General features: G+C 44.0%; 2 protein-coding genes across 2 annotated transcripts; one reads left to right on the forward strand and one right to left on the reverse strand.

The window, feature by feature from the left end:
• Positions 1-46980: 46980 nt before the first annotated feature.
• Positions 46981-226258, reverse strand: LOC309552294 (long-chain fatty acid transport protein 2-like). The gene is made up of 10 exons (XM_082253189.1): positions 225717-226258; positions 169397-169606; positions 155553-155711; positions 132158-132282; positions 114994-115188; positions 112117-112207; positions 95233-95431; positions 87894-87991; positions 68885-69015; positions 46981-47309 (listed from the first exon to the last, which is right to left on the reverse strand). The coding sequence occupies exons 1-10, from the start codon at positions 226222-226224 to the stop codon at positions 47133-47135; spliced, it is 1893 nt and encodes a 630-aa protein (XP_082109315.1). The 5' UTR covers positions 226225-226258; the 3' UTR covers positions 46981-47132.
• Positions 226259-267491: 41233 nt separating this feature from the next.
• HYKK (hydroxylysine kinase) lies at positions 267492-278435 on the forward strand. Its single transcript, XM_082256824.1, has 4 exons — positions 267492-267838; positions 269081-269223; positions 272939-273122; positions 277919-278435. The coding sequence occupies exons 1-4, from the start codon at positions 267502-267504 to the stop codon at positions 278362-278364; spliced, it is 1110 nt and encodes a 369-aa protein (XP_082112950.1). The 5' UTR covers positions 267492-267501; the 3' UTR covers positions 278365-278435.
• The last annotated feature ends 9923 nt before the right edge of the window (positions 278436-288358 follow it).

Raw genomic sequence — 288358 nt, forward strand, 5'->3', positions numbered from 1 at the left:
TACTAAGCGGACATGAGCACGGTGTTGATCCAAGTTAGTAGAGAAGATGAGGATGTCATCCAAATAGACCACGACACAGGTATAGAGCAGGTCTCGGAAAATGTCGTTAACGAACTCCTGGAAGACCGCTGGAGCGTTACAGAGCCCGAAAGGCATGACTAAGTACTCAAAATGCCCGTCTCGGGTGTTAAAAGCCGTCTTCCACTCGTCACCCTCTCGGATGCGAATAAGGTTATAGGCCCCTCTGAGATCCAACTTGGTGAAGTACTTGGCGCCTTGTAACCGGTCAAAGAGTTCCGTAATCAGGGGAAGAGGGTAACGGTTCTTTACAGTAATGCTGTTGAGACCCCGAAAGTCTATGCAAGGCCTAAGGGTACCGTCCTTCTTCGCAACAAAGAAGAATCCTGCTCCGGCAGGAGAAGAGGATTTCCTGATAAACCCTCTCTGCAGGTTCTCCTGGATATACTCTGACATGGCTAGAGTCTCTGGAGGGGAGAGAGGATAGATTCTTCCCCTAGGCGGTGTAGTGCCAGGTTGCAAGTCAATGGGGCAGTCATATGGCCTATGTGGAGGCAACACCTCCGCCTGTTTCTTGCAAAAAACGTCTGGAAAATCCGCATATGGTTCAGGCAGACCGGGAGGAGGAGAAATAACAGGTGCAGACTTGACTCGTACCGACTTGAGACATCTGCCGAAACAAGCCGAACCCCAGCTTCGAACCTCTCCGGAGGTCCAATCCAGAACTGGACAATGGCACTGGAGCCAGGGCAGACCCAAGAGGAGTTCTGAGGTGCAATGGGGTAACACAAAAAACTCCAATCGCTCAGAATGCAGGACTCCGATGTCCATCTGGAGGGGTTCTGTACGGAACTGCACCATACCGTCGAGTCTCTCTCCATTAACTGTGGAGATGAAGATGGGCTTCAGTAAACGAACCACAGGGATGTGGAACTTGTTCACCAGCGAGGCGTCGATGAAGTTACCGGCTGAACCGGAATCCAGAAAGGCAGAGGCAGCAAAGGAGATCTTGGCGGACACGGAAATCCGCACGGGTACCGTAATGCGTGGAGAGGAGGTATTCACACCTAGCAACGCCTCTCCCACGTTGACTAGGTGCGAGCGTTTCCCTGACGTGGTGGACGGAGAGGACAGTCCTTTAGAAAGTGCTCAGTACTGGCACAGTACAAACAGAGGTTCTCGTCTCTACGGCGGTTCCTTTCATGCGTGGTCAGGCGAGACCGATCCACCTGCATGGCTTCCTCGGCGGGAGGCCCAGAAGAGGGTTGCGGTGGAGGCTGGAAGATAGGCGCCAGACGAGGAAAGCGTCTGGGACGAGCACTTCCCTTTTCCTGTAGCAGTTCCTCTCGTCGCTCAGCAAAACGCAGGTCAATCCTGGTGGCCAAATGGATGAGGTCACTCAGGTTGGTAGGGACTTCTCGTGCGGCCAGGACGTCCTTTATGGCGCTGGACAAGCCTTTCTTAAAGGTAGCACAGAGCGCCTCGTTATTCCAGGAGAGTTCCGAAGCCAGGGTGCGGAAACGGATAGCATAGTCTCCGACAGAGGAACTCCCCTGGGACAAGTTCAATAACGCAGTCTCTGCTGAGGCAGCCCGGGCTGGCTCCTCAAAAACACTCCGGAATTCCACAAAGAAACTCTGGACACTGGCAGTGGCAGGATCGTTGCGGTCCCAAAGTGGTGTAGCCCAGGCCAGGGCCTTCCCCGAAAGCAGGCTAACGACAAATGCCACCTTGGCTCGCTCTGAGGGGAACTGGTCAGCCGACATCTCCAGGTGAAGGGAGCATTGGGATAAGAATCCGCGGCACAACTTGGGATCACCGTCGTACTTGGCCGGCATGGACAGACGGACTCTAGAAGTGGCGGAGGCCACAGGCTGCGGTGGTGAAGCAGATGCAGGCGGTGGAGGCGGCTGCTGCTGTGCTGGAAGAAGCTGCTGCAGCATGGCGGTCAACTGTGCCAGCTGTTGACCTTGCTGAGCGATCTGCTGCGATTGCTGGGCCACAACTGTAGTAAGGTCCGCGATACTAGGCAGAGGCACATCAGCGGGATCCATGGCCGGATCTTACTGTCAGGGTCCGGACTGGTAGCAGGAGCGGTGCAGGGAGTGGATCCGCTGTGTCAGTGAGGGATTGGCGTGGACCGTACCGGAGGATCGGTTCCAAGTAGTTACTGGTTTTCACCAGAGCCCGCCGCAAGGCGGGATGGGCTTGCTGCGGCGGTAACTACCAGGTCGTGTCCTCTGGTAGCGGCTCAACCTCACCGACTGCTGATATAGGCGTAGTACTAAAGGGACAGGCAGAGGCGTAGTCAGACGTAGCAAAGGTCAGGGCAGGCAGCACAGGTTAAGAGGCGATATTTGTTAGCAAAGGGTTCAGCAACAGGCAAAGGATTACACAAATAACGCTTTCACTAAGGCAACAAGGCAACAAAGATCCGGCAATGGCTGGAAGGGGCAGGTCACTTATATAGGAAACAGGAAACAGGAAACAAGTCACAGGAAACAGGTCACAGGAAACAGGTCACAGGAAACAGGTCACAGGAAACAGGTCACAGGAAACAGGAAACAGGAAGGGAGGTTTGGACCAGGCACCAATTACTGGTGCACAGGCCCCTTAAATTTCAAACGACCTGCGCGCCCTATGGTGCAGGGGCGCGCACTCCGGGAACCATGTGAGCAGGGAGCGGAGGAGGGAGCCGGAGCGGGCACAGGTGAGTGGATCTGGAATGAACGCTGCGAGCGCTCCGGTCCAGAAGCAGGGACCGGAGCGCTCAGCGTTACAATATATGATTCCTTCACCACGGGGCCTCAGCAATCTACAGAACGCCTTCACCACACCACCGTGAACTCCCTGTGGCAGTGGACACTCACAGAAATAGCTTTGTAAGCACTTTGAAACACCAAAGAAAGACTTGTATCCCCCGGGGTGAATCACTGCCTCACTGTTCTTCAGGTCAGGATCCTCTCGGCTGTCATCAATCCTCACAGTGATGAGTATAAATACTCCAGGGCAACAAGCTCCACATTCATAGGTGTGCCATATAATCAGAAAGAGGACTCATAGCGTAATCTCGTAAAAAAGATAGCTAATTGTATCAAACAGTCCCCTTCCCCTAATACAAAGCACTCACATTTAATAAAATTCCATATAGCATGTATCATAAATCTTAGGAAAAACCTGTGTCCTGTAGTTTCACCCCACTTGTGTTCCCTTGCCGTTCAGTACCTAGACGGCAAATTTCCGGGTGTGACGTCAGACGCAGGTAACCTAGGTGACCGTGTGCTCACGCCCCAATGTATAGAAGGGGTAATAAGTTCCTAGGGTCCTGTAAGAGACGCTCAGTTGGATCCAAACGGACGTTTGTGCGCATGCCCAGATACACAGGAAGGAATGTGCGAATGCGCATGCGCCAATGCGCGAACGTGCATACGCAACGTACGCACGCAATTGGCGCCAAACGGCCTATTTATACTGAGCGGTGACGAGCACATTGCTGAGTGGTCTTTCAGCTTGTTCCTGTTTACCTGTGCCCTGACCGGCTTCTGGATTTCCTGTTATACCGACCCGGCTTGCCTTTGACTCTCCTTTGGATTCCTGCCTGCCTACCTGTGACCTCAGCTTGTGTTTGACCCTGCCTTTGCCTTATGCCTTTGTACCTTGCTGCCAGACTGTGTACCGACTTTGGCTTGTATCCTGACTCCGCTTCTGTCTCCTGTTCCTGTACCCGTGCTGTCCGGCTGTTGACAACTCCTTGGCTTGTGTTCCGACTTCGCTCCTGCCTTCTCATCCAGCATCACCGAGTTCCAGTTCCAGGTGTTCATCCGGTGATCCACAGCCATCAGTATTCTGCCAAGACATCACCTGCTATACTAGCCCTCGTGCCACTCTGTGTCCTACACCGCCTGTCATCTCTATCAGGGGTGTTGGACAGGAGGTGCAAGAGAAGCCCTCTCTACAGCTTGGTCTCCACCAGGTACGTGATAGGTCCATTTCTCCAGTAGTCAGGGGTATCCCCCATGGTTACTAAATTGGATCCTACGTCCCTCAATTAACAATAAAGGAAATTCATTCTCTAGTACAGTGTGGAGGGTTTAGAACCTCCCCTTCAATTTCTGGCGTCAGGCTAGCAATAGAAAGGAAGGGAACAGAACTTTTCAACTTTAGATTTTTCTACTGTATCCAAACTACAAAATCAGATAATTTTAATACTGCTAATTACACAGGAAATTGTTGATTTCAATAGTAATTTATAAATAACAGATGTATATTTTGGAAACCCTGATGGTAATAGAAATGTTCAAATATTTAAATAGAATCAAACACTAGGAAATTCATGAAACACTATTATTAGTATTTAAAGTACACTTACTCTAATTTACTGTGTTTCCCATTTTCGTGAGGAAATATGAAATAGAAGTTTGTAGATTAGCCACTATATATACTGTATATATATATATATATATATATTGTGGGGATTAGCTCGGTGGCGGGTATGGATGACCCCTTTGGGGGGTGAGTTTACACAGGGAGATAGCCGAGAAGTGGTTGCAAACAACAGTTTGGTTTATTCTTGCAATTTACTTCACACAAGTGCAAGCGTCAAAAACATCAAAATAAAAATAAAACCCAAAATAAATCCTTGCCACTGTGGGCAGCTACCTTCTCACATACAGGAACCTACCTACGGAGTCTGTCTCCAACCTACTGTTGGGCAAACTTTGCTGATCCTACAGCAGACACTCAATAGTCCATGTTTTTTCTTCACACAACAAATGTCCATTGAACATGTCCCTTTTCCTCTTCACATTGAACATGTCCCTTTGCTTGTCTCTTCACATAGAACACATTCCTTTGTTTGTCTCTTCACATAGCAACAATTCCTTTGCTTGTCTCTTCACATAGCAAACAGTTAATTTATTTCTTTTCACATAGAAATAGTCCAGACCTCACCTTGAGTAGTCTTCACACTTTTTACCCTCCTCAGCGCACATCGCTCCAGGAGGTCTTCTCCCATGCTCAGACAGCGTAGGGAGGCACACATCTGACTGTCCTCCTCTCCCCAGCTCACACAGCGTCAGGAGGCAGCAATCAATAGACTTCCTTTGGACAAATTATAGAGGCCTTAACTTCCTCATTCCGAACAGCTGAAGGCCTTTCAACTTCCTTAAGCCGTCCTGGCTACCTTTTCAGTCGACACCCTATAGTAATTGGTGAATTTTCTAAACAGGTGGAAATGTATCTCCTGTCTGTGACTACATCCACAGATTTACCTGACTTCCTGTCACATACCCCCCCCCTCTTGTTTCAACCCTAGGGTTGGGACACAGTTTTCCAGGCACACATGTGTCAGGCACTGCTCTTGACTCTCACTGATAAGCCTCTTAGTATCTTCACTCCCCAGTTCATTAACAACTGCTAACCTTTGTTGAAATGCTTGTAGGGGTGGCTCTTTCTTTAAGTATTTTAGCTTGTCTATACACACTTGTTTTGGCTGATCCTCTCCATCTTCCTATAGCCAATTCTCTGTATCTTCAAGCTTCAGGATGAAACTGTTTCTGTCATCTTCATTGACAGATTTCTCATAAATGTCAGACAACTTGTCCCTCATCTCATATACACATTCTTCAACTGCATTTTTGGCATCATTTCGCTCTTTCTCAGGTTTGTCCTGCATAACCTTCTGTCCTATCCACCAAGGAGGACCGTGATCCATAGGCAACTCAATTGTGCTAGTCTTAAAGTCTTCAACATTTTTGAGCCGCCTCTCTCTGCAATCAATAAATGATTTCCACAGCACTTTGAGAACCTCTGCTTCACTTGGCTTTGTTCCAAGAAATGCCTGTACGTTATCAACTTTCCTTCCACCATCATATGGGTCAAAGGCAGTAGCTTCATTAATTAGCCGTAAACAGTTGAACCCAGCGATCTGGGTGGTATCCATTGCAGACCTCCTCTCTGCATCAGTGAAGAAGCATGGAACTGCAACACAGTCTATTACAGGTTTCTTCAATGCACTTTCTGCTATTGCATTACTTTTCCCTTGTAGCTCCTTTAGTATTTCCTTGCTTTGGTTGAATTGCATATCTGCTGAACTATTTGACCGCTCAAGGTCACCTAGTTCCTTTTCTCTATCTGAACTCCACATGGAATGCATCTCAAGATCACGCTCAAACTTCTGTCACCTGTTTTTCACCAGTTCCATTTTGGAAATATTCCCTGAAAGGCACTTATTCATTTGCTTCACGTTTTCACCAACAGCCTTAGTTTTCTCCACTAGGTGGTGTTTGCTTTTTTCTCCAAGCTTTATATCACTTGCTTTAGTTTTCTCCACTAGGTTTTCAGCCTGAACTGAGAAATCATCACATTTCTTACACAGCTCCTTTGTTTGCTGAAGTTCTAATGATACATTTTCCAGTGCTTGAAGTTTTTGAAGGAACTGTTTATTCCAGAGGGGTGATTCAAACAACATGTCATCACATTTCTGATGCTCACTCAGGACAGACCCCAAAACACTGATCCTTTTATAAACTGCATCAGGCATACTATCCCCTCTTTGGGACAGATCCTCTGTTGCCTGAAATTCCTCTTCAAGTTCTTCCAACTGAATCTTCATCTCTTCTACTTGCTGTTCTAAGGCTCGCTTAGACTTTTCTAGCTCCTGAACGCTTTTCACAACATCATCCTTGGAGCTGACCAAATCTTCCATCTCTGTACACAGCTGTTTGTTAACTCTTTCTAGTTCAACCTTACACTCTAGAGCTTCTTCCAAGGAGCGAGCCAAGAACAGGGCTTTGCTCTCTTTATCACGCGCCTCCGTTTCTGCACGGTCGCGTTCTTCTGCATAATTTGCAGACACAGTCTTCTCCTCACCAAGCATCTGATCAAACTTCTTTTTTACATCTTCAACATTCTCTAATAAACCAACCCTTTCTTCCATGCGTTTTTTCATATCCGCTATCTGAGCTTGCAATGTTGCGACTTGCTCTGATAAGTTTTTCTTTGCTTCCTCCTCGTCTTTTAATTGTTCCAGGAAGCCATTTTTCTCATCTTCCATTTGTTTGAGCTTTGTGCTAAAACTCAGCCTTTGACACCTCTCTTCCTGTAAGAGTTCCTGTGTGTCTTGCAGCTGCGATTCCAAGATCGAGAAATCTTTGGCAATTTCTCTAGATTTGCTGTCTGCTTGAGAAAGCTGATTTGTGACATTGTCCAACTCAACCTGCAGTCGGTTTGCCTTCTCTGACAGCTTAGCACACAATCGGTCACCTTCTGACACCTTGACTTGCGATTCCTGCAGCTGTGCCTCTACTTTTTTTCTCTTGTGTTCAGAATCTCCTTTTCCCTGCATAAGAGCCTTCACCTCATTGGCTAGCTTCTGGGAATGAGAATGTAATTCTGCCACACAGGCTTCTTTCTCCTTTAACTGCTGCTGGACACATTGGGCTTCATCTTTCCAACTTTCACAGTCCGTACGCAATTCATCTATCACATTGCTCAAAGTGGTGAGCTCATACACAGTACTCAGTAATTTAGCCTCTCTCTCATTTTTCTCCTTGTAGCTGAGAGACAATGTCGTTTTCAGAGTGACATTCTGTTCCTGCACCCCCTGCAGGTCTATTTTTGTAGCTTCCAAAGACTGAAGACTTTTTTCCAGCTGTTTACGCAACTCCAACATATCACCCATACTTTGCTTCTGCAAAGTCTGAACTTCAATTTCCTTTTCCATGAGGATGGTATCTTTCTCCATTATAGTCTCCCTACATTTGTGCAACTCGGAAAAAAGAAGAGCAGTGGATTCTTCCCACTGTAACACCTGTGCCTGCAAGTTTCTATGCTCCATCCTAAGCAATTCCAAGGCTTGTTCCTTTTCTTCCATTTTCCGTTGCAAGGTATCCAACTCAGCCCTGCACACATACTCGGTTTCCTCCGAACCGATGGCTTCCATTTGCTGCTGGCGTCTCTGTTTCCAGCCTGCCATGCTCTCTTGGTGAGCCTTTTGTTGAGCTGCAAAGCTCCGCTGAAAATTCGCATTTGCCTCAGTGTTGCTAGGGACAACAACCTTTCTCTTTAGCAGATTCTGTTCAGGCATGGATGGGGCTCGTTCAGGCGGTAACATCCCCTCCATCCATAGAATCCGGTCTCTCATTTCAGCCATCTTTGCATCTTTCAGGTGTTTTGATCGCCCCATCTTCAATTACTCCACAATAAATTCACAGTCCAGATAAAAAAATTTTGAGACCACTGTCTCTTTAAAGTCAGTAGCTTTTCTCTCTCTTGCAGGATCTCCTTTCCTGCAGACACAGTTTGTGCAGTCTCATGCACCAGACAAAGTTCATCGAAAATTTTTGAGACCACTGTCTCTTTAAAACAAGTAGTTTTTTCTCTCTTTCAGGATTTCCTTTCCTGCACACATAGATTGTGCAATCTCATGCACCAGACAAAGTTCATAGAACATATGCACTTCTTTGCAGGGATCTCTGCTTCTGCCCAATGCATACCTCCACCATATGTGGGGATTGATTAGCTCGGTGGCGGGTATGGATGACCACTTTGGGGGGTGCGTTTACACAGGGAGATAGCCGAGAAGTGGTTGCAAACAACAGTTTGGTTTATTCTTGCAATTTACTTCACACAAGTGCAAGCGTCAAAAACATCAAAATAAAAATAAAACACAAAATAAATCCTTGCCACTGTGGGCGGCTACCTTCTCACATACAGGAACCTACCTACGGAGTCTGTCTCCAACCTACTGTTGGGCAAACTTTGCTGATCCTACAGCAGACACTCAATAGTCCATGTTTTTTCTTCACACAACAAATGTCCATTGAACATGTCCCTTTTCCTCTTCACATTGAACACATTCCTTTGTTTGTCTCTTCACATAGCAACCATTCCTTTGCTTGTCTCTTCACATAGCAAACAGTTCATTTATTTCTTTTCACATAGAAATAGTCCAGACCTCACCTTGCGTAGTCTTCAAACTTTTTACCCTCCTGAGCGCACATCACTCCAGGAGGTCTTCTCCCATGCTCACACAGTGTCGGGAGGCACACATCTGACTGTCCTCCTCTCCCCAGCTTCACACAGCGTCAGGAGGCAGCAATCCTTCTCCCAGGCTTCACACAGCGTCGGGAGGCACACATCTGACTGTCCTCCTCTCCCCAGCTCACACAGCGTCAGGAGGCAGCAATCAATAGACTTCCTTTGGACAAATTATAGAGGCCTTAACTTCCTCATTCCGAACAGCTGAAGGCCTTTCAACTTCCTTAAGCCGTCCTGGCTACCTTTTCAGCCGACACCCTATAGTAATTGGTGAATTTTCTAAACCAGGTGGAAATGTATCTCCTGTCTGTGACTACATCCACAGATTTACCTGACTTCCTGTCACAATATATACATATACATACACATAGCCATTATCAGCGATGGCAGAAAAGAGAGAGGTGATGACACCCCACGGTTCAGCGCTTGCAAATGAACAATAGAAGTGGAGTGTGAGCAAAAATTCTCCTATATAATAAACAGAATATATGAAATCAGAACACCATCTGTTATAGTGAACTATATATATACAGTGGGGATCGAAAGTTTGGGCACCCCAGGTAAAAATTTGTATTAATGTGCATAAAGAAGCCAAGGAAAGATGGAAATATCTCCAAAAGGCATCAAATTACAGATTAGACATTCTTATAATATGTCAACAAAAGTTAGATTTTATTTCCATCATTGACACTTTCAAAATTAAAGAAAACAAAAAAATGGCGTCTGCAAAAGTTTGGGCACCATGCAGAATTTATACCATGCACTGCCCCCTTTGCAAGGCTGACACCTGCCAGTGTCATGGATTGTTCTCAATCATCGTTTGGGAAGACCAGGTGATGTCAATCTCAAAGGTTTTAAATGCCCAGACTCATCTGTCCTTGCCCCAACAATCAGCACCATGGGATCTTCTAAGCAGTTGTCTAGAAAACTGAAACTGAAAATAGTTGACGCTCACAAAGCTGGAAAAGGCTAAAAGAAGATGGCAAAGCGTTTTCAGATGTCAATATCCTCTGTTCGGAATGTAATTAAGAAATGGCAGTCATCAGGAACAGTGGAAGTTAAAGCTAAATAAAGTTAAATATCAGACAGAACAGCTCGCAGGATTGTGAGAAAAACGCACGATCCCTCCAGAAAGATCTGGCAGACACTGGAGTTGTGGTACACTATTCCACTATAAAGAGATACTTGTACAAATATGGTCTTCATGGAAGAGTCATCAGAAGAAAACCTCTTCTACGTCCTCACCACAAAAATCAGCGTTTGAACTTTGCAAATGAACATATAGACAAGCCTGATGCATTTTGGAAACAAGTTCTGTGGACCAATGAGGTTAAAATTGAACTTTTTGGCCGGAATGAGCAAAGGTATGTTTGGAGAAGAAAGGGCACAGAATTTAATGAAAAGAACCTCTGTCCATCTGTTAAGCATGGGGGTGGATCAATCATGCTTTGGGGTTGTATTGCAGCCAGTGGCACAAGGAACATCTCACAAGTAGACGGAAAAATGGATTCAATAAAATTTCAGCAAATTTTGGATGGTAATTTGATGCCATCTGTGAAAAAGCTGAAGTTAAAGAGAGGATGGCTTCTACAAATGGATAATGACATTAAACACACCTCAAAATCCACGGGGGATTAGATCAAGAGGCGTAAACTGAAGGTTTTGCCATGGCCTTCACAATCTCCTGACCTCAACATAATTGAAAATCTATGGATAGACCTTAAAAGAGCAGTGTGTGACAGACAGCCCAGAAATCTCAAAGAACTGGAAGACTTTTGTAAGGACGAATGGGCAAAGATACCTCAAACAAGAATTGAAAGACTCTTGGCTGGCTACAAAAAGCGTTTACAAGCTGTGATACTTGCCAAAGGGGGCAGTACAAGATATTAACTCTGCAGGGTGCCCAAACTTTTGCAGATGGCATTTTTTGTTTTCTGTTAGTCTGAAAGTGTAAATGATGGAAATAAAATCGAACTTTTGTTGACGTATTATAAGAATGTCTAATCTGTAATTTGATGCCTTTTGGAGATTTTTCCATCTTTCCTTGGCTTCTTTATGCACATTAATACCAATTTTTACCTGGGGTGCCCAAACATTCGATCCCCACTGTGTATGTATGTGTATATATATATATAATATATGAAAAAATATATTGATAATTGAAATAAATTAAATTAAATAGATGAGTGTGCATAAATGTAGAATAAATCCCACAAACAATGATGACGCTTTTTCAATGCCTTAAAAAGGCTGATGGAAAAATTCTGACATCAACAACAACAACCAATAAAAGTTATTGTTCCAAATGGGCTGGTGAAAGATAGGTGATACACACCTAAATGCTATGCCTGAATGAATATTATCATACAATGTTCACAAACTATGAAAAGTTCAAATATTAGCAACGTCAGGCAAACACAGTTGGTGCAATAGTGCAAAGGTAGAAAATATAAATAGAAAGTACAGCGCCAACATATATCACAAATGCTGAGGATTTCAGTGTGATAGAAAGTCCCACAAATGCAGATGTTAACCTCCAAAGATAAAGGGCAAACAGTCCAACACCAGAGGATGGGATCAATAAAGCTGGAAATTATCACTACATGCACCATATAGAAGGGGTGTCTGCTTACCAGAACATAATGACCCCCGATTAAGGTAGGTCAAATGAAGCATGTAGTAAAAATATCCAAAGTAATCCCTCTGATGTAAGCGGATCCGATCCAATTGAGAAGACCTTTGAGAATGTCCTGAGTGGGACGAAACGTCAGGCACGCCCTCATGCTGACACGCTGATCCTGGCTTCACCTTTTTTCCATGCGCATTCATTTCGGTGGATTTGTGAGTTACCATTTTTTATGTTTTTATGTTATTCATTAAAGACAAATGTACTATGCCATTGGAGTTTTCCTCTTTATTTTTGAGGTTTATGGCACAATAAGGTTGTTTGTTGAACCGTTTATCGTCTGGACACTGGAGGCCTGTCTATCATAGGGGGACTCCATTGGATCGCTTACATCAGAGGGATTCCTTTGGATATTTTTACTACATGCTTCATTTGACCTACCTTAATCGGGGGTCATTATGTTCTGGTAAGCAGACACCCCTTCTATCTGGTGCACGTGGTGATAATTTCCAGCTTTATTGATCCCATCCTCTGGTGTTGGACTGTTTGGCCTTTATCTTTGGAGGTTAACATCTGCATTTGTGGGACTTTCTATCACACTGAAATCCTCAGCATTTGTGATATATGTTGGCGCTGTACTTTCTATTTATATTTTCTTGATTTGTCTATATGTACTGGCAGCCTTCCGATATTTATTCATTTTATTCATTGTATTTATCCTAGGTGAGACTAAGCGCGGCTGGTCTATTTTTATTATAATAGTGCAAAGGTATTTCTATTGGAAAGTGTCCACAAAGTCCACCTAGGCTTGACAATGATGTACAAATAGTGGCATGCAGGGCTGAAGGTCAGTAAACACAACCTGTTCCTAGGGGGAGTGTTAAGGGTAAAGATCAAAGGCCACCACTGTGTGCTCGGGGAGTGTGTCAGAAAAACTCACCAGAGATGGTAGATCCCCTTTTGCCCTACAGCAAGGGGGATCAATCAGGCTCAGAGTGGTCTCCTCCACCAAGGATATCCCTGAGATCTCCCTCATTCCTCTCCTGGTTCCTGGTTTCTGCTCCTCCTGTATGGCACCCTGAAGGGTGCAGACTCCGGGTAGTTTATATGGAAAAAATGTAAGGAAGCCTCATAGTGAAGACCAATTGAAAAAGGGTTTTACTAAATGAACGATAAAAAGTCCCAAATAAAAGTCAATCACAAAATCCAAATGCCAAACATGAAGACAAGTGATGGAACATGCAAGCTATAAAAAATTGACCACGAGTTGTGCACCCTAGCGGTGTGCACCCGGTATGGGAAGCTAAGGAATGCCGACACCGCGTGCGTTCCAAGGGATGCTTCCGGCTACCGGTCACGTGTCCTGTGTGCGTTCCAAAATGACGCGTTTCGTCATCAACGTATGACCTCCTCAGATCTTGGAATGCACGTACGGAGGAAACACCGATACATATTGTAAGCGGTGAGATTCTATTGGCTGTCTCCCATACATAGGTGTTATCGGGATAACGCTATTCTACACAAATAAATAACACAAAAAACACAAAAAAATATACTTATATGCAACAAATATTAATCATCCTTAGACAGAGTAAGAATTTATCAGAGTTAAAACCCAACAATATTAACCATATTTATCCGATATACTGGATGACAGTTGCTATACACAGCCGATTAAGTTATTTAACTCAAAAATAAGTCTTGGATATACCCAACTGAATGTGTATGTGACATGTAAGAGTTTATAAAATAAACACAAATCAGAAGTGTAAAATTATGCTCACACAGCCTGCTTACAAAATCGGCTTGTACTACCGCTCGCACCATCCCCTGACCGGCTATACCAGCTCCGCCTTCTTCCCCCCCGACTAGATAGATCATTTTTTGGTCCACAGCAGGACTGGCAACCCAGCGCCAACAGCACCAGCTCTCCAGCCCCAGAGCGCGCCTCCCTCCTCAGGCAATATGGCCGCCACGGATCACACAGACGGCGCGCCAGTCTCCTCTGCCCTGCAACAGCCGATGCAGCCTGTAGACCCGCAATACCAACAGATGGCACAGGCGGTGGCTGCACTGTTATCCCCCACCATCGCAGAAGCTCTTGAGAGGGCAATGGCAGCAGGCATCTCCAAAATCCACAAAGAACTGGGGGATCAGGCTAAACGGCTGAATGAGGTGGAACACAGAGTATCGGACTTGGAGGAAGAAATCCAATCGTCCTTCACCAATGATACAAGGTATGCTCAGACACAACAATACCTACTTGACAAAATAGATGACCTGGAAAGCAGGTCACGCAGAAACAATCTGCGCATTATAGGACTACCCGAATCGGTTAATGCGCCTGCTACCTGATATATGTTCCACACGGATCCCTCAGGCACTGGGTCTAAACTCAGTCTGTACCATAGAAAGAGAACATCGCCTGTGATCTCCTTTGAATGACCGCAGATCACCGCGCCCAGTCCTAGTGAGGTATTTGAACTATGCAGACAGACTGGCCATATTGAAATCTTTCAAAAATACCAAGTCACTTACTCTGGATGGTGTCAAATTACTGTTGTTTGAAGACTATTCCCAGGAGGTGGCCCGCAGACGTAAAGCTTTTCAACCGTCCTGCACTGTTTTATACCAAAAAGGTCTGAAATTTACCCTGGCATACCCTGCCACGCTTTGATTTACCAACCAATTTGGTGAATCCAAATCTTTCACACACCCCAATGAGGCTATGGATTTCATCAACTCCCATTTTCATCTTTCCATGGAAACTCAATCGCCTGCTGCTCCCTCCCTCTCACCCTCCAGCAGAGATCTCCGCAGCCCCCGCAAAGATGCTCCTAAGAGAGCGCGCCTCTCCGGTCAATCCTCCAACAGAGATAGACACCGCTGATTTCTTTATGCAAGTCCCTGAGGCCTCAGGTTGACAAACCTATTATTGCTCTCCACATTCCGTCTCAACTGCTAAAACCTTTATTCTACTATCTCCTTTTGTTCCAGGTTATTGCGCTGAGACCCGTGGATCTACCCTGTCTTTAGTGCTATACAGTTCGGTTGCGCTATGTATCAATATATAATGGTTAGTATAAATTTCTAATTCTTAGAGCTTTTGTACCCTCCAACACAGCCTTGCTGGAGTTTAAAACTCCCCTCACTCTATGCCTTTGTCTGGCGGCTTGAATATTACTACACCATGCTTTACTCCAGGCGCGAGACATATGGAGCTTCATAGCGAGCGGTATCAGTTCTTTGAATTCGGTAACGCTGTCTGAGATGAGAGTGTCATGCGGAAAAAATTAAAGCTTCAATTTGTTATGTTTAATTTTTTCTCCTTTTATGTTATGTTCTTTACCTTTCCCTGTTTTTTTTCCCTCTCACACCTTGGGACCTATATATTTAATTTGGCCTGGAATCCAATCCCTGCCCAACTTGAACTCATGCCAGCATTTGACCCTTCTATGCATTTTATCCAGCGGCTCTAACACGATTCTATTTATCCCCCCTTTATTGTATACAACTCCTTGTCTTGTAAGACCTCTAATCTGTTACCCTCCTTGATCTAAAAATCATATCCTGGAATGTCAAGGGACTTCGCTCCCCCCACAAGAGAATGGCGATATTGCGACATCTCAAAAGACTTGACACTGATATCGCACTACTGCAAGAGACGCATCTTCCCTCACTGGGCTTTGAACGTATGCGCAAGCTTTGGGTGGGTAGGATCTCCGGATCCCCCTCACCTAAAGGTAAATCAGGAGTCCTCATTCTGAGCCACAAACGGGTCACCCTTGATGTAACCCCAGTTTATTCGGACGAAGACGGTAGAGCAGTGGTGTATTTCGGTTTTGTGCTGCCCTAGGCCTGACTAAACTTGTGCACCCCCTGATTTACATATGACCCACCCCTTCTTGTAAAGGCCATGCCCCTTACTTTTTATGACCCCCCCTGTCATCTGAGAACCACAGACCAAAAGTCTATCAGTGCCCATCAGCATAGCCTCATCAGTTCCCATAAGTTCAGCCTCATCAGTGCCCATCTGTGCAGCCTTATCAGTGCCGCCTCATTACTGCTCATCAGTGCAGCCTCATCACTGACCACTTTATGGGGGTGCCAGACTGATTTGCCTCCTGGACTCTTCCCTCTGGCCCAATTTACCCCATAAGACTGGCACTATACTAAAAGTGTAGCGCAAGCCGACGGGGACCTTTTTCGTGCAGGACCAGGGAGGAAGCTGTTTTTTCTTCGTGAAGGGTGCAGCTTTTTTGCTGCCCCCCTGCAAAGTGCCGCCCTAGGCCTGGGCCTTGTTGGCCTAGGCCAAGATACAGCACTGCGGTAGAGTACAGATCATAAAGGTGAGACAGGATGCCGACGCGTTCGTCCTATCCAATATATATGCCCCCACACCCCCTTCTGTTTCATTTTTCCAAACTTTGACAGGACTTTTGGCCCCTCACGCTCACATACCATTGCTATTGGGAGGGGGTTTCAATGCAGTAATGGACCCTACCTCTGACAGGACTCACAAACTGAACCGCATGACGAACCCTACTGATACCCCCATCTCCCCTCTTCTTTCCTTTGCAGATGGAATAAACCTTACAGACATTTGGAGATTGGCTAACCCCACAGACAAAGAATATACTTTTTACTCTCCCCCCCCATGACTACTCACCTCTCTACATACCCCACTCATCTCAGACCTAATGATTTCTGACCATGCCCCAATTTCTGTCATCTTCTCGTGGTCTCCCCCCCGAAATTTCACTAAACCCTGGCGTTTCCCCTCATGTCTATCTAATAATCCTAATCTTTTGAAATCCCTTCAGGAAACCTTTTCTAGAGGATAACGCCCAACATGCCCATGATCTGATTTTGCTATGGGAGATGGGCAAAGCAGTACTAAGGGGAAGTATTATAGCATTTGGCTCTTCTTATAAGAAGAAGGCGACTCTCTGTTACAGGGTGGAAAGGGAAGCCCTACAGCAAGCTTATGCATGTCTCCGACAGCAACCATCTCCCGCACACACGACCCAGTGGAAGGAAGCAAAACTCCAATTTTACAAGTGGGCACTGGCACTAGAACAATTTCACAAATCCGCTTCGGACTTGTACTATCACAAGTATGGGAATAAATCTGGCAAGTTACTAGCCAAGTTGTGCAAGGGCCCTTACACCCCTACTCATATAACCGCCCTTAATGACCATACGGGTACTCTGCTCTCCTCTCCTGAGCAGATAACCTCTGTTTTGGAACACTTCTACACCCACCTTTATGGACCAGACTCGATTGATGAATGGGAACAGGTCGAATCACTCGTACTTAGGGTCACTGTACTTCCACCCTCGAAAAATCCTTTTGCCCTGCTCTTTGGTTACCTGGGTGAACTTCCTTTCCCATCAGCACAGAAGCATACCAAAGTTTCTGTCTCCATCATCAATTCCCATACACCCTGGATCATAACATGCTACATGATTGCTAAAAGAGTGATATTAAGAAATTGGACTTCTTCTAACCCACCGACCATTCAGGAATTTAGAACGGATATGAAATCCCTCTTTACTAAGGAACATTTGGACTTAGCCATTAATAATGCCAATCCACAACGTTTTTGGAAGAAATGGTCGGCATACAAGGAAGCCCTGCAGGAGCTTTCGCCTTCTGACACGGCTACCCATGCCTTCTTGCAGGACTTTCTGTATATGACCTCCTCCATTCCTTGACTTTCCACGCGTTAGACCCATATCCGACGGATCAACACAATACTTTACCTACTAGTCTTTAACTATCTATAAGCCGAGATGTGATAAAATTTTATGGTGAGCTGGGCTTGTCGGGCGGAGTTGCTGTTGTCCCCTACTCCAATCCCATGGTGGACTTGGGGCGACGGCGGCTCGGCCTGTCAAGAACACCTTACGGCATTGACATGCTATGTATATTCTTAGGTCTACTATTGTTACATGACTTTGGTTACAGTTTCCTACATGGTTTTTGTATTTTTGAAAATTCAAATTAAATGTGATGTGTGCATGTGATGAAAATATGTTGTCATATGTGTATGTGAAAGACTACCCCTTATGATTAGGGGTATCTAGTATCACATCCTAAGTTCCAAAGTGAAGTGAATATATATATATATATATATATATATATTTAAAATAGTAGAAATGAGAATATATGTCCAAATGGCTGGGCAAGAGTGAATAGAATGGTTAAATATGACCCCTAGGACTGGAAGCAAAGAGGAATATATTTTATACATAAAAAATAATTGGAGTATATTAAATTGGATGGTGTACATTCCAGAAAAACCTTACCATGATCATTGTAAGTTAGTGTATGTTTAGAAGTTTTTTATGACCCCCCTCTGATGAAAAATAGGGGGCATGTCATAAGGAAAATGAAAAAGTTGGGGAATGAAAAAAGGGGAAAATGCAAACAACAAACTTACCGATAATTTTCTAAATAGTTATAATGCATAGCCCCTACCAATAGATGAAACTGAAAAACAGATGATAGGGGACCCTAGTCGGATGAGCATCAGTTATAAGGAAATTATAGAAAACACATCTTCACAGGCCCATAGATTAGGTCAAACATCTGATATGAAACAATTAATGTCCATATCGATGTTGAGGCCTAGGATGCATACTTTCCAGTTCATAAAAAATCAATTTGGATTCATTCTGTGACACAGCTATGCGCATATTTCTTCCGTGCCAGTGTGCATCTATTTTGTCAATGTCACAGAATTTTAATAGTCGTGGGTTTTTATTATGTTTGATCCTGAAATGGTTTGATAAACTGTGGTTTTTAAAACCTTTCTTAATATTGGAGATGTGTTCACCCAGTCTTACCCCCAGCTTTCTCGTAGTGCGGCCTACGTACTGGAGGCTGCACGGACAAGCCAGCAGGTAGGTGACATGGGTGCTGTGACACGTAATGAGTTTTTTTTTTTTTTTTATGGGATATTGTTTTTTGGTAACATTGGACTGGAAAGTTAGAGTTTTTCTCGGCTTATTGGGCACTGTCTTGCATGTCTTACAACGATCGCAGGGAAAAAAACCTTTATGTTCAAGGAAGGTAACTGGCTTTTTGGGGGGTTGTGGTACATTCTTTACTAACCTGTCCCTCAGGTTTGGAGCTCGTCCATATATAAACTGAGGTCTAGATGGAAGAACTGTTTTTAATTGAGGGTCCCTTAAAAGAATGGGCCAATGTTTGCGTATTATTTTTTCAAAGACCTTATGTTTTGTGTCAAACCCAGTAATAAAGGCTATAGAATGATCAAAAGCTTCTTTGGGTTTATCTGCAATGAGAGAACCTCTTTTTATTTGTGCTATCTGTTGTTTTTGTTCCACCAATGTTTGACGGTTATAATCCTTATCAACAAACCTCTCAATGATCAAATTGGCTTGTTGATTATAATCCCTTAGGTCATTACAGTTACGACGTATGCGCATTAATTGTCCCTTCGGGGTACCCTTAATCCATTGTGGGTGGTGACAGCTATGCTTTGGAATGTAACAATTCCTGTCTGTGGTTTTAAAGGCTGTTCGAGTACACAGTTTATTGAAATTTTTAAAAATCTGGAGGTCCAAGAAATTGACTTGTTCTCTGGGAAAAGTTCCTGTAAACCCAATTTTATAAGGATTTTTGTTGATAACTTCCAAAAATGTCTTAAGATCAGAGTCCGTCCCCTTCCAGACAATGAATATATCATCTATGTACCTTTTGTACATAGATGAACAATGTCCCTGCTGTTTGGAGATGGTTTCACTCTCCCACTTGCTGAGAAAAATATTGGCCACGCTGGGGGCGTATCTAGCCCCCATGGCCACTCCTCTATGTTGGCTAAAATAGTTGCCTTTATGCCAGAAATAATTACTATTTATGGCCAATTCCAGCAAATCGAGGATAAATTGTTGCTGTTCCTGTATTAAATCAGATTTTTCTCTTAATGCCCATTTTACTGCTTTTAAAGCATCTTCTTGAGTTTATCCTTTCTACCTCCCAGGCCTATTATGGTCCAACACTTTACCCATCCGCTCCATCACATATCGTAACTCCATTGTTTCTAATTCTTTAAAACTATGGAACAAATGTATAAAAGATTGGCCTCTCATTTCACACCCTCCCCCTGGTTCATCCTTTTTAGGTGACCAAAGATTTAACCTTGCCTATATCTCCCCAAACATTTTTCAATGTGGATTGACAATGGCTTCACCAAACTTTCAGATTTTTATAAGGCTAAGCAATTTATCACCTTTTAACACTCTGCAGTCATCTCATAACATTCCTATCTCTGAGAAACAAAATTTTGACTTCATAAATTTTTTTTATGAGAAACACTATCCTAAACCCTCTAGTTCTTCAATGACCATATTTGAACACATCTGCCTTAAAAACCCAAGAGGAAAAGGTCTTATCTCACTTATATAAGTTATCCTGAATACCTCTCCTCATGTTGATAAACTTTCCTATATGCAAAAATGGGAAACAGAACTTAATACCCAATTATCCCCCTCTGAGCGGTCTACAATGTGGACCAACCCGAGAAGGTGCACTAAGTCTCTGAACGTCAGAGAGACAGCGGTGAAACTTTTTGCTAGGTGGTATTATACACCGGCTCAATTAAATACATTCTATCCTGATGCTTCTCCGGACTGCTTTAGAGGTTGTGCATCCCCAGGTACTCTCTCACATATATTCTGGAACTGTGACAAGTTTTCTCATACATGGAAAGAGGTATTCATTCTGATTAATAAATTAGCTGCTAAAGACATTACACTCTCACTTCAATTGTCTTTTATTTTATAATATCCCAGACATACAACCCCCCCTTATGCAGTTAATTCACACCATATGTGTTGCCACACTTTGGACTATAGCTTTCCATTGGAAGAAAAATTCTGTACCATTCTCACAGATCTTATCAAGAATTGAAGAAATTAGACTCATGGAAAATATTTTTCATACATTGAATAACACAAAGAAACTTTTTGATCTAAAATGGAATCCATGGTTTATTTACAAAAATTCACCAGATACATAGACTACACGCCTATATATTACCATATCGTACCTTAGTTTTATTCTCTCTTTCTAACGAAATACTCCTACCCATTACTTTCTAATGTTTACTTTTGTTTTTTTTTGTGTTTTTTTTATTTTTATTGGCACTTTACATTATACAACTATGACACGTGTATAAAACAACTTGATATGTTTGCCATAATCCAAGGATATAAAAAGTATGACCGTACCAAAGATTGTACAAATAATATTTTGTTTATTATCTGCAATGTTTTGCTTATATTTTAAAACCGTGTCAGTTTTTGTCATATAATTAGATCTTTGTAATGCAGATTATTTTTTCAATAAAAGTTTGTAATAATAAAGCATCTTCTTGGTTAATGTTGGTATGGATTCTAAATCCACAGTCGCAAGGAGTAGATCATCTTCCATAACAAAATATTCCAACAGACCAATAAGTTGTTTACCATCTCTCATATAGGCGGGGAACTGTTGGGCTATGGGTTGCAGATATTTATCTATATATTCTCCAATTCTTGTGAAGAGAGAGTTGATGCCACCGATAATGGGCATGCCTGGGGGGGGGAAATTGGATTCTTATGTACTTTTGGAATCTGATATATAACCAGTACTCTTGGAGCTTCTATAGTCAAATATCAATATTCTTTTTTATTCAATATGCCTTTATTGTACGCTGACTTGAGAAGTTTATTCAGTTTATTTTTATACTTGTTGATTGGATTTGATTTTGAGTTTTTCATATGTCTTCGTATCTTCCACCAATCTGTTGAGTTCTTTATAGTAGTCTTTCGTGTTTAAGACCACTATTCCTCCCCCTTTATCCGCTGGGCGGATTACTATGTTTTTCTCTTTTCCAGTTCTTTAATTCCTGCCCAAATATCTCTTTTTATTTTCACTGGTTTTGTGTCTATATCCTTTAAATCCTTTTCCACTAGGATCTTGAAAGTTTCTACAAAGAGATTAGATGATACCTTGGAATTAAAAGTGGACTTATTTTTTAATCCACTGTTAGTGTAGATAGTATTTTCGGTATTATTGGAAGCAGTTTTCCCCAAAAAATGTTTTTTTAATATTAAGTTTACGTGGAAATTTTTGGATACCTATGAAACAGTCAAATTCTTCAAAGAATTTGTCTGGGGCATATTTTAATCCTAGGTCTAATACCTTCAACTCATTAGCCGTACTTAGGTTAGAAATGTATTGACCTAGTACTCTCTTTTTCTTTTGGCACCCACTTCCTCTGCACCCCCTGTATCTCTTGCCCCCTCCTCCTCTTTGGTAAGAGAGCTGGGATGGGGGTGGAGGTAGGGGTGAGTACCATGTGTGGTGTGGGTAAGGAGGGTACCAAGGTTGCCCCGTTCCCCCTTTTCTTCCTTGGAAGGGTCTGTTCCATCCTCGATTTCCCCCTTTGGGCTTGTGGATAACCCAGAGGTTCTCCTGTAAAAATCCCTTCTGCAAGGTTGTGGATGGGTGTCCCTATAGTAGGAATCCCCTGGTGCTTTCTCCAAGGGTTGATAGGGGTTATATGTAGGAACTGGATGTGGGTTATAGTGGTTAGGTTTAGGTTTAGAACTCTGGTTTCTTGGATGGGTAGATGTTTGTGGAGTTCTATAATTGGATTTGGTAGTGTTATGAGGGGGTGTTTTTAACGGAGCACGCTCGGGTGACATCCTTTTCTCTTCATAATTTCTGTGGGAGGACCCACTGATAGTCAGTAGGTCTCTCTCCCCAGATGATGCCCTGGAATTTGTAGTATTTTATTTTTGTTCCTGCCATTTATAGACTGTATTACTTTGGTAGTCAATGAAATCTCTATGGTATTTTTTGGTTTTCTTATGCTGGGTGTCTCTATCCAATTTGTCCAAAAATTCTTTCAATATTTTGTATCTGTCTTTGTATTCTGCCATTTCAGCAGAGGGTTGCAGTTGCTCTTTAAGTTAAGTGACCTTTGATCTTCACCCTCAACACTCCCCCTGGAAACCGGTTGTGTTTACTGACTTTCAGCCCTGCATGCCACCATTTGTACATCATTGTCAAGCCTAGGTGGAAGTGTTGGAGATTTGTGGACACTTTCCAATAGGAATACCTTTGCACTATTGCACCAACTGTGTTTGCCTGACATTGCTAATATTTTACTTTTTCATAGTTTGTGAACATTGTATGATAATATTCATTCAGGGATAGCATTTAAGTGTGTATCACCTATCTTTCCCCAGCCCATTTGGAACAATACCTTTTATTGGTTGTTGTTGTTGATGCAGAATTTTTCCATCAGCCTTTTTAAGGCATTGAAAAAGTGTCATCATTGTTTGTGGGATTTATTCTACATTTATGCACACTTATCTATTTAATTTAATTAATTTCAATTATCAATATATTTTTTCATATATTTATATAGTTCATTATAACTATATTCTGTTTATTATATAGGAGTATTTTTGCTCACAACCCACTTCTATTGTTCATTTGCAAGCGCTTAACCGTGGGGTGTCATCACCTCTCTTTTTTCTGTTTTTTTACTTGTCTCCATGGCGGGAGGAGGTTTAGCAGCTGCTTATACGTTTTTTTAACACTATTTATGTGCACATTATATTAGGTTTTCACCTTAGAGGAGGTCCTTCAGCACAGGTGTAACCCCCCCCCCATTTTTTACTATCAGCGATGGGTTCGCATGTCTCAAGCCCCCCCCCCCCCCCCCCATATGTGCGTATATGGATATGGTTGAGAATTCCTACATTTTCGAACACCCTATGTTTTTGCAATGGGGGGTGATGTGGTATAGATTTATTGGTGATTTTGACCTTTCCATTTACCCTGTGTTATCCAAATTCTGTACAGTGAAAGGTGTAAACCCACCAAATAAACTATACACACTATATACAAAATAATAATCCCCAATAAACATATCAACATGATGTTAAAGGCTATATGCGTGAAAGTACAATCATATGAACACTGATCATTTAGAGAAATATTTTTGTTTATTGGGGATTGTTATTTTTATGTACTCATAGTTAGGCTTGGTTCACACCTACAGGTGCGACCAAGTATGAGCATGTTTTTCACACACATGAGCAACATGGAAAAGTCATGAAAAAGTACAGTATGGACTGGAGCACACGTTTGCATGGGGGGCAGTGGCGGATCACCCAGTGGCGGAATATTACACACTGCAGTCCAGAGCCAGACCAGTGAGTCCCCCAGCATCTGAGTCTCAGCCCAGGCCAGCAGTGGTGGCGGAGCCGAGAGCCTCTGTTGTAGTACCGCCGCCGCCGTGCCGCTGGCCTGTACTGCAGTGCACTGGTTGCTATCGCCGCCCGGTGTCTAGCAACTAGTGACATCACCTGTGGAGGAGAGCGAGGCCCCAGCATTCACTGCAAGGCCTCCTTCCTCCTCTGCTGCGTGCCGAGTGGAGTGTTGGCTTCACCCACCTCCTCCCTCCAGCTACTCCAGGCCAGCACAGTGAGTCCTAAGTGTCAACCTAGATTTATGAGTAGGAGCAGTTCTAGGGACCCTGATTTGGGGGGGGGGGCTCTGTGGGGACCCTGATCTGGGGGGGGCTCTGTGGGGACCCTGATGTGAGGGGGGCTCTCTGGGGACCCTGATGTAAGGAGGGGGCTCTCTGGGGACCCTGATGTAAGGGGGGGCTCTCTGGGGACCCTGATGTAAGGAAGGGACCCTCTGGTTACCCTGATGTGAGGAGGGGGCTCTCTGGGGACCCTGATGTAAGGAAGGGAGCCTCTGGGGATCCTGATGTGAGGGGGGCTCTCTGGGGACCCTGATGTAAGGAGGGGGCTCTCTGGGGACCCTGATGTGAGGGGGAGCTCTCTGCGGTTACTGATGTAAGGAGGGGCTCTCTGGGGACCCTGATGTAAGGAGAGGGCTCTCTGGGGACCCTGATGTAAGAGGGGCTCTCTGGGGACCCTGATGTAAGGGGGGCTCTCTGGGGACCCTGATGTAAGGAAGGAACCCTGATGTGAGGGGCGCTCTCTGGGGACCCTGATGTAAGGAGGGGGCTTTCTGGGGACCCTGATGTGAGGGGGGCTCTCTGGGGACCCTGATGTAAGGGGGGCTCTCTGGGGACCCGGATGTAATGAGGGGGGCTCTGGGGACCCTGATGTAAGGGGGGGCTCTTTGGGGACCCTTATTTAAGGGGGGATCTCTCTGGACCCCTGATGTAATGAGCAGGGCTCTGGGGACCCTGATAAGTGGGGGGGGCCTCTGGGGACCCTGATGTGAGGGGGGCTCTGTGGGGACCCTGATGTGAGGGGGGCTCTGTGGGGACCCTGATGTGAGGGGGGCTCTCTGGGGACCCTGATGTAAGGAGGGGGCTCTCTGGGGACCCTGATGTGAGGGGGGGCTCTCTGCGGTTACTGATGTAAGGAGGGGAGCCTCTGGGGATCCTGATGTGAGGGGGGCTCTCTGGGGACCCTGATGTAAGGAGGGGGCTCTCTGGGGACCCTGATGTGAGGGGGGGCTCTCTGCGGTTACTGATGTAAGGAGGGGCTCTCTGGGGACCCTGATGTAAGGAGAAGGCTCTCTGGGGACCCTGATGTAAGGGGGGCTCTCTGGGGACCCTGATGTAAGGGGGGCTCTCTGGGGACCCTGATGTAAGGAAGGAACCCTGATGTGAGGGGCGCTCTCTGGGGACCCTGATGTAAGGAGGGGGCTTTCTGGGGACCCTGATGTGAGGGGGGCTCTCTGGGGACCCTGATGTAAGGGGGGCTCTCTGGGGACCCGGATGTAAGTTGGGGCTCTCTGGGGACCCGGATGTAATGAGGGGGGCTCTGGGGACCCTGATGTAAGGGGGGGCTCTTTGGGGACCCTTATGTAAGGGGGGATCTCTCTGGACCCTGATGTAATGAGCAGGGCTCTGGGGACCCTGATAAGTGGGGGGGGGCCCTCTGGGGACCCTGATGTAAGGGGGGCTCTCTGGGGACCCTGATGTAATGAGGGGGGCTGTAGGGACCCATATGTAAGTGGGGGGGCTCTCTGGGGACCCTGATGTAAGGAGAGGGTGCTATCTGGGGACCCTGATGTAACAAGGAGGGCGCTGGGGTCCCTGATGTAAGGAGGGGGGCTAAGGACCCTGATGTAGCAAGGAGCAACTCTGGGGACCCTGATGCAAGGAGGAGGGCTCTGGGGGCCCTGATGTAAGGAGGAGGGCTCTGGGGACCCTGATGTAATAAAGAGAGGGCTCTGGGGGCCCTGATGTAATAAAGAGAGGGCTCTGGGGGCCCTGAGGTGAGGAGGGGGCTTTCTGGGGACCCTGATGTAAGAAAGGGACCCTCTGGGGACCCTGATGTGAGGAGGGGGCTCTCTGGGGACCCTGATGTAATGAAGGGACCCTCTGGGGATCCTGATGTGAGGGGGGGCTCTCTGGGGACCCTTATGTAAGGAGGGGGCTCTCTGGGGACCCTGATGTTAGGGGGGTTCTCTGGGGACCCTGATGTAAGGAGGGGCTCTCTGGGGGCACTGATGTAAGGAGGGGCTCTCTGGCGACCCTGAGGTAAGGAGGGGGCTCTCTGGGGACCCTGATGTAAGGAGGAGGCTCTCTGGGGACTCTGATGTAAGGAAGGGACCCTGATGTGAGGGGGGCTCTCTGGGGACCCTGATGTAAGGAGGGGGCTCTCTGGTGACCCTGCTGTGAGGGGGGCTCTCTGGGTCCCTGATGTAAGAGGGGCTCTCTGGGGACCCGAATGTAAGGGGGGGCTCTCTGGGGACCCCGATGTAATGAGGGGGGCTCTGGGGATCCTGATGTAAGGGGGGGCTCTTTGGGGACCCTTATGTAAGAGGTGATCTCTCGGGACCCTGATGTAATGAGCAGGACTCTGGGGACCGTGATTTAAGTGGGGGGCTCTCTGGGGACCCTGATGTAATGAGGGGGGCTGTAGGGACCCATATGTAAGTGGGGGGCTCTCTGGGGACCCTGATGTAAGGAAAGGGGGCTATCTGGGGACCCTGATGTAACAAGAAGGGGGCTGGGGTCCCTGATGTAAGGAGGGGGGCTAAGGACCCTGATGTAACAAGGAGCAACTCTGGGGACCCTGATGTAAGGAGGAGGGCCCTGGGGACCCAGATGTAAGGAGGAGGGCTTTGGGGACCCTGATGTAATAAAGAGAGGGCTCTGGGGGCCCTGATGCATGGGAGGGTGGCTCAGGGGACCCTAAGGGAAGGGGGGTGGCTCAGGGCACCTTAAACACTTGTGGACTGCCAACAGTAATCCTACTGTGCCAGTGTGACTCCCCTGGGTCCAGCAATGCAGACCTATGTCGCTGGACTCCTAGTGGTCTCGGCAGCGCGTGCGCTCCATCGTCTGAACACAGCGGGAGTCCGGCCGGAGGAGGAGAGGCGGCGATCGCCGCCTCTCTTCCCCGATCGTCAGGGAAAGTGTGAGAAGACCCGCCTGCTTATGTAAAAGTAGGCGGATCTTCTCAGTGACAGACAGGGAGAGATCACAGGATTCAGCATAGCTGAACCTGCGATCTATGTCTATGTCACAGAACCCCCCCCCCCCACGTCAGTAAGCATGAGGCATACATTTAACCCTTTGATAACCCATAGGGTTAACCCCTTCCCTGCCAGTGACATTATTACAGTAACAGTGCATATTTATAGCACTGATTACCAGTGGCGGCTGGTGCTCAAAATTTTTTTTGGGGGGGGGGGGGGGGCGCAAACAGAAAAATGTAATAGGCATTGCTTTGCGGCACAAAAAGCTGCAAAAATTGGCATGACTTTGAGGTCGCAAAAGTGTGAAAGGGGCCTTCAGTAATTAAGGTATAGTGTGCCCCCTTTCAATGCACAGAGACCAGCATGCCCCCTTTCAATGCAGAGACCAGCGTGCCCCCTTTCAATGCAGAGTGACCAGCCTGCCCCCTTTCAATGCAGAGAGACCAGCATGCCCCCTTTCAATGCAGAGAGACCAGCATGCCCCCTTTCAATGCACAGAGACCAGCGTGCCCCCTTTCAATGCACAGAGACCAGCATGCCCCCTTTCAATGCACAGTGACCAGCGTGCCCCCTTTCAATGCACAGTGACCAGCGTGCCCCCTTTCAATGCACAGTAACCAACGTGCCCCCTTTCAATGCACAGTGACCAGCGTGCCCCCTTCAAAACAGTGACCAGCATGCCCCCTTCAAAACAGTGACCAGCGTACCTGCCCCCTTCAATGCAGTGACCAGCGTGTGTGCCCCCTTCAATGCAGTGACCAGCATACATGCCCCCTTCAATGCAGTGACCAGCGTACATGCCCCCTTCAATGCAGTGACCAGCATACATGCCCCCTTCAATGCAGTGACCAGCATACATGCCCCCTTCAATGCAGTTACCTGCGTACATGCCCTCTTCAATGCAGAGACCAGCGTGCACAGGAGGACACATGGACACATTACAGTCACCGTCGCTGCCCTGGGTGAGAGCGGAGAGAGAGGAGAGAGACGGAGGCACTGACTGCTTCATCACTTACCTGCTCTTGGGCTGGCTCTGGCTGACTCACTCGACCGGACCGACTGCTGTGCTGTGTGCTGCTGAAGAAGGGACTGGAGAGATGCCCACGCGCGCCGCTGCTCCTCCTCGCTCTGACGGTAGCGGGAAGGTGACGGACGGTGAGTGACTGACGCACGCACCGCCCCCACGACGACATCAGCCGGGATGTCCTGAATGATTGGTCCAGGCTGGAGTCTGGACCAATCACAGCCAGGACAGGAATAGTGGGGAGTGTCGGGGCGCATTGCTCTGCGCCCTGGTGACACCCAGAACGGCCGCCAATCGGTGCCTCTGCCCGGCACCACGTGGGATGCCAAACCCCCCCTCCCCCCCCATAGCCAGCAATAGGTCCGGCGCCCCATAGTAGGCTTTAAATGGAATTTTTTTTTCTTTGCAGATGCTGATTGGGGGGGGGGGGGCGGCGCCCCTGCGAAACCCTGTTGACCGGCCGCCACTGCTGATTACTGTAGTAATGTCACTGGTCCCCCAAAAGTGTCAAAAATGTCAGTTAGGGGTCCAATCTGTTCGCAGCAATGTCGCAGTCCTGCAAAAAATCGCAGATCGCCGCCATTACTAGTAAAAAAAACAATAAAAATGACATAAATCTTTCCCATAGTTAGTAAACGCGATAACTTTTGCGCAAACCAATCAAAATACGCTTATTGCGATTTTTTTTACCAAAAATATGTAGCAGAAAACAAATGGCCTTAAAATGTTAAAAAAAATTTTGATTTAATTTTTTTTGGGGGAATGTCATATAGCAGAATGTGAAAAATATTGGTTTTTTTTTTTCAAAATTGTCGCTCTTTTTTTGTTTATAGCGCAAAAATTAAAAATCGCACAGGTGATCAAATACCACCAAAAAAAAGCTCTATTTGGGGGAAAAAAGGACGTCAATTTTATTTGGGTACAGCGTCGCACGACCGCGCAATTGTCCATTAAAGTAACGCAGTGCCGGATTGCGAAATAGTGTCTGGTCAGGAAGGGGGTTAAATCTTCCGGTCTTAAAGTGGTTAATGTAAAGGAGGTGGCTCTGGAGACCCTGGAGTAAGGGGGGAGGGTGACTCTGGGGACCCTGATGTAAGGGGGGGGTGAATCTGGGGACATAAGGGGGAAGGGTCTTTGACGTAAGGGGGAGGACTCTGATAAAGAGGGGGGGTGGGGACTTATGATGTAAGGGGGGACATTCATGTAAACAAGGGGGCTTGATCGAATGGTTCGGGTTGACCATCGGTTCGGCCCGAACATTGGGTGTTCGAGGTTCGGCCGAATTTAGAACTTTTTGCCCCAAAAAATCGGAATTCGGCAACCAGAACCGCCCAAAATGCAATGCTTCAGGAAATGGGCTTTAAAAGCCCGTGATTGGACCAGAACCATTAGCAAAAGCCAATTGAGGGGGCAGGAGAATGCTAGGAATGTGATTGGAGTGACTAGGGGGTCCCTAGACCAATCATTAGTGAATATGCCCCCCAGTATATAAGATCGCCCCCGCCATATTCCTAGCATTGTTATACTGGACATGGAAGAGAGTGGAAGCAGTTCTGTTAATTTTACTTTAAAAGTGTCATTTAGCTATTTATTAGTGTGAGGAAAGGGCTATCTAGTGTAGTTAGAGTGCTCCTTTACACTTAAGTTAGCTTCAAAAATTTAGTTTCTGTAGGGAAAGTGTTAAGTGTAAAGGGACCGTAGTGTAGTGTAGGGTTAACTGGCAGTGACTGCTATGGCAGGGTGACAAAACCCTTCCATAGCAGGGTGACCGCTATAGAGAAATGATCATTTCTCTGAATTGCTTCGGCACAGGAATATGGCTTCTCACCAGCCAAGCATTTTTTATGCTGCAGGGGCTGCCACTGCCAGTGCTTTTTTGAGGACATGTTTGATGTCAGATATGACATCTGAACATGTGTATAGGGGGTATATATACACATATATGTCTGTATATATACCCCTAGACATATATAGGTGTGATAGTAGCAGAAATAAATGCTTGCGCTAATGAAATCATTTACAGTAATATATTTCTGCTACTATCACACCTATATATGGCTAGGTGTCTATATACATATAATTATGTGTGTATATATACCACTATACACAAGTTCAGATGTTTTGCCTGCCTCAAAAGAACCCAAAAAAATGCCAAAAAAACGCTAGGGTCAAAAAAAAAAAAATCCCCAGGTGTGTTTTTGCTGGCATTTTTTGGGGGGTTTTGGAGGCAGGCAAAACATCTGAACTTGTGCACAGTACCACTATACACAAGTTCAGATGTTTTTCCTGACTGCAAAAAACCCAAAAAAATGCCTTCTATTAAACCGGCAAGGTGTTACAGCAGCGAAGCCAACCCCCTGAGCTGAAAGTTTTCTAATACAAACAATCTTTTTTTTTATGGTTCTGGACATGCTACAGAGCTGAAACTTCACATGTACACCTTTTAGACCCCACAGATACTAAATCCAAAGTAAAAATCAAAAAATCTCTTTTTTTTTTTTTTAATTTCTCAATAATTGGCTTTTTTTTTAATCAAAAATGACAATTTTTAAGAACTTTTTTGTGTGATTTTGTGTCTGGGGGGTCTAAAAGGTGTACCTGTGAAGTTTCAGCTCTGTAGCATGTCCAGAACCAGAAAAAAAGATCATATAGGTGTCAAAGGAGGGTCCCACATCCCTGTTCTACTGAAAAATTATCTTTTTTTTTTCATGGTTCTGGACATACTACAGAGATTTTATATAAAACCGCAGATGTGACCATCCCCCCTCTCAAATTCACACTAACTTTTGCATTGAAATCACACATGGCAAGCAGAAATCGCAATGCAAATTAGCACCTGCTTTAACCACTTTAAAACCTCCTGCCACATTTATACTGCGGCAGGCAGCCGCTCCTGTTCGAACTGCCGTAGGTATACGTTGGTCGCGTGCAGGCAGCTAGCTTGACACCCGCCATCGTTCCCTGCTGAAAGAGAAGAATGGGCAGCTGACCCTTCTTCTCCCTGGAATTATCACAGAGCTCCCGTGATCCTTCTATATAGGAACACAGGTCTCTGTGATCATTTCACAAGCCACGCCCCCCCACCATTAGAAACACGACCTTAGGTACACATTTAACCCCTTGATCACCTACAGTGTTAACCCCTTTTCCTGCCAGTGTCATTATTACCCCTTTTCCTGCCAGTGTCATTATTACAGTAACAGTGCATATTTTTCGCACTGATTACTGTAGTAATGTCAATGGCCCCCCCAAAAGTGTCAAATGTAAGTCAGGGCTCCGATCTGTCTGCCGCAATGTCGCAGTCCCGCAAAAAACATAAATCTTTCCCCTAGTTAAGTAGACGTGATAACTTTTGTGCAAACCAATCAAAATACGCTTTTTGCGTTTTTTTATTTTTTTTTTTTTACCAAAAATTTGTAGTAGAAAACAAATTGGCCTAACATGTTAAAAAAAATTTGATTTTTTAATTTTCTTTTTGGGAATGTTTTATATAGCAGAAAGTGAAAAATATTGTTTATTAGAATTGTCGCTCTTTTTTGTTTATAGAGCAAAAAATACAAATTGCACAGGTGATCAAATACCACCAAAAGAAAGCTCCATTTATGGGGAAAAAAGGACATTAATTTTATTTAAGTACAGAGTCGCACGACCGCGCAGTTGTCAATTAAAGTAACGCAGTGCCGAATCGTAAAATATGGCCTGGTCATTAAGGGAGCAAATCCTTCCAGTCCAGAAGTGGTTAAAGTCGCACCAAATTCGCAGTGCATAAGTGACAACAGAAATATCCTACATCAGCCACTAAGGAACACATGAAATAAAGAGCCAAGTGTATGTTAATCCAACAATATACTTCTCATATTTGTTTTACCCTGTTGAAATACCGTTGAAAGTGTTTTGTATTTTTTTTTAAATTTATATCTGTTGATCCTGTCAGAAATCTAGTAGCTTCCTAGCCCATGCCCCAGTTGCTCTCTATTTGTACTACATAACCCCCTCCTGTCATGTTATGAAGGTGAGGAGAGGGGAAGACGTTTTGTAGTCCTAATACGCCTTGTGTCGACGTTGTAGGGTAAAAGCTGCTCCTTTTTAGATATAGAACAGTAAATGAATGCTGTCACCCTAGGACAGGAAGTATGTTACAAGCGGGATCGCCAGGTAAAAATAAAATAAAAATGTTGAAAAAATAACTTGCACCAATGTAATTGCAGTATGTGATATACGTTTTGGATCCCAGTGGAAGCTGGAAATCACTGCAGTAGGGACCAATACTACAATCAATAATCTCCACTATCTTCTGGGAGCCATGCTGATCAGCTTCCCTGCTGCATTGTGAACACCGGAGATTTTTCACACCAGTGTAGGTGCCATTCAGAGAAAACTTTGCATTTTCTCAATGAATGCAAATGTTCTCTGACTGAACAAAGTAAAAATGCGGGGCAGTGGCATCACAATCTTTACCCCATCCAATCAGAAAACACTTTGCATTAGTTGAGAAAATGCAAAGTGTTTCCTGAATGGCGCCTGTGCCAAACATGTTGGCAGCTGGAGGCTGCAGTATATCCTCCAACCTGAAGGTGGCTCTGTGTCAATTCATCAGCCTGGCAGGGGACAACTAAGGAATAAAGCCAGCCACACATGGGTCAAAATTTAGGCGGTGCAGCAGGGACCTGCTGAATTTTGATCCATGTATGGACACCCTGGTTGTACACAAGTTGATCGACTTGTGTATAAGCAGCCTGTGATCGCCAGCTATAGCAACACTAAAGCCCCGTACACACGTACCGATTGTCGGCCGAACAATCGGCCGTCTTTTGTCTGGTGCTGTTTTGTTGGTTGAAAAGTGCTAAAGACTGCACACAAATTTTGTCGGCCAACAACAACTGACTGCAGAAGTGATGTCATGTGCTGGTTAACTTTCCGTGTGTTTTTTCTTCTCTGAGCATGCCCAGTCTTGCTCATCTGCTTTTTGTCGGCCGAAATCTGTACTGACTGACGAACAAGCGGCCGTTCTTTGTTGGCCTACAAAACTTTTATAGCCTGCACACCAGATTCTGTTCGGCCGAAAAGTCGCAGTCGGTTGTCGGAAGCATCATACTAACAAGCCGACAATCGGCCGATCGGACGTTGGCCGAATATTTACGGCCGACAATCGCTACGTGTGTACGGGCCTTTAACCATTGTATTCTGCTGGCAAGAAAGGCTCCCTGTGCTCTATGCCAGCAGAACACAATAGCACTGTTAGAGGAATTCCCCCATCAACACTGACTGTGCTGATGGGGATCCAAGCAATTTTCTTTGGTGGAAGGAAAGAAAATTGTATAATCTAAGGCCTGCCTAATTATTCTGTGCTATAGGCATATCTTATTGGATACAAAATTTGTGAGATTTGAGTGGCCATCTTGACATAGATTTATATAAATAAGAGATTCTGCATCATTTAGTGTGGGAGACCCATTGGGACTGAGCCCCCAGTGTTTAGAGAGAGAGAGAGAGTAGGAGAAGCATTAGAAACAGGTACCCATTGAGGAGGGAAAGAGTAGATTTTCCCTTCCTGGAATAGTTTCCCACTAGCAGCCGGATATCTACAAGGACATTTGGGAGCAATGTGAAGAAGCTTTCTGTGGTATGTAGTGCATTTCCTTCTAATATTACTTTTAGCAAGTGCTTTGTGGATAAGCAGTGCCCTCTTCTGCCTGAAGAATTGTATGACTTACAACATGTCGTGCCATTGCTTTAAATTGTTTTAATTCAGTGAACAGTCAGTTTCTACAATATAGACAAAGTATTCAAGTGTGTTTACTCAATCCTTGGGCACACTGGTTAAGCCCCACCTATAACCGAACGACCCCCGGAGCTCAGTAATCAACAGGGCAGCCAATCAGCATAGGACTAATACAGTGATTTCCAGCGTTCACAGGGATCCCACAAATAAAGGACCTACATACTTACATTGGGCCAAGCTGGACCAATGTAATTATGTAAAAAATTGCCACATCTGGAATTACAAATCTGCAGTATACAAGTACAAGTCATACAGTCTTCTCTCTCTATAAGCTCTCTATTGTTTGTTTTACCATCTTTAAGATTTTCAAGTCTCCACTTTTGTTTACTGGTTTTGCCCCAAGCTTACCAGTTTTTTCTACAGCTACTGCGAAAAAAAAAAAAAAATCATAATGGCCTTCCCAACCTTAAAAAATCACTTTAACTGCTTCCCAACCGCCCGCCGCAAATGTACTGCGGCAGGCAGCCGCTCCTGGGCAAATCGCTGTACATGTACGGCGCTCGCACTGGGGAGTATAGGGGGCAAGCGCACGCCGCCAGCGGCATGCTCCCACCCCGCTCATCAGTGGGGAAGCTGAAGCCTGTGTCAGGCGGCTCCGATTGTCGCCTGACACCCATGATCGTTCCCTGCTGAGAGAGAAGGACGGTCAGCTGTTGTAAACACAGCCGCCCGTTCTTCTCCCTGGGTTGATCATAGAGACCATGTGATCCTGCTATATAGGATCACATGTCTCTATGGTCATCTCAGAAGCCATGCCCCCCCCACAGTTAGAATCGCTCCCCTAGGCTCACATTTAACCCCTTGATCACCAACAGGGTCAACCCCTTCCATGCCAATGGCATTATTACAGTAACAGTGCATATTTTTAGCACTGATTACTGTAGTAATGTCATTGGTACCCCCAAAAGTGTCAAAAATGTCAGTTAGGGGTCCGATCTGTCCGCCGCAATGTCGCAGTTCTGCAAAAAATTGCAGATCGCCACCATTACTAGTAAAAAACAAAACAAAAACAAAAAAAACAATAGAAATTATATAAATCTTTCCCGTAGTTAGTAGACAATAACTTTTGCGCAAACCAATCAAAATACGCTTATTGCGTAAATATGTAGCAGAAAACAAATTGGCCTAAAATGTCAAAAAATTTTGATTGTTACATTTTTTTGGGAATGTTATATAGCAGAATGTGAAAAATAGTGTTTTTTTTTTTTTTTTCAAAATTGTTGCTCTTTTTTTGTTTAAAGTGCAAAAAATAAAATCACACAGGTGATCAAATACCACCAAAAGAAAGCTCTATTTGTGGGGAAAAAAAGACGTCAATTTTGTTTGGGTACAGCGTTGCACAACCGCGCAATTGTCCGTTAAAGTAACGCAGTGCTGAATTGCAAAATAGGGCCTGGTCAGGAAGGGGGTAAAATCTTCCGGGGGCTGAAGTGGTTAAAGCATAATTCCACTTTTGTTGAAAAAAAAAAAAAACATTCCGATCTGGGTGATCTATGTACATTCATATAACAACCTTTGTTGCAGATTCCTACCTTTTGTTATTCTGAAGAAATCACTGTTTGTTCCTCCATTCCCCTGTGTTTAGTGGGTCTAATGGGATTGGTCTCATAATTATCAATCAGCTGTGCAGCTGCAGAGCACTGAGGAAAGTGTCTGGGTCTGCATCCCCTTAGACGTGTTCCTATTGGGAGTATCTCACAAAAAATTATATTTTTGTTACAGGGGATGCCTGGAATCTGACTTGTATCCTATGGGGAAATTGGTGAGCCAATCACACAAGCAGGAAATGAGGTTTCTGGGGTGTGGTCAGTACACATTCTGTGTACAGAGCAGTTCCAGGTAGCCATATTGCATTGCATTTTCAAAAAATTACAGCAGCTGCAGATTGAAAAGGAAAGGTAATTTTTAACAACATTCAATTACAATATGATTTGTGTCGCAATTGTAAATCGCCATTTTATTTTTTCATTATTTGCTATTTTTTTTCCACACGAAAGTGGAGTTACCCTTTAAAATGGCTTTCTTTCCCTAAAATTTCAGCTTTATAAATCGAGTTGGTGATTAAATTTCACAACTAACAACTAAGAATGAGGATATAATAAAATGTTAGGAAGAGAATGCTACCATGCACAGTTCAATAATAAACCACCTCAGAAAGAGAATTGTACAACGATGAATGAGGATAATATGTTAGGAAGAGTGGAAATTCAAATGGAAATATATTGTTAAAATTATCTTCCAACACAAGGTAGAAAGATTTGACAGAACTGACAGTATCCAAAATAACTTCCAATTGTTGTTGGCATTCATTCTTTAGGCCCATTTCACACGGGGCAGACTCTGCCAGGAGTCCACCTGCTCAGCAGAAAATCTGCCCGCTGATACCCACTGAGCAGGTGGATGGCTGGTCCATGTCTGCCCTGCTTGTGCAGAGCAGACACAGACACAGCCTGCTATTCTCTATGGGCGGTCAAATGTAAACGGACCACCTGTCTGTTTACACCCGACTACCATATGATGCGCAAGATGGATAGGGGCCTTTTTTTGGATTGTGGATTGGATTCGATGTTAGTGGGTGTAAATGGACACATGTTTGTTTACATCCACATAGAGGATAAGATCTATCTTTCCTTCTCTTTTTCATTAGGGAGCATGTGTGTTTAATTTTAATCAAATACTAAGAAAAAGAAAATTATTTCTGTGTGGAATAACGGAAAATTTATATCAATACTTACCGTAATTTTCCTTTCCTGATAGAACTCCATGGCAGCACACGTATGGGTAGGCTCCGCCTCCTCTCCTACCCTATAGGACCCCACTCCCATAAATTTTTGCTCCGAGCCAGGAGCCGTGTTCCATATATAGACTACTCCAGCAGATGGGAGGGAACTCCTGCTGCCATGGAGTTCTATCAGGAAAGGAAAATTACGGTAAGTATTGATATAAATTTTCCGTTTTCCTGACAGACTCCATGGCAGCACACGTATGGGAAATAACTAGCCATACACACCCGGGTGGGCAACTGCTGGTCAAACAGAAATAGGTTTAATTTGCACCGTCAACAGACAAAATTTTTAAACCAAAATCAACTGAGGATAAAGAAGCAGGTTCAACACAATAGTGTGACATGAAAGTGTTAATTGAGGACCATGAGGCCGCTCTGCAAATGACATCTGGTGCAACATGAAGGGAAGCCGCCCAAGACGTAGAAATCCCTCTGGTGGAATGAGCCGTCACCACTTCTGGAGGAGCCAGTCCCTTGGCTCTATATGCCCACTGGATGGTCTGAACTATCCAACTAGAAATAGTTCTGGAAGAAGCCCTCTTGCCTCTGTTCTTTCCATAGAAGAGAACAAATAGATAGTCTGTTTTGCGAAAAGAAGCTGTGAACTTCAAGTATGATTGTAGGACTTCACCCACATCCAACGGATGGGTACTCTGGTCATCTTGAGACTTGAATGTAGGTAAAACAATCTCTTGGTTGACATGAAAAACTGAATTTACCTTCGGATTGGACCCTAGCATAGGGACCAGAACGACCCGATCAGGAAAAAATGTCAGAAAAGGTTCTTTGCAACCCAGGTCACTAATTTCAGAGACACGTTTAGCCGATGTGATGGCTACTAAAAAGGCCGTCTTCATAGACAGATTCTTAAGGAAGAAGGAATCTCCATGTTCCAAAACTGTTGCTGAGAGAAACTCAAGGACTAGTGGAAGGTCCCATTTGGGGAACCTGGGTTTCCTGGGAGGTCTCATTCTTGACGCACCTCTGAAAAACTGCCGGACCAGAGGATGTTTTGCCCATGAGGTCCCCGTGAAGGCAGAGATTGCTGAGATCTGTACTCTGAGAGAGCCAACAGCCAGAGATAGGTCTAAGCCTGTCTGGAGGAACCCCAGAATGTGATGGATCTTAGGATTAGTGATGGAATCGGACTCATTAGACATGTAATCCTCAAACTTAGACCAGATCCTCTCGTAGACTTTGTTGGTGCCCGGTCTCCTGGCACTCATCATTGTGGACATTGCCGCACTTGGACAGCCAAGAGCTATTAGTCTTTCCCTCTCAAGGACCATGCCATGAGATGTAACTGCGCTGGGCATGGATGCAGCACTGGACCCTGAGATAGAAGGTCCGGCCTGAATGGCAGGGGAACAGGATCCCGAAAGCTCAGTTGGAGCAGCAGAGGAAACCAGGGCCTCCTTGGCCAAAACGGAAGAATTGCTATGACTTCTACCCTCTCTCTCCTGAGTCTCTGCAGGAACTTGAATATCACTGGGACCGGGGGAAAAGCATATGCTTTGTGGAACTTCCAGTGGTCCGTCAGAGCATCTACCCCGTAGGCTTGGGGGTAACGCCATCTCGAGTAGAATTTCGTCAGTTTGGCATTGTTTGGAGAGGCAAACAGGTCTACCTCCGGAAGAATCCCCAGAGAGATGACCCACTTGAAGGTTTCTGGATGAAGAGACCATTCATTGTTGTCTAGATTGGTTCTTGACAGAAAATCTGCCTGAACGTTCTGGACTCCTGGAAGATAAGCAGCTGATAGATTGGAAAGATTCCGTTGGGCCCATGCCATGATCGGTTTCACTTCTTCCAGAAGGGAGGAACTGCGGGTGCCCCCTTGCCTCTTGATATATGCGACTGCCGTCGTATTGTCTAGCCGTAGGAGGACCGAGGACCCTTTCACCAAGTGACGGAAAGCCATGATGGCACGAAAAGCTGCCCGAAGCTCCAGGACATTTGAGACCAACCCGAGGGTGGGAAAGTCCCACCTGCCCTGGGCCACCTCTGACAGGCAGTGCGCACCCCAGCCCGTCTGGCTGGCATCCGATGTCACAACGATCCAAGGAACGGGAACGATCGAATGACAATTCAGGAGATTTTCCCGTTGTAGCCACCAAGACAGACTCGCCCTCATAGAGGATGTTATCCGTACAGGAGTGTCTGGATTCCCGGAGCTCCATTGGCGGAGGAAACCGATTTGAAAGGGCCTCATCCTCCACTGTGCCCACTTGACCATGGGGGCCGTGGAGACCATGGTCCCTATTATTTTCAGACACTGTGATGCCCGAAGATAAGGGGTTGACATTGCCGGTTGTATTCTGCTGCGGATCACCGGAATCTTCTCCACTGGAAGAGAGATGGTGCCTCTGGAGGTGTTGAAGAGTGCCCCCAGGAAGATCAAGGATTTTGTCGGATCCAGATGGCTTTTCTCCAGATTCAAGAGCCACCCGAATTCTTGAAGGGTGGAGATTACCTGAGATCTGTGTTGCAGAATCTGTGCTTGGTCTTGAGAAAGAAGAAGCAGATCGTCTAAGTAGTGAAACAGTCGGATCCCTTTCGATCTGATCAGAGCTACAATAGCCAGTAAGATCTTTGAAAAGACTCGAGGTGAGGTGGTAAGCCCGAAAGGGAGACAGGTAAACTGGAGATGCACTTGACCCACGGCAAAGCGAAGAAATTTTTGTAGTTCTGCTGCCACTGGGACATGGAAATAGGCATCTTTTAGATCTATGGAGATCATCCAATCTTCTGGTTGCACCACTTGGCGGATAGTGAAGAGTGTCTCCATCCTGAACCTCTCTTTCTTTATGAAAGAGTTCAGATGAGTCAGGTCTATGACCGGCCTCCAAGAACCGTTTTTCTTTAGCACCATGAATAGAGGTGAATAAAGGCCTTGAAACCTTTCTTCGGCCGGAACTGGGATGACAGCACCTTGAGAGATCAGGGAATCTACGTATGACAGAAGAATTTACTTCTTTTCTTCCACGCGAGGTAGAGCCGTAGGGATGAACCGCAGAATTGGAGTTTCTGCGAAAGACCAAACGTGACCATGAGACACGGTCTTGACTGTCCACTGGTCTGTAATCGAGGCTGCCCAAACGTGCGCAAACTGACGTAGACGAGCGCCTACTCGCAACGCTTGAGCAGGCCTGATATCAAAAAGACTTTGTGGTCTCCCGACCACTTGAAGGTGTTCCCTTGTTGAACTTCTGACCTGTAGGTTGAGATCTTTTCCAATTCTTTCTGAACTCACGTCCAGGCCTGTAAGAGCGAGCTTCTCTGGATCGATCCGAACTTGGTTTGTGCTGAAATCTTCTGCGGTCAAGCAAACGGCGATCTTGAGGGAGGAAACCTGATTTACCACCAGTGGCACGGGTAATGGCACTGTCCAGTTTGTTGCCAAAAAGGGACGCACCCTCAAACGGAATCCTGCACCAGGCTTGTTTGGAAGCAGGATCGGCCAGCCAGGGACGTAACCATAAAGCACGTTTGGCCGTGACAGAAGAGAGCATGACCCGCGCCACCAGGCGAATGATATCAATGGAAGCCTCTCCCAAAAAGGCCGTTGCCAACTTTAGTTCATACACAGCCGAGCTTCTGGCTGCTTCCTCTGAGACACTTTGCAGTGTGGTCTCCACGTTATCTACCCAAGCCTCCATAGCTTTGGATGTGGCTGCTAGGGCTAGGGCTGGCTTGCAGGTCATACCAGCTAACAGATCTTTTTGAGATCTGTATCAATTCGTCTATCCAGACCATCTTTAAATGAGACGGAATCTTCCAAAGGTAGGGTAACGTGTTTGACTAGCCTCATCAAGGCTGCGTCTATTGTAGGTGCAGAATCAAGATGCTTCACTTTGTCGGTCTTAAAAGGATATAACCTGGAAAATTTGGACAATAAGGAATTCTTTCTTTCAACTCCATGCCATTCGTCTGTAATGATTTCCCCCAGCTCACTCAGAAAAGGGAAATGATCCCGTTCTTTCTTGAGGTGTTTAAAGTATTTCTTCTGTTTTGCTGGGGAATCTGCTGGCTCTTCCCATTTTAACGCCTCTTTTACCGCTCTCACTAGCGGAGAAATCATGGCAAAATCAAAGCCTGAACTTTGGTCTTCTAGGTCATCCTCACTTTCAGAGGAATCCGAGAAGCGACTCGGCTGGGAAGTGCCTGGCTCTACGTCTTCCCTCTGAGGGAGAACTGGAGTATCAGCTGTATGACCAGACAGCCGGTTGGGATCCCAATCCCTTAAGGATTCTTGCACGATCCGCCTGACCAGGGTTTCCACTGGTGGATCTGGGACTTGTTTTTCCTTGATTGCCCGAGAATAGCAGGCATCACGCAAGGATCTATCCTCAGGGACTACAGCCCTACAACCCCAGCAAGATTTGCGTGCGGGGCGGTCAGCATGGCGGGAAGACCGGCTTGGACAATCATCATGGCGCCTAGACCTAGACCTAGATCTATGGTACCTGGATTTGGATGATGCATGGTGATGGCCTGAAGGTGATCTATCCTTTGATCCCGATGCAGGACGTTGGTCAGACCTAAAAGGGCTGAAAACAAAGGAAAGAAAAGCTCAGGCTACAGTAAGCCAGCTGGCAGACAAGCGAGAGTTAAAAGCTAAAGCTCACCTGTTGCGCAGGGACTGGCCACCGGGGGGCGGTGAGGCATCCATTGCAAATCACAGCGAGATAACCTGCAATAGGAAGGATGTAAGAACTCAATCTTACCTTCCCATAGCCGCCTTTCCCCTCCCCCATTCAAGCAGGACTGACCCAGCACAGGACTTACCAAACACAGGCAGAGACACAGCGTGGGGAGGCGGCCGCAAAAGCCCACTGACATCCCAAGAATGACAGCTCCATCAGCTGTTTAAATTTCCCGGGAGCCGTAAAGCCACGCCCCCCCCGACGCCACCGCGTCATGGAGGACTGGAAGTGGCGTGCGCTCATGCGCAGACCACTTAGGAACCAAGCCTCACAATGAACACCCAACTGGGAATCAGGAGGCGGGGGGGAGGAGCCGAGAGCGACGGCCTGGAACGCAGGAGCGCTCCAGCCACCATACTAACCAGGAAGCAAAACTATATAAAATATAAAGTAAGCAATACATTACCACCAATACCGACAGAAGGACCTGGAACGCTCCTCAACCGGAGACTAGCGTGTGCGTCAGGGCATAAGGGCCTCCCGCTAGTAGCAAGGACGTTTGGCCAAGCGATGCAGCCCACCTCTCATTCAGGATTTATGGCATCTTCCGGCATCAATTCAAATTGCCCGGGTCCACCCAGTAGTACTGAGATTGCTGGACTAAGGTAGAAAAGGCATCATCAAGGAAAGCCACACGCCACCAGGTATGTAAGAAAACGCATCCTATAAGGTAAGACTTCTCTTGCGGAAGGAGGACAAAAAAGGAACACGGCTCCTGGCTCGGAGCAAAAATTTATGGGAGTGGGGTCCTATAGGGTAGGAGAGGAGGCGGAGCCTACCCATACGTGTGCTGCCATGGAGTCTGTCAGGAAAGGACTTTTTTAGGATGCAAAAAGAAAATAAATGAAACCATTTTCAATGTAGTGCGCTCAGTGCACAGAATTATGTTTTACCCTGAGCACCCCTCATGCTAACCCTTCCATTAATGATAATCCTAACGCTAATCACTAAACGCTGTAACCCCAACCCTAATGTTAACCTTCCATTCATGCTTACGTTAACACTTAAGGCTATAACCTTAAATCTAACACTTACCCTCCCTGTAACACTAACCTTAACACTAATTTCTCTTAGTAACCTCCAAATCTAGCACTAACCCTCCCTGTAATGCTAACCCCAACACTAATCCTTTGTGTAATTTCAAATCAAACACTAATGTTCCCTGTAAGGCTAACCACAACAGTAATCCTTTGTATTACTCCAAATCTAACAATAATCCTTCTTGCAACACCAACACTCACCACACCTTCCTTATCACTTGTAGATGTGTTTTCAACATTAATGAGCGAAGAATGCGCTCAGTTTGGGCATCTTGATTATAATGAAGAACAGCTGGATCGATTTGGTGTATTTGTAAAAAAGAATAGACTTAAAAGATAAATGCCAAATAAAAAAATATAGGTGTGAAAAACCTATGGGCTCTGCCCATCTTTTAACCACTCTCCTTGGCAGGTCCAAGCAAATCCCATCCTTGATCCATCATTTAGGCTTGGTCAAAATGTCATAAATGTTTAACATTGTCCTCTATTCCATTCATGAGACTGAAATCTTCAGAAGGTGGTGAACCTAGATGAGATAGGAATAAATGTACCCTACTACCAGCAGGATGGCAGCACTAAGCAGGTGTGACCTCACGAATACCCGGGAGGGTCATACTGTGTTATTGTCAAAGTGACTTTCCTAGACAAATTGATGATATTTGTCCTTCAAAAGACTATCGGTGTTACTGTTCAGCCAGCACTCAGCAGCTGGCATATGACCACCATAAGACCCCAATCCTTAATGCAATCTGTGGCCTGTTTGCAAAGGAAGCACGTTACAGGGGAAGATGAAAAGATGGGGTTTAAATAATAAAGGAAAACAATTTACTGGACAAGCTCATGTGAAAATGTTGGCTTTATTTTAAAATGTACAACATTCCAAGACATTTACATATATAACCTACCAAAATATTATATAATGTCTATCATAGCAAGCCAGAGCCATTTGGGTAATGTGGGTTAATAGTGATCTATTGAATGTTTAGGGCCCAGTCACACTTGTGCATTGTGCCAATGTGCACTAAAAGGCTCCAGTTGAAATGCTTTATGACAACACATGACAATGCAATGTCACTATGTTCAGTGTTTTATGATACCATTCATTGTAAAATGCATCCCAACACTGTATACAGTACATCTTAAATCACAAGTCACAAGAGCACACCACAACAATATACTGCTAATTATGGTGAGCTGCATTGATAACAAAAATGGTTAGGTACCATTCGTTATGGTGTGTTGGCAGCCCATTCATAATGAACTGACCATCCTAATGCTATGAAGGTCAATGCTTTTTATAAAACTCATGAAAAGTAAAAATGTCTCTAGTGAAAGATTAAACCGATGATGCAATATAAAAACCCAAATATGGAAGTGACCAGATGTTTATGTTAATTTTGACTCTTCAGAAAGCCAAATATCTGCATGCCCACAGTGCATCTGCATTGCATTGTGGGGTTGAACCAGCGCATTACTTTGCTGTAAAACTCAGAAGGCACACTGATGTTCAGGAGGTTCCCATTGTAGATTTTTGTAGAGTTTAGTTTTGTGGGTGTTTACAGTAGGTCTACCTTAACACACAGTGCAATCTCTGACATATCAAAATCGTGTAGCTTTGACTGTGCTAATATGTAGATGAAATAGCTGCCAGCACATCAACCGACATAAAGTTGTCACATAGATATTAACATAAAAAGTACAGAGCTAAAAAATGATTTATACAATACAGTGCCAGTCTCTGACATACAGTATATCTAAAACCAAAACTTTTTTTTACTTTAAAAAGAGTAGAGTGGATTGGTAGAGTTGCCATTGGAAAAAAAAATGTCTCTTCTATTTCCATTCTAAAATGTTGGATTTCCCCGACTTCGACATTGGTCACCAGGGCAAAAAAAGAGGGTGAATCTTCTTGACACAGATGACAATGAAAACCCGTCAGGGCTTTTAACCTCTTATCTATCCAAAACTAAAAAAATGCACAGAACAGCATGAATTTAAACTCATGATTTCCATGTCTTCTTGACCATATCTTCAACTTTATGCTTGTTAAAGACTGAGCAAGGATTGCTTAAAGTGGTTCTAAATCCAAAACATTTTTTTACCTTAATGCAATCCTTGCATTAAGGTAAAAAAAATGTAGGCATTCATTTTGCCCCCTACCTTATACTTACCTGAGCCCTCGATCAAGCACTGTGCATGTCTGCATCTCTTCTCTCCCCTCACATCCATGTCTCACTGGCTTTGCTGGGGATTGAGAGCCATTGGCTCACAATGCTGTCAATCAGAGCCAGTGAGGAGGGAGCGGGGGTGGGGCTACAACAAATAATGGAAAAATAGAGAAGAAAGATATTACTTGCTGGCTGATTTAATAAAGCATTTTAACTTTGCAAAATTAGTTTTCACATTGCAAGGAGGATTTCCCTAAGCTTAGTGAATGTAGTATTGCTCTGCTTGTTGACTTCTATCATCTGATCGTCAATTAATGCACAATGATTTATGCAATACAAAACACAGGTAGTGATGGACTTGGGCGTATTTGGATTGAGCCCGTTGGAAGCCATTACTGCACCCCGCCAATCACAGGCAGAGAGGAATTTCCCAACCGACATCTGCACATACACACCCTGCCTATGATTGGCGGTGTGTAGTGCCGGCTTCCCGGTGGGCTCGATCCGAACATGCCCGAGCTTAGCTAAAGAAGAGTAACAACAACAAATGTCAGAGAACTAAAGTCTATAAAAAATATGTCCGGGGATATGCAAACATAAAAAAAATGATAGTGGTTAATCACTTGGATTATTTACTAAAACTGGAACGTGCAAAATCTGGTGCAGCTCTACATAGAAACCAATCAGCTTCCAGTTTTTATTATCAAAGCTTAATTGAACAAGCTGAAGTTGGGAGATGATTGGCTACCTTGCAAAGCTGCACTAGATTCTGAGTGCACCAGCTTTAATAAATCTCCCTCATATATGTGTCAAAAGACAAGTACACAATTAAAAAAAGAAAAGAGTGGGTTGCCTAATGACAGGGCCTGATAATGGATCCTATGTGTTTTAATGTTCCTTGCATGGTATTGGGTATTCTTGACAAACTGCATTTTTAATAAAATTACAAATTAAAAAAGTGAACAGGTTCTGTGCCTTTAGTAAACCTAGTTAGGCTCCAATGTGGGAATTATTGCAGGGATCCTTATGCTGTGAGGCAAGAATACTATCCATTCAATCCACAACCAGGAAATGCTCATCATCATTGAGAGAGCTACTGCAGATAACAGGGATGGACCACCACCCACTAGGGACTTACCAAAGTTAGAAATAAGACATTTTCACAATAGCCACAGAATTGCTACATCTACAACCAAAAATGGACTATCACCACTATGGCCCAGGAGTGACCACCAATATCTCTGGAGAGTTACACTACTGCAGCCAGATAATAACTACCACATTAATACTGACACAGCTAGGACTAACATATCTACAGTTAGGAAATAATCATCATATATACTCTACTTTGGTCCCACTTTCTTCTCTACGTGAAAGAATGAGCCCCACCTCAACATCACTGCAGCCAAGGAAAGGTCACACACTAGAACCAGGGAATGATCATTATACATACTATACATACCCATACCTGAATCTCCCTAAGTATGCAATCATTTATAGAACCATGCATTACACCTACATCAGGCACTTTACATAGCTCATAGATTTTACAATTTTAAAGCAACTTCAATTATAGCGAAACTTTGGGCTCCATCTTTTGCATTCCACACCCTCCCTGGCCTTTTTACTCACCTAAAGCTGCAGTCCCATAACACTCTTATCCTTATCTTCTCTCTTCTACTGTTTACAGGAGGTAGGGTTCTTCTTTCAGTGCCCACGTCAATGACTGTGTGATTTTGACACTTCCTATTGGCTGTCCAGTGGCAGGGTCCTCTCAGGATCCTGATGAGGAGTGACAACAACAATTCAACCGGAGTGGGTGTATCTGCAGCAGTCCCCCGCACCCAGAAACAGCACAGCCAAGGGTTCGGGACTGCAGGCTTAAAGTGATACTATAATGTTTTTTTTTGTTTAAAAATAACAAACATGTTATACTTACCTGCTCTGTGCAGTGGTTTTACACAGAGCAGCCCAGATCATCCTTTTCTCAATTCACTCGCTGGTGTTCCTGGCTCCTCCTTCCTGCCGAGTGCCCCCCACAGCAAGCAGCTTGCTATGGGGGCTCCTGAGCCGAGCCAGTGCTCTGTCTGGCCTCATCCCCTCTCTCTCCTCATTTGCTCACTGACTTTGATTGACAGCAGTGGGAGCCAATCAGGAGGGAGAGTTCCGGATAGCCAAGTCTCTCGTGCAACATTGCTAAATCGAGATGGGGCTCAGGTAAGTATGAGGGGGGCTGCTGCACACAGAAGGTTTTTTAGCCTTCTGTATGCAGTAAGATAAAAAAAAAAAAAAACCTCTGCCTTTAGAACCACTTTAAGTGAGTATCTCTTGCTTTACAAGGTAAGGAAAATAAAATGTGCAGGGTGAATTGAAGAGGGTGGGAGGGGGTTTCATATTTGCTCAAAGATGGGAACTTAACCATTATAGGATACCATCACATTACAGTTTCAATTTTTTCTCTAAAATGGCCTGATAAATACTATTATTCAATGGTACATAAGATTTAACATTTTCATCCAAGAAAAACAGAGGATCTCTTATTGCAACAGGGTTGAAGCCTTCCTTGACCAGTTCAATTTTACGATGTTTATAAGTGCCAGTCACTTCAATTGAATCCTGAATGAAATAAATAAGGAAATTAGAAAAAAATAATTGCTTTTCGTCACATGATCACAACTCCATTCATTTTGTGTTAAAGTATAACTATAGGCATTTTGGAAAGAGTAAGGGAGAGGTATAACCACTGTCAGAGGTTTTTTTTGCCACTTGTGTCCCATTGGGGGGAAGTTCCCTCCACTTCCTGTTCCATAGCCAAAACAGGGTGAGAGAGGAAATCCCTTCAAATTAAGCGAATCCCTTGAGCCCACCCCAGGTCACCAGAACTAGTGTCCCCGCTAGAGGTTTTCCCCTCTGTTAGTTTCCTGGGGACAACCCAAAATTTGGGATTTTCTTTTAGTTTCACTTTTAATGATAATGGTAAACAGCACAAATAGGTGAATCTCCCTAATGGGGACACAGACAGCAACAAAAACTGACAGGTGTTCTGATCATTCTCCACACCATCTAAAACTAACAATGTTTCTTGATATGAAAGCCATAGTTATTCCTACTTTATTTACAGTAATGATAAATGGTCCTCACCATCTATACAAGTTCAAGCACCTAAAGTGTAGGTCAAGCGTGACAGGAAGCCAGAAAAATCCATGGGTTGTGTCCAGGATAGGAGATATATTTGTCCCAGGTTCATGCTATACACTGAAGTGGGGTACAATAAGAAAATCGGGCAAACGATCGTCCGATTTTCCTCGTTGTTTCGCAGCAAATCAGAACCGATCAACAAACATTCGTATGAAAATTCTCATACGACAAAGGCTTTTTTCTTGTTTATTGTTTCTGATGTTGCACAGTATTTCTTTTCTGATTTTTCTTGTACAAAAATTGTACGAAAACAGTACACATTAAAACGAAAATCATTAGTTTTTTTCATGTACAAGAAAAATTTTGGAGTTTGTCCCTTTGAGAATTTTCGTCCGAAAATTAAGAATTGGCTGTGTAAAGTTGTGTACACAATATATGAAAATCGTACGAAACTTCTTTGGACGAAAATGTTCGCCCGATTTTCCTATAGTGTGTACTAGCCTTGATTGCTTTTGTGTTTGTGCTGTGTACATAGTTACATAGTAGTTGAGGTTGAATAAAGGCAATAGTCAATCCAGTTCAACCTGTGTAGGTGTGTGCGGACGTATTCATTTCCCATACCCCTGAATGTTTTGATCCTTGAAGCTGGCCAACAGGAGGGAGCTGGGACAGCTTGACCGGGGCTGGCCAGAGGAGGAGAGTCTCTGCTCAGATACAGTTTACACCATCCATGCTGGGAGGGGGAGGGGGGTGCCTGTGCTCTGTCCTTGTCTTCATCCTGCACTCAGTAGGTCAGCAGTGGGGACTTTTTACTTCTCTTCACCAGGAATCCTTTAGGCATGTCTGTGGCAGAAGCGGTGCAGCCTTTTAATAGGGCATCAAAGCGACCCGGGGGGCAATTTTCCCCCTGCCCCCTGGCCCAGTCCTCCCCCGCCCTGCACACACCCGTTACTGAGTTAATCACTTACACAAGCCAAAAGCTTCTGATCGGGTTTTGAATAAAGTGGGTAAGAATAATAACTTCTGGCTGGTGTATATTGTTCTCTTGGGCCCCTTTAGAACAGGGGTAGGCAATTTTTAAAGAGGTGGAGATCTACCTGAACAACATGGGAGAAGTCAAAGATCACTGGGCACTGTGTTGCCTCCCCACACCTGAATTATACCTCTACTTGCTGTACTACCGTGTTGCGATTGCATGCATTGCACAGCAATCATGGGTTTAAATCAAGTGGTGAGGAGGCCAACAGGTTGCCTCCTCCCCACCTGTCAAACAAATTTGGATTGCTTTTCTGAGGACCAGCAGTGTCTGCTGCACTGGTGGCTGAGCCCTTAGTTGCACTTGGCAGAGGTACCTTTAAGTCTCGTTCACACAAAGTTGGAGGGTGGTAAAACCCTGCAGATAAGTTGCGGTTTTAGCTCACCCAAATCCTACTCCCTTTAGCTGCTGAGGCAGCAGCCAAAGGTGTACACATGCTTCAGCAGGAATTAAGCCACCTGTTGCTTTCGGTGAGTGCCACCACCTGCCAATCGTGATCTATTCAGGTAAATAGGGTCACTGTGCAAGTGCCCTGCAACTGCATGCTTCGTGGGGTCCAAAGGGTTACAGTAGGTGGTGAGAAAGCAACACAACACTGCCTGCTTTAACCCTTTGTTTGCTGTATTGCTCATTCACTTGAATGGGTCATGCTTGAAAGGTGCTACACCCACCAATCATGACAGGGCCTAAAACTCTTACTGCGGTGTGACATATGTACACCCCTGACCACTGCAGCTAAAGGGAATGTGGTGGGGGGTGTTAAAAACTCATTCTAAAGGGGCAGTAAAGGTTAATTTAAAAAAATAAATAAATAAAAATAACAAACATGGTATACTTACCTGCCCTGTGCAAGGATTTTGCAACAAAGGTTTTTTTAAGGTGAAAAACTTTGAGACCTTACAATCCCTTTAACAATGGGGTTTTACCACTCCCCAAACTACAAATGTAAATGAACCCTTACTGTTCAGTGCCCTCTTTAGGGATGCTTTCACATTAATGTGCTGCAGTATCCCTGCACCACGGGTGCAGCACTGTGCATCAATGGCTTTCCTGGGTTAGCTGTGCTGTGCCATAGACTTCTGTTTATAGCTTTCAGGTGGGGTACACTTTCTGAACGCACACCAAAACTCCTGCATTCAAAAAGTGAACTAAACCTGTAGGAAAGCTGCAGGTGACCTGCCCCCATGGTGTTGGTAAACCGCAGCACATCAGTGTGAAAGCAGCCCTATACTTATGCCCAGTGTATTGCTTCAAAATGACCAGAAGATCTCTTCTTTCTAGCTGCTGGCACCATTCTGAAGAGCGCTAGCTGGGATAGGACGTAGAGTGCAGTTGGTATCACTCCACATGGGACAGGAGCCAGCACTAGAGAGGAGGCTTCGTCTTATGCAGCACTTGCATACTTGCCAACTGTCCCTTTTTTCCTGGGACAGTCCCTGCAAATAGGAGCCTGTCCCAGGTAATTTATATTGTCCCTGGAAGCGCTTGTCTGCCCAGGCTGCCCATAAATGTTACGCAGAAATAGTGTAGCTGAATGGGAGAATTATTCCAACTCTGCTACTGAGGCCTTAAGTTTGAAATTCCCTTTTTAATTACCTGTAATTCTCTCTATAGTGAGTAGACTCTATAATCTAAAAGTAAGTAGGCAAGATTAATTATGCAGAGTGGGCGGAGCTTCATGGAAGTGGGTGTGGTAATTGATAGCTGTGCTGCAAAGTGTCCCTGGAAATTTTTTTTGAATGTTGGCAACTATGCACTTGCTCCCTACTACAGCTCCAACTTTACAAGTAGTCCCTTTGCATTGCACTCTGTTTGGTGCTCTGGGATGGTGGGTCAGCTGACCCCTCACTTTAGAGTGATTTTCTCCCACTTTCTGTCCTGCTGCTAGTGATTTTACCAGACTGGAAGTGAGGAAAAATCTACAACAGGGTCACAGACAGAAAAAAATCTTACAGTCAGGAGTTCCTGACTCCTGCAAAACTACAAAGAAAATCATTTTTTTTTGTTTGTTTCTGTTGGAGAGTTCCCCTCAGTTCCTTTTCAGTAAAATCTTGTCAGAGTGACAGGTTTTAAGAACATCTATAGAAACCTGACACATGAACCCCTCCTTTCTGCAATACATTTTGAAAATTCCCAGGGTACAATACCCTAAAACTCAGCATCTCCACTGCAGTTAGGTCACAAACCTGGGTCCCTCCTCATCAGTGACGGTGGATTGTTCTTGCTCCTGCCTAGACTGGCGCTCATGTTATGAAGCGTGATCACGGTCTATATAATGAGCTTTCCATTTTGAGCCCAGGCTGCTTGATAATGATTTTAATGTAATGTAACGGACAGCCTGGCTGTGCTTTGATAAGATGGAAGGGGAGGTGGCCTAAAGAAAAACTGGAATTACACTTTAAACGATGTGTGTGATCGGTTCAGTGGTTCCTTGGTTACCACTTACTGCTTGAAGTACAGCATCCTCAGTCCAAATCATGGCCGAGGCACTATCCGCATTGGAGTTGGCATGTTCTCTGTGTACTTATGTGGGTTTCCCTATGAGTGTCCATATAATTCTGTGATATCAATCTGCTTTGCCGTGATTTGTGGGTAGATGAAATCACTTACCAGAACCAGTGGGTCCTGTGTGCTTTACAGCACTAGGACCTTTCGCGCTTTAGTGCCCCCTGGGCTGGGGTGGGTTCCCCCTTTTCCCTCTAGGCTGGTCTGGATTGGTACCTGGCTCCTCCTCACACCATGGTATTTGGTCAATTATAAAAGGAAAAAGAAGCTCAAGATAATGCAGTCAGCAAATAAGTTTATTACCCAATAATAATGGGTTAAATAGTAAAGGAATGCATAAGTAAAACAAGCAGTGGTGGTCAGTGGTCGGCTGGTGCGGGCTGCGCATCCTCTATGCAGAGTGGCGAGCGGTGCTTCTGGCTTGCGTTCCAACTGACTGACGTAATGCCGCTATGCGTTCCAAACTGACGTGTTTCGTCACTTCCTGTGACGTCCTCAGAGTTTAGAAAGCATAGCGATTGAAGGATCTTTATAGTAGTAATACCGCCCCTTAATTTATGCAGCCGGAAGAAAGGGAGACGGACGTGTCCCCACAGCGGTGATTGACAAAATAAGTGGTCGGGGTCACCCTCTATATGAAGCCCTTAAGTATATAATTTTGTGGTGAAAATGATAAGTGGATTTGCAGCCGCACAATATATAAATTAAAACATATTCTGCGCATTGTTATGCTTTCTAAACTCTGAGGATGTCACAGGAAGTGACGAAACGCGTCTGTTTGGAACGCATAGTGGCATTACGTCAGTCAGTTGGAACGCAAGCAGGAAGCACTGCTCGCCACTCTGCAGAGAGGACGCGTAGCCCGCACCAGCCGACCACTGACCACCACTGCTTGTTTTACTTATGCATTCCTTTACTATTTAACCCATTATTATTGGGTAATAAACTTATTTGCTGATACTGCACTATCTGGAGCTTCTTTTTCCTTTTATAATTGGCCAAATACCATGGTGGAGGAGCCAGGTACCAATCCAGACCAGCCTAGAGGGAAAAGGGGGAACCCACCCCAGCCCAGGGGGCACTAAAGCGCGAAAGGTCCTAGTGCTGTAAAGCACATAGGGCCCACTGGTAAGTGATTTAATCTACCCACAAATCACAGCGAAACGGATTGATGTCACAGAATTATATGGACACTTATGCTTGAGCACTTACACCTTTGAAAACGTTGAACCATACAGTCACTAAGGACTTTTTGATCATTCTGAGCACTAAAGTAACTTTATACCTATTGGACTTTCTATATATGACCAGTCACGTTTTATTATTTATTTACCATTTGTTTGCCATTATGATTGAATTATTTATTTAATTATGTGCTATTTATTATTCATACAGTCACTAATTTAATCATTGGGGTAAATATCATTAACATTTATTCAGCAAGCGCTGTAGTTGGCTTTTTGTCCCAAGAGCTAATCCCTTTCATAGCATATGTTGTATTATTTTTTATGTTTATTTCCTACATCCCACGAAAATTACATTTAAATGTATCCTTTTACTTTCTATATACAGTATGTGAAATCTAATATGTAAGGATTGCCACTTTTCTGCATATGCAAGATCACCTATTTGTGATATCCATTTAACAATGTGCACAAACTGTATGGTCAACAAAAATTGAAGAGATTATAAACATGTATTTACGTACACACAACTCCCCAGCACAAAAATATGAACAAAATGCCAGAAGGCTCAAAACTTAACCAAAGTGTGTACAAATGTGACCAGAGATGAGGGAAATTATAAGTGTAACATAATCCTACAGAAAGTCCATAATCCAAAAGTCCATTTTCCTCCATGAATATAAACGATAAACACTGTCAGCATCAGCAGATTCTTTCCAGATTGCAGGATTGGTGTGATTTCTACTTGTAGACTCACATGTATGTAAAAGACAAGGAAAGAGAAACAGCACCACTGATTTAGTAGTTATCAGCCTTCAGCAAACCTGGTTCCTTGCAAAAGGCTATCTGTGCATGAGGAAGTGCCTTACGTGGGAAAAGGCTGCCACCTAGTGGAATTGCATTACATGCTGACAACAGGAAAAGCTTGGAAGGAATCTTCCCTGAGAGGCAGCAGGAGCAAGGACAGTATGAGTACTAAAGCACGGTTCAGGGACCTACAAGGGGAGAGACTGCCACATGTAGCCGGTCTCTTTGGAAGATAGTGGTGTGCTAAAATCTTTTTTAACCTTGCCCTGGGGGATCTCTGGAGCAGTCAATCGGGTAGGCTGGTGAAGAAAAAGCCAGGTGGGCTAGCATTTCCTGCAGTTGGTAGAACTGGGATCAGTGTCTACAAGGGAGTTGGAGATACTCCAGGGTGCCGTTCACAACACTTTGTGCTACTTTCTAAGGGGACTGAGAGTTTCTAGTCGTTAAGGGGCTTTTACTTTTCTAACAGAGACAGTTAGCTACCAAGAGAGGAATCAGAGGGTGCAGACTAAGGCCCGGTTTACACTGATGCGACATACGCTCTGACTTTGGGAGCACATGTCGCATGACCTATATAAATCAATAGATCCCTATGAGAGCCATCTTAACTCGTCTGACACAAGTTGGTCCGACTCCACCCCCAAGTCGGAGACCCCACCAGCTTGTGACGTCACTGCCCCATCATGCCCCAGGCAGTTACATCACAAGGTGTGGGGTCTCCGATGGCCACGCACCATGGCTATACAAGAAACAGCACATGCCAGAACTAACACAACAGCAGGAGCTAGCATTGGGAGAAGACATTAGCAGGGGGAGAAGAACCAGAGGGGGAAGTCCAGAGGGAGACATTACTAGAGAAAGAAGACACGTTGGAGCTACAACGGGGGACATTCTTCAATTTTAATAAAGGACTTTATTAAAAACCTGTGTTTATTTATTTTTGACACTTTTTTTGGGGTGAATGAGTAAGGGTACAATGTACCATATACTCATTCATATAGGAGGGATGGCCGGGATCTGGGGACCCCCTCGTTAAAGGGGCCTCCAGATTCCGATAAGCCCCCTGCCCACAAGCCCCAACAACCACCTCTCAGGGTTGTCAGGAAGAGGTTCTTATCCCCACCATCAACATAGGGACAAGGTGCTTTGGGGTGGAGGGCGCAGAGCCCCCCCCTGCCCTGTTCCCCACTCAAGATTCATACCAGACTCAAAAGGCCTGGTATTTTCAGAACAAAGTTGGATCCTGTTCATGGAAGTCGGGCATGAAGTCGCAGGACAAAGTCAGAATTTGCCTGACTTCCATGTCCGAGCAGTGTGAACCCCCATTTTAAGAAAAGGAATCAATTAGAGCTGTACAGAGTAAAGGGGAAGAATCAATTGGAGTTGCACATAGGGAGGAAGTTGTTCCTGTTTTTTTTTTGCTATTACGTTGGGTGTCCCATAATTCCTATTACCCATCCAAGTTATTACCCCTTAATAAAACATAAAAACCAAGCTCAAAGACTGTTCCTTGTGTCTGGAGAAAGTGTGGAAAAAATGGATTTTTGTAAAATCTTACCGTAAAATCCTTTTCTCTTAAGCTCATTGACAGACGTAGTCCTCGTTGATTAATAACAACTCGGGTTATACTGCCCTCTACAGGAGTAGGACTAGACAGGAAAGAAAACGTTCTGGCCACACCCTAGGGGCAGTCCCAGAGGGTATATCCTCTCACTTCCTGCTACAGCAAATCAGTTATGTCACAAAGCAGTGTTTAGAGAATTTAACCCAACCCAACTCAAAAACAGAGGGGCGGGTACTACGTCTGTCAATGAGCTTAAGAGAAAAGGATTTTACGGTAAGATTTTACAAAAATCCATTTTTTCGGAGTGCGCATGCGCGGCTGCTCCGTCATGGCAGCTTAGCCCGGAGCTCCGCGCCTCCCCGGTCTCATTCAGGCACCGGCATCGGAGCGCACGAAGCCCCGCAATCGGCACCGATCGCTGCTCCTTCCTCCAGCGGTTCCCCCTTGGATGTCGGCGGGTCCCCGGAGCGAGGTCTCCCGCCGTCTGATCTTCTTGTCCCCGGAGCGGGACACAGCCAAGATGGCGACCGCGCCTTCTCTTCCCTCAGAGGACAGAGGCACACAGGAGGTAGGGGACATACCAGCTTGCCCTATGGACACCCCCTCAGCCTCCCCCGATCCCTGGCCATCCCCAGCGACCCCTGCATACCTGCCACAGCCCCCATTACTATCACCAGCCTCCACTGAATCCCTCCTCAGCAGACACCTTGCACAGGCCCCAGGGATCATGGGGCTGCATTCACCAGAGGCCCTGGCTTTCCCTCACCAACCAGGCCTCGCCTCCCCAGGACAGTTTCCGGACATCACACTATTAATGACTAGGTTCTCGGAGATGCTAGCTGCCGGCCTGGCCCATAATGCCTCACAAATCACGGGATCCATTAAGGCGGAACTCCAGAACCTTGGCACCCGGATTGAAGCAATTGAGAGCACTATGGATCAGACAGTCGCAAGGGCCAATCAAAACACAGCATGCATCCAGACTATCCAAGATCAACTAGACACAGCGCTTAGTAAGCTGGATGATATGGAAAACAGAAGCAGACGCCTAAATTTTAGGATCAGAGGGATCCCAGAAACCATCACGGACATTCCTACCACAATTAAGGCTTTTATTAGGGATCTCATTCCGAACATTTCGGACCATCGCCTGGAGCTCGACCGGGCTCACAGGGCCCTACAACCGCCCCGCAAAGATGGCCTTCCCAGAGATGTTATCGTCAAACCCCACTTCTATGGGGTTAAAGAGGAGCTCATGAAAGTGAGTAGGGGTAGAGAGGACCTATCCATCCAGGGTCACAAGATTCAACTCTTCGCCGACCTCTCCCCCTTCACTATTCAACGCCGCAGAGCTCTAAAGCCGCTTACACAAGCTCTTTCTGCCCGGGCGCTGAAATATTGGTGGTCTTTCCCCTTCTGGCTGAATTTTCAATTCCAGAACAAGACGTACAACTTCACCAACTTCCAGGAGGGTGAAGGCATGCTCCTGCATCTGGGTATCATCACCAGGGATCCTGCCCCGTCCACTTCCAGGAGAGAATCTTCCAAGCGACCCCCTCCGATCAGCCCTGTCTCCTCAGTTTGGAACAAGCAGCAAATGAAGCGTCACCGTGATGTCCAGCCTCCCTGATATCTGCATTGCTCCTCTGGAATCTTCTTTCTTCAGTCGTCGAAGTTCGTCCTTCCTCGCCTGATGGGGGTCCGAGATGATCCCTGCCTCCATTTTTTGGCCCCCCTTTTTGGGTCTGTTTCCGGACTGTTTGTTTCCTTTTTCCAGCGAACTATTTATTTTACAATTTTTGATCTGACTTACCTCATCTATTTTCTTCACGCTGGTCAGGTTCTTTTTGAATACTGGGACTGTAATTACTGCTTAATCTGTTGTCGTTAAGCTTGCAGCTCCCCCCCTCCCCAGTACTCCCTCCCCCCCCCTTATTTTTATTCCCCCCCCCTTTTTTTTTTTTTTTTTTCCCTGCCTACCTTCCCCTCCCCATGTTGTCCTTTTCCCCTGTCCCCCCTAGACCTAACCTCCTATTAATGCTTTTGGGGCAGCTCCCCATATTCTACACCTAGGGGTGATTTTTGTGCTCGAATTTTGCTATCTTTTGTTGATTTTTTTATGAGGGTGCCGGGCTGGTGCCCTATGGCCGGAGAGGCTTTAATGTGCCTCCTCCTGTCGGACGTTAGATGATTTCATCTGGCCTCCCTCAGGAATGTGCCCTGACTGGTTCAGGACGCATCCTTACACGTGATGAGGAGCTGCGGGTCCTTCCTGCGGCTTTCTCATCCCTTGGCAAGTCTTTGGACTTGCTACTTTCTTCTTCCTCTGTTGTCTTCTTTTTTCTCTTTTTCTCCCTTTACTGGTGTCTTTTTCTTCCCCTTAGGTTCCTGCGGTCCTTCTGGTTCCCTGTTGCTCCTGACAAGCCTGCTACCGCTGTGAATAGTCTCCTCCGGGGATGTTCTCGGGATCCCGCCGGATCACCTACATCAGCGTGCCTCCTCCCCGCGCAACATGCATCCTAATGTGAGTACGGTCTCTTCTCTACAGGTGGCATCACACAACACCCAGGGCTTAAATTCACCTGTTAAGCGTAGGAAGGCATTCCAACATTACCATTCCCAAGGATTGGGGGTCCTCCTGCTTCAGGAGACTCACTTCCCGGAATCCTACCAACCGACATATGTCCACCATAAATACCCCTTGTTTTATCTTGCCAATGCCCCCTCCAAACAGAGAGGGGTGGCCATATTTTTTGCTAAATCCCTTTCCTTCTCACACCTGCACACCGTAAGGGACCCCCAGGGTCGATTTATTCTGGTCAAGGGCCACATACAAGGAGTGTTATACACATTTATTTCTTACTATGCCCCTAACAAAGGTCAGGCGAAATTCCTCTCCGAGATGTTTCTCCTTCTCTCTCCCCACTTTGAGGGCCGCGTTCTCATTGGAGGGGATTCTAACTTAGCCCTCGACTGCTCCCTTGATAAATCCCAATCCTCCGGTGGTCGGCTTCGCCGACCTTCGAAGCAGAGCCTTCGGGTGGCTAGATCGCTCCATGCATTGGGTCTGATTGATATTTGGCGGGAGTTGAACCCATCTACTCGAGATTACACACATTTCTCGGCCCCTCATCATACGTTTGCGCGGATTGACCACATTTTCATCCCCACGACGGATAGCCCTTCTGCCCAGAAGTCTAAAATTAGAGAAGTCCCTTGGTCGGACCATTCCATGGTCACTCTTCAGCTCTCCTGCTCCCTATTTCCCCGAGCCCCCTTTCCATGGAGAATTAATGAATCTATTCTGAGCGATCCGGCTATATGCTCCATGATAGACACTGCACTTCGCAAATACTTCACGCTTAATGATCTCCCAGACACATCCCCTACTACCTTATGGGGGGCCCATAAGGCTGTCCTGCGAGGCTACCTCATCCAGCTGGGGGCGAAAATTAAAAAGGAAAGTCTAGTTGATATCACCCGCTTAGAGACAGAATATACTCGCCTCCGTAGAGCCCACAAGCGCTCCCCTAATCCCTCCTCTCTTGCCGAACTGGATGCGATTAGATTGTCACTTAACCTGGCCCTAACTTCCAGGGCCGAAAAGGCCCTGCGCTGGCAAGGGGCTCGCGCTTATGCTTTTAGAGATAAAATGGGTACAAAATTGGCATCGAAGCTCTCCCCAAAGTTTCGGGCGATTTCCATGCCCAAAATAAAATCCCCCGCTGGTGTTCTTTCGAGCAACCCTACATCCATCATGGATTCCTTCCACTCCTTCTATTCCCAACTTTATGCGGCCCCCACCCCCCATAAGGGGGACGATCCTGACTCGTTCCTAGACAACGTGCCTCTCCCCTGCCTCACGGATACGCATAGATCCCTTTTGGAATCCCCTGTTGACGAACGGGAGGTGCTGGAAGTGATCAAGTCTCTTCGACCCAATTCCACCCCAGGTCCTGACGGTTTTTCCAATTCCTATTACAAGACATTTGCGTCGGTCCTATCTCCTTATCTGGTCAGGTTCTTCAATGCCCTCAGGGGCGGAGCTCGTCTGGATGAAGCCTCTAATAAAGCTTATCCCCAAGCCGGTTATCCCCAAGCCGGGGAAGGATCCCTCCGATGTGGGCAATTACAGACCAATATCTCTCATTAATAATGATTTAAAGATATTGACCAAAATTTATGCTAATCGCTTATCCAGCTTTATTGCCAAATACATTCATAAGGATCAGGTGGGGTTCATTCCGGGTAGGCAGGGACCTGACCAGATAAGGAGGGTGGTTGATGTCATCTCGCTGCTAAATTCAGGGTGGGATGGAGGCCCTTCCCAACCTGGTTTTCTCCTGTCATTGGACCTACAAAAGGCCTTTGACTCCTTTCATGGCCGTTCCTCTTCCGTACCCTCGAACGATGGGGTTTTGGTCCCTCTTTCATCACTACACTACGAGCCCTTTACTCCCAGCCGGCAGCTCAGGTCAGAATGCAGGGATACTATTCTGCAGACATCCGGATCCGGAGGGGAACGAGACAGGGATGCCCCCTCTCCCCGCTACTTTTCGCTGTTGCCCTTGAATCTCTTGCTTCAGTGATCCGTCTTCACCCTGATATACATGGCATACAATGCGGGTCCGAGTTCCACAAATGCGCGTTGTTCGTGGATGATATAATGCTCTTTGTTACGTCCCCATTGATCTCTCTTCCCAATATCGTTTCCCTCTTGGACACCTTTGGGGCGGCTTCTGGCTTGCGAGTAAACATGACTAAGTCGCTGGCCCTTAATATCACTCTCCCTGGGCCACTGGTGGGTCGTCTGAAAGACCATTTCCCCTTCTCCTGGCAATCGAATTCTATTCCTTACCTTGGAGTCTCCTTGACTCCCACTATAGACAAACTCTATTCGACCAACTATCCGCCCCTGATACAACGACTAAAACGGGATCTCTCTGACTGGTCTCGCTGTCACATTTCCTGGTTAGGGAGAATCAATGCAGTTAAGATGACACTCTTGCCACGTATTCTTTATTTTTTCCGGTCGCTCCCAATCCCGGTGCGGAAATCCCACATTAAAAACTTACAAGGACACATCTTTAAATTTATCTGGGGAACGAAGGGATATAGAATTAATAGACTTACGCTTCTACGCTCCCGGAAACAGGGGGGCTTAGGAGTTCCGGACCTTTGGAAATATTATCTGGCAGCACAGCTGACTCAGTTTTCCGTCATTTATTCCAGAGGGGGGAAGCCTGACTGGTACTTTATGGAACGCCAAGCAGTCCCTTGACACACCATTGACTACCTGCTTTGGAGACCTGCTCGAGCCCGCCCCCCGGTGCTGGCCCCTACTCTTTCACATTCTTTATCCATCTGTGATCGCATACACAAAACGCATAAAGTTACTTCGCCTTGGGCTCCCCTCACTCACCTATTCCATAATCCGGCCTTCCCTCCAGGTGAAGACATAGGGGCATTTAAATGGTGGACTGACAAAGGCATGTACAGAATTGGCCACTTTTAGGATAGCTTGGGTCCTATCACTCTTTCTCATTGTACCACAAAGTTGAAGATGCCGCCTGTAGAGAAATTCCGTCTTACCCAAATTTCGCACTTTATTAACTCTCTTAGGTCCAAATTCTCTGAACCCCTACGGGTAACGCCTTATGATAGTGGTGTGCTCAAATTTCTGATGTCAAGGGGGAATCTCCCTCATTTACGCTCTACTGAACGATGCACAAACCAAATCTGTCTATATGTTTAAATGGGAGCAGGACCTCAAATTAGACTGGGACCTCTCTGACTGGCACGCTAATGTTGGGCGCTCTTTCTGGGATATTCATAATATTGGCCTCATGGAAGCTAATCTTAAAGTTATTTTGAGGTGGTACATGGTGCCGGCCAGATTGGCCACCATCTTTCCCTCCACATCCCCTACCTGCTTCCGGGGATGTGACCTGGCTGGCACCATTCTCCACATCTTTTGGGAATGCCCCAAACTCAGGTCGTTTTGGCAGCGCATTTACGGTATTGTTCGTTGGATTTCTGGTCGCACGTTGCATCCATCTCCTGCTGAAGTCCTGTTTAGCCAACGCATCCCTAAGCTCCCTAAACACACCCAATCCCTCATTTTCTACATCTTCCTCGGTGCCAAGATGGCGATAGCCAGGCAGTGGAAGATGCCTTCGGTTCCACTCCGCTTGGCTAAGGGTAAAATTTCGTGGATAATGGCACAGGAGAAGATGTATAGTATTCTGGACGAATCCAGAGAAAAGTTTGAAAGGATCTGGGAACCCTGGGCAGCATACATGAATGTTACTATTTGATGTTTTCTTTGCACTGGACAGTGGGGTAACCCCTTTTTTTTTTTTTTTTCCTTTTACCTCCCATTACCCTGTTGCCAATTTGTCTCACAGTGTCTTCAGGAACCGGTCCGCAGGAACCTCCTTCCCCCCTTTTTGCATTCCCTTCTCTTTTCTTTCTTCTTACTTCATAGGCTGTCTGCCTTCTTTCTTCTCTTTTTCCTTTTTCTATTCTTTGCCTGTTCAACTCTTAGTTTTACTGTACTTATAGCCAACTGTTGATGATCCGAATTGTTTAGTTCTCTAGGAAGTGGTTTGGAGACTATGTTTTCTATTTTGGTGGAGCTTTCATCGTACCTTTACACACCTGTAGTTGGGGCCCCGTGCCTCTTTCATCTAGGGTTGGTAGATGGCATTCTTGTAGGTTGTTCTCCCTTGAAGTTTTTTTTTTTTTTTTTTGGGTCACTATACCATTTTGCAGTTCACACGTGGGGTGCCTCTTCCGAGACACAGTTTGCTCCCTTTAGGGGTGTCTTGGGTGGGGGCTCCCTACGGTTTTGGGGGCTATGCCCTGCACTTACTAGATAGTGACCACCTTTTGTTCTCTTATAGCACGTAGGTTTGTCTACTTTTCTCATGACTTAACCCTAGATGTTTTAGTAGCATTGAGGGCTGGGTATCCACCTGCTACAGTTGACCTCCACTTTTCAACTATTATTTGTTGTAAAATAGCCTTCACTCTTGTACCACTTCCATTGTTATTTGTCTTTGTTACTCTCTAATAAAAATCTATTGAAATAAAAAAAAAAAAAAAATCAATTTTTCTCTGTCGCTCATTGACAGACGTAGTCTTCGTTGATTAATAACAACTCGGGACGTCCCAAAGCAGTACCACAAATGAGGGGTGGGCTAACAGAAATCAAAATCCAGAAGGCCCAACCGGAGCCAACCAGAAGCATCAAGGACTCATCGAGCAAAAAGATGAGACCTAAGTGAAAAACCCAACAAACCCTTGAGATAGACCAACAGTCTCCTCAGATTGCGGCCTGCAGAACCTTGCGGCCAAAAGAGGCATCTGACGATGCCATCACATCAACTTTATAAAATGATGTAAAGGTATGAACCGACGATCAAGTCATCGCCTTGAAAACCTGGATCGCTGACGCCTGATGGCGGGAGACCCAGGAAACACTAGGCGCCCGAGTAGAATGCGCCTTAACAGGGAACGGGGGATTCCGACCCTTAATAGAATAAGCCTGTACCACCGTCTGACTGGTCCATCTAGATATGGTCGCGGCAGACACAGGCAACCCCCTTCTAGGGCTATCCGTGATCACAAAAGGTGAGTTCGTCTTAAGAAACAAGTTCGTAGTAGTCAAGTGTACCCTGATTGTCTGAACCCCATCAAAGGAGTGTAATCCCAAGGATGGCTAGTCTTAGGACACGGGGAAGGTAACACAATATTTTTATTCAGATGAAAACTCTGAAAACCACTTTAGGAAGGAAGGATGGATTCGGAAGAAGAACCACCTTATCCCTATGAACCACCAGATATGGGGAACGACAAGATAATGCGGCCAGTTCTGACACCCTGCGTGCAGAAGTAATGGCCACCAAGAAGGCCACCTTCTGGGATAATGTAAGCAAGGGGATCTCCCTAATATCTTCAAAGAGAAGTTTCTGAAGAACCGACCACACTAAATTAAGATCCCAGGCGGTAAGGGTGCACGCACTGGCGGAGCCAGATGTCGCACCCCCTGGAGGAAATTCCGCACCAAGGAATGATTAGCCAAAAGTTTCTGAAAGAAGATTGCTAACACTGAAACCTGACCCTTGATGTGCTCAAGGACAGTTTCTGCTCTACCCCTTGTTGCAGACAGACCAAGATTCGGGTCACCGAATAGGTATGTGGGGGAAATCCAAGAGATTCACACCACGCAATATAAGACTTCCATGTGCTGGAAGTCGCTTTCCTTGCTTTAACTAGAGGTAGGAATAACTGAAGCTGACACTCCCTTGTCCTTCAGTACCTGGGTCTCAATGGCCAGGCCATTAAGCCAGCGATAGTAAAACAAGATGGAAGATCGGTCCCTGAGACCGCAAATCCTCCCTGAGAGGAAGTCTCCAAGGAGCGTCTGCGACTAGCCTCACCAAGTCGGCGTACCAGGCTCGACGAAGTCAGTCCGGAATTTCCAGAATAACTGGAATTCCCTCCACCTCTATCCTGCGAAGAAGTTCCCGCAGTAACTTGAGAGGATGGAAGGCATGCCGTAGCTGATACTGCCCCCACGGGGCGATCAGCGTTTCTGCTGCGTCCGCTAGAGGATCGCGGGTGCGAGCTACAAACCTCCGCACCTTCCTGTTGAGCCAAGGTGCCAACAGATCCACATCCGGGGTGCCCCAATGAAGGGACAGCTAGTGAAAAACCTCTGGATGAAGAGGCCATACCCCTCGATCCAGAATCTGATGGCTGAAATAATCTGCCTGCCGATTTCCCACCCCCGGAGTAAACACTGCGGGGAGACCTGGAACAAACCGTTCCGTCAAATGAAAGATGCTAGTCGTTTCGATGGCCACCAGGACACTCTAAGTGCCCCTTTCTTGACATAAGTCACGACCGTGGCATAGTGCGATTGGATCCGAATCGGGCTGCTCTAGAGCTGCTCGGTCCAGTAAATCAGACAAAATCTGATCGCTCTCAGTTCCGATACCCTATTGGTAACCTGGATGCTATCGGAAGTAATGACTTCCCCTGGTTAAGCATCGGAGACTTCCTGGTCCGCTCGCTCAACCGGATCCGATTGTCCAGGAAATCGGAATTCTGATTCCATTAGAAAAAAATCTCCTTCAGGAGAATTCGGGTATGAGACTGGGTATACGGTACTGCCTCTAAGAAGGCCACCATCAGTCCCAGCCAATTGACGGACAGCAACATCCGAATCGTTGACTGAACCTTCTGGAGTTTCTCCGCAAGGAGAAACTTTCTTGCCCAGGATGTATCCAACATTAGGCCCAGATAGTTCAGTCTCCTGGTGGGAACCAGGGATGATCTTTGGGAAAGCGAAGAAAACGCTGATGTCCTGCGATGATGGGGATATAAGGATAGGCATCCTAGATGTCTATGGACGCCAGGAAATCCCCCTGATGCAGGGAGGCCACCACTGTTCGGATGGACCCCATCTTTCCCCAAGTCCAGAAATTGGACGCACCTTGCCCTCTTTCCTGGGCATTGTGAACAGGTTCGAATAGAACCCCTGAAACCGTTCAATGTTAGAAGGGAAGGATCGCACCGGTGGAAGTGATCGAAACTCGATCCTGTATCCTGACCGTATGACCTTCCTTTAAAGAGGGATTCCTCAAACGGATAGCGTCTAGCCATGCGTTTGGAAATAACAGGGGTTCGTTTCAAAACGACCCCATTTGAGTAAAGGAAAATCCTTCGCCCTTTTGGTAGGCTAACAAGTACCAAAAAGGAATCTCAGTCTCAGCTACCTCTGCCGGTGTAACCTCAAGACTAAAGGTTTCCCGGACGGACACAACTAGTGCATCCACCACTCTTGTGCTATGGCGGAGGCAGAAACGTTCTCTTCACTGCTGAGGAGACATTACCTGAGACAGCCCCATAAGAGGGACCTGCAGATGCATTGACCAGCTCCGAATCCGTATCTGAAGTATCAGATAAAAAATAGGGGTAAGCGGGGGTCACTTCTTGACCCCCGTCCCTGACAGGCCACCTCCACCCGGGATACCAAAGACTCCAAAACTGCCGAAAATGCATTAAAAACAAGTGGGGTACTGGAGGGTCCTGCGGCCACCTTGAGGGGATCAGGTGGGGATACCTATGCGGCAGAGTCAATGATTATACAAGACATTTGCCAGCGACAAAAAAATGACAAAGTAAAAAACTTTTTTTTTTTTTTTGTAATCCCCCAGCGCAACAGCGCCCCTCAGTGTTACCTGCCTTTTTGGACCCCACAGAGAGAGAGAGAGACCCCAAGGCTCATCCCTGATGCACAGAAGTTTTCTATCAGCTTGCTCAGTGCTGTCCTGTTACAGACAGGAAGTCTTTGGCCCTTTTTCCTGGGTAAAGGAGGCGGTTCTGCCCCTTAACACGCCTTCCGGCGCCTCCCCCTGGCTCCACGAGGTGTTTGGTCACCTCAAACATGGCCGCCCCCATGCTGGAGACACGAGGCTACGCCAATATGGCGGCCTCGTGCGATCTGCCAGACAATGGCGGCGGCCTGTACAGGATTCTATGTTCGCCTGCGGGAGTATCTCAGCCCCACAACCTTCACCCTGATGGTGATAAGCCTGGCCGGCGGTACCGGACCCTGGCGCGCGGTCCGTGGGCCATCGGAAGGCAGCTCTCTGCCCTTGCTGGAGGAATGGCGATCTGGACTGCAGTGATTCAGGCATAGGCATCGCCCTGTGAACACCTCTGACAGGTAAGATACCCTTGCTTCATTAGTAATGCCCATTCTAGTACTGCCACTGACTTCAGTCACCTTTACAGTTTTAAAATGACATTAGATAGTCAGCTCCCAAACCAAGCCTCCTGGTTTCTGTTCACAAAAATCACACTCAAATTGGAGGATCTGTGACCTGTTATAGGATAGAGGGGAAACCCATCCTACCATTCCAGAGAGGGGCCCGCGTTCACCACAAACCCGTCAGGGGGAAAGGGGGAACATACTACTCACCATACCGGAACCAGGCGGGCGCCACTCCTGACAGAACCCCTCTCCACCGGGGTGGGGGGGCTGTCGACCAGTACGGACGCCGTGACTCTTGGTCATTGGCGTTCAAGCGAGACGTTTAACTCGCAGGGTCAGTCCCCGTCCAGTGGGACTATGTCGCGGCTGACCCAGCGTGGAGCTATGGCCTGCACGCGCTCGTAGGCTGAACTGGGGTGACCACTGGATCTCAACATCCAGCCCGTCGCCCAGTTACAGCTTGCTTGCTTGAAGATCTCACAGGAACACCGGAGAAAAAAGCTGTCTAAAAAAAAATCTTTCTAAGAAAAAAATCCTGCCAGGACCGAAGATCCTAGCAAGGCATCTAGGTCCTTACTCCTAACTAGACAGAAAAAAACTGATTTGCTAGAGCAGGAAGTGAGAGGATATACCCTCTGGGACTGCCCCTAGGGTGTGGCCAGAACATTTTCTTTCCTGTCTAGTCCTACTCCTGTAGAGGGCAGTATAACCCGAGTTGTTATTAATCAACGAGGACTACGTCTGTCAATGAGCGACAGAGAAATACTTGTTTACTGGCTGTGCAGGAGTGGGGAACCCTGTCATCTGCAAACCCTATGGGGGTAGTGCTACATTCATTTTATTACCATTGCTTTGTAAATTTGTTTGTGTGTGTGTGTGTGTGTGTTTTTTTTTTTTTCCTTTCCTTAAAATTGTCTTTTTTGTAACATTCTGCTAAAACTTGTGAATTAGTTGACTGCTTGGACCTTGAAGAAGGGGTCCTCCAAAAGCTTGTCCTGAATAATTGTATGTTAGTGCAAATTAAAATAGTGTCACAGACAGTACTCAATTCTTTTTATGAGAGTTAATAAACTACTACACTTAGTTGGTGGCACTGATTCTCTTTCCTTTTCCCTTACATACAGTAAAACTTTAAGCCATTTTGTTAGCACCATAAATATCTTAGACCCCATTCACACTTGTGTGATTAGGAATCGTTCAATGAATCTGAACGACATTGACTTTTTTATTATTAATCAGCAGATGCACTTTCAGTGTTCCTCTTCTTGAATCCCTCTTCTGGGGAGATACAGTTCATTGAGGGAACCATGAACGCCAACATGTACTATGACATACAAGCAGAGCATGATCCCCTCCCTTAGGAGACTGGGCTGCAGGGCAGATTTCCAAACACCTAATGACCCCAAACACACCTCCAAGAAGACCACTGTTTTGCTAAAGAAGCTGAGGGTAAAGGTGATGGAATGCCCAAGCATGTCTCCAGACCTAAACCCTTTTGAGCATCCGTGGGGCATCCTCAAATGGGGGGTGGAGGAACACAAGGTCTCTAACATCTACCAGCTCTGTGATGTCATCATGGAGAAGTGGAAGAGGACTCCAGTTGCAACCTGTGAATCTCTGGTGAACTCCATTCCAGTGCTGGAAAATAATGGTGGCCACACAAAATATTGACCCTTTGGGCCCAATTTGGATATTGCAACTTAGGGGTGTACTCATTTTTGTTGCCAGCGGTTTAGACATTAATGGCTGTGTGTTGAGTTATTTTGAGGGGACAGCAAATTACACTGTGATACAAGCTGTACACTCACTGCTTAACATTGTAGCAAAGTGTAATTTCTTCAGTGTTGTCACATGCAAAGATATAAAATATTTACAAAAAATGTGAGGGCTTTACTCACTTTTGTGAGATACTGTGTGTGTGTGTGTGTGTGTGTGTGTATGTATGTATATATATATATATATATACACACACACAGTTTTTTGGGGGGTTTTTTACTGTTTAATCCCCCCACAGAATGGGAGCTACCATTTGAGCATGCAATGCCAGTTAAGGTGATTGTAAATTCTCGTGGTTTTTTAAAAAAAATAATAACAAACATTAAATACTTTCCTTCTCAGTTGGTTTTGCACAGAGCAGCCCGGATCTTCATATTCTTGGGTCCCTCTTCGCTGCTCCTGGCCCCTCCTTCCTGTCGAATACCCCCACAGCTAGCAGCTTGCTATGGGGGCAGAAGAAAGGTTTGCACCACTCAAGGGGGACCATAAAATGCTCTACCGCTGTAGGGGGAGCCAGGTAAGGCTGCTTGTGGAGAGTTGCTATGGGTTCACCCGAGCCAAGCTGCATCTTTGTGTATCCATTCAGACACGAAACTGCCGCTCGGCCGACCTCCCTCTCTCTCCTGATTGGCTAACTGACTTTGATTGACAGCAGCGGGAGCCAATGGCGCCGCTGCTGTGTCTGTGTCTCAGCCAATTAGGAGGGAGAGTCCGGGGACCGGGATGGCCAAGGGACTAGTGGACATTGCTGGATAGAGATGGGGCTCAGGTAAGTATTAGGGGGTGCTGGGGAGGCTGCTGCACACAGAAGGCTTTTTATATTAAGGCATAGAATGCATTAAGATAAAAAAAGCCTTATGACTTTACAACTCCTTTAAGTGAACCTCTTAGGACTATTTTACACTGTAAGCCTCTAAAGTCTAAACCATAAGTATAAAGATCCAAATTGCACACTGCAGCTGTCAAACGCTTGTTTTACAGGTGTTTGACGTTTCTTTTTTCCTGCCCCTAAACGCCTATCTATGTTAGACTATGTGTCCATGCTCACATAGGCATTTACGGGTGTTTAGAGGCAGGGATATTTAGGAGCAGAAATCTGAATGCACCAAAATCGTGTTCAGGAAAGGAGCATTTGGGCAGAACAAATGCCTGACACGTGTAAATGAGCCTAAATGCTAGGCGTTTTAGCAATTACATTTTCTGGCCAGTGAAATGATTGAACGCCCAAGTGCTTGACACGCCTGAATGCGTCTGAACACACTTAACAAATTCTGCTTTAGGCGAGTTTTTAACCATTGCTTTTCTCCTGTCTGGAGAAAAGTGTTCATAAGAGCCTAGTGTGCCTAGAGGGCTTAGGAAGATCAGTAAGTTGCATGCTGCTAAAAAAATTCTCACCTGTATTCTGACAAAACGAGGCCTGGCATAGCTGGGAAGATGATTTGCAACTTTTGCATATAGTTTTTTACCATCGAATGATCTGCCTTCCCTTAGTTTAATTGATGCCATTCCAATTCTTCCTTCGTGATCTGAAAATCATGTTCATATTTAGAATAACACTAAAATATCCATTACGTACAACTAGTCACCTTTATTTAACCTTTCTGTTAAATTAGAATCCTTATAGTTTAAACAAAGATCAGTTGTGTACCAGCTCCTATCTAATTAAAACGTATACATTCTTTATTGCTTTTCTGGAAAGGAAACCTCACATAACATAAGAGAAGACATGAGATAACTAACCACACTGATAGTACACATCAACTTATACTCTACCTGTTTATAATATCCCCATACTTCTTCAATCTGTAAACTGATTGATTTGCCTTGAACACTTAAAATGTACTATAAATACTATCCTTGCTAATGTTCTTTCTTAACCACCTGCCAACCGCCCTATAGCGGATTTACTGCTACATGGTGGCAGTTCTGTGCAGAATCATGCATACAGTATATACGTGATTCTGCATTTTCACATGCACGCTGATCATCGAGGAGATACAGGATGAAGCTCTTCATATGTAAACAATGCAGAGCTCCATCCTGTCAGCAGGGATGTGATGTTTTTTTCCCCCCTGCAAAGCAGGGAATAGAATCCAGCACATCCCTTAGTAAAAACACCACACCGTGTACACTTAAACATTGGCTGGGCAGTGGGCACACATTTAACCCTTTGATGCCCTAGATGTTTAACCCCTTCCCAGCCAGTGTCATTAGTACAGTGACTGAATATTTTTAGCACTGATCATGGGTATTAGTGTCACTGGTGGGGATGGGCCGAACACTACCCTGTTCAGTTCACACCAGAACACCTTGAACAGGGAAAAAGTTCTAGCAAACTTGCGAACTCTATTAAAGTCTATGGGACATGAACATGAAAAATAAAAAGTCCTCATTTAAAAGGCTTATATGCAAATAATTTCCATAGAAAATGTATGAGGACCTGGGTACTGCCATGGGGGACATATATCAATGCAATTTTTTTTTTAAAACAGTGTTTTTTAAAGGAGCGGTTTAATTTTAATGATGCCTAAAGTTAAACAATAAAAATGAAAAATTCCTTTAAATGTCGGTTTTGGGTGGTCCCCTTAGTTTGCCTGTAAAGTGGCGCATCTGTACGATGTATAGAGCCTGCTGCAGCAATACTGATATTTCTAAAGGAAAAAAAAATAATTTAAACTTACTCGCGGCTGTAATGTATTTCCGGCTCCCGGAAGTACAGATAAAAAAAAACGGCGTGCAGCCCCCCCCCCCCCCCCAAAGAACCTTGTCCCCATGTTGATGGGGACAAGGACCTCTTCCCGACATTCCTGGGCTGTGGTTGTCGGGGTCTGCAGGTGGGGGGCTTATCGGAATCTGAAAGCCCCCTTTAGCATCGTACCCCTACCCATTCACCAAAAAAGTGTTAAAAAATAGGAAACAGTTTTTGACTAATCCTTTATTAAAAAAGAAAAAAGAAAAAAATAGTGTCCCTCGATGTAAATCCATCGTCAATCATGACGCCCACCTAGAAACAAAAAGTAGAAAAAATAAATGCTCCACCTCGAGAGGCCTACCGGCATCTGCCTCCTTTTCGCTTTAACAGTTCTTATATAGGCAAGGGACGGGGCCACATGGCTACATCACCCAGTGGCACCGCCCCTTCTGACGTCATGCAATGTACAAAGGGGCGGTGCCACCATGTGATGTAGCCAGGTGGCCCCGCACCTTGCCTATATAAGAACTATCAAAGCGGAGAGGGGGCAGACAGCAGGAGGCCTCCCAAGAGGTGAAGGCAATTTTTTCTCTCTATTTTTCGGGTCCGGCGGGCGTCGTGATTAACGATGGATTTACATGGAGGGCCACTATTTTTTTTCTTTATCTTTTTTATTGAAGGACTTGTCAAAAACTGTTTCCTGTGGTATTACTTTTTGACACTTTTTTGGTGAATGGGTAGGGGTATAACTTACTAGATTCCCATAAGCCCCCCACCCGCAGACCCCAACAACCACAGGCCAGGTTTGTCGGGAAGAGGCCCCAGTGCTCATTTCCTGGCCTGCCAAGCTGCATGCTCAGATAAGGGTCTGGTATGGATTTTGAGGGGGACCCTACGCCAATTTTTTTTTTTAAATTTGGCGTGGAGTTTCCCTTAAAATCCATTCCAGAGTCAAAGGGCCTAGTATGGATTTTTGAGGGGACCTCATGCCATTTTTTTCTTAATTCCGTCATGGGGCCCTTAAAAGCCATACCAAACCCAAAGGGTCCCCCCAAGCTGTTTTTACCCCAATTTTCTTTCATTTACATTTTTTTTACAATTATTTTTTTAAATTCAGCTCTCAGCAGGGAAGCCTTAACAATCTATTGACTGTCGCTCGGAGGGCAAACACCCCGCTAAGTGCCAAGAAATTTCAGGTGTTAGGCAAATACCTGAATGGACAATGTTCAAGTCAAACTTATGCTTGTCCCAAATCGTTCACCCATCCCCCTAGTGTTGCCTGAACACTGTAAACCCTCACAGTTCCTATTCCTGGGCACAGGAATGGGCCCTGCTGTTAAAAGTTGGAAAGAAAAATTCAAATTACATGCACCTGTCAAACAGGTGCAAAAAAATTGGGCCTTGGGTGTTGGTGGTGCCTGAACACTGTAACCAAGTGTTTCTCGGGTGGGGGAGTCAGGAGAGAATAGTACTGGAGGTCCAGGAGAGAATAGTATGGGGGGGGGCAGCAGAGAATAGTACAGTGGGGCCAGGAGATAATAGTACAGGGAGGCCAGGAGACAATAGTACAAGGGTGGGGGGACGAGGAGAGAATAGTATGGGAGAGCCAGGACAGAACAGTACAGGGGGGCCAGGAGAGACCAGTACAGGGTAGCCAGGAGAAAACAGTACAGGGGGGCCAGAAGAGAATAGTATGGGGGGCAGGAGAGAAAAATATAGGGGGGCCAGGAGAGAATAGTATAGGGGGCCCAGGAGAGAAATGGATAGGGCTTATCAATTTCTCTCCTGGGCCCCTATACTATTCTTTCCTTTCCCCCCTATACTATTCTCTCTTGGCCCCCCTGTACTATTCTCTTCTGCCCCCCCTGTACTAGCCTCTCTTGCCCCCACTGCACTATTCTCTCCTGGCCCCCCTATACAGTTCTCCCCTGGCCTCCCTATACTCTTCTCTCCTGGCCTCCCTATACTGTTCTCTCCTGTCCCCCCTGTCCCCCCTATACTGTTCTCCCCTGACCCCCCGTACTATTCTCTCCTGGCCACCCAGTACTGTACTCTCCTAGCCACCTTGTACTGTTTCCCCTGCCCCTCCCCATACTATTCTTTCCTGGGCCCCCCCTGTACTGTTTCCTCCTCACTTCTTCTAATGTTCTCTCCTGGCCCTCCTGTACTGTTCCCTCCTGGCCCCCCTGTACTTTTCTCTCTTGATCCCCCTGTACTATCCTCTCCTGGCCACCCTTTACTGTAGTATAATAGTTAACCACTTGCCGACCGCCGCACGACTATTTACTGCGGCGGTCAGGTCCTCACAGGCAAAGCGACGTAGTATTACGTCGCTAGCCTGTGAGGCTTCTAGGGAGCAAGCGTGCGCCGCCGGAGGCGCACTCCCGCGCGGTCAAGGACCCCCCCGCACGTGTGCCCGGCGGACCTGATGTCCGCCGGGCACTCGCGATCATCCGTTACACCGGAAGAAAGGCAGGCGGCTGATGTAAACAAAGCCGCCTGTCATTCTTCCCTGTGTAAGAATGGAGATCAGACGGTTCTACTATGTATCACAGTTAGAAGCACGCCCCTAGGACACACTTAACCCCTCCCTCTCCAATACAGTTAACTCCTTCACTGCCAGTGTCATTTTTACAGTAACAGTGCATATGTATAGCACTGATTACTGCAGTAATGTCACTGGTAACCCCAAAAGTTTCAAAAATGTCAGTCAAGGGTCCGATCTGTCCGCCGCAATGTCGCAGTCCTGCAAAAAAAAAATCGCAGATCGCCGCCATTACTCGTTAAAAAAAAACAACAAAAATGACAAAAATCTTTCCCTTTGTTAGTAAACGCGATCACTTTTGCGCAAACCAATCAAAATACGCTTTTTGCGATTTTTTTTACCAAACATATGTAGCATAAAACAAATTGGCTGAAATTGTTAAAAAATTTAGATTTTTACATTTTTTTGGGGGAATTTCATATAAAAAAATGTGAAAAATATTGTTATAATTGCAAAATTGATGCTATTTTTTTGTTTATAGCGCATGATCAAAAAATCGCACAGGTGATCAAATACCACCAAAAGAAAGCTCTGTCTGTGGGGAAAAAAGGACGTCAATTTCGTTTAGGTACAGCGTCGCACGGCCGCGCAATTGTCCATTAAATTCACGCAGTGCCGAATCGCAAAATAGGCCCTGGTCAAGAAGGGGGTAAAATCTTCCGGGGCTTAAGTAGTTAATAGTAAACTATTATACTGTTAATAGTATAGGGGCCCATCTGCGACTCTGCTCACCACAGGAGCTTTCGCACCGCTCAGTAACAGCCCAGTATGTGGATAGTTTCCATACACATCACAAGATCACCGCAGGGGTTCCAGCTGACTGTATACCACCTGTCATCATCTGGGAATCTCTCCTCGTTACTGCGCAGACAGATGCTGGACTTTCTACATGTAAGTTGCTATTAATAAAGACATTGTTTTTAAATTTCCTTGTGACCTGGCGCCCTTGCTTTCTTCTTTCTACATGTTCGGAGGGATTACTCACCTCTTCCAGGAGCTGCTGGTCCTAACAGTTTCCCATTTCTTGGATTTTTTAATACTTTTCCATCAGAAGCTGTTTCATTCATTTATTCCATATGGACACTTCACAGTGAAGCTTGATGTTTTATAGACGAGGTTTTGATTTCGCTTCACCCATGTAATTTTACCATTTATCTATTTGTGAGTATGGCATTTTTTCATCAATGTTGTGGCAGTGAGCGCTGACTCATCGATCTAGGTCGCTGAATTTTGTTTGTTCCTATACTATTCTCTCCTGGCCCTTCTGTACTTTTCCCTCCTGGCCCCCCTTTACTTTTCTCTCCTGATCTGCATGTACTATTCTCTCCTGGCCACTCTGTACTTTTCCCCCCTGCTCCCATACTATTTCCCCCCCCCCCTGTACTATTCTCTACTGGTCCCCCTGTGCTATACAGTTCTCTCCTGCCCCCCCCCCCCCTCCTCGTACTGTTTCCTCCTCACCCCCTGTACTATTCTCTCTCCTGGCCCCCTGGTAATGTTCCCTCATGGCCCCACCTGTACTATACAGTTAACTCCTGCCCCCCCCTTACTATACAGTTCTCTCCTAGCCCCCCTGTACTATACAGTTCCCTCATGGCCCCCCTGTACTGTGCTGTGCCCTCCGTACTATGCTGTGTTCTTCCCCTCCCTTATTTACTGTTCCCTCTGGAATCCCCTGTGCTCTGCCCTGCTGACCCCCTGTACACTGCTTGTCTTATGTTTGACCCAGATTTGAGCATCTGTACAAAAAAAGCAAGCACAAGTTTCACATTAGGAGGTAAGTTTTAATATTTATTCTATTGCTTAATGCTATTTCTAAGAATATTTGTTTTTATATCTACAGCTCACTGATCACACCGATGTTCCGTGAGCTGTAGATATAAAAAAGATTTCAGGTGTTCGCCGAGCTCTCAGCTTTTTCGCCAGGGGTTCCTCGCAGGTAAAAAGCTTAAGAAACACTGCTGTAACCCCTCACAGTTACTCTTGCTGGGCACAAGAATGGGCCCTGCTGTTAAAAATTAGAAAAAAAAATAAATGAAATGACATGCACCTGTCAAACAGGTGCAGAAAAATTTGGCCTTGGGTGTTGGTGAAGTCTGAACAGTGTAACCCCTCACAGTTACTCTTGCTGCACCTGTCAAACTGGTGCAGAAAAATCGGGCCTTGGGTGTTGGTGAAGCCTGAACACTGTAACCCCTCACAGTTACTTTTGCTGGGCGCAGGATTGGGCCCTGCTGTTAAAAATTTGAAAAAAACACATTGAAATTACATGCATGACAAGTGCAGAAAAATTGGGCCTTAGGTGTTGGTGGTGCCCGAAACCAAAAATATTGTTGGAAGCTAGCATAATCAAGATTCAGGAATAGCATAGGCAGTCTTCAAGGGATCCCAGTCAGATCCCTAGCAAATTAAATCAGTTACATCAGCATCAGGAGCTTGATAGCTGCTGTTGATCCAGGACTGAATAATTTTGATAAATGCTAGCCAGTCAATGGAGTCTGTGGACAGACGCACTCTTTTATCCATCACAGAACGTCCAGCAGCACTGAATTTCCATTCAAGAATGCACACTGAAGGCAGGACAAGCCAGTAGCCCGATTACATATTGAGCAAGTTCTGGACAGTGGTCCATCCTCAAGACCCAGTAACCCAGTGGATGCTCAGTTGGAAAGGTCTCCAAGCCTGCTCTTGCCTCTAGATAATCCTGCACAATATGATGCAGACGCTGATGATGGTTCCTTAAACCTAACAGCCCTGTGTGCTGAGGACTTAAGAATAGTTTAAAGGCATCGGTCAGTCGGCTGCCTTCTCCACCGCTCTTCCTTTGACCAAACGAAGCCTCAGAAACACGCTGTCCAGGAAATGGTAACCTCCCAGTGTCTGGAAAGGTGTTACACAAATGTTTCTTCAAGGTGTCCTCAAGATGTTTCACCCTCTGCTCCCTCTGTGAAGGCAGGATGAGCTCGAATCCACCAATCCTTGAGTCCTTACACTCCATGAAGCATGTGCTCCAGCAGGAAGACTAGAGGGATAGTGTCACTGATGCATGCATTGTCGTGGCTCACCATCCTTGGCCTCCTCAAATGGTGACAGTACAATGCATGTATCCTTTATCAGCAGCTACTGGGGTGGCAAAAAGCATCCAAGCTCCCCTTAGCCTGTCCTTGTGCCATACTCACACAGGTACTCATTGATGTCCCTCAGCATTGTCAATGTTGAGTTCCACCTGGTAAAAATGTCACAAATAAGGTGGTCGGTGGGCAGGTTGAATTCCCGTTGAATGTCAGTCAGCCGAGCACTGGCATTTTACGACCGAAAAAAATGGCCACAGACTTTTCTGGCCTGCCTCAGAAGATCTTGTAAGCCTGGACACCTGTTCAAGAAACGCTGAACCACCAAATTCAGGACATGTGCCAAGCATGGAACATGTGTCAAGTGTCCTTGTCGGAGAGAAGGTTGGTGCCATTGTCACATACAACCATTTCTAGCTCAAGCTGCCGTAGCGTCAACCACCTTGGAGCCTGCCCCTACAGAGCTGACAGAATCTCTGGCCCTGCGTGTGGCTCCTGTCCCCTAGAAAGACCAACTGAAGCCCTGCATGGCATCTTTTAGCCAGACTGCTTGCAGTGCCCCTTAAACGCTTAGGGAGCATTGGTGGTTCAGAGGACAATTCAGCAGAAGAGGAGGAAGAAGAGCAGGGGGTGGAGCAGATAGATGTGGCAGAATCACCACCAGCTTTTTGGAGGCATGGTGGGCGGAAAAAGCTCCAGCACTGAACCCTGTCCTACATCCTTCCCAGCTGCCAGCAGATTTACCCAGTGAAGGATTGCCCATGGGTCAGCAGTATTGTGAACCTTGCTGCTGAACGCCATGTCCAATGAGGCCAAAACATTGCCTCCCACATCATGGTACAGAGCTGGAATGGCCTTACATGAAAATAAATTTCTTTTTGGAACCTGCCACTGTGGTACAGAAATTTCTGCAAATTCACAAAAGGGGGCAGAGTCTACCAGATGGAAAGGCAGCAGTTGTAGTGCTAGCAATTTGGCCAATCTAGCATTTAGACACTGAGCATGTGGATGACTGGGCCAGTATTGTTTTTTCACTGTTCAGCACTGGGGTATCAAAATTTGCATGGTGAAATTATCAGGTGGGGTACTTATAGCAAATTGGGTGCAAGTAGCTGTGGCACCCATTGCCATACCATCATTAATCTCAATGCATGTTTTTGAGATGGCTTGAGGTATAGTAGGGGTAGAGATCCCAGATGAGAAGCAAGGGGAAGTCTGCATTTTTTTTATGATGTGGGTCTTTCAGGTGCTGTTTCCAACAGACTGCATTGCAGACGCTTGATTCGCTTCAGACAGAGATTGCAAACAGCAATGTTGTGGTCTGCTGCACAAGTGTTGGAAAAAGCCCACACCAATGAACTTTTGGAAGTCAGCGTGGAGTCAGCAGCGCCCTGCACCTGTGGAGCTCTGTGGTGTGATGCAATAGGGTGGCTGCCTTTAAGCCGGCCCTTGGAGGACATCTTGCCCTGTTGGAGTTGTCCCTCCTCCTCCTCACTTTCCCCTCTCAGGCACCCAGGAACAGTCAGTCAATGACCTCATCATACCCTCCCTCCTTGTCACTAGGGTTGATCAAACAGTTCGGGTCGAACATCGGTTAGACTCGAACATTGGGTTTTCGAAATTCGGCCGAATTCCGAACTTTTTGCGGTAAAGGTTCGTAATTCGGTCACCAGAACCGCCCAAAATGCAATGGGACAGGAAGTGGGCTTTAAAAGCCCGTGATTGGCGCAGAAACGTCAGTAAAAGCCAATGAGGGGGCAGGAGTCTGCTAGGAACGTGATAGGAGTGACTACGGGGACCAGAGGCCAATCAGGAGTGAATACGCCCCCCAGTGTATAACATAGCCCCGCCTAACCTCTAGCACTGTAATACAGAGGCTTTGGAAGAGAGTGAAAGCATGTGTTTTTCTCCTGCGGTGTTAAACGCTTGCTGCATAGCCGATTGCTTGTAAAGCTCCAGATCAGCAGAAGAGCAGTCAGCTTACAGAAAGATTGTAGTTAGAAATACAGCGATTGTGCTGTTTGAGTTACAAAAAAAAAAAAAAATGTAAAGGGACAGTGTCAGTTAGAAATTATCTTCTGCTGTATGGAGCTGTTCTTTTAGTGTGAGGCAAGGGATATGCAGTGTAGTTAGGGTACTATATACCACTATAGTTAGATTCAATAATCTAGTTTTTGTAGGGATAGTTTTAAGTGTCAGGGTTCCGTCTAGTGAGCAACTCTGCGCGGTGAAATTCACCTGCAAAATGCAAACTGCTATGCGACCCAAAGTTGTCGCTAAATACAGCAGATGTGTGTATCACTGAAATGTATTTTGCACAATAGCTGACTAGCAAGCATGTATACCTGCTGTAGATATATCAGCAGTGCAACGTGCTCACTAGACAGAACCCTGACACTTAAAACTGTCCCTACAAAAACTAGATTATTGAATCTAACTATAGTGGTATATAGTACCCTAACTACACTGCATATCCCTTTCCTCACACTAAAAGAACAGCTCTATACAGCAGAAGATAATTTATAACTGACACTGTCCCTTTAAATTTTTTTCTAACTCAAACAGCACAATCACTGTATTTCTAACTACACGGACAATCTTTCTGTAAGCTGACTGCTCTTCTGCTGATCTGGAACTTTACAAGCAATCGGCTATGCAGCAAACGTTGTTTAAAACAGTAGCAGGTGCCAAGTCGGCATTACTTTGCAGCAGAGGGCCCCTTAATGAATATCTCTGTGAGTACGGCACCAGTACTGGCTCAGCGCACCTGGGCTTTTTTTCCCCATGGCAGTGGCTTTTGATTAAGGATGCATGCGCTGTCCTCTCGCCATTTGAGGAGGCCACAAGGATGGTCAGCCGGGACAGCGCATGCATCAGTGACACCCTACCGGTACTGTTTTTGTTGGAGCACACTCTGCGTGGCATTATGGACAGGGCACTGGAGGCAGAGCAGCAGGAGGAAGAGGAGGACTTCCTTGCCTCTCAAGGCCCCCTTTATCCTGACCCCATTATGCCTAGCTCCCAGAGGCCCGAGCTGGATCCAGGGGTGGAAGAGGAGGAGGAGGAGGAGGATGATTCTTCTGGAACTTTTGCAGGCTTTGAGGAGGAGGAGGAAGACATGCGGCAATCTGCAAGGCCTAGTTTGACTCCCTCGGGACACTTTGGAGTAGTACGTGGCTGGGAGGAGGAGGAACACGTTCAAGATCATGACGTTTTGAGTGACCCCGAGGAGTCAGCTTCTCAGGCCTTTGCATATTTGCGACGCATGGCAAACATCATGCTTCAGAGCCTGCGAAAGGACCCCAGAATCAAGGCCATTAAAGAGACTGATCACTATTGGTTGGCCACCCTACTTGACCACCGGTACAAGTCAAAAGTCTCTGAGCTTTTCCCATCCACCCAGAGAGTCCACAGGATCAAATCCATTGAGGACAGTATCAAGAGGATTCTGGTGAACACGTTCCCCGACTCCCGTAGGGTGCAGGGGCGGGGACAACCTACCATGGACTCGGGTCTGCGAGAGGGTCACGAGAGGAGCGTTGGAGAAGGCGTGTGGTTGACGGATGCCTTTCGGTCTTTTTTTAGTCCTCACCGCCCAGGCCTCTCAGCTGCCACATTGCATCGGCAGCGTCTGCATCACATGGTGGACAATTACGTCAGGACACAAAGTTACACAGAGGGCTTTTCATGTGACAAATCCGATCCACTGGCATACTGGGTCTTAAGATTAGACCACTGGCCAGAACTTGCCCAGAATGCCATGGAGTTGTTGGCCTGCCCTGCTTCCAGTGTCCTATCGGAACAGGCATTCAGCGCAGCAGGAGGATTCGTCACCATCGAATGAGACTCTCCACCGACTCAGTCGACCATTTGACATTCATTAAAATGAATCAGTCGTGGATATCAAGCTTTGATGCACCTGATGCAGACCTTGTAGACTAGTCTATCGTTGCGATGTGGCAGCTGAGCCTCAGTTTAAGCCTGGACCAGGGTGCCACCCTTCAACCCTCCTCTCGTTCTGTTTAGGTTCACAGAACCTCATTTTAGTTTCCACTAGAAAAGATAATTTTTTATCTTTTCAGTGCCTCCTCATCAGTGCCCGTCAGTGCAGTCTCATCAGTGCTCATCAGTGCAGGAAAAAAATTATTTATTTACAAAATTGTATAACATAAACAAAAAAACTTTTTTTTTTTTTCAAACTTTTCGGTCTTTTTTTATTTGTTTAGCAAAAAGTAAAAATCGCACAGGTGATCAAATACCACCAAAAGAAAGCTCTATTTGTGGGGGGAAAATGGCATAAATTTGGTGTAGGTACAGTGTTGCATGACCGCGCAATTGTCATTCAAATTGCAACAGCGCTAAAAGGGGAAAATTGGCCTGGGCAGGAAGGGAGGGAAGTGCCCTGTATTAAAGTGGCTAAAGAGGCAGCACCTTTTTAAAAAAAAAAAACTCTAATCTTGTTCCCAGTGCACTGCATTATGTCCCCATCATGCACATTGGCTGTACAGTTGATTAGGAGCAAAAGAAAGGCGCGGTTAAGCAAAAAAGTCATTTTTGAAGGTTTGGCATGCTATAATTCTGGTTCTGGACATGCTACAGATCTGAAACTTCACAGGTACACCCCAGATACTAAATCCAAAGAAATCTAATTTTTTTTCCAATAATTTTTTCAATGATTGGCACTCTATCAAAAACGACAATTTTTAAGAACTTTTTTTTGCCTGATTCATAGTCCCTGGGGCATGACCCAGAACCCTGGGTACTTTTTAGGGGCATTTATTAGGTTTTAGGGCTTCAAAATGGTGTTTTTTGATTCCCGAAGTTCGGGTCCCATTGATTTCAATGGGGTTCGGGAATCCGAACTGAACTTTCGGGAAATTCGTGTGTTCTGGTCGAACCAAACTTTTCAAAAGTTCAATCATCCCTACTTGTCACCTGGAGCAAACCTGGCAGTGTGCTCCAGCTTGGGGAACATTACTGCAAGTTTCTTGTCTGTCATTGGCACCACCTCTCTCTAAGCTCACGTTACTCCCTTCCTCAACCTGGGAACCAACATTGAAGCCTTCAGATTGCTAAACATCCTCCAGCAGCATGTAACTGACACTATGATCGAATAATTCAAGTGACTCCTCTGTGCATGATGGTGGGGTTATGGAAAGAGTAGCTGTGGACAAGGAGCCTGTGGAATAGGCCACTTTGGCAGCTGTAGTGGAAGGCAAACTAGTATGAGCCTGGGTGACAGAGGATGAGGAGAATGAGGACGGCTTAGTTATTCACTCCACCAACTCTTCTGCATGTTGTGGTTCAATAACACGGCCAGCACTAGAAAAAAAGCACGCCCGCCTGCAGAGCATGCACTATGTCGCGACCACCACTTTTCACTGTAGACACACAAACTGCTTGCCCTCTTTTAGTGGCCTGTGAGTGTCTGCCTCTCTTTGTTGGCCTTTCGGACATGAAGGGGATTTTTTTTAACTTTTTATTATAAAGTGTGAGATGGAAATATGATGCTTGGGTGCAACACTTTTGTGCTTGGTGCACTATAAACCTTTTTATTATAGTTTATTTTATTTATTTATGTATTTATTTTTTGAAATAAAGAAAAGAAGGGTGCAGCCACTGTTTTTTTTCTTTTTTACTGCTGCAAAAAATAAAATAAATTAAAAAAATTTAAGAAAGCCAAAAAAAAAAAAAAAGAAGAGGAACCACTGCTGACACAGAGGAGGAATGCTTGCAATGCAGAATGGAGGAACAGCAATTATGCCCTAAATATTTTTAGTGCTGCTGCAGTAAAAAAAAAAAAAAAAGGAAACCACCGCTGACGCAGAAAGAGGAACACCTGTGATGCAGAAGGGGGACAGCAATTATGCCCTAAATATTAATAGTGCTGTTGCGCCAAAAAAAAAAAAAAGAAAACCACTGCTAACGCAGAAAGAGGAACACCTGTGATGCAGAAGGGTGGACAGCAATTATGCCCTAAATATATTGCCCTAAAAATAGTTTTAGTGCTGCTGCGCCAAAGTGAAATTAAAAAAAAAAAAAAAAAAAGAAAACCACTGCTGATGCAAAAGGAATAGCATCTGCGACACAGAAGGGGGGGGGGGGGAGTGCTAATAATGTAGCAACAGAACCTGATGCTGCAAAAAAAAAGGGAAAAAAAATTATCAATGAAAGTAAAATGGGAACAGTAGGGTGACACAGGCGTGTTGTATACCCACTTGCCGACCGCCGCACGACTATCTACGTCGGCGGTCAGCCCCTCACAGGCAAAGTGACGTAGGGCTACGTCACTAGCTTGTGAGGGTCTAGGGAGCGAGCGCGCGCCGCCGGAGGCGCGCTCCCGCTCCCGCGTGGTCACGGACCCCCCCGCGCGTGTGACCGGCAGACCCGATGTCCGCCGGCCACTCTGTGATCGGCGGGGGAGAGGGAGAAAGTCAGGCAGCTTGTGTAAACAAGCTGCCTGTCATTCTCCCCTCTGTATGAGAGCTGATCATATGGATCTACTATGTAGATCCGTTGATCACTCTGCATACAGCTGAAGCCACAGCCAATCACAGTTAGAATCACGCCCCTAGGGACACACACAGCCCCTCCCTCTCAAATAAAGTTAACCCCTTCACTACCAGTGTATTTTTTACAGTAACAGTGCATATATATATAGCACTGATTACTGTAGAAATGTCACTGGTAACCCCAAAAGTGTCAAAAATGTCAGTCAAGGGTCCGATCTGTCCGCCGCAATGTCGCAGCACCGCAAAAGAAATCGCAGATCGCCGCCATTACGCGTTAAAAAAAAAACAACAAAAATGACAAAAATCTTTCCCTTAGTTAGTAAACTTTTGCGCAAACCAATCAAAATACGCTTTTTGCGATTTTTTTTACCAAACATAGGTAGGATAAAACAAATTGGCCGAAAATGTTAAAAAATTTTGACTTTTACATTTTTTTTGGGGGGAATTTCATATTAAAAAAGGGAAAAATATTGCTATTTTTGCAAAATTGACGCTCTTTTTTTGTTTATAGCGCATGATCAAAAAATCGCACAGGTGATCAAATACCGCCAAAAGAAAGCTCTGTTTGTGGGAAAAAAAGGACGCCAAATTCGTTTAGGTACAGCGTCGCACGACCGCGCAATTGTCCGTTAAAGTCACGCAGTGCCGAATCGCAAAATACCCGCTGGTCGTTTAGTAGCCAAATCCTCCGGGGCTTAAGTGGATACACCAACACTTCATTGGCACCACTACACTACCACTACACTCTTGTTACACAAAATCCACTGACTACGCAGCCTAATCTCCATAACACACTACACAGGGCTGCCGTGTAAGCAGCCTTATATAGTGTGGGGCGTGGTCTTAGCCCTTAAAGCCATGATTGGCCAAAGGCACCCTGACTCTGTGCTGTGAGAGCCATGATTGGCCAAAGTCAGATGCCTACTTTGGCCAATCATCAGCAATCAATGCACTGTGAAATTGCAGTGCATTCAGTGAACAAGTCACTGGTTCCCACATAGTGTCAAAAATGTCAGTTTGTGTCAGACTATCTGTCGCAATATCGAAGTCTAGCTATAAGTCGCTGATTGCCGCCATTACTAGTATAAAAATAAATTAAAATTCCAGCATATATACAGTGGATATAAAAAGTCTACACACCCTGTTAAAATGTCCGGTTTCTGTGATGTAAAAAAACGAGACAAAGATAAATATTTTCAGAACTTTTTTCACCTTTAATGTGACCTATAAACTGTACAACTCAGTTGAACAGCAAACTGAAATCTTTTAGGTGGAGGGAAGAAAAAATAAAAAAATATGGTTGCATAAGTGTGCACACCGTAAATGAATACTTTGTTGAAGCACCTTTTGATTTTATTACAGCACTCAGTCTTTTTGTGTATGAGTCTATTAGCATGGCACATCTTGACTTGGCAATATTTGCCCACTCTTTGCAAAAAAACTTCAAATCTGTCGGATTGCGAGGGCATCTCCTGTACAAAGCCCTCTTCAAATCACCCCACAGATTTTCAATTGGATTCAGGTCTTGGCTCTGGCTGGGCCATTCCCAAACTTTCATCTACTTCTGTTGAAGTCATTCCTTTGTTGATTTGGATTTATGCTTTGGGTTGTTGTCATGCTGAAAGTTGACGTCCCTCTTCATGTTAAGCTTTCTAGCAGAACACTGAAAGGTTTTGTGCCAAAATTTACTGGTATTTGGAACTGTTCATAATTCCCTCTACCTTGACTAAGGCCCCTGTTCCAGCTGAAGAAAAACAGCCCCAAAGCATGATGCTGCCACCACCATGCTTCACTGTGGGTATGGTGTTATTTTAGTGATGTGCAGTGTTGTTTTTGCACCAAACAAATCTTTTGGAATTATGACCAAAAAGTTCAACCTTGGTTTCATCAGACCAGAACACACTTTCCCATGTTTTTGGGAGACTTCAGATGTGTTTTTGCAAAATGTACCCGGGCTTGGATGTTTTTCTTTGTAAGAAAAGGCTTCCATCTCCCCCCTCTACCTCATAGCCCACACATTAGAAGAATACAAGAGATTGTTGTCACATGTACCACACAGCCAGTACTTGCCAGATATTCCTGCAGCTCTTTTAATGTTGCTGTAGGCCTCTTGGTAGCCTCTCTGACCAGTTTTCTTCTCGTCTTTTTATCAACTTTGGAGGGACATCCTGTTCTTGGTAATGTCACTGTTGTGTCATATTTTCTCCACTTGATGATGACTGTCTTCACTGTGTTCCATGGTATATCTAATGCCTTGGAAATGCTTTAGTACACTTCTCCTGACGGATACCTTTTAACAAGGTAGGATGCGACTAAGAAAATGTCAGGAAAGACCTACTAGAACAGCTGAACTTTATTTGGGATTAATCAGAGGCACTTTAAATTATGGCAGTTGAGTACTGACTCCTATTTAACATGAGCTTGAATGTGAGTGAATTGTGATTAAAAGATTTCAGCTGGTTTATTAATTGAGTTGTAAAGTTTATAGGTCACATTAAAGGTAGAAAAAGTTCTGAAATTATTTATCTTTGTCTCTTTTGTTACATCACAGAAGCCTGACATTTTTACAGGTGTGTAGACTTTTTTATATCCACTGTACCATCCTTTGTAGACGCTATGCGTTTTGGGCAATAAACGCTTATTGGGATTTTTTTTTACCGCAAATATGTAGCAGAATATATATTGTCCTAACCTCATGAAGAAATTTGATTTTTTTTTTTTATTGAATGTGTTTTAAAGCAGAAAATAAAAAACATGTTTGTTTTTTGTTTTTTTTCAAAATTGTTGGTCTTTTTTGTTTATAGCACAAAAGATAAAAAAAATGAGGTGATGATCAAATAAAGACTGAAAGAAAACTCTATTTGTGGGAAAAAATGACATAAAAGACATACATTTCATTTATGTACAGCGTTTTATGACCGGGGAGGGTAAGGAAGGCAGGAAATGCCTATTTTTGCAGCCCCTGCCTATTTTTGTCCAAAGTAGTGTACTACTCACAGGGTAAATGCGTGCTACAAGTAGGACAAGTCTTAGACTTTGGAAAAGCTGGTTTAGTTAAAATGTAAATCAGTGCTGGGAGTTATTAGTGCACCCACTGACATCGATGCTGGTAGTTATTATGGCATCCACTGACAAAAATGGTGGGAGTTATTAATGTGTCCACTGACATCAATGTTGGGGGTTATTAAGGAGTCCTCTTATACCGTTGTTGGGGGTTATAATGGTGTCCACTGGCACCAATGCTTAGGGTTAATGACATCAATGCTGGGGGTAATTTTTGCATCCAGGAAGGGGGGGGGTGCAATTTGGCATCTTCGTCCTGGGCACTTATTGACCTTGTCGCGCCACTGCTTGTAGAAATGTCTAGTACAAATTCTTACACTAACCGCAGATATACTGTGGCAGGCTGGCTCGGCTGCGCGAACCGACGTATGGGTACATCAGTTTGCGGAAGCGCTTCTGGGGGCGTGCGCCTGCCCCCATTAAGAAGCGGGGAAGCCGATCCACGGGATCAGCGGCCGCGATTGCCGACAGGTACCCGTGATCGCTCCCCGCTGAGAGAGAACGATGGTCTGCTGTTGTAAACACAGCAGACCATTGTTTTCTGGAATGAACACAGAGAGCCTGTGATCCTCCTATTTAGGATCACAGGTCTCTGTGGTCATTTTACAAGTCCCTCCCCCATACAGTTAGAAAACACTCCCCTAGGTTCACACTTAACCCTTTGATCACCCATGGGTTAACCCCTTCCCTGCCAGTGTCATTATTACAGTAATAGTGCATATTTTTTAGCACAGATTACTGTAGTAATGTCACTAGTCCCCCCAAAAGTGCAAAAAATGTCAGGGGTTCGATCTGTCGCAGTCCCCCTAAAAATCGCAGATCGCCACCATTACTAGTAAAAAAATAAATAAAAATTACATAAATCTTTCCACTAGTTTGTAGAAGCGATAACTTTTGTGCAGACCAACCAAAATACGCTTATTGGGATTTTTTTACCAAAAATATGTAGCAGGATACACATTGGCCTAAAATGATGAAAAATTAAATTTTTACGTACATAAAATATAAAAAAAAAAAAAAAAAAAAAAATCGCACAGGTGATCAAATACCACCAAAAGCAAGCTCTATTTGTGGGGGAAAAAAAGGACATCAATTTTATTTGGATACAGCGTTGCACAAATGCGCAATTGTCCATTAAAATAACACAGTGCCGAATCGCAAAAAATGGTCTGGTCATTAAGGGGGCAAAACCTACCGGTGCGGAAGTGGTTAAGATGCATTTTTTTCTACATTATTCAGAAAAGGTGTTAGCACCATGATGTTTTGCTTAAACTGGACCTAAAGTTGAAAAAAGTAACCAGACGTTCTCCATCTCCTATGGGTTTACACATCTGAGTAAACTTATCAGTTAACTGGCTAAGCTTACACACTATTCGCTTTATGAAGCATACTGAAACTTTTAGTTCCACAGCATCTAGGAATCTCTTGGCTGCCTGTCACTGAACTAAAGTACTGATATTACAGCCATTGAGGTCATCTTCTTTGCTTTTAGCAGCCCTTTCTCCTTAAAGCTTGATATACCCTACTGGTGCTTGGGTGTCCCCAATCCTTGGGCATTGGGCTAGAATATTTGAGCATGAAAAATTGATTATTAAACAAAAAACATCCAAAAAAGAAGTTAAGGCATGTATCACAAAGCATACAAGATCATCATTTTAGTCTGTAATCCCGAGGAAAGTCAGACATGGAGAACTAAACAAAATTTGTGATGCTTAGCACCTCTCTCCTGCCCTCAGAATCAGGACTCTCAGACTATTTCTATCACGGGACTCATGCTTGGCATCCCCAATGGCTAGACCTTGCTGCCCTCTATGGCCGGGGTGGTTGACATAACACTGTAAACACAAAACACAAAAGAAGGGCGCACCAGCCTAGCGCATTATCCTCAGTTAGGCTTTTTATTTAAAAAAGATTAAAAGATGTCTACTCACAAACAGGTGATATAAACCAGCATATCAGATCCAACTAATAACGTCCACAATGTTGGAGTCCACAGTCTTTGTCTAGGATATTGGCTAACGCGTTTCGAGGCGATGCCTCTTCCTCAGAGCCTAGGGTGTTAGCTGATATCCTAGACAAAGACTGTGGACTCCAACATTGTGGACGTTATTAATTGGATCTGATATGCTGGTTTACATCACCTGTTTGTGAGTAGACATTTTTTTTAAATAAAAAGCCTTACTGAGGATAATGCGCTAGGCTGGTGCGCCCTTCTTTTGTGTTTTGTGTTTACATGGAGAACTAAACACAGGGGATGAGCATCACGGGTCAAGCAAAATAGGAATGGCAACAAAAAAATGATGAAAGTAACCAGTAGAGACTACTAGCAAATGTGCAGCATTTATGAAGGTTTCATGCTTTTAGGTGTTATGTACATATGTACACATTAGCTGATGCAGGACAGTGAGCATATGAATGTTAATAGTACACATGGCATGATGGTATATTGGAACCTACACATAAGGTGTGGGCAGAAAAAGGATGATTATATCCAGAAAAAAAATGTACACATCAAACTTACAAGGCACTGAAGCCCCAAAGACATTACACTGTTCAATGAAGTCCATTGTTGATAGAATATTTTCCACTTCAGTAGTTGCTACGTTTTCCCCTTTCCATCTGAAAAAAAAAAAAAAAAAAGAAACTGGCTCACAGTTTAGCTCAGCAATGGTAATCTATGTATTATATTTAATAATTTTAAACATTTTAAAAATCTATTTTTGTAACCCTTGTATTACGCCAAGGACTGCAGATAGTAGTGTCCTTTATTTTATAAGTACAATCTAATTCAATTAAATCTTTTTTTCTGATAGCAAACACTATAAAACACATTTTGGCAAAATAAAAAAAATATATATATTAAATATTATATATATATATATATATATATAAATATTAAAATGTACTTCTAATCGTTATTCATACTGAGAAATTATTTGTACCTGTGTCCAGCTGAATGACACTAAAACTAGTGTCAATGTTGGTGCTAAATACTTAGGGATAGTTACCTTTTTTATTATTCTAAAATTCTGCTACATAAAACATGTGTAGCTATTTTTTAACAGCAGCGTTATGGGAAAAACACATTTTGGCAAAATAAAAAAAAACGGAAAATTGTTATCAAATACTTACCGTAATTTTCCTTTCCTGATGGACTCCATGGCAGCTTACGTGTGGGTTAGTCCCGCCTCCTCCTACCTCATAGGACCCTACTCCCATAAATTTTTACTCCGTGCCAGAGGCCGTGTTCCATAAATAGCCTACTCCAGCAGATGGGAGGGGACTCCAGCTGCCATGGAGTCCATCAGGAAAGGAAAATTACGGTAAGTATTTGATAACAATTTTCCGTTTTCCTGACAGACTCCATGGCAGCTTACGTGTGGGAAATAACTAGCCAAACACACAAGGGTGGGAAACTGCTGGCCAAAAGAAATTTAATTTGCACCATCAACAGACAGTACTTGCAAACCAAAGTTAACAGAAGACAATGAAGCTGGCTCAATACAATAATGAGTCATGAAAGTGTTAATGGAAGACCATGATGCCGCCTTGCATATTACTTCAGGGGCCACATGACAAGAAGCCGCCCAGGATGTGGACACCCCTCTTGTCGAATGCGCGGTCACCGCTTCTGGAGGAGCCAAGCCCTTAGCCTTATATGCCCATTGGATGGTCTGAACAATCCATGCCGCTATGGATCTTGAAGAGGCCCGCAAGCCCTTGTTCTTTCCATGGAGGAGAACAAATAGATAATCTGAACGCCTGAAGGAAGCTGTTGCATCCAGGTACAGTCTCAGAATTGCACCCACATCTAATGGATGTGTATTCGGATCATCTGACGATTTGAATGTTGGAAGGACAATCTCCTGGTTCTCGTGGAAAACAGAGACCACCTTGGGGTGTGGTCCCAACATGGGGATAAGAACCACACGATCTGGGAAGAAGGTCAGGAATGGTTCTTTGCAACCCAGAGAACTAATCTCGGAGACTCTTTTAGCCGAGGTGACGGCAACCAAGAAGGCCAATATCAGAGACAGATCTTTAATGGAGAGTTGCTCTGTGTGACTTCTTATGACGTCAGAAAGGAAGTTCAAGACGAGTGGAAGATCCCATTTAAGGAACCTTGGCTTCCTCTGTGGCCTGAGTCTGGAAGCTCCCCGAAAGAATTGACGAACAAGGGGATGAGACACCCAAGAAGTTCCTGTGAAGGCCGAAATAGCAGAAACTTGCACACGTAGTGAGCTAACGGATAATGGTAGGTCCAGTCCCGACTGCAGGAAACCAAGAATATGCTGGATATTCAGGTCATTGCATGACCCCCCTTTCTTGGTAACAAAATCCATGAACTTGGACCAGATCCTTCCGTAGACCTTGTTAGTGCCCGCTCTTCTGGCACTTAAGAGAGTAGAAATTGCCCCACTCGGGCAACCTAACGCCTCCAGCCTTTCCCTCTCAAAAACCATGCCTTCGGGTGCAGATGAGCCGCGCATGGGTGCAGAGTTGCTCCCTGGGACAGAAGGTCCGGCCTGATGGGTAGAGGAACTGGATCCCGAAAACTGAGGAGCATCAGCAGTGGAAACCATGGCCTGTTCGGCCAGTATGGGGCTATTGTTAGCACTTCCACATCTTCCATCCTGAGTCTCGCCAGGAACCGGAGAATGACAGGAACTGGGGGAAAGGCATATGCCCTGTGGAATCTCCAATGGTCTGTCAGAGCATCCGTCCCAAAGGCTTGGGGACAACTGAACCCCACATAATACTTCGGAAGCTTGTGATTGCATGGAGATGCAAATAGATCCACTTCTGGGTGAAATTCCAGAGAAGTGAGCCACTGGAAGACATCGTTGTGAAGGCTCCATTCGTTGTTGTCCAAGCGGACTCTTGAGAGGAAGTCCGCTTGAACATTCTGTACCCCTGGAAGAAACACTGCAGTGAGGTTGACCAGTTGTTTCTGGGCCCAATATAAAATTGGATCTACCTCCTTCAACAGGGAGTGCCTCCTTGTCGCTTCACATAGGAGACCGCGGTCGTATTGTCCATCCTCAGGATCACAGAAGTCCCTTCTATTAGGTGACGGAATGCTTTCAGAGCGCAGAACGCGGCTCGCAATTCTAGAGTATTTGACACTACCCTGTGAGCTTGGAAATCCCAGCTGCCCTGGGCTATCTCTGTCTGACAGAGGGCACCCCATCCGGTGTTGCTGGCATCCGTGGTAACTGTGATCCAAGAGATGGGCATGATGGAATGGCAATTGAGGAGATTTTTGCTCTGCAGCCACCATGGAAGGCTCTCCCGCATTGATGATGTTATGCGAATGAGGTGATTTTAATCTCCTGGACGCCACTGATGGAGAAACCCCACTTGGAAAGGCCGCATATTCCACTGTGCCCACTTCACCATTGGAGTCGTGGCTACCATGGTCCCAACCAATCTTAGACACTGAGATGCTCGAAGGTGAGTGGCCGTCATAGCTAGGCGTACCCTGTCCCTGACTACCGGGATCTTCTCGAGGGGCAAAGAAATTGTGCCTCGACTTGTGTCGAACTGAGCTCCCAGAAATATTAACGACTGGGTAGGCTCCAGATGGCTCTTCTCCATGTTCAGTAACCAGCCGAACTCGCGAAGAGTGGCTATTACCTGAGACCTGTGTACCAGAAGTTGTTCTCGGTCTTGTGACAGCAGGAGCAGGTCGTCCAGATAATGGTGTAGACGGACGCCTTTGGTCCTGATCAAAGCCACCACTGCTAGTAAGACCTTTAAGAATACCCGCGGCGATGTAGTAAGCCCAAACGGGAGACAGACAAACTGTAGATGATTCTGATCTACTGCGAATCGTAGGAACTTCTGGTAATCTGCTGCCACTGGCACATGGAAATAGGCGTCCTTGAGGTCGATTGACACAAGCCAGTCTGCCGGTTGTATTGCTTGACGGATGGTGAATAGCGTCTCCATCTTGAATTTTTCCTTCTTGATAAAAGAGTTCAGGTGCGTGAGGTCTTTGACCGGTCTCCAAGCACCGCTCTTTTTCTGAACCAAGAAGAGAGGGGAGTATAGACCCTGGAACTTCTCGTTGGTTGGAACTGGAACCACTGCGCCTTGAGCCACCAACAGATCTACGTAAGACAGAAGGCCTTGTCTTTTCTCTTCTGACTGTGGCAATGAGGTTGGAATGAACCTCAGTCTGGGCGGACTGCAGAATTTCCAGGAATGGCCTGTTGATACTGTCTTGACGACCCAGAAGTCGTTTATCGAGGTTGCCCAGACGTGTTGGAAGCATAGTAGCCGAGCCCCGACTTGCTCCGCCTGGGCAGGCACAACGTCAAAAAGACTTTGTGGCCTCCCGACCACCAGAAGACCCTCCTCTGGGTGCTTTCTGTCCTGAAGGCTGCGGTCTTCTCCAGTTCTTTCGGAATTGACGGCCAGGCTTATATAGGCGAGCATCCCTTGATCGATCAGCCCCTTGCCTGGGCTGAGACCTCTTCTGGTCCAGCAAGCGCCTATCCTGGGGAAGGAACCGCGACTTACCACCTGTGGCATGGGAAACGGCGCTTTCTAACTTTTTGCTGAATAGGAAGGACCCCTCAAATGGAATTCGGCACCAGGCCTGTTTTGACGCAGGATCGGCCAACCAAGGACGTAACCAAAGAGCCCGTTTTGCAGTAACCGATGAAAGCATTACCCGTGCCGCAAGGCGGACCATGTCTAGGGAGGCCTCCCCCAAAAAAAACAGCCGCCAGCCTCAGCTCATGTATTGGCGAATTTCTTGCGACTTCTTCCGACACGCTTCTGAGTGTTGTGTCCACACTGTCTGTCCACACCTCCATTGCTTTAGACAGGGCTGCGAGAGCCAATGCTGGCTTGCATGCCATTCCTGCTGACACATAGATGCGCTTGAGGTCTGAATCAATGCGTCTCTCAAGGCCATCCTTAAAGGTCACTGTGTCTTCAAGCGGAAGGGTGACATGACGCACCAGACGCATCAGTACTGCATCCACTAGAGGTGCAGATTTCAGGTGTTTAACCTCTTCCGTTTTAAACGGGTACATTTTGTTCACTTTCGAGAGTAGAGAGTTTTTTTCTCTCTGTGCAGCCCCATTCGTCTGTAAGAATTTCGCCGACCTCCCCTAACAGGGGAAAGAAAGGGCGTTCCTTCTAGAGGTGCTTAAAATACCTCTTCTGTTTAGAGGGTGACTCTACCGGCTCATCCCACTTCAGGGCTTCCTTCACAGCTTTGACCAAGGAGGGAACCATGGCAAAGTCAAAACCCGCACCAGGGTCGTCTGCTTCAAGCTCACCCTCAGAGTAGTCAGATGAGGAGTGACTGTGCTGGGAAGGCCCAGGGATATGAATATTTTAACCAGCCGGAGTACTCGCCATCCTGGGGGAGGAAGTTCCAGCACGAGCAGGATCCGAGGTTTTTAAGGAGTCCATAACTATTCGCCTGACCAGCGACTCCATCTGCTGGTTGCTGTCTTCCCTTTTGTTTGCAGCATGTGCAAAACAGGGCTCACAGAGCGACTTTCCATCAGGATCTTTTGTCAGAGTGGTGGTGTCCTGAAGTAGCTCCAGACTCTTCACCATGTCGCCTAGAGGACGACCGATGATGATTGATGATGAATGCCGCGTTTGCGACCTGGGAGGATCTTTATCTTCACGGGCTGAGTGACGTCTTTCAGACCTAGAAGGGCTTTAGGAAAGAAAATAAAGACTCAACAGAACAGCAGAAAAAACCCCCCCCCCAAACATTACAGGGAGAGGAATAAAACCAATCTTACCTGTAATGTAAGGGCTGTCCACCAGGGGGCGGTGAGACATCCATATCACTTTAGGAAACTGCAAGAGATTATGAATGAGTGACATGCAGAAAGCAGGCAGGAAGCCTATTCAGCATAATCACAGCCATCTCTCACCTTTAAAGATTCCTGCAGAGCACGGGGAAGCCGCTGGAAACATTGCTGAACAAACCCACAGATAGCTGAAACTAACAGCTATTTGAATTTGCTACTGGAATGATGTCACCGCCCCCATCCCCCCCACCTGTGCAAACCAAGCCTCGATTCAGATCGAGCCTGGAAGGCACCGCCCCCCCCCACCTGTGTGAACCAAGCCTCGATTCAGATCGAGCCTGGAAGACACCAGGAAGCAGTGGAGTGGAGGGGAAGGACGTGGAATGGAACGCCATGCATCCCACAGCCAAACTAGAACCCAGGGAGAGATAAGTAACAAACAACAGGAGAATATACAAAAACAAACTGCTGCCATAGAATGTAAAGCAGGATACATCACCACTTCCACGACCAGGCCCTGGACCATACGGACACCACGGCTGCACACATGATGGGGCGTATTAATGGGCCTCCCGCTAATAGCTGGGACGATTGGCCAAATGTCGCTTTGCCTGCCATTGGCCAGGTTTGTAAGCTCTTCCGGCAACTGACTCCACGCCCGTGTCCTACCCCGCTAATAGCTAGGGCGTGCTGGACATGAAGGGGACACCACTCGATCCAACGTGCAGACCGCCAGGCCTGAATCGGGAATCTTCATGAGGTAAGATTTGACTATAATCCTTTCAGGAGGAGGACAAAAAAGGAACACGGCCTCTGGCACGGAGTAAAAATTTATGGGAGTAGGGTCCTATGAGGTAGGAGGAGGCGGGACTAACCCACACGTAAGCTGCCATGGAGTCTGTCAGGAAATATATATTATTAATAAATATTAAAATGTACTTCTAATCATTATTCATACTGAGAAATTATTTGTACCTGTGTCCAGCTAAATGACCAAAAACTAGTGGCAATGTTGGTGCTAAATACTTAGGGATAGTTACCTTTTTAATTATTCTAAAATTCTGCTACATAAAACATGTGTAGCTATTTTTTAACAGCAGCGTTATGGGAAAAACACATTTTGGCAAAATAAAAAAATATATATATTATTAATAAATATTAAAATGTACTTCTAATCGTTATATATACTGAGAAATTATTTTTACCTGTGTCCAGCTGAATGACCAAAAACTAGTGGCAATGTTGGTGCTAAATACTTAGCGATAGTTACCTTTTTAATTAATCTAAAATTCTGCTACATAAAACATGTATAGCTATTATTTAACAGCAGCGTTATGGGAAAAAAAAAAAAAGATACATGACATTGTTTAAAATGTATAAAAGCCTGCGTTTGAGCCTACACAATGTTCTATGAGTATAGACTAGTGTTTCTCAACTCCGGTCCTCAGGGCACACTAACAGGCCAGATTTTAAGTATTACCCTGGGGAGACACAGACTAGAATACTGCAATCACTGAGCAGCAAATTATATCACCTGTGATATATTTCAGTTTTCTTGCAAACCTGGCCAGTTATTGTGCCCTGAGGACCGGAGTTGAGAAACACTGGTATAGACCAGCCTTTTTCAACCAGGGTGCCTTGAGGTTTCTTCAGGGGTGCCTTAGTAAAATGCCTAAAAATATATCAGAAATTGTCAAGCCTGCATTTCAGTTATAAAAAGTCATGGGTTTTCATTATGCACCATTATGACTTTCTACAGTAGACACTGGCCTCCTAACAACCAATGGTGTCATCAGTTGATTATGTCTGTTGTCTCCACAGCATCCTTGTTTGTCCCTCCTGTGCCCCTCTCCCTCAGCACTGGGGTCACATTAGCTGACTGATGGAAAGAAATTGAGGGAGAAGAGAAACCTAGGAATACCTCAATCGTTGGATGTTGCTGCATTATGAAAAATTGTTAGAATAGTTTTTACATTTTAGAATGGGGTGCCTTGAGATTGTCTATAATTTTAAAGGGTGTCTTAACTAAAGAAAAGTTTGAGAAACACTGGTATATACAATGTGAGAGCTTACCGAAATGTGTCTCCTATTCGATCATGAAAGTAGACAAAACCCTCTTTGTCAATCATGACCATATCTCCAGTATTGAAGTACATGTCTCCCTTTTTTAGTACATTTTGAATGATCTTTTTCTTAGTCTCAGACTCATTTCCTGCATACCCAGCAAAATAGCTAGTTTTGGTAACTTTTGCAATAAGCAGACCAGGCTCACCTGAAACAAACACAACATATATAAAACACTGATCTTTGTAAATGTAAAATAAAGTTAAAGTATATGTATAGGAAAAACAAATAAAAAAAATCCTATCTCCAATACAAATAAAATGCTTGCTGCAAATACAGAAAAATGCTTGTTTATCTGCTAGATTTCCGCAACAACATAGTGTTGTCCTATTCTGAAATCTCAAATATTGTTATCAGCTCTGCCTGAGTTCAGCTTGGTGGACTACAGAACACCTCCCCTCTATTTTATGGGGACGAGGAGATATGAGGGTCTTCTGTAGTCCAAACAAACTTCCTGATTTAGAATGACAATGCTTCCATATACAGTGGGTACGGAAAGTATTCAGACCCCCTTAAATTTTTCACTCTTTGTTATATTGCAGCCATTTGCTAAAATCATTTAAGTTCATTCTTCTTCCTCGTGAATGTACACATAGCACCCCATACTGACAGAAAAACACAGAATTGTTGACATTGTTGCAGATTTATTAAAAAAGAAAAACTGAAATATCACATGGTCCTAAGTATTCAGACCCTTTGCTCAGTATTTAGTAGAAGCCCCCTTTTGATCTAATACAGCCAGGAGTCTTTTTGGAAAAGATGCAACAAGTGTTTCACACCTGGATTTGGGGATCCTCTGCCATTCCTCCTTGCAGATCCTCTCCAGTTCTGTCAGGTTGGATGGTAAACGTTGGTGGACAGCCATTTTTAGGTCTCTCCAGAGATGCTCAATTGGGTTTAAGTCAGGGCTCTGGCTGGGCCATTCAAGAACAGTCACAGAGTTGTTGTGAAGCCACTCCTTCGTTATTTTAGCTGTGTGCTTAGGGTCATTGTCTTGTTGGAAGTTAAACCTTCACCCCAGTCTGAGATCCAGAGCACTCTGGAGAAGGTTTTTGTCCAGGATATCCCTGTACTTGGCCGCATTCATCTTTCCCTCAATTGCAACCAGTCGTCCTGTCCCTGCAGCTGAAAAACACCCCCACAGCATGATGCTGCCACCACCATGCTTCACTGTTGGGACTGTATTGGACAAGTGATGAGCAGTGCCTGGTTTTCTCCACACATACCGCTTAGAATTAAGGCCAAAAAGTTCTATTTTGGTCTCATCAGACCAGAGAATCTTATTTCTCACCATCTTGGAGTCCATCAGGTGTTTTTTAGCAAACTCCATGCGGGCTTTCATGTGTCTTACACTGAGGAGAGGCTTCCGTCGGGCCACTCTGCCATAAAGCCCCGACTGATGGAGGACTGCAGTGATGGTTGACTTTCTACAACTTTCTCCCATCTCCTGACTGCATCTCTGGAGCTCAGCCACAGTGATCTTTGGGTTCTTCTTTACCTCTCTCACCAAGGCTCTTCTCCCCCGATAGCTCAGTTTGGCCGGACGGCCAGCTCTAGGAAGGGTTCTGGTCATCCCAAACGTCTTCCATTTGAGGATTATGGAGGCCACTGTGCTCTTATGAACCTTAAGTGCAGCAGAAATCTTTTTGTAACCTTGGCCAGATCTGTGCCTTGCCACAATTCTGTCTCTGAGCTCTTCAGGCAGTTCCTTTGACCTCATGATTCTCATTTGCTCTGACATGCATTGTGATCTGGAAGGTCTTATATAGACAGGTGTGTGGCTTTCCTAATCAAGTCCAATCAGTATAATCAAACACAGCTGGACTCAAATGAAGGTGTAGAACCAATTTAAGGATGATCAGAAGAAATGGAAAGCACCTGAGTTAAATATATGAGTGTCACAGCAAAGGGTCTGAATACTTAGGACCATATGATATTTCAGTTTTTCTTTTTTAATAAATCTGCAACAATGTCAACAATTCTGTGTTTTTCTGTCAGTATGGGGTGCTATGTGTACATTCATAAGGAAGAAGAATGAACTTAAATGATTTTAGCAAATGGCTGCAATATAACAAAGAGTGAAAAATTTAAGGGGGTCTGAATACTTTCCGTACCCACTGTATACAGTAAAGAAAGGACAGAGTTGTATAAAGTACTGGAAACCCATACTTGAGTAAAACTACAAGTGCTTGATCAAAAAGTGACTTAAGTAGAAGTGGAAGTGCTCGGTCAAAAAGTGACTTGAGTAGAAGTACTAAAGTATTCAACATTTTTTGTACTTAAGTATTGCAAGTAGTTTTTTTAAAAATTTTGCTACTCAAGTACTGAAAGTAAAAGTACCAGTAGTTTTGAAAAAAAATTGCTACTCAAGTACTGAAAGTAAAAGTACAAGTACTGTGTTATGTAGTTATTAAAGAAAGAAGTCAAAAGTTTGAACATCATATTGTTTTTTATTAATTCAAGTGCAGCTTTTATTTATACATACAGTAGCTTTTATTTTCGTATGCGCTGATAATACACATGTTTTGAGCTTCATGAAACCTGCCATCTACTGTTCTGGCAGTGGTAATTTTTATAATTGTAACGAGTAACTATGCAGCACAAAAAAAAAATATTGGAGTAGAAGTATTGAAATCATTGAAAAAATGTAGTGAAGTAAAAGTGGAAGTAGGAGAAAAAAATTCTACTCTAGGAAAGTACAGATACCGCCTTTCGGTACTTAAGTACAGTAGTGAAGTAGTTCTACTTAGTTACTATACATCTCTGAGAAAGGAAGTGTGCTACCATCAGGATTACTAGGATTACTAAAAAGCCTTAAAAAGAAACAATGCAGCTACCACATCTAAGGACTGATAATCTACAAAAGATTTTGTTAATGGTTTTATATGCACATTGAAAGACATGTTTAGTGGAAAAGGGGCAATCTAACACTGAAATATTTAAGCTGCACTCACCAGCCTAGGGCCCCTTGATTGCATGGGAGCTGGAGAGGACAGTTAGAATATTGTGGTAGGAACATTTTTTTGTTATAATTGTTATTATTAATTTTGTAATTTTTACATTACCATTTGCCTCCTTCATACTTGCATCCTCTGCAACTTGCAGTCCTAAGATCATGCTTTTACTTTATTTAGACCAGACCTCTCAACCTTTTTACCCCAAATTAACCCTTTAAAGCAGAGCTCCAGGGTCATTCAGATAAAATTAAAAGTCAGCAGATACAAAGACTGTAGCTGCTGACTATTATTGTTAGAACACTTACCTGTCCACTAATCCAGCAGTGTCTTCACCCAAGCACATTTTTCAATCGGCTCTTGGGTGGTGCCGCCATCTCGGGTAAGGGAAACCGGAAGTGAAGCCTTGGGGCTTCACAGCTGGTTCACTACTGTGCATGCGCTTTTTGAATGGCTCGGCGGTGGGGTAAGGAGGGGGGGGTCAAACTTCGGAATAAGTTCACCGCAGCAAAGTCAGCCGGAAGTGGGAGCGGGGGAACCTGTCAAAACCAGGTACCCACTCCTCCTGAAAGGGGCCAAAAGTGGCAGCAGAGGGGGGGGGGGGGGGGAGGTAAAAAAGCAGGGTTTCCCCTTTTGAGTGGAGCTCTGCTTTATTAGGGATATATTTTTTGTCTTTTTTAAAAAAAAAAAAAAATCTCCTTTTGTAACCCCTGTATTATGCCAGGGACTGCAAGTATGGACATTCATTTTAGATGTACAATCTAACTCAATTAAGTAATTTTTCTTTCTGATAGTAAAGAATATAAAACATATCTTTTTTTATTATATCTTTAATCATTTTCAATATACCAAATACATAACATACAATATTATTAACATTTTACCATTATTTCCCCCCCACTCATCCCCTCCCTTCTCCCCATTTCTACCCCCTCTCCTTAAATCTATATCCTTTCCCTCTTTCCAATTTACATCCATTCTCCCCACCTCCTCATCTCCAATATTCCCAATATTCCATTGTATTTCTTTGTTGACTGTCCAACTTTTCCACGTGTTAGTAACTTTTTTGATCTCTTCTTCCCCCTCTTCATAGTAAGTGTTCCATTTTACATGTATTTTCCTCTCTTTTAACCCAATCTCCTAATGTAGGGCTCTGTCCTAAAGAGGAACTTCAACCTCACAGATCCTTTGGGCCATCGGGCCAGGATCTTCGGATTACAAATGACAGCTTGATGGGACTGTCCTTGAGCCATCGGGCAAAGTAAAAAGGAACTGAAATTACACGGGTGGCCATTACAGTGATGGGCGATGCATCCAGAAGGTCTGGTGGGTGTGCTCTAAGACCCCCCAATGTTTCCCTGACTCGGCAGGACTGTACGTCACTCAGCCTCTAGTGGCTCACCGTTTCCAAGCAAGGAGAGGGGTCAGTGTAGACAGCAGGAAGATGCGTTTTGTGTTCTCCAATGGACTCTGCATAAGGTAGCCAATGATAGGGCACAGATTCCCCTAGTAGAGGGGAGAACAGAACCATCATGTCAAGAACTGGACAAGCAGAGGAGTCAGGGAAGGGAAGGAGAAGGTTGTCCCTGTGGGGAGGGTCTTCTAATTCGCTATCCATATAGACCACAATGTCATGAATGTCAAGTATGATTAACCCTTGCATTCTCCTCTACAGGTGGATTCAGCTTTAGAGGTAGTCAGTCAGGTTGTGTATATTGTTTAAACTCCACCAAACGGAGTTTGTTTGGGGGGGGGGGGGGTGCATCTTTTCATGCACCTAAAATGTATATGTGTACAGTAAATAGATGTCTATATATTTTTGCACTTAATTTATTTGTACATTCGTTCTTTTCCCTTCTCCCCCTCTCCAAGTTTGTGGAATTCTCCTGATTTTGGTAGATTTTTGTGTATATCTCTCTAGCTGGGGTAATCCAAATATTTCAATGTAAAATATTATTGCTGTGGTCAGATGGGGTTCTGGAGAGGGTGTTACAAAAACTCAAATATTTTTCAGAACTACCATAATGAAAGGATAATGGGCTGTGTCGGAGCTCTGGCCATACCGTCCAACATGAATCCATAAAAATCAAAAGCCGGCACACTACCGCTCCTTCTTATGAAATTTTATTTTGCACTTGCACATCTTGGAAATGCTAACGCGTTTCAGCATAAGCTTTTTCATAGCATTATGAGGAAGGCTTAGGCCGAAACGCAGCACAGCTCTGCCTCCTATTTCCCATTCATTTCTTCCTGTTGCCCGGCCCCCCTGTGTGCCCCCCCCCCCAGGCTTCCCCTCTGGCTTCGCCTCCTGTTCCTCTCGTGCTGCTGAGGGCACACATGGCATTCTTTTCAGGATGGAGAACGGGGAAGGACTGGTAATTATTTACCGGCCCCTTCTTTTTCTGAATAAACACAGTCAGTGATCAGTACCAATCACTCATTGTGTTCATTCATAACTAAAGCATAGTTCATAGGGATGATCGAACGGTTCGGGTCGACCATCGGTTCGACCCGAACATTGGCTGTTCGAGGTTCGGCCGAATTCCAAACTTTTTGCTGAAAAAGTTCGGAATTTGGCAACCAGAACCGACCAAAATGCAATGGGACAGGAAATGGGCTTTAAAAGCCCGTGATTGGACCAGAACCATCAGTAAAAGCCAATTGAGGGGGCAGGAGAATGCTAGGAATGTGATTGGAGTGACTAGGGGGTCCAGAGGCCAATCATTAGTGAATACGCCCCCCAGTATATAAGATAGCCCCCGCCAAATTTCTAGCATTGTAATACAGGGACGTGGAAGAGAGTGGAAGCAGTTCTGTTACTTCTGCTTCAAAGTGTCATTTAGCAATTATTAGTGTGAGGAAAGGGATATCTAGTGTAGTTAGGGTACTATTTTCCACTATTTTCCACTATAGTTAGATTTAATAATCTAGTTTCTGTAGGGGAAGTGTTAAGTGTAAGGGGGCCATAGTGTAGTGTAGGGTTAACTGACTCTGACTGCTATGGCAGGGTGACAAAACCCTTCCATGTCAGGGTGACCGCTATAGAGAAAAGATCGTTTCTCTTAGGACACTTATAGAACAGGGATATGGCTTCGCCCCTGTCACCCTGCTTTTTGCTGCAGGCGTTTATAGGGCTTTTTGTGAGGACATGTTTGGAGTCAGGCATGACATCTGAACTTCTGTGTAGGGGTATATACACACACACACATGTATGTATATATACACATACACATATATAGGTGTGAAAATAGCAGAAACCTATGCTTGCGCTAATGAAATAATTAACACCCATATGGCTTCTCTGCTATAACACCTATATGTGTGTATGTGTATAAATACATATAAGCGTGTGTGCATATATACCCCTATACAGAAGTTCAGATGTTTTGCCTGCCTCCAAAGACCCCAAGAAAATGCCCAAAAAAATGCCTGCTGCAAAAACACACCTGGGCGTTTTTGAAGCTGGCGTTTTTTTTGGGCATTTTTTGGGCGTCTTTGGAGGCAAGCATAACATCTGTACTTCTGTGTAGGGGTATATATACACACACACATGTATGTATGTATGTATATATACACATATATAGGTGTGAAAATAGCAGAAACCTATGTTTGAGCTAATGAAATAATTAACACCCATATGGCTTCTCTGCTATAACACCTATATGTGTGTATGTATATAAATACATATAAGCGTGTGTGTATATATATACCCCTATACAGAAGTACACCTGGGCGTTTTTGTAGCTGGCGTTTTTTTGGGCTTTTTTTGGGGTCTTTGGAGGCAGGCAAAACATCTGAACTTCTGTATAGGGGTATATATACACACACGCTTATATGTATTTAATACACATTTAATACAAATACATATGTATTTATACACAAACACACATATAGGTGTTATAGCAGAGAAGCCATATGGGTGTTAATTATTTCATTAGCGCAAGCATAGGTTTCTGCTATTTTCACACCTATATATGTGTATGTGTATATATACATACATGTGTGTGTGTATATATACCCCTACACAGAAGTTCTGATGTTATGCCTGCCACCAAAGACGCCCAAAAAATGCCCCAAAAAACGCCTGCGCCAAAAAAAAACGCCCAGGTTTGTTGTTGCAGGCGTTTTTTTGGGCATTTTTTGGGGTCTTTGGAGGCAGGCAAAACATCTGAACTTCTGTATAGGGGTATATATACACACACACGCTTATATGTATTTAATACACACATATAGGTGTTATAGCAGAAAAGCCATATGGGTGTTAATTATTTCATTAGCGCAAGCATAGGTTTCTGCTACTTTCACACCTATATATGTGTATGTGTATATATACATACATGTGTGTGTGTATATATACCCCTTCACAGAAGTTCTGATGTTATGCCTGCATCCAAAGACGCCCAAAAAATGCCCAAAAAAACGCCAGCTACAAAAACGCCCAGGTGTGTTTTTGCAGAAGGCGTTTTTTTTGGGCATTTATTTGGGGTCTTTGGAGGCAGGCAAAACATCTGAACTTCTGTATAGGGGTATATATACACACACACTTATATGTATTTATACACATACACACATATAGGTGTGATAGCAGAGAAGCCATATGGGTGTTAATTATTTCATTAGCGCAAGCATAGGTTTCTGCTACTTTCACACCTATATATGTGTATATATACATACATGTGTGTGTGTATATATACCCCTACACAGAAGTTCTGATGTTATGCCTGCCTCCAAAGACCCCCAAAAAATGCCCAAAAAAACACTTGCTACAAAACCGGCAAGGTGTGAAAATAGCGGAGCCATATCCCTGTTCTATATTAATTCTAATACAAACAAACTTTTTTTTTCTGGTTCTGGACATGCTATAGAGCTGAAACTTCACAGGTTTCAGACCCCCCAGACACTAAATCCAAAGAAATCTAATTTTTTTTTCAATAATTTTTTCAATAATTGGCTTTCTATCAAAAATGACAATTTTTAACAACTTTTTTTGTGTGATTAATAGTCCCTGGGGCATGACCCAGAACCCTAGGCACTTTTTAGGGGCATTTATTGGGTTTTAGGGCTTCAAAATGGTGTTTTTTGATTACCGAAGTTCGGGTCCCTTTGATTTCAATGGGGTTCTGAAATCCGGGCCGAACTTTCGGGAAGTTCGGGTGTTCTGGTCGAACCGAACTTTTGAAAAGTTCGATCATCCCTAATAGTTAACATTATTTACTATGCTTTAATGTATGGATGAGTAGGAGCCTCTGTATAGATCCTCCTGCTTATTCATTCAGAGGATGGAGAGAAAGGGATTTAAGAATGTTCTCAATCCCTTTCTCTGTCCCAAAATTGAGACATCAGAGGTCTGTTTAGACCCCTGATATTTTAATCAAACCCCCCCCCAAAAAAAAAAAGTATCATGAAAAAATTGTAAAAAAAAGTAAAAAAAATGTTTAAATCATAAAAAAAAATACAAATGTGTAAGGCCTCATTTAGACTTGGGGTTGGGGGGGGGGGGACAGCAAAAAATGTGCACTTAAGTTTATTTTTGCCGACCCCCAACCACCCCCTTTAAGCTGCAAAAGGCAGCGGATTGGCGCAACCAGAATGTTTTGCTTATCGTCCACAGCAAAGTTGACCTGACCTGCCAAACGCCCGAGCTGTGATGCATTTGTTGGCAAAATTAAAGGTTAAAACAGGCAGTGAGGAGGCCTTGCATTGCTTCCTCGCCACCTGTCAGTAGCCTCTGGAGCGCGTTCCGAATGTGGATCGGGCTTCAAAGGCAAGGGAGATTTAAACGCAAATCTAAGGGCTCGTTGCCACCATCTGCAGAGACCGCAAAACTAAAAATCTCTGCAAGACACACAAAAAACATTTTTTTCTATGTTTCTTGTTCACACTAAAATGCAGGTGTCATGTCCCATGTGGACCAGTGCAGGATTATGCAGCATATCTGCATTTTCCCTCACAGCTCCACACTGGAAAGCAGATAAAATTGACAGCCTTGCTCTGAATGACCCCTTGTTACAGGAAGTTGGAGGGAAAGTGGGCCTGCAGTATAGACACAGAGTACCGCTATGCTTACCCTCCCACTTCCTGTAACAAGGGGTCTGCGTTCCAGTATCTCACATCAGATCCCGACTAGGATAATACTGCTGCTTTGGTATGTCTGGCGCAAAGGGGGGATAGTGATGGGCACTGATGGGGAGGGACAGAATGGTGGGGGACAGAATGACAGCACGGATGAGGAGGAAAGAATGGCAGAGGACACTGATGGTGGGGAAAAAATGGTGACACAGATGAGGACAACTGATATGACGGACAGAATGTTGAGCACTGATGAGGAGGAAAGAATGATTACAGGATGTAACCTTGTACATAAAAAAAAAAAAAAAAACACATGAAAAACGAATGTAAACTTGTGTCTCTGGGGGGGCGTGGCCTGGAGCGTGATGGGATAAGTCGCAAGTGGTGAGAGCTCCGTCTACCCGATCTCTGGTACATCTATCCTGCTGCTGTGCATCTGTACTCACCTAATCACCCACCCGCTAATCCTCCGGGCGTCATTTTACCGCCAAAAAAAGCTGCGGATGCCAGCTCCCAGCTTGCCAAATTCCGCCAGCAGGAACAGGCTTCACAGGCCAAAGATGGCGCCGGCTCCTCCTCCACATCGGAGCATGCGGCGGCTGAGACAGCCAAGGTGCTGGACACTATTTCTCTTTGCCAGAGCACCCCAACTTCAAAGATTGAGGTGTTAAGATAGACATATCACTGATCAGGCAGGATATGTCTAAGCTGCAGGATCGGGTCACTGAAGCTGAGACCCGCATCAGCACAGCTGAAGATATTTTGCATCCCCTGCAGCACTCCGCGGAGGAGCTTAGACACCAGATCCTGCAGCTTCACTCCAAACAGGATGACATGGAGAACCGTTTGTGGCGATGCAGTCTGCGTTTCATTGGCCTGCCTGACCGGGTCGAGGGTGCTGACCCAGCAAGTTTTCTTGAGGATTTGCTCATCAAGACTTACAGCCGTGAATCCTTCTCAGTGATGTTCGCCGTGGAATGGGCCCATCGCATACCAGCGTGCCCCCCATCAGGAGCTCCGGCCCGTACGTTCATAGCTAAATTTCTTAACTTTAGAGATAGAGACAAGATACTTCGCCTCTCCAGGGAAAAGGGGAACATCCCCTTTCAAAACGGCCATGTTGCAGTATTCCTGGATTTTTCCAGCAAAGTCCAGCGTCTGCGAGCCCGCTTTTTTAGGAGGTTAAACGGCGTATGGGGGCCCTTCACCTGAAATATGCCATGCTGTACCTGGCTCGTCTTAGAGTGGAGGTGGATGATCGTGTCCAGTTCTTTGAGGACCCTGCCATCGCCATGGACTGGTTGGATTGGCGCAACAATGTTCCTGCCTGAGGATTTACTCCTATTTTTTCTTTTTGTCTTTTTGGGGGTCTTTGATCCCTTCCTCTTCCTTTCACTCCTGTTGGGAGGGGGGATTTCATTTACTGTGACTGTGTGGCCGGTTTGTCCTCAATCCCCCCCTCTCCTGTTCTTGGTGCCTTGTTTCTGTGATGCCCAGAGGCATCTTTACTTGACCTGTTTGCTACATATAAATGGGGATTATGATTATTGCTAGTTTGCACTGATCATGGGTAGTCTACCCTGCTCTCATAACCCTGCCTTATGGTCCTGGTCCCCTGGGATAGGATTTGTCCTCTCTCCACGTTTCTCAGCGAGACAATCGCCCCCAGGATGCTACTGTTTCTTTGGTTTTTATCCCCTGTTTTTTCTTTTTTGGTTGCTGGTCATTTGCTCCTATGCTATTGTGACCTAAGTATAGTGCCCCGGCTTCCTCCTACTGCCCTGTCTAGGGCCCAGGAAGGAAACCGGAGAACCCATTTATTAATTTTGCTGACTTTTTTTGTTGCTCTGTTTGGGATTCATGCTCACACGAGTTGGGGTCTGTGTAGAGCCGGGTGGGAATGGGGTTTATGCTTTATGTTCTTTATATCAATGAAAGGTCCCTTATTATGTCTTCTTTTTCACTTCATGTAAGGTCCTACTTGGTCTGCCCACTGTGTCTTTACTTTAATGTGGTATATGATTGGATTTGTTTATGCTGCTGGCTCTGGGGGTCCTCCCTGGCAACCCAAGATACTCCTTTTTTTCTATTTTTCACCTCTGGATAGCGTCCCTAACTTTTTTGACTTGGAATGTCCGTGGTCTTGGGGATAGGGTGAAGTGCACGGCCGTGTTCTCCTATTTGAAGCGTCAGCGTGCTGACGTCATCATACTGGTTGAAACTCACGCTGCTGGTTCTTTGCAGCAGGGGCTGCGGTGCCCGTGGATAAGCTGGGCGTTTCACTCTACCCACACTACCTTCTCCAGAGGTGTCTCTGTTCTGGTGGCTAAATTGGTGGCTTTTGCAATTCAGATGGTTGAATTGGACCTTCAGGGCTGGTATGTCTTTTTATTGGCTCATATTGACAACTCCTCTGTATTACTCTTGGCATGGTATGTACCCCCCCATTGTTCCAGTGTCCTCACGGAGGGGTTCTCCTGCATGTCCCGACACCTGACTGTCCCGGCCATCTGGTTGGGTGATTTTAATGCTGTTCTGAACCCTGGTCTGGATAGGCTGGGACAGCCTGGTGGCACTGGCACCCTCAACCCTTCTTGTGAGACTCGATTTGCCTGTCCGTCTTCTGGAAGATTTTTCTCTTGTGGACACTTGGAGGCACCTCTATCCCACTCGTAGGGCATACTCGTGTTTCTCTTCCACCCACTCCTCCATGTCCCGCATAGATCTCATCCTGATTTCCTGGCACCTCCTCCCTAGGTTGCAGGGGGCGAGCTTTCACCCACATGTCCTGTCCGATCATACTCCATACTGTGTTACCCTCAGTAGATCTGTATTACCTCCCGTTCCGACTTGGAGACTGAACCCCTTCTGGCTGTCTCTCCTGCCGGATCTTGACAAGCTTGCGGGAGAATGGCAGTTTTTTTTCAGCTCCAATGCAGGCACGGCCTCCCCCCTGCTTGTCTGGGATATGTTTAAAAAGCATTGTCGCCTTCTGTTGAGTGAACGCATTAATAGGCACAAGCGCTCGTCTGAGTTGTCCTACACCCAGGAACTGACTCGCCTCTGTGAGCTGGAGGACCGTTATGTGGAAGCCCCTTCTCCTACTAGCTTAGCTGATTTCAAACTCCAATCCCGAGTAGCCAATCAACTTTGTTTTGAGAAAGCCAAACGCTGCATGTTCTTTGCGAAACCATGGCTGTTTGAACATGGAGAGCACCCTGGTAGGCTACTGGCTTATCTAGCTCATCTTGACTCTAGGCCCCCTGTACTGATATCGTTGCACTCCCACTCCTTGGACCTTGTGACAGAACCGGCTGCGGTAGCGGCTGAATTTGTTGCTTTTTTCAAAGAGGTGTATGAGTCTAGAGCTGATTACTCCCCTCAAACGCTATCTGCTTTTCTCAATGAGCTTACCTTTCCTACACTTACTGACTCCCAGGTTCAGAGTTTGGAGGCCCCTATAAAGGAGGAGGATATTGTGACTGCGATGTCCCTTTTCGTGCAATCTAAGGCCCCTGGGTCGGATGGTCTGCCGATCGAATTCTATCAAGCTTTTCCGGATACGTTGGTTCCCAGACTTCTTGAACTGTACCAGGCGGTATTTGAGGCTAATACTTTGCCAGACTCTATGAGAGAAGCACTTATTGTGCTGATCCCTAAGCCAGGCAAGGATCCCCATCAGCCGGGATCGTACAGATCGATATCATTATTGCACACGGATGTTAAAATCTTGGCCAAGATTTTGGCCCTACACTTGAACAAGGTAATTATCTCGCTTGTGCATCCGGATCAAACCGGGTTTATGCCCGCAAAGAGTACTGAATTCAATACTAGGCGTTTGCATATGAACCTCCAGGCTTCTCACTCACAGATTGGCACCAGGGTCGTGGTGTCATTGGATGCAGCCAAGGAATTTGATTCTGTTGAATAGCCATATCTGTGGCAGTGTCTTCGTTGCTTCGGCTTTGGCCCTAACTTTATCAAATGGCTTTCTATACTATATACTTCCCCAAGAGCGAGGGTGGTTGCAAATGGGTGGACCTCTGTAGCCTTCCCCCTCTCTAGGGGGACGCGTCAGTGGTGCCCCATTTCTCTCCTGTTGTATGCCTTGGCAGTTGAGCCACTAGCCATGGCTCTGAGAACCCACCCTGGACTGTGCTCTGGTCCTCTGGAGGAGAAGATCGGTTTATGCGCAGATGATATTATTCTGTACCTTGCTGATTCCGGACCTTTCCTCGCAACTGCCCTTCGCCTCATTGAGAACTTTGGGTCCTTCTCAAGTTTGAAGATCAATTGGGACAAATCCCAGATCCTTCCTATCGATGTCTTTCCTCCTCCGGTGGAGCAGGCTTCACTACCGCTGCAGAGGGTTAGCTCAATCAGATATCTGGGGATCCAGGTGTCCCGTGATTTGTTGGACTTTATTCCTCTGAATGTTGAACCCCTGGTCTCGCTGATTAAGAGCAAGATGCAGGTTTGGACTAAGCTGCCGCTGGGGGTTATGGGTCGCATTGGTTTGGTGAAGATGGTCCTGCTCCCCAAGATTTTATATCTTCTGTGGCATTCTCCAGTTTATATTCAACTGAAGTATTTTAAGGTCATGGATTCTATCCTAAAATCCTTTATCTGGGGCCCTTCCAGGCATAAGTTGTCTTGGAGGGCTTTGAAATGCCCCACCTCACTGGGGAGCTTGACGGTTCCTGACCTTGGATTTTATTTTGACAAGGGTGACAGACAGAGATATGAGTCTCTTGTTTGTACGGAGTCTCATGGCCATTTCCCACACCCCTTTTGCGATATCTTGAGAGGCTTTGGGGGCGCCATGGGTGGCTCTCGTAAGCTCGCTCTTGCATTTCACAATAAATGGATCTGGGATCTGGCGGTTACGAAACTGGGCTGCTCTCCTCTCCATGAGGACACACCCTTGTGGTATAATAGACATTTGAGGGAACTGTTGCTGATTCCTGACCCGTGCATCTGGATTCGGCACGGTATATATCAGCTCTCCCATGTTCTCCATGATCAATTGAAGGATGAGTTTTGATTGCCGAACTCCATGTTCTATCGGTTCCTCCAACTGTGCCATGAACTACGAGCTCAGTTTGACGGTACTTACCCTCAGTTGCAATCCTTAGATGTGCTGATGGTCCTGAGGGGGGATGAACCGAGGAAGTTGATCTCCATCTTTTATGATATGCTTATCACTCCATCGGCAACACGGTTAACTTTTTCTCTTAAACCTATCTGGGAGGAGTATGCCGGGCAAATGGATGATGAGGACTGGAGTGAAGTGTTGGAGGTGGGCAAGTTGGTGTCTCCCAAGATGTCAGATAGGCTTACACAGACCTATATTCTACATAGGGCTTACCTTACACCGGTTAGAATGGCAAAGTTTGATTCCTCCCGCTGTCCAGACTGCCCCAAATGCCTTCAATCCCCTGGAACCTTTGAGCATCTACTTTGGCATTGCCCTCGTGTTAACTATTTTTGGGAACAGGTGATACAGATTTGCATGACCAGATGGGCTCCCCAGTTTCACTGGATCCTCGGCAATGTCTCCTGGGCCTGCTTCCGGACTTGGAATCAGATAAGAGTTCATTGAAATTTATACATGAACGTTATTTGGTACTCGGAAAGTGTTGGCTCGGAGCTGGATGCAATCCTCGCCCCCTACTCCAGCTGCGTGGATTGCTGAGGTGAATGCATCTCTGCCATATAAGAGGCTCATTTATATCAATAGGGGATGCCCTGCTAAATATAATAAGATTTGGGATCGGTGGCTACAGTCGTCACGGACATGCTCCACTTGATGACTCCATTCGCTTGTTATGTACCATGCCAGAGCCTTCCATGAACAGATCATAACAGTTGGACAGGGTGACATGTCTTTGTATGCTTATATATCCTGTATTATTTTGGTGAGATCATGCGGGTTGTTCGGGGACCTTTCTTTGTTTCTTTTGGGTTTTTTTGATTAAGGGCTAAACCTAAGCTGTGAATCTGGGTCAGGTTTCAGTGACTAAGGCTGGGTGACTCATCCTAGCAGCCTCTCTGGTGCCACCCCCTGCTTTCTGGGACACTGGAGAATGTTCTAGAAATAGTGGAGGCTAGGAGGAGCTGCTTGTAATATTTATGAGGGCCTCAGCCAATCTCCAGTAAAGAGCTGGCAGGGGAGCAGCATAAATAGGCATGAGTCATGCCAGGAGGAGCAGTCAAGTGGAAGATGGAGATGAAGTACTAAGGGGGCTGTCGGTGGCCCTTGAGGGTGCCCCTAGTCTGGTGGGGGAGATTAATTTGGGCCTGGGCTCAGATGCTGGAAGTATCTTGCCAAAACAAATGGAGGATGCCCTTCCTGGAGACAGCAAGAGGACAGCATAAGTGGGTCAGCACTAGTGCGAGATCTCAAGAGAGTCAGCCGGGTGGGTTGGTGAGTGTCAGTCTGCAGAACTGTGGTGAAGACGTTAGCCTGGATGGCTAGTAAAGGGGCAGCTGGTTGGAGGTTGAGTACAAGCTGGGCACTGTAATACTTTGCTACACAACCAAGGGGCACCTGGTTTCTGCCTGTAATGGGCTATTGCCTTTATACTGACTGAGTGACTGTAAGATCATCATACAGTGATCCAGCTGGATTCTGCAAGCAAGCGTGTGCTGGAGGAAGAAGTGGAGTTGTATGTAGAGATTGTATATAGGAAGTTGTCCCTGAAGTTCTTGAAGTAAAGTGGGCATCACATAACCTCCCATTCCTATCCAAATTTTTACCTTCAATAAAAAAAAAAAAAAAAAATTCACGGACTGTTCTCTGACTTTGAAGTGCCTGTGAGAATTTGGTGTGCCTGGCTGTGCAGGGTGGGGGGTCCCAGTCCATTTTATCGGCCCTTAAGGGGGTACGCTACCTGTTTTAAAACTATTAAAAGACAACTTGTCTGGATGTGGCTAGGGCTTTGCGCTAAGTTCTAATATCTGGGCATGATAAATATATTATTTGTTCCTTGTTCTGGAGATACTTTTATACATATATGTCATTACTGATGATCATTGTATTAAAAAAGGCCTAAATTTATTCCAGCAATTATACACTGCGGGGCACTGTATCCACATATGATTGCAAATCCCAATGTCAGCAGGACCAAGGTTAAGAACTGCATTGTAGGGGTTTCTTTATTTCTGGGGACAAACCTCTGAGGTTTTTTAGCCGAAAATGTGTAATTCTTAAACCTCCTGAATCCCGGGGGATTTGCCATGAACACATGGCAGCAGTGAACTCAAACTTTTCCCAGTAAATGTTCAGGATTAAATTTTCAGGTATAGTATATGCTTTGCTGAAAAGGTTTCATTATATGACAGGGTCTCTTTAAAGTATTTAACTCCAATTCTCTGTATTCATTAGAACATGTGAGACAATATAGGAAAGCCTATTAATTGCAGGTCTGCTAAATGTAATCACAAGCCAAGCAGTATAGAAGTAGATCTAAACATAGCAATAACCTGGGACATGAGGATTCTAACACTGCCCAGGAAAGCAAGAACTAGAGCTGTGGATATCACAGCAGCTGGATGAAGGTATATGAAAGATAATGATCACTCGATTTATTTTTGGGTATCACTAGATCATACTTTTTTGTATGGTTTATCACAAAAAGAAGATAAAAACATACTAGCTTTTTATTCTATGCTTGTCACACAGAAGGGTCTTCATTGGTTGAGAGGTATTAATGGGTCCTCAAGACTTAAAATCAATGCCTGACCATAACGGGCAAACATTCTCTTATGTGCATAGTAACCTAAAGAATGAATAAAACAAAAATGTCACCTCTTGCTGCCTTGATGCAGCGTCCTCTGTGATCCAATATGAGCTCATTTCTTTCCATATCATATTTGATAACCTCAAAAGGCTGAAGAAGCTGAAAGATTACAAATAAAAAGACACTACTGCCAATCAAAATGATTTAGGTGGGATTTTGCAAATTTAAATTTTCTTGCAAGCTATTGGAAGGATGCCAGTTTTTTTATATCCAGAAATGGCTAAACCTAGGTAGCTTTAAACTATGGTAAAACCTTGGAATGCAAGCATAATTTGTTCCAGAAACAGTCATATATGAAAGCAAACTAGCCCATAAAAAATAATGGATGATTCGTTCCACAACCATTTATTCATAAGTCCTACAGTTTATAGTGCAAATAGCAAAGGGAAGTGTGCAAATGTGCAAATAAGTGCTACATATGCTATTGCAATCAAAATAAAAATAATTACTAAATTAATATAAAGTGCTCACATCAATAACTGATGTATATCTTACATGAATGCATCAAATAAAATGTGCAAATTAGCAAAAAAACAAATACTAAATCGACAAATACTACTGAAGAAGCCGAACGCCCACAAGCGCTTGACGACATGCGCATAGGGGGCGGGGACTTCAGACGGACTTCGTTCCCTTCGTTCATTACAGTGCCTTCTCCAGCCTGCACAGCTCATATGCATATATATGTGAGTGTATTCCTGCTTCATTTCTAATAAAATTTATATAAACAGAGCATTAGATCTCCCTATTCTTTCCTTCTTGGCCACACGCTGGGACCTGGATCATTGATCGGGAAGACAGAGTCATTCATTAGCCTGCACAGTGTCTCAGGATTCCCTGGTTTGGTGACACGACCTGGCATACCTCCCTAGGATACTGAGCGTTTTTTGACCCAGTGGTGAAACACGGGTCAGAACCTAAGGTGAGAGGCCACCGGACTTTGGTTGTGGGAACACAAGCACCAACGGCATCTATTTTGGCACGTGTGCACTTTATGGTCACTGAAGAGACCGTGTGATTGCACTCAGTAATAGTGTTAATAGACTATCCATTTTTTTTATCCAGTGGATAAGCACTGAGCACTTTGTTTTTCTTTTTGTATGGATTTTTGTCTTTATGCCACTTATACCGCATTATATATTATGAGATTTTTGTCAATTTGCACAATTTATTTGATGTGGTCACGTAAGATACACACCAGTTATTGAGGTCAGCACTTATATTTGTCGATTTAGTATTTATGTTTTTTTTTGCTAATTTGCACATTTTATTTGATGCATTCATGTAAGATATACATCAGGTATTGATGTGAGCACTTTATATTTATTTAGTAATTATTTGTATTTGTATTTCAATAGCATATTAAGCACTTATTTGCACACTTCCGTTTGCTATTTGCACTATATTGAGATCAGTGGCGCTGTATCCCCTTACTTATTTACATACTGTAGAAAAAGATTTTAGCAATGTGACTTCAAGGCAACTTCGAGGCAACTTTAGGTAAAGCCTGGGTAATCTTTCTGTAATGTCGGATCCAAATCACATCAATGGAAGTTCTGCTAAACTGAGTGGCACATGTCACTATGTGAGCGATGCTGACTGCTCATTTCCCCTGCTAAGAAAGAAGAAAGAACCCCAATGTCACTGGAGTGGCCTGAAAACTGCAGGGAAAGAGATTTTATTTAACATCCCTAGCGGTCTGATTATGTCTACATTTCTGTGCTAAAAGCGGTACATTCTTTTGCATGGAAATCTGTTTTATATTTAAAAACTCACCTTCTCCTGCGATCCCCCACCGTTCTCCCGCTGTCCTCCCAGCCAATGTCAGAACCTGCCTTCCGGTTCCCTTCCCTGCGAGTGTTGCGACACAGGGGGGTGAAACCGGCGGCATGTAAATATACTAAATGACATGATACAAAGTTGTAATCCTAACGGATTACACTATATCATGCCATTTCACTACAGGATTTCATCTGGTGACTTTCCCCGTGCCATGCCTGTGCTTTTCCAGTTCTTTGTGCCTGGAAAATTGAGAACGACCATGGCGTTCAAAAAGCGTTCTTTTTGCGCAAAAGCGCTTTTAGCTGTCGCTGTTTTCCAGTTCGTCTAAAAGCGCTTTTGTGCAAAAAGAACGCTTTTTGGACGCCATGGTAGTTCAAAATTTTCCAGGCCCCAAGCACTGGAAAAGCATAGGCAGGGCACTGGAAAAGTCACCATGTGAAATCCTCTGCTGAAATGGGATGATACAGTGTAATCTGTTAGGATCACAGCTTTGTATCATGTCATTTGTGTATTTACACTTTTGAATTTCCCGCCGGTTCCACCCCCCTGCGTCGCAAGGCTCGCAGGGAAGGGAACCAGAAGGCAAGTGCCGGCAATCGGCCGTGCACAGAGCGGGGAGATAGTGTAAGGACGGCGGGGAGGATGGCAGGGGATCGCAGGGAAGGCGAGTAACATTCAAGGGTAATCCTGAGTGTGGCTCGGGGTTACCGCTTTTGTTACTGAAAGTTAACCCCGAGCCACACTCTGGAATACTGCCAGGGAGTTAAAGAGCCTACCAGCTTTGGGCTTGGTGGGTGGAGCAGAAGCTGGAGTTCTGTTTTAAGTTACAGGTCTGGGTTAAGGCAGAGGTCCTCACAGCCAGATGCACTCCTTTGCTTGCCTGTAACTGTTCTTAGGACACTATTATAGACAGAATGATAGATGATGATGATGAATTACTTTAGGTAATAAGGGTGACTACACTGTAATTTAAAAGCAGAGGTTCAACAATTCTGCCTTAATACTCCCATCAATTTACTTCCCTTAGGAGCTGATTGTGAGGAGGGGTTGATTTTAATAACATTCACCAATAATGTATTGGTATACTAATTTTAATGCCTTACCCTTAAAAAAATGTTGTATCTTCCAATCGCACCTTCTTTTTTGCTGTAGTTAAAAAAGAAAGCATTCCCTTCTGTTGCACCATAGAACTCATAGAATGTAATATTACCAAAACGATTTGTGAACTCTCTCCAGACATCACCTCTGGCACCATTCCCCAAGCAAAACTGCACACTGTGGTCTTTGTCATTAGCTTTCTACAAAATAAAAAACGTTATAAATCATATTCAGTAGAATACTATTAAACATGCTGGACTGACAAAAGCAAAACATTCTTCTGCGATCGGATGGGAGGCATTTGATAGATGTAGGTTGTGTCTATTTCTGATATTACAAGACTCTGGAGATTTGTTGGACCTCAAAAGCCACTGTGGCTTGCAGCCCTCTTCAGATCGGGTTAATCCGCAGTGCTGTATAACAAAGGCAAAAGATGGCATACCAGCCCAGTGCGTTTTTCAAAACACCATTTACTTACAGAATAACAGCAAGCAATTATATTTACAAACACCAAAGCGTAAAAATCATGTCATACCTACCAAGAGAGATTCTGAAGCATGTCGCTAGGTGTACCCAAGATTGGATCAGATCTCATCAAAAAGGCATATTGCAGATGCTAACACGCTTCAAAGGTGTCCCCTCTTCATCAAAGCTCTGGGGTACAGTATACATTTAAGGACACACTTTGTAATCTTTCTTGGTAGGTGTAATATTATTACACTTTGGCATTTTTGAAAATAATTGCTTGTTTTTATACTCTCAATAAATGGTGCTTTGCATAACGCACCAGGCTGGTGGGCCCGGTCTTGCTTTTGTTATAAGGTACTGGATTGCCCCAATTACATATAGATGCATACACATACAGATACTGTACATAATATATAGGTACTTGATTGCCCCAATTACATTTAGATACATACACACATTATTAGTGTACATAAAATATAGGTACTGGCTTGCCCCAATTACATATAGATACATACACACACACATACATAATATATGTCTGGACGGCAGGTATGTTTCCATGTTATTTAGGTTGTGGTGATGGAATGATGGTGATGGAGGATGAATCGAATGCAGTTTTGAAGTACTCAGGCGTTCTTACCTATGGAAATGGGTAAACTACCTTACAATTGGCCCAAGATTGGGGAGTCCTTATATGGAATCTGGAATTTGGAGGCTCAGAGAAATTATGGGTGGGAAAGAGCCTCCAACTTTAATTACAGGGACTTTGGTCCTGAAACGGTAAGCCACCTACAAGGAAGGCTTAGAAAGGAAGATGAAACAGTCAGCAGGTGTATGTGAAGTGGAGTGTGAGGCAGTTTACTGCTGTGGAAAAGTGTGGACTGTCTGGCATCTGTTTGCTGAGCTTCTGCAGCTTTTCTTTTACCCCAAAGCAGACAGGACTGGTGTTTTTGCATGGTCTGGATCTGAGCAGCACAGGCACTAAAAACCTTTTAAGGTGGCATGGAAGAGGTGGTCAAGGCCGTAGTGCAAGCAACAGTGGTCCAGCAGCAGGCCTTCAGAAAAGCCAACTGCCACCATGAGAAAATACAAGCACACCAGCAGGCAGCAAATCATCACCATGAGGAGGCACTGGCTCAGCAACAACAGACCCTGGCACAGGCAGAAAAAATATCCGCTTGCTTGCTTCCTAGTTTACAGTCCGGCAAGAAAACATTCAAGCACAAGTAGATGCCTTGCAGGAAGTGGCACAGCATCTATCTCAGGAATGGGAGAAAACACTTTTTGCCTCTAGCAAATATATAGCTGTGAGGGCTAGCTACTACCTGAAGAAACTGACTCCTGATTGTGATAGCCTGGAAGTTCTTCAGACCACTTCTGAGAAAGCAGTGGAGAGAGAGGGCCGGCCCCAAGGCCAGTGGGCTGGTGTTATTGCTCCTTTTCTCACTTGAAGATACATAGTATCCACAAAAGGCCTATTTGACCTACCATCTGGCAACATCAAGAATTATGAATGACTAAATGTGGATATCCTGGCCTACCTTGGACTTACTACTGCTGTATGGGCCAAAAGGGTATACCACTAGAGGTACCGCACAGAGAGACTGTCAATGTCTCAGATGAAAGACCTAGTTGAGTGCAGACTGTAAACAATTTTTTCAAATAATAGCGTGTAGATCCACTCACATGGGATAAGATAAAAGCAGGCACTTGATTATTACTTGTCCAGTGGGGAGAAGATCAGCACTTACGCTGTTTGTGTGACCACCGCTGCTTGGCTGGATCCAGAGAAAGGGTACCAGAACGAGGGGTGGAGCGCAATGATGTCACTGGGCATATAGCGATGTGTTTCAGAGTATGTGCACTACGGATCTTGAAGACAGGTGTGCTCCTTCGTTAGGACTATGTAGTGGCCATAATTGAGAATACATGTTGTGTGGGCTATGCATATACAGTGCCTTGCAAAAGTATTCACCCCCTTCGCATTGTTCGGGTTTTGTTGCCTCACAACCTGGAATGAACATGGATTGCTTGAGGATTTGCATCATTTAATTTACAGAACATGCCAACAACTTTGAAGATTTATTCACCCCCCCTAAAGTCAATACTTTCTAGAGCCACCTTTCGTGGCCATCACAGTTCCAAGTTGCTTTGGATAAGTCTCTATGAGCTTGCCACATCTTACCACTGGGATTTTTGTCCATTCCTCCTTGCAGAACTGCTCCAGCTCCTTCAAGTTGGATGGTTTGCGCTTTTGAACAGCAACCTTTAAGTCTGACCACAGATTTTCTATTGGATTGAGGTCTGGGCTTTGACTAGGTCATTCCAACACATTTACAGGTTTCCCCTTAAACTGCTTTAGTGTTGCTTTAGCAGTGTGTTTGGGGTCATTGTCCTGCTGGAAGGTGAACCTCCATCCTAGCCTCAAATCACACACAGAGTGGTACAGGTTTTGCTCAAGAATCTCCCTGTATTTAGCACCATCCATCTTTCCCTCAACTCTGACCAGTTTCCCAGTTCTGGCTGCTGAAAAATATCCCCACAGCATGATGCTGCCACCACCATGTTTCACTGTTGGGATAGTGTTCTTTGGGTGATGTGATGTGTTGGGTTTGCGCCAGACATAGCATTTTCTTTGATGGCTGAAAAGTTCAATTTTAGTCTCATCAGACCAGAGCATCTTCCTCCATACATTTTGGGAGTCTCCCACATGCCTTTTCGCAAACTCAAAACGTGCAATTTTGTTTTTTGCTGAAAGTAATGGCTTTATTCTGGACACTCTGCCATAAAGCCCAACTCTATGGAGCATACAGCTCATTGTCATCTATGTACAGATACTCCAGTCTCTGCTGAGGAACTCTGCAGCTCCTCCAAGGTTACTTTAGGTCCATGTGCTGCCTCTCTGATCAATGCCTTCCTTGCCTGGTCTGTGAGTTTTGGTGGGCGGCCATCTCTTGGCAGGTTTGCTGTTGTGCCATGTTCTTTCAATTTGATTATGATAGATTTGATGGTGCTCCTTGGGATCATCAAAGATTTGCATATTTTTTTTATAACCTAACCCTGACTTGTACTTCTCAACAACATTGTCCTTTACTTGTTTGGAAAGTTCCTTGGTCTTCATGGCAGTGTTTGGTTTGTGGTACCTCTTGCTTAGTTGTTGCAGCCTCTGCAGCCTTTCAAAAAAAGGTGTGTATATGTAATGACAGATCATGTGACACTTAGATTGCACACAGGTGGACATCATTTCACTAATTATGTGACTTCTGAAGGTAATTGGTTGCACCAGATCCTTTTTATGGGCTTCATAACAAAGGGGGTGAATACATACGCACATGCCAATTTTCTGTTTTCTATTTCTAAAAAATAGTTTTATGTATATATTTTTCTCGTTTCACTTAACCAACTTAGACTATTTTGTTCTGATCCATCTCATAGAATTCAGATTAACAAAACATTGAACTTAAGGCTGTAATGTAACAAAATAGGCAAAAAGTCAATGCGGGTTAATACTTTTTGCAAGACACTGTATATATAAACCAAGTCTAAATAAAATTAAAGGTTACAAATGATAACAGATAATAGTATAAGACAGATTGTAAATTGCAATTGATGAGCCCCTATTCATTCACCAAAAAAAGTGTCAAAAATAAAGAAAAACAGTAAATGTTTTTTGACAAGTCCTTTATTAGAAAGGGTACAAAAGTAAAAAAGTCCCCCCGATGTAGATCCATTGTCAATCAGGATGCTCGCCACACCACCAGACCCCAAAAAATAAAAAAAAAAGCCCCGTCCGCGATGAAGGCTGGCCGCCTAATGCCTACTCCTCGATCTCCGAATACCTGGTCTGGAGCTCTCAAGATTGGGATTCTACTAAGGATAGAGCCTCTGCAGATTGCCCCTGGGCTGCACCTATAGCCATTTGATATTTACCTGTATTGTTAGCCTTAAAGGCATCCCACACCACTTCAGGACTAGCTGTATTTTGGTTATGCACCCAGTAATTTCAGACAGCCCCGGACAAAATAGGTTCCACTCGGTCATCAGTGATCCAGTTGCGGGGTAAACGCCAAATACGGCTTGTAGGATCTACAGACATACAGATCCTTAGGAGCATTGAAGCATGGTCTGAGATCCCTTGAGGGAGAATAGACACATCCTGCACCTTAGCTAGCACTGAGTTGCTGATAATAAACCAAGTCAATTCTAGACATAGTGGCATAAGTAGTCGAATGGCAAGTATAATGCCTGCTGGTAGTGAATTTCCAGCGCCTAACATCAATAAAATGAAATGCGGAGACCCATTTAGACAGGATTGAATCCATATTCGCATCTGGCGTGAACCTGTCAAGACATGGAGTCATATTAAAATCCCCCACATTAAGAATATCAATGGTCAAGTAGGTAGCAAGTAATTGAGTCAACCTAGTAAGCAATGTGTTAGCAGGTGGTGGGATGTAGAGGCCCACCACTAGCATAGAAACATTAGCAAATACTGCGTGTAACAGCACAAATTTACCCACTGGGTCCAAACGTAGATCAAGGAGCGTAAAGTGTAAGGTCTTACGGATCAGAACACTTACTCCCCGAGAGTAGGAGGAGTACGTAGCATGGTAATAATGACCCACCCAGGGTTTTTTAAGGCTCAAACCTTGCTCCCTGTCAAATGTGTCTCTTGTAAAATACAGACATCCGGGTTAAAGGATCACAAATATTTAAATACTAGGGAAACGCTTGATTTTTGAGTTTAGACCCCGGACATTCCAGGAGACAACAGCTAAAAGGTAACTTCACTTTCGTGGGGGAAAAAAATAGTAAATAATATAAAAGCAATAAAAAAACAAATATATAAAACAATATAATAATATACAATTGTGAAATAAATCATTTACTGTAATTGAATGTTATTAAAAATGACCTTTCCCAATGCAATATGGCTACCTGGAGTTGTTCTGTACACAGAATGTGTACTGACCACACCCCAGAAACATAATTTACTGCTTGTGTGATTGGCTCACTGATTTTCCCAGAAGTCTGCCTAAGATACAAGTCAGATTTCTGGCATCCCCTGGAACAAAAATGTCATTTTTGGTAAGATAGACCTCATAGGAACACGTCTAAAGGGATGCAGGCCCAGCAACTTTCCTCATTAGTGTCCTGCAGCTGCCACAGCTGAATGATAATTATGAAACCACTCCCATTAGATCCACTCAGCACAGAGGAACAAACAATGATTTCTTCAGAATAACACAAGGTAGGAATCTGCAAAAGTTTGTTAAAACCCTTGCAATGTACATAGATCACCCAGAGGGGAATGTTTTTTTTTTTTCTCAACAAAAGTGGAATTATGCTTTAAATAAGCCATAGGGGCAGTATACCATATAAGGCTCCTTAAAGGACAACATCTGGACCCAGAAGGACAGAATCATATACCCAGCTTCTCCAGGGTATACTCAAAAGCAGGTCAGGTGGCACAATACACATTGTTGTAAATGCATTGCAAAAAGACCATATTCTCCAAAAGTAAAAAGAACAAAAAAACAACATTGAAAAGCAAAACCCCCCCGAACCACCACCCACCCTGCAATGTCATAAAACACAGATTGCACTTTGCACCCAAAACTAAACATGGTCATTGACCAATCGGGGTCATGAACAGTGTGCAACTTTCAACTCTTAAGAGTAATGTTCAAGTCAAACAAACATCGTATCCAAAAAGAGATGCTAATAGATTGTGGGAAATGTCTACTTCCCCCTCCCATATCAAAAATAGGAAAAAATGTTTCAGCGCAAGTTTGTACTCCCCTCAATAAGTGGATAATGTTATCCTTTCATCTAAAGTGTTAATGCAGCACAGTGCCTCATAAATATTTTACAACCCTCATATCCAAAAACAGTGCAAGACAAAAATGAATGTCAATTTCAAAAAGTGCTAGTGCAACAAAGTCTGTGTGGTGTAATAAAAATGAAAAAAATATATATTCATCAAAAAGTGCTAGTGAAAAATCTAAATTATCTTGCAATGTAATCAGCGCAAATAAAAAAAAAAAACCCTGAGTACTGCCACACTTCCCTTAAAAGGGACCATAACCCAAATATTGGTGCTATATAGCACCCGTCCAGGACCCAACCTTGGCATCCTGTACATATCCCCCGACTCAACACGGAGGTGTTGGAGGCACCATTTGACACCATACAATGGACTCGGGAGAGGGCAGCGGCATTCTGATGTTGTCTCCCGGGTCTGTACTCTACCACAAAATTGAACACCTGGAGAGAAAGGAACCATCTTGTCACCCTGGCATTGGTGTGCTTGTTCTGTCTCATCCAGGTTAGCCGAGCATGGTCTGACACCAGGCGAAACCTCCTACCCAGGAGAAAATACCGTAGAGGGTCCAAAGCCAACTTGATGGCAAGACACTCCCGCTCCACCACAGCGTAGTTTCTCTCCGCTATCTTTAGCTTCCTACTCAGGAAAACTACGGGGTACTCTTTCCCATTGATCTCTTGAGATAGGACTGCCCCCAACCCTTCACTTGAAGCATTTGTCTGTACAATAATATCCTTAGCAAAATTTGAAGCTACGAGCACCGGATGTTGGCACAACGCCGTCTTAAGCTTCTAAAAAGCTTCTTCAGCCTCGGCATTCCACTTTATCATCACTGACTTTCTGCCTTTGGTCAAGTCAGTCAACGGTGCAGCAACGCTGGCATAGTTGGGGACGAACCTCCGGTAGTAGCCAACTATGCCCAAAAATGCTCCAACCTGTTTTTTGGTTAGGGGATGGGGCCAGTCCTGTATGGCTTCTACCTTACTCCTTTGAGGCTTCACCAGCCCTCTACCCACAATGTACCCTAGCTACTTGGCTTCCTCCATTCCAATTGCACACTTCTCTGGGTTGATGGTGAACCCTGCTCTTATCAAGGAGTCTACGAATGCCTGAACCCAGGGAAGATGAGACTCCCAATCAGTGCTGAAGATGACTATGCATCTAGATAGACGGAATCATATCATAGATGTGGACACAAAGTTTTATCCATGCCCCGTTGTGGCGGGGGCTGAGTATAGACCAAATGGCATCCTATTGTACTGGAAGTGGCCTTCTGGGGTGGAAAAGGCTGTTTTTTCCCTGGCTTCCTTCGTTAGGGGTATCTGCCAGTATCCTTTTGTAAGGTCCAGCGTGGTGATATACCTGGCTGGACCCAACCTCTCAATTAGCTCATCCACCCGAGGCATGGGATATGGAGACTTCATTAAGTTTTCTAAAGTCATTACAGAAGCGAAGAGTGCCGTTGGGTATAGGTACCAACATGAATGGACTCGAACACTCGCTCTGCGACTCTTCAATGACCTCAAGTTCAAGCATTCTTTTCACCTCTTCTGATACTGCCCCCTGTGAGCTTCTGGAAAACGATAAGGCTTTAACCGGATTTTTACATTGGGCTTGGTTACAATGTCATGCTCGATGACGTTGGCGAGACCAGGCATCCCTGAAAACTGTTCCTATTTCTTTGCAGAAACTATTTTGCATGTTGGGATTGGGGCCTAGACAGGGTTGCAACAACCTGCACCAGGTCAATCCCTGCAGGGTCCCCTGACTGGACACCTACCACGGCAGATACCTGTTCTCTGTCTCTCCAGGGTTTTAACAAATTGATACGATAGATCGGGTATGGTTTTCTTTTCCCGGGCTGGTGTACCTTGTAGTTCACCTCCCCCACTTTTTCTACTACCTCAAATGGACCCTGCCATTTGGCCAAGAATTTGCTCTCTACCGTGGGTATGAGAACAGCCACCCGGTCCCCTATTTAAAACTGTCTGACTTTAGTCGACCGGTTGTATACCCTTTTTTTGGCATCCTGAGCCTTCTGCAGGTGCTCCCTTACTAATGGCATCACCTTAGTCACCCTCTCCCACATTTGGGAGATATGTTCTACCACGGTTTTGTGCAGTGAGGACTCACTTTCCCAAGTTTCCTTTACCAGATCGAGCAACCCCCGATGCCTTCGCCCATACACTAGCTCAAATGGTGAGAAGCCCGTGGACGCTTGTGGAACCTCCCAGATGGCAAACAAAAGGGCAGGGAGTAACATATCCCAATCTCTCCCCGTCTTTCTGGACCACTCTTTTTAACATGGACTTTAGAGTTTTATTAAACCTCTCAACTAGGCCATCGCTTTGGGGGTGATAGACAGACGTTCTGCAACTGCTTAATCTGAAATAGCTTGCACAAGTCCGCCATCACCTTTGACATGAAAGGGGTGCCCTGGTCCATCAATATCTCTTTAGGGAACCCCCTTTGTGGAAACATTTGAAACAATTCCCGAGCAATAGCCTTAGATGAAGTTTTCCTTAAAGGGACTGGTTCTGGATACCTAGTTGTGTAATCTAGGATGACCAATATATATTGGTGCCCCCTTGCTGACTTCACCAGGGGTCCTACGAGATCCATAGCAATCCATTCAAATGGCACCTCAATGATTGGTAAGGGTACCAGGGTATTTCTGTAGTGGGACATTGGGGCAGTTAACTGGGAAGTGGGACAAGATGCACAATATCTTTTAACCTCAGCCTTCACCCCTGGCCAGAAGAACCTGTCGGTTATCCTGGACTCTGTTTTTTCCGTCCCCAGGTGTCCTCCCAGTGCGTCGTTGTGGGCTAGATCGAGGAGCTTTTGCCTATATGGCTGGGGAACCAGCAACTGCTCTACAGTTTCCCCTCAGCTTTTAGCCACTCGACAAACCAAGTCCCCTTTCAATGCAAAATGAGGAAACCTCTGGTCTGCACCTGGTAGTTGTGGCACCCCATCAATAACGGAAACCTGCTCTTGAGCATTGACCAAGGTCAGGTCCCGTAATTGGGCAGCGCCAAACGCACCTCTGGATACATCCAGGTCTGGGTGCACCAGCCTTGAGGATGTCTACCCTTCGACCTCCTCAACCAGGAACTGCAACAGGGAGATTTTCTCACGTCATCCTCCCCCAACATATCCTGTAATGGGTAGAATTCCCCCTCCTCAGAGGCCAGCTAGGTTTTGAGACCCGGAGCATTATCACCATTCTCTTTGATGTCACTTTTAAGGACAGGCATTTCCATGTTAGGGAGGGGTGTTGTGGGGATTTCCCCTCAGACTCTGTCCCTTCGAGGCGCCGTGTCCCCAGTCCTCTTAGCTGTCCAGGCAGCTCACATTGTACCTGATTCCACAGTTGAAAAAACAGCGGACAGTCCCACCCCACTATGATGTCGTGTATCAGGTTTCTTACCACCCCAACTTCTTGTATCACTGAGGTACGGCCATAGGCAACAGTCACCGCCACATGTCCCCATGGATACACACTACCCGTAGAGTTTTACTTATTGGGCCGAGTCTCCTGATCACCCTGGCATGTACCAGTGTCACCATGCTACCAGAGTCCAGTATAGCCTTGGCAGGAATGTGGTTCACCCACACTTCACACTCAAACTGTCCTGCAGCCAGATCAAGATGAGTGGCACATACCCTTTGCACATAGAAGGAGCTTCTCCAACCAGTCCCGCAATCCATTAACTCCTCCTGAAGTGGGCAGTGGGCCCGGGTATGCCCCTAGGACCGACATAACCATTCAATGTATGTCCCCCATTCTTGGGAAAGGAACCAACTTTCGTGGTTCTGCAGAAGGTGATGCAGGTTTGTGGGTTCCCACGTCTGGCAGGGCTTCTCTCCTAGGTACTGTGGCTGGCCTGGTTGCCCTTGGTGTGGGTTCCCAACACTTGGCAGGTCTAAGCAGGTCCTCCACCATGGTGTACCTTTCGACCAACTCTACCAGCTGGTCAGCGGTTGCAGGGTCTCCATGGCTTACTCAGCGCTGTAGGTCATCTGGCAGGGACCGCAGATACTAGTCCATCCCCACCCGTTCTACCATTTGTGGGCCTGTTAACTTTTCTGGTTGGAGCCATATTTTGACCAGCTGTACCAGTTTGTGCATTTGGGACCAGGGTGGTTGGTTAGGTTTGTACCTCCAGCGGTGCACCCTCTGAGCCCGGACATTTGTGGTCACTCCCAGATGGGCCAGGATCTATGCCTTCAGACACTCATAGTCTCTGATATGCTCTGATGGGAGGTCAAAGTAGGCCTTTTGCGGGTCACCATTGAGGAAAGGGGAAATAATGCAAGCCCATTGGTCATGGGCCACCCCTCTCTCTCCGCTATCCTCTCAAAGGTGGTGAGAAAAGCCTCCACATCATCGCTGGGTGTCAGTTTTTGCAAAAAATGGCTGGCTCTCATGGATACCTGGTTGCCAACGGTGACGACGACTTGCTCTCGTCCCTGAGCCAGACTCTGTACTGCCTCCTGCACGGCAGCCACTTGTGCTTGCGTGAACTCCTGCTGGGCAGTAAACTGGGCGGCTAGCAACTGTGTGCTTTCCTGTTGTGCAGCTACAGCCTGTGCCAGGGCCTGCTATTGCTAGGCCATCGCTTCCTCACAGCGACGGTTTACCTCTGCTGAGGCTTGCTGCTGGGTCATGGTGGCTTGGGCCAAAGCTTTGATGACCTCCTCCATGCTTTTTCCTGCTGTTTGCAGTGTCTGAGCTGATTTCACCCAAGACATGCCATAGGTATACTGTCTCTTTAAATGTCATTTTTAAGTTTTAAATGGCTTTTGCGACTGCAAGTGCACTCTGCCTGCATCCGAAACACCAGTTGTAATGTTTGGGGGTATTGTGGCTCCACAGGACAGAGTGAAAAACCATTAAAGTTTAAACAAAAAGGCTTTTATTCAGCAGGTAACACAAAATAAGGCTTCCAGCAGCACACAAGCACAAAAATACAAAATAAAGTCTGCTTATCTTCAGCACAAAGTAATAGCAAAAACACATACAGTTTGTAGTTGGGTCTTCACCCCCAAGGTTTAACAGTCCTTGTTAAGTCCTGTTTCTTGCAGACTCCAGCAAAATTCACAGATTTCCAAGACAGGTGCATACACCAACTCCTCCTCACCACCACACCTATCACTACGTCCTGTCTTTTAAGAGCTGCGTCCTGGAGGTTTTTAACCCTGTGTGTGCTGGACTTCTTGTAGTCAGAGGCGGAGACCCCTTCCCACCCGAATATCACTTCAGGGTCTCCGAAATCCTGGGTCCCAAATATCTCTCTATTAAACACAGAGAGAACTGCGAGTCAGTCCTCTCCTGATTCAACCTTGGCGCCCTGTACAATATACATATATATATATATATATACATACACACACACACACACACACACACACACACACACACACAGTATCTCACAAAAGTGAGTATACCCTTCACATTTTTGTAAATATCTTAATATATCTTTTCATGTGACAACATTGAAGAAATGACACTTTGCTACAATGTAAAGTAGTGAGTGTACAGCTTGTATAACAGTGCAAATTTGCTGTCCCCTCAAAATAACTCAACACACAGCCATTAATGTCTAAACCGCTGGCAACAAAAGTGAGTACACCCCTAAGTAAAATTGTCCAAATTGGGCCCAATTAGCCATCCCCCCCCCCCCCCCAGTGCCATGTGACTCATTAGTGTTACAAGGTCTCAGGTGTGAATGGGGAACAGGTGTGTTCAATTTGGTGTTATCGCTCTTACTCTCTTACTGGCCACTGGAAATTCAATATGGCACCTCGTGGCAAAGAACTTTCTGAGGATCTGAAAAAAAGAATTGCTGCTCTACATAAAAATGGCCTGGGCTATAAGAAGGTTGCCAAGACCCTGAAACTGACCTGCAGCACGGTGGCCAAGACCATACTGCGGTTTAACAGGACAGGTACCACTCATAACAGGCCTTGCCATGGTCGACCAAAGAAGTTAGGTGCACATTAGGGATCGACCGATTATCGGGAAGGCCGATATATCGAGAGCCGATTTGCACTTTCCCTGATATATCGGAATGGGGCCCGGAGGTTACCGATATTGCCGATATTGTCATGACGTCATTGCGTATGCGCCACGCGCCTCTGTGCACCGGGACAGCTTCTGCCTTCTTACACTGCCTCCCTCAGCCTCGTCTGGAGTCGGGAGTCTCGGGACAGTGAGTGTACAGTGAGTGCACACAGTGTGTTTAACACTGCCGCCACATACATACACCCACCCACAGCTGCCGGGTGCCAGCCAGCCAGCCACCCACAGGTCTGTACCAGCCATCCAGCCAGCCACAGGCCATGCCTGTACCAGCTAGCCAGCCACAGGCCTCTACCAGCCAGCCACCAACCAAAGGGTGCCAGCCAGCCACCTACCCACCACAGGGTGCCAGGCTGCCAGCAAGCCAGCCACAACAGGGTGCCTGCCATCAACCCACAACAGGGTGCCAGGCCAGCATCCAGCCAACCATCCCACAACAGGGTGCCAGCAGCCAGCCACCTACCCCACAACAGGGTTCCAGCAAGCCAGCCACCCACAGGGTGACACCAAGCCAGCCACCCACCCACCACAGGGTTCCAGCAAGCCAGCCACCCACAACAGGGTGACACCAAGCCAGCCACCCACAACAGGGTGACACCAAGCCAGCCACCCACCACAGTGTTCCAGCAAGCCAGCCACCCACAACAGGGTGACACCAAGCCAGCCACCCACCACAGTGTTCTAGCAAGCCAGCCACCCACAACAGGGTGACACCAAGCCAGCCACCCACAACAGGGTGACACCAAGCAAGCCAACCACAACAGTGTTCCAGCAAGCCAGCCACCCACAACAGGGTGACACCAAGCCAGCCACCCACAACAGTGTTCCAGCAAGCTAACCACCCACAACAGGGTGACACCAAGCCAGCCATCCACAACAGGGTGCCAGCAAGCCACCCACACTGCCAGGTGTCAGCCACCGACCCACAACAAGGTGCCAGCAAGCCACCCACACTGCCAGGCGTCAGCCACCGACCCACAACAGGATGACAGCAGCCAGCCACCCCACAACAGGGTGCCAGCAAGCCACCCACAGCAGGGCAGGGTGCCAGCAGCCAGCCATTTTTTTAACCTTATTGTCTCTTTCAAATTGCAATGGAGATGGATGAAGACAGAGAAAGTAAAAGTGTGCTCTGGGACTATTTCTCGTCTCAACCATCTCCAGGAAAAGCAGCAGTGTGCAACACATGCACAAACAATATAAGCATGGGATCAGTAACAGCAAAAAACAAAAATACGTCAACTCTTTGGGTCTATCTAAGAGTTCATCATATTGAATTATATTATACAGCACAGAAAAAACAAAATGAAGATCAATGTGATTTTGAAATACCTCCTCCACTATCCCAGGGCCAGGCAACAATAACAGATATGTTTCAGAAAAAAAACAGGTGTCACTGTCTAGATTCAGATGGAAGTTCCCAACTGCTGGACAGAGTAATCACAGAGATGATGGTCACTGATAACCAGCCATTTACAATGGTGTCTGACTCAGGATTTAAGCGGTTGATGTCCGTACTTGAGCCAAGGTACACACTGAAGAGTGAGAAGTATTATCAAACCGAAAGGCTGGGAAAGATTCATCAAAAGGTCGTTAAGAAAGTAAAGGCTATGCTGCAACCAGAGAATGCTGGCAACTCACTCTCATTCACGACTGACTGCTGGTCAGGAGGAGGACAAACAGAGTCACTAATGAATCTTACATGCCACTTCATTGACAGCGCGTGTACAAAAAGGCAATTGGTCTTTGGTGATTCCCCATTCTTCAAGCATGCCTAGAAACATTTCTTTACTGTACTCCCCAGTGTGGGATTATTGCATCACTTTTGTATTCAAGACCGAGTGATGCTTGTGCTCCTTCGAGACAGCGGAGCAAACATGCGGAAAGGAATGATGCTTGCTGATATGTCAGACCTCAGTGTCATGGCACATAACACCCTCCAACTTTCAAATGATGGTCTGTCAAGCCAGAGAGCTTTGATTGATATATATTTTGAGAAGCATTATGAGATTAAAAATGTAGTGCTGGCCAGTCTTTTAAATCCTCGATACAAGAACCATACTTTCTCTTCTATAGATGTATTGACAAGGAAAAACAATGACTGACAAAAGATATTCAACAGGAGGTGCAGGAGGTTCTTGCAGAAAAGAAAAGTCCAGAACAGCAATTTTATAATCTGAAAGAGCAGCATGCTGCCGAAACAGAAAAATGTCCAAAAAGACGACAACGAACAGAAGAGAATCTTCTTTATCGTGGTCGAACTGATCATGATATTTTCAGTGTTTTATTGTGGCCTCATGCGGAGGATTCTTCTGAATCTGCAATAATGAGCCTGGATGATGAACTTCATCTCTATTTGAAAGAACCAGTAATTGACAGAAGAAGTGGCGATCCTCTTCATTGGTGGAAAGAAAATCAGGCACGCTACAAAAGACTTGCTTCTCATGCTAGAAGATACCTTTCTGCTCCTCCTTCCTTAGTACCAAGTGAGCGAGTTTTTAGTGAAGTGGCAGCAATTTATGAAAAAAACAGAAGCCATTTAACTGGTGAACATGCTGAAATGTTATGCTTTCTGCACTATAATATTGTTCTACTTAACTGAGAGTATTGAAAGTATAGTACTATAGTACTAGTGTCCACTCCACTCCAATCCATTCCACTATCTAGCTTTTGTCTAGCTTTTTTTCTAGCAGTTTTGCACTAACTGCACTGCAATGCAGTCAATGCAAAACTGCTAGAAAAAAAGCTAGACAGTGGATTGGAGTCAGTGGACTACTGCTGCAGTAGTGCGCCACTCACTGCTGCAATAATTTTAAATCACTACTGCAGTGCAGTCACTGTAGTAGTGCAGTAATGATTTAAAATTATTGCAGTGAGTGAGTGCACTACTGCAGCAGTAGTCCACTGACTCCCCAGTCTAATTTTTTTCTAGCAGTTTTTCACTGACTGCAGTTAGTGATTTAAAATCATTGCAGTGAGTGCACTACTGCAGCAGTAGTCCACTGACTCCTCCAATCAACTGTCTAGCTGTTTGTTGTTGTATTACTTTTTTTCTAGCAGTTTAATTTGCACTGACTGCAGTAGTGTTTTAAAATCATTGCAGTAAGTGCACTACTGCAGCGGTAGTCCACTGACTCCAATCCACTGTCTAGCTGTTTGTCTATCTTTTTTTTCTAGAAGTTTTGCACTGACTGCACTGCACTGCAGTAGTGATTGAAAATTATTGCAGTGAGCGAGTGCACTACTGCAGCAGTTTATGCATCATTCACAATCAGACTATGTGAAACTGGTGTTCCTGCAAGTGCAGTTTTCCTATCAGTTTTCATGCAGTTAAGGTGTTCAGATTAACATGTTCAGTAACAGATTTGTGTCGAAAATTGTGTTTATTTTGCAAAACTTTAAATGTTCAAAATATCGGCGAATACCGATATGCAATGGCCAAAATATCGGTATCGGCAACGAAAAACCAATATCGGTCGATCCCTAGTGCACATGCTCAGCATCATATCCAGAGGTTGTCTTTGGCAAATAGACATATAAGTGCTTCCAGCATTGCTGCAGAGGTTGAAGGGGTGGGGGGTCAGCCTGTCAGTGCTCAGACCATACGCCGCACACTGTATCAAATTGGTTTGCATGGCTGTTGTCCCAGAATCAAGCCTCTTCTTTTACACTGTTATACAAGCTGTACACTCACTACTTTACATTTTAACAAAGTCCCATTTCTTTAGTGTTGTAACATGAAAAGATATAATACAATATTTACAAAAATGTGAGGGGTGTACTCACTTCTGTGAGATACTGTATATTGTAAAGAAAGGTATATATTCAAACTCAGTATTCACCTATATTAATTTAAAGCTGAAGAATTCTCTACAAATTTACTGACCTAACATACCAATAATAAAGAATGTCCCATGTCATGCAGGCTTCTGGCTCTTGAGGAAATCTTCTGTGCAGGGATGCTGGTCCCCTTCCTGGCATTGAACATCTGACACTACAACATTTAAAAGTTTAGGGTCTTTTAGCAGAACTGCATTGAAAAAGCATCCCCTCCTCATTGTTTAAACTGCATATAGCATGCTCTCTGAAGAGGATCATGTCATTTATCTTCATCTCCCCCATTCAGAGATTATGTTATACTGTATGCAGTATCAACAATGAAAGAACTTTTCTAAATAAAGGAGGGGGTGGATCTCTATCTGGAGTTTCTTCACTGCAGTTCTGCCTGAAGACCTAACGTTATTAGCCATCACAATAGCAACACGAGAGGACTGGCATCCCTTGCACAAAAGATTTCTATAGGATTCAACAGCCTGCAATATGTGGAACATCTTTAATTACCTTCTTTCTTCCTTTTTTTTTTAAGATACACTTCAGCTTTAGAGCCCAACTCAAGGAAACCTGAAAATTCTCCCTTGCAGTGTAACTGCACCCTCATTGCAAGGGGTTAACTGTTGGTTTTAACTATGAGCTGAGAAAAACACTTTTACTTACCTGATCCTCTGCTTCCCATGCTACAGCAGTAGACTGTCCCTTGGTGTTCTCATGTCCAATACAGAGCAATGGACCCTGCATTTGTCTGTCAGGACCTTAGACTGCTGAAACATAGGGGAGGCAGCATGGAGGAGGGCAGAATCAAGTAAGTAAATCTACTTTTCCATGCTCCCTAGATCTACAGGAGTCCCAATGCAAGTTTTAATGACTAGTGCACCAGTTTTTCCTCATAAGTCCATATCTAGTCAACAGTTATTAAAATATTACTGTTTTAAGCAAATGCGTACCATACCTTTGGAGTATTACACAGATATCGAACAATTTCCCCAATGTACAGAAATGCAGTTACATTGTATTTTCTGCAGTCATTCCAAAACTCAGTAACTGAGAATTTATTTCTTAAAACGCAGGTGGTTCCTAAATGGAGAATAAAATAATTATTTGTCAGTGGCAGAGGGGTGGCTTATTGGTTTGTATATCATGCCAAAATATTTTTTTTATCATACATCACAGGACACAGAGCAGCCTTATTATTTCTTGCCCATAGGGTTATGCACAACTTTCAGGTGATTGGACACTGGCAAAACACAGGAAGTCCTCCCCTGTATAACCCCTCCCATACTACAAGGTCCACAGTTTTTTGCCAGTGTCTGAAGGTTACAAGAAAGATGGTGACCTCATTCAAGGCAGTTCCCTTTGTGCAGTTTCATTCCATACCTCTGAGGCAAAATGTTCTGATGAGATGGGACAGAAGGGACACAGCTGTTGGATTCTCTAATGCCTTTACCTCCCAACACTCGACAGTCTCTGAAGCAGGGGTTTAGATTGAAGGAAGGAAAATCTTATATTCCTGTCTTGGAAAGTGGGAGCTTGGGGGGGGGGGGGGGGAGTAATGGAGCACTTTTTAGTGCAGGAAATTTGGTCCCTGAGGAGGAAGTTAGTTCCTATCAAAATTCTAGAACTATGGGTAATTCACCTAGTCCTCTTGCATTGGTCAATTTGGTGGCAGGGTCTCCCAGTGAGGATTCAGTCAGACAATGCCATGGCTGTGGCATGTATAAATCATCAGGAAGGCACCAGGAGTTGAGCAGCCCAGGAGTACGTGGATCTAATTTTGTCTTGCACAGAATTTAATGTTCCCACTCTGCCCGCAAGTTCACATTGCAGGAGTAGAAAAATTGGCAGGTGGACTTCGTCAGTTCCTGGCAGTAGTCACCAGGGGAGTGGGCTCTTCACCCACAAGTATTCACAAAATATGATGTCAAAGCTTAGCATGGAATATAACAAAGATTTTATAACACAAATGCTATCCAGACAGGGTGTGCCTCTAATCTCACATAAACTCCCTATAGATAAATACACACAACAAAAGAAATGTCCAGAAAATTTCAACAAATACATTATCTCCAAAAAAGGAAAGCAAGTTCTTTAGAGACCAGACCGTAAGCTGCAAGGGTTGAGTGTACAGATGGAATGACTTGAAACTAAAATTCAAATGAAGAATCTCAATCTCAACATAATGGTGGAAATGGGAATCAAAAAGGGTAGAAAATGCACAAAGGTGAAGGCTATTACATAAACGAAAGTGTCACCAAGAGATGCCCCACTGATAATCATTGGGGAAGCAAATGCACATGATTCTATGGAGTCTATATAATTCCTCGAGGGAGAGATTGGAACAAATTGTAACAACTGAAATGCATTGAATCTTTTGTCTTAAGGCCAGTTTTACCCCTGGTTTGAATAAAGCAACAAGCATCAAACCATTTATATGAGATACGTGTATGCTCTACTCACTCTAGTTAATCTGATGCTTGTTTATCATAGTGTGTATACGGTATATTAAAAAAATAAATATATATATTGTGAGGGATTAGCTCGGTAGCGGGTGTGGATAACCCCTTTTGGGGGGGGTTCGTCACACAGGGAGATAGCCGAGGAGTGGTTGAAAACAACAGTTTATGGTTTATTCTTCCAATTTCTTCAAAACAGTGCATGCAGCAAAAACATCAAAATAAAATAAAACACAAAATAAATCCTGGCCACTGTGGGCGTCTACCTTCTCACACACCGGAACCTATCTAAGGAGTCTTCCCAACCTACTCTTTGGGCAGACCCTGCTGGTTCTACAGCAGACACTCAAATGTCCATTTGTGTTTTCTTTACACAGAAAAAATTCAACACCTCACCTTTAGAAGTCTCTCATCTGACTGCTCTCCCCAGCTTACACAGCCTCAGGAGACAGCAATCAATAGACTCCCTTTGGACAAGTTATAGAGATCTTAATTGCCTCATTCTGAACAGCTGAAAGTGTTCTCAACTTCCGTACACCTTCCTGCCTACCTCTGCAGCCGACACCTGATAGCAATTAGTGAATTGTCTAAACCAAGCAGAAATATATCTCCCGTCAGTGACAACACCCATAGATTTTCCTGACTTCCTGTCACATACCCCCCCCTCTTGTTTCAACCCTAGGGTTGGGACACAGGTTGACAGGCACGCATGTGCACGGGACAAACCATCTGCATTCCCCATTTGAACACCGGGGCGATGCGTTACCACAAAACTAAATTCCTGAAGGGCCAGAAACCACCTATTTATTCTCCTATTGGTCTCCTTGTTCTGTGCCATCCACTTCAATGGGGCGTGATCCGTCACCAGTTCAAACTGTCTACCCAGGAGGTAGTATCGGAGAGAATCCAAGGCCCATTTCACCGCCAAACACTCTTTCTCAATGGTGGCATAATTCTCTTCATGGGCCTTCAACTTTCGGCTGAGGTACATAACAGGGTGTTCTTCCCCATTGATAATCTGGGACAGTACAGCTCCTAAACCCACATTTGATGCATCTGTCTGGACCACAAAGTCTCGTGAAAAATCAGGCGACTTTAAAACTGGCTGGCTACATAAGGCCTGTTTTAAAGCCTGAAAAGCTGTTTCTGCCTCGGGAGTCCATTTGATCATGACAGACTCCTTCCCTTTGGTCAGATTGGTCAGGGAAGCAGCCTGTGAGGCAAAATGGGGAATAAAACGGCGATAATAACCTGCAATCCCCAAAAATGCACGAACCTGTTTCTTGCTGGTGGGACGTGGCCAATCCTTAATAGCTTCAACTTTGTTTATTTGGGGCTTGATTAGACCTCTACCAATGGTATACCCCAGATACTTCGCCTCTTCTAGCCCAATGGTACATTTTTTTGGATTGGCTGTAAACCCAGCTTTCCAGATGGAATCCAACACAGCCTGAACTTTTGGTAAGTGTGAGTCCCAATCCTCACTGTGAATGACCACGTCATCGAGGTATGCAGCAGCATAGGCTAGATGAGGCCGAAGGGTCTTATCCATGGTGCGTTGGAATGTGGCAGGAGCATTCTGTAACCCAAAAGGCATCCTCCGATATTGGAAAGATCCGTCTGGAGTTACAAATGCTGTTTTTTCCCTGGCCGACCCCGAGAGAGGAATTTGCCAATAACCCTTGGTAAGGTCTAACGTGGTCATGTACCGGGCAGTGCCTAGGCGATCAATTAGTTCATCTATGCGGGGCATAGGATAGGTGTCAAACTTAGTGATTTTATTCAGGCGGCGAAAATCATTACAAAACCGCCAACTTCCATCTGGTTTGGGCACTAAGACAATGGGACTGGACCAATCACTATTTGACTCTATCACCCCCAACTCAAGCATTTTTTTTACTTCCTGGCGAATGGCATCTCGCCGGGCTTCTGGAATTCTATAAGGCTTTAACTTGACCTTATCCCCTGGGGTGGTGATAATGTCATGTTTAACTCCCGAGACCCAACCTGGCAGGTCTGAAAACTTCTCCCTATTACGGAGCACAAATTCTTTAACCTCCTGTTTCTGAAGTTTGGACAGAGTCTCTGCTATCCCAACTTCAGGGACAGCCAGGTGAACTGGAGCAGAAACTCGGGTAGTCTCAGCGACCAAGGACTCTCTATCCTTCCATGGTTTTAACAAGTTCACGTGATAGAGCTGCTCAGGTTTTCGTCTTCCTGGTTGGCTAATTTTATAATTCACCATCCCTATTTTCTCCAATACTTCATAGGGCCCCTGCCATTTGGCTAGGAATTTACTTTCGACCGTGGGGACCAACACCAACACCCTATCACCAGGTGCAAAAGAACGGACCTGGGCCCCACGATTGTAAATCCTTTGTTGAGCCAACTGGGCTTGGGCTAAATGTGCCTTCACAATCGGCATCACTTGGGCAATTCTATCTTGCATTTGGGCAACATGCTCAATCACACTTCGATGAGGGGAACTCTCACTCTCCCATGTTTCCCTGGCAATGTCAAGTAGGCCCCGGGGTGCCTCCCATACAGCAACTCAAACGGAGAGAACCCTGTGGATGATTGGGGAACCTCTCTTATGGCAAACATCAGATAAGGGAGCAGATAATCCCAATTCTTTCCGTCTTTATCCACCACCTTCCTCAACATTTGTTTTAACGTTTTATTAAACCTCTCCACTAACCCATCTGTTTGAGGGTGATATACTGAGGTACGTAACTGGGTCACTTTCAGGAGTTTACAAAGTTCTCTTGTCACCCTGGACATAAACGGGGTGCCCTGGTCAGTTAGGATTTCCTTAGGTAGACCCACCCGGGTGACAACTTGAAATAACTCCTTGGCTATGGTTTTAGCAGAGGTATTTCGGAGAGGAATCGCTTCTGGGTAACGGGTGGCATAATCCATTATCACCAAGATGTGCTGGTGCCCTCTTGTGGACTTCAGTAAGGGCCCAACCAAATCCATGGCGATCCTCTCAAAAGGAACCTCGATAATGGGCAGGGGTACCAAAGGACTACGGAAATGGGGCATGGGTGCATTAATCTGACACACTGGACAGGAAGAGCAGTACAATTCCACTTCCTTAGTGATCCCAGGCCAATAAAACCTCTGGGTGATTCTCTCCCGGGTTTTTTCTGCTCCCAAATGTCCCCCAAGAATGTGCCCATGGGCCAGTTCCAAAACCATCTTGCGGTACGGTTTAGGCACTACCAGTTGCTCAACAGTGTCCTCTATCCTCTGTGACACTCGATATAAGAGGTCCCTCTCAATAATGAAGTAAGGGAGGGCAATCCTCTCGTCAGGGTTAACTAGCTCCCCATCTATCTTCACTACATTCTCCCGGGCTCTTAGCAATGTGGGGTCCCTCAATTGCTCAGTGATAAAATTTTCTCGGTGCACTTTAAGGTCATCCAACCCTAACGGCCGCTGTTCCTCTTCTGAGGTAGCAGGCTCCTCCCTAGGGACTGGTGTTTCCCCGGCTAAGACTGAGCACGGAAACTCAGGATAATCCTCACAGTTAGAGGATTCTGGAGTAGATGGTTCAGGCTCAGAAGAACCACCTACTGGGGAATCTGGGCAATCCCAGAGTTCCCAGAATTTTGGGAAATCCCTTCCCACAATGGCGTCATGTGGCAGTTTGGGAACTAAACCCACTTGGTGACACAAGTTACCGAGGGAGGTTTCAAAGGAAACTGTAGTCACCGGATATTCTCGAGTGTCCCCATGTACACAAACTACCGCCATTTTCCTAGGATGTACGTTTTTTTTCACCACTAGATCACTTCTCACTAAGGTAACCAGGCTACCTGAATCCAACAATACCACAACATCTTTACCATCTAAACACATTCTATATAAAGGTTTCTCATTCCCCTTTACTGCAGTGTATGTGGTTGCAAAAAAAGACTGTCGTCTCTCTGTCAGAAAGTCACAATGCATGGGTTCATCATCCACTGGGCAAACCGCTGGGCAAACTGCTGCTACATGTCCCTCTTCCCGGCAACGGTAACAAATCAACCTTCCAGTCCTCTCCTGTGGGATGGGTCTTCCAGGTCGCTCTCGCCAAACATTAGTAGTAGTCCTACTAACACCTCGAGTTGCTCTTTGGATCCTCTCTCCACCCCCATCCCCTGACGCAGTCTTACTTATAGGTGGGGAGGGTCTGGTCTTGGGGTGAAAAGTCTGTGCATCTCTGGAAAAAGAGGTCAAATTCTCAGTTGTTAGGTACCTTTCGACCAGGTCTACTAATTTGTCTGCGGTTTCCGGACCACCATGGCTTACCCATTTCTGCAGGGTGTTAGGAAGAGACCTAAGAAATTTGTCCATGACTACTCGCTCCAAAATTTCTGGTCCGGACAGAATTTCTGGCTGCAGCCATTTCTTAGCCAAATGGATGAGGTCATACATCTGCGACCGGGGTGGTTTCTTCAGCTGATAACTCCAATTGTGGACCCGCTGAGCACGGACATCCAAGGTTACCCCAAAACGTGCCAATATTTCCACTTTTAATCGATCATAGTTTTTTGCATCTGCAAGTTCCAAGTCAAAATATGCCTTTTGGGCTTCTCCAGCTAATAGGGGGGCCACTAGTCCAGCCCACTGTTCTTTAGGCCAACTCTCTTTCTCCGCTGTTCTTTCAAACGTGGTCAGAAACATCTCAGGGTCCTCATCTGTAGTCATCTTTGGCAATAAGTGGTTTACCCGAAAAGTCGGTATGTTACTGGCCTGACTCCCAACCTCGGTCTGCGGTCTCTGAAGCTGTTTCACAATGGCCTCCATTTGCTGCTGGTGTCTCTGTTCCACGCCTTCAATGGCCTCTCGGTGAGCTTGTTGTTGAGCTGCAAAGCTCAGCTGAAAATCCGCATTTGCCTGCTGTTGAGCTGCATTTGCCTGCTGTTGGGCTGCATTCGATATAATCAGTTGTTTCAGTATTTCCTCCATTTTTTTGGGTTTACTTTAACTGCCCGCGGCACTCCACCATATGTGAGGGATTAGCTCGGTAGCGGGTGTGGATAACCCCTTTTGGGGGGGGTTCGTCACACAGGGAGATAGCCGAGGAGTGGTTGAAAACAACAGTTTATGGTTTATTCTTCCAATTTCTTCAAAACAGTGCATGCAGCAAAAACATCAAAATAAAATAAAACACAAAATAAATCCTGGCCACTGTGGGCGTCTACCTTCTCACACACCGGAACCTATCTAAGGAGTCTTCCCAACCTACTCTTTGGGCAGACCCTGCTGGTTCTACAGCAGACACTCAAATGTCCATTTGTGTTTTCTTTACACAGAAAAAATTCAACACCTCACCTTTAGAAGTCTCTCATCTGACTGCTCTCCCCAGCTTACACAGCCTCAGGAGACAGCAATCAATAGACTCCCTTTGGACAAGTTATAGAGATCTTAATTGCCTCATTCTGAACAGCTGAAAGTGTTCTCAACTTCCGTACACCTTCCTGCCTACCTCTGCAGCCGACACCTGATAGCAATTAGTGAATTGTCTAAACCAAGCAGAAATATATCTCCCGTCAGTGACAACACCCATAGATTTTCCTGACTTCCTGTCACAATATATATATATATTTTTTTTTTTTTTTATACACGCACATACAGTGGGGAAAATAATTATTTGATCCCCTGCAGATTTTGTAAGTTTGCCCACACACAAAGAAATGAAGGGTCTGTAATTGTTATTATAGGTGTATTTTAAATCATAGAGACAGAATATCAACCAAAAATCTAGAAAAAACAAACAATACAAATGTTATAAATTGAGTTGCAGTTCAGTGAGTAAAATAAGTATTTGATCTCCAAGCAAAACATGACTTAGTACTTGGTGGAGATACCCTTATTGGCAAGCACAGAGGTAAGATATTTCTTGCAGTTGGTTACTAGGTTTGCACACATCTCCGGAGGAATTTTGGTACACCCTTCTTTACAGATCTTCTCTAAATCCCTAAGGTTTCTTGGTTGTTGCTTGGCAACTCAAAGTTGTCTATAGGATATGGTTTGAAGACTGGCTAGGCCACTCCATGACCTTAATGTGCTTATTCTTGAGCCACTCCTTTGTTGCCTTGGCGGCATGTTTTGGGTCATTTTCATGCTGGAAGACCCATCCACAACCCATCTTCAGTGTTCTGGGAAGGGAAGAGGGAAGAAGGTTCTCATCCAAAATTTTATAATACATGGCCCTGTACATTGGTCCCTCAATGCGGAAAATTCGGCCTGTACCTTTAGCAGAGAAACTGTCCCATAGCATAATGTTTCCACTTCCAGCTTGACTGTAGAGATTGTGTTCTTAGGGTCATAGTCAGAATTTTTCATCCTCAAAACACAGCGAGTTGAGTTAATGCCAAAGAGCTAAATTTTGGTTTCATCTGACCACAGCACTCTCTCGCAATTCTTCTCTGTATCATTTAGATGTTCATTGGCAAACTACAGATGGGTCTGTGCATGTGCTTTTTCGAGGAGGGAGGCGCTGCAGAATTTCAGTCCATGCTGGTGTACCAATGGTTTGTTTGATGACTGTGGTCCCAACTGCCTTGAGATCATTCACAAGCTCATCCCTTGTAGTTCTGGGATGATCCCTCACTTTTCTTATGATCATCCTTACCCAATGAGGCAAAATGTTGCATGGAGCTCCAGACCGAGAGCATTTGATGATTCTTTTGTATTTCTTCAATTCGTGAATAATCGCTCCAACAGTTGTCTCTGTCTCACCAAGCTTCTTTCTGATGGCCTTCTAGCCCATTCCGGACTTGTGCTGGTCCGCAATCTTGTCCCTGATGTCCTTTGACAGCTCTTTGATCTTGCCCATGATGATGAGGTTTGAATGGAAGAAAGATTTTGTGAACAGGTGTCTTTTATACACATAACGAATTGTCGATGAGGAGCATCTTAAATTGACAGGACTAAACTGTGTACCACATGAGCACATACTGAAGCCAGTCTGTGGGAGTTAGAAGTATTGTTGATTTGGTAGAGGATCAAATTCTGTACCTATTTTATTCACTGAACTGCAAATCAATTTATAACATTTGTATCATGTGTTTTTTTCTGGATTTTTGGTTGATATGCTGTCTCTGTACGATGGTAGAGGTAGATATTCTAGCCTTTAATGTAGAATCACTGATTCAGACAAACTTCTATCCTTCAGCACCTGGCTTACAACAGCCAAGCCGTTAAAGCCATCGACAATAAAGCAGGATGGAAGATTGTCCCCTAGGACAGCAGATCTTAGGAAGTCTCCAAGGAGCATAGGCGACCAGCTGTACCAGATCGGCGTACCAAGACTGGCGAGGCCAGTCTGGAGCCACTAGTATGACCGCAATCATTTCTGCATCTGTGGCGTTGGCCAGAGGATCCGAGACTGTGCCACAAACCTCTGCACCTTCCTTGGAATGTGTACAGCAGAGAGGGCTGGAACGAATCATCTGCCCACCTTAGAATGCTAGCTACTTCCCGAGCCGCCAGGACACTTCTTGTTCTCACTTGATGATTGACATAGACTACGGCCATGGCATTGTCTGATTGAATCCGTACCAGACACCCCTGAAGACAAATTGTCCAATGATCCAGACAAAGTCTGATTGCTCAGAGTTTCAGTACATTGATCGGCAGTCTAGACTCTTCCAGAGTCCAGACCCCCTGAGCACAATCTGTGCCGAGGATGCCTCCCCATCTGGAAAGGCTGGCATCTGTGTTGACAACCATCCAGTACAGGGGGTGAAAGGATTTTCCCTGTCGAAGTGCCGAACAAGCCACCTCTGTGTATACAACAGAAGCTGAATTGCCTCCTGCAATTTCTGAAGTTTTTCCAGAGGAAAAAAAAACCCTGGCTGAGTCCAGAGTCAAACCCAGACAGTCTAGTTTTGTGGACAGAACCAGAGCAGACTTCTGAAGGTTCATAATCCAACCAAACTCCCTCAGATTTCACAGAGTAATCTCCAAATTGTCCTTCAGAGCAGTGGGAGACTCCGCTTGCAGAAGAAGATCGTCCAGGTGCCCCAGTATCGCGATCCCCCCCGCTGACACAACAATGCTAGCAACGGGGCCAACAATTTTGTGAAGACACGAGGCGAGATCAAAGGGTAAAGCCATAAACGGATAATACTCCTCGTCCACGGCAAAGCGAAGGAATCGCTGATGACCACCACATATTGGAATGTGAAGGTAGGCGTCCTTGATGCTAAAAGAAGCAAGAAAATCCTCTGATGTAGGGATGCCACTACCGTGCAAATGGACTCTATTTGGAACTTCTGTACCCAAACAAAGCAGTTTAGCGCCTTGAGGTCCAGAAGTGGATGTACCCTGCCTTTCTTCCTGGGAACAGTAAAGAGGTTTGAGTAAAACCCCTGAAAACTTTCTGAAGTCCGAACCGGGACAATCACCCCTTGAAGTAACAAATCTTGCACTGCCCCAAAGAGACCCCGTAAGTGATCTGGGGACAAGTGCAGGTCGGAAGGGAAGAACCTTTCCGGAGGATAAGACCAAAACTCAATCTTGTAGCCGGACCAAATTACTTTGTGGACCCACTTGTCCTGTACCAAGGAGGTCAACAGATCCAGAAACCAGCGAAGGCATCCCCCCACCCCAGATACAGGTGAGGGTGCCCCTTCATGCAGAGGAAGCCTTGTCAACAGGTCTAGAAGAGCCCGCTCGTTGCTTGCCAGACCAGGTCCTCTTGGAACCACTGCTGATACAGCCAGTCTAAAAATCAAAAAGGAGTCACATCCAAAGAGGCATCACAGATAAACTGTAGCCCCCCGGCCAACTGATCTGCCAGCTCTGCAAACGCAGGGGGAAGTGGTTTCCCCTCCAGGCCCGGCATAAAAGTTTATCCCACCCTGTCAGAGTTTGCCACTCCAGGACAATAAGGCAATAGAAAATATTGGCCTAAGTGCCGAACCAGCCACAGTGAACATATGGCGGGCCAGAGCATCCACTCTCCTATCAACTGGATCTTTAAAGGCCGTGGACTCCTCATCAGGAATGAAGGTAGCCTTATTTAACCTGGAAACCGGCGAGTCCACTACAGATGGGACCGTCCACATTTTAAGTAGAGAATCCTCATAAGGATACCGCATAGCAAAATGATTAGGGACCACAAGAGTGTGTTTTGGACAACCCCACTGTTTTGTGACAATATGTCAAAGTAAGCGGGAAAGGGGAACACCTTCACCACTGTGGAGGGCCTGTGGTGCCAAAAGGGACCGCCGCCTCCGACGCAGCATCTCCACTATCTTTCAAATTTCACACACTGACACAATCAGTGCATCTACCAGTGCCTTTTCAAGCGTAGCTAGAGGAGCAGAGGAATCATCCTCACTTTCTGACCACTCAGGGTGCGTGGACGCAGACCCAGTAGGGTGACTCGCGTTTGCAGCGGCCCAAACAGATTCAGCATCTGATGAGACAGATGAGGTAGGGGAGGGCGGGGGGTGCTATATAATAAGCTCACCCGGAAAAATAACAATCAGGGGAGGGCCGTCGACTGCGATACCGCAAAGGGGACGCCGACCAAGGGCCCACAAATGGACCACCTTCTGGACACCGCAAGAAAAACAAAAGGGTTGCCCTGGAGCCCCTCCATAGAGGCCCCCTAATAGGAAATAGCCCCTTAGAAGGGGGTGCCAGCTGTGACGCGGATGCGCAGGCAGGGTACCCTGATGGTCCCTCAGTGCTAAAAAAGGGGCAGGTGCCCTCCAAAATAATGGCGGCATGGCTGCCATCAAAAAATAAATCACCCCCACAGTGCCACCCCTTCCAAAGGAGGCCACAAGCTGCCCAGATGGCCTAGTAGGGAATGTGGCAGAAGCCAGCTCATAACCTCACCAGGGAGGGGGTGCTCGAAAGATCCACAGTGACCACCAAAATCTTAGAGGGGCTGGATGGAAGTAGGGGAACCCACGTCCATCCCAAAACCCTCCAGGGGAGGAGGGGGGACAGCTAATTGCCATACCAGGAAACAGGATGGGCACCGCTCCGGACAGACCACCGCTCCATCAGAATGGGGGGCTGTCGGCCAGGAGGAATGCTGCGACTCAGGACGAGGCCAGGTCGTATGCGCCCTTGTGAGATATTTAACTGGCAGACCAGCCCCCGTCCAGTGGCGCAGCTGACCTAATACGGAGCTGAGACCTGCGCGTGCTTGCTGGCCAGACTGAGGGGACCCTCTGGGTCTAGATTATTCAGTCTGTCGCCCAGTCCGGCAGTTGATTGTAGATTCTCACAGGAACAAAATAACAAAGTCAGGAAAAAGTTCCATTTAAAAGGAAAAAAATTGCCAGAACCAGAGATCCCAGCAAGGAACTAGGTCCTTACTCCTGACTAGGCAGAAAAAACCTATAGTCTATAGCTGAGAGTGGGTGTATACCCCCTTGGTTTGCCCAAAGGCGTAGTCAAGCTTTTTCCTGCCTAGTGTCCTACTCCTGTAGGGGGCAGTATAACCCAATGGTTAAGAAGAATCAGGAGCTGTGTCCATCAATGAAAGAGAAATTATTTCCCCCACTATATATATATATATATATATATATATACACACACACACATATACATACATATACACAGTATATATACTATATACACACACACACATGGATTCAAAATATAAATATATTTATACTGTATAAATAAGGTTAAAAGGAGAGTACTGGTTATGATATCCGCTCTCCTTAGGATATTAAGAGGAAGTTATTTTTTTGTATATTCTATATACATTTTGTTTAGAAGAATATCAAGAAATTATGCTGTAATGGATTAAATAAAGACATGCTGTTTTGCTATATATGCTCTTTTGCAGACTGCAGTTAGAGTTTAGGACACAAGAGGAGCCAAGCTAGCATACATTGGCCCCGTCATTCAGCTTGGGGATGTATGGTAGGCCTATGTACTAGGCCTGGACAGATTAATTTTCGCCTGTTGTGCCCTGGGTGATGAGGGTTGGGTTGTTGGACCTGCCTCATGGGGTGAGATATCTGGGGGGATGGATGCTCTGCCTTTGGGGATGTGCACAGTACAGGGAGAAAGAGTAAAATACAAGTAAAATGCTCTTAGTTTAAAGGTTTAACTTGGGTTTTACATACAATTGGTATGTTTGAAGAACATTTTTCTACATGAATGACAGTTTGAATTTAAGCTAATTACAGCTGCAAGAAAAAGTATGTGAACCCTTTGGAATGATATGGATTTCTGCACAAATTGGTCATAAAATGTGATCTGATCATCATCTAAGTCACAACAATAGACAATCACAGTCTGCTTAAACTAGCAACACACAAAGAATGAAATGTTGCCATGTTTTTATTGAACACACCATGTAAACATTCACAGTGCAGGTGGAAAAAGTATGTGAACCCCTAGACTAACGACATCTCCAAGAGCTAATTGGAGTGAGATGTCAGCCAACTGGAGTACAATCAATGAGATGAGATTGGAGGTGTTGGTTACAGCTGCCCTGCCCTATAAAAAACACACACCAGTTCTGGGTTTGCTTTTCACAAGAAGCATTGCCTAATATGAATGATGCCTAGCACAAAAGAGCTCTCAGAAGACCTACGATTAAGAATTGTTCACTTGCATTAAGCTGGAAAGGGTTATAAAAGTATCTCCAAAAGCCTTGCTGTTCATCAGTCCACGGTAAGACAAATTGTCTATATATGGAGAAAGTTCAGCACTGCTGCTACTCTCCCTTGGAGTGGCCTTCCTGTAAAGATGACTGCAAGAGCACAGCGCAGACTGCTCAATGAGGTGAAGAAGAATCCTAGAGTGTCAGCTAAAGACTTACAAAAGTCACTAGCAAATGCTAACATCCCTGTTAGCGAATCTACAATACGTAAAACACTAAACAAGAATGGATTTCATGGGAGGATACCACAGAGGAAGTCACTGCTGTCCAAACAAAACATTGCTGCACGTTTACAGTTTGCACAAGAGCATCTGGATGTTCCACAGCAGTACTGGCAAAATATTCTGTAGACAGATGAAACCAAAGTTGAGTTGTTTGGAAGAAACACACAACACTATGTGTGGCAAAAAAGAGGCACAGCACACCAACATCAAAACCTCATCCCAACTGTGAAGTATGGTGGTGGGGGCATCATGGTTAGGGGCTGCTTTGCTGCGTCAGGGCCTGGACAGATTTCTATCATCAAAGGAAAAATGAATTCCCAAGTTTATCAAGACATTTTACAGGAGAACTTAAGGCCATCTGTCTACCAGCTGAAGCTCAACAGAAGATGGGTGTTGCAACAGGACAATGACCAAAAGCAAAGAAGTAAATCAACAGAATGGCTTAAACAGAAGAAAATACACCTTCTGAAGTGGCCCAGTTAGAGTCCTGACATCAACCCGATTGAGATGCTGTGGCATGACCTCAAGAAAGCAATTCACACCAGACATCCCATGAATATCGCTGAACTGAAACAGTTCTGTAAAGAGGAATGGTCAAGAATTACTCTTGACCGTTGTGCACGTCTGATCTGCAACTACTAGAAACGTTTGGTTGAAGTTATTGCTGCCAAAGGAGGTTCAACCAGTTATTAAATCCAAGGGTTCACATACTTTTTCCATCTGCACTGTGAATGTTTACATGGTGTGTTCAATAAAAACATGGCAACTAGGGTTGAGCGAACACCTAGATGTCCGTGTTCGACGGGTTCGGCCGAACTTTAAAAAAAAGTCCGGGTCCGTGTCCCGGACTTTTACCGAACTTTTCCCGGACACCGAACCCCATTGAAGTCAATGGGGACCCGAACTTTAAGGCACTAAAATGGCTCTAAAACACCAAAGGAAAGGGCTAGAGTGCTGCAAATGGCAGCAAAACGTAATTAAGAGCATGGCAAGTGCTCTGCAAACAAATGTGGATAGGGAAATAACTTAAAACAACAAAAAAAAAACAGAAAAATAAAACAATGTTCTTCTTCATCTCTGAAGGACGAGGCCCATATGGAGTAGGAGGGAGGTTGAGGTGGTGGTGGATGTGGCGGTGACATAGGCGTGCGCACAGGGTGTGCTGGGTGTGCCTGGGCACACCCTAATCACCTAGGGCACATAGCATTGCCAGTGAGGAGATGGGAAAGATCTCCCTGGGACCTGCTCTGCTCTATTTCTCCTTGCCTACAGGTACATGGCCCCGATACATTACTCTCCCTGCTGGCAAACACATGCATGTGTATTTCAACTTTGGGGTGCACACCTTAATGCAATAGGCTGCGCACACCTATGGGCGGTGTAGGTGGAAGCGGCGGTGGAGGAGGACCAGGGCCGGATTAACAGCATCATGGGCTTGGTGCTGAGGATTTTGAAGGGCCTTAAGGGCCGTGCCTTGCCATGCACCCAGAGGAGGAAGGGTGCAGCCATGCATGCCTAATTCAACATGGGATGCTGTCTCTGAAGCCCATAAACACATCCATGCATCGCCAACTGTCCCTCCTTGTCCGGCCTTCACGCTGTGTGGGGAGGTTCTGAGGGTGCTGCCTGGGGAAGCGAGCATAGAAGCCAGACTTCTGTGTTTACAAGTGACAGAAGAGCGGTAACAGTGAATATGGCCAACCCGGGGCCTATATAAAAGGTAGGGGCCTGGAGCTGCAGCTCCAATAGCCCCTACATTAATCTGGCCCTGAGGAGGAGGACGAGGTAGCCAACACTGCTTCTTTTCAAAAATTTTAAATGAGGGTACACCCCAAAAGAGTGAGAAAGAGCAAAAATGGAACAATGGGTGGGTAAGGTCGGTATCCATTGCTATTCTGCATAAGGTACGGAAAAGTCCCGTGGGATCCATGCCTGGTTCATTTTAATGAACGTGAGCTTGTCCACATTGTCTCTGGACAGGCGGCTGCGCTTGTCTGTTATAACGCCCCCAGCCGTGCTAAATACCCGTTCAGATAATACACTGGCTGCAGGGCACGCCAGCACCTCCAAGGCGTAAAGGGCAAGCTCAAGCCATGTGCCCAATTTGGAGACCCAGAAGTTGAAGGGGGCAGACCCGTCATTCACTACATGTAGGCGTGTGCACACATACTGCTCCACCATGTTGGTAAAATGCTGCCTCCTGCTAAGACGTTCCATCTGAGCTGCTGGTGCTGCTGTTTGTTGTGGCGTGCTGACAAAGCTTTTCCACATTTCGGCCATGCTAACCCTGCCTTCTGAGGTGCTGGCGGTGCCCTGGTTGCGTTGGCGACCTCCTCCTCCTCCTCCTCTGCCTTGTGCTTCCACTGTGGCCCCGCTGTCAGATGGGAATGCCAGCAGCATGGCGTCTACCAGCGTGCGCTTGTACTCGCGCATCTTGCGATCGCGCTCCAGTGAGTGAATTAAGGACGGTACGTTGTCCTTGTAACGGGGATCCAGCAGCGTGGCCACCCAGTAATCAGCACAAGTTAGAATGTGGGCAACTCGGCGGTCGTTGTGGAGACACTGCAGCATGTAATCGCTCATGTGTGCCAGGCTGCCCAGAGGCAACGAAAGGCTGTCCTCTGTGGGAGGTGTATCGTCCGTGTCCTCTGTATCCCCCCAGCCACGCACCAGTGATGGCCATGAGCTGGCCTGGGTGCCACCCTGCTGTGAACATGGTTCCATCTCCTCCTCCAGCTCCTCCTCCTCCTCATCCTCCTCATCCTCCAGAACTGTGCCCCTGCTGGACAATTGCGTCCCTGGCGTTTGCGTGTGCAGGAACCCACCCTCGGAGCCCCTTGCGAATGACTGCCCTGAAAGCCTTGGAAATGTTACCTCTTCATCCTCCTCCTCCTCCTCATCCTGTGCCACATCCTCTTCCATCATCGCCCGAATTGTTTTTTCAAGGAGGCATAGAAGTGGGATAGTTAAGCTGAGAACGGCGTCATTGCCACTGGCCATGTTGGTGGAGTACTCAAAACAGCGCAACAAGGCACACAGGTCTCGCATGGAGGCCCAGTTAAATTAAATAGCGGAATAGAAAATATGATCCAAAAAAAGTGTATGTATATCACACGTACACAACCACACTGGGCCCCAATTACTATTGTTTGTACCCCTAAAAGGCTAGATGAGGAGTAGGGGGAGTATGGAACAGGCAGCACCCTCAAACCTTCAGAAGTATGAGATGAACCCCAACAACTTGGAAAGGTGGATCTCTCTCACACGTACCGACACAGACTATCCCGCAATTCAATTGATCCTCAAAGGTTTTTATTGAATAGCGGAATAGGAAATATGATCAAAAAAAGTGTATGTATCTCGCACGTACACAACCACACTAGGCCCCAATTACTATTGTTTGTACCCCTAAAAGGCTAGATGAGGAGTAGGGGGGGTATGGAACAGGCAGCACCCTCAAACCTTCAGAAGTATGAGATGAACCCCAACAACTTGGAAAGGTGGATCTCTCTCACACGTACCGACACAGACTATCCCCCAATTTAACTGATCCCCAAAGGTTTTTGATTAAATAGCGGAATAGAAAATATGATCCAAAAAAAGTGTATGTATATCACACGTACACAACCACACTAGGCCCCAATTACTATTGTTTGTACCCCTAAAAGGCTAGATGAGGAGTAGGGGGGGTATGGAACAGGCAGCACCCTCAAACCTTCAGAAGTATGAGATGAACCCCAACAACTTGGAAAGGTGGATCTCTCTCACACGTACCGACACAGACTATCCCCCAATTTAACTGATCCCCAAAGGTTTTTGATTAAATAGCGGAATAGAAAATATGATCCCAAAAAAGTGTATGTATATCACACGTACACAACCACACTGGGCCCCAATTACTATTGTTTGTACCCCTAAAAGGCTAGATGAGGAGTAGGGGGAGTATGGAACAGGCAGCACCCTCAAACCTTCAGAAGTATGAGATGAACCCCAACAACTTGGAAAGGTGGATCTCTCTCACACGTACCAACACAGACTATCCCCCAATTTAACTGATCCCCAAAGGTTTTTGATTAAATAGCGGAATAGAAAATATGATCCAAAAAAAGTGTATGTATATCACACGTACACAACCACACTAGGCCCCAATTACTATTGTTTGTACCCCTAAAAGGCTAGATGAGGAGTAGGGGGAGTATGGAACAGGCAGCACCCTCAAACCTTCAGAAGTATGAGATGAACCCCAACAACTTGGAAAGGTGGATCTCTCTCACACGTACCGACACAGACTATCCCGCAATTCAATTGATCCTCAAAGGTTTTTATTGAATAGCGGAATAGGAAATATGATCAAAAAAAGTGTATGTATCTCGCACGTACACAACCACACTAGGCCCCAATTACTATTGTTTGTACCCCTAAAAGGCTAGATGAGGAGTAGGGGGGGTATGGAACAGGCAGCACCCTCAAACCTTAAGAAGTATGAGATGAACCCCAACAACTTGGAAAGGTGGATCTCTCTCACACGTACCGACACAGACTATCCCCCAATTTAACTGATCCCCAAAGGTTTTTGATTAAATAGCGGAATAGAAAATATGATCCCAAAAAAGTGTATGTATATCACACGTACACAACCACACTGGGCCCCAATTACTATTGTTTGTACCCCTAAAAGGCTAGATGAGGAGTAGGGGGAGTATGGAACAGGCAGCACCCTCAAACCTTCAGAAGTATGAGATGAACCCCAACAACTTGGAAAGGTGGATCTCTCTCACACGTACCGACACAGACTATCCCGCAATTCAATTGATCCTCAAAGGTTTTTATTGAATAGCGGAATAGGAAATATGATCAAAAAAAGTGTATGTATCTCGCACGTACACAACCACACTAGGCCCCAATTACTATTGTTTGTACCCCTAAAAGGCTAGATGAGGAGTAGGGGGGGTATGGAACAGGCAGCACCCTCAAACCTTCAGAAGTATGAGATGAACCCCAACAACTTGGAAAGGTGGATCTCTCTCACACGTACCGACACAGACTATCCCCCAATTTAACTGATCCCCAAAGGTTTTTGATTAAATAGCGGAATAGAAAATATGATCCAAAAAAAGTGTATGTATATCACACGTACACAACCACACTAGGCCCCAATTACTATTGTTTGTACCCCTAAAAGGCTAGATGAGGAGTAGGGGGGGTATGGAACAGGCAGCACCCTCAAACCTTCAGAAGTATGAGATGAACCCCAACAACTTGGAAAGGTGGATCTCTCTCACACGTACCAACACAGACTATCCCCCAATTTAACTGATCCCCAAAGGTTTTTGATTAAATAGCGGAATAGAAAATATGATCCCAAAAAAGTGTATGTATATCACACGTACACAACCACACTAGGCCCCAATTACTATTGTTTGTACCCCTAAAAGGCTAGGAGTAGGGGGAGTATGGAACAGGCAGCACCCTCAAACCTTCAGAAGTATGAGATGAACCCCAACAACTTGGAAAGGTGGATCTCTCTCACACGTACCAACACAGACTATCCCCCAATTTAACTGATCCCCAAAGGTTTTTGATTAAATAGCGGAATAGAAAATATGATCCAAAAAAAGTGTATGTATATCACACGTACACAACCACACTAGGCCCCAATTACTATTGTTTGTACCCCTAAAAGGCTAGGAGTAGGGGGAGTATGGAACAGGCAGCACCCTCAAACCTTCAGAAGTATGAGATTGTGTTCACTGTACCCCACAAAGATTGAGTTCACTGCACCCCACAATGATTGTGTTCACTGCACCCCACAAAGATTGTGTTCACTGCACCTCACAAAGATTGTGTTCACTGTACCCCCCAAAGATTGTGTTCACTGCACCCCACAAAGATTCTGTTCACTGTACCCCACAAAGATTGTGTTCACTGCACCCCAAAAAGATTGTGTTCACTGCACCCCAAAAAGGATGTTGTTCACTGCACCCCAAAAAGGATGTTGTTCACTCCACCCCAAAAAGATTGTGTTCACTGCACCCCACAAAGATTGTGTTCACTGCACCCCAAAAAGATTGTGTTCACTGCACCCCAAAAATGATTTTGTTCACTGCACCCCAAAAAGGATTTTGTTCACTGCACCCCAAAAAGGATGTTGTTCACTCCACCCCAAAAAGATTGTGTTCACTGCACCCCAAAAAGATTGTGTTCACTGCACCCCACAAAGGATTTTGTTCACTGCACCCCAAAAAGATTGTGTTCACTGCACCCCAAAAAGGATGTTGTTCACTGCACCCCAAAAAGGATTTTGTTCACTGCACCCCAAAAAGATTGTGTTCACTGCACCCCACAAAGGATTTTGTTCACTGCACCCCACAAAGATTGTGTTCACTGCACACCAAAAAGGATTGTGTTCACTGCACCCCAAAAAGATTTTGTTCACTGCACCCCAAAAAGATTGTGTTCACTGCAGCCCAAAAAGATTGTGTTCACTGCAGCCCAAAAAGATTGTGTTCACTGCAGCCCAAAAAGATTGTGTTCACTGCAGCCCAAAAAGATTGTGTTCACTGCAGCCCAAAAAGATTGTGTTCACTGCAGCTCACACACAGAAAAATGGATGTGGATCACTGACACCTGCCTATCTCCAATCCCACACCACACAGCAATATCGATTGTAGTTTGTAGAACACAGTTTCCCTAAAATTCAGCAGACTCTGTCCCTAACAGGATTGAGAAGAGATCGTAGATCAGGATTGAGTGCAGACCCCACCCCCCACACAGCAATATCGATTGTAGTTTGTAGAAGACACTGACCCTATAATTCAGCAGACTCTATCCCTAAAATGCCTACAACTCGCCCTGCCTAAACACTCCGACCTGTCCCTCAATTCTATCCGGACACAAATGGTTTTTTCCTGCCTATCTTTCCCTAATCAGCAGCCAGCACGTTGATGTGTGCTCTGTCCCTGAATCTAAGCAGCATAATGACGCCGCTGCGGCTGCCTCGAACTTATAAAGACTTGGTCACATGCTTCAGACGGCCAATCACAGCTACTGAGACATTTGCAGGCATGGCTGGGATGGCTTAAGGCACACCAGTTAAACGATTGTTGATTGGCTGTTGAAAGCCCGCCATGAAAAGAGCGCCAAAGCATGCAAAACCCGGAAATAAAACGACCGAACACGGATTTTTACCCGAACATACAGTAAAGTGTCCGTGTCCGTGTTCGGGTACAAAAAATCCAATTATTCGGTACGAACACGAATAATACAGTCCGTGTTCGCTCAACACTAATGGCAACATTTCATTCTTTGTGTGTTATTAGTTTAAGCAGACTGTGATTGTCTATTGTTGTGACTTAGATGATGATCAGATCACATTTTATGACCAATTTGTGCAGAAATCTATATCATTCCAAAGGATTTACATACTTTTTCTTGCAGCTGTATATCATTCATTAAGGTAAAAGTAATCTTATGTCTACTCACAGTCATTGGTTTGGGTTTATATAATAATCCCGATCAAAGATAACCACGATTTTGCAATGGATACAATGAGGTGTTATAGTGCATCACGTTTAATACACTTGAGTTTTCATAAATCTCCTTGATAAATTATTATGAAATAGGTTTACAGGTTCCGTTTTTCTCAATCCTCCCCGATTGTTTGGGTTTGAGACTGGCATGTAGAATATGGTGACAAATATGAATGGGCAATTTACACACACATACTGGGGTCAGTGTAGGCAAGAGCCAGTTAGCCTGCCAAAATGTCTTGAGTGTCGGAGAAGACCAGAGTACAGAAAAGAAACACACACATTAGGTAGATCGAAGTTGGGCCTATAGTTGGACACAGTTTAGTTTAGATACAGAGTAGTGTAGAATTCAGGTGGGAAATGGGTGGTGTTCCTGTAACAATACTCCATCTTTAGTGTTAGGCCAGGTCACAAGGGATCCTTGATTTACCCGTTCAGAAATCTTTAATGGCCTATATGGGCATTATTGTTCCTTATGGAATGCTGGACTGAGAGTCTTGGCAACACCTGCCTTGATATCAACTAGAAGCATATTGGAGAAGGGGAAAAACACTTTTGACAGCAGCAACTGTCTATAAAGACTTTGCTAGTAATCAGTAGGTGAACTGTTTGTGCAAGTTCCACCTGCTGTGATCTGATCACAGGATGTCTAAGGCTGGCCATACACTATACAATTTTCTTATTCAATTTCCTTTAGATTTACCTTAAACTATGTAGTACAAGGGCCTGCCTGATTGCATACAAATTGAAAGTTTGTAGGCTTGACCCTATATTACATGGTTTTGGTAAATCTAAAGGAAAGTTGAACAAGAAAATTGTATAGTGTATGGCCAGCCTAAGACTCATTCTGCTGTCCACCACCTGATTTGAGTGACTTTGAAAAGCTTATATGGTTCTAAACTCCTAAAAAGGAAAGTCTGATGTTCAGATATACTCCTGTACTTTTGAATTCTTGAAAGGGAAAGTTTGGTATTCTTTTGTTAGTCCAACAATTAGTTTTTATATTTTTGAAGTTTTAATATTTTACTTATTACATATTTCCTCATTTAAAGTTGTCTGGAATGCCTTCAAGCCTTGGTTAAGGTGCCATACAAAGACAAAGTCTGGTTACCTTAGCTGACTTCATGCTATAGGAATGTCACTGTAAACTCACCATGTCCTTAAAAGGTCACATTGTTGCTTGCAGTGGGGTTGGAGGTTCCTTATTCTCAAGTTCTATATAACACAGCTAAAACTTGCAATAACTGTCTCACCTCAGAGCTGCCATCAGGCATACGTCTGATCCTGATCCTCTGCACCATGCCATATAACGGGAGGGACCCATAGTATAAACAGCATCTTTAGTTAGGTATTCTTGTTATATTTTCTTTATCTATATCTATCATTACTTTTTTTAAATGTTATACTTAAGTATTTGTGTGATCTCTCCTTGCACATATTGAATACAACCCTAAAAAACAAAATCACCTATCCGTAATGAAATACTACCCAACTTCTCTGTCAAGGTCAATGGCACAATGATTACCTGTCCCTGCATGCCAGGGTGCTAGGTGTAATCATAGACTCTGAACTCTCTTTTTGACCCCATATCCAATCACTGCCCAAATCTTGCCACCTAAATCTCCTCAAGATCTCCATAATACACCACTTCTTAAACAATGGCACCACAGAGCTTCTAATTCACTCCCTGGTTATCTTAAGCCTCGACTGAAACTTCCTCCTCAATAGATTACCTTTACATAGGCCACCCCCCTTCAATCCATCATGAATGCTGCCGCCAGACTGATCCACCTTACGAATTGTTCAATGTCTGCTACCCCTTTATTCTAATTCCTCACTGGCTTCCGCTCACCCAACAACTTAAATTCAAAATACTAACTTACAAAGCCATCTACAACTCTGCCCCCAGATACATCACTAACCTAGACTCAAAAAACCAACCAAATTAATTCACTTCATTCCTCCAAAGACATCCTGCTGCCTAGCTCCCTTGTCACCTCCTCCCATATTGGACTTCAGGACTTCTCCTGAGCCTCTCCCATCCCCTGGAACTCCCTAGACAAATCTGTACAACTATGTCCTACTCTGTCCACTTTTAGGTGATCCCTGAAAACTCTGCTCTTTAGAGAAGCCTATTCCGCTTCCACCTACCAACTGTACATTTATTTTCTATATCAGCTCATCCCCTACAGTTATTACTTTTTGTATCACCTAACCCTCCCTTTTAGATTGTAAGCTCTCCAGCAGGTTCCTCGGATTTCTTGTATTGCAACTGTACTACTTGTCCTCATGTTGTAAAGCACTGCGCAAACTGTTGGCGCTATATCAGTTCTATGTAATAATTTTAGGGTAGGAGTTGCTTATCTAAAAATTTTCCAAAACAGTAGTGCTTGGCCATTCTTTTTATTTAACAGGAAAGGATGGGCCCTATATTTGAAAAAAAAAAAGAAAAGAAAATTGCTGGAATTTTGCTTTAAGTAAAGAATGCAGTTTTATCACCTACCAATTTGAATGCATCCTTGTAGTCCCATAAGAAGTCCTCCACTATGATAAAGAGGCAATGAGATGTAGAAGACATCTTTGCTTGAGAGACCAGATAACATAGCGACGGTACAACTAGTCAAAACACGTTTTTGAGATAAGGTAGCAGCTTTAGGAAGACCTAGACAAAAAAAACATTTCATTAATATCAAATTACTAGTAATAGGGATCCCTAAAAGAAGAAAATTCCCAAATCACCCCATCTGAAGCAGCAGTTATCATCTGAGTTACTAAATAGTGATTCATACTGTAAATGGTCTAAGGTTATAAGTGATGTACCCCAAGTTTCAGTATTGGAACCCTTACTTTTTAACCTGTTTATAAATTCAATTCATTTAAAAATAAATGCACTATGTGCTTGGAGATGACACCAATCTACACTTGTGAACTATTTGATTAGGCAACTACGTTACAAACAAGGTTTAATGTTGATAAATGTAAAGTTATACCATGAGGGCTACAAACATGCATGCATCATGCATACTAGGAGGAGTACAGCTGAGGAGTCAATGGTTGAGAAGGATCTGGGTCTTCTTTTCACACCCAGATCCTTCACTGGTAGATCATAGAATTAAAAATAGCATGCAATCAGGGCCAGACTGGGAATAAAAATCAGCCCTGGAAATAATTTCATACCAGCCCCATAGCATTATTATACAGGCCCAACAGCATAACGCCATTAACTTCTTGTTCATAAAAGGAAAAAACACACATTTTAAAGCACATTTGAAGAGTGTATTATATATAGATAAGACAGATATGAAAGCGCATAGGGCTTTATATATATATATATATATATATATATATATATATAAGAGCAAATTCGGGTTAAAAGTGGTAAAAGTGCGGACATGGTACAGGAGGTGGTCATAGGCTATGTGGGCATGGTGCAGGAGATGTCAGAGGTTGCGGACATGGTACAGGAGGACATGTCAGAGGCTGCGGTCTTGGTACAGGAGATGCAGGGGCAGCGGGCATGGTACAGGAGATGCAGGGGCTGCGGGCATGGTGCAGGAGATGCAGGGGCTGCGGGCATGGTGCAGGAGATGCGGGCATGGTAAAGAAGATGTCAGAGGCTGTGGACATGGTACAGGAGGACATGTCAGAGGCTGTGGGCATTGTACAGGAGATACAGGGGCTGCGGGCATTGTGCAGGAGATGCAGGGGCTGCAGGCATGGTACAGGAGATGCTGGCATGGTACAGGAGATGTCAGAGGCTGCGGACATGGTACAGGAGGACATATCAGAGGCAATGGGCATGGCACAGGAGAGGTCAGTGGCTGCGGACATGGTACAGGAGGACATGTCAGAGGCTGCCGGCATGGCACAGGAGTTGCAAGGGCTGTGGTCATGTTACAGGAGATGAGGGCATGGTACAGGAGATGTCAGAGGCTGTGGCCATTGTACAGGAGGACATGTCAGAGGCCATGGGCATGGCACAGGAGAGGTCAGTGGCTGCGGACATGGTACAGGAGGACATGTCAGAGGCTGCCGGCATGGCACAGGAGATGCAGGGGCTGCGGTCATGGTACAGGAGATGCAGAGGCTGCGGTCATGGTACAGGAGATGCAGAGGCTGCAGACATATGGTACAAGAGATGCAGGGTCTCTGGACATGGTGCAGGAGATGCAGGGGCTACAGACATGGTGCAGGAGATGCAGGGGCTACGGACATAGTGCAGGAGATGCAGGGGCTGCGGGCATGGTGCAGGGGCTGCAGACATGGTACAGGCGATGCAGGGGCTGCGGACATGGTACAGGAGATGAAGGGGCTCTGGACATGGTGCAGGATATACAGGGGCTACAGACATGGTGCAGGAGATGCAGGGGTTGCGGGCATGGTGCAGGAGATTCAGGGGCTGCGGGCATGGTGCAGGAGCTGTGGGCATGGTATAGGGGCTGAGCGTGTATGGGCTTTCCCGAGCGGTGGCGGTGTATGCACAGTACGCATGTCGGGCCAGCCGCGGACATTTTTTTATAGGGCCTTAGCAGCCCCAGGTCAAGGGGAACTTGCCGGCCTACCAGGTATCCCGGTAGTCCAGTCCGGCCCTGCATGCATTGCCAAGCTGCAGTTTCTAAAGCAAGCAATGAGGTGATAAAACTTTCTTGTATTAATAGAGGGATAGACTCCAGAGAGAAATACATGGGGGAGAATTACCACAACTGGAGAGCTCACAATCTGGTGCAGCTGTGTATGGTAATCATTCAACTTCTAACGTCACCTTGTTCAGTAAAGCTTTGACATTAAAACCTGGAAGCTGATTGGTTTCTATGTAGAGCTTTACCAGATTTTGCACGCTCCAGTTTTAGTAAATCCCCCCATAGTTTGTGCCCCTGTACAAGGCTTTAGTAAGACCCAATCTTTATTATGCAGTTCGGTTTTGTGCACCAGTTCAAAAAAAGGATATCGGAGAACTGAACTGACCAAACTGGTAAGAGGCATGGAGGAGCTCAGCTATGTGGAAGGAGTCGGATTAGCTGAACTGAACTTATTCTCTCCTGAGAAAAGGCCTTTAAAGTGACAAACTCAGGGAAAAAATGATATTCAAGTATGTATTTCTAATGCAAAAAAGTATCTTCTAAGTCTCCTAGTTAGAGGGTGCCTGTGATTGTTCTCCATGGTCCCTAATGTAGGAAGGAATTCATTGCCTGCACAATGGACTAGGGAATATGGGACATGTTTGTAATGTGCATAAAGTAGAGCACTTGACTGAAAATACTGTGCACTGCTCATTCCAAATAAATGTAAGTGAAGGGGGAAAGGAAAGTCATAGGAGCTCACAGAGGACGTTACAAGGAGACAGTAAAATGCAGAAAAAATGTATGACTTATTTTTGGACAATAAGGATATTATTTAGTGCTACTGTAAGGGGGATATGGTCACAATACAGTACTGTGCAAAAGTTTTAGGCAGGTGTGAAAAAATGCTGTAAATTAAGAATGCTTTCAGAAATAGAAGTGTTACTAGCTTATTTTTTTTTTTTTTTTTTTAATAAAATGGAATGTAAATGAACAGAAGAGAAATCCAAATCAAATGCATATTTGGTGTGGCCACCCTTTGCCTTCAAAACAGCATAAACTCTTCTAGGTACACTTGCACCCAGTTTTTGAAGAAACTCAACAGGTACGTTGTAAGCTGCCTCAAATCCTTCTTGTTTCTTTGTGTCTCCATTTTTTTATTTTGTTACATGTCAGTAGATCTGCTTAGTTTATTTCATAGATACATGTTGCAACATACTACACTATGTGAGTTTTTTTTACCTGTGGGTGACTCATCCTTCATGGTGCCATGAGCAGTAGCATACACAGACAGATGGGGATCGTTTTTGGAATCATTGAGCTCTTGTGCCTATTTAGAAAGAGATAGGCTTTACAGACTGGTGAATGCAGATCTGTTTAAAGTAGCAGTAAACTCTGCTTTGTCACTTTAACCTACAAGCATGCTTATAATAAGACTTACCTGTAGGTAAAATAAATCTCTTAACCACTTCCCGCAAACTCACGTAGATCTACATGATCTGCAAGAAGTGGTTGTACTGGGGTGATGCCTGCAGCTAGAGGCATCATCCTGGTACCATTTTTTTAGAGCCGGCGGTCGGCTTTCAGGTGGTAATGGGCGATGCGGCTCGGGAGCCGGCGGTCGGCTTTCAGGTGGTAACACTCGATGCGGCTCGGGAGGTGCTCGGTCGTTACCCCAGCGAGAGGGAGGGAATACACCCCTCCTCCCGCCGCCTTCCGCGGCTCTGCCCGGGTCTCCTGTCCTGCCGGGAGACCCGAGCAACCAGCTGGCACCTCCCCTGGCTGGTTGGAGTCCCAAATGAAGCTGGAATAAGCTTTGATCGGGTCTCTGAAGATGTAACCCGGAAGCGGCGATAATGACGTCACGTCCGGGTTACTCTGCGGCTAAAGGCAAAGAATTTAAAAAAGTGACAGTGTTAAAAAATGCAGTTTTCAGCATTTTGATTACATTGAAGTGCAATGAAGGAATTTGGGGTCTTTTAGACCCCCGATCCCTCCATAAAGAGTACCTGTCACTGCCTATTGCTGTCACAAGGGATGTTTACATTGCTTTTGACAGCAATAAAAGTGATCATATTTTTTTCTTTTTTAAAAATCTGTGCTAAAATTCTAAAATTAAATAAAATAAATAGGGAAAAATTTTATAAAGCGCCCCGATCGCCATGAGCTCGCGCACGAAAGAAAATGTATACGGAAGTCCCGCCCACAAATGAAAGCGCTGTTCAAACCACACATGTGAGGTATCGCCGCAATCGCCAGAGTGAGAGCAATAATTTAAAAAAAAAAAGAGCTACGGTCTAACTCTAAACTGGTAACCGTTAAAACTTTTTAAAGTGTCGCCTATGGAGATTTTTATTGAACGTAGTTTGTCGCCATTCCGTGGGTGTGCACAATTTTAACCAATAACATGTTCGGAATCCATTTACTCTGCGTGACATCATTTTTCACAATATACAAAAAAATGGGCTAACTTTACTGTTTAGTTTTTTTTAAATGCAGTGAAATGTATTTCTTCAAAAAAAAAATGGCGTTTGAAAGACCGCTGCGCAAATACCGCATGACAAAAAATAATGCAATCACTGCCATTTTATTCTCCAGAGTCTTTGCTAAAACAATTTATATAATGTTTCGGGGTTCTAAGTAATTTTCCAGCAAAAAATACTGATCCATACTCAAACGTGCCATCCTTTGAGAGTGCTATGACTCCCATGTGCATCATCATTCAGACAGCCAACGCCTGCAAACCTGGAAGGAAGACAGGGTGAAGAAGGAAGCTCTGGTAGCAGTGACAGCGCGCCACTGGAGGGCTTCATTATAGGGTAGGTCTTTTCTAATGTGCTAGTATGGGATGCATACTAGCACATTTCGACAAACTTGCAGGGGACCAGATTTTCTTTTTTCTTCTTGTTAGAGATTACCACCTCTTTAACTGGTGAAGATGATCCTCTGTGGATTGGATTTCATGCACAAAAGAACTGAACACAGGGTGGAAGAATTTGTTGTTATTGAAAACTGAGAGATTCACAGAAGGCGTGAAATGGATGCTTTGTATTTATTTTTTTTTTTTTGAATGAACACTTTTCCAGATTTTATCACAGGTTGTTGGCGCACTGGATACATTAGTATACATGTCCAGGTACTGGTTTATGTTTATTTAGGAGCACATACAGGTTTATATTTTTTCTAGGAGCTCTTCATTTATATCAATGTCATTCATCTTTTGTTGTGTGAATTGTTTAAGCATTTATGAGTAGGGATGATCGAACGGTTCGGGTCCACCATCAGTTCGGCCCGAACATTGGGTGTTCGAGGTTCGGCCGAATTTAGAACTTTTTGCCCAAAAAGTTCGGAATTCGGCAACCAGAACCGACCAAAATGCAATGGGACAGGAAATGGGCTTTAAAAGCCCGTGATTGGACCAGAACCATTAGCAAAAGCCAATTGAGGGGGCAGAAGAATGCTAGGAATGTGATTGGAGTGACTAGGGGGTCTCTAGACCAATCATTAGTGAATACGCCCCCCAGTATATAAGATAGCCCCCGCCAAATTCCTAGCATTGTTATACTTCACATGGAAGAGAGTGGAAGCAGTTCTGTTAATTTTACTTTAGAAGTGTCATTTAGCATTTATTAGTGTGAGGAAAGGGATATCTAGTGTAGTTAGAGTGCTCCTTTACACTTTAGTTAGCTTCAAAAATTTTGTTTCTGTAGGGAAAGTATGAAGTGTCAGGGTGACCGTAATGTAGTGTAGGGTTAACTGACTGCTATGGCAGGGTGACCGAACCCTTCCATACCAGGGTGACCGTAATGTAGTGTAGGGTGAACTGACACTGACTGCTATGGCAGGGTGACCGAGCCCTTCCATAGCAGGGTGACCGCAATAGAGAAAAGTTATTTTCTCTTAGCTGACTTTCGTTTCTGTAATATGGCTTCGCCGCCGCCAGCATTTTTGGCTGCAGGCGTTGCTAGTGCTTTTTTGAGCACATGTTTGGAGTCAGAAATGACATCTGAACATGTGTATAGGGGGTATATATACACACCAATGTCTATATATATACACCTGCACATATACAGGTGTGAAAGGGGCAGAAAAAACTACTTGCGCTAATGAAATAATTAACACCAATATATTTCTGCTCCTATCACACCTATATATGTCTAGGTGTGTATATACATATAAGTATGTGTGTATATACACCACTATACACAAGTTCAGATGTTTTGCCTGCCTCCAAAGAACCCAAAAAAATGCCCAAAAACGCTAGCGTCAAAAAAAAAAAAAAACGCCCAGGTGTATTGTTGCAGGCATTTTTTGGGGGTTTTTGGAGGCAGGCAAAACATCTGAACTTGTGTATAGTGTACCTGTGAAGTTTAAGCTCTGTAGCATGTCCAGAACCAGAAAAAAAGATAATTTTTCATTAGAGCAGGGAACTTGGGACCCCACTTTTACACTTATATGATTTTTTTGGGGGGTTCTGGACATGCTACAGAGCTGAAACTTCACAGGTACACCTTTTAGACCCCCCAGACACAAAATCACACAAAAAAAGTTCTTAAAAATTGTCATTTTTGATAGATTTTTGATAGAGAGCCAATTATTGAAAAAATAAAAAAAAATAAAAAAATAAAAAAAAATAAAAAAAAATCTTTGGATTTAGTATCGGGGGGGGGGGGGGGGGTGTCTAAAAAGTGTACCTGTGAAGTTTCAGCTCTGTAGCATGTCCAGAACCATAAAAAAAAAAAAGATCGTTTGTATTAGAACACTTTCAGCACAGGTAGTTGGCTTCTCGCTTTTCACACCTTGCCGGTTTAATAGCAGGCGTTTTTTTTTGGGCATTTTTTGGGGTTCTTTTGAGTCAGGAAAAACATCTGAACTTGTGTATAGTGCTATATATACCACTATACACAAGTTCAGATGTTTTGCCTGCCTCCAAAGAACCCAAAAAACTGCCCAAAAAAACCCTAGCGCCAAAAAAAAAAAACCGCCCAAGTGTGTTGTTGAAGGTATTTTTTGGGGGTTTTTGGAGGCAGGCAAAACATCTGAACTTGTGTATACAGTACCACTATACACAAGTTCAGATGTTTTTCCTGACTCCAAAGAACCCAAAAAAATGCCCAAAAAAAAACGCCTGCTATTAAACCGGCAAGGTGTGAAAAGCGAGAAGCCATATTCCATATCTATAATTGCACAAATACAAACGATCTTCTTTTTTATGGTTCTGGACATGCTACAGAGCTGAAACTTCACAGGTACACTTTTTAGACCCCCCAGATACTAAATCCAAAGACATTTTTTTTTTTAATTTTATTTTTATTTTTTCAATAATTGGCTCTCTATCAAAAGTCTATCAAAAATGACAATTTTTAAGAACTTTTTTGTGTGATTTTGTGTCTGGGGGGGGGGGTCTAAAAGGTGTACCTGTGAAGTTTCAGCTCTGTAGCATGTCCAGAACCCCCCAAAAAAATCATATAAGTGTAAAATCGGGGTCCCACCATCCCTGCTCTACTGACAAATTATCTTTTTTTTCTGTTTCTGGACATGCTACAGAGCTGAAACTTCACAGGTACACTTTTTAGACCCCCAGATACTAAATCCAAAGACATTTATTTATTTATTTATTTATTTATTTTTTTAATTTTTTAAATAATTGGCTCTCTATCAAAAATGACAATTTTTAAGAACTTTTTTGTGTGATTTTGTGTCTGGGGGGTCTAAAAGGTGTACCTGTGAAGTTTCAACTCTGTAGCATGTCCAGAACCCCCAAAAAAAGATCATATAGGTGTAAAAGTGGGGTCCCAAGTTCCCTGCTCTAATGAAAAAGTATCTTTTTTTTCTGGTTCTGGACATGCTACAGAGCTGAAACTTTACAGGTACACTTTGTAGACCCCCCAGATACTAAATCCAAAGTCAAAAATCAAAAAATCTCTCTCTTTTTTTTTTTTTAATTTTTTCAATAATTGGCTTTTTTATCAAAAATGACAATTTTTAAGAACTTTTTTTGTGTGATTAATAGTCCCTGGGGCAAGACCCAGAACCCTAGGCACTTTTTAGGGGCATTTATTGGGCTTTAAAATGGTGCTTTTTGATTACAGAAGTTCGGGTCCATTGATTTCAATGGGGCTCTGAAATCCGGGCCGACCTTTCGGGTAGTTCGGATGTTCTGGCCGAACCGAACTTTTCAAAAGTTCGATCATCCCTATTTATGAGCAGTGTGATATTGGGGATGTTTAGCTCAGTTGTAGATGCTCTTTTTGTGCAGGGAGTCCATGTCACACAGGCATTATCATCAACTTTATTTAGCACATATAAATGAAAAACATACCGAGCCACCTGGCTCTTTCTTGTCAGCTACCTCTGCTTGCTGGAGTCCAGATTGGGGAGACTGCTCCAGGTGAGATAGATGTCAGGTGCTGGTCGGATCCGCAATCCAAAGCCGTATGAGACAGAAAAAGGTGACTGCACTCCGATGTAGATCAAAATTGGAGTATGTTTATTCCACGTCAAACAATAGGCAAAATTTAAAACATCACACTGTGAGTGCAGGACAGAAAAGGTAGACGCGTTTCACGACTAGAAATGTCGCTTACTCATTACCAAGTCCATTCTGGATGTGCACCGACCACAGATAAACACATGTATGCAGCTGAAACTAATCAGATTCATTAGCTGGCTGTTCATTCAAGTAAACCGTTGTTGAGAATCTGTGGCTTGATTGCACAAACAGGATGGCCCCAAATAAAACCAAATCAAACACACAATAGTGATTGGATACAGCAAACATTAATATTAAAAATTCAAGTCAATATAAAAATGTAAAACTGGTGCTGATCAGGAATATGAATATACAATGATTGTGACCCACATAAAGAATACTGTCATATATTTCACATAAATACACTAAGATCGTGTGACAATAAAAATTCATATGGAGACCATCATTAGTGACATAGGTGCTTGTTGGATAGTGCTAGAATGCACAAAAAATGAGGTAAAAAATGAAATGTGAAAATTATAATCCATATGAGGATATAGACAAATAGGGTGAAAAGATATATACACTGTGCACGAGATCACTAATCGGTACTAAATCAAAAACATTGTAGCCGATTTGTACAGAGCCCCGGTGTGGTATGTGAAATTGGGGGAGTATGTATGGAGTGAAAAAAAAATATATAAATAAAATTATAAGATGGAGAACTCCAACCCAGAATGTGAAAACACTGTTGATTAAATAATATATATGAAAAATATATATAGTTAAGTGTGTACATATATAGGTGAACTAATAATATATATGTGAATACATAAAATATAATATATAAGAAATATTGTGTTTGTTTGATATAAAATATACCATGTTGTTATAAATTTACCGCAATGAAATCCCATTATTGTGACATCTCATATCACTATAAAGGATCATACAATGGAGTTCAATTGCACACATAATATTTCATAAACTAGTTCAATAAACGGTGTTTAAAACCACAATATATGAAAACTCGCAGTATAAATATACTATTGCTGTTTAGCACTACAGAAGTATATTGCTTGTGAGTATAAAAAAGGGGGAGAGAGAGAGCGGGTTAAGTCAGACTACATAGCAATTTGTTGGATCCAATAGATCTGATATGGAGTAGCTTGATTGCTGCTAAAACACCCGATGTCTCAAATCGGCCCGTGTGTGGATGGTGTGGGAGATCATCCAATCCAATCCAAATCTGCCAACCAATAGGTTCAAAAAACATATAAAAATATATAAAAATCCGTTCCCATTGTGGAACCATATGATTAGAAAATATATGAAAATACCTCATAGGTTGTGGTTATTAGATTATGGATGGTGGATGAGAAAGCCATAATTTATTGTTCGCTCACTTGCAAAGAGGCTAATTACTCCCACACATCCCAATGACGGGGAAAAAAAACAAGATTGGGAAAAATCTTGTTTGGACGAACCTTCCAAAAACTTTAGGTCAAATGTATTTAGGATAAATTTTAAAGTGTAAGTACAACTGTATGCCTATCAAATTGTGCAAAAAATTGCACAATCATAGAGTAGTAGTTGTATATAAAAACGTCTGCAAAATGCATTTCAAAGACAGGTCTCGAAAAAAACTTTTTAGGGAACATGAAACCAATTATTGTATGTATATAACCATATAAATGATATTGGATATCTGGATACTTCCACATAGTCAAACATCATTAACAGTTGTCAGTTTCAAACATTGGTTTCAAGTATAATGTTATCAAGTATGAGTATGTGGTTTGCACAAATTTATTACTGGATAAAATTAAGTATAAAATTAAGTATAAAAGTGTGTCACGTCCCACTCAAAATTCATGCCTTCAGGCAACCGTGTACGGAGCTTATATATCCAGAAAACCTCCCTTTTACAGAGTGTCTGGAAAATATCTCCCCCCTCTCTTAGGTTTTAAGATTTTCTCTATTACTTGGACCAATACTAGGGAAGTGTCACCTCCATGCAAATCATTGAAGTGACGAGCCACATTTGTCGATTTTAAGCCTCGGATGTCACTTAGGTGTTCCCTAAATCTCTCCTTTAGTCTCCTGGTGGTTCTGCCTACGTATTGTGTTAAACAATTTTTGCAAGTGATCAGATATATAATGTATTCAGTATTGCAGTTAAAGAATTTATTAAGCTTGAAGGTCCTACCGCTAATAGAGGATTGACTTGCATTTTTTAATATTAATGTTTGCTGTATTCAATAACTATTGTGTGTTTGATTTGGTTTTATTTGGGACCATCCTGTTTGTGCAATCAAGCCACAGATTCTCAACAGCGGTTTACTTGAATGAACAGCCAGCTAATGAATCTGATTAGTTTCAGCTGCATACATGTGTTTATCTGTGGTCGGTGCACATCCAGAATGGACTTGGTAATGAGTAAGCGACATCTCTAGTCGTGAAACGCGTCTACCTTTTCTGTCCTGCACTCACAGTGTGATGTTTTAAATTTTGCCTATTGTTTGACGTGGAATAAACATACTCCAATTTTGATCTACATCGGAGTGCGGTCACCTTTTTCTGTCTCATACCTCTGCTTGCTCCAGACTTCTCGATTCTTTCCAGCCCCCTAGACTCACTGTCTTCCTTAGTCTACCAGCCTTTCACAGTCCCTGGGCATATAAACCCCCTTACACGGGCTGCAATCTCCCACAGGACAGACAGTTTTCCTGACATAGGTCTGTCTTCAAACAACAGCAAGCTGCTCACACTCCACCTTCCACCACCTACTGCTCTCTCCAGCCCCTCATTATATGGGCTGTGTGCACCTGGGCACGCACCCTGCTGGCTGTCCACAGCACCTGGATACAGGGTTGGAGATCCTATCCCAGCCAAAACTCTTGGGAATCTTCAAACTACAGAGCCCTATCCATTAATAGAAAAATCCAGAGAAAGCTGCAAGAGCAGTTTTCTCCATTTAAAATCTATACTCTGTAACCTTGCAACCAGCAGACATGTAAACTATTTCCAAAGGGACAGAGCCTTGCTTTGTCATAGTGAATAACACTTTAAGTGCTGTGCCATATGAGGTTTCAATTGGCTTAGATGAGTTTTACAGGTTCTGAGATTTATACAGCACTGCCATGCAGCAAAGCCCTACTGGTAAAGCAGAATGACCTGATCATTCTCTGCTGGAGTTCAATAATACTACCAGAGCCTGAAGAACAGAGGGATATCCTCTCAATGGGGATATACCTGGTCAAAGTAACAACTGCTAAGGGTGGAATATTCCCTTATTTTTGTTAGTCCCAAGGGTAGCCACCACAATCGGTGTGAGGTAGATGCCCAGGTTCGCAAAAACATTTATAAAAAACCCAAAACAGGTATAGAAGCACTCACAGGACTTGCAGCAGAAATAAACCAAAGCAACAGCATTTTATTGTCAATGTTTCGAATCTAGAGATGAGACTATCTTTCCCAAGACACCCTTACCTTTGTTAGATTTCTTCTCATTTTTGGTTATGTTTTGAGCTGAAAATACAAGATCTCCCAATGGGGAAAAACAGTCATAAAGACCTACAATTGTGCTAACCCTTTCCTGCTTTATCCAAACATAGAGGTTCTACTTTAAATTGAAGGCAGATCTCTTTACTGTCTAGTAAGTTTGAGTTGAACTGTTTATTTTGTGATTTTGTCTTTAACATATTACTAGTTTAATACAGGGAGTGCAGAATTATTAGGCAAATGAGTATTTTGACCACATCATCCTCTTTATGCATGTTGTCTTACTCCAAGCTGTATAGGCTCGAAAGCCTACTACCAATTAAGCATATTAGGTGATGTGCATCTCTGTAATAAGAAGGGGTGTGGTCTAATGACATCAACACCCTATATCAGGTGTGCATAATTATTAGGCAACTTCCTTTCCTTGGGCAAAATGGGTCAAAAGAAGGACTTGACAGGCTCAGAAAAGTCAAAAATAGTGAGATATCTTAAAATTGCAAAGCTTCTGAAGCGTGATCATTGAACAATCAAGCATTTCATTCAAAATAGTCAACAGGGTCGCAAGAAGCGTGTGGAAAAACCAAGGCGCAACTGAGAAAAGTCAAGCTTGCAGCTGCCAAGATGCCACTTGCCACCAGTTTGGCCATATTTCAGAGCTGCAACATCACTGGAGTGCCCAAAAGCACAAGGTGTGCAATACTCAGAGACATGGCCAAGGTAAGAAAGGCTGAAAGACGACCACCACTGAACAAGACACACAAGCTGAAACGTCAAGACTGGGCCAAGAAATATCTCAAGACTGATTTTTCAAAGGTTTTATGGACTGATGAAATGAGAGTGAGTCTTGATGGGCCAGATGGATGGGCCCGTGGCTGGATTGGTAAAGGGCAGAGAGCTCCAGTCCGACTCAGACGCCAGCAAGGTGGAGGTGGAGTATTGGTTTGGGCTGGTATCATCAAAGATGAGCTTGTGGGGCCTTTTCGGGTTGAGGATGGAGTCAAGCTCAACTCCCAGTCCTACTGCCAGTTTCTGGAAGACACCTTCTTCAAGCAGTGGTACAGGAAGAAGTCTGCATCCTTCAAGAAAAACATGATTTTCATGCAGGACAATGCTCCATCACACGCGTCCAAGTACTCCACAGCGTGGCTGGCAAGAAAGGGTATAAAAGAAGAAAAGCTAATGACATGGCCTCCTTGTTCACCTGATCTGAACCCCATTGAGAACCTGTGGTCCATCATCAAATGTGAGATTTACAAGGAGGGAAAACAGTACACCTCTCTGAACAGTGTCTGGGAGGCTGTGGTTGCTGCTGCACGCAATGTTGATGGTGAACAGATCAAAACACTGACAGGATCCATGGATGGCAGGCTTTCGAGTGTCCTTGCAAAGAAAGGTGGCTATATTGGTCACTGATTTGTTTTTGTTTTTGAATGTCAGAAATGTATATTTGTGAATGTTGAGATGTTATATTGGTTTCACTGGTAAAAAAAAAATATTTGAAATGGGTATACTGTATATTTGATTTTTGTTAAGTTGCCTAATAATTATGCACAGTAATAGTCACCTGCACACACGGATATCCCCCTAAAATAGCTAAAACTAAAAACAAACTAAAAACTACTTCCAAAAATAGTCAGCTTTGATAGTAATGAGTTTTTTGGGTTCATTGAGAACATGGTTGTTGTTCAATAATAAAATGAATCCTCAAAAATACTCATTTGCCTAATAATTCTGCACTCCCTGTATGTTTGAGTAAAGAAATGCGGCATTATCACTAAAACAAATCTAGATAAGAAAGACATTTATGTTAACCTGTAGTTCCCGATGTGTAAATATACAGAACGGTGGTTCGTGGAGAAATATGTGATCTGAAGGATTCTGGGACCGGATCTTCAGAAGAAGCTTCCACTTTGTCAAGTAGACTGTGTGTTCCATCATTAAAGGAATCTCTGTTTAGATAGTATACCAGCACTCCTTCTTCTAAAAGAGTAGGCAACACTTCGTCTATGGCATCCTTTAGTACTGTGCAAAAAGCAAAAGATGGTGTTGGCTTACAGCAAGAAAAGATTCATTAATGCAAATACTCTCAATTGGCTCTTACAATACCTCAGAAACAAAGACAAACTTTACATTGGCATATAAGAATACATTTTTAAATACAGGTTTAAAAATAAAATAATTTACTATATGAAAGCATAAAAAAGTTTGTTTTACTCCACTTTATCAGGCAAATTGGCATTTTTGTCTTTGAGTTGTTATAGGGAGCAAATCGTGTTATTAAATTCTGGCCATTTCTAAAGCTAATAGGTAAATTATTGTCCAAAAAAAAAAAAAAAAAAACATAGGAAACGGGGCACTGCCATGCGAGCTTAATGCCAAAAAATTAAAAAACACCATACAATGGGTAGAGGGTCTTTCTATGCGGCTTTAAGGGGAACATTGAAAATACACAAATCCATCAAATAAAATGCTTGGTGGATGACAAATAGTGTGTGGTGTTTTACAACAGTACAACTTTTACAGTCTCAACAACCGTGTATACTGACAGCGTATGTTTGGCTGTTGAATTTAATTTTTCTTTTGCAATTAGCTTGGGTTAAATAAAGTAGCAGCAACCCAATTTGATTCACTTCAGTTCGAAAAAAAGTAATTTTTTTTCCATCTAGTTTTAGAAGTGACTTTTTTTTCCAAGCAGTGATAAGCCCACATTGACTGTCAGTAGAAACTTGGGCAGAAGTTCGCTGTAGCTGTCCTTGTTCTGACTGATGCAGAATTAGGAGGCCACAGATGATAAAGAACTGTAAAAACTGGCCAATAACAGGACATATTTAATGAGGGAGAATTGGCTGAGATGGATTAGAGAAATAAAGTGCAGGCAGGTGTCATACTACAAGACTTAAAAGACTGCAAATGATACAGTAGTTTAAAATTGGCCTGCAGCAGGTGCATTTTATTAGGCAGGGCTAGGCCCAAGTTTACTACAGACAAGCACATGCTAGGACTTTACAGAAGCACAGGATAGGACTTTACAACAAGAATGAATTTACTGCAGAGAACATGAAAGTGCAAAATTGGCCAGCAGCAGGGCAGTTTTAATCTAGGATAATAGGCCTAACTGGTGTACGCCCAACTATTATTTTTCTATGGAGGTAGGAGGGTGTGGTAAATATGAGTCCGATAAAATGAGGTCGTTTAGGTGCATACAGTTCTAGTACTTTTTTTTTTCAAATAATGCAGCAGATGGTCAGTAACAAGTGAGTAATGAACTTTGAGCAGCCCGAATTTAAAAAAATAACACAAAATAAAAAGAAAACCCCTTCAAAAATTAAAGTAGGTTAAACCTAAATTAGGCCCCATCAACATAAAATAATAGCCAGTATTATTATTATTTCAGGTACTTATATAGCGCTGTCAATTTACGCAGCCAACAAAATGAACTCTCCAATCCTCCTCACCCCATCCCTAAGTAGGGCCTATTTTTTTTAAAGCATGCTAGTTAGCAACAAAACTAATTGCTATGTATGGGACAGCAGCTAAAGGTAACCGCTTACCACAAAACCACAAAATACAATTAAAGACAAAAAAATCCTTAACAATAAGAACATGAAAAGAGCAGCTAGCTGCTAGCATGTTCATAGCATAGAATTGTATGTATCCTTTCCTACTGATACCTAATACCTTCCTATTTAGTTTGACAAATTTCCCTATACTTTCTATAGGCAACTTCAATTTCACTTACATTATGCTTGCTCTGTGCCCCCTTTTATCAAATGGGGCTGGCTTATCCAAAAGTCACCTTATTGACCATTCTAAGCCTGCTGGTCATAGTTGAAAAGTTATGGAGGGCAGTGCTGCTGGGTGAATCTGCACAAAATTTGCTGGGACTGCAGATTTCAAACCTGCAGCATTTGCCTCGAACCCCATGGTAGCAGAAAACTAAACCCTACTTACAGAGGATGGCAGCGATTGCTCAGGCAACCTTAGAGATTAGAAATAGTAGATATTGGCTAGAAAAATCCTTCTAGCTAGAGGATTTGTCTCTTAGCGGGCTTAAGCAGAGTTTTAATACCACTGTTCCCCACCCTAAGGCCCCTTTCACACTTATGCGACTTGTCCTGCGGCTTGGGACTGCAAGGTCGCATGACAAGTCATACACCATGATTTCCAATGAATACCGTTCATATCTGTTCGACTTCAAGTCGCAACAACTTCAAAGTAGTCCCTGCATTACTTTGGTCCAACTTTGATGCTTTTTGAGGTCCAGAGACCTCAAGATTACACAGGCATTGCTTCAAGTCCAGTCCAAATCGCAGCAAAAAATTGTGGTAAAACCACGGCATAATCGCGCAACTTTTAGGTCATACAAGTGTGAAAGGGGCCTTAGTGACCAGAACATAGTACTTGCATTGGGTCAGTGTTATACTGTACAAGGAATAAAAGAACTCTGCTGAGCAAGGTTATCATGTACACTGACAGTGTAAAAAACACTTTTGTGAAAGATAGAAATATGTGTTTGACAGAAGTGCTAAATTGAAGGCAGCCCAGAAGTACATGTAACCTTCTTTTGGCGGCATATCCCTTTTAACCACAAGAAAGTTTTGGTTAGGTAAAATTGCTTGCTATAAATATTTCTGCAAAGAAAAAATGAAATCTAAAATACAACAGAGATGTTTTGTTCATAATACCGGGTAACCCTGCCTTACTTGCCATTAGGAAGTTCCATTACCATTGCAGTTTTACAAGGGGTATGTCAAATTTTGCTTTTATTTCAATCCATAGTGCATTTCTGTGTATTACTATTATGCACTCAATTCCCTCTACACTGCACCTGACTTTTTATTTTTAAGTATAAATATGGTAAAACTGACATCCCATACATAGGTAGGCATTAAATTGCACTTGGGCTTTGCCTGGCACAGAATCGATTTGCGGTGGAGAAAAGGTGGCTATATAGAGGAAGGGAGCCAGGAATTAGAATGAACCTGTATCCAGTGGTGTATTTTGGTTTTGTGCTGCCCTAGGCAAAACTAAAATTGGGCTCCCCCCCCCCCCCTTTGTAAATTTGCCCCACTCCTTTTTTAACGGATGTGACTCCTTCCAAAATGAAAGGACTACAAGTCCCAGCATGAACCCCTGAGATCTCACAAGGGGGGGGGGTGAGAGGGGGTGGGTGAGGGAGAGAGAGGGTGGGTGAGGGAGGGAGAGAGAGGGGGGGTGAGAGGGGGTGAGGGAGAGAGAGGGGGGGATGAAAGAAAGGAGGGTGAGAGGGGAGGATGAGAGAGAGGGGGGATCAAAGAGTGAGAGAGAGGATGAGAGAGAGGGGAAGAGAGAGAGAGAGGGGATGAGAGAGAGAGGGGGGATGATAGAGAGAGGGAGGGATGAGAGAGAGAGGGAGGGATGAGAGAGAGAGAGAGCGAGAGAGGGGGGTGAGAGAGGAGGGATGAGAGAAAGAGGGAGGAGATAGGGGGGATGAGAGAGAGAGCGAGAGAGAGGGGGGATGAGAGAGACAGAGAGGGGGGATGAGAGAGGAGGATGAGAGAGAGAGAGAGGGGGGGATGAGAGAAAGAGAGGGGGGGATGAGAGAGAAAGAGAGAGGGGGTGAGAGAGAGAGAGGGGGGAGTGAGAGAGAGAGGGAGGGTGAGAGAGAGGGGGGTGAGAGAGGCGGCTCTAGCAACCAGTGGCCAATAAAGTCTCAGGTGGAGGGGGGGGCAACCTTTTTGCTGCCCCCCTGCAAAGTGCCGCCCTAGGCCTGGGCCTTGTTGGCCTAGGCCAAAATACAGCACTGTCTGTATCATAGGAAATGCATGTATCATGGGAAATGCATAGTTTCACTTTAACATATGTTAAAAATGTGGATTGCGTCTTTTCTCTTAATCATTTTACATTGTCTGTACTGCCAAGGTTGGAAGTTGCCATGTGTCCACTGTGATAAAACTATAAACAAACCCCTAATCCCTGTGCAGCAAGGAAAATTCCAATCATAAACCCTAACATCTAAGAGCAGCTAATCACTAACAGTGATTCACACCTAAAAACCTAGAGGAAAAGTGTTCTAAAGCATGATGAACTGTTCCCAGCTCCACCCTCTGATGAAGTCCGAAGGACGTAACTGTGTAAGGATTATGTGATCTTTACTGATTCCTACATTGTAGTGTGTGATATTACATTCATAAACTCATTTATGATGAAACCTATATAGTATTAATATTAAAATATATTATAAGTTAGGGTAATATATGTAAAAACCCTAATGTATTTTCTATATTAATGAGTGAAACTAAAATGGCGCTTGTGAGTTTGTTAAAAACATGTTATCAGAAAATACCACCATGTGCTATCACCCCCATACCAATGTATCATTCTTAAATGTGTGTTGTGTGATAAGATACCCTATAAAAAGGGATCTGAGATCCATCAGATCAGAGCATACAGGGCGGCTTTATAGGGGTGTGCTCTCACGTAGCTACGTCTGATAATAAACCTTTTAAATTTGGAACTGTCTCAGTCTGGAGGTTGATTTCATTTCAGTTATCCCTATTCAGTTTGGTGCCGTGACTCGGATGTGCCACTGGCTGCTGCCTGTCACTGTATCCTCTGCGATTCATAACAGCAGACAAATGGGGCCCCAAGGGAGTGCATTTTAGTTTACAAATAAAGTTTGCCTGTGCTTGGAGGTTGAGGAGGATATAGTGATTTGGTATTTGCCTAAAACCCACATTATAAATAACCCAGACGAGAGAGTGTTTATATGTTTTGTAACTGTCTGTTTACCTGTTTTGTCTGTGTATATCACATGCTGCTATGTTACTCTTCTACAGTATCTCATACTAACTTTTGCTATATGCATGGGTTCCTGAGCCTTAGCCACAAGGGTTGCTGGCTTCAAGCCCTTTGGGGCTCAAGAAGATTTAAGGCTGTGCTGACTTAACGCCTGACCAGTCCAATGGAGGGGTTATGAGAGTGTGAGAGAGTGGAGGCAGGGACAGTTTTGCGGTAAGTGAAACCCTTTGCTGAGCGCATGAGTGTGTTTAATTTAAAGTAAATTACCTCTTTCACACGGTCCGCCTCCGTAGGCGGATCCGTGTTGCTAAGCGGGGATCGCGGATCGACAGCTCCGTCTCCGCTTGCAGAGTGGAGAGGGAGGTGTCTCAGCCCCTGCTGCCCTCTATGGGGGATCGGATGAGAGCGGACAGGCGCTCTCCGATCCGATTACTGAACGGATGGAAAAATAGGGTTTCCATCCGTCCAGATTTCACGGACAGGAGATAGGCCTCATAAAAAATGTGTAAAAGTTTAAAAAAAAGTGTAAAAAATAAATAAATAAATAAATAAAATAATACAAATAAAAAATACACCAATCTCTGCCTTACTGACACTGTTCACTGCTCTACGGACACCATCAGTATATATATATATATACACACATGCACACACATATGTGTTTGAGCTTTGAGGTGCACACCCTAATGCAATAGGCTGTACACACCTATGCCTTTTGGTCTTCGTTGGGTCTTAAAAGAATCCAGTGTGCGTTTGACAGCACACCCTGTCCTGAAAGGTCTCGGGATAAAATCCTCAAAAGGAGGCAGTGGGTGTGCATGGGATGGTTTCAGTTTTAGGAGGCTGACCAGGGAGGGACCACTGACCACCAATTAATTTATTTTCTAAGATAAAGAAAGTGGACATGTCCCCTTGGGAACATCTGGAATGATACGGTGCGATAAGACACTGAGATACTGAGACTGATCAATGTCAGCAGGGGTACTATCTTAAGCCCGAGCTGGTCTGTTTCTATCTAAAAACTTTCTGTAAACTTAACTTCCATTCATTCTGTTTCCTATGTGTAACAAACTAACAGGCTAGCATCTCTTGTTGGGCGGGTCTGGATTAGAGCCAGCCGGAAGTCAGACATCTGTACCGTGCTGATACGGGGAAAGCTGGCTGCTTGCATAGATAGTTAAAGCAATTTACGAACACGGCATAATTACGATTTTTTGAATGTGCTAAAATTTATATAAGAGTTTTGAAATGTATATGATGCAAATGATGTATATGTTCTATTAAAAGAGAAAGTGAGTAGTGAAAGGTATAACCTGTAATAAATGTTTCATTTAACAATACATTAAGTGAATACCATATACCTTTATTTGTTCTTGAAATATTGGTAGTGGGGTTGGGGGCTATTGCCTGGATTCTGTTGACAATAGTTGTATTTAAACGGAAATTGACACCATTCCGCATATCTGATCCTCAAGAAGTAATTGAGCCAGAGTGTGGGGAATATGTAGCATTAAGGAACATTGTCCATGAATCCAGCCAATGTGAACCAGAGGTGTGACTCACTAATAATCCACAATTCATATGTTACTGCATTTTATTTGTTTTAATTGTGGTGTTAAAAATTTGGAGGGATAGGCAGAGAGGGTTTGTTATCTGTGATCTCAAATGTCTCATATAAGTGTGAAGTGTGAATCTGTGCTGAGTTGAGACATTTAGAGTGCAAGTGCCTTAGTAGTAAAGAGGGCTACCTCCTTATTCTGTGTGATAATCACAGTACATTGGAAGGGGTAACTGTGAATGCATAAGACTGCCCTAGGAAAAGGCAGCAGCAAAGGAGGATTGAGATTCCTGGTGAATATAGCCACCTACTAGGTGAGCAGGTAATATCCAGGTAATCTAAGTAGCCAACCCTTTCAGTTTCACCTTCCGGGGGTGGAAGTGTGCCTTTTTCAAGTGGGTGGTGAACAGGGGAGGGCTGGCAGCCTTAGGCCTGGAGGGCAAGTCTACTCAAGTGGCCCGTTGAACCACTGAATCAGCTCTCCATCCATGCCCACCTGGTTTTATATTGGGTATTGATGTTATGAAGCAAGACATATATGACATGGCATGACCCCGATCTGTTGAAGAGCCAATGCAGCAACTCATTATGTGTCCAATCACAGCCGATCACGTGTAAATGTGGAGAGCCAGATTAGCAGCATCCTCGCAGGGGAGACCTGTACAGGTAATCAGAGCACAGCATTACAGTGCAGCCTCAGCATTGCCCAGCAGGTGACGCCAGTCTGTGTCTATCAGTGACACCAATCAGTGCTGCCTTTCAGTGCCCATCAGTGCCTGCTCATCAGTGCTGCCCATCATTGCATCAGTGCAAAACAGTACTGCTTATCATGTGGAAGAAATGGACTGGATGGCGGCACTCCAATCATGCTATGACTAAGCACCAGCTTGGGTGTGAAATGCGTTAGCTGCCAGTGTCATCATCTCCGCTATGGTATGATCATCCTTCATGTATTTTTGTATCTTTTTTTTCTTCAATAAATGGTTCATTTTTTTGGAGTGCCACTATCCAGTCCATTTCTTCCATATGCTTCTGTTGAAACCAGGGCGTGCACCTGAATTTCCTTTCTGAGGCTGAACTTTGAACGGAGGCTTTTTGTCCTGGAGCAACACAATGTCTTGCTAGTACTGCTTATCAGTGCCGCCCATCAGTGCGGCATATTAATGCCTCCACATCAGTGCTACCTATCAGTGCCTATCAGTGCCCATCAGTGCGGCATATTAGTGCCTCCACATCAGTCCCGATAAGTGAGGCATATTAGTGCCTCCACATCAGTGCTACCTAGAAAAACATTTTATCCACTTCTGGACAGGAAGGTTTTGCCCCCTTAAGGACCAGGCCATTTTTTGCAATTCGGTACTGTGTTACTTTAACTGACGATTGCGCGGTCGTGCAATGCTGTACCCAAATACATTTTTTTGTGCTATAAACAAAAAAAGAGCAACAATTCTGCAAAAAAAAATAAAAATGTATATTTTTCACTTTCTGCTATATAACATTCCCAATTAAAAAAAAAATTAAAATCAAAATTTTTCATAATTTTAGGCCAATTTCTATTCTGCTACATATTTTTGGTAAAAAAAAATCCCAATTAGCGTATTTTGATTGATTTATGCAAAAGTTATCATGTCTACAAACTAGGGGAAATATTTATGTCATTTTTATTTGTTTTAATTTTTTTACTATTCATGGCGGCAATCAGCAATTTTTAGCGGGACTGTGACATTGCGGCGGACAGATCGGACTCCTAACTGACATTTTTGACACTTTTGAGGGGACCAGTGACATTACTACAGTAATCAGTGCTAAAAATATGCACTGTTACTGTAATAATGGCACTGGCAGGGAAGGAGTTAACCCTGGGGCGATCAAAGGGTTTAGTGTGAGCCTAAGGGGTGTTTTCTAACTGTTAGAGGGGATGGTATTGTGAAATGAATACAGAGACCTGTGTTCCTAAAAAGGGGGATAATAGGAGCTCTGTATTGATTTCTGAGAGAACAACGGTCTGCCGTGTTACAACAGCAGACCGCCGTTCTCTCTCCAAGGGGAGTGATTGCGGGCGCCTGGTGGCAATTGTGGCTGCTGGCCCCCATGGATTGGCTACCCTGCTGGCGAGTGGGCACACGTCCCCAGGATCGCTCCTGTGGACCGCCGTACATGGTAACCTGCTGACCTGCCACCGTATAAATGTGGCGGCTGGTTGGCAAGTGGTTAAAAACATTTTTTTTTTTTTTTTTTTTTAAGCAAACATCACCAACAGAAAGCTTGAATTGTGTGTGGGGGAAAAAAAATGATAAAACTGTCATATAGGTACAGTGTAGCATGACCGCGCAATTTTCATTCCAAGAGGGACAGCGCTGAAAGCTGAAAATTGGCCTGGGCAAGAAGGGGGTGACAGTGTCCAGTAGGCAAGTGGTTAAACAAGGCTGGGGGAGAGGTATTCTGTAGAGATGGAGTGGGAAGAAAGAGTAAAGAGGGGAGAGTGTGGTCACAGATCACTCACTTGTACAGTCCCAGCAGCAGCCTCACTGGCTCAGTCAGCAGATTCATGTTTAGGATGTGACTGTCGGATGCAGGGGAGGGCTGGCAGCCTTAGGCCTGGAGGGCAAGTCTACTCAAGTGGCCCGTTGAACCACTGAATCAGCTCTCCATCCATGCCCACCTGGTTTTATATTGGGTATTGATGTTATGAAGCAAGACATATATGACATGGCATGACCCCGATCTGTTGAAGAGCCAATGCAGCAACTCATTATGTGTCCAATCACAGCCGATCACGTGTAAATGTGGAGAGCCAGATTAGCAGCATCCTCGCAGGGGAGACCTGTACAGGTAATCAGAGCACAGCATTACAGTGCAGCCTCAGCATTGCCCAGCAGGTGACGCCAGTCTGTGTCTATCAGTGACACCAATCAGTGCTGCCTTTCAGTGCCCATCAGTGCCTGCTCATCAGTGCTGCCCATCATTGCATCAGTGCAAAACAGTACTGCTTATCATGTGGAAGAAATGGACTGGATGGCGGCACTCCAATCATGCTATGACTAAGCACCAGCTTGGGTGTGAAATGCGTTAGCTGCCAGTGTCATCATCTCCGCTATGGTATGATCATCCTTCATGTATTTTTGTATCTTTTTTTTCTTCAATAAATGGTTCATTTTTTTGGAGTGCCACTATCCAGTCCATTTCTTCCATATGCTTCTGTTGAAACCAGGGCGTGCACCTGAATTTCCTTTCTGAGGCTGAACTTTGAACGGAGGCTTTTTGTCCTGGAGCAACACAATGTCTTGCTAGTACTGCTTATCAGTGCCGCCCATCAGTGCGGCATATTAATGCCTCCACATCAGTGCTACCTATCAGTGCCTATCAGTGCCCATCAGTGCGGCATATTAGTGCCTCCACATCAGTCCCGATAAGTGAGGCATATTAGTGCCTCCACATCAGTGCTACCTAGAAAAACATTTTATCCACTTCTGGACAGGAAGGTTTTGCCCCCTTAAGGACCAGGCCATTTTTTGCAATTCGGTACTGTGTTACTTTAACTGACGATTGCGCGGTCGTGCAATGCTGTACCCAAATACATTTTTTTGTGCTATAAACAAAAAAAGAGCAACAATTCTGCAAAAAAAAATAAAAATGTATATTTTTCACTTTCTGCTATATAACATTCCCAATTAAAAAAAAAATTAAAATCAAAATTTTTCATAATTTTAGGCCAATTTCTATTCTGCTACATATTTTTGGTAAAAAAAAATCCCAATTAGCGTATTTTGATTGATTTATGCAAAAGTTATCATGTCTACAAACTAGGGGAAATATTTATGTCATTTTTATTTGTTTTAATTTTTTTACTATTCATGGCGGCAATCAGCAATTTTTAGCGGGACTGTGACATTGCGGCGGACAGATCGGACTCCTAACTGACATTTTTGACACTTTTGAGGGGACCAGTGACATTACTACAGTAATCAGTGCTAAAAATATGCACTGTTACTGTAATAATGGCACTGGCAGGGAAGGAGTTAACCCTGGGGCGATCAAAGGGTTTAGTGTGAGCCTAAGGGGTGTTTTCTAACTGTTAGAGGGGATGGTATTGTGAAATGAACACAGAGACCTGTGTTCCTAAAAAGGGGGATAATAGGAGCTCTGTATTGATTTCTGAGAGAACAACGGTCTGCCGTGTTACAACAGCAGACCGCCGTTCTCTCTCCAAGGGGAGTGATTGCGGGCGCCTGGTGGCAATTGTGGCTGCTGGCCCCCATGGATTGGCTACCCTGCTGGCGAGTGGGCACACGTCCCCAGGATCGCTCCTGTGGACCGCCGTACATGGTAACCTGCTGACCTGCCACCGTATAAATGTGGCGGCTGGTTGGCAAGTGGTTAAAAACATTTTTTTTTTTTTTTTTTTTTAAGCAAACATCACCAACAGAAAGCTTGAATTGTGTGTGGGGGAAAAAAAATGATAAAACTGTCATATAGGTACAGTGTAGCATGACCGCGCAATTTTCATTCCAAGAGGGACAGCGCTGAAAGCTGAAAATTGGCCTGGGCAAGAAGGGGGTGACAGTGTCCAGTAGGCAAGTGGTTAAACAAGGCTGGGGGAGAGGTATTCTGTAGAGATGGAGTGGGAAGAAAGAGTAAAGAGGGGAGAGTGTGGTCACAGATCACTCACTTGTACAGTCCCAGCAGCAGCCTCACTGGCTCAGTCAGCAGATTCATGTTTAGGATGTGACTGTCGGATGCAGGGGAGGGCTGGCAGCCTTAGGCCTGGAGGGCAAGTCTACTCAAGTGGCCCGTTGAACCACTGAATCAGCTCTCCATCCATGCCCACCTGGTTTTATATTGGGTATTGATGTTATGAAGCAAGACATATATGACATGGCATGACCCCGATCTGTTGAAGAGCCAATGCAGCAACTCATTATGTGTCCAATCACAGCCGATCACGTGTAAATGTGGAGAGCCAGATTAGCAGCATCCTCGCAGGGGAGACCTGTACAGGTAATCAGAGCACAGCATTACAGTGCAGCCTCAGCATTGCCCAGCAGGTGACGCCAGTCTGTGTCTATCAGTGACACCAATCAGTGCTGCCTTTCAGTGCCCATCAGTGCCTGCTCATCAGTGCTGCCCATCATTGCATCAGTGCAAAACAGTACTGCTTATCATGTGGAAGAAATGGACTGGATGGCGGCACTCCAATCATGCTATGACTAAGCACCAGCTTGGGTGTGAAATGCGTTAGCTGCCAGTGTCATCATCTCCGCTATGGTATGATCATCCTTCATGTATTTTTGTATCTTTTTTTTCTTCAATAAATGGTTCATTTTTTTGGAGTGCCACTATCCAGTCCATTTCTTCCATATGCTTCTGTTGAAACCAGGGCGTGCACCTGAATTTCCTTTCTGAGGCTGAACTTTGAACGGAGGCTTTTTGTCCTGGAGCAACACAATGTCTTGCTAGTACTGCTTATCAGTGCCGCCCATCAGTGCGGCATATTAATGCCTCCACATCAGTGCTACCTATCAGTGCCTATCAGTGCCCATCAGTGCGGCATATTAGTGCCTCCACATCAGTCCCGATAAGTGAGGCATATTAGTGCCTCCACATCAGTGCTACCTAGAAAAACATTTTATCCACTTCTGGACAGGAAGGTTTTGCCCCCTTAAGGACCAGGCCATTTTTTGCAATTCGGTACTGTGTTACTTTAACTGACGATTGCGCGGTCGTGCAATGCTGTACCCAAATACATTTTTTTGTGCTATAAACAAAAAAAGAGCAACAATTCTGCAAAAAAAAATAAAAATGTATATTTTTCACTTTCTGCTATATAACATTCCCAATTAAAAAAAAAATTAAAATCAAAATTTTTCATAATTTTAGGCCAATTTCTATTCTGCTACATATTTTTGGTAAAAAAAAATCCCAATTAGCGTATTTTGATTGATTTATGCAAAAGTTATCATGTCTACAAACTAGGGGAAATATTTATGTCATTTTTATTTGTTTTAATTTTTTTACTATTCATGGCGGCAATCAGCAATTTTTAGCGGGACTGTGACATTGCGGCGGACAGATCGGACTCCTAACTGACATTTTTGACACTTTTGAGGGGACCAGTGACATTACTACAGTAATCAGTGCTAAAAATATGCACTGTTACTGTAATAATGGCACTGGCAGGGAAGGAGTTAACCCTGGGGCGATCAAAGGGTTTAGTGTGAGCCTAAGGGGTGTTTTCTAACTGTTAGAGGGGATGGTATTGTGAAATGAACACAGAGACCTGTGTTCCTAAAAAGGGGGATAATAGGAGCTCTGTATTGATTTCTGAGAGAACAACGGTCTGCCGTGTTACAACAGCAGACCGCCGTTCTCTCTCCAAGGGGAGTGATTGCGGGCGCCTGGTGGCAATTGTGGCTGCTGGCCCCCATGGATTGGCTACCCTGCTGGCGAGTGGGCACACGTCCCCAGGATCGCTCCTGTGGACCGCCGTACATGGTAACCTGCTGACCTGCCACCGTATAAATGTGGCGGCTGGTTGGCAAGTGGTTAAAAACATTTTTTTTTTTTTTTTTTTTTAAGCAAACATCACCAACAGAAAGCTTGAATTGTGTGTGGGGGAAAAAAAATGATAAAACTGTCACATAGGTACAGTGTAGCATGACCGCGCAATTTTCATTCCAAGAGGGACAGCGCTGAAAGCTGAAAATTGGCCTGGGCAAGAAGGGGGTGACAGTGTCCAGTAGGCAAGTGGTTAAACAAGGCTGGGGGAGAGGTATTCTGTAGAGATGGAGTGGGAAGAAAGAGTAAAGAGGGGAGAGTGTGGTCACAGATCACTCACTTGTACAGTCCCAGCAGCAGCCTCACTGGCTCAGTCAGCAGATTCATGTTTAGGATGTGACTGTCGGATGCCTCATGTTTAGGATCTGAAGTTTCCAGCGTGCACAGGGAGAGAGGGGCGGGAGAAGACAGAGCAGATCTGTTCTCCCATTTGTGTAGAGGAGGGGGGAAGGGCTGTGCTCTGCAGGGATACAACACTCTCAGCCCTGTCACAGGACGATCGGCTCGTAGCTGCAGTGAGTGAGAGAGGCGTTCTGTCACTGCTCCTCCACTCTGTTAACCCCGCGCTGGAGCCGCCCGAGCAGTAGCACACCACCAGTACCGGACATGTGCAGCTCTGCGCTGCCAGCACAGCGGCCCATTTACAGTGAATCCAGGCGGCCCAGGGGGAAATTGCCACCTTTCCCCCCAGGCCAGTCCGCCCCTGGTGGTGAAGAATGCGTAAGAGAATGGAGTGTCCTGTGCTGGGGGCAGGAAGGAGACATCTTCTGGGGGGAAGGTGTGTTATAAATAAGGGGAAACTTTGGCCAAGCTTTTGCCTACCCAATTCTGGGAGAAAAGGGATAAATAAAGTATCGGGGGGTTTTCTAAAATGGGAAATCAGTTGGAAGGAAGTGCAAAAAACAAGGGACCACCTTTGACTCCTTGCCAGGAATTAAAAGCACGTTATGGCAAGTGGGTGGTTAAATATTTAAAGAAATGGCACAGATTGACACAGATCACAGACTGCCCTGTACCTATCCAGGGGACTTATGATGTCAGGATTTGGACTGCCCTGCATAACAATTTGAAAAGTAAAAGGACAGGCCCAAATGAACTGGCAGCCGTGGCGAGGTGGATGAATGAAGCTTATTCAAAAACCTCAAAAATCCTGTTGGCATTGCTGCCAAAAAAGTCAGAGGAAGTGGGGTATATACCAGAAGAGATGGTTATGAGCACCCTTTTTTTGGCTAAAACTTTCACAAGGGACCCCAGCAGACCAGCTGCAGAGGAGGTATCAAGCAGTGTCAGGGAGGTAGCTGGTCATGATGGCCGGCCACCCCATATGTGGCAGCATCAGCTCCAAAGGGCTCACCAGGGGAAGTGTCTCCATATGCTTTAGATTTGTATCCCCCTTTGCCGCCTGATAAGGAGTGGGATCAGGAGGATGCTTCTGATACCACTGGGGAAACAAATAAGGAACTTCATTACAATCTTAGAAAAGAAAGGAAATTAAAGGAGAGACTGTATCCAGTAAGGGAACAGAGAGTATATGATCAGAACCAGCATATGACAGGGGTAATAACCCATCATGTTCCCTTAACCCCTGGGGAACTTATTACATTTTTAAATACAATCTCAAAACCAAGGCACAGGCCTCACCTGTTTGCTCAACAAATATGTAACATAGCAACAAGCTATAGTGCAAACAGGGAAGATATTTTATGTATAATTAAGGGGGTAGCTGTAGCAAGTGATTATGAGTTATTAATACGGGAAGCAGAGTTATGCAAGATAGAGCATCTAGGTAAAGCCCCAATTCTGGAAGATTCCCCAGAAGTTTCTATAAGACAGTGTACTAATAGGAAGGGGGCAATAGGTAAACTATTTCCTGTGGCTTCCTGGACTAAGTTAAGCACAGTGTCACAGGGAACTAAGGAAGAAGTACATGAATATACTGACACATTCAAAATGGCTGTTACAGAGACAGGGCAGGACCCAGATTCTGCTGTACTGGCTCCCATGTTACTCACTATGTGGGGAACAGGGCTCAGGAAATCTATTCAGGATAAGCTAACTATGAGTATGCAAGCTTTGATCACTGTAGCATCCAATAAACAAAAGAATATGGATGATATGGAGGCAAAGAAGCCACAAAGGGTGATGTTAGCCAGTGAGATCACTAAAGGGCCTGGGGAGGGAGAAAGAAAATTGTTCTCCAACTTGACTTGTTACAAGTCAGACTGGAAGAATCATGTACATACCTCCTTACCTTCCAGTTTGAAAATCAAAGTTACATATAGAAAAGGCTTCCCCTGGGCTTGTCCATATCACCTAGTGTGTTTAACCAGGTGCTCAAACAGGTGTTAGATCAATGGAAGATACCACCAGGGGATACTCTACTACAATATGTAGATGATCTCTGTTTATGTGCAGATACTTATGAAAACGGAAAAGAGGCATCTCTTAGGCTCTTAGAATTTCTAGCAGAGCAGGGATGTAAGATTTTAAAAGAAAAGCTACAATGGTGTCAGGAGAAGGTGGTTTTCCTGGGACATTGTATCTTTGGGGGGGGGAAGCATCTCACATCAGAAAGAAAGGCAGTAATACAAGCATATTCTCTCCCAAAAAATCAGAAGGCACTCATGATGTTTTTGGGCCTTGTGGGTTATTGTAGAACCTGGATTCCAAACATGTCACAGATTGCCCAGCCTTTATATACACTGACATCTAGTAAAATTACATGTTTTGAATAACAGAGGAACAAAAGCAAGCAATAGAAACATTGAAACGAGCTATTATGACAAGCCCATGTTTAGCCTTGCCTGATTACAAAAAGGATTATTATTTGTTTTGTCATAATAAGGTGAATAATCAAGCATCAGGAGTACTGGCACAGAGACATGGGGATAGGTATAAGCCAATGGGGTTATCTGTGCAGCAGCACTTTGTTTAAAAGCTACCGCTTCTGTAGCAATAATGGTGGAGAAAACTGCTGAGATAGTATTGGGAAATACCTTGATTGTAATGGTCCCTCATGCAGTGGAACATTTGCTTAATCACATTAACACCAAGCATTTGTCTGCTGCAAGATGGACCAGATATTAGTTGGCATTGTGTCAGGGTGCCAGGAAACCAGACCACATGGGGATGCAGTCAGAGTCTATAAGAGGCAGCAGGCTGCACATGTCCAAGATGGCTGCAAACCACAGGTCAAGGTAAGACCTTGACACATTGCTTACACCAAGTAACATAATAATCAAAAGGTGTAATGTGCTGAACCTAGTCACTCTACTTCCTATCATTTTTGAGCCACCAGAGGTGTGGGAGCAGGATTAGGGTAATAGTACAGAGGCCTATTATGAATTATCCACAACTGTGACAAGTGTTGCTCTTGAGAACCTAGATATGAAATTATGCGTAGATGGTTCCCCATTTTATACAGAGAAGGGTTCATCTTTCACAGGAATGGCTATAGTGGACCAGGAAAAGGTAGTAGTTCAGGAAGCATTACTGAGCCATTGCTCGGCCCAAGCATTAACAAAGGCATGTCAGATAGCAGAGGGTCAATCGGTTACCATCCTATGGAAAAGTAGAAACTAGTTGACATCCCAGGGTAAACCAATAAAAAATGCTGTTCAGATAAAGGCTGTATTGGAAGCTATTATCTTGCCAGCTGCTGTTGCTGTGGTAAAGGTAAAGGTTCATACAAAAGGAAATGATCCTGTCACTATCTGAAACCAGAGAGCAGATAAAGCTGCTAAAGAGGCTGCTCTGTTTTCCTTAGATGAGAGGAGAAGTAAAAAAGTATGTTTCTTAAAAGGGACACTTGACAAGTTGCAAGACACAGCATCCCAAGAAGAAATGAGTAAATGGAAAAAGGCCCGATGCAGACAGGATGAAAAAGGTTTTTGGCATCATGAGGATGGGAGACCTTGTGCCCCCTGCTCTATGTATTCTGCGTTGTGCTCAATGGCACATCTCCCCTCTCATGTTGCCAAAGAAAGGATGGTGGATGCAATTCTAAAAATATGGTTTGCGCCAGGTATTGAAACAATGGCAAAATAATTTTGACAAGCATTTGACAAATGGAAAAATATATTGGGCTGTTGAAAGCAAAGTTGGGGAAACTTAAGGCGGAGGTAGGATTGAATTGGCTACAGGGATTACCTATTGCACTGTTCTCTTTGAGAACTTCTCCAAAACAGAAGGAAAAGATATCTCCTTATTAGATACTTTTTGGATCAGTGCCAGAGACAGGTTTGTGCTATCCACCGGCCTCAACTAAGTCCTATGGCATGCTCACATGTGATGTGATAGGACTAAAGAGACGCCTTAACCAGTTGAATAATAAAATCTGTGCTTCACTTCCATATCCAGATGGTCTTGAAGGGACACACAAGTTACAACCAGGAGACTGGGTGATGCTCAAGAAGCACCAGAGGCAAGATCTGGAGCCTAGATGGTCTGGACCCCATCAGGTAGTAATGGTGACCCCAACAGCTGTAAAGCTTGAAGGCAGAGAGGTTTGGGTGCATGCATCACATTGTAAACACGTGCATAAAGCTGTGGTACCTGAGCAATCAGGCTAGCTTAAGGGATGGAGGTCTCGGAGGGGGCCCCGAATCTACGAAGTATATTAATTGTGTCCTTTTAGAATAAGTCTGTAGAGGAGGAATATGGAAGCATGGCAGGGTGTCCTGATGGTTTTAATCCTGGGTCCGATATATGTGAGAAGTCAAACCTTCTTAAACAGGATGATCCAAATGCATGAGGTGATCAGTACATTCAATCATTCAAGTACATTCAATCATTCAGATTGTTGGATATGTATTATGATTCCCCCTAGTGTATGTCACAAACCTGTAATTACTATGGCAGTAATGAGTCCAGACCTATACCATGCTTTAATGGTAAATTTGTCTAAGAATAGTGTATTAACCAGTTGTCGACTGCTCATCACAGATGTACTGTGGCAGGCTGGCTCGGCTGCGCAAATTGCCATACCTGTACGGTAGTCGGCGTGGGGCTAGGGGGGCACGCGCGTGCCCTGGCTGTCCCCGCGATATATTGATTCGGTTCAGAACCAATCAGTCATCAGGTCCAGGCCAATTACTTTTGGCCTGGACCTATTGATCGGTTCAGACCAATGGCAGAACATCCTGTCCCCGTGTAATGTAAACACAGGCACAGGATATGATGTAATCTCCTCTCCTGGCTCCTTTTTGGTTCCAGAATGAGAGGAGAGAACATCTACTGTGAGTATAGAAGCAGAACACTGACACCAGTGCACATAGACACACATTTAACCCCCTAATCACTCCCTAATTAACTCTTTCACTCCCTGTCACAGTGTACACTGTACACAGTACAGATAAAATTTACTGATCACTGTATTAGTGTCACTTGTGATTTCAGATAGTGTGAGAAGCAGTTAGTGGTAGTCCCAAATAGGTTTAGGGTCCCCGCCATATATCCCCCAAGAAAGATTTACCCCCTGATCACCCTTGTTAACCCTTTCACTCCCTGTCACAGTGTACACTATATACAGTATACAGACAATTTACCGATCACTGTATTAGTGTCACTTGTGACTTCAGCTAGTTTGAGAGGCAGTTAGTGGTAGTTAGAGGTAGTCCCAGATAGTTTTAGGGTACCCGCCATATATCTCCTAATAAACATTTAACTCCCTGATCACCCCCAGTTAACCCCTTCATTGCTCTGTCACAGTGTCACCATTATAGTTTACAGATCTTTTTTCTGATCACTGTATTAGTGTCACAGATGACATCAGTTAGTTAGCGCCAAATCAGGACAGCGTCAGATTGCCCGCCACATATTTAGTAATAAATTGTAACCCTTTGAATGCCAGTGACACACACACGCACTAAACACCTTCTTTACTAGTATAGTGTCTGAACAGATCAATATCTTTGATCTGATCAGAACTATACTAATGTCCACAATAGTTTAGTGTTCCCAAAATGCAGCGTTAGCAGAATAAGCCCCGACACCTGCCAGCACCTGTGTTTAGCTGGGGGGGGCGGCAGATGGACCACACCATACGCCCCCGGACCACACCAGCCCGCACACCATACCCCCCCAGTCACCCCATCGGTCTCCTGTGTCTCCTCTCTCCTCCTCCTCGGCCAATGCAATGGCTTCTCCTTTTGGGCAATCGGGAAACGGGACTCAGGACCCGCTTCCTGATTGGCCAGGAGAAGAATCCGTGTGACAATAGCGAATATTCATTCACTATTGTCACACAACTGGGTGGGCTCAGGGCGCAGTGCTCTTCGGCCCGAGCCCACCCTTTTTTGTAGCCTATTAGAGCCTCTGGCTCTAATCACGTGCTTAAAAAAAAAAACCCATTGGAATCCATGCGTCCGGTGCCCTGCATGTAGATTATGGGGCCTTTCCAGAGAATTTGCATGGAAACGTATTACGGTTTCTGAATTTAAAACTTTTCTGGGCCTATCCCTCCTCATGAGCATTACTAAAAAGAGGGAGTTGCGATCATATTGGCCCACTGACCCAATTTACCATATGCCCGTGTTCTCTGCTGCCATGGCCAGGACTAGATACAAGCAAATCTTGCGGTTCATGCACTTCAGTGACAATGAACTTCGTTGTCCTCGGGGTGACCCTGGATAGGATCGGCTCCACAAAATTCAGCCCCTCGTAAACCACTTCAACCAGAAGTTTGCAGCCTTGTATACACCCTAACAAGCCTTCTGCATTGAGGAGTCCCTGATAAAATTTTCTGGTTGCCATGCTTTCAAACAGTTTCTTCCCAGAAAGCACGCCAGATATGGGGTCAAGATGTATAAGCTCTGTGACAGGGCAACAGGCTTTACATGTAGTTTCCGGGTTTCTGAGGGAAAAGATAGTAATGTGGAGCCCCCTGCCCAGACTACATGGGAAGCAGTGGCAAGATTGTTTGGGACTTGGTGTCACCCTTATTCGGAAAGGGGTACCATTTATACGTGGACAGCTTCTAAACAAGCATGCCACTTTTTGGACACCTTTTTGATTTTGGAATTGGCGCATGTGGCACCATTCGACCTAATCGCCAGGGGCTTCCCCCAACGGCTTGTAGATTCCCGACATAGACGGGGGAGAGAGCCTGCTTGAAGTCTGATAAATTGCTTGCTGTGAAGTGGAGGGACACACGGAATGTTATCGTTCAGTCTTCTATTCACGCAGATACGACAGTCCAAATTGCAATGGCGACTGGTGTTGTTGGGATGCCCCTCTATGTCCATGAATACAACTTTAACATGGGAGGGGTGGACTTCAATTACCAGACGATGACGCCGTACTTAGTTGCCTGTAAGGCCAGATGCTGGTACAAAAAAGTGTTTGTATTTTTGTCACTGCTGTCCTGGCCAACCTGGTCTCTGCATCGGGTGCTGTTTCTGTCGCTACCACACACTAGTAGAGTATTAGTATAGGGTACAGCACGGCAAAGTCTAGGACACACTTTTCTCAAAAGATGTTAGCTATCGCATTTTGAGAGACCCTAACCTGGAACAGTTGTTTTACAGTTACCAAAAAAGTGTACAAAAAAAAAAAAAAAGCCAAAAACTGTTGTCGTTTTATTTAGTTAATTTTCTGTTCTTACTTATTTTTCTATTCTTTCTACATTTACTGTACTTTTTAATATACTGTTATACTGTAATGTTTTATTGTCACTGTTTTTTATTGTTAGCCATCGTTTGCTTTGCAGGTACGCCCATCAGCTGCAGCACTGATTTGTTTATTTCGACAGCAACAGGGTTTGCTCTCACCATATACGTAATCAATGATTGTAGCGCTGTAGGAGGTGATTTTTCCACCGCAGTTAAAAAAAGAGCATACATGGCGAAGCATAGGGGATGGAGTGGACACAGAGGGCGGATCTACCCTATGCTTCGCCATATTTTTTTTTAACACTTTTCTTGACAGAGGTTTCTTCATCCACATTGATCGATGCAATTGGAGGAATCTGATATGTTCTTTTTTTTCTTCAGCGCGAGGGCTAAAGGAAAAAAAAAAACAACATTGCATGTATGCCCATCATTAGAAGTGGGCGGATGCTGGGAGGTCTATTGGTGGGCATACCACACACTTTCTGATATCGTTTTTTACAGCCAGTGGTCAGCTTTCATGTAAAAGCAATCCTTGTAGATAATTAACTGCTAGACTGCTTTTACAAGCAGTGGGAGGGGGACTCCCCCCTCCTGCCACCTTCCACGGTTTTCTCGGGCTCTCCTGTCCCATAGAGAATGGCTCCAATCATCTCTATGGCTTAAGATACCAGAAGCTATGAGCATTTCATGACTTTGGTTTTGCCAGATATAAACAGCGCCATTAGGAAATTGGGAAAGCATCTTATCACACCAATCTTGGTGTGGTCAGATGCTTTTAGGGGAAAGGAGAGATTTAGAGTCCAATAGACCCCAATTTTTTGAAAAAAAGAGTACCTGTCACTACTTATTACTATCATAGGGGATATTTAAATTCCCTGTGAAAACAATAAAAATGCTAAAAAGTTAAATAAAAAAAATGAAAGATGTCAAAATAAAATAAAAAATCAAAATAAGTAATAATAAAAAAAAAAAATTCAAGCACCCCTGTTCCCCCACGTTTGCGCAAGCATCGGTCTGGTGTCATATGTAAACAGCAATTGCGCCATGCATGCGAGGTATCACCATGATTGGCAGATCAAAGGCAGTAATTCTTGCAGTAGACCTCCTCTTTTAATCTAAAGTGGTAACCCGTAAAGGCTTTTAACAATATAGTTGTTGCAGCTGCACGGGCATGCGCGATTTTAAAGCATGTCATGTTTGGTATCTATTTACTCTGCATCATCTTTTATATTTTCTAAACAATTTAGCAATATATAGTGTATTTGTGCATTCAATTTTTAAAAAGTGTTTTTTTTCCCAAAAAATTGGGTTTGGAAAATCTCTGCGCAAACATCATGTGACAAAAAATACTGCAATAGCCAACATTTTGTTCTATAGGCCCCCGCTTTAAAAATATATATATATATAATTCTGGGGGGTTCAAAGTAATTTTCAAGTAAAAAAAAAAATCCTTTTATCATGGAAACAAAAAGTGTCAGAAAAGGCTTGGTCTTCAAGTTGTTGGAAGAGTGGGGGATGTGTGGCATAAGCCTCTAATATTGGGCATAAAATGCCAGGACAGTTCAAACACCCCTCAAATTACCCCTTTTTAGAAAGTAGAAACCCCAAGATATTTGCTGAGAGGCAATGGAGAATTGTATATTTTGCCAAAAGTTTCGGGAAAATTATTATTTTTTTTTTTTTTACACAAAGTTGTCACTAAATGATATATTACTCACACATGCCATGTGCATATGTGGAATGACACCCTAAAATACCTTCTGCTGCTTCTCCTGAGTACAGGGATATCACATGTGTGAGACTTTTTGGGAGCCTAACTGTGTACGAGACCCAATCACCGCCTTCAAGTTTTCTAAGGGTATAAATTGCTTATTTTACTTTCTCACTACCTATCACAGTTTCAGAGGCCCTGAAATGTAAATATAGCACATACCCCCCCCCCCCCATCCCAAATAACCCCATTTTGGAAAGTAGACACTTCAAGCTATTTGCTGAGAAACATGTTGAGTCCACAAAATATTTTATATTTTGCCACAAGTTTCGGGATATATGCCAACATTTTTTTTTTACACAAAGTTGTCACTTAAATTATATATTGCTCAAACATGCCATGGCTATAGGTGAAATGGCACCCCAAAATACATTCTGCTGCTCCTGAGTACGGGGATGCCACATGTGAGACTTTTTGGCAGTCTAGCTGTGTACAGGACCCCTGAAAACCAATCAATGCCTTCAGGCTTTCTAAGGGCGTAAATTGTTGATTTCACTCCTCACTACTTATCACAGTTTCGGAGGCCATGAAATGCCAAGATAGCACAAAACGCCCCCAAATGGCCCCTTTTCAGAAAGTAGACACCCCAAGGTATTTGTTAAGAGCCATGGTGAGTATTTTGCAGCTCTAATTTGTTTTGGAAAATGAAGAAAGAAAAGGAAAAATCTTTTTCTTCTTTTTTCAATTTTCAAAACTTTGTGACAAAAAGCGAGATTTGCAAAATACTCAAAATGCCTCTCAGCAAATAGCTCAGAGTGTCTACTTTCCGAAAAGGGGTAATTTGGGGGGGGGGGGGGTCTGTGCTATCTTTGCATTTCATAGCCTCCGAAACTGTGATAGTTAGTGAGGCGTGAAACCAACAATTTACGCCCTTAGAAAGCCTGAAGGAGCTGATTGGATTTTGGGGTTCTGTATGTGGCTAGACTGGCAAAAAGTCTCAAACATGGGGTATGCCTGTACTCAGGAGAAGCAGCAGAATGTATTTTGGGGTGTAATTCCACATAAACCTATGCCATATGTGATCAATATATAATTTCAATGACAACTTTGTGTAATTTTTTTTTTTTTTTTGTCATTTATTAAACACGTGACAAAAAAATGAAATATTCAATGGGCTCAACATGCCTCTCAGAAAATTCCTTGGGGTATTTACTTTCCAAAAAAGCTTAATTGGGTGGGGTTTTGTACTGCCCTGTTATTTTAGCACTTAAAGAAATGAGATAGGCAGTCAGAAAAAAAAAGCTGCGTAAAATTCCAGTATATACACCATAGTTTTTTGGACGCTATAACTTTTGCGCAAACCAATAAATATATGCTTATTGGGACTTTTTTTTTATCAAACATGTAGCTAAATACATTTTGGCCTAAATGTATGGCAATTTATTTTATTGGATATTTTTTGTAAGAAAAAGTAGACAAAGTATTTTTTTCTCAAGATTTTTGGTCTTTTTTACTTTATATCACAAAATAATAAAACCCGCAGAGATGATCAAATACCACCAAAATTTGTGGGAATTTAGTTTGGGTACAGCATTGCATGACCGCGTAATTGTTAGTTAAAGTCACGCAGTGCCAAATTGCAAAAAATGGCTTGTCATTAAGGGGGTAAATACTTCCGGTCCAGAAGTTGTTAACAGTGCAGCAAGGGAAAATAGTCAAGTTATGGGATTTATTGATCCAAGGGATACCAAGTAAAGGGATAGGTATTATCTTGAATGGGACAGTTAGAGTGGGTATCACAGATTAATATCAAGAACCAATTGAGACCCAGGTTGTTCTGAATGGGTGTTAAAATGTCTTGAATCAAAAAATGTGTCAATGTGAAAATGATTGCTCCAATTGTGAAGCAGTCATTAAAGGATTTGAATATACCAGATGAGTGCAATAAGACATATATAGACACTGATATAAGTAAGTATAATCAGTCCTTGAAGGAGTTGGTGGATTCAGAATTCAAAAGTGTTGTAGCAAGAGTCTTGCCTAGTCCATACTATTTTGTGTGTGGACGAAAAGCAGATAAAGTTTGCCTTCTAATTCCAACGGTACCTGTATAATAGCAGAACTTATTTATGCTACTAGGCCTGTGAATATGTGTCTGAATTGCTAAAAGAACATAGAGGAGGTAGACAAAAGAGATCTACAGAGAGCAAGGTCTACTCAATAAAGGCTGCTACAGATGCCATGACTGACATTGCACAAAAGTATAACATATCAGTGTTTGAGGAAGCATTTACTGCATGGACTTATGCTCTGTCGTTTTCTGGATGGGGACATGAGATGGCAAATAGGATTAATAGTTATGCAAATGTAATTAATATAATGTTGGGTCATGTCCTAGCTGCCCTGAAAGATGAAGCAGAAGAATTAATAGAGGTAAGAAGACAGGTGATTGCGAACCATATGGGTTTAGACATCCTGTTTGCGTCCCAGGGAGGACTATGTACAATGGTAAAGCAGGAGTGTTGCACCTATATGGTTGTCAATAGTTATGATATAAATGCCCAATTTTTAGCAGCAGAAGGGTTACAGGGTAATGTACATGATATTCTCAATCATAATTTAGATTTATCTGAGTGGGGTGGAGGTGTACTGTCATGGAGAATTTTCAGCACTTAATTGGCAGCAGCACTGATTTGGTCTGGAACTTTTCACAGTATAGGTGCCGCAGTGTCAGCGCTGGAACTTTTGTCGTAATGTCATGGACATCTTGGTTGAACCCAGCTAATTGGTTTAAGGGAATTGGTTAAGCTTTTAAGACATTCCTGATAGGATTACTGAAAATAGGAGGAATTGTGCTAGAAGTAATAATATGCTTGCTTTTTATGCTATAAACTAAGCTTATGTGCTTGCAAGAAGATTTATAACAAATTTAAATCTAAGAAAGATTCAGATGTGTTTGTCACTTCATTTCGAAGGAACAATGGAAAACAGCAGAGGAGAAAGTAAGATGCCTGAGCGGCCACCCATTTCTGAGCCATCCTTTAGAAACACTCGTTGATGCACTCTTTGATGCTATGTGCCATGAGATGCTTGCACTGATACCAATGTCTCCTGCAATCTATGAAGGGGAAGGCAAACCTGCCTATAATGAATTGGCCAAGAGCCCCCAAGGATGGAATCCCACCACCTCCTGAAGTAACATGGACTGTGCCTGCAATAATTGTTTTGCCATCCACTAGTGGGGGGACTGAGACAAGATCCTGACCCAACTGATGCTGAATAGACATCAAGAGAAGATCAACTTCCCCTGGGAGTTAATAAGGACATTTTGATTGTTGGACATTCATACATACAGTGGGGATCAAAAGTTTGGGCACCCCAGGTAAAAATGTGTATTAATGTGCATAAAGAAGCCAAGGAAAGATGGAAAAATCTCCAAAAGGCATCAAATTACAGATTAGACATTCTTATAATATGTTAACAAAAGTAAGATATTATTTCCATCATTTATACTTTCAAAATAACAGAAAACAAAAAATGGCGTCTGCAAAAGTTTGGGCACCCTGTAGAGCAGTATCAGAGCTTGTAAACGCTTTTTGTAGCCAGCCAAGAGTCTTTCAATTCTTGCTTGAGGTATCTTTGCCCATTCTTCCTTACAAAAGTCTTCCAGTTCTTTGAGATTTCTGGGCTGTCTGTCACGCACTGTTCTTTTAAGGTCTATCCATTGATTTTCAATTATGTTGAGGTCAGGAGATTGTGAAGGCCATGGCAAAACCTTCAGTTTACGCCTCTTGATGTAATCCCCCGTGGATTTCGAGGTGTGTTTAGGATCATTATCCATTTTTAGAAGCCATCCTCTCTTTAACTTCAGCTTTTTCACAGATGGCATCAGGTTACCATCCAAAATTTGCTGAAATTTTATTGAATCCATTTTTCCTTCTACTCGTGAGATGTTCCCTGTGCCACTTGCTGCAATACAACCCCAAAGCATGATTGATCCACCCCCATGCTTAACAGTTGGACAGAGGTTCTTTTCATTAAATTCTGTGCCCCTTCTTCTCCAAACATACCTTTGTTCATTCTGCCCAAAAAGTTCAATTTTAACCTCATCGGTCCACAGAACTTGTTTCCAAAATGCATCAGGCTTGTCTATATGTTCATTTGCAAAGTTCAAACGCTGATTTTTGTGGTGAGGATGTAGAAGAGGTTTTCTTCTGATAACTCTTTCATGAAGACCATATTTGTACAAGTATCTCTTTATAGTGGAATAGTGTACCACAACTCCAGTGTCTGCCAGATCTTTCTGGAGGGATCGTGCAGTCAAACGTGGGTTTTGAATTGTTTTTCTCACAATCCTGCGAGCTGTTCTGTCTATTTTTCTTGGTCTTCCAGATCTTGCTTTAACTTCCACTGTTCCTGATGACTGCCATTTCTTAAATACATTCCGAACAGAGGATATTGACATCTGAAAATGCTTTGCTATCTTCTTATAGCTTTCTCCAGCTTTGTGAATGTCAACTATTTTCAGTTTCAGTTTTCTAGACAACTGCTTAGAAGATCCCATGGTGCTGATTGTTGGGGCAAGGTCAGAGGTGTCTGGGCATTTAAAACCGTTGAGATTGACATCACCTGGTCTTCCCAGATGATGATTGAGAACAATCCATGACACTGGCAGGTCTCAGCCTTGCAAAGGGGGCAGTGCATGCTATAAATTCTGCAGGGTGCCCAAACTTTTGCAGATGCCATTTTTTTGTTTTCTGTAATTTTGAAAGTGTCAATGATGGAAATAAAATCTAACTTTTGTTGACATATTATAAGAATGTCTAATCTGTAATTTGATGCCTTTTGGATATTTTTCTATCTTTCCTTGGCTTCTTTATGCACATTAATACAAATTTTTACCTGGGGTGCCCAAACTTTCGATCCCCACTGTATGTTGGGCACATATGGCAGGATATGTAAAATTTGGGGTTCATTGAACAAGGGATTAGGATCAGATGGGTAGGGGAGTGGGGAATGACCTGGCTACAGCTGAGACAGTTTTTTACAGGAAGAAATATTCACTAACACACCGTTTGCAATAATAATACATTTGGGAGGTAATGACATAAGAATAAAGGGGCGGATGGAGGGAAGATATGCATTGGATAAGAGGGAAGTTCCTAACTACACACATAGTTGTCTCACTGATTATTCCCTGACCCTTGTGGAAACATGATAGACTCTCATGTGCACAAAAGTTTAATTGGGAGTATTACCAGGCTGTAAGAAGAATCAGTGAATTTGCAGTTCATCACTTTGAGGGACTTAGTACACCTGAATGACAGAGGATGTGATCTCTTCCTGGAAGGGTTGCAACAAACAGTTGCTATGTGTCTTACAATGGGAACTCAGGGGTGACAGGAGGGCAAATAAAGATCATTAAGGAGTTTATTTCCCATTAGCTAGAGTGTGAAAGCATTGCGATTGCGAAGTGTGAAAATGCAATAATAAAGATAAGTGCTTGCTGGGTTGGTGTCCTTTCGTTGTGTTCCTGCCCTGGTTGGAGGCATTCCTCTGACATGTGCTGTAGATGGGTCTAGTCCACCTATATGTCCTGGTAGGGACAGAGATGGGACATTGACCACCTATAGGCAGGGCCGGTGCTAGACTATTTTGTGCCCTAGGCAAGACCAGCTACTTGCGCCCTCCCCCAAAACCCCCCCCCCAAAAAAATGAATGCGTTGTTCAGTGTCATTAAATAACAGCCCAATACACTCTTTGATCACAGATCCCATTGTGTGACAATTTTTTACAGTGTTTTATTTATAATGGCATTTTTTTTATTATTTCACTGTGTGCCATTATAAAAAAATATATTCGTGGCAGAACACCAGGGCCCAGGTTCCAAGTGTGACTTTTGCGACCCTGGTAGTTCGGGCCAGGTTAAGAGCATCATGGGCCTGGTGCTGAGGATTTTGGTGGGCCCTGGATTATGAAGTCTCTTTCCCTGTATGCTTGATTAAAATCCTCTACAGCCCTGCCTTTCTTAACCACCACTTGTGCCTAGGCCATCACCACCCACTGCACCTTGGACCCCTTTCCTCGTTATCTACTGTGCCTGCAGCCACTCTTGCCTTCCCACCCACTGCACCTGCAGCCCTCCTCTCTCACCACCCACCATGCCTGGGCCCTCCCATCCCTTACTATCTACCATGCCTAGGCACACCTTCCCTCACCACCTAACGTGCCTGTAGCCTCCCTTTATTGCAGACATACTACAGGGGGCAGTCAGAAGCTGCAGACATACTACAGGAGAGGGCCAGAGACACAGACATACTACAGGAGATGGCCAGAGACTGCAGACATGGTACAAGAGATGGTCAGAGACTGCAGACATGATACACGAGATGGTCAGAGACTGCAGACATGATACAGGAGATGGTCAGAGACTGCAGACACGATACAGTAGACGGTTTGAGCCTGCAGACATGATACAGGAGACGAACAGAGACTGAAGACATGCTACAAGAGATGGTTAGAGACTGCATACATGCTACAAGAGACGGTCAGAGACTGCAGACATGCTACAAGAGACGGTCTGAGAGAGGGGGTACATAAATTTAACAAAAGAACTAATGATAGATGCTGGAGAGGGTGCGGCAATAAAGGGGACCTAATGCACTGTTATGGAAATTTTTCTACTCACCTCACTTATCCACTTAATAATCAGTCTAATAAATCTAATAAGTGATTATAACCTTTTTTGCCTATCAAATAATCTAGCCAATGTTGTTGAGGCTATTACTATTAGAATAAATAATGAATGATAACTGCTAAAAATAAAGATCTTATTTATTTTACAGAAAAGAAACTTTAGATGAATCAATTATGACATAGATGATAAAATCTTAAGAAACAGTGATCTTTACAAATAGTGTTGCAAATGGACAAAGTCACACAGAACAATACACAAGACAAAGAATACATTACAAGACAAAAATTACTACACACACACACAGAATTTCTACGTTACCATCTTGTGTCTTAGTCAGCCTTCAATGCAATAGAGAGAGAATGAGACCCCAGCTTGGGCTTATATTGACACATAACTACCCCTCAGTCAAGACGAACCCCACCCTTAGCATACCATTTATGGTCAAGGATTTCCTGCTCCTCAACACCTCCCTTAGCATACCAAAAGAAAAAGGTTAATTTACCATTTATGGACACCTACTTCCTGCTCCTCAACCCCCCACCTTTCCAATACAGTCTATATATACTGTACCATTTGGTCAGCATACCTTTTATGGTCAAGGATTTCCTGCTCCTCACCCCTCCCTTCCCAATACAGTCAATAAACTAGATGGTCAGCATCTTAAAGAATGTTAATTTGTCTTTTCTTATGGTTTACCCAGCCCCCAGCTAGGTTTGATGATGAAAGGAAGGAATGGGGAAATTACTTGGTCAATACATTTTAAACACTCCTAGTGAAACCAAACCCCCCTCCCCCTTAGCAAACATATGTTCTCAGTAGAAGAGGAATTGGCACAGCTGTGTATGGCATCCATTTTGTGTATCAGAATGTCCAGGCAGAAATAGAATAATGTTCATTTCAGGTAAAAACACTAGAATTCAATAATTCTATTACAGCACATATTATGGAAATGCCCTAAATTAAAATCTTACTGGGGTTCAATCTTTCACCTCCTCTCAAAAGTCCTCAACATTTATGTTGAACCTACTCCAGGTTTAACATTATTATCCCTAGGTACAGGGGGCTACCCTAAGCACCTACACTACACCTTGACACACATCTTACTAGCAGCTAGACTCACCTTAAAGCGGAGTTCCAGGCACAGATGTAATTTTTTAATGAACATACCCCCGGGACAGTCAGGGCTAGCACATTCCACAATGGCTAGCCTCTGATCTGTCCCGGTTCGCACTTACCTTTTAGAAGAAATACTTACTTATAAAATTTCTTCCACAGCGTTTCCATCTCTGTTGTGGGCAGCTGAAGCCGGCGCGGTCCTCTTCTGTGTCTTCTTCCGCGTCTTCTTGTCCCAGAATGCGCCACACCGGCCCCTCTCGTCACTTCCGGAGCGACGCCGCATTCCTCCACAGCTTCTGGGCATGCCCAGAAGCTGTTTAGCAGGGGAATCCGGCGTCGCCCGGAAATGACGAGCGGGGCCGGTGCCGTCGCATTGATTCCTGGGAGCTGTGACGTTCAGCTCCCAGGAATCATAGCGAGGCAGGAAGTGACGGGGTGAGCCGCGGCTCCGAGGGAGGAAGTACTCTGAGGTGAGTATCTTCGATCTTCAATTGCAAGGTAAGTAAACAAAAAAAAAAAAAAATAACTACCCAATTCCTTTTCAGGTGAGGCATACCTAGCGGAGGGGCACAAAAAAAATCTCGTTTTTGTGCCCGGAACTCCGCTTTAACAAGGCACTGGAGACAACTAGCTCCACCATCGGTCCAAGAGGTCATTGACTTAACTAATACACACTCTGCTTATGAACATACGCTAACACTTAAAAACCATGATAAAAAGCATGTTAACATAATGTGGCAACCTTGGATTACCTAGAATACAACCCAACCCAGCTAATATAACACATTGTTTGCTCCATATTATATAGCATCGGCCCAGCGTCTGGGCACAGTCTCAGAACCCTATTGGGGTGCTCAGGGGCGGGGACAATTGTCAACATCTTTAAGAGTACCACAGCTGTCAGGACTATACATGACCAAACAAGTGTTGTTTTGTATACAACCTTTTTCTTTAAATGTTTTGCGGTTAACTAAACATTGTATGTCTTCTATGGATAAAACTCTATATGTTGCCCGTCTACGACGGATATTACCTGTTTACATAGCTGTAATGCTTTGAAAACCCAATAAAAAGTTATATGTTAAAGAGACGTTCAGAGACTGCAGACATGATACAGGAGATGGTCAGACACTGCAGACATGATACAGGAGACGGTCAGACACTGCAGACATGATACAGGAGATGGTCAAAGACTGCACACATGCTACAAGTGTGTCCTAGCAGTGACCAATGTGGAAAAACATTGATCATTGCACTATGTGTAAACAGGAGTTTACAAGATATTACAAAGTGCAAAAAAAGTGAAAAACTTTACTAACAGTCAATTGCTCAAGCACAGGAGGACAGTAAATAATTAACCAGTCTGAAGCTCTTGCCTGACCAGGAAATTCCTTCAAAAATAACAAAAATTCAAAAGGTCAAATAAATCATGAAGGCTGACACAGTACCCTGGTACAAATAACTCTATAGAAACAGCTGAAGTTGCAGTGTCTTCTAGAAATCTAATCACCATTCACCTGACCTGTGAGCAGTGTGCTGTATAAATAAAGCAAAGATAAGAAGCAGTGTGAGGAGACAGATGTCGATCAGTGTGAACATTGCCTATTCAGTACAAAGGACAGAAGAACACACTCACACATAAAAGGGAAAACCATGCATTTTAAAGCAAATTTGAAGAGTGTATCATATATAGATAAGACAAATATGAAAGCATATAGGGATATATATATATATATATATATATATATATATATATATATCAGCAAATTTCGGGTAAAAGTGGTAACAGTGCGGCCATGGTACAGGAGGTGGTCATAGGCTGTGTGGGCATGGTACAGGACATGTCAGAGGCTGCAGGCATGGTGCAGGAGATGCAGGGGCTGCAGACATGGTACAGGAGATGCAGGGGCTGCGGAAATGGTACAGGAGATGCAGGGGCTGCGGAAATGGTACAGGAGATGCAGGTGCTCTGGACATGGTAAAGGAGATGCAGGGGCTGCGGGCATGGTGCAGGAGATGCAGGGGCTGTGGGCATGGTACAGGAGATGCAGGGGCTGCGGGCATGGTACAGGAGATGCAGGGGCTGCAGACATGGTGCAAGAGATGCAGGGGCTGCAGACATGGTACAGGAGATGCAGGGGCTGCAGACATGGTACAGGAGATGCAGGTGCTCTGGGCATGGTGCAGGAGATGCAGGGGCTCTGGACATGGTGCAGGAGATGTAGGGGCTGCAGACACGGTGCAGGAGATGCATGGGCTGTGGACATGGTGCAGGAGATGCATGGGCTGTGGACATGGTGCAGAAGATCTAGAGGCTGAGGGCATGGTGCAGGAGATGCAGGGGCTGCAGACATGGTGCAGGAGATGCAGGGGCTGCGGACACGGTGCAGGAGATGCTTGGGCTGCAGACATGGTGCAGGAGATGCATGGGCTGTGGACACGGTGCAGGAGATCTAGAGGCTGAGGGCATGTTGCAGGAGATGCTGATGGGGAGCTAAGCGAAAAAAAGACTTGAGAGTAGAAAACCATGCCTGTGAAGCAGAAGTACAGATGTAACGGAGGTAAGAGCAGCATCACGGGGTTTGCCACCTCTAGAAGTCATGTTGCAAAGCTCTCCCAGCAGTAGATGAAAATCAAAAGGAGGTGGGGTATGATGGTCACCAGGTGCTCAGAGAGAGGTAAGAATATAGAGAATTGGTCGGGTGGGGATCTATAAACCTATATGTCCTTCAATTATATAGTAAATGCTAAATACTGTTGTGTGATCAATCATTAAAAGAATAGAAGTAACAAGAAGATTGTTGAGCCTTCCTTGGCACACTAGTGCAAGGAATGAGATGTATGATCAGTAATGATCAAAGGAGGGAATTAATGTATAAAGATAATGTGGTCTTTACTGATTCCTACATCGTGGAATATTACATTCATAAACACATTTATGATTAAATCTATATAGTATTATTATTAAAATATATTATAAGTTAAGGTAATATATATATACATATCCTAATGCATTTTCTTTATTAATGAGTGAAGCTAAAATGGCGCTTTTTTGATCCTCCTCTATATATCCAGGCTGAAACCTATACCTCAGTGAAAATTACTTACTGCCCGGACTTTCTTTGGGGGGAATCCTGTTTGCAGCGGTGCACTTGCTGTTTTCTGGAGTGCGAGGGGAGTACCCAGCTGGGTCTCCTGGGTCCCAAGCCATCGATCGGTCTATCTTCCTGAAATGGTTACAGATAAGTAAACTTCTCTTTTACTGTAAATCTAAAGCTAGAGAAATTTGCTTGTATTCCATCACAGAGTCACAGTGGAAAAGGACAGCAATTAAAAATACCCCCCTTACATTCCTCAGGCTTGAAGGAGTCTAGTCCACTTAGTAGACCCCCTAAGGCAGTATCTGCACTGTGCACCTCAAACAACGCAGGACCACATGAACCGTCAGGCCTGTAAGTATCACTGTTAGAGGAACCATTTCTGAGAGAGGTACTGTCAGCAGTTAATGGATGTAAGCCAGCCATAACAGAGATGACAGACCAGCTAAAGGGCATTAAGGAGGAATTAATATCAGTAGTACATGACCTACAAAAAGTGTGTGAACGCACTACAGAACTGGAGGACAGAGTAAGTGGGATTGAAGATGGTATTATACCAATGAAACAGGAGATTGAGTCTCTGAAAGACATAGTTGAAAGGCAAAATTATAAGCTGGAAGACTTAGAGGGTTTACCAGAGAGGAGTGAAGGTGGCAATATGAGAGATTTCCTGGAAAAATGGATCCCAGAAATTTTAGGAGAAGAGCTGTCATCCCTGTTTGCCATTGAAAGAGCACATAGAGTACCATTGAGAACCCCCCCCCCCCCTTCGGGTGGGATGCCTAGGCACGGTATTGTTTAAATTACTCTTTTTTAAAGGACAGAGAAACATTTCTCCGTAAGCCAAGAGAGATGAAGGACATAAAATTTAACGGGGTGTCATTTTTTCCGGACTTTTCAGCTGAAGTGCAGAGGAAGAAAGTGAAATTTATAGACATGAAAACACTTGTCAGATGCAGATAAATGTGCAATATGCCAGGTTATATCTGGCAAGACTGAAATTATGGCAGAGGGGAAACCCTTTTTTTATACACCGGCCGCAGTCATTCCTTGATTGGAGAATGTTTGAGTATTCGTGGGGTGGGGGGGGGGGGGGGGAAGGGGGAGAGGGTATTTGTTGTGGGGAGGTCCTTTTTTTTTTTTTTTTTTTTTTATCTTTCCCCCTCTTCTCTTCTTCCCCCTCACCCCTCTCTTTCCTATGTTACCATTTTTGAGATAGGAGCTACGGGTCACAATTGGAGTCACAGCTTTAAAAAATGTGTTTATTTGGAGCGTTGTGTTTGTTTAGACAATCAGAGAGTTTTGTTTTGGTAAGAAAAATTTTGATTATTCACATGAAAAAAAAAAGGGAGGTCACAATTAATTTCCCCAAATGTGGTGGGGTTTTTTTTTGGGGGGGGGGGGGGAGATAGAAGGGGAGGGCTTGGGGGATGGATTTGAAATACCACTAAAACTAACACAGTTTTTTGTTTCGATAAAGACACAGGAAAGTGAGAATAGTTTGGGCATACTATTTTAAGGGATTGGCAACACGGTATAGAAAAAATAGAGGATATAGGTCTGTTTATTTGAGGTGGTTCACAAACGCACACAAGTTAATATTTATTTCTTTATGTTGTAAAAATGAATGATAGAGTTACGATTTGTTTGTGGAATGTGAGAGGGTTAGGAGACCCAGTGAAGAAAATAGCCCTATTTAAATTGATCTCAACACTAGGGGTTTCTGTCCTTTGCCTGCGGGACACCCATCTAACTTAAGACTCTGTATTACGTTTAAGGTGTAAAGGGTTCCCATTTCAATACCACTCAGTATTTACATCCTATTCAAGAGGAACCAGCAATTGAATACATATATCAAAGAGGTTCTCCTGCAGACAAGTAAAAATAGATAATGAGGAGAGATATGTATTTTTATATCGTGTGTTGGCAGAAACGCTATGCATAATAGTGAACATATTTATTCCTCCTCCTTTTTAAGTTGGAGGTAATTAAGCACTTACTGGAATTTATGGCAGATAAACCAGGGGTCCCAGTGGTGATAGTAGGGGATTTTAACAGGGTAATGAATACCCAGGAGGATAAATTCCCGGTAAGAAAGGGACAGGACAAAGATTAATTCACACCGTTTTATAAGATATTTAGAGAAACATGCTTAAGGGACTTATGGTGGGAACGTCACCCCGCAACCCAAGGAATTCTCAAGTCATTCCGATTTGCATTTAACACTGTCTAGAATAGGTATGGCAATAGGTAATAATGCATTTAGTGCAAAGGTAATCAATATCAGATATGAGGCTAGAGGCCTGTCGGACCATTCCCCTATAGTTTTGACAGCAAATTTGGGCAAGAAATGGGAAAGAGGAGAGTGGAGGGTCAATCCATTTTGGTTACAGTTAATATCCCCTAAGAAAAATATGATGGGGAACATCAGAGAGTTTTTAGAGAATACTAGGAAATCAGCAAGGCAGGATATAATATTGGATACACTTAAAGGGGAATCCTTACTTAAGGGGAATCCTAATCCAACAGATCTCTAAAAAGAAAAAAATTACTCAAGATTGAGAGTTAAAAGTATTGAGGGAAGTGACGGAAACAGAAAAACTTTATGTAGAAGATCCATCACCAGATAATCTAGGTAAATGGTAAAAGGCACAACAGATTTATCAAACAGCACTGTTAAAGAAAGCTGAGAATAAAAGATTATTTTTCAAACAGGCACACTATGAAGAAGGTGAAAATACTGGGCACATGCTGGCTCTCCTGGCTAGGTCCCAGGACGCCGGAGCTAACACTCTGGTGTCTATGGGGACTCGGGCCGGGGGAGTGACCATGTGCCCAGCGGAAATTCTGGGCATTTTTAGGGAATACTATTCCGATTTCTATAAATCCAAAGTAGGTAAAATAGAGGGAAAAATGGGTGAATTCCTGGGAGGTTTAGTTATTCCACACCTGTCAGAGGAAGACAGAGCATTTTTGGACCAACCTATTACTATCAAGGAATTACAAGAGGTAGTGATAAGTTCGCCCTGTCATAAGGCACCAGGGCCAGATGGTTTGCCAAATTAAAGTTATAGGGAATATGGGGAGGTATTAATTCCAGAGTTATTACAAACACTGAACGAGGCAATAGAAAAAGAGAGACTCCCAGTATCTATGACAGAGGCAACGATTATAGGGATTCCAGAAGAAGGCAAAGATCCCCTCCAACCGCGTCTTATAGGCCAATCTCCTTGTTGTACACGGATATTAAATTGCTGGCAAAGGTCTTAGCGAATAGGCTTACTAAAATAATTCACACAATAATACACTCTGATCAATGTGGATTTATGCCAGATAGATCTACAGCAATAAACATAAGAAGACTATTTCTAAATTTGCAAATACCTTCTGAGGAGATGGGGTCAAGAGTGGTGCCGTCCCTCGATGCTGTCAAAGCGTTTGACAGTGCCGAGTGGCAATACTTATGGGAGGTATTGGTGGCCTATAACATAGGCCCAGGTTTTATAAAATGGGTGAAATTGTTATATACTAACCCAAGTACAAAAGTTAAGATCAATGGAAAATTATCAGAGAGCTTCCTACTTTTCCGAGGCACGAGACAGGGCTGCCCGTTATTTTCACTGCTGTTTGCATTGGCTGTAGAGCATAGCCATGAGAACGGCAGAGGATGTTAGAGGTTTTAGGAGAAGGGAATGTGAGGAAAAAATCTTGCTATATGCGGATGATGTCCTTTTGTTTCTGGGAGATGTGCTGCAATAGATATTATAGGAAAATTTGGAGAGATATCGGGAGTTTCCATTACCTGGGAGAAATCAGTTCTTCTCCCAGTGGATGGTTTATAACAGGAGCTGGCAGAGTGTGCTAGACACTTAAAGATAGCGGAGGGATTCAAATACTTGGGTGTAAATGTCACAATAAACCCCAAATTGTATATTCAAGAAAATATTGAACCTTTAATAGAATCATTTAAGGGAAAATGCAGGGTGTGGAATAGACTGCCTCTATCAGTAGTGGGTCGCTGTAGTTTGATAAAAAATTGTGTGGTTGCCTCAGTTACTATATGTACTACAAAACTCACAAATCTGGATTCCAGGGGTATGGTTTGGGAAATTGGAAACTCTCTTTAGAAAATTAATATGGAGGAAAGGGCAAGCCAGAATTACACTGTGAATACTGCAGCTGCCAAGGGTTAGGGGGGGTATGGCAGTTCTGCACCCTTGGAGCTATTTCTTGGCTGCCCAGCTTCAACAGATGGGGGGTTGGGAAATAGGCAATAATGCTACTAGTTACAGCTCTCGGGCCTCATTGGCCTGTTCCCCACATACCTCTTTAATTGAAGCCCTAAAGGCCAATTCATTAGGCATTAAAAACCAGTGCCCCTCAGTAAATTTAATGATTATATTATGGAACATAATTAGAGCTTATTTCAAAATTCTGAACATACAGAATATACTCCCATATGGGAGAATAAAAAACTTCCAGAACTTATGGAATTAGAGTTTTCTCATAACAGTAAACAGAGGGGCATAGTAAGACTCACACATCTATATAGTGCGGAAGAATTGAAAACATTCCAGACCCTGAAAGAGGAATTTGGACTAGTTAATTGCAAACTTTTACCAATAGCTACAAATAAGACACGCATGGTCTATACAATTTAAAGAGAGTAAGTTGGAATGGATTGGAGTCCCCTTGTTAAATATGGTGGTTGAGTACTTAATTGAAAGGGAAGATATCAAAACTGTATAACAGTATCCGTTTAAAAATACTAGAAAACGATTCTCAGCTTAATAGCAGGGGTAAATGGGAAGAGGATGTGGGTACAATAACAGATGCCCAATGGCAAGAGGTGGTTTCCTCGACAGATTTATTGTCTGTATCATCTGCCCAAAGACTCACACAGCTTTATATTATTCATCTGGCATTTTATACACCCAAAAGATTATTCCAGTTTGGGCGACGGCCAGACGCATCCTGCCCTAGATGTAGGGCTGCAATAGGAGATTTGATACATATGTTATGGAGGTGCCCCGAGTTATATAGATACTGGGAAGGGGTACTAGATAAAATAAATATGGTATATGAGTTAAATTTGCAAATGGACCCGTTACTATGCATACTGGGACATCTGGGGTGGGATGTGAGGCCAAAACCCAAACGGATTGCAGTGATGAGATGCCTACATCAAGCTAGAAAGGGAATTACGTCAAATTGGATAAAATCTAAACTTCCCTCACTAGGGGAATGGCAGAATAGAATAAATAATACAATTGTGAGGCGGGGTAATATAAAGGGATTTGAAAGAATATGGAGAGTATGGACTGATATACTTGGACCGTTACCCGAGGTTGAAAATGCATAATAAATCTGTGTTGTGGTTAAATTATTCTGTGCGGGGTGTGATGGGGAGGGAGTGCGGAGGGTGGGGAAAGGTGTTGTACTGTTATTTATGTTACCTTTATTATATTGTATGAGAGTTTGTACATGGGAAAAAAATAAGAAATCAAAATAAAGATGAATTGAATAATAAAAAAAAAAATGGTGCTTGTGAGTTTGTTAAAAACATGTTATCAGAGAATACCACCATGTGCTATCAACCCCATACCAATGTATCATTCTTAAATGTGTGTTGTGTGATAAAATACCCTATAAAAAGGGGACCTGAGATCCATCAGATCAGAGCATACAGGGTGGCTTTATAGGGGTGTGCTCTGAACCTTTTTAATTTGGAACTCTCTCAGTCTGGAGGTTGATTTTATTTTAGGTATCCCTATTCAGTAACGCATAAGGCAGAGCCACAAGTGTGATGTCATCATGCTAGGGAAGTTCCCAGGAGTTTGAGAAAGTCGGATCAATCTGCATTAGTCAGAGAAAAAAAACAGTATACGGGAATTTGATTAATTATTCATCTGCCTATGGTATTGTGAGTGTTATTGACATAAAACGGTTGTTTTTTTAAAAAAAATTTTAATGGAAAGTAGTGATGGGCTGAACGCCCCCCCCCCCCTCCCTCAGTTCACACCAGAAAAAAGTGTGAGGGGAACCAGGGGAACTCCACTGGGGGACATGTATCAATGCACAAAAATGTTTTTTAAACAATCGTTTTCAAAGGAGCATTTATTTTAATGATGCTTAAAGTGAAAAAATAAAAATTAAAACTTCCTTTAAATATTGTGCTTGGGGGGTTCCCTTAATGTGCCTGTAATGTGGCGCATCTGTATAATTCATGTAGCTGTCGCAGCAATGTTGACATTTCTAAAGGAAAAAATGTCATTTAAACTTGCTCGCGGCTGTAATGTTTGGTCGGCTTCCGGCAATACAGATAAAAAAATTATAAAAATGGTGTAGGTTCTCCCGCAGTCCATACCAGGCCCTTCGGGTCTGGTATGGATTTTAAGGGGAACCCCATGGCATAGGGTCCCCCCATAAAACCAAACCATGATTTAAGCCATATTTCTGCACTTCCTGGTTGCCAGAATATTGGGACTTCACCAGCCAATATTTCACTTGTCCCTCCAGCTGCCGTCCGTATCTTCGCTACCATTCATTACCGACATTTGGCTTGCTCCTCGACTACGCTTCTGCTTGATCCCTACCTGCAACTATTCATTACTGACCTTTGGCTTGTTCCTCGACTATGCTTCTGCTTGATCCCTACCTGCAATATCTGCTACTGGACCCTGGCTTGCTCACCTCCTGGTGGGGCGATCCCGAGGACCGCGACCTGGTGCTAAAATGCAGCAAAGTCCATCTCCACCATTAGGAGCTCTGGTGAACACTGGTTAGTACTTAGATTCTGCAGCTCTGGTGAGCCTGCGTCATCTGCCAGGGTGACTTCCCTGAGTTCCTGTCCTGCTGGTTCCTGTGTGAGCTTCCACTGCTATAGCAACTGGTCTTCGAGCCTGACCCCTGTTCGTGACATTTTGACTGTGCGCTCGGCGGGAGGATTTCCTAAGTGCCGAGAAAGTTCAGGTGTTAGGTGAATACCTGAATGGGCATTTTTTAGGCCAAACTTATGCTCAGCCCAAACCGTTCACCCATCCCTAGTGGTGCCTGAACACTTTAAACCCTCACAATTACTCTTGCTGGGCACAGGAATGGGCCCTGCTGTTAAAAATTTGAAAAAAACAATGAAATTACATGTACTTGTCATACAGGTGCAGACAAATTGGGCCTTTGATGTTGATGGTGCCTGAACACTGTAACCCCTCACAGTTACTCTTGCTGGGCACAAAAACAGGCTCTGCTGTTAAAAATTAGAACCAAACATTGAAATTATATGGACTTGTCGTCATACAGGTGCAGAAAAATTGGGCCTTGGGTGTTGGTGGTGCATGAACACTGTAACCCCTCACAGATACTCTTGCTGGGCACAAGAATGGCCCCTGCTGTTAAAAAATAGAAACAAACATTGAAATTAAATGCACCTGTGATACAGGTGCAGAAAAAATGGGCCATGGGTGTTGGTGGTGCCTGAACACTGTAACCCCTCACAGATACTCTTGCTGGGTGCAGGAACGGCCCCTGCTGTTAAAAATTTGAAAAAAACATTGAAATTACATGCACCTGTGATACAGGTGCCGAAAAATTGGGCCTTGGGTGTTGGTGGTGCCGTAAACTGAAATCATTGTTGGAAGCTAGCATAATCAAGATTCAGGAATAGGACAGGCAGCATAGGCAGTCTTCAAGGTATCCCTAGCAAATTCAATCAGTTACATCAGCATCAGGGGCTTGATAGCTGCTGTTTATCCAGGACTGATCCATTTTTATAAATGTCAGCCAGTCAATGGAGTCTGTAGACAGACACACTCTTTTATCCGTCACAAAATTGCATATTGAGCAAGTTCTGGCCAGTGGTCCATCTTCAAGACTCAGTAACCCAGTGGATGCTCACTTGGAAAGGTCTCCAAGTCTGCTCTTGCCCCTAGATAATCCTGCATCATATGCTGCAGATGCTGCCGATGGTTGCCTAAACCTAACAGCCCTGGGTGCTGAGGACTAAAGAATTGTTTAAAGGCATTGGTCAGCTGGCCGCCTTCTCCATCGCTCCTCCTTTGACCAAACAAAGCCTCTGAAACACTTTATCCAGGAAATGGTAACCTCCCCATGTTTCCAGAAAGGTGTTACACAAATGTTTTCTTCAAGGTGTCTTCAAGATGTTTCATCTTCTGCTCCCTCTGCGAAGACAGGATAAGCTCTGCAACTTTACCCTTGTAGCGTGGATCAAGAAAGGTTGCCAACCAGTAATGATCCCTCTCCTTGATACCACAAATTCTCGGGTCCTTTCGCAGGCTTTGCAGCATCAGGGAGCCCATGAAGCATAAGTTTGGGGAGGCAGGAGGTTCTGAGTCCTCTGGGTCACTAAGGATGACATTGTCAGGAGCAACCTCTCCCCAGCCACGTACAACTTCTTGGGTTTCTGGGGAATGAAAACCATCCCTTGAAGACTGCTGTACGTTATCCTCTACATCCATGCTGCCACAATCCTCCTCTTCCTACTGTGTGTTTTGTGGTCCCGCAGGAATGCTATCTGCATAAAGGGGCCTTGTGAAGAAAGGAATTCCTCCTCTTCCTCCCTCTGTTCTGCCTCAAATGCCCTGTCCATGATTCCATGAAGTGTGTGCTCCAGCAAGAAGACTAGAGGGACAGTGTCACTGATGCATGCAGTGTGCGGCTCACCATCCTTGTGGCCTCCTCAAATGGTGACAGGGCAGTGCATGCATCCTCTATCAGCAGCCACTGCTGTGGCAAAAAGAAGCCAAGCTCCCCTTAGCCTTTCCTTGTGCCATACTCACACAGGTACTCATTGATGGCCCTCTGCTGCGTGTGCAGCCGCTGCAGCATTGCCAATGTTGAGTTCCACCTGGTGGGCATGTCACAAATAAAGCAGTTGGTTGGCAGGTTGAATTCCTGTTGCATGGCAGCCAGTCGGGCACTGGCCTTGTAGGACCGATGGAAATGGCCACAGACTTTTCTGGCCTACCTCAGAAGATCTTGTTGGCCCGGGTACCTGTTCAAGAAATGCTTCACCACCAAATTCAGGACATGTGCCAAGCAAGGAACATGTGTCAAGTGTTCCTGTCGGAGGGCAGAGAAGGTTGGAGCCATTTTTGCATACAACCTTTCCTGGCTCAAGCTGCCATGGCATCAACCACCTCTGAGCCTGCCCCTGCATAGCTGACAGAATCTGTGGCCTGGTGAGGCTCCTGTCCCCTAGACAAACCATCTGAAGCACTACATGACATCCTTTAGCCTGACTGCTTGCATACCTCTTCAAAGGCTTAGGGAGCACTGCTGGTTCACAGGACAATTCAGCAGAAGAGGACATAGAGAAGGGGATGGAGCAGAAAGATGTGGCAGAATCACCACCATTGTTTTGGAGGTGTGGTGCCTGAACAAGCTCCAGCACTGAACCCTGCTCTGCATCCTTAACAGCTGCCAGCAGAGTTACCCAGTGCGCCGTGAAGGAAATGTAACATCCCTGACCATGCCTGCTGGACCATGAGTCAGCAGTAATGTGAACCTTCTAGCTGACCGTGGAACATTGCCTTCCACATGTTGGTACAAAGCAGGAATGGTCTTATGTGAAAATACATTTCTTTTTGGAACATTCCACTGGGGTACAGCATAATCCGCAAATTCCCAAAAGGGGCAGAGTCTTTCAGATGAATAGGCAGCAGTTGTAGTGCTAGAAATTTGGCCAAGCTAGCATTTAGACGCTGAGCATGTGGATGGCTGGAACAGTATTTTTTTTTATGGTTCAGCAACTGGGGTAGCGAAATTTGCCTGCTGGTCAAATCAACAGGTGGTGTACTGCTAGCAGATTGGGTGGAAGTACCTGTGGCACCCATTACTATACCATCATCCCTCTCAGTGCAAGTTTTTGAGAGGTATAGTAGGGGTAGAGATCCCAGATGAGGAGCAAGGGGAAATCTGCATTTTATTAGGATGTGGGCCTTTCAGATGTTGTTGCCAATGGACTGCATGGCAGGTCCATTGGCAACATCGTCGTCATATGTCTTGTCAAGCATGTGGTGCCCAAGCAAGTGGTGTTCTGGCCGCGCTTGATCTGCTTCAGGCAGAGATTGCAAACAGCAACACTGCGGTCTGCTGCACATATGTTGAAAAAAGCACACACACCAATGAACTTTTGGAAGTCGGCGGGCAGTTAGCAGCGCCTTGCATCTGTGGAGCTCTGTGGTGTGATGCAATAGGGGGTCTGCCCTTAAGCCGGCCCCTGGAAGACATCCTGCCTCATTGGAGTTGTGCCACCCCCTCCTCCTACTCCTCATAACTTTCCTCCTCTATTCTCTCAGGCACCCAAGTACGGTCAGTGACCTCATCATCCCCTCCCTCCTCGTCACTGGAGCAAACCTGGCAGTATGCTGCCGCTGGGGGAACATGACTGCTAGTTTCTTGTTTGTCATTGTCACCCCCTCTGTCTAGGCTCCAGTTATTCCCTTCCTCAACCTGGAAACCAACATCGGAGCATTCAAATTGCTGCGCATCCTTCAGCATCATGTAACTGAAACTATGATCGAATAATTTAGGTGACTCTTCTGTGCATGATGGTGAGGCTATGGAAGGAGTAGCTGTGGACAAGGAGCCTGTAGAATAGGCCGCTTTGGCAGCTGCGGTGGAAAGCAAACTAGTATAAGCCTGGGTGACAGAGGAAGAGGAGGATGAGAAAGGCTTAGTTATCCACTCTATCAACTATTCTGCATGTTGTGGCTCAATAACACAGCCAGCACCGGAAAAAAGGACAAGCGTGACTCGCCTGCAGAGGATGCACCATGTCCGCGACCACCACTTTTCACTGTGGACACAGAGACTGCTTGCCCTCTTTTAGTGGCTGGTGAATGTCGGCCTCTCCTTGTTGGCCTTTCGGACATGATGTGCATTTTTGGAGGGGTTTTTACAACTTTTTTTTACAAAATGTGGGATGGAAATATGATGCTTGGGTGCAATACTTTTGTACTTGGTGCACTATAAACCGTTTTATTATTGTTTTTTATTTTTTGGGGGGATTTTTATAATGTTTTATTATAGAGTGTGGGAAGGGAATATGGTGCTTGGGTGCAATACTTTTGTACTTGGTGCACTATAAACCGTTTTATTATATTTTTGTTTTTTTATAAAGAAAAACTTAATAAAGCCAAAAAAAGAAAACCCCTGCTGATGCAGAAGGAATCGCACCTATGACGCAAAAGGGGGGACAGCAATTATACCCTAAATAAAATTACTGCTGCTGCGGCACAAAAAAAAACCACTGCTGACGCATAAGTAATAGCACCTGAGACACAAATGGGGGGACAGCAATTATGCCCTAAATAACCACTTGCCGACTGCTCACATGGAGGGTACTGCGGCAAAGTGGCTCTCCTGCGTCCAGCGACGTAGACCTACGTCGGGCGCCATCACCCGTGCGCAGAGGCGGCTCTAGGCTTTGTGAGGCCTAAGGCAAAACTTGGACATGAGGCCCCACTCATGCCCATAATGGGAAAAATAATTCAAGCGATAAAAATTAACTGTATAAATTGCATATATTAAGAGCCTTAACCTTTGTACTATGAATTCACAGTTTCTAGAATTTTCTCTAACCAATTCTTCTTTAATCAAAGATCATTAAACATTGCGTATGTATGTGTATATATATATATATATATATATATATATATATATATATATATATATGTCTGCTCTTACATCACAGTCCCCAGCATTTCCCTTTAGATCATGATTCCCTGAGTCCCTCGTTACATCAGAGTTCAGTGTCCCCCCTTACATAAGAGTTCTCCTTTAAATCAGATTCCCCCCAGCATCTCCTCCTTATGTCAGAGTCCACAGAATTCCTCTTTACATTAGAGTCCCCCTCTTAAATCAAATTTCATAGAGCACCCTTTACATCAGAGTCTCCAGAGTTTCCCCCTTACACTGTAAGAGGGAACTCTGAAGCCTCTGATGTAAGAGGAGTTATGGGAACCCTGATTTATGGGGGAATGCTGGAGACTCTGATGTAAGGACAGTTCTGGGAACCCTGATTTGAGGGGGAAAGCTGGGCACCCTGGTGTAAAAGGGAACTCTGTGGTCACCATTGCATCAGAGTTTCCAGAGACCCCCTTACACTTCCCTTCCTCAGTCCGCCACAGTCTAGGGCACAAGTCCCACTGCAGAAGGCTGCGATACCTGAGTCCCCACAGAGGGCACTGTAAATTCCAGTATAGTGCACTGTCATTCCTCCCTGAGGAATGGAAGCCTGCTATGCTTGGACTTGTACTGCTCTCTGTAGGGGACTGAGGAACCACTGCCTGCTATGCTAAGACATGTAGTGCCCTCTGTGGGGACTAAGGCATGGCAGCCTGCTATTCTGGAACTTGTAGTGCCCTCTGTGAGGGACTGAGGATTCATCAGTCCTCCACATTCTAGGGCACTATAAGTCCCAGCATAGTGGGTTGTCATTCCTCAGTCCCTCATAGCTGGGGGGAAAAACAACAGAGTTAAACATCTAAAAGGACAACTCCAACCAAAACTACCAATAATGTACAGAGTACATATGCTATATAATGTCAAAGCCCCGCTACCCCTCACCTTCCACCTCGGGTGCTGTCATTGTGTAGAGCAAAGGGCTCCAGCTCCACCATGTTTGGCTTTGATGTCAGATATGCAGGACTGGCTCAGCTCCACTCTCTTCCCTGGCAACTGACTCTGGCATCACAGGGGGCCATCTCCTTCTCCCCCCCGCCAACCAGGGACCCTCTCCTTCTTCCCTCAACCACCCAGGGGCCCCTCTCCTTTTCCTTCAGCCACCCAGGGGCCCTCTCCTTCTCCAGCCACTCAGGGGCCCTCTCCTCCTTCTCCTCCAGCCACCCAGGGGCCCTCTCCTTCTCCCCCAGCCACCCAGGGGCCCTCTCCTTCTCCTCCAGCCACGCAGGGGCCATCTCCTTCTCCTCCAGCCACCCAGTGGCCCTCTCCTTCTCCCCCAGCCACCCAGGGGCCCTCTCCTCCTCCCTCAGCCACCAGCCACCCAGGGGCCCTCTCCTTCTCCCTCAGCCACCCAGGGGCCCTTTACCATTAACCCTCAGCTACCCAGGGGCCCTCTCCTTCTCCCTCAGCCACCCAGGGGCCCTCTCCTCCCTTATTCACCCAGGTGCCCTCTCCTTCTCCTTCAGCCACCCAGGGGCCCTCTCCTTCTCCTTCAGCCACCCAGGGGCCCTCTCCTCTTCCCCTAGCCACTCAGGGGCCCTCTCCTTCTCCCCCAGCCACCCAGGGGTCCTCTCCTTCACCCCCAGCCACCCAGGGGCCCTCTCCTCCTCCCCCAGCCACCCAGGGGCCCTCTCCTCCTCCCCCAGCCACCCAGGGGCCCTCTCCTCCTCCCTCAGCCACCCAGGGGCCCTCTCCTCCCTTAGTCACCCAGGGGCCCTCTCCTCTTCCCCTAGCCACCCAGGAACCCTCTCCTTTACCCCTAGTCACCCAGGGACCCTATCCTTTTCCCCTAGCCACCCAGGGACCCTCTCCTTTTCCCCTAGCCACCCAGGGACCCTCTCCTTCTCTTCCAGTCACCCTCTCCTCCCCCCAGGGCCTTCTTCTTCTCCTCCTCCTTGACCAACCATTCTAAGACTCTTCCAAATTCCCTGGGGCTACTCACCCCCTTTGCATAGTAGACACCACAAATCTATGACCAGCCTCAGCTAGCCCTTTCGGTTCCAGGAGAAGAAGGAGAAGCATCAAAAACGTGAGTTACACCTAACACTACACTGACACTACCTCACATAGGCACATTTAACCCCTTGATCACCCCCCAAGCCCCCACAGTGAACACTATATGCAGTGGTATACAGATATTTTACTGATCACTGTATTAGTGTCACTTGTGACCCTAATTTGCGCTTGCGCAAGGCCCAAATAGGGTTAGGGCACCCGCCATCTATCCCCTAATAAAGTTTTAACCCCTTGATCACCCCCCGTTAACCCCTTCACTCCCTATCACACTGTGCACTAATATATACAGTATATCAGATAACTACTGATCACTGTATTAGTGTCACTTGTGACCCCAGTTTGCACTTGCGCTAGGTCCAGATAGGTTTAGGCCACCCGCCATCTATCCCCTAATAAACTTTTAACCCCTTGATCTACCCCAGTTAACCCCTTCACTCCCTTTCACACAGTGCACTAATATATACAGTATATCAGATAACTACTGATCACTGTATTCGTGTCACTTGTGACCCCAGTTTGCGCTTGCGTTAGGCTCAAATAGGTTTAGGACACCCACCATCTATCCTCTATAAAGGTTTAATCCCTTGATCTCCCCCAGTTAACCCCTTCACTGCCCTGTCACAGTGTTCACCATATACAGTGATTACCGATCACTGTATTAGTGTCACGGGTGACGCTACTTAGGCTAGTTAGCGTCAGGGTCCCACCACACCACCGTTATTTAGCATCAGTTAGAGTCAAGTACACTTACACACCTACACACACATACATACATACATACACACACACCTCCATTACTAGTATAGTGTTTGAACAGATCAATATCTGATCAGAACTATACTAGCGTCCCCATAGTTTAGTGTTCCAAAAACGCGGTGTTTGCACAATCAGCACTGATTCCTGCCACCTGCGTTTAGCCCCTCTGCCAGCCCACCCTACCCAGGCAAGTGCAGTAATCAATATATTGCTGTCACTTCCAAAAAACCACAAATCACACAAAACCGCTGCTTTAGCAGAGTCAGGCCTGATCTCTGCTAGCACTAGCAGTTTTTTTTTGTAGCGACCAAATAGTCCTTGACAACCAGGTGCTTTTTTTACCTGTTAGTTACACTACTGTATTGGTAAATTTAGTTGATAAAATGTCCAAACGGTGGTACAGTAGTGCAGAGGCCTACAGTATACTGACCATGTCAGATGAGAGCGATGGGGAAGCCTCACTGGCAGAATCAAGGTCAGTATATGAACCTGTAGACAGCAGCGGCTCCCTGACAGACAGCTCTGAAGACGGATGGGTCCCTGCTAAGGTCAGGCATACCCGACCCCATTCTGGAGTTGCTGAGATGCAAGAACCGGATGTATGCAGCAGAGTGCCAGTACTAGTGCCGCTCACACTTGTCGTGATCTGGCAAGCACGAGCGGCCTAGTACACCCTGGACCTAGTATAACCAGCACTATAGTAAGACTTGGTGACGTGGTGAGTCCCATAAGTGCAGTTGAAGCTGGTGCGGTGGCTAGCACGAGTAGTGGCCCGCAGCCACCACGTATTCTAAGACAGGCTCATAGAGCCCATGGTGTCCTCCCTGAAGCACTGGCATATCCTAATTGTCAGCCCACAGATTCTACAGCGCCAGTACTTCCCCCATTCACTGCCCAACCTGGAATTCAAGTGGAAAGCGCTGGTTTTAATCCCCTTAGTTTTTTTGAGCGGTTTTTCACTGAAGATCTTTACAGATCTATTGTGGATCAATCAAATTTATATGCAAGTCAATTCATCGCCGCCAACCCAAATTCACCCCTTGCCAGACCATTCACCTGGAATTCTATAACGGTTCCTGATTTTAAAATCTTTCTGGGCCTATCCTTCAACATGGGCATTACAAAAAAGAATGAATTGCGGTTATATTGGTCCACTGACCCAATTCATCAAATGCGCGTGTTCTCTGCTGCTATGTCCAGGGCTCGATACGAACAAATATTTAGTCCTCGGGGAGACCCTGAATATGATCGGCTCCACAAAATTTGGCCCCTCGTAGACCACTTCAATCAGTGGTTTGCAGCCTTGTTTACCCCCGAACAAGATGTCTGCGTTGACGAGTCACCGATAAAGTTTACTGGCCACCTTGCTATGAAACAGTATCTCCCCAGCAAGCGTGCCAGATATGGGGTCAAGCTGTATAAGCTCTGTGACAGGGCCACAGGCTATACAGTTAGTTTCCGTGTCTAAGAGGGAAAAGATAGCTCTGTGGAGTCCCCCCGACTGCCCAGACTACATAGGGAGCAGCGGTAAGGTAGTTTGGGACTTGGTGTCACCCTTATTCGGAAAGGGGTACCACTTGTACGTGGACAATTTTTATTCAAGCGTGCCACTTTTTTGACACCTCTTTCAATTACAAATTGGCGCTTGTTGCACCATGCGATCTAATCGCTGGGGCTTCCCCCAACGGCTAGTAAATGCCCCACTGAGTCCGGGGAAGAGAGCCTGCTTGAGGTGTGATGAATTGCTTGCAGTGAAGTGGGACAAACGGAACATTTTCGTTCTGTCCTCCATTCACCCAGACACGGCAGTTGAAAATACTACGGTCACCGGTGGTGTTGTTGAGAAGCCCCTCTGTGTCCATGACTATAACCGTAAAATGGGAGGGGTGGACTTCAACAACCAGATGATGGCACCGTACTTAATTGCCCGTAAGGCCAGACGCTGGTACAAAAAAGTGTCTGAATACCTATTTCAATTGGCTATTTACAACGCTTTTGTCTTATACAAAGCATCTGCCAGAACATTATCCTTCTTTTAATACCAAGAAGAGATAATCAGAGCCCTTCTGTATCCAGCTGGTGCTCCTGTCCAACTTCCCAACCAGATGCAGTGAGCCGGCTGCATGAGAGGCATTTTCCCAAATTCCTCCCGAGTACCCCTACCCAAAGATACCCCCAAAAAAGATGCCGTGTCTGCAGCAAGCGCGGATTTAGGCGCGACACCCATAATTATTGTCCCGACTGTCCTAAACCGACCTGGTCTTTGCCACGGTGACTGTTTCTGTCGCTACCACACACTAGTGGATTATTAGCGTAGGGTACAGCACGGCACAGTTTAGGGCACATTTACACAGGGTCTCAAAAGATGTTCGATGGCTATCGTCATACCCTAATCTGGAACCTTAACGTTGAAGAAAAAAAAAGTGTAAAAAAAAATACATAAAAACATAAAATAAAAATTGCACAAAAATATAAAATAAAAAAGCCAAAAATAGTTGTCGTCAAAGTTATTTTTATGTTCTACTCTTCCTACTGTACTTTTACTGTACTTTGTTTTTCATTCTTTTGTTAACCTGTTTCTCTTGCAGGTACCCGTCGGCTGCCACACTGATTTTATATATTCTGACACAAACAGCGTTTGTGCTCAGCATATATGGATACCTCTGATGGCAGCGCTGTGGTAGGTTGATTTCACCACTGCAGTTAAAATACCTTTAGGTATACGTTGAGAGAGTGCAGTCGTGGTTCAGTTATCTAACCATAGAGCTGATTGGAGATGAGAATGGCTCCAATCATCTCTATGGCCTAAGATACCGGAAGCTACGAGCATTTCATGACTTCTGTTTCGCCAGAAATAAACATTACCATTGGGAAATTGGGAAAGCATTTTATCACAAAAATTTTCGGTGTGGTCAGATGCGTTAAGGTCAGAGGAGAGATCTAGAGTCTAAAAGACCCCAATTTTTTTTAAAAAAGAGTACCTGTCACTACAGATTGCTATCATAGGGTATATTTAAATTCACTATGATAACATTAAAAATTATTAAAAATTACTAAAAAAAAAATGAAAGCAAAGGTGTCAAAATAACATAAAAAGCAAAATAAAAAAAATAAAAAATCAAGCCCCCCTGTCCCCCCGTGCTTGCGCGCAAATGCGCACGCAAGTGTTGGTCTAGTGTCATATGTAAACCGCAATTGCACCATGCATGTGAGGTATCGCCGCAAACGCCAGGTCGAGTGCAGTAATTCTTGCAGTAGACCTCCTCTGTAAGTCCAAAGTGGTAACCTGTAAAGACTTTTAAAGGCTTTTAAAACCCTACATAGTTTGTTGCCTCTGCACGGGCGTGCGCGATTTTTAAAGCATGTCATGTTTGGTGTCTATGTACTCGGAATAAGATCATCTTTTACATTTTGCCAAACAATTAGGAATTATATAGTGTATTTCTGCATTAAATAGAAAAAAAAAAAATTTTTCTGCAAAAATTGCATTTGGAAAATCTGTGCGCAAATACCGTGTGACAAAAAAAATTGCAACATCCAACATTTTGTATTGTAGGGCCTCTGCTTTTAAAAAAATATATAATGTTTGGGGGTTCAAAGTAATTTTTTTGTAAAAAAAAAATATTTTTTCATGTAAACAAAAAGTCACAGAAAAGGCTTGGTCTTCAAGTGGTTAGAAGAGTGGGTGATGTGTGGCTACGATTGAGCATAAAATGCCAGGACAGTTCAAACACCCCCCAAATGACCCCTTTTTGAAAAGTAGACACCCAAAGCTATGTGCTGAGAGGCATATTGAGTCCATGGAGTATTTTATATTTTGCCCTAAGTTTCAGGAATATGACAATTTGTTTTTGTTTTTTTTACACAAAGTTGTCACTAAATGATATATTGCTCACACATGCCATGGGTATATGTGAAATGACACCCCAAAATACATTCTGATGCTTCTCCTGAGTACAAGGATACCATATGTGTGAGACTAGCTGTGTACGGGACCCCGAAAACCAATCCCCACCTTACCTCTGCATTACCTGTCACAGTTTCAGAGGCCCTAAGATTTAAAGATAGCACAACCCCCCCCAAATGACCCCATTTTGCAAAGTAGACACTCTAAGCTATTTGCTGAGAGGCATGGTGAGTCCATGGAATATTTTATATTTTGCCACAAGTTTCGGGAAAATTATTATTTTTTTTTTTTTTTTTGTTTTTCTTACACAAAGTTGTCACTAAATGATATATTGCTCACACATGCCATGGGTATATGTGAAATGGCACCCCAAAATACATTCTGCTGCTTCTTCTGAGTACAGGGATACCCCATGTGTGAGACTTTTTGGCAGTCTAGCCGCGTACAGGACCCCAAAAACCAATCGCCACCTTCAGGCTTTCTAAAGGTGTAAATTGTTGATTTCACTCCTTACTACCTATCACAGTTTTGAAGGCCATGAAATGCCAAGATAGCACAACCCCCCCCCCCCCCCAAATGACCCCATTTTGCAAAGTAGACACTCCAAGCTATGTGCTGAGAGGCATGGCGAGTATTTTGCAGCTCTCATTTATTTTGGAAAATTAAGAAAATAAGGAAAATGATTTTTTTTCCTCTTTTTTTCAATTTCCAAAACTTTGTGACAGAAAGTGAGATCTGCAAAACACTCAACATGCCTCTCAGCAAATAGCTCCTAGTGTCTACTTTGTAAAATGGGGTAATTTGGGGAAGTTTTGTGCTATCTTGGCATTTCATGGCCTTCAAAACTGTGATAGGTAGTAAGAAGTGAAATCAACAATTTACGCACTTGGAAAGTCTGAAGGTGGCGATTGGTTTTCGGGGTCCTGTACGTGGCTAGACTGCAAAAACGTCTCACACATGGGGTATCTCCATACTCAGGAGAAGCAGCAGAATGTATTTTGGGGTGTCATTTCACATATACCCATGGCATGTGTGAGCAATATATAATTTAGCAAAACTTTGTGTAAAAAAACAAAAAATAAATAAATAAATAATTTTCCCGGAACTTGTGGCAAAATATAAAATATTCCATGGACTCACCATGCCTCTCAGCAAATAGCTTGGAGTGTCTACTTTGAAAAATGGGGTCATTTGGGGGGGTTTTGTGCTATCTTGAAATTTTATGGTCTCCGAAACTGTGACAGGTAGTGCGGAGGTAAAATGCACAATGTACATCATTAGAAAACCTGAAAGTGATGGTTGGTATTCGGGGTCCCGTACATAGCTAGACTCCCAAAAAGTGTCACACATGTGGTATCCCTGTACTCAGGAGAAGCAGCAGAATGTATTTTCAGGTGTCATTCCACATATACCCATGTCATGTGTGAGCTATTTATGTTTTAGTGACAACTTTGTGTTAAAAAAAAATGTAATTTTCCCAAAACTTGTGGCAAAATATTAAATATTCCATGGACTCACCATGCCTCTCAGCAAATAGCTTGGGGTCTACTTTCCAAAATGGGGTCATTGGGGGGGGGGGGGGTTTGTGCTATCTTGACATTTCAGGGCCTCCGAAACCGTGATAGGCAGTGAGAAAGTGCAATGAGAAATTTACGCCCTTTGAAATTCTGATGGTGGTGATTGGTTTTCGGGGTCCCGTACACAGCTAGGCTCCCAAAAAGTCTCACACATGTGGTATCCCTGTACTCAGGAGAAGCAGCAGAATATATTTTGGGGTGTAAATGCACATATGCCCATAGCATGCGTGAGCAATATATCATTTCAATGACAACTTTTTGTAAAAAAAAAAAAAAAAAATTTTTTTTGTCATTTTGCAAACACCTGTGACAAAAAAATTAAACATTAAATGAGCTCAACATGCCTCTCATTACATTCCTTAGGATGTCTACTTTCCAAAAAGTGGTAATTTGGGGGGTTTTTGTACTGCCCTGCCATTTTAGCACTTCAAGAATTGAGATAGGCAGTCAGAAATTAAAGCTGCGTAAATTCACACCATAGTTTGTAGACGTATAACTTTTGCGCAAACCAATAAAAATACGCTCATTGAGAATTTTTTTTGTCAAAGACATGTAGCTAAATACATTTTGGCCTAAATATATGACAAAAATTAAATATATTAGATATTTTTTAACTGTCAAAGTAGAAAATGTAAATTTTTGGCAAAATCTTCGCTCTTTTTTTTTTATATCGCAAATACCACCAAAAGAAAGCTCTGTTTGTGGGGAAAAAAGGACATAAATTTAGTTTGGGTACAGCATTGCATGACCGCACAATTGTCAGTTAAAGTCACGCAAAAGTGGTCTGGTCATTAAGCAGGAAAATCCTCCAGTCTTAAAGTGGATAAAATTACTGCTGCACCACAAAAAAAAAAAAAATCACTGCTGACGCACAAATAATACCACTTGCGAAACAAAAGAGGGAACAGCAATTATGCCCTAAATAAAATGACTGCTGCTGTGCCACACAAAAAAAACATTGCTGACACACAAGTAATAGCACCTGTGACACAAAAAGTGGGACAGCAATTACGCCCTAAAAAAAATTATTAATGCTGCACCACAAAGAAAAATCACTGCTGACGCACAAGTAATAGCACTTGTGACACAAAAGGGGGGATAGCAATTATGCCCTAAATAAAATTACTGCTGCTGCTCCACAAAAAAAAACCCACTGCTGATGCAGAACTAATAGCGCCTGCGACACAGAAGGTGGGAGTACTAATATTGCAACAACAGAACCTGATGCTGCAAAAAAAAAAAAATTTAACAAATATATCAATGAAAAAAAAATGGAATCAGTGGGGTGACACAGATGTGTTGTATACACCAACATTTCAGGAGTCCCACTACACAAGAAGCACAGCACTACACTGACTGCACTACACTGTTTTACAAAAATCAGCCCTACACTACACTGCACTGCAGTACAATGTGTTTACAAAAATCAGCACAGTACTACTCTGCCTGCCCTACACACAAGAATCAGCACAGTACTACACTAAACGGACTGCAGTGTACTGTGTTATACAATAATCAGCCCTACATTACACTGCACTGACTGAATTGAATATGAAAGCACAATCCACAAACTACCTGCCTAATCTCCACTAACACACTACACATGACTTCCCTGTGAGCAGCCTTATATAGTGTGGGGTGTGGACTTAGCCCCTGAGCCATGATTGGCTAAAGGCACCCTGCTTTTGGCCAATCATGGCTCTGACAGGACATTGTGCTGTGTTTGGCCTAGGCATACAGGTCAGGTGTATGCTTTGGCCAATCACAAGTATTTAATGCACTGCAACTGCGCAGTGCATTATGGGGCGCTCATTGGCAGGTGAACTAGCACCAAATGCCACATTTGTCCGTGTGTTCGGCGAACACACGAACACCCAATGTTCAAATCGAACTTACGTTTGACTCGAACGTTCAGCCCATCCCTAATGGAAAGCACAATGGTGTATCGTTTTTTGAAGTTGTGATGGGACTGTTGCTAAACCGTTTTAGCAGAAAGGCTGCTGTGACTACAGTCCTTAAGAACTATGCCGACAGTGGATTAAGTCCTGTGGGGTATATGGCTTATGGTGACCTTCTGTAATTTAAGAGGTGCAGTATTTCAAATGAGAGCACACCCAAAAGCCATGATTTGAAGTGTTTCATTGTGTCACACACATGCAGTTTTGGGAAGATTACACTGGAAATAAAATTAAGACACATAGGACTGATTGATGAATATACATGGTATAAGTGAACCACAATGATGCCTATGCACTGGTTGTTCACATTTGGTTTGGTTGGATTTATATTGGTTTGTTCACATTTATATCTCTATATATTATGTAGTGGGTTGTACTAATACATTCAGCTGGCTTGTAGGGATTGTGTATTTCCAATACCATACAATTTAGTGCAGCTTGATTAATGAGAACATAGTAAAATATAGTTTCCTTTGGTGCTAAGCACAAAAACAGTTATATACTGTATAATTTCACACAAAGCCTTTTTAAGGAGACAGGGAACCCCTTTGATGCCCCCAGGCTGAAACTTGTTGCCCACTACTTATTTATGGGGTCTCTTTGACACAATCATTCACTTTTATGTTGAAGAGCCAAGGCAGACAAGAAACCTTAATTTTGTTTCTTTAGCTTGAAAAGTAGGAACCCTCCCAGCTTGAAAGATAAATAAAAAAATAAAGTTTGCAAGTATATTGCCAGTAGTTAACTGCAAGATCATGCAGTTACATGTTTATAGTCATATAATCAGCTATAATGATATACAAAAATCCAATTTACTTCACAATGCAGTCATTTTCTAAAATTAACAACACATTTATTGTATTTTCATGTAAGTGCAATGATCATCTTGAGGAGCGTGAAATATGATTTGATAATTTCCGGTAGATATATCAGTTTACAAAAATGTTATGAAGACAATTTATTTAGCCTTCAAAAATGCAAAGCATAGTACATAGAACCTCTGCGCATAATATTAACTACTTGAAGTAGTATGTATAGTGTAATTTTGTACATTATTTTAGTTAAATGTAGAATGAAGATAAATTCTCACCTGGAGAAGCAATAAGAACTTTTGGCCCACTAATCTTGAAGCAATGCAGAAAGGACTCAGCCCGTAAATTGTAATTCAGACATGCCATGGGGCAACCCAATTTGGCCAGTGCCAACCAAGTCCAGACATATGCAGGCTCATTAAAAGCAAAAATAGCAACGCAGTCTCCCTTTTTCAGCTTTGCATGCTCTCTTAAAGCCCATGCGGCCTGATTGCTTTTAAGATCCATATCTTTGTAGGTATGAGCTTGGTCTTGATATAAAATGAATGCCTGGTTGGGTCTTACAGACACTTGATGCAAAAATGCATCCAGCATTCCAGGAGAAGGACAATGTTTAACCGATTTTTCTATCTTATAAGTACAGTGGAGTATTTTTATGAAGAACTTAAAGTCCTGCCACAAGTTTCTTAGAAATGCTTTCTTTATTGTTATCCATAATGAGGTTATCCCAAGCAAAGTTGCTATCACTTGCATCATATGCATCCTGTGAAGAGAGAAAAAGACCATGAATACTACATATGAAACAATAGAAATCAATCGCATTGATGCTTTCTTATAAACTGATGATTTTCTTACACTTATGCTGCTTTGATTTCTAAAACACTCACAGATTATGAGTGTTATGACTACATCTCTAATTTATTCTAGTACATTTAATATTGTTTTCAAGTTGCAAAATAAGCTCCAAAATAAAAATAATTTACCCAGACCCATCAGAGGGTCTGGAGCACAAAGAACCCATCGTTTTTACATGTTACCACTGAGGCAAAGCAGGATAAAGTTGTAAAGGCATCTGCGGGGACATTTACAAACAGCTATTGGTACTGAGAACGCGAGTTACCCCTCTAAGGGGGGGATTGATCTGGTGAGTGTTACTACACATGGGTGGGGGGGGCACGAGTGTTACTTGGACACCGACCACTTGTGTGGAGTTTGCAGAATTTTCACGCACTTAAATTTGAGGACTTTTAATATATTATTTTCACCTTTACCTGGGGACTTGCTGGTTTTATTTTCTCCAAAGGACTTACTGTTATGTATTATATGCACAATATTCACTGATGTTATCTCACTTCACCAATTAATTAGGTCCTATTAATTAGGATCTAATTATGCACATTTATATTGTTTGGTATTTGATCTTTTATGATATTTATGTTTTCTATATATTTTTTGATCATTTTTGATGATTCATGGCACATTGATTGTATTTTATTAATACACATTTGTGGGATAAATAGCAGCACCATGCCCACTCCCCGTTACTACTTTTTTGTACTTTAGACACCTACTCTGGTAGTTGCTTCAGTGGGGGCAGCAGTTTTTCTTCACTCTCTCTTTTTATATATATACATTCAATTAATCTATATTTAATTAATCCATAGCGTGGAACTATTGCTTCCCCTTTTCTCTTTATATAATATCACCTGGACACTCTAGTGGACTTATCTTTTCACTGGAGTTCCTAGATGCCTACAGATATCCTAACAATTACAAGGGTTTCATGCCTTTCTTCTTTATTATTAATAACATTAATGGCTATTACCTGCACTGATGTATGTATAATAAAGAAACTATAAACAAAACTAAAAACTCTAAAATAGTGATCCGTGTAAGACCTCAATATATTCAGCCAAAAAATAAATTGTGTGTGTGATCAAACAATTATGAAAAAAGTATGAGATCCCATCTAGCTACTGGATCTACACCATTCCTTAACGCCTTATACTAAACATTTCTTAATTAACCAGCGCTCAGATTTCCTATATCATTAAATTTTTCTTCATTTAAACTTTGTATTTTATTTATTTTTTACACTATGCATTGATATATTTATTGAATACTATAGGAAGTCTGGGTGCTGAGTACCTTAGAAAAGTCTTATTTAATATTGCATTACAGGTACTGCTGCAGAAAGATTGTGATGTACTCTTTATGCTGCGTCAAACAGAAAGTAGGACATTCTATAGGTAACTGGATGAATCCTGGATCTTATTTAGAAAGGAGAATTAAGTAGACCATATGAACAACATCATGTGCACAAGTGTGATGTTCGGACCCCGATGTTTCTCATTCATTCACTTCTCCAAATCACAAGGACCGCCATGCTTTGCTACCTAGCGCATTAGCTTAGTAAACAATGTATTGATAAAACAAGATAGATGTATACACACAAACAACTGTATATCGCAAGCTCATCAGAATCAACCAAAAAACAATTTTGCCTGATTCATTGCACTCCTTGACTCGGGAAGATGTCATCTGAACCTATTCGGCTTACATGTTTCGAGGGAGTTTCCCTCCTCATCCAAGCCACACACAGCCAAAGTAGGACTAAAGGCAAAACTTTCTGTTTCATTTTGGATAGAGGATGGGAGGCGTATAACCTGCCTTTTTCTTTTTTTGTTTGCTATCTTTGTTCTTCATATATACACGATATGAAAATTTCGTCCGACGAACAATCTGCCGATTTTCGCGACAGCGGATTACAGATTTTCGGAGACAACAATAACTGTATTGTGCAGGCTATAAAATTTTTATCGTACGTCAACACAAAGTCCAATTTTCGTTAAATTAGTACAGTTTTCGTCCGAAAAAAATCATAAGAGCAAGACTAGGCATGCTCAGAAACGCAAGAACACATGCAAAACAATTCAACACATGACATCACTTCTGAAGTTGAATTCTGTCATACGGGAATTTTTGTATGAAAGTAACCTCTTCACTTTTCACATGAGACTAGCATGCAACAAAAAACGGACGACAGATGGTTCGATAATCTGATGGTGTGTACAAGGCTTAAATCTCTCCAAAATTAGGAAATTTCTGGTTTTCACCATGGTTACCACAACTAGTGTCCCCATTGGAAGACGTTCCCTCTATTACTGTTTGGGGGACAGCCCAGAATTTGAGATTTTCCATCGTTTTTACTTTTATTGGAAACAGTAAAACATTACAAACAGATAGGGTGAATCTCCCTAAGAGGGGCACAGACAGCAGTAAAAATCTGACAGGTGTTCTAATCCCTCTCCACTCCATCCAAAAAGAAAAAAAAAGCATAAGTTTACCTTAAACCGAAGCTCTGCCCAAAAGTGGAACTCCTCTTTAAGCACACCTTGGGGGGGGGGGGAGTCAGGTACCTAGTTTTGACACATTCCCAGCTCACACTTCCGCTCGGGCCGCCTAGGTGACTCGAGTGGGAGTTCTCCTCTCCCCCTCCCTCCCTACAATCTTTTGGGACCTGTGACGTCACATGCCCCAGAAGATTGCCCAGCCAGTGAGGAGGCGCAGCGCGGCTTGCACATGCGCAGTGTGCACCCGGCTGTGAAGCTGCAAGCTGTCACAGCCGGGTACCCACACTTGTGAAGCCGGCACCGGGAAGAGGCGAGAGAGGGGGGCGAGGCATGGCTGGATTGAGGGACAGGTGAGTGTTTGTTTATTAAAAGTCAGCAGCTACACTTTTGGCAGCTGCTGACTTTTAACAAACTTTAAAACAAGTGGAACTCTGCTTTACGTTATACTCTAATTTCACCTCTTTAGTTTCATCTCCACAAAGTGTAAGAATCCAGTTGGTGCATCCGTCTATTACCAAGAAATTTAAATGGACGGACTGTTCAAAGCCCAAACTCACAGAATGCAAATTTGCAGGAAAAGCACTGTTGCTAATATACAAATGTTGATTTTTTTTTCTCAAGTCACTAACGTATGCCATCAAATATTATCTCATCTTCTGGCTGCTTATTTATGCAGAGTGCAGTGGCACATGGCTGTGCAAGTTAAAATAAACAGTCAATATGGTGGTACACAAAGGAGGCATAACTAGATCTCTGGGGAAAAGACTTGAGAAGCAGGTTTGTTCAATTATTGAGGCAAAAGTAAGTTGCTCATAAAACTTTTCTGGCAGTAACATCTGTAAACATTTGCAAAGGTAAGGGTTGCTTTAAAGTGGCTGTAAACCTCAGACATGAAATATGTACAAAGCTTATCCCTCTATAGTGTGTACTGTTCTCAATTAAGAGCGCTAATAATAATTTCTGTCTGCTACCTCATTCCTCAGCATGAATAAGTTCTGACAAGTGTGCTGAGTGGGCTGTGTGGTGATTTGGGGGGGGGGGTCTCTTACCTCCAATCAGCTCTCAGAGCTCTCCTCACTGAGCTCAGCAAAGTCTAATTTCAGCTCTCAGACGAGCTTTGTAAATTCAGCAAATTGAACTGATGTAGAGAAGAGAGGACTGCAGATAGACAGATACAACTTATGTAGGAGGACTTGTTTCATTTCTGTTTATCATCTGAGGCCAGTCAGCGGTCATGCAGCCTCACAGGACAGGCAGAGAATGAAAACTTCTCCTACAAGCTGTAACCAGTGCTCGACCAGACACTGATAGAAGTCACAACACTGCTATATACTACTGATGAGAACAGGTATTTAGCAGTTTATATTTACTAAACTTATTGCATTTCCATGTTCTGTGTAGTGTGGGAGACCAGATATAGTGAATGCAGGGTCCTGGGTTTAGTAACACTTTAAGTAAATATAATATCGCAAGAGCTATAGCGGGTGCTGACTTTATTAATTCGTTTACATGTGATAGAGCTGACAGGAGCTTTCGGTTGCACTGCACTCGCAGACATGGATACCTACCACAGGTGAGCAGCAGCTTGTTGTATACTTGGATATGTAAGGGTGCACAACCGCATAATCTTTCTGTACCTTCTTCATGCAAAGCAGAACATTTGTAAGAATATTTCTTAAACACAGGTAAGGGAACATTTTTTATATATAAGAATTTCCAAAAATCTCTGTGTCTGGAGTTCTGCTTTAACCAGGGGTTACCTTATGACTCGGTTCACACTATTGCGTTGTGATTTTGATGTGATTATGTAGCGCGACTTTGGTTGTGGTTAGCACATAGGTATGCGCAGCCTATTGCGTTAAGGTGTGCAGCTCAAAGCCCAAACCTGTGAACAGTGGGTGTGACCAAATTTTGTTTACAGTGGGAGGGACTTAAAGGGGCATGGTTAAAAAAAAAAAAGCCTTCCTGTACCCATAAAATATGCTTCTCTCCCCCAGTAGTTTGCTTTCATGTTGATGTGGGGGAGCATGGGTGCAGTGCAGTGTACCCACCGTTTTCGTGTGGGTTAGCTGCACTTTGCCATAGACTTCTATTATGTCCCATGGTTTTGGTTCACTTTCTGAAACCAAAAAGCTGAAAGCGCAGTTTTGGTGCGCTTTCAGAAAGCACATCAAAACACTGCGCTGCACCCATGGTGCAGGAAATCCATGCCACATTAGTCTGAAAGCATCCTTACCTCTATATATTAACTTTACCTGTGAGACGTCATAATGTCATGGCTAATGGTGTACTGTGCAAACACTGTCTGCAGCCATAGCATCGATGATTCATAGGTAGTATAGTTGTATGGCTGCAGACAGAGTTTGACAGGCATAGTAACAGTATTGCAACAGTTCACCTTACTACAGACATAACATTAGATATCTTCCCAAAAAAAATAAATGCACAATTTTCTAATGATGCCTGCTGCATACCAGCCATCTGCTACCTGATAGGATTACACCCAATTTTAGCACAGCTGCTCTCGGCACAGCAATTAGTAGAAGATGATACACAACTCCATACATTCTCTTAAATATGTCCAAATTTATTGATACCCCAAAAAAGACAAATAGGTACAGCAGATGTTAACGTGTTAACTGAAATGCGTTAACATTAGTGTTGAGCGAACACGGACTGTATTATTCGTGTTCGTACCGAATAATTGGATTTTTTGTACCCGAACACGGACACGGACACTTTACTGTATGTTCGGGTAAAAATCCGTGTTCGGTCGTTTTATTTCCGGGTTTTGCATGCTTTGGCGCTCTTTTCATGGCGGGCTTTCAACAGCCAATCAACAATCGTTTAACTGGTGTGCCTTAAGCCATCCCAGCCATGCCTGCAAATGTCTCAGTAGCTGTGATTGGCCGTCTGAAGCATGTGACCAAGTCTTTATAAGTTCGAGGCAGCCGCAGCGGCGTCATTATGCTGCTTAGATTCAGGGACAGAGCACACATCAACGTGCTGGCTGCTGATTAGGGAAAGATAGGCAGGAAAAAACCATTTGTGTCCGGATAGAATTGAGGGACAGGTCGGAGTGTTTAGGCAGGGCGAGTTGTAGGCATTTTAGGGATAGAGTCTGCTGAATTATAGGGTCAGTGTCTTCTACAAACTACAATCGATATTGCTGTGTGGGGGGTGGGGTCTGCACTCAATCCTGATCTACGATCTCTTCTCAATCCTGTTAGGGACAGAGTCTGCTGAATTTTAGGGAAACTGTGTTCTACAAACTACAATCGATATTGCTGTGTGGTGTGGGATTGGAGATAGGCAGGTGTCAGTGATCCACATCCATTTTTCTGTGTGTGAGCTGCAGTGAACACAATCTTTTTGGGCTGCAGTGAACACAATCTTTTTGGGCTGCAGTGAACACAATCTTTTTGGGCTGCAGTGAACACAATCTTTTTGGGCTGCAGTGAACACAATCTTTTTGGGGTGCAGTGAACAAAATCTTTTTGGGGTGCAGTGAACACAATCCTTTTTGGTGTGCAGTGAACACAATCTTTGTGGGGTGCAGTGAACAAAATCCTTTGTGGGGTGCAGTGAACACAATCTTTTTGGGGTGCAGTGAACAAAATCCTTTTTGGGGTGCAGTGAACAACATCCTTTTTGGGGTGCAGTGAACACAATCTTTTTGGGGTGCAGTGAACAAAATCCTTTGTGGGGTGCAGTGAACACAATCTTTTTGGGGTGCAGTGAACACAATCTTTTTGGGGTGGAGTGAACAACATCCTTTTTGGGGTGCAGTGAACAAAATCCTTTTTGGGGTGCAGTGAACACAATCTTTTTGGGGTGCAGTGAACACAATCTTTGTGGGGTGGAGTGAACACAATCTTTTTGGGGTGGAGTGAACAACATCCTTTTTGGGGTGCAGTGAACAACATCCTTTTTGGGGTGCAGTGAACACAATCTTTTTGGGGTGCAGTGAACACAATCTTTGTGGGGTACAGTGAACAGAATCTTTGTGGGGTGCAGTGAACACAATCTTTGGGGGGTACAGTGAACACAATCTTTGTGAGGTGCAGTGAACACAATCTTTGTGGGGTGCAGTGAACACAATCATTGTGGGGTGCAGTGAACTCAATCTTTGTGGGGTACAGTGAACACAATCTCATACTTCTGAAGGTTTGAGGGTGCTGCCTGTTCCATACTCCCCCTACTCCTCATCTAGCCTTTTAGGGGTACAAACAATAGTAATTGGGTCCTAGTGTGGTTGTGTACGTGTGATATACATACACTTTTTTGGGATCATATTTTCTATTCCGCTATTTAATCAAAAACCTTTGGGGATCAGTTAAATTGGGGGATAGTCTGTGTTGGTACGTGTGAGAGAGATCCACCTTTCCAAGTTGTTGGGGTTCATCTCATACTTCTGAAGGTTTGAGGGTGCTGCCTGTTCCATACTCCCCCTACTCCTAGCCTTTTAGGGGTACAAACAATAGTAATTGGGGCCTAGTGTGGTTGTGTACGTGTGATATACATACACTTTTTTGGGATCATATTTTCTATTCCGCTATTTAATCAAAAACCTTTGGGGATCAGTTAAATTGGGGGATAGTCTGTGTTGGTACGTGTGAGAGAGATCCACCTTTCCAAGTTGTTGGGGTTCATCTCATACTTCTGAAGGTTTGAGGGTGCTGCCTGTTCCATACTCCCCCTACTCCTAGCCTTTTAGGGGTACAAACAATAGTAATTGGGGCCTAGTGTGGTTGTGTACGTGTGATATACATACACTTTTTTGGGATCATATTTTCTATTCCGCTATTTAATCAAAAACCTTTGGGGATCAGTTAAATTGGGGGATAGTCTGTGTTGGTACGTGTGAGAGAGATCCACCTTTCCAAGTTGTTGGGGTTCATCTCATACTTCTGAAGGTTTGAGGGTGCTGCCTGTTCCATACTCCCCCCTACTCCTAGCCTTTTAGGGGTACAAACAATAGTAATTGGGGCCTAGTGTGGTTGTGTACGTGTGATATACATACACTTTTTTGGGATCATATTTTCTATTCCGCTATTTAATCAAAAACCTTTGGGGATCAGTTAAATTGGGGGATAGTCTGTGTTGGTACGTGTGAGAGAGATCCACCTTTCCAAGTTGTTGGGGTTCATCTCATACTTCTGAAGGTTTGAGGGTGCTGCCTGTTCCATACTCCCCCTACTCCTAGCCTTTTAGGGGTACAAACAATAGTAATTGGGGCCTAGTGTGGTTGTGTACGTGTGATATACATACACTTTTTTGGGATCATATTTTCTATTCCGCTATTTAATCAAAAACCTTTGGGGATCAGTTAAATTGGGGGATAGTCTGTGTTGGTACGTGTGAGAGAGATCCACCTTTCCAAGTTGTTGGGGTTCATCTCATACTTCTGAAGGTTTGAGGGTGCTGCCTGTTCCATACTCCCCCTACTCCTAGCCTTTTAGGGGTACAAACAATAGTAATTGGGGCCTAGTGTGGTTGTGTACGTGTGATATACATACACTTTTTTGGGATCATATTTTCTATTCCGCTATTTAATCAAAAACCTTTGGGGATCAGTTAAATTGGGGGATAGTCTGTGTTGGTACGTGTGAGAGAGATCCACCTTTCCAAGTTGTTGGGGTTCATCTCATACTTCTGAAGGTTTGAGGGTGCTGCCTGTTCCATACTCCCCCTACTCCTAGCCTTTTAGGGGTACAAACAATAGTAATTGGGGCCTAGTGTGGTTGTGTACGTGTGATATACATACACTTTTTTTGGATCATATTTTCTATTCCGCTATTTAATCAAAAACCTTTGGGGATCAGTTAAATTGGGGGATAGTCTGTGTTGGTACGTGTGAGAGAGATCCACCTTTCCAAGTTGTTGGGGTTCATCTCATACTTCTGAAGGTTTGAGGGTGCTGCCTGTTCCATACTCCCCCTACTCCTAGCCTTTTAGGGGTACAAACAATAGTAATTGGGGCCTAGTGTGGTTGTGTACGTGTGATATACATACACTTTTTTGGGATCATATTTTCTATTCCGCTATTTAATCAAAAACCTTTGGGGATCAGTTAAATTGGGGGATAGTCTGTGTTGGTACGTGTGAGAGAGATCCACCTTTCCAAGTTGTTGGGGTTCATCTCATACTTCTGAAGGTTTGAGGGTGCTGCCTGTTCCATACTCCCCCTACTCCTAGCCTTTTAGGGGTACAAACAATAGTAATTGGGGCCTAGTGTGGTTGTGTACGTGTGATATACATACACTTTTTTGGGATCATATTTTCTATTCCGCTATTTAATCAAAAACCTTTGGGGATCAGTTAAATTGGGGGATAGTCTGTGTTGGTACGTGTGAGAGAGATCCACCTTTCCAAGTTGTTGGGGTTCATCTCATACTTCTGAAGGTTTGAGGGTGCTGCCTGTTCCATACTCCCCCTACTCCTAGCCTTTTAGGGGTACAAACAATAGTAATTGGGGCCTAGTGTGGTTGTGTACGTGTGATATACATACACTTTTTTTGGATCATATTTTCTATTCCGCTATTTAATCAAAAACCTTTGGGGATCAGTTAAATTGGGGGATAGTCTGTGTTGGTACGTGTGAGAGAGATCCACCTTTCCAAGTTGTTGGGGTTCATCTCATACTTCTGAAGGTTTGAGGGTGCTGCCTGTTCCATACTCCCCCTACTCCTAGCCTTTTAGGGGTACAAACAATAGTAATTGGGGCCTAGTGTGGTTGTGTACGTGTGATATACATACACTTTTTTGGGATCATATTTTCTATTCCGCTATTTAATCAAAAACCTTTGGGGATCAGTTAAATTGGGGGATAGTCGGTGTTGGTACGTGTGAGAGAGATCCACCTTTCCAAGTTGTTGGGGTTCATCTCATACTTCTGAAGGTTTGAGGGTGCTGCCTGTTCCATACCCCCCCTACTCCTCATCTAGCCTTTTAGGGGTACAAACAATAGTAATTGGGGCCTAGTGTGGTTGTGTACGTGTGATATACATACACTTTTTTTGGATCATATTTTCTATTCCGCTATTTAATCAAAAACCTTTGGGGATCAGTTAAATTGGGGGATAGTCTGTGTCGGTACGTGTGAGAGAGATCCACCTTTCCAAGTTGTTGGGGTTCATCTCATACTTCTGAAGGTTTGAGGGTGCTGCCTGTTCCATACTCCCCCTACTCCTCATCTAGCCTTTTAGGGGTACAAACAATAGTAATTGGGGCCTAGTGTGGTTGTGTACGTGCGAGATACATACACTTTTTTTGATCATATTTCCTATTCCGCTATTCAATAAAAACCTTTGAGGATCAATTGAATTGCGGGATAGTCTGTGTCGGTACGTGTGAGAGAGATCCACCTTTCCAAGTTGTTGGGGTTCATCTCATACTTCTGAAGGTTTGAGGGTGCTGCCTGTTCCATACTCCCCCTACTCCTCATCTAGCCTTTTAGGGGTACAAACAATAGTAATTGGGGCCTAGTGTGGTTGTGTACGTGTGATATACATACACTTTTTTTGGATCATATTTTCTATTCCGCTATTTAATCAAAAACCTTTGGGGATCAGTTAAATTGGGGGATAGTCTGTGTTGGTACGTGTGAGAGAGATCCACCTTTCCAAGTTGTTGGGGTTCATCTCATACTTCTGAAGGTTTGAGGGTGCTGCCTGTTCCATACTCCCCCTACTCCTAGCCTTTTAGGGGTACAAACAATAGTAATTGGGGCCTAGTGTGGTTGTGTACGTGTGATATACATACACTTTTTTGGGATCATATTTTCTATTCCGCTATTTAATCAAAAACCTTTGGGGATCAGTTAAATTGGGGGATAGTCGGTGTTGGTACGTGTGAGAGAGATCCACCTTTCCAAGTTGTTGGGGTTCATCTCATACTTCTGAAGGTTTGAGGGTGCTGCCTGTTCCATACCCCCCCTACTCCTCATCTAGCCTTTTAGGGGTACAAACAATAGTAATTGGGGCCTAGTGTGGTTGTGTACGTGTGATATACATACACTTTTTTTGGATCATATTTTCTATTCCGCTATTTAATCAAAAACCTTTGGGGATCAGTTAAATTGGGGGATAGTCTGTGTCGGTACGTGTGAGAGAGATCCACCTTTCCAAGTTGTTGGGGTTCATCTCATACTTCTGAAGGTTTGAGGGTGCTGCCTGTTCCATACTCCCCCTACTCCTCATCTAGCCTTTTAGGGGTACAAACAATAGTAATTGGGGCCTAGTGTGGTTGTGTACGTGCGAGATACATACACTTTTTTTGATCATATTTCCTATTCCGCTATTCAATAAAAACCTTTGAGGATCAATTGAATTGCGGGATAGTCTGTGTCGGTACGTGTGAGAGAGATCCACCTTTCCAAGTTGTTGGGGTTCATCTCATACTTCTGAAGGTTTGAGGGTGCTGCCTGTTCCATACTCCCCCTACTCCTCATCTAGCCTTTTAGGGGTACAAACAATAGTAATTGGGGCCTAGTGTGGTTGTGTACGTGTGATATACATACACTTTTTTTGGATCATATTTTCTATTCCGCTATTTAATTTAACTGGGCCTCCATGCGAGACCTGTGTGCCTTGTTGCGCTGTTTTGAGTACTCCACCAACATGGCCAGTGGCAATGACGCCGTTCTCAGCTTAACTATCCCACTTCTATGCCTCCTTGAAAAAACAATTCGGGCGATGATGGAAGAGGATGTGGCACAGGATGAGGAGGAGGAGGAGGATGAAGAGGTAACATTTCCAAGGCTTTCAGGGCAGTCATTCGCAAGGGGCTCCGAGGGTGGGTTCCTGCACACGCAAACGCCAGGGACGCAATTGTCCAGCAGGGGCACAGTTCTGGAGGATGAGGAGGAGGAGGAGCTGGAGGAGGAGATGGAACCATGTTCACAGCAGGGTGGCACCCAGGCCAGCTCATGGCCATCACTGGTGCGTGGCTGGGGGGATACAGAGGACACGGACGATACACCTCCCACAGAGGACAGCCTTTTGTTGCCTCTGGGCAGCCTGGCACACATGAGCGATTACATGCTGCAGTGTCTCCACAACGACCGCCGAGTTGCCCACATTCTAACTTGTGCTGATTACTGGGTGGCCACGCTGCTGGATCCCCGTTACAAGGACAACGTACCGTCCTTAATTCACTCACTGGAGCGCGATCGCAAGATGCGCGAGTACAAGCGCACGCTGGTAGACGCCATGCTGCTGGCATTCCCATCTGACAGCGGGGCCACAGTGGAAGCACAAGGCAGAGGAGGAGGAGGAGGAGGTCGCCAACGCAACCAGGGCACCGCCAGCACCTCAGAAGGCAGGGTTAGCATGGCCGAAATGTGGAAAAGCTTTGTCAGCACGCCACAACAAACAGCAGCACCAGCAGCTCAGATGGAACGTCTTAGCAGGAGGCAGCATTTTACCAACATGGTGGAGCAGTATGTGTGCACACGCCTACATGTAGTGAATGACGGGTCTGCCCCCTTCAACTTCTGGGTCTCCAAATTGGGCACATGGCTTGAGCTTGCCCTTTACGCCTTGGAGGTGCTGGCGTGCCCTGCAGCCAGTGTATTATCTGAACGGGTATTTAGCACGGCTGGGGGCGTTATAACAGACAAGCGCAGCCGCCTGTCCAGAGACAATGTGGACAAGCTCACGTTCATTAAAATGAACCAGGCATGGATCCCACGGGACTTTTCCGTACCTTATGCAGAATAGCAATGGATACCGACCTTACCCACCCATTGTTCCATTTTTGCTCTTTCTCACTCTTTTGGGGTGTACCCTCATTTAAAATTTTTGAAAAGAAGCAGTGTTGGCTACCTCGTCCTCCTCCTCAGGGCCAGATTAATGTAGGGGCTATTGGAGCTGCAGCTCCAGGCCCCTACCTTTTATATAGGCCCCGGGTTGGCCATATTCACTGTTACCGCTCTTCTGTCACTTGTAAACACAGAAGTCTGGCTTCTATGCTCGCTTCCCCAGGCAGCACCCTCAGAACCTCCCCACACAGCGTGAAGGCCGGACAAGGAGGGACAGTTGGCGATGCATGGATGTGTTTATGGGCTTCAGAGACAGCATCCCATGTTGAATTAGGCATGCATGGCTGCACCCTTCCTCCTCTGGGTGCATGGCAAGGCACGGCCCTTAAGGCCCTTCAAAATCCTCAGCACCAAGCCCATGATGCTGTTAATCCGGCCCTGGTCCTCCTCCACCGCCGCTTCCACCTACACCGCCCATAGGTGTGCGCAGCCTATTGCATTAAGGTGTGCACCCCAAAGTTGAAATACACATGCATGTGTTTGCCAGCAGGGAGAGTAATGTATCGGGGCCATGTACCTGTAGGCAAGGAGAAATAGAGCAGAGCAGGTCCCAGGGAGATCTTTCCCATCTCCTCACTGGCAATGCTATGTGCCCTAGGTGATTAGGGTGTGCCCAGGCACACCCAGCACACCCTGTGCGCACGCCTATGTCACCGCCACATCCACCACCACCTCAACCTCCCTCCTACTCCATATGGGCCTCGTCCTTCAGAGATGAAGAAGAACATTGTTTTATTTTTCTGTTTTTTTTTTGTTGTTTTAAGTTATTTCCCTATCCACATTTGTTTGCAGAGCACTTGCCATGCTCTTAATTACGTTTTGCTGCCATTTGCAGCACTCTAGCCCTTTCCTTTGGTGTTTTAGAGCCATTTTAGTGCCTTAAAGTTCGGGTCCCCATTGACTTCAATGGGGTTCGGTGTCCGGGAAAAGTTCCTCTAAAAGTCCGGGACACGGACCCGGACTTTTTTTTAAAGTTCGGCCGAACCCGTCGAACACGGACATCTAGGTGTTCGCTCAACCCTAGTTAACATCTTTCATGGAGTATCAATGAATTTGGAGATATTTAAGAGCATGTATTGGGTTGCAGATCATCTTCTACTAATTATTGTGTTGGCAGCTGAGTGACTGCTTATCCTGCAACTGACAGCTTAGGATGACTCTTGAGTAATTTGGGGTAGTAGAACCTTTTCATTTCTTTCTGATGATCTCAGCACAGCCCTGCCCTCGGGATTTACTGAGAGTATATCACTCCACCAGCCAGGGCTGCCAGTGGCGGTGGGTGGATGCGGCCGAGACTATAATCTTAGTATTGGCAAATGTGGCCCGGCTTCTGTCTGTGCCCAAAAAATGAAGAAAAGGTTCTATGGATAATGGTACCGTCACTTGGTAAAATGTGGTTTACTTATTTTTACTTACTCTATGTGGGCAGTGTGTGTCGGCACAAGACTAAGGCACCCCAGATGTAATTATCACACTTAACATAACCGTTATCCCAAAAACCCAACCCTTTACCTAAACTTCCTGCAGTAAATACGCAGACATCGTTATTGGAGTAAAATTGGCCGAAATGGCCATTTATTAACCAGTAACAAAATAGATATAACACATTCCTTAGAACAGGAACCAAAATAATATAATAAAAGATAACATAAGGTTGCCGATCTTTGGAGGCCCCAAATATCAAGTACCATTTTTGTATCTGTGTAACTCTTAACTGTCCCCAGCTGCACCACACCGGTTTGGGGACAATCTCAACACACAGCAGATACCTCCCAATTTAAACTACCAGTTAACCCATCTATTAACTGGCATTCCCCAGGTGACTCCATACCTTAGATGGGTCCCTCAGCTGATAAGCATAGCAGGTTTTACCAAAAACACCTCCAGAGACCCCAACCGCCAAAGCTGAAAAACAAGCACATTAGACATAAATCTCAATGCAGGGGCGAGCGGGCGGGAACCATTCTACACCCACGCTGCTACCGATGCCCAGGAACTCAGGTCAGTTAAACTCCCCCCTCTTAGGCCCCTCCCCAGCAACTAACAGGGGCCAATGGGGGAGAACCCACACGATATTGCATTTTTAACCCCTGCTTGGCCAATTCCACTGCTGGCCCAGTCATGCTCGCCCTGCGCTCATTCTTTTGGTGTTTTGCTCTGGGCTGTACTGTGGGCTCAACGACTGTTGAAACAATGAACACTTTGGTGAGAAATAGTTAATGTACAATATAATGTATGTATGAAGTGTAGGAGTCTGTAAAACAGAGTGGTCAGGGGTGGGCAATGTACAGAGTACAAGGGTCAGGAGTATGTAACACACAGAGTGCTGCAGTCAGTGTTGAGTTTAGGAATACATAACACAGAATGCAAGGGTCCAGAATGTGTAATGCAATGTGTTCAAGAATCAGGAGTATGTAAAACACAGAGTGCTGTAGTCAGGGTCAGGTTTAGGAGTACATGGAAAACAAAGAGCAGGGGTCAGGAATGTGTAGTGCACAGAATGCAGGGGGGCAGGAGTATGTAATGCAGAGAATACAGGGGACAGGAGTGTCTAATGCACAGAATGCAGGGTCCAGAATATGTAATGCACAGAATATAGATGACAGGATGTGTAATGCACATAATACAGGGACAGGAGTTTGTATTGCACAGAATGCAGTGCTAAAGATTTGGCGGTGTCTCCTGAAGGACTCATTGCCAAAGAGGGGACAAAGGGGAGAACAAAATACTTTAATAGGTATTCCCCAACATAGTGCCTCTGTGTTTTTAAGTGATGTACACAGAGTGGGACATGCAAGTTGGAAGGAAAGCAGATTTTAGGAAGGTAAAACTTACTTAAGCAGGGAAAAAAGTTAAAAGAAAGTTAGAAAACGATATGCATGTGTTGTGTACAAATGGGAAAAATGTAAGCGATTTTAGAGAGATAATTGTGTATGTGTGAATGCTAGAACTCTTTGTTCTACATCTTGTGTGTGTCAAGTCAGCTCTGTGCAGTCGTGATCCTCTCCCTTGCCCCCCACCCTTTTCTCTTTCTCATTAAAGGAATGTACTAGGATGAGACATTAGTGATAACTAGGGATGATCGAACGGTTCGGGTCAACCATCAGTTCGACCCGAACATTGACTGTTCAAGGTTCGGCCGAATTTAGAACTTTTTGCTGAAAAAGTTCGGAATTCGGCAACCAGAACTGACCAAAATGCAATGGGCCAGGAAATGGGCTTTAAAAGCCTGTGATTGGACCCAGAACCATTAGTAAAAGCCAATTTAGGGGGCAGGAGAATGCTAGAAATGTGATTGGAGTGACTAGGGGGTCCCTAGGCCAATCATTAGTGAATACGCCCTCCCAGTATATAAGATAGCCCCCGCCAAATTCCTAGCATTGTAATACAGGGACATGGAAGAGAGTGGAAGCAGTTCTGTTAATTTTACTTTAAAAGTGTCATTTAGCATGTATTAGTGTGAGGAAAGGGATATCTAGTGTAGTTAGGGTGCTATTTTCCACTTTAGTTAGATGCAAAAATTTAGTTTCTGTAGGGAAAGTGTTAAGTGACAAGGTGACCGTAGTGTAGTGTAGGGTGAACTGACACTGACTGCTATGGCAGGGTGACCAAACCCTTACATATCAGGGTGACCGCTATAGAGAAAAGATAGTTTCTCTTAGGTCACATTCAGTGCACTAATATGGCTTCTCGCTGGTCAAACTGCTTTTTGGCTGCAGGTGTTTATAGGGATATTTTGAGGACAAGTTTGGAGTCAGGCATGACATCTAAACTTGTGTATTGGGGTATATATACACACACATGTCTGTATATATACACCTGCACATATATAGGTGTGAAAGGAGCAGAAAACTATACTTGCGCTAATTAAATAATTAACACCAATATGGTTACGCTCCTATCACACCTATATATGTGTATGTGTAAAATACATTTAAGTGTGTGTGTATATATATACCCCTATACAGAAGTTCAGATGTTTTGCCTGCCTCCAAAGAACCCAAAAAAAATGCCCAAAAAAACCCACGCCAAAAAAAAACGCCCAGGTGTGTTTTTGCAGCAGGCGTTTTTTTGGGCATTTTTTTGGGGTCTTTGGAGGCAGGCAAAACATCTGAACTTCTGTATAGGGGTATATATATACACACACTTATATGTATTTTACACATACACATACATAGGTGTGATAGGAGCGTAACCATATTGGTGTTAATTATTTCATTAGCGCAAGTAGTGTTCTGCTACTTTCACACCTATATATGTGTATGGGTATATAAACATATAAGTGTGTGTGTATATATACCCTTATACAGAAGTTCAGATGTTTTGCCTGCCTCCAAAAAAATGCCCAAAAAAACGCCTGCGCCAAAAGAAAAACGCCCAGGTATGTTATTGCAGGGGTTTTTTTGGGCATTTTTTTGGGTTCTTTGGAGGAAGGCATGACATCTCAACTTCTGTATAGGGGTATATATATACACACACACTTATATGTATATATACCCATACATATATATAGGTGTGAAAGTAACAGAACACTATACTTGCGCTAATGAAATAATTAACACCAATATGGTTACGCTCCTATGCTACAGAGCTGAAACTTCAAAATCAAAAAATCTTTTTTTTTTTTCCAATAATTGGCTCTCTATCAAAAATGACAATTTTTAAGAACTTTTTTTTGTGTGATTAATAGTCCCTGGGGCATGACCCAGAACCCTAGGCACTTTTTAGGGGCATTTATTGGGTTTTAGGGCTTCAAAATGGTGTTTTTTGATTACCGAAGTTCGGGTCCTATTGATTTCAATGGGGTTCTGAAATTCGGGCCGAACTTTTGGGAAGTTCGGGTGTTCTGGTCGAACCGAACTTTTCAAAAGTTCGATCATCCCTTGTGATAACTGGCAAAGTCCCCCATGATATGCTTACACATATATCATAGCAATATGTGCAGCGTTATTAATCTAATGATTAACAATGTGATCACAGTTATTTTGAATCTGTTTCCTAAACAGAATGGTAAAAGTCATGATTAAAGAAATAATCCCTGGGTGGGGTTGTCCCCCAGTGATCGCTGATATTGGGTCAGCATTTGTCCCCAAGATCTGCCGGGAACTTGTAAAATTCTTTCAGATTCAGTGGAAATTTCACATTCCATATCATCCTCAGAGTTCAGGTATAGTGGAACGAATGAACAGGACAATCAAGGATAAAATTGTAACAGGAGGGACTTTTAAAAAATTGGGAAGACACTATTCCAGCAGTATTAGCAGAAATAAGGATGGCACCTGCCAAAAATAACTAAATTGCCACCATTTGAAATTTTAATAGGAAAACCATTTAAAACACCTTGGGTAAAAGGTCCTCTTGTAATCATGTCTGGTGACTTATAATAATACAAGTACTAGTACTATTATAATAATGTACTAGATTGATTCAGACTTTGAATGGCATCGACCGTGATGTGTCTGTCTGTTGTCCACTTCCTCTACAGGAACCAACACACCCTTTCCAATCTGGAGATGTAGTCGTTATGAGACAACTAAACAAGGTCAAAGGATCTGGATTCCCCTTTGGACCAGATGGTGATCGCAGTGACCAGAACAGCAGTCCTGACTGACCAGGGTCCCCAGTGGATCCATGCGACCAGAGTAAAGAGAGTAACAAAGAGGGGGGAAACAGGTGATAAAGACCCTGAAATGAAAGTAACAGACAAGCCGAAAGAGGATACAGAAGATGTCCTGACTACTTTCCCCCCAGATTTCTGGGAAAGCACTGTGTGGACTTAGTCTTTTAAATTGTGTTGGTCTTTCTGCCAACATGGACTTATCATCCAAAGGACTTATGCTCATTCAGGCCTTTGTGTTTTGAGGACTATGACAAAACAATTAAGCCCATGCACTCCCAATAGTTTATTTTTTACTGCCCATAGGTCCAATCATAAATTTACTCAAACAACAAAGGAAAACTTTACAGCACCTTAATAACATATAATTTGACAGTACATCAGGCAATTGTAAAAACAGCAATTATGAAGGGCAAACTTGCAGCAGCCACCACTTAGTTGTCACAGAATACCTATCATTCATGGTATGATGTGTTTACGGGGTGGTCATCCACAGGAAGTGAGGTGGTAGGAACTTTTTCCTGCCCACTTGCTGTCTGTGTTATTGTTTTGGTTATACTTGTCCTGTATAGTTGTTGTGTGGTATGCACTATCAGAGAAGGGATTAACAGAATGATTAAAAAGGCTGATAATCAGGCTTGGACAAGACTGTTGCCCAAGTGATTTAATGGGATTTATTATATTCATGATAAAAAAAGGGGATTGAAGGGCTAATGGTGTTTTCATGCTGTATATTCTTCTCTATTTCTCATGTAGCTATCCTTGATTCATAGTCATAACATCTTGTTATTCAGAGACTTTGCAGAAATAGTTTTATATGAGAATATAAGTCTGTTATACTCTAATTTGGGTAGTATGCCAAAAAGTATCATCTGATCGTAAGTCATACTGAAGCCAAGCCCCTTATGGCAAAATTAAATTTTTCTGTTATTCTAACTGTATACAGTATATATGCTCGGGACATTTTCTGAAATAAACGAACATGCTCTTACTTTACCCTCGTATATGTCCCTGTGTGTTCCCGAATATTCATAGGGAGTCCATCTAGCCATCCAGGTCAACCCCCCATGCTAAGCACCCAACACCTCTTTTCCTGATTTGCCCTGGGGGTAGAAAGGAGGAGCTGGGAGACCTTGCTGACTGCTGGGGGAGGGGTTAACCTGTAAGGGTTAGAGTGGAATTTGCCAGATATGGGGTTCTGACATCACTAGTGTGTTATAGAGAGGGAGGATCACCGTGGAAGCGGAGGTTGTTTCCCCTGGAGGGGGACAGGGGTTGTGATTTTCCCAATCTCCAAAGTGACTTCAGCTAGTTCCGGAGTCTCCTCTCCTGAATGTCTCTATTACAACCAGCACCGGACTCTGCCCAATCTCGGTAACTGCAGTCCTGCCCAACCACTTCACCGGGACTCAGCCCAGCCCAAGAGCATCAGACGGACATATCTGCAGCCCCCCCCCCCCCCCAATCATGTCTGTTGCCACCAGACTGTGCCCGCCGCCAGAATGTCAACATATGCGGGGAAGTGCCCATGTTAACCAAGAGATGCAGGGGGTGCCCACGCTAACATGCCCGTGCCGGCCACAGTGGAGCCAAGTGTCGGCTAATCCAGGTTGGGAGGTATGCTGGTGTGCAGGGTAATTAGGATGTGCCCAGGCACAACTGATGCGCATGCCTATGGGTTAGCATATTCTATGGGGCCAATTGAAACTGAAAACACACCAAAGTAGCACAGGAACCTTTTCCAAAATGTGTTTACAAGGAGTCGCATTGATGTGAATGGGCACCATTGAATATAATGTGCTTTCCATGCGATGTCATGCGATTCTGTGCAAAAAAACTACATAACAAAATAATCAGGCAAATTCTGACTTTATTGTAAAATTTTTCTATCTGGTTAATTATTTTTTCTGATCTATGAAAGACAAACCTTGTCCATTCAAACTGAGTATATGGTGCAAACAAAATTATAATCAGATATTCATTTGTCAAAATGGCTGGTAGATCCAGAAATATGTGTAGCTACAAGATGTGTAAATCTCAGCTTTCCAGTAAAATTATTTTGGCTCTGCCCTCTACCACTTCTCAAGTATTCATACTGGACATTGAGGTATTTAAAAACATTAAAAGACCAACAGGGAAGCTGTAGATTTTCATAAAACATCAGCTGCTTATATCTAGGAAACTGTACATTTTTGTATCATATCCTCAATTGTTTGGGTTAGTGATGGACTCCCTGTGCCAGCTGCTAACAAGGTCTAGGCTTGTATTCACACTGGAAGAAATACCAGTAAAAGGTCCACCTCACTTCTGATCCATTCTTTGGTGCTCAACAAAGCCCTGATGAAGGAGACATTTTTTTAGACCCCAAAAACTTTGGATTGCCCACCAGACTTTCATGGGAAAAAAGTTGTATCTGAAACTCTTCTTAGTGATGTAGTACTTCAATTTCCGTTTTTGTTACATTACACTACTGCGGAGATCCTCTGGGGTGTAGAAACTGCCTGCCCAGGAAACAGATTATTTACATCAACGTCAATACTTAAGGATAGCAATACCTTACCCAATAAACCTTACAGGTCCAGCACTATTTTTCCACTTTTCTCAGCGATTAAAAAAAGGAAAAAACCTGACAGGAGTTCTAGCCCTTCCCTGCTCTATAATGTAAAAATATGGGAATTACTGCGCTAAAACATGATTAAATAAGCTTACACACTCAACAATGAATAAAAGCTCAACCTCTCTAAGTGAAAGCTGCCAACACCTGATCATGAATTAGAAAACACAGATCATGAAAAAATTGTAGAAATAGATGGTGTAGCGCTTAAAAAATAGTGAATTAAAATGAACACCACAGTCCGTATAAAAATATCAATAATTGGAAGGAAAGTCCATGTCAGAAAGACGTGCTCCCAAAGGTGTAGCCAATCACTTCACACTCCAACAATTCTGTGCAGAGAGACCACCACCAAGAGAAAAGATGGCCCCTTACCGCAATGAATGGATCCCCACTACAGAGATCAGATCCAGCTCTATTCGTACGTCTATATGACCATATCAGACAGTGCCCGGCTCTTAGTGACATCCACATCAACTCCAATGGTTACAGACACAGGTATGGATGCATATGTGAAGAAAAGGGGACAACTCCCATAGTGAAGTACAGTAACAAGTGTGTTTATTAAATGCACTGGCATAAAATTGGCAACTCACATTTAGCAGCAGATATTATGGCATGTCTCTCTCATGTATCGCCTTTCGGGTCCGGTTCCCAACCAAGAAAATGGCCGCCGCGTCCCTCGTGTGTCCCAGCGTGGCGTGCCACAGGCTCCTCCTACGCGTTTCGTCGATAGATGACGTCGTCAGGGGGTGTGGCCTGCGGTAAACCAATCACTTTTATACGCCGGACGGGACGGAAGAGGCGGAACTTTGCATAACCACCCAAAACCGGAAGTCGGGTATATGCGCTCCAACAACCGGAACTTTCGGGTCAGAGTACTATAACTCTCCATCCTGGCGCCCAGCGCTTGCACTCCAGCTCCCTGGAAACATGCGCTTCAGCAGTCGGAACCAGGAAGTTCAACCCTCAATAATCCATACCAGATGTCAATCTAATAACACTCCGAACACAGATCAGAATGTGTGGATTGCGGATTGCGATATATATAAGCACTCAATCTAATAATAATGGGGATGCCGTGAAATCACATAATAACGCGACATGGCCAAATCCCCAATTCTGGGCAACATTGATACTAATGGGAATGGATGCTTGACTCTTGGCTTCCAAAATACCAGTGGTCCCCATACTTAGTAGCCAAATAGTGCTATAACGCACAAAAACAGCGCCACCATAATGGATCCACCAGGGTGCGCAGTGCCATTAACCGGTCACGGAAACAGACCCCAAAGGCTACATACTAAATACAGTGCCATTAATAAAAACAAAAATCAAAAGTACAATAAAAATACATAAACAATAAAAACAACAAGAAGAATATAAAAATTCTATGGGCATCTTTTACTAAGACAATAAATATACCCCAAATTAATAAATATTCTTAGAATTGGGACAAACGATCTGACCATGGGACATCGAGAGGACACATCACCTATGCATTATTGATGAACGCATTGATGTCCCAATCGATGTTTAACCCATGGGGGGCATACGTTTTCAATCGATAAATCCAGCTGGTTTCCAACTGGGAAACACCTCTAGTACGATTGGCACCCCTCCAGCTGCCAGAAAATTTGTCAATTCCCAAAAACACAGTGCCTTTAGGGTCTCCCCCATGGCAAAGATCATAATGACGTGAGACACTGTGCTTTGGGAATTTCTTAATAATATTTGCCACGTGCTCCTGCAGGCGCACATGCAGCATACGAATCGTACGGCCCACATATTCGCGGCCACATGGGCAGCGCAACAAGTAGACCACATGTCGCGTGGTGCAAGTTATGAACGGCTCAATTTTAATATCTAATTGGGTGGAATTGGAGAAGAACGACTCAACCCTTCTTGTCCTACAGGCATTGATTTTGCAAACGGCACAACGTCTGCAGGGGTAAAACCCCCCTCTCTGCTGGAAGAATGAAACAGTTTTGGGCGGATCTATGATGTTGGGAGCCACCTGCAACCGTAAAGGGGGAACACCCCTAAAAATGATCTTAGGGGCTTCCGGCAATACAGATCCCAATATACTGTCATTCCTTAAAACATGCCAATGCCTACGGATGATCTTTTTGACCGAGAAGTGCTGGATAGAATAGGAGGAAAAAAAGGCATATTGAAAATCCTCATTCGCATCTCGCACCCTCGGTTGCAACAGATCCTCCCTGTTACGGTCATCTGCCTGTACAAGAGCTCTACATGTGCTGCTGCTTGTGCTTGATTTAGCACTATAGAAATTCTACTGGTACAGTTCTACGTTTACAGGACTTGGGTACCGTGTATTTAAAGGAATTTAGTTTTCATTATGGATGTATTTGAATACAGGAAAACTTACTCCATTAATTTGGAAGGCATTTTTTCCACCTCTGAGGAGCCTCTAGATGACATGAATGGTCTCTTTTTGAGGCTTAAGAATGTCATGACTACGGAGCTCCACACGGGGTGGGATGTAGCATTTTTTGAAAAGTACCTGGCAGAGAGTATGGTGCCTAGGAGCCTGCGGTGGGAGGTATCGCCGCAAAGCGATGTCTTGGACAGAGATGAATGGTACCAATACTTTAATAAGGCCGGGTTGGAGCTTCTGCGGTTCATGGTATCCAAAAAACGGCTTAAGTTAAAGAAATTGGATGAGGAGATCAATACTATTAAGAGTAAATTAGAGGAATTTAAGACTAAAGACTCTTACAAACTAAAATCTGACTCTTTGAAAAAGCATTTGGAGAAGGAGGATATTGAGCAGAAAAATAAAAAGAGAAAGAAATTTCTCAGGGACAGTGGGGACTATAGGAACAAACTTGTCTTTAAATGGCAGATTAATAGGGACACCACTGGTCCGGTTGGGATACAAAATGCTCAAGCTATTATTCCACCCAGTACTCCAATGGACATTACACCACCATCAGAGCAGTTTAACCACCCCCATCCAAACTCCAATGCATGGGTACAACCAAGGCGTGGACGAGGACGGGGGCGGGGGAGAGGGAGGGGTAGGGGCAGGGGTAATTCGGCCTCTCAGTCTAGAGGGGAGTTTCCGGTATCTGAGAACAGATTCCTACCCCTACAAGATAGCTTTGAGGGTGGGGCCCAGTATATCACCTCACACCCACAGGGGAGGGACTTCATACCCCCCCTTCGACCTGGGGGACCTTATTATCAGAGAGGGGATGAACAATGGGCCCGTAATACACAAAGCTATAACCCTCCCCAACCAACGCGCTCTAATCCACCTGGGGGATATGGACCTTACAGGCCACCTAATACCCCTTTTCAGGAGGGGACCCCCAGGAGCAAGAGGCAGAAAGAAGGAAGAGAGGGACTAGAGGGGGGAGGAGGGTCCGCAACAAAAAGAAGGCGGCGCTAAAAGATCAAGGTCTATTTAATTTAAGCACGGCTCCCCTCTCTATAGAGGAGAAGTATGTGCTTAATCATGGCCTGAAATATGCCCCCCCTAAGCCTTTGAACAAGTTTGACACGTTCATCGACCTACACAAATATGTGCGGAAGATGAGCATAAAGAGGCATTTCATGGGGAACCCAATTGCTCCCAGATCAGAATATGTTATGGGAGTAAAAGCTACACCGTTTGCAAACGCCTCGCTCTTTAATCCTCCTGGTTCCCTGGCTCCTTCCCTGACGGTGTTTCGGGATTTGGTTGCCAAGGATTTGGACAACCTTAGTCTTAAAAAGGTGCATCAGACCAGTATGTTTAGACGAGGAATGTGTTCTTTAAAAAAACGGGAGGACATTATTGTGAGGCCAGCAGACAAGGGGGGGGGGGATAGTTATTTTGGACACCTCGGCCTATAATAAGGAAATGGAGAGGTTGCTATCCGATAGGGAAACCTATATCCCCCTCAGGGGTAATCCAACTGTGGCGTATAAAAAGGAGCTTATTGCACTAGTGGAAGAGGGATTTGAAAGAAAACTCCTAACCAAGAAAGAAAAGTCATTTTTGGTGCCTTCTGCTCCTAGGGTACCCATTATGTACTACTTACCCAAGGTGCATAAGGATGCGGTGAACCCACCCGGGAGGCCAATCATTAGTGGCATTGATTCGGTTACCTCCCGGGTGGGGAAATACATCGATTTCTTTTTGCAGCCACTGGTGATGAAAACACCCTCCTTCCTAAGAGACTCTATGCAGGTAATCAATATTCTTAAGGACATAGAGTGGAAGGATAGCTATATTTTAGCTACTGCCGATGTCTCGTCACTGTATACGGTGATTTCGCATCGGCATGGGAGAGATGCTGTTGAGCACTTTTTGGGACAAAGTAGTATGCTGAACTTTCAGAGTCAATACATTCTGGCCCTCCTTGACTATGCCATGGCCCACAACTTCTTCTGGTTTGGGGGCACCTTCTACAGACAGAACAAGGGTGTGGCCATGGGCGCGAAATTTGCGCCAAGTATGGCCAATTTGTTCATGGCCAAGTGGGAGGAGGATGTCATCGGTGACGTTCCAAGACCGGAGGTTGTCCTCTGGCGGAGGTACATCGATGACATCCTCCTCCTGTGGGATGGTGACTTTGAATCCCTGAATGTATTTATCTCGGAGCTCAATGCCAACGATAGAGGTATCATACTTACCCATGAATCTAGCAGTTCTGAGATCCATTTTTTGGATCTCAGGATTAGGGTTGCGGGTAATGTCCTAGAGACCTCTACCTTTTTCAAAGAGACTGACAGGAACGGATTTATTGACACATCCAGTTGCCACCATGTGTCGTGGCTTAGGTCCGTTCCTGTCAGTCAATTTCTCAGATTGAAGAGAAATTGCTCTAATAGGTCTGACTTTCTGCGGGAGGCGGATACCCTGAAATCCAAGTTTTTGGAAAAAGGGTACAAGGAAGAGGACCTTGAGAGAGCTCTTGTACAGGCAGATGACCGTAACAGGGAGGATCTGTTGCAACCGAGGGTGCGAGATGCGAATGAGGATTTTCAATATGCCTTTTTTTCCTCCTATTCTATCCAGCACTTCTCGGTCAAAAAGATCATCCGTAGGCATTGGCATGTTTTAAGGAATGACAGTATATTGGGATCTGTATTGCCGGAAGCCCCTAAGATCATTTTTAGGGGTGTTCCCCCTTTACGGTTGCAGGTGGCTCCCAACATCATAGATCCGCCCAAAACTGTTTCATTCTTCCAGCAGAGAGGGGGGTTTTACCCCTGCAGACGTTGTGCCGTTTGCAAAATCAATGCCTGTAGGACAAGAAGGGTTGAGTCGTTCTTCTCCAATTCCACCCAATTAGATATTAAAATTGAGCCGTTCATAACTTGCACCACGCGACATGTGGTCTACTTGTTGCGCTGCCCATGTGGCCGCGAATATGTGGGCCGTACGATTCGTATGCTGCATGTGCGCCTGCAGGAGCACGTGGCAAATATTATTAAGAAATTCCCAAAGCACAGTGTCTCGCGTCATTATGATCTTTGCCATGGGGGAGACCCTAAAGGCACTGTGTTTTTGGGAATTGACAAATTTTCTGGCAGCTGGAGGGGTGCCAATCGTACTAGAGGTGTTTCCCAGTTGGAAACCAGCTGGATTTATCGATTGAAAACGTATGCCCCCCATGGGTTAAACATCGATTGGGACATCAATGCGTTCATCAATAATGCATAGGTGATGTGTCCTCTCGATGTCCCATGGTCAGATCGTTTGTCCCAATTCTAAGAATATTTATTAATTTGGGGTATATTTATTGTCTTAGTAAAAGATGCCCATAGAATTTTTATATTCTTCTTGTTGTTTTTATTGTTTATGTATTTTTATTGTACTTTTGATTTTTGTTTTTATTAATGGCACTGTATTTAGTATGTAGCCTTTGGGGTCTGTTTCCGTGACCGGTTAATGGCACTGCGCACCCTGGTGGATCCATTATGGTGGCGCTGTTTTTGTGCGTTATAGCACTATTTGGCTACTAAGTATGGGGACCACTGGTATTTTGGAAGCCAAGAGTCAAGCATCCATTCCCATTAGTATCAATGTTGCCCAGAATTGGGGATTTGGCCATGTCGCGTTATTATGTGATTTCACGGCATCCCCATTATTATTAGATTGAGTGCTTATATATATCGCAATCCGCAATCCACACATTCTGATCTGTGTTCGGAGTGTTATTAGATTGACATCTGGTATGGATTATTGAGGGTTGAACTTCCTGGTTCCGACTGCTGAAGCGCATGTTTCCAGGGAGCTGGAGTGCAAGCGCTGGGCGCCAGGATGGAGAGTTATAGTACTCTGACCCGAAAGTTCCGGTTGTTGGAGCGCATATACCCGACTTCCGGTTTTGGGTGGTTATGCAAAGTTCCGCCTCTTCCGTCCCGTCCGGCGTATAAAAGTGATTGGTTTACCGCAGGCCACACCCCCTGACGACGTCATCTATCGACGAAACGCGTAGGAGGAGCCTGTGGCACGCCACGCTGGGACACACGAGGGACGCGGCGGCCATTTTCTTGGTTGGGAACCGGACCCGAAAGGCGATACATGAGAGAGACATGCCATAATATCTGCTGCTAAATGTGAGTTGCCAATTTTATGCCAGTGCATTTAATAAACACACTTGTTACTGTACTTCACTATGGGAGTTGTCCCCTTTTCTTCACATATGCATCCATACCTGTGTCTGTAACCATTGGAGTTGATGTGGATGTCACTAAGAGCCGGGCACTGTCTGATATGGTCATATAGACGTACGAATAGAGCTGGATCTGATCTCTGTAGTGGGGATCCATTCATTGCGGTAAGGGGCCATCTTTTCTCTTGGTGGTGGTCTCTCTGCACAGAATTGTTGGAGTGTGAAGTGATTGGCTACACCTTTGGGAGCACGTCTTTCTGACATGGACTTTCCTTCCAATTATTGATATTTTTATACGGACTGTGGTGTTCATTTTAATTCACTATTTTTTAAGCGCTACACCATCTATTTCTACAACCTGCTCTATAATGAATAAACAAAACAATGGCTTTTTAAAACACTTTAAATATTTGTTGACTTACTAACCCAGGACAAGTATGCTGTGTTAACGTTTGGATTTAACTCGCTGCATACTTGGTCTGTGGATCATAATGTACTGAAACCATAGAGAACCAAGGTAAAAGCATTTTCAGATAGAGATTGGCAGTGGCACTGGCATCCCTCATATTTTTCTCAGTGCAGGTTTTCTTCAACAGTTTAATTTAGTGTTGCTACAAGATGGTAGGTACAAAGCCACTATACAACAAGATGGTAGGTACAAAGCCACTATACAATCAGCCCATATGACTAATACATATTTAAATAGATGCCATTATGAACATAATAACATGGTCAGGTGTGCACATCTGTGTTTGTGTAAGGTAATATACAATATCATAGGAGTTCATTTTGGGCTTAGAATGCTGCAGGTAACATAAGGCTATAACTGAAGTCCACAAATCGCTGAACTGTGATTCACAGACACAGCAAATTGTAGACAATTTCAGCAAAGGACACAATTCTCACTGGTAATATTAACTGACGTCTCTCACTACCCCAGGTTGAAATGTACTTACTAAGTCAGGGATACTAGCCTTGCATTTTGGCATATACTAGTACATTTAGATAAATTGCCTTGCATTTTGGCATATACTAGTACATTTAGATAAATTGCAACACACTTTACACTTACAATATTGACAGCATGTTTATCATAGCTATGGTAGTAGAAGACATCTAGAGAGCACCTTCTCTTCTGGCCAGACTCCTGCAGATTCTTATAATATCCAGAAATGATCCCTCATGTGCATGACTCTCCTGCAGATTTCAGGATAGCTGTCTGGCAATATCTCTGATACGGGCAGGCAGTTACATGAGAGCAGGAAGAATAATAAACTACAAGAGCACTCACCAGCACAGTTCAATGAGAACTACAAGACATCAGCCGCAATGGCTGAAGGTACTTGCAGTATATTCATTCACAGGAAACTGTGAATGAATGCCATGGCCGTGTGTGTAGAGGCCTGCACAGCCTCACTATTTTCAACTGACAGCGGGTGTGGGAAAAAGATCTTCTGCCCGTTATCGCTGGGGGGAAATCGGGGTGGGGGGGGGGAGAAGGTGCAGATGCTGGAATACCAAAAAGGGATGGACCATGTAACATGTTCCAAAGGAGAACTTGTCCTTTTGGCAAGTGACAAATGATACCCAACTTTAGCAACTTTAGATACCACTTTTAAAACTTTTGCAGCAATAGTAATCTTTTGAAAATAGAAAAAGGATTTAAACCATATGAATAAAGCTACTAATGAAATCTGCAAACCGTCAGTTGTAAACACACCAGCTGTGTTATATGGTTTGTCCTAGCCACTGTAACAAATAAGTGGCCAAACACCAATGACATCACTCATATTGGATTTTTATTGAGACAGCAGAAACACACAGATTTCTCACCTACAGGCCACTAATCATTAATGTGTTTCTCTCTTCATTGATCTCTACAACTAAAGCCCCATACACACGTACCGATTGTCGGCCGTAAATATTCGGCCGACGACCGTTCGGCCGATTGTAGGCTTGTTAGTATGATGCTTCCGACAGACGACAGCACATTTTCAGCCGAACAGAATCGGGTGTGCAGGCATTAAAATTTTTGTTGGCCGTCACCAGAACGGCCGATTGTTCGCCAGTCAGTACAGATTTTGGCCGACAGACAGCAGATTAGCAAGACTGGGCATGCTCAGACAAGAAAAAAGAAAAGGCAAGTTAACCATCACATGACATCACTTCTGCAGTCGGCTGTTGTTGGCCGACAAAATTTGTGTGCAGTCTTTTTCAGTTTTCAGCAGACACGACAGCCCTGGACAAAAGACGGCCGATCGTTCGGGCGACGATCAGTACGTGTGTACGGGGCTTAAGCCTGTATGGGTGAAACACATCAGAGATAAAGGACCTGTCGTAGAGACCCTCAATGTGTCTGGGCTAACTCAATAAAGATTCACTATGTGACACCATGTGTAACTGCTTACTCGTACAGAACATGAAGTGCTGACTGTCTTTCTTTGGCCAACACCAGATTAGCTTGAATTGGTGAACGTGGAAAATTCATTGGGTAAGAAGCAGTTCCTTACTTTTAATCATCTGCTGGAGAACCTGCTCTGCATGTACGGTAAATGAAAAGAAAAATATACTGTATAGAAAGTCAATCAATGTGTACCAATTAGCTTACACTTCGTTGTTGGGTAACTCACCGGAGGAGGCACTTTCGAACCTAACCTGAACTCACAGTTTCGCCTCTTCACATTCTTGTTTTTTGCAGCCAAACAAGTACCAGGTTTAGTTAATGTTTTTGGGGTTGTATTCGAGATGTGCAAAGAGAGATCACACAAACACTTGTAGGTAAAACATTTTATAAAGGGTAAGTTCACCTTTGGGAACATTTTTAGGGTGGAACATAGAACAACATGTTCCCAATGCTGCAGCAACTGCCCGATCGACCCCCCCCCCCTCTTCCTTTGACAGCAGTATGGGGAGAGGCTCCCCATACTAACGGTCACTTTTTGAAATCAGCTCTACCCACACCATTAATTTACACAGCTTTGTGTGTGAATGAACGACAAGCCCCAACATCTTTTGCTGCTGTCTCAATGAACTACCACAGCGCTGTGGAGAGCAGTGGTAGTTCATTGATACTTCCTGTCAGTGAATCTGTTTGCCCATATAGGCTGTATGGGCACATAGATACACAGAAGGATCTGCAGGAGATCTGCATGGCACCAGAGGCCTGCTGATCCCTGGTTTAATGCTTTCTAGGCTTCAAAAACATTTTAAATAAATGCACATTTTTTTTACCTACAAAAAAATTTGCATTTATTTTTTTTTTAAGTGAACTTATCCTTTAAGTAATGACAGATACAGATAACAAATGTAATAATATACAAAATCTAACAAGAATAAGAAAATATCAATAAATGCCATATTACATGCTGTTCATACTCAGTCACTATGAGATTTGCTTTCTGTATTCTGCAAAAAACCTGGTTTATCCTGCTGCTTTCTATCTCCACCTTCTGTCCAAGTCCCCAATTCAGCTAGGGATTTTGCAGCTGTGGTGGCAACTCTGCACAAGCTCAGATTTCAGTGAGTTTCTATGCTGAGCATTTCCTCCCTATCACATCTGAGCAGCCCATGTGACTATAGAGTATACACAGTGGTAAATGATGGTCCACCCACTCCCTCCTTCTCCATGCTCACTAACCAGCTAAACACAATGAAGGCAGGGTTTTACATGTATAATAATGGTGGCTTCACCTCTCTCTTATTCTAAGACACATGCTGTAGGGTTGTGACACCGCCTGTGACTGGGAGAAATCCACCCACACCATGTTATTGCCAAAAAATAATAAAGACTTGATTTCAAATATATATTTATGTGATGATTGAAAGCAGTTTGATATTAATGATTTATTTTTACTCTGTATTCCAAATGTTTTCTTTTATTTTATACATGTGACCAGCAGCAGAGGACTAGACGATCCTCCTGCTTATGTTTCCTTACAGACAGCCTAGGAAAGAGCTGGGTCACGTGACAGCAGTATATCAATTATGAAAAAAGGTACTTAGATTATTTTAAATCTTAAAATAACTGCAGTGCCATCATCCACATACAATGTAAATTAAACAGCATGTGTTTGATATCACTTTCACTAACAATGCTGTTTCCACCATGGGTAGTCTCCATTTTATATGGCGTGGTAGAGATTATCAGAGTCAGACTCCTGCATGGTGGCAGCTCTGAGGCGAGACAATTACTACAAATTCTAGCTGTAGTATTAACATATTAAGTTGGTAGGATTTAACCAATCATAAACAACGAAAGAATATAAATAAGATAACACATTCCTGAAAGGAAATTAGTGGGCTGGCTTCTCCATATAGTCAATTTACAATGACATTCCTAGAACATGAAATCATCTAAGGTAACTAGACTTTGGAAGCTTGCTTTCTTAGATATTGTGAGACAGCTTTAAAAAGGAAATATGAAATTTCCTCATAACAGATAAAGCATGGTGGTCCTTTAACCCTTTGATTGCTCTAGTCAAAAAAAAAAAAAAAAGACCTATTTCTTATTGAGCGAGAAATGGGATGCAATTCAGGAGCATTCCATGCACAAGTTAGGACCCCGTGCATTAAACATTACTTCCTGGGAAATATTGATTGGGGCTTACTGACTTTCTAAACACCCCCTCCCCCTACTTAGAGGAAGTGGTTTCCTACCTCCTAATTCTCATTTTTTTTTTGTTTTTTACATTTCCAGGTGCGGCCTAGAAATGGTCCATTTGTGCCTAGACTAAACAGGACTAAGACCATGATATAGGGACAGGAGCATATTGCTCCCAATGGTGTCCACCTAAAGAGGTAGAGGGCCAGGGACCTGTTAGCCTAATTTTTTTAGATGTATTTCATTCTTCTACACACTGCTATGAGTGAGTTGACTGAAGCTTGCATTGAGATAAAGGCTATGAACCATAATGTCTGTAGTGCAGTGCAAAACATTAGGCAGAGCCTGCATAGGTAACAAGTAAAAACAGCTGCCCCTATGCACATAAAAAAATTACAAACTCTACAGTAAATTGCAATTTTATAAACAATAGCATGCATTGGTAGGAAAATGTATATCAAATTGATCTTTTTATTTAAAAAAAAAAAAAGTTATTATATACGTTGCCTAGTTATTCAATAATACAGTGGCTATCAGTTTAGCTTAAAAAACATTCTCAGAACACTCAGCAGCTTAGTTTAGTACATGCCAAAAAAGATTAAAAAATTGTTGACTAGTTAACATGCTCTAAAAGCAGGATATAGGAAGGTTAAAGTACAGAAAGGCTTGCTTATTTATCAGTATGCAAAGTCCGATTCCACTCTCCAGCTTGAGAGGAAATCTGCAGCTGCTTCAGTTCTTTTCTCTAGCCAAACTTTCTTTGTTATTGGACTCTTGGGCCTCCCACATCCAGGCACAGATCCTCTACAGCAGATCAGCAGAGCGTTTTAATAACACTCCATCCTGCGACATATCCATACATCAACTGATGGCAAGCTTCAGGTAGGCTTTATCAATTGTCAATATGTATAAATCAACTTTCAGTATTTGTATTGAACACTAGGTATCACCGTTAGATCATACACATTGCATTGCTTCTCCAGCTGTTGTTGATGCACTAATCTCAGAAAACTTTATTAACCTTAGAGTAGGAAACTACTTGATAAAGAGCAACAAAACTAATTTTCATAAACTTTAATCCTCAAATGTTCTAATGTTTTAACTGAAGTCATTAGGACACATACTGCACAGCTTAAAAGTTAAAAATCTATAACATGTAAAGAAAAAGAGCCCACTTATTCTTTACTAGGACTTGTCTACAGACCAAATGTGTAAATACATGATAAAAAAAAAAAATCACAGTTTAATTCGGACAAAATTTTAAGATTATATCGAAACTAGGGGCTAAGTCATATTTATGTCCTTAGAAGTAAATGAGTAAATTGCCATGCTATCATAGAATTTTGTGGCAGAAGAATAGACAGTTCATAATAATTTTGTGGAAGAAGCTAGCAGTCTCTACGTCCTTCCTATTATACATGATCATCTGTCATTCCTTTTGAGCAGTACATAAGATCCCTAACGTGAAGTTTTATTTTTATTTCAGCATAACATATGAGACTAAAAGGCTAATAAACAACTGTACATGTTAAAATCATAGCCTGCTAATTGCTCCAGAAAAGTTTCACATTCACAAACTTTCAGAAATAATCATTTACAGAATTTAAAAAATCTTTGGAGACCAGAAAAGAAAAAAAACAGATACTGTATTTGTTAATGCTTAACTGTACAGATATCTGTTACGGTTTTCAGGGACGGGATGGGTTGGGGAGTGGATTGCATGGAGCAAGGCACACAGCTGCTCTTGAATGCAGTTAAAATAAACCAAATGCTATTTTAGGTTCTGCCTCTTAAAGCAAGATGTACCGTAGAAAAATATCCAATTTTAAATGTATTTTCCAATCCAAAAAAAAATACACAAATATTGGCAAATCTGAGGAATTCTTTATAATAAAATAATGCCAACAATGGAATATTTTTAGAACTTAAAGAGGTAGTAAACACTGCATTTAAATTTTTACCTACAGGTAAGCTTAAAATAAAGCTTACCTGTAGGTAAAATTAATATCTTCTAAACCTGCAACGTTTAGGAGATATTCCAGTGAGCAGCAGCTGGTGACGTCACCGGCGCATGCACTGTAAACGAACGGCATACCAATGCTGTTTTTTCAGTGCTCTGTGCCATGGCTGTGACTCCTGCACATTCTGTGACGTCATTGCTGCTCGGCCATTCAAGTGGTCACAGCCGCAAACCCGAAAGGAAGACCAGCTGAAGATGGAAGCCTCTGCAGCGGTGACAGCGTGCTGCTGGATGGCTTCGTTTCAAGGTAAGCCTTTCATAATGTGCTAGTATACAATGCATACTAGCTCATTATTTAACTTGCAGGGAGAAAGTTTTTTTTTTGGTAGTATCAGAGTTTACTACTGCTTTAGGCTCCATGTACACGCTGAACGCTGGAAATGGCCGTTTAGGAGCAGTTGGGCGTTTTTTTCAGAAGCCCCTGAACGCAGCTCCATGTTATCTTATCTGTCCATGTACACATGGTCGTTTACAGTCATTTGCAGGCAGTTGCGTTCAGGGATGTTTTTTAGAACGCAATTATTTGCGTTCGAACGTGTGTTTCCCGGCGTTTCAAATGCAACCGAACGCGTCCGAACGCAACCGAACGCGATGACCCGCTTTAGCGTTTGCGTTTTTCCATTTTAAAAGGGGAATAATTTTTTTGACCTCTAGGAACGATTCTAAACGCAAACGCCCGCAAACGCCCGCTAAACGCGACCGAACGGACGTTTCAAAAGTCCTAAAAATTCCAGCATTCAAAGGGACTTTTAACAACGTCCCGTGTACATGGAGCCTTAAGATTCCTGTGTGAGTCATTTGGCAACATTTCTCTTATGTAAGCAATATAAGGGGCCAAGGCTCAGGCTTCCTGTACATAAGTTCACAGAGCTTCAGAAAAATGCTTACTAGCTGCAGTGTGGATGCCTTCGCTGCTTTTGTAAAACATCATAATTATTTTCAATCTTTCTCCCTTTTCCCACCCCCCTTTCTCAGGTCATTCTTTCCCCCCCAGTACGATTTCCCCCTCTTTCTCTGAACTTAAAGACCTCAGATGCAGTGTGGGATGGAAGATTCCTTCGTGTAGGGAATGTTTCTCTTGGCTCTGAAGTGAATTGCTGTTGCACAGAGAAAGATGCTGGCTGTGGTCAGGGCAGGACTGGAAATAAAATGAAACCCTGGAAATAATTTCATAACAGCCCCATAGCATTATTATACCGACCCAACAGCATAACACCATTATTTTCTTGTTCATAAAAGGGAGAACCATGCATTTTAAAGCACATTTGAAGAGTGTATTATATATAGATAAGACAGATATGAAAGCATATAGGAAGCAAATTCTGGTTCAAAGTGGTGTAAAAGTGCGGACATTTTACAGGAGGTGGTCATAGGCTGTGTGGGCATGGTACAGGAAATGTCAGAGGCTGCGGACATGGTACAGGAGGACATGTCAGAGGCTGTGGGAATGGTGCAGGAGGTGCAGGGGCTGCAGGCATGGTACAGGAGATGCAGGTGCTGCGGACACGGTACAGGAGATGCAGGTGCTGCGGACACGGTACAGGAGATGCAGGTGCTGCGGACACGGTGCAGGGGATGCAGAGGCTGCGGACACGGTGCAGGAGATGCAGGGGCTGCGGACACAGCGCAGTAGATCCAGAGGCTGAGGGCATGGTGCAGGAGATGCAGGGGCTGTGGACATGGTGCAGCAGATGCAGGGGCTGCGGGCCTGGTGCAGGAGATGCAGGGGCTGCAGACATGGTGCAGGAGATGCAGGGGCTGCATATATGGTGCAGCAAATGCAGGGGCTGCGGACATGTCAGAAGATGCAGGGGTTGCGGGCATGGTGCAGGAGATGCAGAGGCTGCGGAAACAGCGCAGGAGATCCAGAGTCTGATGGCATGGTGCAGGAGATGCAGGGGCTGTGGACATGGTGCAGCAGATGCAGGGGCTGTGGACATGGCAGGAGATGCAGGAGTTGCAAGCATGGTGCCGGAGATCCAGAGGCTGAGGGCACGGTGCAGGAGTTCCAGAGGGTGAGGGCATGGTGCAGGAGATGCAGGGGCTGTGGACATGGTGCAGCAGATGCAGGGGCTGTGGACATGGCAGGAGATGCAGGAGTTGCAGGCATGGTGCCAGAGATCCAGAGGCTGAGGGCACGGTGCAGGAGTTCCAGAGGCTGAGGGCATGGTGCAGCAGATGCAGGGGCTGCGGACATGGCAGGAGATGCAGGGGCTGCGGACATGGCAGGAGATGCAGGGGCTGTGGGCATGGTTCAGGGGCTGTGGACATCGTACAGGAGATGCAGAGGCTGCAGGCATGGTGTAGGAGATGCAGGGGCTGCGGACATGGTGCAGGAGATGCAGGGCTGCGGACACATCTGCCCAGGAATAGCCGAATGTGTACGGGCTTTCCAGAGCAGCAGCGCATGCCCAGTGCGCATGTCAGGCCGGCCGCGCCCATTTTTTTTTTACAGCTTTTAGCAGCCTCAGCGCATGGGGACTTGCCGGCCTACCGGGAATTTTCCTGGTATCCCGGTAGGTTAGTCCGACCCTGGCTGTGGAAGTGGCGATTGCTTGTAGGGTTGGGGACAGGACATGCAGGGAATCTGCCCTGTATTTGAAAATAAAGGGCAGTAGGTGGTTTGATAGAATAGATTTTGCCACCATAGGAAGCCTCTTCCTATAGGGTGCACATGCAGGCTAGCTCTCGAATCAGGCTGTGTGTGTCCATGGACACACATGGTGCAGCTTGGCTCCGTCACCCGCTCTCTGCTCCCAGGATTTGATTGACAGCAGGAGCCTCTTTGTCCTATGATTGCAGGGAAAGAGGAGCCTCTAGACACAAGCACAACACTGGATCAGGTGAGAACCCAGGTAAGTATAAGTAGTGGTGATGGGGTAAAACAAATATGGGGAAGTTTTTTAACCTTAATGTCGTGAATATATTAAAAGTGTAACTCCACTTTTGTGGGGAAAAAAAGCAAATAAAGAAAAAATAATATAGCGTAAACAATTATGACACAAGTCATATTGTAACTGAATGTTTTTAATAATTACCTTTCCTTTTCAATCTGCAGCCACTGTAATTTTCTGAAAATGCAATGCAATATGGCTACCTGGAGTTCTGTACATAGAACATGTACTCAACACACCCCAGAAACATTTCCTGCTGGTGTGATTCGCTCACCAATTTTCCCAGAAATATGCACTAAGAAAAAAGTCAGAATTCAGGCATCTCCTGCAACACAAATATAATTTTTGGTCAGACACTCCCAATAGGAGCATGTCTAAAGGGATGCAGGCCCAGCAGATTTCCTCAATAGTGCTCTGCAGCTGCACAGCTGATTGTTAATAATAAAACCACTCCCATTAGACCCACTAAGCACAGAGGCACAGAAGAACAAACAGTGATTTCTTCAGAATAACAAAAGGTAGGAATCTGCAACAAAGTTTGTTAAAAAAAAAAAAAAAAACTTGTAATGTACATAGATCACCCAGAAGGGATGGTTTTTCTCAACAAAAGCGGAGTTGCGCTTTAAAGTTAAAAATGTCCTGGCTTTAGAACCACTTTAAAGTGGAACTGTGCTGAATCTGAGCACCACATTATTGCTGAGAAATAATTTTGAAAAACACCCCCTAGCATTTCTGGCTGTGGCCATCTTGAGTAAGGGCAGATGATTCATGTAGCATTTACTTCCTGTAATCTATCTGCCCTTAGCTCAGGCATGAAGGCGTGCTTAAATTAGAAACCCGCCCTCCCCCTCGCCTCCTGAAGAAACCTGGGATGTAGGGCATTATTTTCCTAGGCCTGGAAATCAGAAAGCAACTAAAAAACAAAACAAAAAAAAAAAACTTTAAAACTACCAACTATTTTATGCTTTTATATTTATTTAATAATGCTAGCAGCATAAAGATTAAAAAAAAAAAAAGGAGTGTTGATTGAGAGAGTAAAGTTCCACTTTAATACTCTGCTACAAATATAGTTTCTTTATCATCTTTCAGGAGACACAATACTTTAGTAATTCCTAAACATTTTTGTTATACTGCTGCCTACAGGAGATTTGAACACTGGCTAAAAAAAAAAAAAAATGTAAAGGAAAATCTTTGAATAGCTCTGCTATAAATTGTCATATTCTTGGCCAAACTTTTTTTTTTATTGTTTCTATTAAGATACTCAATTTCCGCATATATATTTTTTATTTGGTGACTTCAATCAAGACTTTAATAGAACTGTTTGAGCTAGTCTCTACACAGCAGCTATGTGGATCAGCGTGTCCATAGCAGTAGCTTTTGAGGCTATACCCAGACACTGTTGGACAGGAAGATTATGGGTATAGTCTAGAATAGGACCTTCAGACACTGGACTCTGCATTTTGGCACTTTCCCAACCTTTGAGTACTGTGCTAACTATAGAGCACTCTTTAGATCCAGAGCCATGGCACAGCCACAGGTGCAACCCAGTCTCTGAAGTCTTTATCTGTTAGTAGGTTTCTGGACAATACAATGCTAGCCTGGAATGTGATCTTCAGGAACTGGGCTCTGCATTGTGGTGCTTTATAGACCTTTGTGTACTGTGTAGCTGCAGACACCTTTTCAGGCTCAGAGCTCTGGTGTGACCCAGTCTTTGCCGATTGCTAAAGTGAGCATGGCCAGTTGGGTTGAAGCACTGAAATCTACCTCACAATTGGCGCCATTTAAGCACTATTATAACATTCCTGATACCGCCATCTTACAACAGTGACAGTTAGGGATACGAGAACCAAGCACAGACGCCATCCACTAGGTGGCAGGTTGAGTGGGTGCACACTCCTTCTCCCGCCATTCAGCCTAGGGAGCCTAGAACCAAAAGGAGCTAAAGTGTAGCTCCAATAAGGGATAATCTGTAACAAGTAAATGCTCCAAACTTAAAAACAATCCCCATCAACATCTATAAAAAAACAATAAAAACAAAAGCAGTTAAACCTAAAATAAAAACCCTAGCAACATAAAACGAAAACCAAAATACCCCCCAAAATAAATATAAACTCCAGTATGCCACCCCCAGAAATTAGCATGAAATCTCGAAATCAATTTGCTGGGACTAAAGCCCCGTACACACGTACCGATCGTCGTCATACAAACGTTCGTCTTTTCTCCCCGGGATGTCGATGTCTGTTGAAAAGTGCAAAGACAGCACAAGAATTTTGTCCGCCGACTTCAGCTGACTGCAGTAGTGATGTCATGTAATGGTTAACTTTCCCTGTGTTTTTTCTTTTCTGAGCATGCCCAGTCTTGCAAATCTGCGTTCTGTCGGCTGATTTCTGTACTGACTGGCGAACAATCGTCCGTTCTGGTGTCCGCATACAAAAATTTTTATGTTTGCAAGAAAGACTCTTGTCCGCAGAATGTGCACAGACAGCTGTCGGAGGCACCATACTAACAAGCGTACAATCGGCAGCTCTTTCGTCCGCCGACGTTTGTATGACGACGATCGGTACGTGTGTACGGGCCTTAAGAAAATGAAACCCCTAGGATTCACCTGGAATCCATGATACATGGACACATAGTGGCTGATATACTAAAACTGAAGAGTGCAAAATCTGGTGCAGCTCTGCATAGCAACCAATCAGCTACCAGTTTTTTTTTTTTTGCCAAAGCTTAATTGAACAATCTGAAAGTGGAAGCTAATTGGCTACCACGTACAGCTGCACCAGATGTTGCGCTCTCCAGTTTTAGTAAATCAACCCGATAGGCTAAAGCTGGATACATATTATACAATTTTTGTTGTTCAATTTCCTTTATATTTACCTATAACTATGTAGTGCAAGGGCCTGTCTGATTGCATACAACTTGAAAGTGTTTAGGCTTGACCTCATATTATATGGTTTTGGTCAATCTAAAAAGTTGTACAAGGAAATTGTATAAAAATTGTATAGCGTGTAGCCAGGTTTACATAGAGGTGGTCATAACAGCTTGTGTTCACTCCAACTGCCCTATTCAATACTGGTTAGCAAGTGGTTTTAAGGCAGATACTGTAGTTACTTTCATTTTGTTTTTTTTTTACCAACTGTGTTAGTGGTTAGCCAGCATTTGGGATGCTTTCTGATGGCTTTCTAAAAGGTTTACTAACCTCTAACCCAGGGGTGGGGAACCTTTTTCTGCCAAAGGCCATTTGGATATTTACAACATCATTCGGGGGGCGTACAAAATTATCAACTTAAAAATTTGCCTGTTCTATTTGGTCAAACATTTAATTAACTCACCCCTAATGTGATGGCTGGAACTGCTTCTCTTTGGTGAGGTGTGTGATGTTAGCTGGTATTGATGATGTTGCTGACTGGTACTGCTGGTGGAAAATGCTTGCTGGTACTGCTAGTGGGTACTGCTGGCAGGTACTGCTGGCGGTTACTGCTGGCTGGTACTGCTGGTGGGAAATGCTGGCTGGTACTGCTATTGATACTGCTGGCTGGTACTGCTGGTGGGAAATGCTGGCTGGTACTGCTAGCGGGCACTGCTGGCTGGTACAGCTGGGGGTTACTGCTGGCTGGTACTGCTATGGGTACTGCTGGCTGGTACTGCTGGTGGGTACAGCTGGCGGGTACAGCTGGTGGTTACTGCTGGCTGGTACAGCTGGCTGGTACTGCTGGTGGGTGCTGCTGGTGGGTACAGCTGGCTGGTACTGCTGGTGGGAAATGCGGGCTGGTACTGCTGGTAGGAAATGCTGGCAGGTACTGCCGTGGGTACTGCTGGCTGGTACTGCTGTGGATACAGCTTGCTGGTATGTACCGCTGATGGGAAATGCTGTCTGTTACTGCTGGCGGGTACTGCTGGTGGGTACTGCTGGCTGGTACTGCTGTGGGTATTGCTGACTGGTACTGCTTGTGGGTATGCTGGCTGGTACTGCTGTGGGTATTGCTGGTGGGTACTGCTGGCAGGTACTGCTGGTGGGAAATGCTGGCTGGTACTGGTGTGGGTATTGCTGGCTGGTACTGCTGTGGGTACTGCTGGCGGGTACTGCTGCTGTGGGCTGGCTGGTACTGCTGGCGGGAAATGCTGGCTCGAGACACAGTGTGAGGAGCAGCACCGCACTGTAGGAAGCATGCTGCAGAACTGATGCTTCCTCTCGGTTAGTCCTGACAGTCTTAGTCACAGGCAGAGTGATATCAAATGCACTCTGTTCTCCTCACAGGCAAAGTGCATTTGATATCACTCTGCCTGTGACTCAGACTGTCAGGAAAGAGCTGGAACTACACAATTAGCATCGGCTTTGTTCTGACAGCTCAGATGACAGCCGGGATATCGCCTGGGCCAGACCAAATAGCCCACGGGCCGTATGTTCCCCACCCCTGTTCTAACCAAACACAGAGAAAAAATTGTTGATCTCCATATTTTTGATGTGCAACAAAGCATATTTTTTTCTTGCTTTTCAGGAGGCTGAAAGATGAACTCTGAGTCGGGAAAGTCAGCTATTGCCACTAAGCCAGCACTGAGTGAATCTCAAGCTATTACCTTGGTGGAGAATGTATATGGCCTACAAGTAACTAAAGTTAAGCCCCTGCCAAGTTATGATGATCAGAATTTCTATATCCAGACCAGAAGTAACGTAACAGATGCTGAAAATGAATTTATCTTGAAGATTACAAATGGTGAAAGTAGTAAAAGCACAGAACTCATTGAAGCACAAACCTGTGTCATGAAGTTCTTGCATGATGAAGGTCTTCCTACCCAATATCCTATTTTTACAAAAAGTGGACATGTTATGTCCCTAGAAGCTATAGGTAAGACTAGTAGAAATGTAATTAAAAACATAAGTCATGTCACAGTAATGTGAATACTATATCAATTCTAGAAATCACACTGCTGCAAACTGTATTTTTATTTGTGAAACATATAGCATTTTGCAGTTACAGAGTATTAGTTGATTTTACATCAATTAGATGTGTGGCATTTATCTTATTTAAAATGATTTACCAGCTCTGGTTCCTGCTTATATAAACCATTATACATCCAAGCAGTATTGGCTCCCCCATCCCCAGTTGCTAGACCCTATAACAGGTATATCTGCTCTGGTTGTAGTTATGGACCTATTCAGCTCACCAACTAGAAGACAATGACTAATCATTACATAAACCAAAGCTATTCAATAAAACATTATAACAACGTATTTTCCTGAAGCTACACCTGTACAAGGTGTGTTTTGAAAAGGTATGACTTGCTTTGGCCTACATTTTGCTATTAACAGGAGAGGAGAGAAACTCTACTGTAATCAAAATCTTTTGAACTGCATTTCCCAGGGGGAAACTGCCAGGAGGAGGGGAAAGAGCTGAATTTTCTCAAGCTGTTCAGGATACAGTTTCCTCTTGCCATGGGTGAGACCAGAGGGTGCACATCCCTGTCCAGCGTGCACCATCCCTGCTGCATGTTGGCAGCCTATGCCCCCTGGGTGCAGAGCAGAGAGTGGGAAAATTACTGTGTTTATACAGATGGTTGGCTGCAATATCACTAGGACTGGTGATGAGCTACTGCTGTGAGGATTTACTAACTAACCATACAGCCATGTAGTAACCTTATTGCTTCCTGCTTGACTGGGAATATTCTAATGTTTCCCAATAGTACAACTGGGCCCTAACACTAGCTGGCTGAAGAGTTAGGGTTAAAAGTTGTCCCTTTACAGCTGCTACAAAGAAAGTCACCTATTGCTTATGCTAAGAGGTACCTCTCAGGAGACATTGCGCCATATCCTATCCAGTGCGAGTGCACAAAACTAGTTATAGTATATTATTTACATTCACGTAGTTAATGCTTATATGCAATGTATATTGCGGACTATGCTGCTTTATGACTTAATTATAGTAACTCATTCAACCAGGTGTGTCAGGTTTGTTCTTGGAGTCGAGACACAGAATGGAGAACCCAAATTACCAAGTGGCTCCTGTAGGGGTAGCACTACATTCATTTTTTAGAAATATTTTTTAAAATGTTTGTGAGTTTAGACTAATTATTTCCTCTCCCCCCTCCAGACTATGGCGATGTAGTACATAATCATGCGGTGAGACTTCTGACCTACCTTCCTGGAACACCAGCAGCTAAAATTACAGCAACTCCACAAATATTATATGACATTGGCAATATGGCGGCTACTCTTGATGATAAACTAGCAAAGGTGTATTATGCTATTAAAAATACTTATTCCTGTGCTTTGTCTAATTTCATTCAGTTCAAAAGGTTCTCATTTATCAAAATATAAAATAAAATTGGTGTTACCCACAGCACCAAGATTCTTCCTGATTAATAAACCTGTACAAGTGACTGCTGGAAACAGACAGACAGTCATGTGTTATTTCCTTATTCAAACACCTTGCTCGCTGATCTACTTACAATATCTCACAAAAATGAGTACACCCCCACATTTTTGTAAATATTTTATTAAATCTTTTCATGTGACAACACTGAAGAAATGACACTTTGCTACAATGTAAAGAAGTGAGTGTACAGCTTGAATAAAACAGTGTAAATTTGCTGTCCCCTCAAAATAACTCAACACACAGCCATTAATGTCTAAAACGCTGCTAACAAAAGTGAGTACACCCCTAAGTAAAAATGTCCAAATTGGGGCCAATTAGCCATTTCCCTCCCCGGTGTCATGTAAATCATTAGTGTTACAAGGTCTCAGGTGTGAATGGGGAGCAGACGTGTTAAATTTGGTGTTATCGCTCTCACTCTCTCATACTGGTCACTACTGTAAGTTCAACTTGGCACATCATGGCAAAAAACTCTGAGGATCTGAAAAAAAGAATTGTTGCTACATAAAGATGGCCTAGCCCAGTGATGGTGAATCTTGGCACCCCAGATGTTTTAGAACTACATTTCCCATGATGCTCATCTACACTGCAGAGTACATGAGCATCATGGGAAATGTAGTTCCAAAACATCTGGGGTGCCAAGGTTCGCCATCACTGGCCTAGGCTATAAGAAGTTTGCCAAGACCCTGAAACTGAGCTGCAGCATGGTGGCCAAGACCATACAGCGGTTTAACAGGACAGGTTCCACCCAGAACAGGCCTTGCAATGGTCGACCAAAGAAGATGGGTGCAAGTGCTTAGCGTCATATCCAGGAGTTGTCTTTGGGAAATAGACGTATGAGTGCTTCCAGCACTGCTGCAGAGGTTGAAGGGGTGAGGGGTAAGCCTGTCAGTGCTCAGACCATACGCCGCATACTGCATCAAATTGGTCTGCATGGCTGTAGTCCGAGAAGAAAGCCTCTTCTAAAGATGATGCACAAGAAAGCACGCAAACAGTTTGCTGAAGACAAGAAGACTAAGGACATGGATTACTGGAACCATGTCCTGTGGTCTAATGAAACCAAGAAAAAGGTATTTTGTTCAGATAATGACAAGCGTGTGTGGCGGCAACCAGGTGAGTACAAAGACAAGTGTGTCTTGCCTACAGTCAAACATGATGGTGGGAGTGTCATGGTCTGGGGCTACATGAGTGCTGCCGCCATTGAGAAGCTACAGTTCATTGAGGGAACCATGAATGCCAACATGTACTGTGACATACTAAAGCAGAGCATGATCCCCTCACTTCAGGGACTTGGCCGTAGGGCAGTATTCCAACATGATAACGACCCCAAACACACCTCCAAGACGACTACTGCCTTGCTAAAGAAGCTGTGGGTAAAGGTGATGGACTGGCCAAGCATGTCTCCAGACCTAAACCCTATTGAGCATCTGTGGGTTATCCTCAAATGGAAGGTGGAGGAGTGCAAGGTCTCCAACATCCACCAGCTCTGTGATGTCATCATGGAGGAGTGGAAGAGGACTCCAGTGGCAATCTGTGAAGCTCTGGTGATCTCCATGCCCAAGAGGGTTAAGGCAGTGCTGGAAAATAATGGTGTCCATACAAAATATTGATACTTTTAGCCCAATTTGGACATTTTGGCTTAGGGGTGTACTCACTTTTGTTGCCAGCGGTTTAGAGATTAATGGCTGTCTGTTGAGTTATTTTGAGGGGACAACACATTTACACTGTTTTACAAGCTGTACACTCACTACTTTACATTGTAGCAAAATGTCATTTCTTCAGTGTTGTCATATGAAAAGATAAAGTAAAATATTTACAAAAATGTGAGGGGTGTACTCACTTTTGGGAGATACTGTAAGTAGCTGGGTCTACGTAATTTTGCCTTAGACCAAAGGAACCTTCTTACCCCAGAAGAACCCTTCTAATATCTAATTTGCAGTTTTCTGCAATAGCAAAGCTATTCTACCCATCTCTTCTGCATCCCCTGTCTCCTACCTACACTTTGTTTACTTTGTTTAAACAGTGAAGACTCTGTCAGGTGCTTCAGCATTTAACACTTTCGGGACTATCAAATGCATGGGTCCCCCATTACATGCCAGATTCTTTCCTGCAACCCCAAGATTAGATAACATAGGGGTTCAAGGATCGAACAACAGCGATCGGTGCATAGGCTTGCTACACTCCCAGGATTGTCGAATGGTGAAGAGTCTAATAGAGGCTTCTGCACTTTAATGGAGAGAGGGTAGGAGACACAGGACACCAGGGATTCTAGAAAACTGAGGCCAGGTTCACACTAGCTGTGGCCGCAACTTGCAGTAGGGGTCCGGTGCGTCCCTGTCTCAGTTTCAGGTGCGAATCCACATTTTTGCATGAATTCGGACCTGGAACAGATCCAAAGATCCACAGGACCCTTTTCCAGTGCAAACAAAAAACACACACAAGGGTGCACCCACCTAGCGCATTATCCTCCATAAAAAGGCTTAAAGAAAAAACACAAACGAGTTCTTGGTAAAATCATATCTCAAAGATATTTTGCCATCAGCGTTAGAAACGGAAGGTGAATTGTCCATGATGGCTGGAAATGGCTTATGCGTTTGAGAGGTCTCCACCTGAGGGGCTCTGAGGGGTCTCCACCCTGAGGGGCTCTGAGGAAGAGGCTTAGCCTCAAAAAGCGTAAGCCATTTCCAGCCATCAAGGACGGTTCACCTTCCGTTTCTGACGCTGATGGCAACTTATCATTGAGATATGCTTTTACCAAGAACTCGTTTGTGAGCATTTTATCCTTTTATTTAATAAAGCCTTTTTATGGAGGATAATGCGCTAGGACAGTGCACCCTTGTGTTTGTTTTTTGTTTTCAGTGCTTCTAGACTACCCTGGTCTTGAAGGGGCTGCAAGGCTGAAGCATCCAGGAGAAGCCAATTGTACAGTCTCTGGTAGCCGCATGTGTGTGGCCTAGGGTGGGCAGAAGGTCTTTTCTCAGAGAGCAGGAGATAGGTGCATAGCACCATTTTTTTGTTCGTCCCTTTTCCAGTGCAGACAGTGGCCAGCCCCGGAGGTGTGTGAACCGTTCACACTCTCCTGTCATGCAAATTGGATGCAGGGAAACCCACATCAAATTCGCATAAGTGTGAACCCAGCCTGAAAGTTTAATTTTAAGCATCCAAAATGCGGAATTTTAGGCGCTGGCAGTGGCTCACTGAGGGAGATTTACCAAAACTTCTGCACTCAGAATGTGGTGCAGCTTTACGTTGTAGACAATCAGCTTCTAACTTTAGCTTGTTAAGTTGGGCTTTGGAAATAAAACCTGGAAGCCGATTGTATTCTATGCAGAATTGCACCAGATTTTGCACTCTCCAGTTTTAGTAAATAACCCCACTGTGTTTCTGTTATACAGCCATACAGTCAGGAGGAGTATATGCCACAAAACTTCTAACATGAACGCAGTTCAAATTTGAGTTTCAATCTGTTAGCTAGGTTACTGTACATGTCATTTTCAGTATAACAAATAGTAATTTAATAAAAGGTTAACACATGCTTTTCCTTTAGTACTTAAAGCAATTTTGTACTCATTTCAGAAATTTCAGCATCCATATAAAGAATATTTTAATCGTGAAAAGTTCCTTTGGAACTTGTCAAACACCCCATTGCTGAGGAAGTATCTGTATGCAGTTACAGAAGAAAGTTTACGTAAAAGAATTGAAGAAGTCATCAACCAATATGAGACTTCTGTGCAACCTAATTTGAAAAGGTTTCGCAAATGTAAGTAAATTGATCTTTCCAGGCAATTGTTATTACAGTATATATTCTGATGAAAGTACACGAGGAAGCTCTAATATATTTCTGCTACTGACTATGATGTTCTCCAAACTCAGAAACCATATAGACATTGGGGTTGATTTATAAATGGCAAATAGGTTGCTCGCTTATCAAAGGAACCATTACTCAGCTTAGCAAAAGCGGAATTTAACTGTATTTGACCATAAACTGAAAACACTATTTAATTAATAGGTATTTATTCAAAGCAAATGTGCCCATCCATTCATGACTCCATGCTTTATTTTATTGGAAAATCACTTTGGAAAACATCCCCTAGCATTTCTAGCCACAGTCATCTTGAGTGAGGGCTGATGATTCATGTCGTATTTACATCCTGTAATCCATCTGCTGTTAACCCAGGCATGCAGAGAAAGAGGGTGTGCTTAGCTGAAAAAGCTAAAACAAGAAAATATAATATGCCTTCTGATTTGTTTACGAATGCTAGCAGTATAAGGATTAAAAATAGTTTAATAGGTTAGTTCAACTTTACCGAAAAATTGCCTATGCAGATGTAACAGGTTTTCCAGGCCTGTGGCCTGATGTGGGTCTGCCATTGTTACCGGTTACCTTTCCAGCCCATGCGAGCTGCGGCCCTGGATGTAGAGACTGAGACATGGACAGCTCCGGCATCTTGGTTTTGTTGTTTTATTGTAGATAAAGGGGATGGGAGAAGGGAATGAGTGGGATACTAATTTAGGCTTCAACTATGTACACTTGGGACTTGGTTCCTAAAAAATGCCCGTTGGCGCTTCCTTGACGCCAGCCAGCACCAGCCAACGCTCACTAACTCTGAGAATACTCTGTAGCTTAATAGAAGTGCTGAATCCTTGACTTAAAGTCCAAAATATCCAGGACTGTGAAATTATAGAACCACTGACACTGTTACACTGCAACTAGTCACTGAATACTTCCCTCCTGCCTTGCTCTGGCTCAAGGTAGTACGTTGTAGAACTGTAAATCCCCAACTGGCACTCTCTGTACAATTCAGGGCCCAATAGTGGGTGCCCCCTTTAACCTTGAATCCTTCGGGGTTCACTGTCTATGTACCCCCCTCTGTAACTTCAGGGTCCTCAACCTAGGTACCCCCTTTCCTCTAGCTGGCACTGGATCCCAGAACCTCTTCTGGAGTGGTCCCCTTTAACTCTGGCAGACCCCCAGGGGCAATACTCAGTACTCACGACCTGTGTAGGCTTTCCTGGGACTGGACCCCTCTCACTCTCTGCAGGTTCTCGGCACACCGGATCCCCTCAGCTCAACTCAGCACTCTCTGGATTCTCAGGCGACACCACGAGACATCCTCTTTCCTCAGACAGGAGGAGAGACAGCCGCACTCTCCATCCTGGGACTCTGCTCCCGCCAAAGACCTCGTGTCATGTGCCACCCCCAAACTTATACCCACTCCCAGAATCCTTTGCAGCACAATATACCTTCTGGGGTAGTTACAAGCCTGGATGTGTCCCCTGATTGGGTTTCCTCCACTGCCCTATGAGAAGCCTCTCACAGGAGCCAGTGGGGAGACTCACCCTTCAGCAGGCACACCTGGAAACCATGACACCCTGACTAAATAAATCACAGCCCTGCTGTTAGGCAGACAAGGCCCACTATACCTTTACCTAGCACCTACCCGTAGGGTGCTACACAGATAAGGGGTGTCTGTAGATAAATACAAACTGTGCAGCCCTGACTCAAGTTGAATAATATCCTTGCTATAGGTGTAGGCTATTTACATACCTCCTGAAGCCTGAATGGAATACTTCCAGTGCATTGCTAAGATGTTGCTAGGTGAGGCCTAGTCATTGCAAAAAACTGCCTATCCACTTGACCTCCAGACGATTTACGAGAGACCACTGACCACACAGAGAAAGATTTCTTCTCTGTAGCATGCTTGCAAGGGACAGGATTTTCCTCTAAGGCTGGCCATACATGGATCAGTTTTCCCAATCAAAAACTGAATGGATTCCCTCATCCACACAAACTAGGTAGATGATGGAATCCTCCTTGCTGTGTGATTGTATTCTGACAGCAAGGGCTACTCCACTGCCAGAATACAGTGATCAGAGCTGATCGAAGCAACAAGCCGGTTCATGAATGGGCATAGTCGAAATGTGGCCGGTTCTTGCTGAATCGGCCAAATTTCAATCAGTCTATGGCCAGCTTAAGACTGTGTCTGCTTTCTAAATAAAACAAAATGTAAGACTTTGCATGACTTATCTTTATGTAGATGGACTGCATGTAGCTGGAGGTTCACTTGGACTTAAATCAGCATAATTATCTCTATCCAATGAGCAGGGAGCTTACTCAGGGAGCATTCCTTGAAGTAGCTTAACCTGTTCTGGACCGTAAGGATTTCCCCTTTTAATGACCAGGCCATTTTTTGCGATACGGTGTTCCGTGAAAAAACCATACCCGTGAGAAAACCATACCCTCGTCACTTCTGGTGCACCTACGGAGGGTATGGATTTCTCACGGTAGTTAAACTTGCGGCGCTTACATTAAAACAGCTCCTCTGCAACATAAATCATCTCCGCTCCTTCCCCTGTCACTTCCCTCATCTCCGGTAATAAATATAAAAGCAGATCACGGAGCGGCGATCACCGTCATTTACATCTCATACACCCGCCACCGCTTTTATATTTATTACCGGAGATGAGGGAAGTTACAGCGATAGCAGAGGAGATGATTGATGTTGCAGCCGAAGTGTTTTAATGTACCCGCCGCAACTATAACATTAGACACAGTGCCGTGATAATTTCATGCCCACCGAGCATGCGCACTTCTCAAATTCTTTCATGTTCAATTGCGTATCCGGGGCTCTGAGCATGCGCACTGCTGTGCTGCTCAGCTGTTTCAGACAGGAAGTGACGAGGGTATGGTTTCTTCACGGGGTATGGTTTTTTTAACGTTACAACGGCACTGCGTTACTTTAACAGAAAATTGCTCAGTTGTTCAACACTGTACCAAAATAAATGGGAAGTCCTTTTTTCCCACCACAAGTAGAGCTTTCTTTTGGTGGTATTATATCAGCTCTTCGATTTTTTTTTCTTTTTGCGCTATAAACAAAAAAAGGGCGACAACTCTGCAAAAAAAAAAAAAAAAGAATATATATATATATATATATATATATATATTTCACGTTCTGCCATACAACATTCCCCAAAAAAAATAAATAAATAAAAATCTACATTTTTTTAGGCCAATTTGTATTCTGCTATATATTTTTGGTAAAAAAAAAAAATCGCAATAAGTGTATTTTGATTGGTTTGCACAAAAGTTATCATGTCTACAAACTAAGGGAAAGATTCATGTAATTTATATTTAGTTCTTTTTTACTAGTAATGGCGGCGAACTGGGATTTTTAGCAGGACTGCGACTTTGTGGCAAACAGATCGGACCCCTAACTGACACTTTTGGGGTGACCAGTGACATTACTACAGTGCTAAAAATATGCACTGTTACTGTAATGACGACACTGGCAGGGAAGGGGTTAACACAGTGGTGATAAAAGGGTTAAGAGTGAGCCTAGGGAAGTGTTTACTAACTGTATGGGGGAGGGACTTGTGAAATGAGCACAGAGACCTGTGATCCCATATAGAGGGATCACAGGCGCTCTATGATAACAGCAGCAGACCGTCCTTCTCTCTCAGGGGGGAGCGATTGCGGGTGGCCGGCGGCAATCGTGGCCGCCGGTCCCGTGGATCTGCATCTCCGCTGCCTAGTGGGGGCGCGCGCTAATCCCCTAGCACCACTCACGCAACCGACGTGGACCTACATAGTTTCGCGCAGCTGAGCCAGCCTGCCGCCGCAGTTCGGCAAGTAGTTAAAGGACGTCTAAACTTATAGTCATTGTAAAGGATAAAGGTTTTATACCTTCATGCATTCTATGCATGAAGGTAAAAAACTTTCTGTGGGCTGCTCCCCCCTCAGCCCCCTAATACTCACCTGAGCCCCCTCTCGATCCAGCAATGTGCACAAGAGCCTCAGCTGTCCTGGGTCTCCCTCTCCTCAATCACAGTCAGTGAGCCAATGAGGAAAGAGCAGGGGGTGGGGCTGATATGTGGCTCTATGTGTCTTATGGATGCATAGAGCAGGGTTCGGGAGTGAGCAGGCACTAGTGCCCCTATATCAAGCGGCTATCTAGGAGCATCAGCGGGGGACCCGAGAAGAAGAGGATCGAGGCTGCTCTGTGCAAAACCACTGTACAGAGCAAGTGAGTATGACATGTTTGTTTTTTGTTTTTAAAGCTGAACCTTTAACATTTAAAATCACTTTAAGAACAACAATTCCTGTTAATCCAAATGGAGATTCCTGTTATTCCAACTGAAATCTCAAACAATGTTATCAGCTTTAGTCTCTGAACTACAAAACCACTCTTCTGTGATGGAGACAAGGAGAGCAGGAGGTGCGTGTAGTTCAAATAGAAAGTGCAGCCTAAGGTGACAATGCTGCTTCTCCATAGACACAGTGCAGTGAGTGAGTGTAGCCGCTGGACAGGAAGCGTGTTACTGGCAGGATCACCAGGTGAACGTAAAGATAAAAAAAAAACAAAAAAATTAAAGCGAATGTAACAACCACATCTAAGGACTGGTAAGGTGCAATATATTACATTTTTGTTTTAGAGTTTGGACCTTTCGAAATATCAGTTTGACCAGCATGCCCTACACTACACATTTTGAAATACACATTTATAATATTTTACAAAAATACAAATAATGAGACTCAATTCTCTTTTTCTTTACTAGGCATAAATCATGGAGACTTAAATGACTACAATATACTTTTACAAAAGACCACCACATCAGATAGAAACACTAAGGAACAGTACCAAGTGTCAGGAATTCTGGATTTTTGTGACATGAGCTATGGTTATTATGTTTTTGAAGTGGCAATCACAATAATGTACATGATGATTGAAAGTAAAGACCCTCTCCCTGTAGGGGGGTATGTACTTGCAGGATTTGAAAGTGTCATCCCATTGACCGAAGATGAAAAGGAGGCCATCTTCACCTTAGTGTGCAGTAGATTTGCTCAGTCTCTAGTCATGGCCAGTTACAGCGTTCTGCTCTGCCCAGCCAATGAAGAGTACCTTATGATAACTTCTAAAACTGGTTGGAAGCATTTAATCACACTGCTTGATATGGGCAAAGAAGCCATACAGAAAATCTGGGAAGAAGCTTCAAGACAGTAACCCAAAAAGATGCATCAGATTTAATTCATTTAATTTCCATATTCCAAAGAATAAATCTAAAATAAAAAGTAGTGGTAATCGTACTTGAAAAGAAATCGTAAATGGAAGGGGAAAAAAAAAAAAATGGAATAAAGGGTAAATTCACCTTTTCATTAAAAATAAAAAGGTGAACCGACTCCAAATATTTTTGCCACCCCTCCATATCCCATTGCCCATAGCATTCATAATGCCCTGTGTTGCCAATGTAGTGTAGCGGACTGCCATTCTCTGATAATGCAGACTTACATTCTGCTCCTTTAAACTGTCTCTTCATCCTTCCAGTGTTGGTCTCAGGTTTCATGCATCATACTCCTGAGGCTGGAAGAAAGGCATTGTGGGAACTGTAGTCTTCTGTAAAGCAGTGACTTATGTGGCTGAATTATTTAGGAACTAACTTTCCCATAACGCTTGAGGACCGTGGAGCATTATTGGAAAAGTTATAAAACTATCTGCTCCACAGCCTGAAAACTCTCTTGCTCCCAGGACCCATTGAGTGCACATCAGCCTGATGAGTGTGTGACTGACGGCAGCTGCGGCCTAGTGCACAAGGTCTGACCCGCTCACAGAACTCAGCTCCAGCAGAGCGGATGCTGGTCCCTGTACTATGGATGCTTTCACAGTGTTGCTGTAGGAGACAGAGTGGAGGTCGGCCGGACGTCCTGTGGTGGCAGAACGCAGCCTGTTTCCAGACGCCGGAGCATGGGAGATCGCATCGCCTATCTTGCAGGGCCTTCACGGATGGACATCTCAGAGTGAGAGAGGGTGCCTGTGCCTGGTTCGGACCGCAAGTATAACATCTCATCTTTACACTGACTGCAGACGTTACAACAAACATAAATTCCCTTAGGATTACAATTTAACCTCTGATCCTTTTTGCTATACTAAACCACAGTGGAAATTGTTTAAGAGCTCCAACTGCCGGTGAAGAACGGAGCAAGGCCTTGCTAATGGAGGGACATTGATACACAGTAGTTCTTAAAGGGGACACGTTCTAGTTTATGGTTATACTGCTAATTAGTATACTATAGCATAAATTAGCTTAGAGTTCTTCTTTAAGTGTAAAGTTTTCCATTAATCTGGATATTGCTGCATCATTCTAGGAAGTAGCTATACATGCTTAGAACATAGAACGTTTATTTCAGTACTGCTCCTTAATATTCTAACTTACTGTTTTCTGTTGTTTCTGTGTCAGTCTCGCCGAACTCTGATAATTAAAGCAAGGTTCGGTTGACTGACATAATATCACTTGCTTATTCACTGAGTAAACGTTAAAGCTTATTTATATTGCGTCAGTGTGTTCCTTAAAGGTGTATACACTCTTAAATTACCAGGTGTGCCAGTGGGGTGGAACTTGTTCTTGAAAGGCAGAGTGCGGGACCCATTATACTTAAGCGGCTCCAAAAAGACTTTATGCAAACTCACTGCAAAGTATATTCCCATGGGTAATACGTTTAAAAGGCTAAAAATAAAACCTATGTGGCTCACGGAAAAAGTAAAAAAAGCTATAGATAAAAAGAAAGGAGCTTTTAAAAAATATAAAAACGAGGGAACACTATCATTGTTTAATTGTTACAAAGAATATAACAGAATATGTAAAAAGGAAATCAGGGACGCAAAAATCCAAAATGAACGACAGATTGCAAGTAGTAGGACAAACCCCAAAAAATTCTTCAAATATATTAACAGTAAAAAGGTTAGGTCTGAGCATGTAGACCCTTTACAAAATAATCAGGAGTGGGTGACTGGGGACAAAGAGAAGGCAAATTTATTAAATACTTTCTTTAGCTCTGTATATACTAAGGAGCATGGGGGAGCTCATGACCATAATGAGGATGGTATTGACACAGCCCCAAATGATCCACAATGGCTCAAAAGTGATATGGTCCATAAATATTTAGACAGAATAAAGGTGGATAAAGCACCTTAACCAGATGGCATCCACCCACGCTTCCTAAAAGAACTGAGCGCTGTAATTTCTAAGCCTTGGTTTCTAATTTTTAGGGACTCGTTAAGGACTGGAATAGTACCACTGGATTGGCGTGGGGCCAATGTGGTGCCTATATTTAAAAAGGGATCAAAGTCTTTGCCAAGTAACTATAGACCTGTTAGTTTAACTTCTATAGTGGGGAAGATATTGGAGAGTTTAATAAAAGACCACATAGATGAGTTCTTGCTGGAAAAAAATATTTTAAGCAACAGACAGCATGGATTCATGAGAGACAGAAGTTGTTAAACAAACCTGATTTCTTTTTATGAGGAGGTAAGTAAAACCTTGGACAGAGGGGTGGCTGTGGATGTAGTAGACTTGGATTTTGCAAAAGCGCGTGACACAGTTCCCCACACACGGCTAATGTGTAAGGTAACGTCTACTGGCTTGGAAAGATCAGTTTGTAATTGGATAGAAAATTGGCTAAAAGATAGAATTTAGAGAGTAGTGGTTAATGCTTCTTACTCTGAATGGTCTAAAGTTATCAGTGGTGTACCCCAAGGTTCAGTGTTGGAACCCTTACTTTTTAATATCTTTATAAATGATATAGGGTCTGGGATTAAAAGTAGCATTTCAGTCTTTTCAGATGACACCAAGCTTTGCAGTGGAATAACTTCTTTACAGGATGTCTCCAACTTACAAGCTGACCTCAATGCACTGTTTCATTGGGCAACTATGTCCCAAATGAGGTTTAATGTTGATAAATGTAAAGTTATGCACTTGGGGGCTAAGAATATGCATGCATCATACATACTAGGTGGAGTAGAACTGGGGGAATCCATAGCGGAGAAGGATCTGGGTGTTCTGGTAGATCATAAGCTTAATAATAGCATGCAATGCCAAGCTGCTGTTTCCAAAGTAAGCATAGTCCTTTCTTGTATTAACAGAGGCATGGACTCCAGAGAGAGAGAGATATAATTTTCCCCCTGTACAAATCATTAGTAAGACCTCATCTGGAATATGCAGTTCAGTTTTGGGCACCAGTTCTTAAAAAGGATATCCGGGAACTCGAGAAAGTGCAGAGAAGGGCACCAAACTGATAAGAGGCACGAAGGACCTCAGCTATAAGAAAAGATTAGAGGAAATGAATGTATTCTCTCTTGAGAAGAGGAGATTAAGGGGGGATATGATCAACATGTATAAATACATAAGGGGTCCATATAGTGAACTTGGTGTTCAGTTATTCACTTTAAGGTCAACACAGAGGACAAGGGGGCACTCTTTACGTCTAGAGGTAAACCGATTTCGTCTCCAAATACGGAAAGGTTTCTTCACAGTAAGAGCTGTGAAAATGTGGAATAGACTCCCTCCAGAGGTGGTTCTGGCCAGCTCACTAGATTGCTTTAAAAAATGTCTGGATTCTTTCCTAGGTGTACATAATATAAATGGGTATTAAATCTTTTTTTAGGTAAAGTTGATCCAGGGAATATCCGATTGCCTCTCGGGGGATCAGGAAGGATTTTTTTCCCCCTGCTGTAGCAAATTGGATCATGCTTTGCTATTTTCGCCTTCTTCTGGATCAACAACGGGTATAGGATTGTGTATATGGGATTGTATGGTTGGGTTTTCAATACTGTTTTTTTTTTTTTAACCAGATGGACTTGTGTCTTTTTTCAACCTGACTAACTATGTAACATTATAAATATGTATTCATGCTCACTCCGGGGCTGTGTATTGCTATGTACTGCCCAATACACTGGCAGCATCATGGGTGATATGTGCAGCAGGGTCCAGATGGAAGGCCAGTATATTTGGAGATAGTTCACCGTTTTATTTTTGTGAAATAGTGAACATACCCTTCAAACAACAGCTCTTTCTAGGAAATTAAAACTTGATGGCATTTATAAATGCAGGTGGCATACCAAAATGTGTACACCCTTCCCTCCTATGCCACGCTGGGAGTCTTTAGCTCAGTCATTGCAGCCACACATAGAAATGATCTAACAGCTAAATGGTCTACTGGAAACATGAGGAATTAAGTCACGAAAAGTTAGAGTATTGTAAATACAGAAAATGTATCATTTCTTATGTTAAAAGGTGAACTCATCAACAGAATTGAAACAAACCTGGAAAATTTAGCAAAATAGAAAGAGGCTGTATTAAAAGTAATTATTGTCACAAAATCACAGGGGTCAATTTATAAAGAATTAGTGGGACAAATGTGACAAACTTTTCCCACTCTTGATGAATTCTGTTCATAATTTGCTGAATACAGTGATTCCCTTTGATCATCGGCTCCATCTAGAGGCCATTGCATGGTAATTGCTTGCAATAACACAATAATGAAAATACTGTATTATGGCCACAAGACGAAGCTTACAATCATAAAAAAAATCACTGTATTACTCAAAATCAGATCAAGCAAATGCCTGTCACATTCATACAACAAATGTTTTACTACTAGACCTTAGAGCACCGTAGCAGTCTTGTTTTCACAGCGCCCAATTACACCTCTTTATAAATGTGGTGCAGTTAATAGGCAAGCAGCTATAATGGTTGGGTAATGGATATACATAGTCCCCAAAGGAGATGCTGTCCTAGTGTGTGCTAATAGTCTAAGAGGTTTTCTAGGATCGCATATACTGTACCCTGCCATAGTACATATCCTACAAAACAGCAATTCAACAGCGACACAGACTTGCTTTTTCCTCAAGGTATAGGTTGCTCGTCTGTTAGTGGATTTGGTGACATAAAGTACACTACCAAGGCTCAGTGGTGCACTATTAAAGCTCAGATCCAATCAAAAGTGAGGAATGGATAGAATCCATGTCAGGTTTTTACTGCAGGTCTGCAATCCCTTTTGGAGTTGTTTCTGTTCCTGCTGGGACAGGCAATAATGGGATCTCTCTCCGGTGGGGACATAGGTTAACAAACCAATTTTTACATTAAAATTGGGAAGCCATAGATCCTCTGTCAGGTTTTTATTACTGTACATGACTTCCTGTCCAGGTGACAATTCCTCCTCATATTTCTTGTCACGGGCTGTCAGTGGGACAGAAAACGAGATGAAACCCAGCACCCAGCGGGTTATTGACAGCAATAATATAGGGGAATGGGCGGCTAGTATGTAGGTGGGGTTCAATAATAAAAAAAACATTTGAGTGTTAAAGATTGCATATAAATAATCATTGGGGGTGTTGCATTGGGGAAATCAATGATCGAAAAATATTTTGGAGGACTTAGCAATAGCATGCAATGCCAGGCAGCAGTCAGCAAAGCAAGCAGAATACTCTCATATATTAAAAAGGGGATTTATTAGAGGGATAAATCAAGACTTTTACCCTTTTAAAAAGCTTTGGTATGGCTTGATCTTGAGTACAGAGTATAGATTTGGTCATCAATCCACAAGAAAGGTGTGCTTTATTTGGGAAAAGAAGTTAAAAAAAAAGAACTTCAGGAAACAAATGTGTTAAAAAGGACCTACAGTTTAAAAAAAAATTGTGAGCAGGCAGACTCTTTATGGCAGAAGAGACATAAAATGTCTCTTCTACAATAAAATAAGCCTACCTATCTGCTCGTAGTCTTCTTTAGAATGTACAATGGCTGCATGTGTGCAGCCCAGTTTACATTCCATCACACTGCCTGTATGCTGGATGATTGCACTCATGTGCATGTTATCCAGCACTGGCCAATCCAGATGGCTAAATATCAGCACCCAGAAAGCCAGGGAAACAATCCCATAACAGTGAAAGACCTAGCTGGAGTTCGGCCATTGGAAGTTGGAACTAAGGTACGTATTTTTCCCTTTGGTTTCACTTTAATTGCAATTATGTATTTGCTACTTACGGGATCTCTGTTTTTTGTTGCAAAATTTACTGATTCACTGGGCACCCGTTGTTTCAAAAGGAGAGACACCACCCGCCAACATAGCAGCTGATTTGTCTGCCCCTTCTCTCACCTAACTATTCACAGAAAGCTTTGGATTTTATGAATGGGTTCATAGACTACAAAGTGTTCTGTGATTGGGCAAGGGGAGCAGAAAAGCAGGCAGTGCAGTTTCCAGCAACATGTAGGACAACTGTAGCTGGGGTGTTGGGGTGCCACAAGTATAGTGATAGCAATACTATTGGAGAACAGTGAAACAGTAAACTATAAAATAAAAGGTAGAGTTCCTCATTACACTTTACTCCTTGTGTGCCAACATATTTTTATAATGACCTACATATTTAAAAGACCTCTATGAGAAGGGAAACAAAATGTAAAAAGCGACAGAAGGACCTTAGCTATGAGGAACAATTCGGTAAATTACACTTATTCATGATTGCTATCTACAATTTTATCAATAGTGACTGTAGTAATGGTAACAAATTGGTTAATCCAAGGTCATGGACTACAACACACAGCCTCAGTTTGGAGTTGGAGGAAAGAAGGTTAAATCTGAATTTGCACTGGGGGGTCTTTATGATTAGAGAATAAAAAGTGTAGAACTCTGTTCCCCAGGTAGTGGTATCAGCTGGGAGTGTAGAAACCTAAAAAAAAAAAAAAAAACCCATAGAGATCTTCCTCAATGGGCACAATATGCAACATACAGGGGTGTGTAAATTCCTAGATGATTCAAATTGGAACAAACATAGGTTAAACTATATGGACCTGTGCATTTTTCCAACCTTATCTACTATGTAACTATGTACAATAAAACCTATCTGAAGAATTTACTATTCTGAGGTCTATCTAAGGCTAAAAACAATCTCCTGAAACTGGCCTTTAAACTGTGCCACACTACACAAAGAAACTTTGCTAACAAGCTTTTAATATCTATATTTTTTAAAATTCTATATCAAGAGAAGCTCAATTCTTATGACAAAAAGTGTATCTAACCCAAGGGCACTAGAAAAACGTTGAATGTTCTCCTTAAATAAGCCACACCCCTGCATATGTGAATCATAGAAAATTCCCCTTAGGGTGGGACTTTTTAGGCACTAATAGAATTTACCACAGAATTATCTAAAAAGTTTCATTTTATTGTATATAAAAAAAAAAAAAAAAAAAAAAAAAGCATTTACAAATACATGGAATGCACAATAGTACTTGCACCGATGTGTATAATGTACATGGATCAACATCTAAATCACCCACAATGGGTGATTTAGACGTTGATCCATGTACATTATACACATTGGTGCAAGTACTATTGTGCATTCCATGTATTTTATGTACTTTTTATACAATACTGTGGTAAATTCTATTCGTTTCATAAAAGTCCCACCCCAAGGGGTTAAAATATGCACTGTTACTGTAATAATGACACTGGCAGGGAAGGGGTTAATCCAGGGGCGACCAAGGGTTAAGTGTGAGCGTAGGGGGTGTTTTCTAACTGTGGAGGGGATGGGCTGGTAATATCAACACAGAGACCTGTGTTGATAGCAGAGAGAACAACGGTCTGCTGAATTTACAACAGCAGACCGCCATTCCCTCTTCAAGGAGAGCGATCGCGGGAGCCCAGTGACAATTGCAGCCGCCGGCCCCATGCCTCGGCTTCCCCGCTGGTGAGTGGGCGCGCATCTCCGGCGGCACGTGCGCGCCCACAGGATCGCTACCGCGAACTGCTATACAGGTACGCCGATTCGTGGGAACCTGCTGACCTACCACCGTATAACTGCTGCAGCTGGTTGGCAAGTGGTTAAATCCCGGTATACACAGTACATTTTTTTTTTGTTCAACCCAGTCCGTGTGTACCTAGCTTAACCACTTTTTTCACAATTCAAACGGTTCCTTTATTGAAATATTCGGAATGACACATTCATAAGTTGGACAGCATATACAAGGAGTCAATTTTTAAGACTCCGGCGTAATTGTACCAAACAGGAGGACTACATGAGTCAGGCTGAGATGTTGAAGGGTAAGTTTCTTGATAAGGGTTACGATGAGGCCAACCTGAATGTAGTGCTTCATGAAGTGGCAAACATCGATAGGGCTACCTTATTACAGAAACGGCCTAAAATTGAAGCAGATTCAAATCGCTTGGGTTTTTCGTTTATTACTAATTACTCCAAGCAGTTTGGAGACGTCAAGCGGATTTTTAAAAGGCACTGGAAAGTCCTTCAGAACGATAAGGTACTGGGCCCTTCGCTACCCGAAGTTCCCCCGGTCGTCTTTAGAGGGGTTGAACCCTTACGTCTCCAGATAGCTCCAAATATTTTAGACAAACCAAATCAGCTTCCCTTCTTTCACACTTTGACAGGCTTCTACCCATGTAGGAGATGTTCGGTGTGCAAAGTTAACTCACTTGTTGGTAGAAAGTTTTGTGAGGTTACATCCACAGCCACGTCCCAAATACATCCTATTAAACCATTCATAGGTTGTTCCTCCACTAATGTTGTGTACTTGCTGCAGTGCCCTTGCGGCCTTCAGTATATTGGCCGCACTAAGCGTACACTGACAGTAAGAGTGAGGGAACACATTAAAAATATTAGGAAAGCCTTCCCCAATCATAGTGTCTCGAGACATTACGCCAGCTGTCACGATAAAAATCCCGCTGGCACAAAAATTTGGGGGATTGACAAATTTACCCCCCACTGGAGAGGGAGTCATATACACCGTGAGATTTCCCGTTTAGAAACCCGGTGGATTTTTAACATGAAGACATATGCCCCTTGGGGACTTAATATAGAGTGGGACGTGAATTGTTATATTAGCAATAGCTGAAATTTGGTGATATATCTATTTTATAAGTTTTATATTTCCATAATTTTTTAATTGTTTAAATATTGACATTTTCATGTGAGTCGCTTGTTGTTATCAGCCTTTTTACCATTAATTTGTGATGCTGTTTACACTGACTGTTATATATTAATTTTTTCATATTTTGTGGTATATGACTGATGATTGTACTGTGGAATTAGGTTTTGAAGCCATAATCCGTCTGGCTCTAAATACCGTTGGTTTGTATTTATTTTATACATGTCTTTATCCTCAAGTGCAATATTTTGTATATTTTATACATGTCTTTATACATGCCTTTATCCTCAAGTGCAATATTTGTGTCATATAAGTTTTTGTTTTACAATGTTCCGGTTTGTGATCGCCCCGTTCCTCCTTCCGGTCTCCGGAATGTTTATCTGTGGTTTGAGGATGTCCGGTTTTGGTTTTGCGGTTCACCGCATCCATTTCCGGCTTCCGGGGCCCGCTGGTGATTGACATCCGGTTTCCGGTTGGAGCCGAGTGGAGCGCATATGCGGGTAGTTCCGCATTCGTCACTTCCGGCTGAGTGCTTTATATGCGTGCTGACGTTCCGGCCGGGTCTACCTCTGATGATGTCATTTTCTTTGACGACACGCGTCAGGCGACCCGGGAACGATTAGCACGCTACCCTACACCGCGGAAGTTATTATGTTACATGCTCCTTTACATTTCGATATGTGTGAGTACCTTTCTTTTTACCAATAAATGTTATCCTGTACAGTCTGCACTATTGTCCTTCCCTTTGTGTTGAGGTACTGGAGCTGGGATCAACTTGCAGCAAGCCCAGGCGATATTTCCTATATCAGGCTATCTATACCCTACTGGTGTCAGCATATCAGATCATTTCGAGTTGGAATCCCTGAGACATTTTGGTGGTCCATCTTGCTTCTTTTGGATTCATACATCGCTCTGATTATATTGATTTCTGGTAAGCGCATATGAGTACACATCACGATTGGGTGCTAGCTTTCCTTACCTGCACAATTTGGATTTGGGATCTCGTCTTTTTTTCCCTTATGGACTTTATTTGGACTTTTTTGGATGATTTTATTTGCCTATAGTGTTTGGCGCTACTACATCTCTTTTTAAGCATATACACGTCAGTAAAAACAGCCAACAAAATGCATTAACAGCAATAACAGAAACATTACAGCAAAGCAGGGCATAAGCAACAGGCCTTCCCACGCCCTCAGGCCCAGAAGCACCAGGAGCGACAGCCCGAAGGGGCCAACCAAGGCTGCCACACCCGATCAAATTTTTTAGGGCAGTTTCTCAACATGCAAGTCA

Source organism: Pelophylax lessonae (assembly GCF_965119305.1).
Source record: "Pelophylax lessonae genome assembly, chromosome: 4".
Classification (NCBI taxonomy): domain Eukaryota; kingdom Metazoa; phylum Chordata; class Amphibia; order Anura; family Ranidae; genus Pelophylax; species Pelophylax lessonae.

Bases quoted from the DNA above. Each gene is read 5' to 3' on its own strand.
- HYKK (XM_082256824.1), top strand. From the start codon at position 267,502: ATGAACTCTGAGTCGGGAAAGTCAGCTATTGCCACTAAGCCAGCACTG. The intron at 267,839-269,080 runs GTAAGACTAGTA...TCCCCCCTCCAG, and splicing joins TATGTCCCTAGAAGCTATAG to ACTATGGCGATGTAGTACAT. The intron at 269,224-272,938 runs GTGTATTATGCT...TACTCATTTCAG, and splicing joins TTGATGATAAACTAGCAAAG to AAATTTCAGCATCCATATAA.
- LOC309552294 (XM_082253189.1), bottom strand. From the start codon at position 226,224: ATGGTCTTTTTCTCTCTTCACAGGATGCATATGATGCAAGTGATAGCA. The intron at 112,208-114,993 runs GTAAGGCATTAA...GTAATCTTTCAG, and splicing joins GATACAACATTTTTTTAAGG to CTTCTTCAGCCTTTTGAGGT. The intron at 47,310-68,884 runs GTGAGAATTTTT...TATTTCATTCAG, and splicing joins CTCGTTTTGTCAGAATACAG to GATTCAATTGAAGTGACTGG.